This window comes from Caretta caretta, chromosome 3 (genome assembly GCF_965140235.1).
Source record: "Caretta caretta isolate rCarCar2 chromosome 3, rCarCar1.hap1, whole genome shotgun sequence".
Taxonomy (NCBI): Eukaryota; Metazoa; Chordata; order Testudines; family Cheloniidae; genus Caretta; species Caretta caretta.
Genome location: NC_134208.1, coordinates 128,940,186 through 129,228,543, shown reverse-complemented (window position 1 = coordinate 129,228,543; position 288,358 = coordinate 128,940,186). Strand labels below are relative to the sequence as shown.

General features: G+C 41.1%; 1 protein-coding gene across 2 annotated transcripts; it reads right to left on the bottom strand.

The window, feature by feature from the left end:
* Positions 1-92,998: 92,998 nt before the first annotated feature.
* SMOC2 (SPARC related modular calcium binding 2) lies at positions 92,999-271,149 on the bottom strand. 2 transcript variants are annotated; one of them, XM_048843976.2, is made up of 13 exons: positions 270,319-271,149; positions 213,144-213,315; positions 194,310-194,416; positions 193,001-193,100; positions 181,689-181,736; positions 176,573-176,656; positions 175,706-175,780; positions 145,666-145,852; positions 138,721-138,803; positions 105,882-105,984; positions 102,275-102,549; positions 98,073-98,113; positions 92,999-94,724 (listed from the first exon to the last, which is right to left on the bottom strand). In XM_048843976.2, the coding sequence occupies exons 1-13, from the start codon at positions 270,394-270,396 to the stop codon at positions 94,701-94,703; spliced, it is 1,377 nt and encodes a 458-aa protein (XP_048699933.1). In that variant the 5' UTR covers positions 270,397-271,149; the 3' UTR covers positions 92,999-94,700. The 2 variants fall into 2 exon arrangements, with proteins under 2 accessions (XP_048699933.1, XP_048699934.1); XM_048843977.2 differs by having other exon boundaries at positions 176,573-176,623; positions 270,319-271,147.
* Between the last annotated feature and the right edge of the window lie 17,209 nt (positions 271,150-288,358).

Below are 288,358 nucleotides of genomic sequence, written 5' to 3'. Positions count from 1 at the left end.
CTGATCCAGATCTGAACTTTTCCAATTGTCAGTGATGTTTTGAATCCGGAATTTTGGTTTAGATTCTTCTCCAGAAACTAAGGAAAATTCTTAAGAATACAATCATTTGTTTTTTGAATTTCTCTGAGAGAACTTTGACAGATCATTCCTTGAAATATTCAAGCTACTTCTCCGAGATGCTAGACATTAAAAAGAAAACTTCTTATCACTTAGAGACTTTTATTCTTTTGTGAATGTCCCTTCCAACACTGAGCTATAGTATTCAACACTGGATTGATCCAAACCCCTCAGATGTCAGTGTAAATACTCCTACCAACTTCACCGTGCTCCTACCAAAGATGGTGAAACTGCCGCACATAGAAGATAAGGGCTAAACTACGGTGGCTCCAGTGTGGCTGCTCAGGATGTTTGCAGGAAGACACAAAGAGTAGTTTCCCCCCACCCTAAAGCATCTGACTTGTGGGCAGCTACAATTTGGCCACAGGTGCCTGGAAGAGCAAGCAGGATGGGAAAAGCTCCCTGAAAAAGGCCTATTAAGCTACTACCTTAGCTTTCTTCAAATTCCTATGTAGGACTCGCCTCTGCCATGATGTTTACAAAAAGGCAGGTGGGAAACCATTACTAGTGCTTGCTGTTCAAAACTTGATCATTAAGCTGCTTTACCTTACCCTCAACCTTTTTCCCCCAAAGCCCTCATTTGTTGCCTTGTGTCATAAACCACTGTTTCAAGCTCTTTGGAGCAGGATGCAGTCTTTGTATTTCACTTCTGCCAAGGCCCTAGTACAGTGGAGCTCTGATCCTGACTGCAGACTCTATGCATTACAAATAAATAATAATAAGGTAAGGGGTGGTTAGTGCAAATGAGGCCTGGATGCTGTGTGCCTGGACAGGACAAGGGCAGGTTCATGGCACTGCACCCTTCTACAGTCCAGCAGGATTGTGCTATGGCGCCCAGTGGCTATACCTGTTATAAATGTGTAGAATATATCATGACCCAGTGTGCTTTCCTGGGCAGTGGTGCCAGAAGTGGGGCATGGGGTTGGGGGCCAGGGCCCTCTCACTTTTTGAAAGTGGAGTGGCCTGGTCTGCCCTGGTGAAAAGTGGATTGGCCCTGCCCCCTTCCCCTTGAGGCCCCACCCCCCAGCCAGGCCAGCGTGGAGCCCAGTTGGGGAGGGGAGCCCAGGGAGCTGTGGCGGACCCTCCACCTGCCCAGAGGGCCTGGGGGGCTGAGAGCAGCCCCCAGCCTGTGTCCCTGCCCCCTGAGCTCCCCACCCGGCTGAGAGCAGGGGAAGGGCCAGTGACTCCACTCTGTTGGATGGCACCCTATCAGGGCTTATTTATAAGCGTGCTGTATCTGCATGGAGTAATGTATAAAATTCACATTCACAGAACAATTAAAAACATCACCTACTGCACATGCATTTAGTTTGTTAAAGGTAGGAATAGATGAATTAAGCAAAATAAGGTTTTAAAAAATGAATTCAAACGTTCGCTCCAAACAAATCAACTACCAGAACTACCAGATCCTCAGCAGGTGTAAACTGGAATAACTCCATTCATTTTAATGGAACTATGCTGACATACCCCAGTTGAAGATGTGGCTCCTGAACTTGTTTTGACATTTGAAAAAAAATTGGCTAACTGTGTGTGTTAAAAATGTGTATGCTTGTGCATAGTCGGCCGACCTTAGCCTGGGCTTGGCCATAGTCTCTTTGAGTCTTTTGCCCTGGGTCCCCACTGGGGATCACAACTCCTGGGCAATCTCTCTATTCCTGGTGGGAGTTCAGCTCACTCCCGGTGTCCTTTCTGAATCTTCTAGTCCCTGGTAGAGCTCCCCAGGTCTCACCACAGGTCACTGGCTGGGGCAGCCTCCAGGGTCCCTCGCCCATATAAAGCTTGTGGAGTTACTGTCCACACACAAAAAGTGGGGGAGGGGATGGCGAGCCTCTGCCTCAGGCTGGGCTCCTCTTGCTATGGGAACTCACTAACAGTCTCTCCTTCTAGACACACTTCTCCCTGCTGTGGCAAGTTTCACCCTTTTTAAACTCCCCTTCTCCAGGTGGAGCATGTTCTGCAGGTGTGCTTGATTGTGGTTGCCTGAATACAGGAATGCTCCTTAGCCTTTCTGTCAGTGTGTCCCATTGCAGATGAAGAATGAGGAGTACTTGTGGCACCTTAGAGACTAATAAATTTATTTGAGCATAAACATTCGTGGGCTAAAGCCCACTTCATTAGATGCATGCAGTGGAAAATACAATAGGAAGATATATGTATATATATATGTGTGTGTGTGTGTGTGTGTATATATATATATATATATATATATATATATATATATATATACAGAGAGAGAGAGAGAGAGAGCATGAAAAAATGGGGGTTGCCATACCAACTCTTAACGAGACCAATCGATTAAGGTGAGCTATTATCAGCAGGAGAAAAAAAAACTTTTGTCGTGGACCAGTCCACACAAGAGATCCACTTCCTGGACACTACAGTGCTAATAACTGATGGTCATATAAACACTACCCTATACCAGAAACCTTCTGACCGCTATACTTACTTACATGCCTCCAGCTTTTCATCCAGACCACACCACACGATCCATTGTCTACAGCCAACCTCTAAGATATAACCGCATTTGCTCCAACCCCCCAGACAGGACAAACACCTACAAGATCTCTATAAAGCATTCTTACAACTACAGTACCCACCTAGTGAAGTGAAGAAACAGATTGACAGAGCCAGAAGTGTACCCGGAAGACACCTACTACAGGGCAGGCCCAACAAAGAAAGTAACAGAACTCCACTAGCCGTCACCTTCAGCCCCCAACTAAAACCTCTCCAGCGCATCATCAAGGATCTACAACCTATCCTGAAGGACAATCCCTCACTCTCACAGATCTTGGGAGACAGGCCAGTCCTCGCTTACAGATAGCCCCCAACCTGAAGCAAATACTCACCAGCAACCACACAACAAAAACACGAACCCAGGAACCTATCCTTGCAACAAAGCCCGTTGCCAACTCTGTCCATGAATCTATTCAAGGGACACCATCATAGGATCTAATCACATCAGCCGCATTATCAGAGGCTCGTTCACCTGCACATCTACCAATGAGATATTTGCCATCATGTGCCAGCAGTGCCCCTCTGCCATGTACATTGGCCAAACTGGACAGTCTCTATGCAAAAGAATAAATGGACACAAATCTGACATCAAGAATTATAACATTCAAAAACCAGTTGGAGAATACTTCAACCTCCCTGGACACTCAATTACAGACCTAAAAGTCACAATTATTCAACAAAAAAAGGTTCAAAAACAGACTCCAACAAGAAACAGCAGAACTGGAATTAATCTGGAAACTGGACAACATTAAATTAGGCTTGAATAAAGACTGGGACTGGATGAGTCATTACACTAACTAAAAACTATTTCCCCTTGCTAATTTTCCCCCTACTGTTACTCACACCTTCTTGTCAACTGTTTGAAATGGGCCATCCTGATTGTCACTAAAAAAGTTTTTTTTTCTCCTGCTGATAATAGCCCACCTTAATCGATTGGTCTTGTTAAGAATTGGTGTGGCAACCCCCATTTTTTTCATGTTCTTTCTGTGTGTGTGTGTGTGTGTGTGTGTGTGTGTATGTATGTATGTATATACACACACATATATCTTCCTACTCTATTTTCCACTGCATGCATCTGATGAAGTGGGCTTTAGCCCATGAAAGCTTATGCTGAAATAAATTTGTTAGTCTCTAAGATGCCACAAGAACTCCTCGTTCTTTCTGCTGATACAGACTAACAGGGCTACCACTCTGAAACCTGTCACCATTGCAAATGGTTATCTCTAGATTCCTGCTACATGTAGCCGAATGCCTGGTTGTGATTGTTTTTGGTTCCTTAATAGGGCCTGATTCCCTTCTGCCTTGCCCCCAGTGTAGTCATTCACATCTGTGTAAAAGGAGTGAAAGTTGTTACATTTTTTAACAGATAAAAAGGTACCTGCTTTGTACGTGGTTTGCACAAGTCCAAAATAGTGGTTTGCAATGTTATTACAATGTCAAATTAAGACTAGGTTCACAGAGAAATTGTATGATTGAAATTGGGCTTGGTGTCATAAGTCTGGACTGATTTATGGGTTTGAATCAGCCAGCTAAAATGTGTGCATTTGCGTTGTGGAGTAAATCCTACATGCACCTGCCCTTGTGGCATGGAAGACCACTAATGCAGCTAAACTGCATGGATGGGGCAGGATGTGAGAATCTCTAACAGGGTTTCATCTGTCTTATTGTTTAGGGGATACTGGAGACACTGCAGAGCGGCAAGCACATCTACAACTACTTCGATCCACCAGGTAGGGAAGTTCAGCCTCAGACATTTACATTTTCAAGCTAACATTTACTAGTTGCAATTAACAATAACATCACTAGAATACTTTATTTAGTGTTGTTAGTTCCTTGCAAACTGTCATAGGTAATGAAGACCACTATATGTATAATCATGCTCACTTTAGGAGATTCTGGCGATAATTTAGATGCTGGTATGTGATTTCAGAGTAAACAAACTCTGTCCGTTAAAAACCTTGCTACACCTTGCTGGGGGAGGGGGCTTCTTATATTTCACAATATTTTTCTTTTACCAATGGGGGACTTCCGTAATTTGGTTGAGTTTATGTACTCATAAGAGAGGCTACATTTATGTCACTCAGGTCCAGAGACCTCCATGATATTTTTTGCTTCAGCCCCATGGCCGTGGGACTGAAGCTGGCAGCCAGCAGGGCCCCAGCAGGGTTTCAGTGAAGGCTGACAGCCTCCTCAGGGGCCCTCCTCAGGGTTCCAGCAACAGGACACAGCCTCGCAGAGGGGTGGGGGGACCTTGGGCAAGCAGCTGGGGTGTCTCATTTTCTCGTTGGGAAATATGGTCACCCCGCAGCTCCCAGCCACCATGGTGGTGGGGGAAACCATGGAGCCGCCGCAGCAAAAGTCATAGACAGGTCACGACTTCTGTGAATTTGTGTTTATTGCCCATGACCCGTCCATGACTTTCAAATTTTGTCATGGTTATTTTTAGTGTTTACTCATAAGGCCTGATTCTCCTCTCCCTTACACCAGTTTTATTCTAATGAAGCACCAGTAACTAACAGTGGAGCTAACCCTGCTTTCCACCAGTGCAAATGAGAAGAATTAGGCCCATAGCATCTAACTCTTGCCATGGCAACAGATCGGAGAATGAAACAGAAAAAATCCTACTATTATTCAGGGCACCATCTTCAGGTCTGTGCTTTGATAGGTGGAGCTAGTATTCAAGTTCTTTATGGAATGTGATATCTATGCTTGTACTGTGCTGCTTTCATGCAGTGTTCTTCCCAGTGGTTAGACTTTGACTGTCTAAGGTAGTTTTAAAGGCAATGGAACTGCTACCACTTCTCTTACGGAGATACATAAATGTATTAGTTGGGTTTGTTTTTATTTTCTAGGGACCTTTTTCAGCTGTCTTACAGCCCTGATGACCTCTCTTTCACCAGAGGCGGTAAAGATGTTTCTTTGATGTTACAACTCAGGCTGGAGCCCCAGCTTGAGAGCCCAAGCTCCAACCCAAGCCATAACTTCTACAAAGCTATTTTTAGCATGCTAGTGCAAGCCCTGCTGATGCAAATCTATCAACCCCAGGCTGGGAGGCTCGCTCCTAGACAGCAGTGTATACATACTCTGTTGGATTCCACCAACCAAAGTCTAAAGGGTTAAGTGATACTTCTCCATACACATACTTTTAAATCTCTCTGCTGCCTTTGACCACCCCCTTCTCCTTGAAAGTCTCTCCTCCGTGGATCTCCATGACTCTGATTTCCTTCCCAAGAAAAAGACTTTGGAAATAAGGCAGTAGTTTGCAAGGTCATTGACATCCAAGTAGACATCTTCAAACTGGCTAGATCATTGCATTGTTTAGGATGAGTATTACCTACCATTTAAAACAAAACTAACAAAAAACCCAACCACCACAACCAAAAAAAAACAAAAAAATACAGCACATTATTGAAGTGAATGGGAGTTTCACATAACTAAGGACTGAGTAAGAACTTCAGGATTTGGCTTCACAGCTCTAAAACTGCTTGGTGATTGTTTCAAACTTAGCATGAACTTGAGATCTCCATAGAGCTACAAAACAAGCCAAGTTCTGAAGTTTCTAGCTGAAGTAAATGTCTATTTAGCCAGAGTACTTAATCCTGGCCACAAGAGTACATTCCCAAGCCACTATTCAGATCACAGATGGTTTGGAAACAATATGCAGTACATTGTTTTCATCCCCATTTCAATTCAGTTTAAATGGTAGGTGGGCCACAGTCACAATATTCAATGCTCCTGAATGACCTGTATATGTGCAAATAGAGCTGCCAGACTGTGACATGTTTCCAGGAAGCAATGTGACAGGTCAGTGCTTTCAAAACAGTTTCATAATCTTACAATGAATGTCTCTGATGCTGTAATATCGTCCTCCTTTTTATACTAAAACTTTGTGAACCTTGGAAATTTCCATTCCCCAGGGTGCAATAAATTTTGGGGTATTTTTTTTTCATTTCGTGTGGGTTCCCCCACCCACTGAGTTTTTTACTGTGTTTTTTTGGGTTCATATAAATCCAAAAAGTCAAAGCAAAACTCAGCCATAATCACGAGTTTTGTATGGTTTGGGAGAAAACCATAAAACTTTCAGTGGAACTTGGAGGGAGAGAGGATTGGACTGAAACTTGGTCCATACTCTCTAAACCAGGGGTGGTCAAACTTACTGACCCTCTGAGCTGCATACAGTAAACTTCAGAAGTTCAAGAGTTGGGTATGCCCGCTGGAGCTTAGGGCTTCAGCCCTGCGGGCTGCACCTGCCAGGTTTTGGGGCTTCAGCAGGAGCAGGGCTGAAGCTCTGAGAGACCTTTCTGTGCTGGGCAGAAGCCCCTAGCCCTGCCACAGGGAAGAAGCTCCAAGCTTCTTCTCCCTTAGTCTTGTAGGTTGAGAATGGGGGGAGGCAAGAGGGGCTCCGTGAGCCGCACTTTAACTGTAAAAAAGTCGCATGTAAATCACGAGCCAAGGTTTGGGTCACCCCTGCTCCAAACTCAGCCCAAGTTCACTTCAGATGTCTGCAAGTCTCAGAGAACCTTTTGACAAACCTAGGACAAGTATCAGGATTTTAACAAAAAACCCACAACAAAAACAAACAATTCACCCTAGGTGAGTTTCACATAATTTTGAATTTCATAGTAAAAACTGTGCACGATTCTAGTTCGTATGGGAAAGGCCAGATTCTCTTTTCACTTACACTGGTTTTACTCTGCTGAATGTCTATTCAGTTCAGCTAAGGAACTCCTAATTTACAGCCTTGGAAATTACAGGATGATGATCATGCCCAGGAATTATTGCAGTGACAACCAAAGTTTATAAAAAGGCATAGTTATCAAAATCTTTGAGCCCGTCTTGGCCCTCTTAAATTTAAATCCCAATCTCTAAAATTCAGTCACGCATTTCAAAATCTCCTTTAATTTTTTTTAACGTACAGTCTGCCATTATTTACATACTTAATGTTGTTTGATTCAGAAACCACAGTATAAATATTTTCTTTTAAAATCTCTGTAAGTATCAAGACCTACATAAATATTCTACAAAAAGCTCAGTGTGCTCTCTCTAGAAACAGTAAAATATTTGAAAATATTTGGCCTGTTTTTAGAAAAACACTTAAATCATTTTTTGAGGTCTAGCTGTCCATACAGTCAAATAGCAACTGCTTTCTGAAGAAATTTCTTTTGAAATATATAACAAATAGAGAGTCTTCACTTAATATTTAGAAATTCCACTGTGGGGCAGGTGTATATGGCTTTCCAAAAAGACTTGGGAAAGAGACTATTTTTTCCTAATGGACCCTTCTGTACGAGCATTTATTCTGCTCTTTGTATTATCACAGGAGCACAAAAAATGCTTTCAAGTTCCCAGCTCTTTCCAAGAAACAAAACACTGAAGAACCCACATGTCTGTACATTTCTGCCACCTCCATGCACTGGCGTCCAAAAGGACATGTGATCCAAAGAAATCAAATGCAGGCACTCCTTTAAAATGCAGGAGATGAAGCTCTAGATTATCAGCATTGAGCTGAAAGCCTGACAGGGCTGAACTGTGTTCAGAGAGCAAGGTCTGTCTCACTGACAACTGCTGGTTCCAGTTCCAGTGGCAATGTATGCGGGATTAAGGCAGACTTGTAGCACTTTGCCAACATAGCAGGTGCCAGAAAAAAGAAATACAAACGAGCCTCTGTTTAGTAATCATTTATTTGGGTCAGCTACTTGTTGCACCACACAGAGTTGAACTTGGCACCCGTTGTTAGAGCTACCTGAATCCTTTAAATGCAGCTTAGTTTTCACTGGGATGAAACTCTCTTAGTTCCAGGAACTTCAGCATGTGGGTTGTTTTCTTCCCCTGTTCAGTTTTCTCAGAGGTTCATCCTCTGGGAGTGCTCATTCATCCATACTGAAATGTATTAGTCTTTTATTTTCTAGATGGTCATTTCAAATCCCTCATGCCAAAGATAAAGAGGAAGGGGCTCTGAGGCCTTGCAACACACATATAAGCACTAGTTTAACTAAAGGTGTGATGTTACACTGATTTAGTTAAATAGATGCAGCTTTGTGTGTGGACACACATTGGTTTAAACCTGTTTATAGTGGGTTAACTTGCACCTAAAATTTACAAGCTAAATCAATGCAAGGCATGTTCAAACTTATGTGGAGAGTTCGCACACGCAGTTATGCACATTGAACTAAATTGGAGCACCTTCATACCTTTAGCTAAATTGGTGGTGTTTGTGCATGTAGACTTAAGTATTTCTTCTTCGAGTGTTGGTCCCTATGTATAATATGCCAGCCATGGGTATGCTGACTCTGGAAATTCTTCAAAGCAGTATCTGTTTACCTGAACTTGTGCACTTATGCTCCCAATTAACGGTGTAATATGTAGGGCAGGTTAGTGCCTCTCCAGTTCCTTCTGACTGTCGCATGGCCTGAGTCAGAATTGCGTCTTCTTTCACTCCATGCATAGCTTGTAAAGTAAATTTGTTGTAAATAGTTTTTATATCTTAACTTAGTCGTTAGTAGAGCATATGGTTAGCATAGGATTGTTTATTTCCTCCCCCCACACACTTCCCCTCCCCTTCAGGGAAAATCCAGGTCCGAGACTATGCCCAGAGTTCAAGAATTGAGTGTCCTGCCCTCATTCCTTCTCCATCAGTGAAAAGCATCAAAGATGCCTGTGTTGCCTGGATGAGGCACACATCTCTGCAAGGTGCAGTATTTGTCGATCCTTCTTCCCAGACCTGGGCCTGGGAGATTGCCCTGTAAATTGGCCGAAACCAACCAGCAGTGCCCCTCCAATCACTAGCCTTGGAGCAGAGCCTTTAGTACCAAAGCCAAAGGATTCTTCTTACAGGGCTCCCCAGGAAATAAAGGGAACTCTCATGGTCATAAGGATAGTTCCCTGAAGAGGACTGTCCATAAGAACTGCTTTTCCTCCCCAAGCCAGTCCTGATTAGGTGAGACATCACCTATGGAACTCATGGAACCAGTTCCACTGAAGACTCCTAGGTTGGAGGATATGGTGCGCAAAAAGAGGGCTCCGCCATGTGACATGTTGGATCACAGAAACCCCTTTGGGACTTCTACCTGATATGCTTAGACTACTTCTGAACCTGTTCTCCCTACCAGCTTGGGATTTCAGAACCTTGCCTGGTTTGAGCCAGACACACTTGCCTGCTACAAACCCAGACCCAAGTTTGAACAACGTCCCCCAAAAGCTGCAGGCTTAACTGAAAACGGCTTAAGAAGTGTTCCTGTCTCCAACATTCAGATGCCCAGCTCCCAATGGGGTCCAAACCCCAAATAAATCTGTTTTACCCTCTATAAAGCTTATACAGCATAAACTCATAAATTGTTTGCCCTCTATAACACTGATAGAGAGAGATGCAGAGTTGTTTCCCTCCCCCAACCAGGCTCTGGGTTAATTAATAAGTAAAAAGTAATTTTATTAAATACGAAAAGTAGGATTTAAGTGGTTCCAAGAAGTAACAGACAGAACAAAGTAAATTACCAAACAAAATAAAATAAAATAAAATAAAACATGCAAATCTAAACCTAATACAGTAAGAAAGTGATTACAGATGAAATATCACGCTCATTAAACTTCTTTTACAGACTAGCCTCCTTTTAATCTGGGTCCAGCAATCACTCACCCCCTGTGGTTACTGTCCTTTGTTCCAGTTTCTTGCAGGTATCCTTTGGGAGTGGAGAGGCTACCTCTTGAGCCAGCTGCAGACAAAATGGAGGGGTTTCCAGGGGCTTAAATAGACTTCCTCTTGTGGGTGGACACCCCTCTCTCCCACTGTGCAGAATCCCAGCTACAAGATGGAGTTTTGGAGCCACATGAGCAAGTCACATGTCCATGCATGACTCAGTTTCTTACAAGGGCAGCTATTGTTTACATGCTTGTTTACATGCTACCTTCAGTGTCCTCAGGTAGACTTCTCATGTGGATTGGAGTCTTCCAAGATGCATTGTCCATTAAGTGTTTCTTGATTGGGCACCTAACCTGCAAATTCCTTTCTAAAGAAGCTGACCGAATGCCTTACTAAGGCTACTTAAAATCAAACAAGTACACAGCCAATATTCATAACTTCAAATACAAAAATGATAAATGCATACAAATAGGATGAATGTATTCAGTAGATCCTAACCTTTGCAGAGATATGTTACATGACATATGGAGCGTAAAACTTATTCCAGTTATGTCATATTTACATTCATAAGCATATTTCCATAAAGCCTTATGGGGGGCGCAGTCACACCCTGTTCCTGCAATGAACACAGGACTGAAGCGGGGAGAGAGATGCTCACCAGTCCTATCTACAAGTGCAGGTGCAGCCTCATTGTCAGTACCGCCTCATTTATCCAAAGACCAACTGGCTGTGACGGATGAGGCAGCTCCCTCAGGTGTTTCCATGGGAATTCCCTGGACTTTGGGCTGTATGGAGATCTTTGTAACGCCAGGGGATATATTCCTCCCCCTACTCACAGTCTCTGCTCCTTTAGGGCTCTGCCATCCTGAGAAATGTCCTTACTCTGGAAGAGGAATCACTACCGATATCTCAGGAGCAGTGTCATCTCAACCCATCGGGCAGGTACCACTGCTACCCATGGAACCATCCTTGGAATCAGAGGAGATAGTGGCACCAGTATCTCAACAAAGTCATAGGAACCTCAACAGACAGTTGAGAAGCTATGCTTACCATCCCTTTGGATATGAACCCCTCCCGCCCCCCAGGGACAGTTGGTACTGATTCCCTCGGGGGCCACCATAACTGATGGAATCCTCCTTTTGATCTTATTGGGGACCTTGGAAGCCCTATGGTAGGCACCCACATCCCTCTCAAGAGTTGTACCACTCCTCCTGCTCTTGTTAGCCAGTCCTGTCAGTGTCCAAGGAGGAAGAGCTGGGACAGGTACCGATGGTTCTGACACAGGCTTCCTCATCACCTCTGGATGACTCAATCACTACTTTGTTGTCTTCTCTGCTAGATATCCACCCTCAGTATCAGGAATTGTTGAAAAGGGTTGCTAATGACCTATAGATCCCACTGGAAGAAGTCCAGGACCCTCAACACCAGCTCCTGGGCATTTTGCAACCACAAGGACTGACCAGATTAGCAAGGCTGTATTAGAACCAGCCAGAATGGTTAGGCACACACCAGATCTTGTGCCTTTACACCAAAAAGAGCTGAAAGACATTATTTTGTTCCTAACTAAGGAGATAACTTTTTATTTTCCAATCCTGCCCCTAATTTGCTGGTGTTACAGGTGGCTATGGAAAGAACTTGGTCACGCTGGCAGAGAAGGGCCCAAAGACCGTGGACCACCTGAGTAGGAAGATCTCTTACTCTACATGTAGTCTCCAGTTTCATTTAGCTAATTACCAAGGGTTATTAGCAAAATAAGATTTGAACACCTCTGCCAGGCTTGCAGGCTTCAGGGACAAGCTTTCTGCAAGCACAAGCAGCCTCCCCAGCATCCTTATCAGACATTCTGCCACAGGACATTTGCAGAGTGGCAGCTTGGAGGTCTGTCCACACATTTGCGGTGTGCTGTGCTCTAACTCAAGCTGCAACCATAAGGATGGCAATACAACAAGAATCTCTGCTACCGTCTTCCTTGCACCCTCCTTCAGTCTCAATGCTGCTTGCCAGTCAACCATGTGTGGAATACACACAGGGACCAGCACTCGAAGGAGAAATGGAAGTTACTTACTGTAACTGGAGGTTTTTGAGATGGGTGGTCCCTATCTGTATTCCACTTCTTGCAGTCTTTCCCCCAGCTTTGGATCCTGTTGGATATGCGGTAAGAGGAGGAACCGGAGAGGTATCAGCCTACCTTTTATACCTCAGTTGGGAGTACAAGGAAAAAGACAGACGCTGCTTTGAAGAATTTCTGGACTGGGGAGCATGGCACACGTGCACACCCACATGTGGAATACAGTTAGGGACCACACTTCTTGAAGACCCTCCAGTTACAGTAAGTAGCCTCCATTGCCTTTGCATCTCCTTTCGGCAATAAGTTGAATCCCCAACCCAGGCCAGTGGTGACCAAAAATCATGGCCACCTCATTACTGGTCAGTGGTCTATGAGAGCTAAATGGGTGATTTCAGCTTCTAGGAACCAGGTGTCTACATCACAAAAAATACTAATAGAATTAAACCAATCTGGCATTGGCGACTGGTGAATCCCCCCTTTCTGAAGGCTAGCACCCGACCCCACCCCTTCTGCCCAAGGCCTGCCCTGCCAGCCAGAGCCCTGAGCCCTCCCACCACTCCTCCCCATGGCTGGAGGAGCCCTGACCCGCCTGCCCTGAGCCGCTGGCCTGGCCAGCCCAACCTCTGGACTGCCGGATAGCCCAAGCACCAGGCCGCTGGTCAGCCTAAGACTGAGCCCATGGCTGCCATCCCAAGTCCCAAGCTCCAGGTTCCAGCTGGAGCTGAGCTCCCACTGGCTTCAGAGGAGAGTGTGACCGAGAGTGGGACCTCAGGGCAGAGCCTGGGCAGGGCCACAGCCTGGGTTAGGGGAGACTTAGCCTCCCCTGGCCTTTGATACCTGCTGCCCATGCAGTCTGGTATTGTTGTTAACTCAGACATTCAAAAATCATGAGTCAGGCCCCCCAAAATCAAGCGATTTCTTTAAACATTATGATTTTTTTTTAAAAAACAAATGCATTTGGGGTTCCTTTTGTACCTTCTGGTTTTCAGGGTTCCCTTGGGTTGAATTTTTAACCTTCTCTCCTCAACCATGGGAGCTTGAAACTTAGCTGTTTAAAAAAATGAAAGCTGAGATTCTCCTCTACTCACGTGTCTCTAGGAAATGTGGTTTTAACTAAAACACCAAATATTGTAGGACTCGCAATACAATCAGGAGGGCTGCCAGCACTGCTAATTGTCATTGTCTGCAGGAAGGCTACAGACTGAATGGGATTGAAAAATAAACTCTTCTTCCATGCCTTGAAGTGGCACCTCTTACTTGGTCCTAAGAAAACACCAGTAGGGATTGCATTGCCACTGGTGATGGTGTATTCAACTTATTGTGGGTCTAAACAGCTGGATTCCTTTTTAATAGCTATCATTCCAGTAGCTTTGTTCCCCCTCACAGAACTGAAAGCCCTGAGAAGGTGTTAACACTTTGACTGACATTCTGTAGTTATTACAAGTCCGAGGAACTGTCCCAGATTGAGTGTCTGTAGAGGAGGTTTTGGAAAAAAATGAAATATTTAACAGTAATAAGTCACCAGGACCAGATGGTGTTCACCCAAGAGTACTGAAGGAAATCAAATACGAAACTGCAGAACTACTAACTGTAGTGTATAACCCATTACTTAAATCAGCTTCTATACCAGATGACTGGAGAATAGGTAACATAATGCCAATTTTTAGAATAGGCTCCAGGGGTAATTCTGACAATTACAGGCTGGTAAGCCTAACTTTATTACCAGGCAAATTGGCTGAAACTATAGTAAAAAACAGAATTACTGGACGTAGAGATGAACACAATTTGTTGGGTAAGAGTCAATCTGGCTTTTGTAAAGGGAAATCATGCCTCACCAGTCTATTAGAATTCTTTGAGAGGGTGAACAAATATGTGGACAAGTATGATCCAGTAGATATAATGTACTTGAACTTTCACAAAACCTTTGACAGGAACCCTCACCAACGGCTCTTAAGCAAAGTAAGCTGTCATAGGATAAGAGGGAAGGCCCTCTCAGGGATCAGTAATGGGTTAAAAGACAGGAAACAAAGGGTAGGAATAAATAGCAGTGTCCCCCAACCCCAGAGGGATCTGTTCTGGGACCAGTGCTGTTCAACATATTCATAAATGATCTGGAAAAAGGGGTAAACAGTGAGGTGGCCAAATTTGCAAGGGATACAAAATTACTCAAGATAGTTACGTCCAAAGCAGACTGTGAAGAGTTAAAGGGATCTCACAAAATAGATGATTGGGCAACAAAATGGCAGGCGAAATTCAATGCTGATAAATGCAAAGGAATGCATATTGGAAAACATAATCCCAACTATATATACAAAATGATGGGTCTAAATTACCACTCGAATGAAATCTTAGCGCCATTGTGGATAGTTCTCTGAAAACATCTGCTCAATGTGCAGCAGCATTCCAAAAAGTTAAAAAAATTAGGAACCATTAGGAAAGGGATAAATAAGACAGAAAATATTGTAATGCCACTCTGTAAATCCATCATATGCCCATACCCTGAATACTGTTTGCAGCCCTGGTTGCCCCATCTCTAAAAAGATATATTAGAAATAGAAAATGTACAGAGAAGGGCAACAAAATTGATTAAGGACATGGAACAACTTCTGTATGAGAAGAGATTAAAAGACTGGGACTATTCACCTTGGAAAAGAGGCAACTAAGGAGGGATATGATAGAGGTCTATAAAATTGTGAATGGTGTGGAGAAAGTGAATAAGGAAGTACCACTTCCACAAGAACCACGGGTCACCCAATAAAATTAATAGGCAGCAGGTTTAAAACAAACAAAAAGAAGTACTAGTTCACAAAACACAGTGTCAACCTGTGGAACTCATTGTCAGGGGATGTTGTGAAGGCCAAAACTACAATTTGATTAAAAAAATAATTCAGATAAGTTAATGGAGGATAGGTACATCAATGACTATTAAACACAAAAAAGAAGCTTACAAGAAGTGGAAGATTGGACAAATGACCAGGGAAGAGTATAAAAATATTGCTTGGGCATGCAGGAGTGAAATCAGGAAGGCCAAATCACACCTGGAGTTGCAGCTAGCAAGAGACGTGAAGGGTAACAAGAAGGATTTCTACAGGTATGTTAGCAACAAGAAGAAAGTCAGGGAAAGTGTGGGCCCCTTACTGAATGAGGGAGGCAACGTACTGACAGAGGATGTGGAAAAAGCTAATGTACTCAATGCTTTTTTTGCCTCTGTCTTCACGAACAAGGTCAGCTCCCAGACTACTGCACTGGGCAGCACAGCATGGAGAGGAGGTGACCAGCCCTCTGTGGAGAAAGAAGTGGTTCAGGACTATTTAGAAAAGCTGGACGAGCACAAGTCCAAGGGACCGGATGCGCTGCATCCGAGAGTGCTAAAGGAGTTGGCGGATGTGATTGCAGAGCCATTGGCCATTATCTTTTGAGGTCCCGGGTGACTGGAAAAAGGCTAATGTAGTGCCAATCTTTAAAAAAGGGAAGAGGGAGATCCTGGGAACTACAGGCCAGTCAGCCTCACCTCAGTCCCTGCAAAAATCATGGAGCAGGTCCTCAAGGAATCAATTCTGAAGCACTTAGAGGAGAGGAAAGTGATCAGGAATAGTCAGCATGGATTCACCAAAGGCAAGCCATGCCTGACTAATCTAATTGCCTTCTATGATGAGATAACTGGCTCTGTGGATGAGGGGAAAGCAGTGGACGTGTTGTTCCTTGACTTTAGCAAAGCTTTTGACACGGTCTCCCACAGTATTCTTGCCAGTAAGTTAAGGAAGTATGGGCTGGATGAATGCACTATAAGGTGGATAGAAAGTTGGCTAGATTGTCAGGCTCAATGGGTAGTGATCAATGGCTCCGTGTCTAGTTGGCAGCCGGTATCAAGTGTAGTGCCCCAAGGATCGGTTCTCGGGCCGGTTTTGTTCAATATTTTCATTAATGATCTGGAGGATGGTGTGGATTGCACCCTCAGCAAGTTTGCAGATGACACTAAACTGGGAGGAGAGGTAGATATGCTGGAGGGTAGGGATAGGATACAGAGGGCCCTAGACAAATAAGAGGATTGGGCCAAAAGAAATCCGATGAGGTTCAACAAGGACAAGTGCAGAGTCCTGCACTGAGGACGAAAGAATCCCATGCACCGCTACAGACTAGGGACCGAATGGCTAGACAACAGTTCTGCAGAAAAGGACGTAGGGGTGACAGTGGACGAGAAGCTGGATATGAGTCAACAGTGTGCCCTTGTTGCCAAGAAGGCCAATGGCATTTTGGGATGTATAAGTAGGGGCATTGCCAGCAGATCGAGGGACGTGATCATTCCCCTTTATTCGACATTGGTGAGGCCTCATCTGGAGTACTGTGTCCAGTTTTGGGCCCCACACTACAAGAAGGATGTGGAAAATTTGGAAAACCTCCAGCGAAGGGCAACAAAAATGATTAGGGGACTGGAACACATGACTTATGAGGAGAGGCGGAGGGAACTGGGATTGTTTAGTCTGTGGAAGAGAAGAATGAGGGGGGATTTGATAGCTGCTTTCAACTACCTGAAAGGGGGTTCCAAAGAGGATGGATCTAAACTGTTCTCAGTGATAGCAGATGACAGAACAAGGAGTAATGGTCTCAAGTTGCAGTGGGGGAGGTTTAGGTTGGATATTAGGAAAAACTTTTTCACTAGGAGGGTGGTGAAACACTGGACTGCATTACCAAGGGAGGTGGTGGAATCTCCTTCCTTAGAAGTTTTTAAGATCAGGCTTGACAAAGCCCTGGCTGGGATGATTTCGTTGGTGCTGGTCCTGCTTTGAGCAGGGGGTTGGACTAGATGACCCCCTGAGGTCCCTTCCAACCCTTATATTCTATGATTCTATGGTCAGAGATACAACCCCATGTACTAAGTGTCCCTAAGCCTCTGACTGCCAGATGCTGAGACTAGATGACAGGGAATGGGTCACTTCATGATTGCCCTGTTCTGTTCATTCCCTGAAGCATTGGGCACTGATCACTGTCAGAAGACAGGATATACTGGGCTAAATGGACCATTGGTCTAACACAGTATGGCCATTCTTGTGCTACTGAGCTGCTATTTGATCCTCCATTATGCCTCTTGTACTTTTCCAGTATGCCATACCCCATTCAAAATTCAGTAATGAATATAACACAAAAAGGCTTCAAATAGGTCTTGATAGCCAGTAATTCCTCAGAAAGAAAAGGAGTACTTGTGGCACCTTAGAGACTAACCAATTTATTTGAGCATAAGCTTTTGTGAGCTACAGCTCACTTCATTGGATGCCTGCAGTGGAAAATGCAGTGGAGAGATTTTATATACACGGAGAACATGAAACAATGGGTGAGACAAACACCTACAAGATCTCTATCAAGCGTTCCTACAACTACAATACCCACCTGCTGAAGTGAAGAAACAGATTGACAGAGCCAGAAGTTACCTACTACAGGACGGGCCCAACAAAGAAAATAACAGAACGCCACTAGCCATCACCTTCAGCCCCCAACTAAAACCTCTCCAATGCATCATCAAGGATCTACAACCTATCCTGAAGGACGACCCATCCCTCTCACAGGTCTTGGGAGACAGGCCAGTCCTTGCTTACAGACAGCCCCCCAACTTGAAGGAAATACTCACCAGCAACCACATACCACACAACAAAAACACTAACCTAGGAACCTATCCTAGCAACAGAGCCCGTTGCCAACTGTGTCCACATATCTATTCAGGGGACACCATCATAGGGCCTAATCACATCAGCCACACTATCAGAGGCTCGTTCACCTGCACATCCACCAATGTGATATATGCCATCATATGCCAGCAATGCCCCTCTGCCATGTACATTGGTCAAACTGGACAGTCTCTACGTAAAAGAATAAATGGACACAAATCAGATGTCAAGAATTATAACATTCAAAAACCAGTCGGAGAACACTTCAATCTCTTTGGTCACTTGATTACAGACCTAAAAGTGGCAATTCTTCAACAAAAAAACTTCAGAAACAGACTCCAACGAGAGACTGCTGAATTGGAATTAATTTGCAAATTGGACACTATTAAATTAGGCTTGAGTAAAGACTGGGAGTGGATGTGTCATTACACAAAGTAAAACTATTTCTCCCCCCTCCCCCCCCCCCCACTGTTCCTCACACATTCTTGTCAACTGCTGGAAATGGCCCACCTTGATTATCACTACAAAAGGTTTTTTTCTCTCCTGCTGGTAATAGCTCACCTTACCTGATCACTCTTGTTACAGTGTGTATGGTAACACCCATTGTTTCACGTTCTCTGAGTATATAAAATCTCCTCACTGTATTTTCCACTGCATGCATTCGATGAAGTGAGCTGTAGCTCACGAAAGCTTATGCTCAAATAAATTTGTTAGTCTCTAAGGTGCCACAAGTCTTCCTTTTCTTTTTGTGAATACAGACTAACACAGCTGCTACTCTGAAACTAGTAGTTCCTGTGACCCCAATTTTTCATGTTTTTTATGTACATGCCTACCTTTAAGCATGTGCAAAGTTCCCTTGACTTAAATGGACTGCTCATGTGCTTAAAGTCAAGCACATCTTAAGCACCTTGCTGAATGTGTATGTGTACAGAACTCTTTGGACCAGATCATCCATGAGGTGGCAGTCCCTACTGAAAGGTGCTGGGGAACACCACAAGTTTCCCATCTGTTTCTCTGGCATTGGTCCTTTCAGGGATGAAGCTTCAGCCTCCCTCTTCCTCTGGTAATTTAATGCTGACATCAGCCTGAATGTACCCTTAAGAGCTACGAAGAGCAACAGTCCCTGTGGACCCAGACCTTTTTCAGTCAAAAGGCTCAAATTCTGTGGAGTGGCTTCTATGGGGATAGAAGAAATGATGCCACAGGGCAGCACTGCCCTCTTATTTGTCCGTACACTAATTCTCATTCTTCTCTCTGTGGGGATGCAGGGGATGATATGGCTCACAACTGTTAAATCAACAGTAGCCACAGGCCCCACTTTCACAGGAGCTAGGCTACGCCGGGTCTTCCTCCCAGAGTGCCTAGATATGTGAAATCTCTGGGTTAGACAGTAGGATAAAAATCACAGAGAAGTAATTGTGGACAGTTAGTATCTGTATCTGACATGCAACTGAACACATTTGAAAATCATTGCATTAAACAATTTCTTAAGAGCTGTGCCTTGGACTGCATATATGCTCAAGTGGTTATACCAGGAACTAGTATTTCCTGCAAAGGGATTTTTGGGGTAGTTTTAGTTACACATCGGCTTAGCTGTTTTAAAATATGCCACTATAAAACCTGGCTTTTCATACCATTTATAAAATGTTTCCATGTATAATCCTTATGCCTATATAAATGAGGAGATCCTGAAAGCAAAGAAAAATGGATGCATATTACAGTAATAACAAATCATATTATAGTGAAGTTTGGAAGGAACATTCTCTCCTTTGGTTCCACTGATTTATTGAGGCTTGCAAAATCGCATACAGTGGGGAAGGGAAGCTTTGTACAATATACTAAGTTCCAGCAAATACATGTCCTAACCTAAAAAAATAAATTCAATTTAAATTTCAGGTGGAAAAAACTTTATACACAGAGTTGTCTACTATTTTACGGGGCATAGTACCTAATCTGTTTGTATAATAAAGCCGTCTGATCTCTTTCATGGGCAAAAGAAGATTTTGATAAATAGTGATAATTAAACACTTTGGGCCTCATGCATCCCTACTATATTTCCACTGAATTTAATGGAAATTACATGTGGTCCTTTCTTCCTAGAGCTCTTTTAAAGTTCCAGAGAGCAGTTAGCTTTTTTTAAGACTCTTCCTATTGAAGTCAATGGATGCTTTGCCGTTTTTCACTAGAAAAAAGATCACGTCTCTTGTTCAATTTCTGAATTCACCTTCTGTAGTGTTCTAGTTGTAAGTGAAGTGAAGACCCTGTGGTAACCCTCTATACAGGTGTGAATTTCTCTGGTTAGGTTATGTAGCTCTTTGGTACCTAAAACTATATAGTACTGGTCCTTTAAATCCAGCTTTTCAGTATAAGCAGCTCAAAGTCCAGAGAGTTTTCTAATCAAAAATCAATTAGACTCATACTTGGAAAGCTGACTGGCCATTTGGCTTTATAGTTAAAGTTTAGAATCTGTAAAAAATAAATAAATATGATGAAACATGTTTCAATAATCTTAGTTATGTAACTAGTGAGGAAAACAGGCACAGATGCTTGGATTATATCCTGGATATGGACAGTTTTAACAGATGGGTTGCATATTATCCTAAAATATACTTAGCCAAAGATAGTGAACAAAAACAAAGTGACCATTTATCTTTGAATCACTGTTTGATTTAATATCAGTTTTTTTTTTCATATTTATATGAAAAGCCCAAACCAAGGACTACATATGGTCAGTAAAGGACCTCAACTTCTTCCATTCTTAGAATATTGCTGTATACACACAAAATTCCCATTTAATTCAAAAGGCAGTGATGTATGATCATCATGAGAAGCATTTGGCCTGTTGTGACAGCAATTCGGTGTTTACAGTATGGACCACTAACCTCTAGAGGGCAAGTAAACAATTTCTTAGGAATGTGTTAATTGGATATATGAACACCTGGAACTGAATACAAGAACATCTGGAACCATCATCCAAAACTGACCTTAACTGAGAGTTGAAAAAGTTTGGTTATTTTTCTCAACTATTAATATTATCTATATTATAGTAGCATGTAAAGAGCCAACCAAAATCAGGGCCTCATCATGCTGAGTGTTGTACATAGAGTAATAAGATACAGTCCCTATCTCAAAAAGTTTACAATGTAAATAGACAAGACGGACCAAAGGTGGGAGAAAGAAAGTGTTATTACCTCCATTTATTCCACTTCCACGTGTCTTGGCAATTTCAGGGTGGGGGTTAGACAGAAACCAGAAATGTTGAAATATCATGAGTAAAACATTTTATACTGTGAGTTAATGGATGGGATTACATGAATCCAGAATCTTAGATAACTCTGAAAGACCTCTCCTTTCCACTAAATTTAGTTGAAACAATAGTAAAGAATAAAATTGTCAGACACATAGAAGAACATAAATTGTTGGGCAAAAGTCAACATGGTTTCTGTAAAGGGAAATCATGTCTTACTAATCTAATTACTAATTAGAGTTCTTTGAAGGGGTCAACAAAATGTGGACAAGGGGGATCCAGCGAACATAGTGCACTTAGATTTCCAGAAAGCCTTTGACAAGGTCCCTCACCAAAGGCTCTTACATAAATTAAGTTGTCATGGGATAAGAGGGAAGATCCTTTCATGGACTGAGTTAAAAGACAGGGAACAAAGTGTAGAAATAAATAGTAAATTTTCAGAATGGAGAGGGGTAACTAGTGGTGTTCCCCAAGGGTCAGTCCTAGGACCAATCCTATTCAACTTATTCATAAATGATCTGGAGAAAGGAGGCAAAGTTTGCAGATAATACTAAACTGCTCAAGATAGTTAAGACCAAAGCAAACTGTGAAGAACTTCAAAAAGATCTCACAAAACTAAGTGATTGGGCTACAAAATGGCAAATGAAATTTAATGTGGATAAATGTAAAGTAATGCACACTGGAAAAAATAACCCCAACTATACATACAATACGGTGGGGGCTAATTTAGCTACAACTAATCAGGAAAAGATCTTGGAGTCATCGTGGATAGTTCTCTGAAGACATCCATGCAGTGTGCAGTGGCAGTCAAAAAAGCAAACAGGATGTTGGGAATCATTAAAAAAGGGATAGAGAATAAGATGGAGAATATCTTATTGCCCTTATGTAAATACATGGTACGCCCACATTTGAATACTGCATACAGATGTGGTCCCCTCATCTCAAAAAAGATATATTGGCATTAGAAAACGTTCAGAAAAGGGCAACTAAAAGGATTAGGGGGTTGGAATGGGTCCCATATGAGAAGAGATTAAAGAGGTTAGGACTTTTAAGCTTGGAAAAGAGGAGACTAAGGGGGGATATGATAGAGGGATAGAAAATCATGAGTGGTGTGGGGAAAGTGAATAAGGAAAAGTTATTTACTTGTTCCCATAATATAAGAACTAGGGGCCACCAAATGAAATTAATGGGCAGCAGGTTTAAAACAAATAAAAGGAAGTTCTTCTTCACACAGCGCACAGTCAACCTGTGGAACTCCTTGCCTGAGGAGGTTGTGAAGGCTAGGACTATAATAGCGTTTAAAAGAGAATTGGATAAATTCATGGAGGTTACGTCCATTAATGGCTAAGGAATGGTGTCCCTAGCCTCTGTTTGTCAGAGGGTGGAGATGGATGGGCAGGAGAGAGATCATTTGTTAGGTTCATTCCCTCTGGGGCACCTGGCATTGGCCACTGTCGGCAGACAGGATACTGGGCTGGATGGACTTTTGGTCTGACCCAGTATGGCCATTCTTATATTATGCTATAACCAGAATGACATTTACAACAACTGTCCCCGTTCTGTGCTCCCCACAAAAAAAAAAATAGCCCAGCAGAGTTTACTATAATCTGAAATGGGGGGGGGGGGGAAAGAGCCAGAGACTCCATGAAGTTCACAAAGGCCTTTGCTAATTCCAATCTGTTAAAAATGGGTAGTGATGGATGGGTGTACAAAAATCTATATAGAATTTTCCTTGCCTGAGGAGAAAGAAGAAGTACCAGAACTCTCAGACAGTTTCTTCTTGTGACATTTCTACCTCACTTTTGCAACCAATTGGGTGCGTCTCCAAAATGAAACTTTTCAGGCTTGTCGATCACGTGATTTGATCTGGAAAAGATCAAATTCAGCTTTCTGTATCACTGTCACCAGGGCCGGATCCAGGCACCAGCGTTCCAAGCAGGTGCCTGGGGCGGCAATCCGCAAGGGGCACAGTCCGTGTGCCGTTAGGGCGTTTCCGCGGCGGTGGCAATTCTGCAGCTGCCCCTCTCTTCAGCCGCCGGCGGCGGCAAATCAGCGGTAGCTTCTCTCTTCAGCCGTTCGCGGTAGCGGCAATTCGGCGCGCTGCTTGGGACGGGAAAACCAGTAGAGCCCGTCCTGACTGTCACTATGAGCTGTTTGGTAATCAACGTGTTTTAAATCTTCAAAGGTATATTTTATAGCCAATCTGTACCTTAGAGGTTTATAGTGGTGACTATCATTGTAGGATCTAAGCGCCTTTCATGTAAAATCAATGGCAACAGGGAAGTCCTTACTGGCCTTCGACAGTGATGATCCCCTGAGGTTGAGGATGATTCCTTTCACGGGTTTTATTTTTTTATGGGTCCTTTGGTGAGTGAGGAGTCCGATCCTTGAGCCACAGGCTTGTTGGCAAACATTGCAGGTGGTTTTGAAAGTCAGGGTTGGGCCGTGATTGCTGCGTGACAGTTGTCTGTCCTTTCTTTTCTGGCATTTTTCTGCAAGCAGGGCAAGGCAATTTTCCTCAAAAGTTGACATTCCTTCTCTGACAAGTCTTTGCCAGTTATCCCTATCCTGGATGACTGTCTCCAAGTGTGTGGTGTCTATGCCATATCTCTGGGTGTTTATCTTGAGGGTGTCTTTTAAGTATTTCTTTTGGCCTCCCCATTTCCTTTCTCCTTTGGTGCGTTGAGCATGCAGCATTTGTTTTGGTAAGCGTACATCAGGCATGCGCACACAGTACCTGCTCCTCCTCAGCAGGTGCGGGATAATTAGGGCTTCAATACTGAAGTGTTGGCCTCTGTGAGGACAGTGACATTAGTGTGGCGATCTTCCCACTTTATATTGAGTATCTTCCGAAGAAAGTGCTGGTGCTGGCATTCCTGGTTTTTCAGGTGTTTTCTATAGGTCACCCAAGTCTCACAGAGGAGAGTTGGGATTACCACAGCTTTATAAACTAAAAGTCTAGTGTCTGTTCTGATGTCATGATTGTTAAACACCAGTGATTACTCTAGTGTCAGTAGAGCTGTGGTCAAGTGCCAGGAGTAGTAGGAGTTAGCATGTTCAGGAACAACAAGGTCAAGGAACATGGGAACTAAACGAATTATGTTTTTTGAACAGAAGGAGAAAGATCTAGCAGAGGAGAGAACATCTAGGGAGTTGAGTGCAAGAGATGCATTGTGCTGCTGAATTTGCACTGTATCTGAAGCTTTTTTGGGGGGAGGGCGTCTTCCTCCTGAATTCACAGTAGGTGAATATTGAACAGTACGTGTACTAGCCTAACCTATGTGACAATAGAACAGCCTGTTTATACTTGTCCTTCACTGAGGCCTTCTTCACTATAGTAGAAAAGATGGCTTACAGACTGCAAATGTCCAGCTTATGCATCTGACCATACAGGAACAAAAAGCAAATGTCTGGATTTTGGCTGTAGTGAAAAGGACGCCCACGTATTGTCAGGAGATCGCATACCGAGCGTGTGAACACATCCATAAAAAGTCACTCAGGACTATTAGATCTTTGTCTTTAAGAAACAGAAAATCCATTGAACAAAATGGAACACACAAAAGTGCTGTACTGTGGGGGATACACTTGCTCTTTCTTTTGATTCTGTTGCAGTTTGTTAAAGAGAACTGTTGGGGACAGTTACTTAGACGAACAAGCTCATTTAAAAAAATCCGTTTGTGCTTTCAATGGGTTCAGAAATAGAACTTCACCTGGTACAAGCAATGTGTGCATATATACAACAACCTCTGCCTAAAGGAAAACGAGCTTTTTCCCCTTCTTTAGGCTTAGTTCTGCTGTCAACAAACCACTCCAAGTCAATAGAGTTTTGCCTGCACTGAACTTTACAGCACTAGGCCCTGTGTATAACGGTCACCACTAAAAGGTGAGCATAATGACGATAACCAGACTTTGATATCTGAGATGCTGTCATACTTTCACTAGTGTTAGAACAGGAAATAATTTTGGGGTCTCAGATACTGTTCTGTGGTAAGTTTTTGATAGCTGCTGATTTTATTTATTTATTTATTTTTTTGGTGTGGACCTCTGAAAATGGCTCTATTTAAACGTTGTTAAAAAGGGGAAGAAAACCCTCCTCTGCCTTAGTTGTGAATAGCCAACTTATTAACATTGGATCATCTACTGAAAGACAGACTTCAGGATTCGGCTTATGTTATGATGATAGTGGTGGTTGGTTGTTAAATTTATATTTACATACACAACAATGGAGCATGTTTATCTGAAGATTTGAAGATCTAGCAGTGAAATGTTCTGGAACTTATCAAAAACTAACCATAAAGCCGTTCACTGCATGGAAAGGAGCTGAGGCGAAAGAGGAAATATTGCTTATATAAAAGACTCGGCAGGGTGCTGATGAACTAGAACCAGCTTCTTGTGGGACTTCCATGCCTATTAAAACTTGCTGGGTGTGAGTGGGCATGGGTGGTCCCAGATGAGTATCTTAAGGCTTGTAACTTGGTACTAATGAATGTCCTAAGGCTTGCTGGGAGTTCTCAGAAGGTTTATAGTTGTTGGAGGGCATTATCTTCCCTCCTAGCCCAAGTCCCCTGCTTTCTGCAGTCTCCCTTGTCACACATGCTACTGCTGATCTCCTAAAGGTTGGATGAGCTAGGGTTGCTTTCTGTTGATCATGGGAGGTGCGCAGTAGAGAGAGAGTGTGTGTGTGTGTCTGTGTGCGCGTATGTATGCGGGAGTTGGAGCAGAGTAGGAGCTTTGGGAATAATGCACCAGAACGGGGATGCATTTCCATCCAACGCACCCCTCTAGAATATATGAATCCAATAAACTTAATTCAATTGTCTTCCACTGTCTGCTCTCAAGTTAAGATTTAGCCCCCCGCTTCCCCTCCAAAAAAGAGAAAGGAAAGAAGAAATGCCATAAGAATGTTCTAACTGTAGTGAGTACCACTTTTTAATGTGTCTTAATTTGTCTGATTAAATTTAGTTTTGGTGGGAAAGTTTTTTTTTTATTTCCATTGTCAAGTTTACATTTTGAGGTCGTCTCTGCAAGTAAATAGCTAGAGACATTTTTTTAACTGAAATCTTGGATCTCTAGCAGTTGTTTGATGCCATTTGTTAAAATTGTTTGAGATGATGATCCACAAAGACAGTCCTATTTAAAATATTAATATTAAGAACTCTCTAAATTAGAGCTAATAAATCACTGTTTGCTTTTGAGCTCTGCACATCAGTTAGTCTAGCAGTTTTGTTTTTTGCTTAAAGTGGGGAAAATATTTTTTGAAGTCTACTGAACACCACTATTTGGTATAATAATTCAGAACTCCTTGTCCAATTCAGAGTTGGTGGAAAAAGCCTGTTTTGGCCCTATGCCTAATTTACTAAGTTTGCAGCTATGATTTGTTCTGTGGGATTTAGAAGGGATACAAAAATTTGGCTTATTATTGAAACCCAGTTGTACCTTAACTATAGAGTGGCTGCTACTGCTCCATAATAGATTTAATTCTACATATTGCCTACACTAGGCCAAATTCTGCTCTGTTACACAGTTGGAATTCAACACAGTCAGTGGAGATGCAGGAGTAATGCTCTTGAAATCTACCATTTGGTTTTAAACTTCCTTTTCCCAAACAAATAAATTGAAAAAGTGTGGATAATCAAACTCCAATGACTCATCAGCTAAAATACTGAGCCCTTCACAATTGGGTTTCAGATTAGAGCATGGCATGAAGATAATCCTGGATGGACTGTTGGATTCTGTCCTTATGGCTATAGACAAAAGACAAACTTCATGATGCTCAACCTGTGATCAGCTATTGATACAGTTCTATCAAGCAGAGATAGGAGAGGATGGAGTGCCACTGAACGAAGTTCTTTCATTCCTCTGAAAAGATCCCAAATGGTGGTGATGGGGGATCCTGCTTATCCTCAATATCTTCACATGTATAGTCCACAGAGGATTGATCTATGTCTGTGCCTTTTAAACCTATACAGGCTCAAATGCTACCAAGGTATTGACAAAACCCAGCTTCTGTGGAAAAGCTGTGAAGTCCTCGTAAACACCATCACACCTAGATGAAAACTAGATAGATCAAGCTAAACCCGGAGAATAGAAGTTGTGCTTATAGAAAGAGGGACACATTCTGAGGAGCTAACCAGGACAGAGGCTCAAGATGGTACAAAACCTGGAGTTATTGGATTCTTCACTGCTCCATGAAACTGATGGAAAGAGTATCAAAACATTACTTCTTGCCAGACAATTACACTGTGGCATCTCAAAGACTTAATCAACATGATCCATTCCTTTGTCACTTCAGGGCTGGATTACTCAGGACAGCTCCTTGACAGTCCTCTCTAGGTGAAGGAACACAAACTCCAAATGGCACAGCAGCATGTGGCAGCTCACCTCTTGAACAGGAAGGGCTGCTTGTTACATATCATGCCAGTGCTCGGTTGCAGCCTTTGGCTTCCTGTTAACCTTTCAAATCCAATTCAGGGTTATGGTCATGATCTTTAAAGCCCTAATTCAATTGGCATTAGGTTACATCCTAGACCAGCTCCTTGTTTATCGCCCACAGAGACATCTGTGCTCATCAGAGAAGCTGGAGCTATTGGGGCTAAAGAGGAAAACTTTAGGGAGCAGGAATACCAGGGTCTGAGAAATGCCCTTTCAAATTAGAGGGGCAGCATATTCCAATAGATACAGCACTGGTCTGGGAATTCTGTTCCCAGTTCTGCCACTGACCTTCAGCAGCTCTTTTCACTTCCTCTGTATCCCCTTGAACCCTTGTCTGTCTTGTGCATTTCAACTCAGTTCTTTGGGCAGGCACTGTTTTTAACCATGTTTGTACAGAACCTGACAGAATGAGATTCTCATTTCAGTTGGGTCTCTAGGTGCTACTTTAATTTAAATAATAAATTACATCTAGCAGAGTGTTAGACTGTTGTCAGGTTCCATTGCCAAACCTTCCTCCTTTGCCTTTCTGGAATCAGAAGAACCATGTGGAAGGGAAGAAAAGGGGTAAAAATAAATAAAATAGCTCATGCTGATATGGCAAAACCTGCGTAGAGAAAAAGCAGGGTTGGCATTCAAATATATGCTAGTATAAATTTCTCTACTCTAGTATCCAGATGGTACAATAATGGTTACATTATAATTGCTATATATTTGGACAGAAAAGAAAGCAGAATTTGGCTTATATGCTATGATATGTGTAAGATATGTTTATATATACGTTTAAAAATAACTAAATGTTGTCCCATCCCCCAGAAAATTAAAGCGTGTTGTATTATCATAGGCATAAGTTGGCATACACTACATGGATAAACCAGTAAGTGAATAATAATCAGACACCTAACTTTACCCCCTAAATACTTTTAGTTCTACCATAAATGTTTGATGACATTAACATCTGATGCTCATGGCTGGAGCGTGGTTGGAATTTGTTTTTTAAATTATCTGATGTAAAATTATCTTATGGAGCTTGTTATTGCAACATATTAATGAGGTTCAAAGAAAGATTATGTATTTACCTGAAGAACAGCAGCATCAGCAATTACTCAAGGTAGGACAAAAAAAACCCACTAGGGCTATTACTCCTCATGCTTCAGGACATAACTGAAGAATAGACTGAGTCAGGAAGAATTTTCCCCTATAGTATAGCATGTTGCACAATTCAGTGCATTATGGGGGCTTTAGGCCTTTGAGGTGTCTGGTTTTGGCTGCTCTTGGAGACAGGATACCAGACTAGATGGGCCACAGGTCTGTTCTGGTAAGGCAATTATGATGTGCATACACGGATATGGCCACAATAAGATTCCTGGGCTGTGTTAGGCGTCATGTGGGTGTTAAAGTCTGTGTCTTCATTTTCTATTTTCCATCTGCTTTGGATAACCTGAAAATTAGTACCAGCTGAGACTGTGGTTGGATCCAGTACCAACAGCTGGGTAAATAGGGGGGCTATGGAAGTGCAACAGACTGTGTAATGAATAAAGATGTACCACAACAGTGTTTACACCTTTGCCAGGATTCACCAATCAGTGACCATCCTCTGTGAGAGACTAAGGATGTCAGCATGGTTTTACCAGAATTTTAATATCCTCGTCAGCCATTAGGAACATCTGTGCTTAGCACTAAGGAGAACTTCTAGCACTATATTCACCAACAACAAAAAAATCTAGCTGATTGGATATAAGTGACTGGTGAAAACATTCTTTGTGAAGGTCTGAATCAAACTGTCAGGCCCCACCCTCTGGCTGTGACTGTCTGGCTCCCTCCTCTCCAGTCCTTTCCCCCTATTTTCTCCTTTCCTCTGTTTGCTCCCTCCCCTCCTTGATGGCCCTAGCTCCAACTATGCTTAAAAGCTCCAGGGAAGGACAGATTTGCCATTGCCGCACCAGAGATGGGACTGACTTACTGGGTGCTGGCATTCACAGAACAGACTCTCCCTGTAGCAGAATGCCAGGGCCCTGTGAACTCAACTCACTATCTGCCACTGGGCCCTAGGGACTCCACCTCCTGCGGGGTAGCCAGGCAGTTTAGCACCAGGCTGGTGCTACTGGAGGCAGTGCTTCGCCTGCAAGCAGGATAGTGTGCGCAAGTGGTAGGGTGGGCTTGGAGTTGGGCAGGCGGAACCCGTCTAGCGCTAGGTACCTGTCACCTCAGCTGATGGGACTTGGAAAATGAGAGTTTGGAAAAGCTACAAAATGCCGCAGTAAATATAAAAACCATGGAGGAGCAATGCTGCCATCTTCTAGTCACACAAGCAGGCCTTAATCGTGTAAGTCACTCAATAGAGTTCAAAGGGAAACCCTGCATGAGTAAGAGCTACAGGGTTGGTGCTGCTCATTTTGATCTGAACTGACAATGCGAGGAAATCGGAGAGGAGGATTTCAGTCTGTCCTAGCTTTTTCCTGTTATGCTTAAGCACCAGAATGCATATCTTATGGTTTTATACTGCCACCTATTACCACAGACAGGAGCTAGATCTGGATGTGAACTTCAGCCATGTTGGGGGGTGTTCAGATTTTGTTTAGGGTCAAGCACATCTCTCCCAAACACCTGTTCCTTAGTTTGCTAAATTTAACTTGAGTAACCTCCAAGGATCATTTTAGCCACAGCCTGCCGCCTTCACTGTCTAGCCTGTGCACTGAGGGCATCAACCAAAGCCCATTGAAGTCCATTGGAAATTTTCCAATGGTTTACAATAGTGAAACTGATTTATAGTGAAGTCCTTTTTTTCTACAGAACTTTTTCATTCTAAGTGGATGTTCACTGCGCCTCTGGAATTACTATAAGTGTATTGCAAAGTTTGGGACTTCCAGTAATATTTACCCTGTTTAGATGTCCAGCTCCAGGCCTATTCACCACTTACACCTTGTTTTGAAGACTTGTGTAGCACGTAGCACATGAATGGACCTAAAAGTTGCAATTCTTCAAAATTCAAAAACAGACTCCAACGAGAGACTGCTGAATTGGAATTAATTTGCAAACTGGATACAATTAACTTAGGCTTGAATAAAGACTGGCAGTGGATGGGTCATTACACAAAGTAAAACTATTTCCCCATGTTTATTCCCCCTCCCCACCCCAGACATTCTTGTCAACTGCTGGAAATGGCCCACCTTGATTATCACTACAAATGGTCATGTCCCCCCCCCCCCCCCCCGGCTCTCCTGCTGGTAATAGCTCACCTTTCCTGGTCACTCTTGTTACAGTCTGTATGGTAACACCCATTGTTTCATGTTCTCTGTGTATATAAACTCTCCCCACTATATTTTCCACTTTATGCATCCGATGAAGTGAGCTGTAGCTCACGAAAGCTTATGCTCAAATAAATTTCTTAGTCTCTAAGGTGCCACAAATACTCCTTTTCTTTTTGCTAATACAGACTATCATGGCTGCTACTCTGAAACCCATCGTAGTGCAGAATGTGTCCTTTATTTTTAAAGCTATAGAGTTGACCAGAGTTTTGTGCTATAGATAATTGTTCATAGTGATATATTCCAGTTATTGAAGTGGTCTTCTTGTGGTAACAAGGAGTCCTTGTGGCACCTTAGCCCTGGTCTACACTGGGGGGGGGGGGAGGGGATCGACCTAAGTTATGCAACTTCAGCTACGTGAATAACATAGCTGAAGTCAACACACTTAGATCTACTCACCACGGTGTTTTCACTACGGTGAGTCAACTGCTACCATTTCCCCATCGACTCTGCCTGTGCCTCTCATGGAGGTGGTGTACAGCAGTCAACGGGAGAGTGCTCGGGGGGGGGTGTCAATTTATAGACTAGATACAATAAATTGATCCCCGCTGGATCGATTGCTGCCCGCCGATCCAGTGGGTAGTGTAGATGTACCCTTAGAGACTAACATTTATTTGGGCATAAGCTTTCATGGGCTAAAACCCTCTTCATCAGGTACATGGAGTGGAAAATACAGTAGGCAAGTATAAATACACAGCACATGAAAAGATGGGAGTTGCCTTACCAAGTGGGGGACCAGTGCTAACGAGCCAATTCAATTAAGGTGGAAGTGGTCTATTCTCAACAGTTGACAAGAAGGGGTGAATACAAAGGGAGGAAAAATCACTTTTGTAGTGCTAATGAGGCCAATGTAATCAAGGTGGCCCATTTCAAACAGTTGACAAGAAAATGTGAGTATCCACAGGGGGAAATTAGTTTTTATTGTGACCCATCCACTCCCAGTCTTTATTCAGGCCTAATTTGACGGTGTCCAGTTTGCAAATTAATTCCAATTCTGAGGTTTCTCATTGGAGTCTGTTTTTGACTTTTTTTGTTGAAGAATTGCCACTTTTAAGTCAGTTATTGAGTGTCCAGGGAGATTGAAGTGATGGCATATATCACACTGGCAGATGTGCAGGTGAACAAGCCTCTGATGGCGTGGCTGATGTGGTTAGGTCCTATGATGGTGTCCCTTAAATAGATATATGGACAGAGTTGGCACTGAGGTCTGTTGCAGGGATTGGTTCCTAGGTTATTGTTTTTGTTGTCTGGTGTGTAATTGCTGGTGAGTATTTGTTTCAGGTTGGGGGGCTGTCTGTAAGCAAGGACAGGCCTGTCTCCCAAGGTCTGTGAGAGTGAGGGATCATCCTTCAGGATAGGTTGTAAATCCTTGATAATGCGCTGGAGAGGGATTAGTTGGGGGCTGTAGGTGACAGCTAGTGGTGTTCTGCTACTTTCTTTATTGGGCCTGTCCTGTAGTAGGTGACTTCTTGGTACCCTTCTGGCTAGGTCAGTCTTTCTTCTCTTCACCATGTGGGTATTGCAGTTTTAAGAATGCTTGATAGAGATCCTGTAGGTGTTTGTCTCTGTCTGAGGGATTGGAACAAATGCAGTTGTATCTTAGAGCTTGGCTTTAGACAATGGATCGTTGATGGGTCTGGATGAAAGCTGGAGGCACGTAGGTAAATGTAGTGGTCAGTAGGTTTCCGGTATAGGGTGGTGTTTATGTGACCATCGCTTATTTGCACTCTAGTGTCTAGAAAGTGGATCTCTTGTGTGGACTGGTTCAGGCCGAGGTTGATGGTGGGATGGAAATTGTTGAAATCCTGGTGGAATTCCTCAAGGGCCTCCTTCCCATGGGTCCAGATGATGATGATGTCATCAGTATAGCGCAAGTAGAGTAGGGGCCTTAGGGGATGAGAGCTGAGGAAGCTGTTCTAAGTCAGCCATAAAAATGTTGACATACTGTGTGGCCATGCGGGTACCCATAGCAGTCCTGCTGACTTGAAGGTATAAATTGTCCCCAAATCTGAAATAATTGTGTGTGAGGACAAAGTCACAAAGTTCAGCCACCAGATAGAAGACTATAGAAAAGGAAAGCAACATTAAACAAAAAAAGATATTTGTGAAGAATTTGTATGTTTGACTATTTCTTCTCAATGGCTTCAGTGAATGGAAATTGAAGAGGAATTCAAGGAAATTTTAAATAACCATATACGCCTTATTGGTTATAAATAAAACCATTTTGCACTTACCCTAAATCATTTAGTAGTCTTACCAGTGAAGCAGCTATAAAAGTTAAGAAATAGCTTCCTGACTGGTTCAGCATTCTACAGATTTCCAGTAAATATTTTGTGACAAATAGCTTTCTATTTTTCCCTCAATAATCACTGCAGGAAATGATTGGTAATCACTAGCAGTAACCCATAAGATATATTTTAAAGTGATTTATTCCCTATGTTCTGATTTTTTTCTAAATGACAATTGACCCCAAAGCAATGGACATTGTTCCACAAATTGTGGATTTCCCATATACTTAGGAGGAAGGATTGAGGAAACATGATAATTGATGCCTAAAAGGATGTGTGTGCAGTCACACCCATTCCCTCCATACCCCGAAATGGAGAAGAATTATTTAGAGTGGGGCTATCTCAAATGGTAAGATGATGAAATTTGAAAAAGGACAGTTTAGGTTCCACAGCTGAGAGTCCTGATAGATTACAGAATTGTTTCCCAAATCAAATGATATTACCTCGTCCTCTCACCCCACCCCTGACATTTAAAACTTTATTTGGCCAAGCAGTAGAAGTATATATTAGAGGTAACAGTCCTGCAGTAGTAGGGACATGGACTTGGGGGATCTAGTAGCTCTTCTCGTATCCCATTTTTATGATACTGTGATGCACAAGGTTTTAGCAAATCTTTCTCAGAATGTATCCAAAATAATAAAAAATTCATTAAGTTAATTAAATAGCATGGGCAATATTCATACTGATCCTTATTGCAGAGGCATGGGTGGAATGAGGCCCTTAATTACATTAGTATTTTGCCCATTGCATTGCATGGAACTGTGAGGAATAAAGAACTGTGTCCCCAAAGAGACTCCTTTGGCTCTTAATATAATTCTAGAAAATTACTAAAACTATGAACTAGCATAGAGAAGTGATCCAATGGAAATCTTAAGAAAGGGATTAAAAGAAGGTATTTTCATTAAAAAATTACAATGGATGCACTGTAGATTCGCATATTAACTTTTGTGAACTAAAATAGGTTCTATGTGAAGAACAGTCCTGCTTAAAGAAGAGGTGATGAGGCAATGAGTGAATCGCACTTTTTTTTTAAAATAAAGTTAGCATTTTGTCATTAATTGAACTTTTCATAGCATGTCAGGTATCGGGAAAAGAACGAGCCGGGACAACAAACAAACTAGTCAATTCTTTTTGTTAATATCTTGGGGATATATTGTTTCATCCTGCATTCCATTTCCATAGTGTCCCGCTCAGCTGCCCTACATTAGTGGCATGCCTCTGAACCTTTGCTATTCCCAATATTTGTGTGAGACAGAAAGAAAGAGAGAGCACGAGTTTGAAATGGTGGCATTCTTTTATTAAAAAAAAAAAGGCAACATGGCCTGAGATGGGGCAAGAAACACAAGTTGGAACATGTCATAAATCTGTAGCGATAAGAACTTATGAAGCTGTGGGAACAAAGGCTTGACGCACATAAAGTATATTCTGCATGAAGTTTTGCTGTCTAATATCACTGCTTTTGTCAAACATGGAATGCAAAGATGAGCATTACCATGACATTTCACTCCTCACTTTTTACCTGGAGCACCTTGATTATCACACCCTTCCTGCATTTGTGAGCCACGCTTAGGTTCTGAAGCATCCTAAAATATTAACAGTCCTAGTTTCTACAGTTTTCTTTGCTGTAATAAATTAGTGTTTCAAGACCATCCTGTGTTTATTGCTTTTTATTTTTTATTTATTTCCTAGTTATAAATGCTGAGGCTTAGTGGCACCTCCTTAAAGTGTGTGTGCAACTAAATACAAGACGTAGTATCAGCTGTTCTTATTTATCACTTCACTATTTTAGTGCGGGGGATATGCCATCAAATGGTTCAGGACCAAAAATGCATATTTTTTTGAAGGGAAAGAATTGTTTTGATTGTAATAACACATGTTTTCGTGGTTGGCTTTTTCAATAAGATCAATGGAAACAGATTTTAAACATTTCTCAGCAGTGTTGGAAACCTAAATCAAAGAGCACTGTACTAATACATGACTGACTCAGGCTATGAACTTGCAGACACTTACATACATGCACATTAAGCACCTGAGCAGTCATTTAATTTCGGAAAGAGGACCTACACACAAATGAGGAATTTAGTTAAACAGAAATTAAAAGGTACAGTGCCAAAAGTGAAATCCCTGCAAGCTGCATGGAAACTTTTTAAAATCACCATAATAGAGGCTCAACTTAAATGTATACCCCAAATTAAAAAACATAGTAAGAGGACCAAAAAAGTGCCACTGTGGCTAAACAGCAAAGTAAAAGAAGTTAGAAGCAAAAAGGCGTCCTTTAAAAACTAGAAGTTAAATCCTAGTGAGGAAAATAGAAAGGAGCAAAAGCTCGGGCAAGTGAAGTGTAAAAATGTAATTAGGAAGGCCAAAAAAGAATATGAAGAACAGCTAGCCCAAGAAATAACTGACTTTATATAAAACTTGTATTGTCCAGGAGAGGGCTTGGCAGTACATGTTATATGTATCTTTGGGGAAAAGCTAAGACTGGGGGTATGTTCGGGTCACCCTGCAATATAACCCAGGCTGGTAAGAGTCAAGGTGTGGCTGGCTGACTACAGCACACACCCAGACATAGCTAGGAGTGACTTGCATGCTCGAGCTGTTTATGAGCAGTCCAGGCTGGAGGTTACAGTAGCAAAGTATTGTAAAGGGCACCCCAGGTTAGAAGGCGGGGTGACACAGCTACTCATTAGTCTGGTTTGTACCCTGGTATGTCACACACACATGGTCATGTCAGTTATGAGAGACTGGTTTCTAATGTCAGCTGCAGACCATTCTTCATGTCACATCAACATCACAGAGAAATCTGGGCAGAGCAATGGGCCCAGAGTGGGTGAATCAATGACAAGCGTGCACGGGGGTGGTTGAAGAGGTCAATGTATACCGATAGGATTGGGTTTACCCTCATCTTCTCAACCATTCTGGCTGTAACCTCCTCATAACAGATGGGTGGAGGAGTCGTGTTGCTTAACACAGAGAGCCACAGTACTGGTGTGGGTTGAATCATTCCAGTTACAGTGCAGACGGTTGAATTTAGTTGTGTCAACCAACCTGACATGAGACAAATGAAGACAGACTAGAGCATAATATTCTGCTGTAGAGTAACAGACATTTTAACTGGATAATGGACAGTTTGACTGTTTGTTCCCCATAAAATGCTGTCCAATTTGCTTAGAAGGTTGTTACATGTCCTCACCTTAGCTGCAGTTCTCCTCAGGTGGTTAAAGTGTGTGAAAGAGAGACTGAGTGGGATTCATGTTTCAAGCAATGTGTGCTGAGAAAGATATTCAGTTCTGAGTCTGCTTTAGTGTGGTAAAGATGGAACACACTTGAAATTGTCTTGGTCACACTTGGTTGTAAATGCCACTGCCTACAGTATTCAGCCATCTTAAACAAGGTGACATTTAGTGTGTTTTCAAGTTCTGGGAATGACTATACTTGGATGCCTAAACAAATGTCATTTATATATGTGAACTTGCAGGACTGGGTGAGCAGAAGGCCATTTGTGTACAAGTTGAAAAGCATTGGTGCCAGCACAGAGTCTTGGGGTAGACCCTGGTTTTGTCTTCTCCATGCACTAACTCTGTCTCCCGTGTACACTCTGAAACATCTGCTGTGGAGGAGGAGGTCAGCAACATTGATTCGCCCATGATGGGACTGCTCTTGACAATTTGACTGAGAGCTTTGTGTGCTAGACCATGTCATATGCTGCTGTCAGACCCAGAAATACTGCTCGCGTCTTCATTTTTTTCTGAAAACCATTTTTTATTAATGTTGTGAAAACTTGATCACTGGTGTTCCAACCTCTTCAAAAGCCTGCTTGCTTGATGCAGAGCATTGACTCCATTCCTGGGGAGATGCACTGAAGAATGAGACACTCCAGCACCTTGAATGGCATATTTAACAGAGATATCAGTTGATAGTTTGCAACATTATGTAGGTCTTTCCCTGGTTTCAGGAGAGCAATGACTTTTTTGATGTTCACCATGTCTTTGGAAGTCACTCTTCACGGACCACTCACATGAAAAACTGTGCCAGACACTGGTGAGCACGAGTCCTGAGTTGCTTCAAGAACTCTAGTGATATGTTGTCATAACCAGAGGCAGCGGCTGTGACCAGTGGCTAATACAGTAATCAGCCAGCTTTTAATCTTAACAGTAAGGATATGCCAAAGTATAGGAGATACTTTTTTTTAACACAATAAAGGGCCTATACATATATACCTTCCTTACCTATAGGCCTAGGCAGCTCTAGATTACCCCAGACACCCTTAACTCCAGGAGTCTGGGTTCAGCTTAGCTCCAACCCGTCTCCTTCGTCAGGGAGTGTGTCGCCTTTTAAAACCAGCCAAAGTCCTCTGTTCTCTCCTGTGTTTCTTTAGCCTTGTTAAACCAGTTTGGGTGCCACATCAGGGTCAAAAATAGCCTTTGAAGCCATTTGTTCTGCCTTGATTCAGGTATCTGCGGATCAGGTGTTATCAGGCCTCTGTTTTCTTTCCTGCAAGTAGGTGCAGCCAGACCCTTCTTGAATTAACTCCTTATACTCATACAGCGAACAGCTCAATATTTAGACAAGCAGAACACACAATATTCATAAGTTTGTCAGAGAAGTTCCAATAACAATATGCAGAGATAGGATGCCAGTTGGGAGTAGTAAGTAAATGGATCAAGCAGCTATGGAAATTACTTCGTTATGCCAGAACAGGCATAGGCATACGTCTCATCAGGGACTAGCAAGTGTGTGGGATACAGTAGACCCCTTTCAGCTTTCAAGAAATGAATAAAGTGAAAACATGAGTATAACCTTCACAGTAAAAGTCCTCAGATTTTTCATGTCTGTCTTTTCAAAGAAGGATTCTTTTCAATGAAGAATCAGACCTTGTCTGTACTACCACATTTAAACCATCCTATGAAAAGTTCTCCGCTTAAATGTACGTCTCTAATGGGGTTTTCTGCACTACTGCTCTGCGGAGAAGAAGCAGGAGTGTGAGTGAGCTCAGCCACTTTTAAAAATGGTTTCATAGACACTATTCATTATGATACAAATTGTTCTCAAAACCTGTTTCATGTGAACTGTACTAAACACACTGAGGGCTTTTTTCCCCTAAAAATTTCCCCGGTTGCTTCATCAGTGGCACATCTTCACCGTGATCGCAATCATGGGAACTCCAGTGTAAATACGGCACTGGTACTTTTACCACCATGTTGTTTGCTCTAATTCTGCTTAGAAGAAGTCTAGATGATGTAGTGGAAAGAGTGTCAGTGACCACTGTTTCCTTGTATACACTACTGTTCCTACTTGTGCTTTCATTGGCAGAGCTGCAGTGCTGATAGTCCAGTGGCAGGAAACTTGAAGAAGAAAACCTCACTGTAGACGTAGCCTTAATAATTTTCAGTCTACCAAAGATTGCAATCGGAAATGCTAGCCCTCTAAAAACTAGGGCTAACAAACACATAATGAAAACATTTCAGCTATATTTGTACTAGCCAAAAGCCTGGGTCTCAGTATCGCCATACTCTGTGAAAGTTCGGATCTGAATCCAGATCCAAATGCTGAGGCAGGGCCCTATCTCTATCTTGGACTGAACCAAAATGCTGCATCTTAACAAACATTTTGTTTGGATCAAGTTTAGAGTCACATCTGAATTTTGCTACTAGGCCCATTTCTTGTTTGTACAGATGAGACAGAAAATCCCATTATGGTGATGAGTTGTATTGGGGGGTGAGGGTGATTGTCCATTTATTTCTTGGACTATGCTCCCTGGAATAACATGTGGTGTGAGGAGGAGGAAAATTGCACACATATTGATTCTGGGTTGTGGGAATAGTGGGGGAGAAAAGGCAAACTGTACTCTCTTTTACAACCAACTGGCATAAATTTCACAGTTTCCAGAAGTAATATAAGTTACTGATGCATAAACATATTGAGAATAGGCCCCACTGTGTTTATTTCTGGTGGAATGATGAAAAACATTGAATGAAAGCCAAATGTCAATCTTATTCAGCCACAGTGTGGTGAAATCATGAAGCTTGGCTGGTCCTACTGAATCCATCAGCCGTTTGTGCCTTCCCAATAATTATATATTTAATAACCTTTGTTCCTCTGCCACAAAGTGTCTGTGGTAAAGCAAAACTGAGAGGAGCAAAATCACTTGAAATAGAAAAATGTTTTGTGTGATGTTTTGAAAAAAATGAATTCCTTGCTGCTGCTGTTTTGGTTTTTTGCAAAGCTTGATTAGGCAATTAGGTGTACCAAAACTAGCACTTCATGCACTTCTGTGCAGTGACTACTTTTTCTAAATAAGCACAGTTTAAAGATAGCTTCTAAAGGGCTCATAAAGTCTTCATCAATGCTCTGTAGATAGCTTGGACTATATATTGGGGGAGGGGGGGAACCTTCCTCAGTAGGAGACCTAGTAGATTATGGATTAGGGTATCAAGGGAAATGGTGGAAACCCAAGGGCTTGAACCCCAGAGAGTTCAGAAATGAGAAAGGACAAACTGGCAGAAAATATGCTACATACTTCACGGGTCGGTGTATCGGATGGCCTATACAGTTTGTTTCCATCTCTAATGTCTGTGATTCTACTATAATGAAAATGTCTTATAGATTTCCATTTGAGATCAAGTCTTCTACAAAGAAGCCATTATAATCACAGTGGAAGAACTATATATTTTTCTTTGCCTGCACTTCTATTATAAAAGCAACACAAATGGAACCTGATAAGGACGTCACCTTGAGATCCTCAGATAGCAGTGATATTATTTATTTCATTTTATTATTCCCATGCCAATGCACAATGGTTCACCTTTTTGTGCTCCAGGTGGGCATTCCTGTTGCACACTAACTCATATAAATGGGACAGAACTTCTGTACAAATCATTTTTAACATGAGGCAGCCTTAAATGGGCCATATTTTCTGTTTTTTTTCATATGATGCCCTGGTGATACCAGAACATTTTCACAACACCTGAAATGTCCCCGTTTTTCATTTCATCAATCAAAACATTTTGTGAGGTTTTTTTAATATATATAACTACTAAATTTTTCTTCAAGAAATCTTACAACACTGAGTAGTTTGCTCTGTGAGGGGAGGAAGAGGTGAAAGAATTGCAGGTGGATTAAAATCTGGGTTTATTGGAGAGTTGCGAGGGAAAGAACCTATTAGAAAGTTGCAAGTCAGAAAAATGTTGATAGAAATGAGGGGGCAATGAGAGAATTACGCAAAAGTAAAGAAATCATAGGAAGAGGAGAGATTCAGGGAGCTGGATTCCTACTTGCAAAAGGTTTGGAGATGAGATTCCCACTGCAACACCATCGCCTTTATGTGATGTAAAAGAGCCAGAGTGATGTAAAAGCCACAGTTCCAGCTATGGATGGTTTTGCATATCAAAGGCACTGCAGAAGACAGCTGTAAGGCTTCCTTCTGAGGACCATTTTGCAAATCCTGGCTATGCCCCATACCTATGGGGCATGCTGGGTGCAGGGGTTGGGACAGAAAAGGCACGTCAGGGACAGGGCTGCAGCAGGCTGTGCTACAGACCTTCTGAGCAGCACTGTGACCCTTAGGACAGCCCTGGGAGGCTGCTGTAATTTAGGCCCCCAGGGCTGTCTAAATTAAGCTAAAGACCCCAGAGCAGCCCAAGACTGGATGAGCACAAAGGTGACTTATATGTCACCTTAGCTCCCACTCCCAAGTGCTGTGACGTTTTGTGCTGCACCCCTTAAAGCACAGCACAGAACTGCACACCTGGATACAATCTGGAGGACGAATGAAGGCTTCAGATTCTCACACTTTTCCAAACGAGTTTGCCAGCCTTCATTGGTACCATGGTTTCCTTCAGTGCCCTAAGGGGAAAGTTGCAGGAGTGCGTTCCAAATTTTTCCTCCTTTTTAAAACCTCTTCCCTTTTTCTAACCAGCCATGGTGAACATGTGTGAATGGCATAATCACTAACATGCCTCAGTGCACTTTACTCAGGGTTCTGCCTTAAAGCAATACCAAGCCAACGCCACAATCTAAGCAGAACAGTTTTATGGCTCACAAATTTCCTATGACTATATGGATATCCCATAGATTGACAGCACTGGAAATTCAGCAAGAACCCCCAGTCATCCCTGCAAAACTTCATACTTAGACCACTAGAGCAATGAGGAAAATATACTAAAATACTTGCTCAGCACATTTCCTTTCCTTTTAGGTAACCACATGTGGGTAGATAGCTCCTTCACCTCTTTATAGTTTAGATTAAATGAAACACATTTATTTCACTTTTTGCCTAATGTAGAGAGTTATAACTAATTTCTTTCTTCTGGAGCACAGCCAAGATCTATTTCCTAGATTACTTAGTTATCATTTTTCCCTTCCCTCCAGGGCTTGGACTGAGGGCTACGGTACTAACACTAAGAGCCCTAGCTTTATAGGCAGAGACATGGAAAATTGTACTAAAAACATTTTTGTCACACTTAAACATTTCTTTTTTTAATGACATAAATAGTGGTTGTGACAGCGGGTGTGATATAAAGCGCTTATTGGTTCTCATTTTATATTGCCTGTATAATGTAGCCGATTAAAACCTTTATACTGTGCTACACCATCATGTGTTCTCTCTCTCTCTGAACACACACACACACAGATGTGCAGACACATATATGTGTATCCCCATACATACAAGATATAGTTACATATGAAGAATTTCAAAAATGACTAGAACTTTTGGGTGCTGAGCTTGATATCTGCCAGGAGCACCCTCTTTTTGAGGACCCAGGAAGGGAGTCACCAGCCATTTTTGAAACTCTTAACCATAGATTATCCAGAAAGAGAGAGATGGAGGGACAAAGTGCCCAAGTCCTTTTTGGCTGACTGCAAATAAATGGTGTCAGCCTTAGAAATCCACTTCAGTAATTCTAGAGAGGAAAAAGACAAATTCTGCTTCTAATATCCAAGTATATAATGATGTAAAAATTGATACTGAAGAGGGATTTCTTAAGTAAATAATTGAAGCTTATGGAATTGTTGAACTTTCTCTTATACTTTTTTTAAAGTTAATTTAGGAAGCAAAACACTGAGACATATCTAGGCTAGGTGTACATTTCCCTTTTCATTCAGACAGCTTTCCTTGCAGGAGTAATATATCTCACCGGTTTGCATAGACGAAAGCTATTCACCAACTAAGGCCTACTTTTGCTTTGGAAATAGGGCTTGAAAGGGGTCTTAATTAATACATACGATGTGTTCAGGCCCCTTTGCACTCTAGTAATCTTCAGCCATGATAAATAGCATATTATGGAGAGACCAACAGTCTTTCTTCTGTCTAATTCAGGAAATGTTGGAGTCATTCTCACTTGCTCTTTGGCCCAAAGAATATTTAAGTATGTATATAAAATGGAACCCTGGAATACCTTATAGCCTGGTGGCTAGCACATTTAACTGGGTCCAGGGAGGCCTGAGTTCAAGTCTATGTGCCAGAGTGGGGATTCAAAAGTGGGTGTCCCACATCCCAAACAATCGCCCTAACCACTAGTCTAAAAGTTATGAAGGAGGGGCTAAAGAAAAACAGTTTGCTGGCCTGAAATGGACTTCTCCAGTTTGGTGACAAATTCTGAATGCTTTTGGACCAAGCCAAATATTTCCCCTGACTTTTCAGTTGTCTGGCTGAACCAAACAAATCCCTTATTAGTGCAGCTCTCCTGTTAATAACCACTTCCAGTGCAGCCACTGACTACATTAACATCCCATTTTTAGTAAATTTACTTTCTTCCCTGCTAATATTCTTTTTTCCCTTATGCTGAAAGAGTTAGTATTCTTAGATATTTTTAGCTTTCTACTTCTTTTCAGATGTCTTCCTCTCCCCTAGATGAGCCAAGTGATATTAACCTAACAGTTTATATCCTGTGAATCAAACCCCACCTTAATACAGGTATTATACAATGTGCATAATCCATCTGTAAAGTGGTAGGCTGCTGGAAATTGGATCCATACATACCTATGAAAGGATAACAATCTTGCCAGAAAGGACTGGCTGTTTTCCTTCATGCCCAGTATTAGTTTTTCTTTTACGAGTATGTATACAATAATACAGTCTCTACTGAAACCATTCAATTTCTGCAAATGGCCTGGCCCCTTTCTCAGTTTGTGCCATGATTAAGTACACAAAGAGAGATGTTGTTTAGAAACCAAAAGGAGCTTGCAGATTTTTCTAATTTCTTGCAGATGTAAAATTTGGTGATTTTGAGCAAATTTTCCCACCATATTTTCCTAGTTATTTATGTGCATATTTTTTTCATTGTTAATAAAGTGAAGGAAAAGTTACAAGGGATTGAGGAGACTGTGGGTGTTGGAGCAGAACTGCATAAATAGATGTATGGTGTTCTGTCTTATTAACATGGCATAAATGCTATGCTTACTGTGCTAGTTGTGATTTTTAATTGATCGTTACTGCTTACACAACATATTTGTCGTTAGTTGTGTTTTCTTTTAGCATCCAGTAAGAGTGTCAGGTGCGTATTCTTAGGAGGCTTCCAAGTCGAAAAATGTCTTTATCTTCCATAAATCATCACACGCACAAGAGATTTCCTTCAACTACTCAGAAAGTGTAGATAAGACATTGGTCTATTTGGAAGTCCCAAAGGGCTGCTGCTTCTGCTGTAGCTATGGGAGTGGGGTCTACCATTGACTGATTAATCCAAAAGACCACTCACACATTGTCACAGCAGAGATAATCCATTTCTGTGAATCATGAACGAGAGATTGGGTTTTATTTTCAAAGACCACTGCAAAGGAGATGAAAGGAAAACACAAAGTCGAGCTGATTGACAAGGTGACAGTATTTCCTATGCCGTCGGCATAGCAACTCGCAGGCTGTAATGTTAATCTTGGAGATGCCACTGGTATTATACTGTCAGTAGAGAAGACAGCAAAATACCAGATCCATACCTCGAGTCAGGTGAAACCTGCTGAAACCAGCCATTCATTTTGTCTATCCTCAACAGATACTCATTTTTTTTAAACGGATGAGTATCAACATTATACAACGCCTACATTCTTCAGAGACAATTGTGTGTGTGTGTAAATCCCCCATCCAATATATATCACAGACAAAAATATCTGGTGGGAAATCTACTTTCAATAATCAAGAGTTATCCAAAGAAAATCTACAGTTCTCCCTGCTTCTAACTGTCCTTAGATATACGGTCTGTAAAGTCCTCATTTATGATGACAATAGGTAGCTTTTAAAACTTATAAAAGAAACAAAGTTCTTGGTTTTTGAATGATTATCCCCCTCCCACCCCACCCCACCAGACATGCTGGAATTATTTAGAAAATCCTTCTAATTTTCCAGGCTACATCCCTTTATATGGCCATAAATGTAAGGAAAAATGTTTGGAAACAAGAATGGCAAGCCAACACAAAAGCTTCTGTTTATGTAAAAAGAAATCAGACTGGGACAATAATGTTGGGACAATTAGAGAGGTAGATACGGGGAAGAAAATAAATATTTTTTTTCTTGTGTGCTGTAACAGTTCCCATGATTCACCGAAACGTTTTTGTCTCCGGCACCGCATACACTGGAACTAATATTCCCCACAAAGTTACAGAAATGGATAAAAAGCCAGGGTGGTCTAAACCCTGGCATATATGAGTTATTCCAAACATTTTGAATAAAAGTGAATGCATATGTGTCACTGCTACCACAGCAATGTATAGACATTTTACATACTTGTATACAGCAGGGTGCTGTACTCAGAAGATGGTGGGTTATTTTAAGAACAGCTAGATCATGCAACACTTTTGCAATTTGTGAGCAATAGGTGACATAGGAAATGACAGATTAACAGGTGCCTGTGCAGCCTGAATTCTTCTGCTTTGTGTATTCATCTTGGGTACTGAATGAAGCTGGGTGGGGTCTTGCGAAAAAAATAGCATGCCCTCACGTAATTAAAGACTGTATTGTAATGCATGCATACACACAAGGGGGCAGGTTTGTTCACACAACTTTAATTCTGGCAGTTCCTAATTTTAGAGTTCTTGACTTTGCACCCTAATTAGTGTTCTTTGAACAGTGTGTTGTTTTTTAGGAAAAATAGTAAAAAGCAAATCAACTGTAACAAGCCATCTTGCATTCTCGGCAGGATTTGAACCTTGCACCTTCAGCGCAGGCTATTACCTTGTAAGCTCTAAGACTAACTGTTAACTAGCAGCAGGAGAATGCGGTTAGCCCAGAAGTGTTACATGCTGGGTTCAGGAGGCTGATTAGGGAATCCCAACCAGCTTTCTCTCTCTTTTCCCATCCCATCCTTGGGAGTATAAGGATGCTCCTACCTTTGGTGCTCAGAGTGGGGGATAGGACACTGAGACAGCGTACAGAGTTGCAGGTGTGAGCTGAGATCAATGCTTGCCATCCTTCCACCCCACTCGTGCTGTCACAACTGCTCTGGCAGGCCTGCCCTGTTTCCTGGTACAGTGTTATGCTGCTGCATAGGGGGGCAGAGTAGGCCCAGCTTTAGAATATTTGTGGCGGTGTTTTGTCACGCTACCAAATTTTTGCTGACATAGAATCATAGAAGATTAGGGTTGGAAGAGATCTCAGGAGGTCATCTAGTCCAACCCCCTGCTCAAAGCAGGACCAACCCCAACTAAATCATCCCAGCCAGGGCTTTACATTACAAGTGACAGAAGTGGCTTTTTCAAATAGTTTATAGCTCAGTCAAACGTGAATGGAATTTCATGGGATAAAGCAAAAACATTTCTCTAGCCTAGGACTTTGTCTTTGCTGAATTTCATAGGCCTGATGCAAAAACTGTAGGTGTTACAATGCCTTAAAAAATACAAGAACCTCTTTTCCTTTTTACTGGAAAGTATTAGGCAACCTAAACATAGGGATCTCTACCGCATCTCTTCCCTCCCCCACCCAAATATACTTTTTTAAAAATCAGTACAAATATGAGAGTCATGATGAGGTTTTTAATTGCTACATTTAAAGGAAACTATTATTTTGTCCCCCATTTTATCCTTTTCCTTATTGTATAATATACTCCTTGAGAGCTAATATGAGGGGTTCCTACTTTCTAAGGGCTTACAAGATCCATATAGATAGCCCAGGTACAGAGAAGTGTATAGAACTTAGTAGAAAATTATGTTCTTTCTAAAGATTTGGGTTTTAAACCATTGTATAGAATTTTATTGCAGGGGTATAATTCTTTATTACATTATATAGGAGAGTTCAAAAAGACTTTTCAAAATTTTTAGCTGTCTGTTAAATCATACAGGACTTTTCCTTAAGGGATTTGATGTGTTCTTATTTAAAAATGTATTTCCACCTTGCTTGTATTCATTTCATACTTGGATTCAGATCATATTCAGATCTGAAGCTGGACCAAGATATTAACTCCCTGAGTAGCTGGATTGAGGGAGAGATATGTAGGGAGATCAGCTCAGATTTGAATGCAAAGCACTGATCTAGAAATAATTCATACTGAAGCATCAGAGAAGTCAGAGATAGAAAAGCACTTAGTAGATCATCTAGTCCATAGGAATTCACCTAGACCAGTATCTCGCCTCCAGTGCTGGCCAATAACTGATGCTGCAGAGGAAGGTGAAAAGCCATGGCTTAAAACAAACCTCATAGATTAAATAATGTTAGTTTACAAGACTGACTTGATTGGCAGACCCAGCATCTCTGGGAACTTACATGGGAGCATGCAATTTTTTTCTTTTTTTTCCTTTTTTTTTCTTTTTAGTTAAACAACTGATTTCCAAACCCAAATGTATTATCTACTTGCATAGAAGTTTTTGCTTCACACCATATGCTTTGCCCTGAAATCTGTCTATAGAAACCTCCAGCAGGAACAGAGAAATGTATTCAATACATAGATGAGTAAATTCAAAGTTGACTTGATTTGCTTCTCCAGGTGTTAGTCATTTGAGCTTCTGTCATTTGCTGATTGTGTTTCTATTTCTATCTTGAAGTGCCCTCCAACTACAAAAAAATTGCCATATCTCATGAAACAGAACATTTACTCTTATCCACCTGTCAGTCCTTTTATTGTTGCAAAACTGAGATGTCTTTTTTTTAATCAAAGTGAACAATGAACAGACTTTATTTAATTTTTTTGAAGGCCCACTGCACCTGCCCAAAGGGCCAGATGGCCATAGCAAATTTGTCAGCATAGCATTCTAGAGTGCATTCCAGGAGGTTGCTGGCCTCCTAATCCCCGGGTTTAAAAAGAACTGACTAGAAGGGTGAGGAGAGATTTGAAGTAGATGCTTTAAAGGTGCAGCTTTTTTGAATAGTAATGTGCTAAATGATACCATTTGAAAACAAAGAAGGTTCCATCTAGCCTCAATGTATTCCCACCCTCACCATCTTGTGTCTGACTTTAATCCATTCAAATCTCCACACCTGTCAATAGACATTTTCTCTAAAACCAGCTAAATTGGCTACCTATTATAGTCAGGAATTCAAACATAGTTCAGATTTTAATTCATCATATGCTTCCAGATCTTCTTTTAGGGATTGAAATATATAAAATATGGACAGGTCAAAATTTCCATCAAACTTTTTGATTGACAGAAAATTGGATTTTTAATTAAACACATTTTGCAGAGAGTCTGTTTTCCACATAAAAATTTGCTTTTTCACTGAAAATCCAAAAAACCTAAAACGTTTCAGTTTCATCCAAAAACATTTTCTATTTTCACCAGAAAGGCAAAAACTTCCATGGGGTAGGGGGAAGAAACCCATCTTCTGAACAGCTCTAATCTATAGGTAATAAATATTTTCTATTCACAGTGGAGATGGGCAAATCAGTTTAGATTAAAATTAGACATCTCCAAAACCTTCCTGCAAACCAAAAACATGAACTAAATTTTATGGAGTTTCAAAATCAATTAATTTTAGATATAGACCTAAGCCAATCCTCAGATTCAAACACCTCCTATAATGGTAGCCACTGGAATCAAATACCTCCTGTGAAGACCACTGAGCATTCAGGTGTTTGAGAGCTGGAACCAGTTTTGATGTTTGAGTTCCTCTGTTACTGTTTTTCATTTTCAACTTTCACACTTTGAGATTTTGGTTGGTATCAGAAGTTCTGTAATACCATGGCATAGGCTGCTCTTGTGATATTTCTGGCCCAAATGGAAGTATTAATAATCTCACAAAAGAACTGGTTCTCATGAGATTTCCAGCCTAATTTTGAGGACACCAAATACTGCAAGACTTGTGATAAAACTGCAAGAGTTGGCAACGCTATTAAACGATTGCAGTATCAGACGTGCTGGTTAAAAGTTTTTGAGGTTGCACACCTCCCAGAAGGACCACCTTCTAACAATATATCATAATAAGGCATGTCAACATAGAGATGTATAATGTTCAGTTATTTTGTGGGTTATTCATGCATTTGCCAAAAGCGGGTCCGGTATGACATAGGGAATACTTAGCCATGCAGACATAGTTGGAATCTATTTGCCGATAAGATCAGAAGCTGTTAGTACCAGATAGGGCTTTGCTGGTTATTTAAATACCCCACAAAGGATCAGGTATCTACCTATGATCCCAAACATGCAATTTTATGGACACAAGTGCAACTCAGTGGGATTTTTCATAGTGATCCAGTAATGTGTATGCAGTTGCAGGATTGTGGACTAAATATATTGCTCTTTCCTTCTCTGTATTATGTTAGACACTGTCTGTATGTCTTTTGTAACAGTGGATTGCAAACAAGGGGCTAATTTATGTTAAGATATGGTTAGCAGCTGTTACCTTTGATTATTCCTCTCAAACACAGTGGTTTATAAAATGCCAGTTAGTCTGTCATTTGTTTTATTTATACTCTTGTTTTTTCTGTGTCTCTGGAGGTTTTTCCTTACACTATACTGTCCATATTTGTTTTCTTACTGGTTTCTGTATGTTGTTGTAATGGTTGCTGGATTGGCTCAAAGGTAGCTTTTTCTGGCAATGCACCCCTTTCTTCAGGGGCTTGCACTTGTGTTGTGCTCCTAGGAGATTTTCCTTCATTACAGGCAATTTCATCTTTGGTTTCTTTGAAAGAAAGAAAATTAATTTGGTTGTGATTTGAAAAATTAATTAACCAAAATTAATTTGGTTGTGATTACTGTTTTGGTTTATTTAAAAAATACTTTAGCTTTGCTTTCTTTATAAATGAAATTTTTAAACCGTGCTTTTGTTTATTTACTAAGTGTTAAAATGTGTTCAAAACAAATTATCTAAGTCCAAGATTTGGTATTATGAATGGAACCAAATCTTCTCTTTTCCAAACTAAACACATCCCGATCTTTCAGCTTTTGCTCATACAGCTTGCATTCCATCCCTTTGGTCATCTTCATCACTCGCTTCTGGATCCTTTCCAGTTTCTCTACATCCTTTCTATATATGGGTGATCAAAATTGGACACAGTACTCCAGCTGAGGCCTAACCAGTACCGAGTAAAGTGATACTATCACCTTCCGCGACTTTCATGCAATGACAGTTCAATGCAACCTAAAATTGCATTTCCCTTTTTTTTTTTTTTTGCAACATTAAGTTGCTGACTCATAATGAGGTTGTGATTCACCACAATTCCCAGGTCCTGCTCAACAGTACTGCTGCCAAGCCAGTTTTCCCCCATTCTGTATTCATGCACTTGTTTTTTTGTCCCTAAGTATAGCACCTTACATGTCTTTGTTGAATTTCATTTTGTTGTCTATAGCCCAGTTCTCCAATTTATTAAGATCCCTCTGAATTTTAGCTCTGCCAACACTTTGGAGGGTAATCTCCCCCCCCCCCCCCCCCCAAGCATTGTGTCATCTGCAAACTTGATCAGTAGCCCTCTATTCCTACATCCAGGTCATTAATAAAGATGATTCTCTGAATCAGATTCTGCAAATCTTTACGTACAGCAGTAGCTCTTCCAATTAATCCAGTTGAATACGTGGTTTTAACCACATGACCAGGGATTATCATCTGAGTAAAGGTTCCTGGATTGGGACTAGCATTATTACGTAATACAGATAATATAACTACTACGTATCATAAGAGTAAATCTTCTACCAGATTCCCCACCTTTTCCAAGGATTGGTTGATGTCCTAGAGAATAGATTTTATGTGGAACTGTTCAGGGTTATCGACGCACAACAAGCAGTGAACCTTAGAAGGAAGGAGGCCCATCCTACTCTGTGTCCTTGCTCTCTTCTATGCTCATTCGTAGAGGAGAGTCTGCACTCTTTAAAGGGAGAAGTTCTGACTAGTTCTCATGCTTCCCCTTCCTACTGGACCTTGCAGAAGCCTCTCTCTGGGTTCTGTGAGGTTTAGCCTCTGTGGACCAGGATAGGGTAGGCTGGTGGCAAAGCAGAGGAGCCAGCTGAGGCTTTAACAATGTGTGTTGGCTTCTCCATCCATGCTGAGAACCTCCCTTTATGAGACTCGGGGTTGCTCCTGGAAATATACCTCATGTAAGACACCGATGTTTAGGGTTGCTCCTGGAAATATACCTCATGTAAGACACCTATTCTTCAGGAGCAATTGGGGCTTGGTAATTGAGAAAATGCAAGGAATACTTGTATTCCTGTGGCTCTCTCAAGCTTTAGGGGTGACTCTTCCAGAGCTTCTGGCTTCTTCCACAGAGGGGAAAATCCCAGCCACCAACCAAATCAAGAGGAAACAATAAGTTGGAACTCGCACATAGGAGAGAATACAAGGTTTGGCAATTCAGGTTTAATTGGAATAAGGGCTCTAAACATTTTTAAGTTTAAAGAAACTTTTCTGAGTTATCTAAACCTCTTGTCTGCAGAATTGGGCTGGAAATCTCATCAGAACAAGCCTTCTCATGAGAAAGCACTGTCTGCTTCCCAACAGGCCTGAAAACACCACATGTAGAAGTTCTCTCATGGAACTTCAGCCTTATTTATATCAGCTGCCTTGAAACCTCAATAGTTAAGACTAGTTCACCTTGAATCGCCCCTTGGAATATGTGCTGCTAACTATTTATGATCAAACAGATAGTTTAGCTGTGACACTCTGAGTACCTTTCCTAGACGTGAGGAAGAGCTCTGTGTAGCTTGAAAGCTTGTCTCTCTCACCAACCGAAATTGGTCTAATTAAAGATATTATACCTCATTCACCTTATATCTCTAATATCCTGGGATCACCATGGCTACAACAACACTGCATACAATAGCTCTTCTGGTCAATTTCCCTCATCTCAAACCTTAAATCTCAAATTTAAATCTTATTTTAAACTGATTCCTTAGCAATTTAAACATCATCAAAAATAGGGCACTCTTAATCTAAGGTAAGTATCCACAGTAGGAGGGTGCACAAATTGTTTTCTATACTGATTTAGTTAAACCAGCTCTCAAACTGTGTGTAGACACGGCCACAGTATGTGTCAGGAAACCTGTGTTCTACTTATTTTTCTGCTTATTTTGACTTGCTCTTTGACCTTGGACAATTCATATAATAATTTCTATGTGCCTCAATTTGATCTTCTATAAAATGAGGATAACAGTATTTACTTAAGTGCCGAGATCCTTAGGTGAAAAGTGCTATATGAGTGCAAGATATAACATGTTATGAGAGCCAGGTTTTAGTGATGGAGAAACCAGACAGTCTCCAGTGGGAATGTAATGGATTTTTATGGAAGGTTTTGGGAAGGAAGCACAGCATTTGCTTAGTATTGAATAATCCCAGAGTTTCTGCTTCAATGCTACCTTGAAACAAAACAAAGGTGGCTATAAACCTGTGGATAAACGATACCAGATAGATAACATGGACTGTAAGTCAGATTGTGGCAGGAAAATCTGTGGTAAAAATGGGGGGGGGGTTGGAATCAGGAGTGAGGGGTTGGGTTAGACTTGCCCCAGAATACTGTATAATCTAAGACTAGCCACATATACATTTCTCTACCATGTGTGTGTCATTGGGTCACATGTTCATGTCACCTCAGTCCACAGTTTCCTTTTTTTGATGCCTTAGGCCTCGTCTACAGTACGCAGTTATTTCGGAATTAACCAAGTTACTTTAAAATAAAACTGATTCCGTCCACACAATCCAACTAGTTTTTTCGATGTAAAGGGCTCTTTAATCCGATTTCTGTACTCCACCTCGGTAAGTGGAGTAGCGCTAAAATCGAGATTGCAGTTCTGGGTTACAGGTACTGTGGACGCAATTCAACGATATTGGCCTCCGGGAGCTATCCCAGAATGCTCCCTTGTGATGGCTCCGGGCAACACTCTGAACTCTGATGCACTAGCCAGGTAGGCACTAAAAGCCCTGGGAACTTTTGAATTTCCTGTTTGGTCACCATCAGCACAGGTGACCATCAGCACAGTCCACCATGACAGGCGACCATGCAGAGTCCACCATCACAAGAGACCACGCAGTCCCGGGTTCGCAGACGAGCTCCAGCACGGTCCAAACGGGAGGTACTGGATCTCGTTGCATGTTGGAGAGATAAATCTGTTATGGCAGAACTATGTTCCAAAAAAAGGAACGCAAATACATACGCTAAAGTCTCCAGGGCCATGACGGAACGAGGCTACTCCAGGGACATAGAGCAGTGTCGTACAAAAATCAAGGAGCTCAGGCAAGCGTACCAAAAAGCCAGGGAGGCGAACGGGCGCTCTGGGTCACAGCCCCACACGTGCTGCTTCTACCGTGAGCTGCATGCAATTATGGGAGGTGACGCCACCACTACCCCACCACTGTCCGTAGACACCTGCAAGGGGGGAGTAGCACAGAGCGAGGAGGATGAGTTTTTGGAGTACAAAGAGGAGGAGGAGAGTGCACAGGCGACAAGTGGGGAATCTGTTTTCCCCCTTAGCCAGAAACTATTCTTAACACTGGAGCCAATAGCCTCCCCCCACTCCCAAGGCATGCTGCTGGACCATGACCCTGGAGAAGGCACTTCTGGTGAGTGAGAGCTTGATCGGAGCCACGCGGTGGGGGGAAACCCAGCTGCGCTGGGCTGTTCACATTTAGTTTAAAGGGCTCATCCCTGCTCAGAACCTTATGCACCTTTCCTGGCCATCCCTCGCTGATGTCTGTGAAACCTCCCTTGTGATCCACCAGTGCTTGCAGCACCATGGAAAAGTACCCCTTGCAGTTTATGTACTGGCTGCCCCGGTGTTCCGGGGCCAAGAGAGGGATATGCATTCTGTCTATCGCCCCGCCACAGTTAGGGAAACCCAGCGCATTCAAGCCATCCACAATGGTCTGCACATTTCCCAAAGTCATTACCCTTGATAGCAGCAGATCTTTGATTGTGTTGGCTACTTGCAGCACAGCAGCCCCCACAGTAGATTTGCCCACTTCAAAGTGATTCCCAACTGACTGGTAGTTGTCAGGCGTTGCAAGCTTCCACAGGGCTATGGCCACTCGCTTCTCAACTGTGAGGGCTGCTCTCATTTTGGTGTCTTTGTGCTTCAGGGCAGGGGACAGCAAGCCACAAAGTTCCATGAAAGTGGCCCTACACATACGAAAGTTTCTCAGCCACTGGGAATCATCCCAGACCTGCAACACTATGCGGTCCCACCAGTTGGTGCTTGTTTCCCGGGCCCAGAATCAGCGTTCCACGGCATGAACCTGGCCCAACCCCACCATGATCTCCCAATCACCACATGCCGTGCTTCTAGGAACGTCTGTGTCCATGTCCTCATCACTATTGTAATTGCGCTGTCGTCGCTTCCTTGCCCGTTTTGCAGGTACTGCACATACTGCTGGATAATGCGCGAGGTATTTACAATGGTCAAAACTGTAGTGGAGATCTGAGCGGACTCCATGGCTATGGCGCCTGCACGAGTAATCCTGGAAAAAGGGCGTGAAATGTAGGAGAGCACAGTGGCAGTGGAAGAGGTGCTGTTCGGTTCACGGTAGCCGAAAAGAGGCGGGAAATGGTTGTCTTCTGTAGCTTTCACGGAGGCGGGAGCCCAGGACAGACAACATGGAGAAGCTTGGTAGCGGCAATAGCGGGAGAGAAGAGTTGGTGGCGGAAGCTGTGCTGCTCAGTTCACGATGGCCGAGCAGAGTTGGCAGCGGAAGCATTTGATGAGGAAGAGAAAGAATAGATAGTAGAGATTACATAGGAAGATGAGAGGAAAAGAGAGGTTGATTCATAGTAGCAGGAGAGCAGTGGAGCACCGTCTGCTGAAAGCAGTATGGTGTCTGCACGCCAAAAAGGCGCAAAACGATTGTCTGCTGTAGCTTTCACGAAGGGAGAAGCGACTGACAAAACACACCCAGAAATACCCGCGAGAATGTTTTTGCCCTATCATGCACTGGGAGTTGAACCCAGAATTCCAATGGGCAACGGGAACTGTGGGATAGCAACCCACAGTGCACCATTCCGACATTCGATGCTAGCCTTGGTACTGTGGACGCGCTCCACCAAATTCACGCACTTTAGTGGGGACACAGAAGACCGAATGTATAAAATAGCTTCCGAAAATTCAAATACAATAATTTCGAAATAATTTCGTACTGTAGACGTACCTTTAGCAAAAATGGTTTATGAATTATACAATCAAAGAAATTGGATAAGGAAAAGACCCATTAGTATGTCTTGACCTTCCAACTGCTGGAGGTTCTCTATTAAAAGTACATTTTTATATGCTTTAACATATGTTCTCTATGTATATTATTATACAACTGACAAAGAATATATCATACCAAATGGATTTTAATAGACAACTTAAAACATACTATATGTACCATGCTGCACTATTGTGTAAATGTATAGTATGGAATTTGCTTCTAAGGCAATAAGGAAAATATAGTTTGAAGATGAAAAATATAGTGTGTCTGTGTTCTGGAATGAAGATGATTTGCAATCACTTGTAGTACAGTGAGATTTTACTTCTCTTCAAAGTTTTAAAACTGATCAGAAGGAATCTGACCATCTTCTTCAAGGGCACCTACAAGCTTGTTACAGAACCATAGCTGTACAAAATGATTGTGAGATTGTATTATATATGGATGTATATATCAATAATTTGCTACTGCCCAGGTCAGTCCTAGACACAGGGAAGATGTTCCAGGTCTCCTGAATCCATCTTGTGCTCTATCCCCTCGACCATGCTTCCGCTCCGCAAAGAGTAACTTTCCCAAACCAGTACAGTAAATGTAAACGGAGAAAATCTGTGGGGGTGATTGGTGAACCTTAAATGAAAGAACATTAAGTGTGCTTTGTATAAACAACTACAATGTCAAGGGTGAAATCTTGCCCCAGCTGAGGTCAAAGGCAAAACTCCCATTGACTTTGGTGGGCCTGGATTTCACCCCAGATATTTATCCAAACTAGCTAATATGAAACACCCTAGGGTTTGAAAAACATGCTGAATGAACAGCCTTTCTTGTGGAATTTCAGTTGTGCTAGGAACTAGGAAACAGGTGAGACAAGAACAAATGAAAAATAATGTTGGTGGGGTGGGAAGAAGGGGAAAATAACTAAACGTGTAGGCCAAGATTTTCGAAAGTAGGTGCTCAGCCCATTACATTGAAGGAGTGACAAAGATTAAAAAAAAGATTTCCCTGCAACCATGAATGTTAAGTATATGTTAAAGTGGGCTGTTCTCGAAAGGATTACAAAGCAGCATTCAATGCAAGATCCCAGAAAGTCAAAAATCGATGTGTTCACAGTGCTTCCTTCATTCTGCAACACTAGAAAAGATGTATGGGAGGTTTTCAGAGCATGAGCATTGCTGAATTCATTAGGTAAACCAAACGTGTTTGTGCTGGAATGGGGGAGGAATTGTTAGTATGGCTAAACACTGCAAACTACAGTGGTTAAAGTGGAATCTGATCAGCGATTGCTAGACGGTTATTTGCAAACCTCCCCTACTCAATTTGCAAGTTCCAAGGCTGTCTGCTGGGAATGAAAAATTATTACCATTTCTCTTTAACACAAATGAACAACCCCATTTCTTATAAAAGGGTATTTTGCTTACCCCGATGGGCCTCCTCTTTATTCCAGTCTGCAACCTGAAAAGACAATTCAGCATGGCAAGAAAAACTAAAATAGATCTTAAAGGAGACCCCCTTATGTTCAAGATTTTGAATTCTTTGCTTGCTACCAAAGTGACACAGTGTAGATATAATACCTCCTTAGATATAATACCTCCTAAAGCAGTGGCTCTCAACTTCTCCAGACTACTGTACCCCTTTCAGGAGTCTGATTTGTCTTGCGAACCCCCAAGTGCTTAAAAATTACTTGTTTACAAAATCAGACATAAGAATACAAAAGTGTCACAGCACACTATTACTGAAAAACTGCATGCTTTCTCATTTTTACCATGTAATTACAAAATAAATCAACTGGAATATAAATATTGTACTTACATTTCAGCGTGCCGTGTATAGAGCAGTATAAACAAGTCATTGTCTGTATGAAATTTTAGTTTGTACTGACTTCGCTAGTGCTTTTTATGTTGCCTGTTGTAAAACTAGGCAAATATCTGGATGAGTTGATGTACCCCCTGGAAGACTTCTGCGGACCCCCAGGGGTACATGTACCCCTGTTTGAGAACCACTGACCTAAAGGACATTCTTGAATCTTAAAAAAGTAGCAGCTATCTTAAAGACAAGCTTCATGTACTCCAATGAAATTTTCATTAAGGGTATGTCTAAACTGTAAAGAAAAACCCATGGCTCCAAGTCTCAGAGCCCGGGTCAATTGACTTGGGCTCATGGGACTCAGGCTGTGGGGCTAAAAATAGGGCTTGGGCTGGAAATCGTGCATGTGGGAAGGGTCTTGGAGCCCAGACTCCAGCCGCAGCCCAAATGTCTACACTGCTGTTTTTACCCACACACCCCGAGTCAGTTGATCTGGGCTCTGAGACTTGGCATCACAGGTTTTTCTTTACAGTGTAGACGTATCTTGACAGACAAAGTGGATGAGGTAATAGCGTTTATTGGACTAACATCTGCTGTTGAAAGAGACCAGCTTTTGAGTGAGTCAGAGCTCTTCTCTAGGTCTGTGGCACTCAAAAACTCCTTTAACAACAGAAGCTGGTCCAATAAAGGATATTACCTCACCCACCTTGTCTCTCTAATACCCTGGGACGAACCCTGCTACAACTACACTGAAATCTTCATTGTCGGACAGCAATGCCTTTTTGTATGCATATTTGCACAACTGGTTTAGGAGTGTGCTAAAATATTAGAGGTGCTTGAATTCCCCACTGACCCTCCCCCCCCACACAGAAAAACTGTTTTGTGGGGTTGTTTTTGTTAAATATTGAAAACCGAAATCAAATATATTTTGGTCATAACCCAAAATATTTTTATTGGGAAGATCTGTTACCCAAATCTCATGGACATGGTAGGGTGGGTGTCTTTTATGTCCCCATTCTCCTCTATAGGTCAGGTTCCCTGGTTAGACTCCTTCTCCCATGATGCACCATGGTCTCCTCTCTTGGTGAAGAGAAGCAATGCACCATCAGAACCCTTTGGGGTTCAGCCCATAGAGGAGAACGATCATATGAGGCATAGTGGTGACAAATCCAAATAGAAATATTTGGAATTTCAATTTCTGAAAGAAATATTTTGGCTTTTTTTTTTACCAAAATGTTTGTTTTTCAGTCATTCATTTTTGATGGAAAATTGAATATTTCTCCAGAAAGTGGACACATTTCCCCAAAATACATTAAATTAGGCAAAATCCAAATTCTGTCAAAAAGCCATTTTCCTGGATTTTTTTAAATAGTCCTACTAAAAATGACTTTGGGCAAGATATGTGGGCATTGAGGTGTTTAACCCATACAATATGGTGCTGATGGGGGTGGGAATGCCTGATATGTATTTTTGACATTTTGAATACATTTAGGTAGGTAACTAGTGGGATTTTCAAAAGTACCTAGGCACCTATTTCCATCTTTAAGCACCTAAATACCTTTGAAAATCTGGCCCTTAGTACTTTTAAAGGGAAGTGTTGACAGAGTTGGAAAAAGAAGTACAAAACAGGTGCAAGATGAGCACCATTCCAATGGTACCATTTCACCATGGTTTCCAAGCACATCTCAAGCTTCTCACACTGCCTTGCCAATGTGCCTCAGTCCTGACTCAGTGTTATGGATGCAACCATTTGCAGGGGTAAGGGGGACATGTCCCCCACAACTGTTTACTATATCAGTAATGCCCCCTTAAGATTCCCCTCAAGTGGCATCAGGACTAAGATTCTTCTCCTGTGTTGCATGGGGCCACAGGCACTTTAGGCAGCTGTTACAGCAGACTTAAGGGAGGTCAACAGAACTAAGAGGCAGTAGGGAAGAAACTGGCCTCTTAAAAGGAAAGCAGAAGTGAAACATCAACCTCTAGACACTAGTGGGAACTACTTTGTGTTCTCTTCTGGGTGTTGAGGCAGCATCTCTTCCTGCCAGGTATTAGACTATGTCTACATTACCACTTACATTGGTATAGCTTATGTTGCTCAGGGGTGTGAATAAGCTATCCCAGTGAACCACGTAAGTTACGCTGACTTAAGTGCTGGTATGGACCCTGCTCTACTTTCCATATTAGCTCATTTTGCTGACTGTGTACCCGGTGGGAGCAGGCAACCCTCTGAAGGCTCCAGATATGAAGATGAGTAGGGTGATAGAAATTGTCTCAGGCAGTTTTGCAAACTAATGACGGGATTTTCAGAATTTGAATGCACACACTTAAATGTCACATGGTTTCATATAAATTCCAGGCATGAACATGTGAGCAGTAACTATTGGACCCATGTTTGGGTTTACATGTTTGCCTAATGCATTGTGTAAGCTTATGTGTACTGTACCATTTATGAGGCTACCTCGCATAAGGCCAATGAGGGGAAAATGTGTGCACCTGAGTAATTCACTCTTTTATTTCTGGAAACAGACCTTGCTGAAATGTAGATCCCATGTTCCCAAACCAAGTGGGAGTTCTGCAAAGTCAAACCACTACCTCTCAACCATAGCAAACTAGCTGAATGAGCTGGCACGATTTTATATTAAGCACTGTGCTGGTGCAGGTTTCTTAATTCTGGATGGAATTTTCCCAGGCAATTTTACTGATCTGGGTAGTTCCCTGCACACAGATTCCACATATCAAAATATACTTTGAACAGTTAAGATTTGGGGGGATGACACTGAAACATGTTCATTTGTCCTAAGTCTTTTCTGGAGCATGTTTTTAAATGAATGATAAATCAAAAGAAAGTCTTTATTGTATTTTGGGGGAAACATGATATTTTCTCTTCCCTCCCACCCCACAAAAGAACTAATTACAATGAAAAATAGTTATCATGGAAAATGAAGGCCGTAAGTTTGGTAGCAGTGCATATAAACCAAGTACTTTCCCCCCTTGACGTTTCCCACCATTGCTATCGCTGGTTTAGCTCAACTGAGGCCAGCACCCATGGGAGCAGTGGTGTAGATGATAAGCGGCTGCCATATTGTCTATCCCTGCTCAGAGGAAGCATAGATGACAGATATTAAAAACTCCAGCACTGCTACGGTTACATCGATAGCAGAAACGAGGAGGAAATTTTAGAGAGAACCTAGTGTTGTAGACTAATTCTTAGCAAGTTTTGCACTGGTGACATTTAGAAGTGGTGCTGTAGGTAAAGTCTACAGCATCTATCCTGCAACTGACTCTGGACCCATCCATCTTTATGGAATCAGTTGCAGGACCGGGGGGCCTAAATAGGGGAAAATGAATTTGTTCAGATACAACCAGAACTAACCTTCGCTGCTGTCAAAACTCAGACTTGAACCATAAACATTTTTGAAGTTCCCAAAAGTGTTGATTAAAGGAACAGGGTCAATTTGAAATCTAGTCACACTGAAAATATGAATTAGAAATACTTTCAGGTATTACACAGAATTCCTCTGCCAAATTTTGTGGGTTTACAATCATATTTTCCTATTGGAAAGAAGAAGACACTGTTAAATTCCTCTCTCTTGTACTGAATGAAAAATCTGCACAACCAAAAGAGAGAAATGACTAATTGACCATTCAGGAGAAACTGTTAAACTGACTTATAAAGTTCTGTCACATGCACCATGTAAACAAATCAAAAATACAGGAAAAAAAAAAAGCTTAATTTTTTTTCACTTCACTGGTGCTAAAATTCTTGTGCTAGGGGACAGGAGAGAATGTGTCACAGTAAAAATTAAGACAGGTCACCTGGCAGGCCTTTTGGTTTCAGCCTAAAACATAACTGAGGCCACAGGTGAACAAAACTTGTACCAGTTTAGTTAACTGGTGCAAACACCTGTATGGATGCTTATTTCAGTTTAGCTTAAATCCATTCCTAATGTAGAAAAGTCCTAATTGATTTAAGCTAAATTAAAATACTCTTGGTTTAAACAATAATAGATTCATAGTTTTTAGGCGAGAAGGGACCATCTGATAATCTATTCTGACCTCATGTATAACAATGGCCATAGAATTTTATCATGAGTAAAACATATCTCCTAGAAAGGTATCCAGTCTTGCTCTGAAGACTTCAAAGGGGGGAAGAATTCACCACTTATGTTGGTAGTTTGTTCCAATGGTTAGTCACACCACTCTTAAAAACATATGCCTTATTTCTCTGCTTGATTTAAACAGCCTTTTAGTATGTGGTATTTTCTCCCTGTAAAGATAAATGCACTCTAATCATGTTATACCTCAATCTTCTTTTTGAAGAGTTAACCAGATTGGGCTAGGTAAGTCTCTCACTGTAAGGCATTTTTCCAGCCCTCAAATTATTTATGTGGCTCTCCAATTTTTCAGCATCTTTTTTAAAATATGGACACTGTAGCAAAGCTAATACTCGCTGGTGCAGCACCTCCTGCTGGTCATCTCAGGAATTAGCTCTCCAGGGTACAGTAGCTCTCCTACTGGCCAGTGTCTTGCCTGCTGCTGGCCCCCATGTCCCTCCAGGACTCTGGTGCCCTTTACCTTGGGGTGCTGCTCCAGCAATACCCCACCATGCTCTGGGTCTCCCCTCCCAGGAAAATCCCCAACCTTCTACACTCACCTTGCTTCAGTGGCTACTGCCAGTCATCATCTAGCCCCCATTCACTGGGGTAAACTGCAGTCCATAATGGCCACTCATCATTGGCAAGGAGGTTGAACCAGCTGCCTCTGCCTATCTCTGGGGCTTTACCTCCCAGCCCCAGTACCTGCATAGGCCTTTACCACGCCCTCAGCCTGGGGAGTTGCTAGGCTAGAGCTCCCCAGCTCCTCTAGCCTTTCCCCAGCCCTGCGCCGCTCCAGGTACCCTTTTCTCCCCAGCAGCTAGGTCTGTCTCTCTCTCTCCACAGCTAGAGAGAGACTGACCTAGCGCCTCCCTGAGCCCTTATAACAGGGCCAGGTGTCGCCTGAGTGGGGCGTGGCCCCAGCTGTGGCTGCTTCCCCAATCAGCTGAGCCTTTTTTTCTAGGAGCAGGGTAACTGCCCAGCTACAGACACCAAAATTAGAGGACTGTGTCCAGTTTTGGTCTCATAGTGCTAAATGCAGGAATCAGATTATCTCACTACTACCTGCTTTATACATTCAAGGATTGCATTAGTTCTTTCTGCCACAGCATTGCACTGGGAGCTCATGTTCAGTTGTTTGTCTGCTGTGAAATAAGTGTCATAGAATTACAGAAGCTTCGGGTTGGAAGAGACTTTAGGAGGTCATCTAGTCCAATTCCCTGCTTGAAGCCGGACCAATCCCCAACTAAATCATCCCAGCCAGGGCTTTGTCAAGCTGAGCCTTAAAAACCTCCAAGGACAGAGATTCCACCACCTCCCTAGGTAACCCATTCCAGTGCTTCACCACCCTCCTAGTGAAATAGTGTTTCCTAATTTCCAAACTAGACCTTCCCCACTGCAACTTGAGACCATTGCTTCTTGCTTCACATAGACTTTTACACTGGTTGAATTAAAGTGGTTTAAAAATCATATTGTTAGTGAAAAGGCATAAGTTGCTGTGTAGTCAAGTCTTGAAACTCCATTTCCAAGTGCCTTTATCCTGATGATGCCTTTGTTAACTTTAATTGAGCTGGCCTGAGGCTCCCAAAATGGCAAACATAGAGAGCTTTTTATTTTTATAAAAATAAGCTGAGATTGTTCCCTCGGTTTTCCATTGTTTATCAACTTTAGTAAATATCTGTGGGTGTCTCTATTCATGAAATATTTTATATTTTCATAGGAGTCTCCCCCACCCCTGCCCTCCCTCCAAAAAGAGAGAGGAATATCTGAAACTCCAGCAGCAGCAGCAGCCAATATGCTGAGTACAGAGCAGACTGTAATATTCATCTTGTGCGGTCTGTTGTTTTTTCCTGTCCAACTTTCATTGTCTTTTCTCTGCCTCAAGAACAACATTCATTGTTAAGACAAAGCGTTTACTATGCAGTTCTGTTTGCTAAGATGGTTGCAGTTTACTTACTGAACAGTTGAACGGGGGTAACCCATCCAGTGGGAAACCGCCAGACAATCCTTATTAAAGCAGAGATGATAGGAAGGTTTGAGTGGGTTGGGGAACTCAGAATGAGAATACCTTGCTTCTCTTCCCATCTGTGATATGGACCTCCTTTTTGTGACAAGTCACTCAGGGCTATGTTTTCCAATAGTTGCATGCCGCATAACTGCATTTTAGTGGACTTTTCACATCCTGAGTATTTCCAAATAAGGGTGCAGTTGCAGCATAAGTGACTTGCTGGTGTTCAGTATTGTATTTGGCATAAAGGGGATTCATTTGGAACATGGCCATGAAAATGCAGCTCATGGATCTTTCAATAGGGTGCACCTGGCCTGGGTACAAGTGAATAAGGGAGGTGGTCCTCCTTCCCCTTGTTCCAACTGTTTTGTGGAGGGGCAAGGCAGCCTCTGAGCACTCGTACTGGATCAGGTTCCCCTATGCGAGTTAAGTGGCTGAACACCTATTTTTCCCCCAGTTCATGAATCGCAAGCCGAGACAGGTGCCTCCCTGCAGCCCAGACTTAAGGTCGTCTACACTAGAAATGCTACAGCAGCAGAGTGAAGTGATGTATTGTAGACGCTTACTAAAGCGACAGAGGAACCTCACCGAGAGGCAGAAGCTAGGTCGATTGAAGAAATATTCTGTTGACATAACAGTGTCTGCACCATGGCTTAGTTCATCTTAATTAAAACATGCAGGTGTGAGTGATTTAGTTAAACTCACCTAATTTTGTAGTGTTGACCAGCCCTTAGGTGCTGAACTCCAAGAGAGGGCAGGGCTTAGCACCCACCTCTCTGGGCAGCGTCTCCCATTGGCTAACTTAGATTATTCCAGCTTTGTGCACTGGCTTTGTGGAGTGCATTCTAAAGTGCCTTTTCTCCCTGTTCATTGTGTAGGGAGTCTAGGTGCCCCACTCAGGTTTTGTGGATCTCAGTCGTGTTCCTGTGATTTTCTAGGCGTCTTAAAGCAAGGAGTTACAATGCTGAGCATCACAACACCTAAATTCCTTTTGTGGATCTGGACCACTGTTCCTATGCTGCAAGAAATGGTGCTTACCCCTTAAAGATGTGGCTCCTGGCTTTTGGTCTGATCTATATGGAAAATCATACTGTTGGCCAGCAAACCACCAGGCAACTATGTTTGACAGTGATAAAATTCAGTGTTTCCAATTTAAATGGGGCCACCAAAATCACACCTCTTACAGATGAAAGCAAGCTCCACCTTGCAGCTGCATCAGCTAGCTGTAAAATTTATATCATGACTTGGTCTGTATCCATCCCTCTGAATGAATGCATACATGGACTTAATATGCTATGTGCAAGTGGAAACAAACTAGTCATGAATCAGCCTACTACATCCTGTGAGATTTTAAGGTCATCAGACATTATTATAGACTGTGTAGCTGAATTAATATGTAACTTCTCTTATCACATAAAAGCATGGGAACAGTCAATGAAAGGCCCAACTTGATTATCATACACATTGTAAGGAGAGTGATCACTTTAGATAAGCTATTACCAGCAGGAGAGTGGGGTGGGGGGAGAGAAAACCTTTTGTAGTGGTAAACACCCATTTTTTCATGGTTTGTATGTATAAAAAGATCTTCTGTACTTTCCACAGTATGCATCCGATGAAGTGAGCGGTAGCTCACGAAAGCTTATGCTCAAATAAATTGGTTAGTCTCTAAGGTGCCACAAGTACTCCTTTTCTTTTAACAAATTTAAAGAAAATCCTTCTTTACACAAAACTCAATTTTCCTGTGGAACTCCCTTCTACAGGATATCTTGGAGGCAAATAGCTTACCAGTACCAAACCAGGATTGAACGTTTATATGGATAATGAGAACACCTACAGTTACATACGAGAAAATAAAACATTACAAATGTAGAAGGGATATAAATCCTCATGTTTCTGAAAATTAGTCAATCACTAACTGTAAGGGCTTTGGAAGAAATAATTGTTCCATAATTGTCTATTACAGGGTTTCACGCACCTTCCTCTGAAGTATTTTATTCTGGCCACAGTTTGAGACAGGAAGCTGAATGAGATGGACCACTGGTCTGAACTGGAGTTATAATTCCTAATTACTGTCACATCTTTTGCTTTTGTGATTGTTCAGATGCTTTCATTCTAACATATCTTTTATTGTTGAGTATTGTGTTGTTCTCCACCCACAAGTGCCCAGAATCTAGGGGTGAAATACTGACTCCATTGAAGTCAATGGGAGATATACCCCTGATTTCAATGGTGCCCAGGATTTCACCTAAGGCAGCTCCCAGATGTCTATGCCAAGCCTGCCCCCCAGGACTGCGATGACTGTGTGCTTATTTTTTTTCTCTGTTTCTTTATTTTTTTCTGTTTCCTATTGCCTTTTTACTTTCTTGGTTTATAACATTATGGGGGATTTGTTGGAACAGGAAACTCCACACTCCCTGTTTACATTTCAATGTTTATTTGTTTTCTGGTGTGTCTGTTTTTTAAATTAAAGTTTTATTGTGCCATTTTTGTGTCTTGTGTGTTTTCCAGAAGTTTCCATGGCATAGATGATACCAGCCCAGTGAGGGCTGCTATTGGGCCCATTGACAGGGCATAGCTCTGTGGGATCATATTTGTTAATACAGGAATTTACTGGCCACTTGTCAGCTGATCCCTGAAACGTGCTTCTCTCATAGGATCCCTTCTTTTTAACACACATCATTTATTTTCCAGATCAGCTACTGAATAGTAAATAACTGATTTTCCCTTATCTTTCTTTCTTAGTTAGCTTAATACCTGTGGGCTCAATATTTCCTGGTCAGCATGGTCAGGAGCTCCATATCATCTGCAGGACAGTTGGGGAGATTTCAGTAACATACTCTGGTTTCTCTGTAGTGGGGCCCCTAATATTATGTGGGCTCATGCTGTCTCCAGTTGCCTGTGGAGTTTTTTTAAAAGCTACTGGTGCTCTTGATTGTGAAGGGTGCAGAGCTATATCCATTTCTAGAACTGATCAGAAACTGGGATTTTCTTCTGTTGAAAATGTTGATGAAATGAAAAAAAAATGGTGTTTGTAGAAACTTGCCATAGAATTTTTTTTTTTTTTTGGACAAAAAATGAGAAATAGAAAATTTTGATCTGAAAACTTTGATTTGGAAATACCATTCTGGTGCCTAATTGGAGGTGTAGTTTGGGGTGCTTCCTGTCCCTGTCTACTCTATAGGCCAATCTCCATGGCTGAACTCTGTCTGCCATGGTGACACACGGACTTCCCTTTTGATAAAGTCACTGTTGTGCATCATGGGAATCCCTGGTCATGGTGCATCATGGAAGATGTGGTCTGCAAGGAAACCCAGCCCATCGAGTAGAATGGGGACAAAAGGCACCTGAGCTATAACTTCCACAAAGCACAACAGTGGTATTTCCAAATCAGAACTTTAGAGGTTTCAGCCAAAATGTTTGGGGTTTTTGATGAAAAGTCTCTATTTTCCATGTTTTAATGTCATTTAATCAAACCTCACCCCCCCTTATCTTTTTGTCGAAAAACAGTTTTGAAGGTAAATTTCCTACCAGCCCTACTCATTTACAACATTTTTTCTCTGAATTTTGGTGGGCCTTCTGTGCATCAATATCATCTCCCTCCCCATGAAACTGTGAGCAAGCCTATTTCTGAGCTTTTCCCATCTGTAAAACAGGCCTAATAACAGCCTCGCAGGAGTTAGTGATGCTAAATTAATTGTTTGTAAAGTGAACTTGGGTTCTTAGGTGGAAGTTGCTGTATAAATGTAATTTTTATAATGTATTCACTTAAGGAAACCAACACTGCTAAAAAGCAATGGGCAACATTCCTCTTCAGAGCCAGGAATAAAAACAAGGGTTACTGATTTCCAACATTCCTCTGCTGTCTAGCAAATAGTGGTGTAAGGTATTGTCACATCCCCCTCTAGGGGATGGTCCGCATAGAAAACAACAGACTACTACTGGTACCAGTTACTCCTTAGCTCAAGTGGCTGAGGTCTGTGTTGTGGATCTAAAGTTCCTGTATTCCATCTCTGCTGATCACCTATGGAGGGGTGGGGGGTCATCAACATAGTTCCACATGATGGTATTTCTATGTTTTCAATGTGCTTTAAGAAATATCTAGGAAATTACATATGAAAAAAACTATTACAGATCTGTAAAGTCAAATACAGAGAGGTGAAATGACTAGCCCCCAGTCACGCAGGAAATCAGATTGGGAATGGAACCTCTGAGTGGACATTTTGTATACTTGGAATGTAAATAATTGTTTTGGTCTATTAGAAAGACAAGGTGAGTCAGGATTAGAAGTTGGTCCAATAAAAGATATTACCTCAACCATGTTGTGTCTCTAACATCCTGGAGCCAACATGGCTAGAACAACCCTGAAAACAATGCTTTGGTGTACGTCTATTTAATATATTTTGATTGCTCATAATTGAAGCAAAAAGTAGTTTTAAAAGAGCTTGAATTCTCTTCCTCCTGCATATTTTGTTCCCCTCCAAACTCTTTCCCAAATACCTAATATTTGTGGCTCGCCAGTTGTCATTCGCTCCTTCTCAGGCTCCCCTGAGATAGCTGTCAATGCAAACAGCCAAACATACTAAGCCAGAAACTGTAAGTCCTGTTCTCATAGTGATCCCATTTACCAGCATGTGGTTCTCATTAGGAAAGACAGAGAGGAGCAGTGTTCTCGTAAGAGCTCCAAATAAAAACCATCTACTTGAAGCTAAGAAATACGCTGAGAGGTGATGTCCTTGGGATTTTTTTCTGCCAGAAATGTTACAAAAAGATGCATTGATTTGCAAACCTAACCGCCATAACAGGATGCAAAAGAAGGCTCGTTGCTCACTGTGCTCCGTGGACATCTGAAGCGTCTCTAAGACTTTATGTATGAGAGCATTGGCATCAGGGAGTCACTGGGGTCAGGTTGATTGAGTACTCTTAGTGAAAGTGAAGTGTATTCAAAGGCTGAGTATTCTGACGCGCTAATTAAGTATAATATTTCCCAGGTTGCTGCCACACATGGAAACACTAAAACTATACTCATCTAATTTAGTGATCTACAGCCAGGAAGCAAGTTACAACCTTGTCTAGGTTTTGGACGTGACTGTAAAATATTAATTTATTTTTATCATTCCAGTATGAAGACTGCTTGTTTCTGTTTGACTTTACTACATGTACTGTAGAATCCATCATAATTCTGAAAGCTATTCAGTGAAATTGTTTAGTAGACAGGGTCTAAATGTTTTTTCTCTGAATCTAATTCTAATATAGAATTTAATGCATGTAAATTCTAGGCATGTGATACTTTTTCTCGCATATTGAGCATATGTGGTCTATATTAAACTCATTTTTATTAGTTAGCTTGGGCCTTTAAGTGGTTCAAGTGCCAGATGTGGCCTGTGCCTGGTTTCCTCCTAGGTCACAGGACTTGGAAAGCAGGGATCATGTGATAGAGCATGTCACTGAGAGCTAGGCCTTTTGGGATATATAGGGAGCTGTGGCTGTGGCTTTGGCTTCTCCTTCAGGAAGCCTGAGAAAGTCAGGGACAAGGCCTGATGAGGGACTGAAATTGTAGGAAGTAGCCCTGGGAAACAGTAGAGGAAGGTAGTTTGGGGATTAAGGTAGATTATTTAGGTTCCCAGGGTGGGAGTGTGTAGTGGAAGAATGGTGAGGGTCTCTGCTTTGGTGCCTCCAACAGGTGGTGCTGTGTAACAGAAAGGATTATGGAAACTTTTGCAAGGTAAGAGGAAGGACTTAGTTTAAGGATGGTGAAGAACAGATAGACCTGTTACAAGGAAAGAAGAGTCCCTGCCCTGTGGGAGAGAACAGACTATACAGGCCCTGAAAATGCAGGCTGATAGACTTGCTTGTCTTTTTTTCATTTGGACTCTGGCTGGTTCTCTGCTTCTCTTAAGGGGAAGACTTCTCCTTTTGTTTGAAGGCTAAAGTCCAACTTGCTGAAATAGGAAAGGGACCAGGGGAGTTAATGTATTGACAGTGGATACTAGGGGGATGAAGGAGCTGAGCTTTTGGCACGCAGCCTGCCCCATGTTAGGAGTAAATTTAACTTTTCTAAACTCTATGCAGCACAACAGTACAAAGCCTCATGATTCTGGCTCTGAGGGATTCCAGAATTATACCTATTGTACAGATCTTGTGTGGTATTTCATGATTACCCATGGGAGTTTGCTACTCAGGAATTTTATATATTGAGTAACGAATTGGTATAAAATATTCTTAGTATCAACTTTCAGGTGAACATCTCAAAGCACTTTAAAAGCATGAATTTATTAGGCCTTGTGTAGTACATCAGACTTATTTTCCCCATTTCACAGATGGATAGGTACAAAAAGTATTGTACTGGATGAGGCCTACAACCATACAGGGAGTTAGTAGCAGAATCACAAAGAGAATTTCTCTGTCCTAACTACTTACAGAAAAACAACTCTCCCAGATCCCAGTGTTGGGGGAGAGGGAGGGAGGAATCCTGGCAAAGACACAAAGTGTGGAGAGAGGACAGTGTGGCTCAATAAAATGTCCCTGAGCCATCCTGCGAGCCTAGAGCAGCTGCCAATGGGAGAATGTAGTCTAGAACATGCTCAAAAAGGAGCAGTATGTGCTTTTAATTGCAGTACTCTGTGTGGAAGAGAGTGTTGGGCCTGGAGACACCTTAAGAATCTTGTGACTGACATCTTTCTTTTAAAAAAGAAATGGGATTTTGTCAAGCACTTTTCTTGAAATGTCACCTTCAGTTTTTTTTTATTTCTGAGAATCTCAGTGAAACAGATTTTTGATTTAGTTTTCAACCCCCACAACCTCAAATATTCAAAATTGTGGATGTTTATGAGCTCCCCCATCTCCCCACCCCAATACAATGAATGCAGTCAAGGACTGGGGTTTTTTTCTGCATATGAAAGGATGTAGAAATGCCACACAGGCTAATAAAGAGTTGGGGGATCCTGAGAGCCCAGTTAGCCTACCTTATTGCACCTGGAGGACATTCAGGCTTACTTCAGTTTCAGACCCAGCTGAGGAAGATCTGGCAGGCTGCCGTTAAGGAAGGAGCCCAGGGTAGTAGTTGGGAGAAATTGAGCGGGGTGAGGAGACCCTATGTCCCCTCCTAAGGAAAAGGGCTAGGGGAAAAGCCGGGTTGAATTTCTCTTCCGGGTGGAGAGGCTGAAGGAGGACCCAGACAGAGAGGGGAAGAAAAGAATAAGCTACAAGAACCAGGTTTAGCTTCTGTGATGGGTCCCTAAAGAGGGGGGCAGGACTTAAGGGAAATGGCCCTGTGGATTGGTATCTTGACAATAAGACAGAAGACAAAGGGGAACCAGGAGAGAGACTGAAATATCAAAACTGAAGGGATGGGCGTGTCCTGGGTTTTGCTTTGCTTTGTGTGATATCACTTGATAGAGAAACTGGAACTAAGTCCCTAGGGAGGGCAGAAGACCTGCATTTAATATTGGTGACGGACAACATTTAGGACATTAAGGACACTGGTGCTCTGAAAGAGATGGGACACCAGAGAGATCTGGGTAGAGGGCCAAGTACACCACTGCATGAGTTGGAAGACAAGTGCTCTATGATGGTGAATTACAACTGAGCCATAAGGGGGAACCCCAGTATGGTAAGACCATCACACCACCACCTGCTATTTCTTTTTTTCTTTTAAGACTCATAGACTTTAAGGTCAGAAGGGACCATCATGACCATCTAGTCTGACCTCCTGCACATCACAGGCCACAGAACCTCACCTACCCACTTGTCTAATAGACCCCTAACCTCGGGCTGAGTTACTGAAGTCCTCAAATCATGGTTTAAACACTTCAAGTTACAGAGAATCCACCATTTACACTAATTTAAACCTGCAAGTGACCTGTGCCCCATGCTGCAGAGGAAGGCAAAACACACCCAGGGTCTCTGCCAGTCTGACCTGAGGGGAAATTCCTTCCCAACCCCAAATATGGCGGTTAGTTAGATCCTGAGCGTGTGGGCAAGACCCACCAGCCAGACACTTGGAAAGAATTCTCTGTAGTAACTCAGAAACTTCCCCATCTAGTACCCCATCATTCTAAGTCTTCAAAACTTCTTCACCTTCTCCAAAGGTTAGAGAGTAGCAAAAGGAAAAATGTAGCACTGTCACTTTGCCACTCTCATCAACAGAGTTGTGAAAAAATTCAGATAAATAGGAAAAATTTCACATGAAAACTTTTCATTGCAATTTTTCATGTGGATAAAAATAAGGGGGGAGCTGTACTGGTGGGCAGTATCTTTAATGACAGTGGAGCACTAGGAATGTGTTATCTCAGTCCTGTTCCTAGTATTCTAACAGAGGCCTAGACTATCCTGCCCTACTTCTGTTTGGATGAATTCATAGGTAAGTGGAAAGAGGTGTTTCCACACCGCCGGGGTAAAATTTTTTAACTGAAACTCTTTTTGGTAAAAATTGCAGATTCAGCGACACTGAAACCCTTCCCAAATTTGTGTCACTTTTGTCAAATTTGAATTGTGGAGGGGGGGGGGGATACCCCCCCAAAATATCAAAATTTTACTTTGGAATTTTTAAATGAAATGCTTAGATTTTTTTGTTTGAAATGACCTTTAATTTTATTTTGTTAATGCACTAATCAATGCTTAAAATCAAAATAGCTTTTTTTACTTTTCAAATCAATGATTTTGAAAATGTGTTTTGTTGTTTTTTTGTTCAACCCGAAATGAAACTTTTTCTCTCTCTTTCAGAAATAGGTGAATCCAAGTATTCATTATTTGCATAGGTCTAGTCTGCATCCTCTTCTCTTTCCATTCCCAGCACACTCAGAACATTGCACAAGGTTTAGCCAAACCTCCGCAGGGAGAGGAGGATTAGGACGGGGAAACGGAGCTCTGTCTGATATTATACTTTTGGTAATATATTTGTTTGCTTACTGCAGCTCCTTTGGATTTTTGCCTTGTTTCATGAGTTGCAAATGTTTGGATTGTTACACAGGAAATCAACAATGAAAGATTTTTAAATTCAGCAATGAAGCCATCCTCTTCCATGCTTGAGTTATAATGACATAACATAAGTCTTAAGAATAGGAAGGGGAGTCAGGTGTTATTCCATTTGTAACTAACACTGCCATAACTCACGCTAAATACTGTTTGCAGTTGGCTGACTTTTTAAACTATCAAAACGCAGAGCAACCTCTTTCCTGCAAGTAGATGTCTTTGTTGGCAAAATTCAGATTTTACTGATCATGAGTGTGGGTTCTGTGACTGAAAACCAGCCTGGTTTTGAAGTCTCAGCTGTAATCAACCTTGTAAGGTTGAGCACCACATGTTCATAATATACACCTGGTTATTCCAGGTCTGCATTCCTCATATAGCCACACTGTAAAGACAGAACATTTTTTGGCAGAATAAGTCATAATTAGCACACAGCCCATGAATACAACTCAATATATTTTATGGAATCCAGGCTTGAAAATTAAGAGCACACACAATAGAAAAACATTACAATTAGCATAATACAAATACCTCTGAGATCCTATATTCAGCAAAGATAGGAAAAGATTACCAGCGTTGTCAATGTTTTGACAGGCTCTTTGCGGTCAACAATGCAAACAGGCCTTTCCATTTTTTGAGCACTAAATTAATCTCATTTTTAGAAGTTGTATTTAAAAAAATAATTTGGGAATTACCAGAGCTGCTTGATACAAGGTCTGGGAAAAAAAGTGTTGAGGCTTGGGAAAGAACCGTTAAGTTGATTGTCTGTCTGCCATCTGCCTCAAAAAATATAAACTTATTATACAGTTTCCTATGGTTTATTTTGGCTGGAAAGAGGGTATATGTGCTATGTCCTCCATAGACTTATTATGCATCATTTTACATTTATTTTCACTTGTGTGTCATATTTTCTGTGCACAGTACAAAAGCTAACATCACAGCGTTCATAACAGCGTATCAAAAACACTGTGTATGTTGGGGGATCCCAAACCCAGACAAAATCAGGTATAAAATACATTGTAGAAGTTGATCAACGGATGTGGGGAGGGTGGTCTAATGGCTAGCGCAAGTAAATGAGAACCAGCAATTTAGTCGCAACTGTACCACATGCAATCACTTGGCTTCTTCATTTGTTTACCCATCCATAGGATGCGTGCAATCCTACTTACTTTCCTTAAAGGTGTGTTGTCAAGGGCTTTGAGACCTTGCAGAATTTCAAATCTTATTATACATGTCTAGTGTTCCTACAAGAGGGATGGATAAATAAACAAAAGCAAAATTCACCCAGCTTAGATGGGCTCAGTTGATCTAAAAGGCAATGGGTCAATTTTCAGTGTGAGGGGATGCACCTCTCAGCTGACTTCAGCAGATCTGTATCAGTTAACACCAAGTCTGAATTTGGTCCATGCTCCTCATAGCACCATCCCAATCATCTTTGTCTGAGGAGGTCTTGTTGTGGCTTATTTCTGAGGCTTATCCATGCCACGAGTCCTGGGCAAGAGAAGTTTGTCCAAGAACAGTGTTAGTTGCTCTCTCTTCACCCCTCCTTGAAGGTTGAACATGCTGGTCCTCTAAAGCTCTCAAGACTTGTAGGTTATTGTGGAGATTCATTCCCTTGTGGAAGGGAGGCTAAGGAAACACTTTTTATTAGTGGGAGGAGGGTTATGTATGTATCCAGTCTACCTACAGGAAAGCTCCATATCCTGCAGTCCTTACTCATGCAAAAAGCTCCTATTTAAGTCATAGTGACTTTCAGATATAAATACTTTCATTTGCACTGGAATCCCCCTTGTGCAGACGGATACTAGCACTTCTCTGTAGCTAGAGGGCCTGGTTGTAGCCTTCACAGTTTTGCCAGCTCCCATGATTTTTATCACAACTCTAGTAATTTTGTGGTTTTTTGTAACCTGTCTCATGAAAATATGATGAAAGGTGCCAACTCACAAATTTTCCATTATTCAAAATGGTTGCCATTGCCTGTTGCTGTCAGTGGGGCTCAAGCCAGCAAGATGGCTACTGTCCACCTACATGTGGGAGTGAGACTGCACTTTGTGACACTGGCTGCCTCCTCCTGCTGTTTTCAATGAGACTGAAGGCACACCCACGGGCAAAAGGGCTGCCACTTCATGATCCGGGTGGCTAGGCAGGACTGTGAGGAGCAGCATACACACTGAATGTGGATGGAGAGTATGAAGGGGAGCAGGGGGCAGATTTGGAAAGTGCAGGGGAATTTGGAGACGGGGGGAGGCTGAGGAGGGCACAGTGGGTGGGGGTGGGAGATGGAGGGGATGGGATGGGATGGGATGGCAGCTCTTCCAGCCATTGTGGGGGGGAAGAGGAATCTCATCCTAGCACCCAGGGTAAGGCTGTATCGCCAACTCTCAGGAACTGATCATGAGTCAGGGGATTTTGGCGCTGTGACGCAAGAAGCACCTCTGTTCCTGTGATTTTTCAGGGTTGGCAATGTTCTGCACAAGAGCCTCGGGTGCTGAGGACACAGACCTGCCTTGCCACTGAGCCCTGCCTTCATGTACGGCCCTAGAGCAGAGAGAGGGTCCTGGGGCCCCAGGATGCAGTGGAGGGGGAGTCAGGGGAAAAGCCACTGCTGCAGCAACACTTCCTGGCCTCTTGCTACTTTGGGACTTTTCCTCTGCCTGGGAACCAAGCAGAGGAGAAGCCGTGTGGTGGAGAGGAGGCAACGAAGTTGGGGAGGTGCTGTTTCTGGGTCCAGGGAAGAGGAGAAATCCGAGGGGGGGGGGCAAGGATTGGGGGTCAAGAGAGTAATAGGAAATGGATGGCAGTTTCCATACCATAGGGTTCAGGATGGGGTGCATAGAATCTCCATATGAGCAGCCAGGGAGAAGTGTGCATTTTTGCATGCATTAAAGGTTGGCTTTTTCCACCTGAAATCATCAAACACACGGTGTGATCTTTTCAAAATCTCACTATTCGTGGGGGTCCGACTCGTGATTTTTGATCTCTCGAGGTTGGAAATCCTGTCTTCATGAATGAATTGGGTAAAGGTGAGTGGGCCACCATTCAAATTTAAATGAAAACAAGAGACCAGCTCAACGTCAAATAAATTGGTATGTAACTGAGATCAGTCCCTTCTGCTGAGTGGAAGGCCATGGACCATTTCAAATGAATAAAACCCTTATGTTGCATTTGAGGGCTGTATCCTTGATTCAGCATCTTTAATTAAAACAATACCATTGTAGCTTGTTTGTTTCATTTAATTTAGCGAAGCAGCTTCTCTTCAGTTACTGGCATAACAGATGGCTTTTCATAAGCTGTTCAGAGAAAATTTCCATTTTACTGCAATGGTAAAAAAAGCTACTTTCAAACTCTTGGTTTTTTAATTGTTATTAAATGTTTATTGCATTTTCAAGTGTGGAGGGGAACCAAATATGCTCGGGCATCACAAGAAACTGCAACTGTGCCTGGAAGAAGTATGTGCAGGTGAACACGACAGAAGTGTGCAAAATCGCTTTGATAAAAAGCTGTTTGTTAAATGTCATGGCTAGACTGGCAAATACCATGTACAGTCAAAACATGCTCACCTTAGTCACATAAAGTACCCCACTGACTGCATTGCATGAGCAAGGCAAGTAGGAGTTGGGGTCAGATCCTGCTCCCATTGAAACCAGTGGTCAATCATTGACTTTAATGAGAACAGGATCAGGCCATTTATCCCACAAGGTGAAATTCCATGATGTTTGAAAAGGAGTGAAATTCCTCAATCTTTGAAAAGGAGTTTCACAAATCACTTCAATGTAACATTGGACTGTAGAGTTGTTTTTGAAATTCTGATAAGGGGCTAAACAAAATTGGGAAGGAATTTGTCACAAATCTAAATTTATAGGTGTATGCGCGGAGGTGGTATGTGGTGCGGGGGGGAAGGGAAAGATAAATTTTTTTTAAGCAAAATCATAAGGTACAGTATGCTCTACTGCCTTGAACAAAAAATTACAAGCAGTTTATGAGCTCCCCACGATTCAAACAGCAGCAGTGCAGTTTTCTCTTTAAAGATGTCTTCCAGAACTTTCAAAAAGTCATTAGTTATCTTTAAAGAACTCGCTGCAGTTATAGCATAAGCTAAATGTAAAAGAGCCTGCACAGTTTGACTAAAGATAACTTTGAGGAACTGCTGTTATCATTTGAACATCCGCTAACAATTGTATGTCAAACAGTACAGTGTCCCAGCCACTTTTGCTTCATAGTCCTCTTTGGGAAATGACACTTAATACCAATAACTAAAACCCAACAGAATCAGGGTTTATATGTATTTTATCTATTAAATTCATATGTTAGAATAAGAGCCTGTGATTGATGGTTCATGTTATGGTCATTAGGACTAAGAAAAAAGCCATACACTTCAGCTGGAAGGAGGTCCCAGAAGTCAGTATTACTAATGTTGTTATTAGCACTATATGACTATTTGAGTAATATTATACTGCTACAGAATCGATCAGTGAGTTAAGTCTTAAGCCAACATTTTCAAAATTGTGTGCCTAAAGTTAGGCGTATAATTAAAGGTCTGAATTTAGGGATGCTGAGTAGAGCTGTGCAAATAACCAATTTTTCCACTTGGTGGCTAAGCCAAAAAATGGAAGTAAAGTTTGGTTTAGGGCAGTCAGAAACAAAACCTTGTCACTTTTTATGGTGGGGGAAGAAAGAGTGGGGGTATGTGTGAAAATATTTTGGGTTGATCCAAAATGAAATGTTTCATTTTATTTTTGAGGGTTTTTTTTAACCTTATTTTAAAATATGTTTTTAATAAAATTGAAATTCTGGAACAAAACAGCTTTCCAAACTGTAACATTAGTGTTTCATTTCAGAAGTTCTGAAATAAACTGTTTTGACATTTCCATAGTGTTCTTATTTAATTGAAACTATTCACTGAAATTGACCCCAATTAATGAATTGTGTCGGTGGACTTGAATCTGCATTTTTTTTTTTGCCAAAAATTATTCACATGAAAAAATTCCCCAGCTCCAGTACTGTGTTGTGCCATTAAAGTTAATGGGCAGTGCATATGGTTTAACCTCTGAATATTGGACCATTTATTGAAGTGCTTAACTACAGGCACCCAAGTCTGAAAACTTTAGCCTTTGTTCCTGCATGTGATTATTTTTCTTTCTTTTTTTCTTTCTCCTTAGTCCTTTCCCTCCCAGTGCTGATCTGAATTCTGTGTTTTATCATAATTATCTCAGTAGCATCATGAAAGTTGTTTCACCTCACTGTCAAATGTCAGGAATATTCTGCATTCAAATGTGGGGAATGGCGAAAGCAAAGGAGTATTACATGCTGGACCAGATCCTCATCTAGTGTACGCTGGTATAGCTCCACTGAGTACAGCTATGGGGCCTGACTAACTTTGAAACCATTGATCTTCCATGTTGACTCAAGCCCTGATTCAGCAAAGCACTTAAGTAAATGTCTAAGGACCAGATTTTAAAAGAGATTTAGGCATTGCTGCCATCACCATCACACTTTCAAAAGGGATTTAGGTATTTAGCAGTCTAATCTCACCTGTTGTCTAAATCCCTTTTCAAAATGAAATGTAGGCTCCTAAATTAGTTAGGAGTTGAGATGCTGAGCACAGAAATGACCAAACAGCTTTAAAAATCTGGGCCTAAGTGCTGTGTTGAATTGAGGCCATAGATAGCTACCAGCTAGGCACAGGGGCATCTTCTCGGATGATGAAGAGTATATGTCTTACTTGTTAAATGTAAACTACTAAAATATTAAAGAGAGAGCAGCATTTTCTTTCTGCTTAGTAAAGTTTCAAAGCTGTATTAAGTCAATGTTCAGTTGTAAACTTTTGAAAGAACAACCATAACATTTTGTTCAGAGTTACAAACATTTCAGAGTTACAAACAACCTCCGTTCCCTAGGTGTTTGTAACTCTGAAGTTCTGTTATAACACATGAAGACAAGCAGCTGAATATTGACAAAATGTACAAGTGCTTATGTAAAATTCTAGAAGTTTAAATACTAAGATGGGCAAACTAGAGTGCCTGGCATTAAATGAGAATATTGATATGATAAGCATCATGGAAATGTGGTTCAATTAGGATAATCAATGGGATGTGGTAATACTAGGGTACAAATATACAGGAATGACAGAGTAGGTTGTGCTGGTGGGGGAGTGGCACTGTATGAGAAAGAAAGCACACAGTCAAATAAAGTAAAAATCTTAAATGACTCAAACTGTACCATAGAATCTCTATGGATAGAAAGTTCTAGGGCTGTCAATTAATCACAGTTAACTCAAGTAATTAGCTCAAAACAAATTACCTTGATTAAAAAAATTAATTGTGATTAATCAAAATTTTAATTGTACTGTTAAACAATAACAGAATATAAAAATTGAATTTTTTTTGATGTTTTCTACATTTTCAAATATATTAATTTCAGTTACAATACAGAATGCAAAGTGTATAGAGCATTCTGTATAAAGTGTATTTATATTATTTTTATTACAAATATTTGCACTGTAAAAAAGAAACAAAAGAAATATTTTTAAATTCACCTAATACAAGTACTGTAGTGCAATCTCTTTACTGTGAAAGTGCAACATACAATGTAGATTTATTTATTTTTTGTTACCCCTTCACATAACACAAGAACTAGAGGGCACCTGATTAAATTAAGAAGCAACAGGTTTAAAACAAACAAAAGGAAGTATTTCTTCACACAATGCACTGTCAACCTGTGGTATTCATTGCTATGTGAAGGCCAAAAGTATAACTGGGTTCAAAATAAAATTAGATAAATTCATGGAGGATAGGTCCATCAATGGCTATTAGCCAAGATGATCAGGGTTGCAACCTCATACTCCTGTTTCGTTAAACCTCTGGCTGTCGGAAGCTGGGACTGGTCAACAGGAGATCGATCATTTGAAATTCCCCTGTTTTGTTCATTTACTTTGAAGCATCAGGCACTGGCCACTATCCAAAGACAAGATGCTGGGCTAGATGGACCATTGGTCTGACCCATTACGGCCATTCTTATGTTCCTCCTCTTTGTACCTTTGGACTCCTGGTTTTTAGCTTGATGGTGAATGCTATTTATTAGATTATGGTAACAATAGAATCACACAGTAAGAGAATCTTAGAGATGTAGAGCTGGAAGGGACCATAAGAGGTCATCTAGCAGGACCAAGTAAACCAAGACCATCCCAGACAGATGTTTGTCTAACCTGTTCTTAAATACCTCCATTAAGAGAGAGGATGTGCTGACTTTTAGTTTTGTTTCACTTTAACTAAAGATTGGAGAAATTTGGATCTGAAATCTAAACTGAGCTCGTAATCTCTATCATGGATTGAACTAAACCCCTGCATACAAATATTGCCCCACCCTCCTTCCCACTCCTCAAAACAAAAGAAAAAAATACACTTTGGCAATGTTCGCATCCAATGGTAGATTTGAACACTAGAGACGGGCCTGATTTACCATTTAAAATTACAGCTAGGGGTGCAGTTGAAGCTATTTGCATTAATCCACCTCCCTCCCTCATCTCCTGTGCAAAAGCGATCTTGTATATGTAAAATCGTATTTTAGAATTAGTAGATTTTTAAGGCAGAAGGGACTATTATGATCATCTAGTCTGACCTCCTGTATCACACAGGCCACAGAATGAAATCCAGTAATTCCTGCATCAAACCCAGATCTCTGGCTGAGCTAGTGCATAAGGGGGAAAAAAACAATCTTGATGTAAAGGGTGAAACCCGGGCCACATTGAAGAAAATATCAAAGCTCCACCACATCCCTACTACCAAAACTGTACCTGTTTCGGGTAAATTTGCTAAGCTGTTCACTGAGACGAGTTTCAAGTAGTAAAGTTGAATGTGGCAGAGGTATTTCATGACACTGTCTGCGTATCTTTGTATTAGGCATCCCAAGTTATGCTGGCTGATGGTGCAGTCCCGATACAGAGCTTTGAGTAATGCATTATTTAGACAAGAGGTCGCTTGAGACTAAGTGTATGGGTTGTAATCTTGGCAGTAACCAACATCTGTTGCTATAATAAAGCAAGAAAGCAAACTGGCTTGGCTGTATGAGGAACAGCTGATTCAATGTTTTGTAGGTGAGGAGAAAGTAGACCTGAAGTATGTTAGCATACTTTCAAATAAAGTTCACAGCACATTAGAAGTACATAAATACTTTGAAATGAGTACAAAGTACAAAATAAAAATGATCAAATGGAAATGAGTGGCAATGTAGCCACTGGTAGCATTAAGCATTGTGGTTGTTAGTTGTGTTGCGGTAGCATGTGGGGGTTTATTGTGCTAGGAACTGCACAAAGTGAGTCATAGGCAGTTTCTGCTCCAAAGTGCATACAATCAAAGGAGAGATAACAATGGATGAGGAAAAGAAATAATATGTAAGCACCAGGAAGTTCTGCTTAAAAACTGACACAGCCCATGTGGAAAAATTCGATCTGGGGCCTGATTCTGAGTGGTACGGAGGCCCATTTACACTGCGCTGGCAGCATAATAGTAGTATCGTCAAGTAGGAGTAAATTCCATTCATAGTGTAAAGAGGCTTTAGTGTAACTGAGGGAAATATTACAGCCTGAATTACCTTCTGAATTACTAAGTCGCTGTGATAAGAAGGATGTTTTTATACAGAGTCACTGGGTTAAAAAGCAAGTCTTATGCCAGGAAAAATGTCTGTCGATCTCTTAGCTAGGATTTCCCTGCGGCAATTGTTTTCTGTACACAGCTTGTCCTCTACTTTTCATTTACAATAACAGTGTACCACAGCTTGCCATCTGTATGGCCACAGATGACTCATTGCTATGGATCTTGCATTAGTCACTCCTAGAATGGATGAGCAAAGGATAACTAGCTTTCCTGCGACATGAGTTTCACTCACAGGCCAGAACTCTCACTGGCAAGCCCTCAATCTCAAAACTTCTATCTACGACTTCTGTTTGAATCTTAGTTTTGAAGTAAATAACTAAATTAAAATGGAAATCCCTTTTAAGTTGATGTACACTAATCATTTCTCTTCACAATTACTGCCTATGGGTTTCTGGAACACACACATGCACACCACAGCTTTCTGGTATGAACGGTGGGCTTGTCAGAATCCTGCTTTTATAGTCTCTGCTGCCAACCTTGCTCCTTACTAGATACAGGTCTTCAGAAGTCACGGTCAATAAAGGTGAAATTTACTCCTTGTGTGGTGAGCCCACACATGTGGTGCCTATATCTTATATGGGCTCTCTGCATAGCAGTGACTTTTACCCAGTATTAGCATAAGTGTAAGTATACTTATAAGTATATAAGTATACCCAGTATACTGAGTTGTTTAATTCTTATATTCTGGATCTTGAACTTGTTCCTGATTCATCCTTCACAGAAGCAGCCAACCTGCTGACTATTCACAATATATGGATCCACATTTATTTCCTTCTGATAATAATCCAGACCATTACATCACTACTGATGTCTGGATTACATATCGGAAGTTTGATCCTCTCTCTTCTTACAGAAAAAATCTGGTCATTGAAGTGACTATTGTCTTGTCCTTCAAATCTCTACCTCAGACATATTTCTCATTCCCCCAGGAAATCAGCTAATAAGCATAACTATGTGTACACCTGTATCTGGGGCCAGCTATCCTCTGGTCTGGGCTTTTGGTGTAAATCACAGAAGCCTGGTGGTGGCCAACCGCTTGTCTCCACTCTGTTAACAACTTTGAAGTACAGAGTAAGGCCCCTCTGTTTGCTCATGTCTCTACCTGACCCAGTCTGGAAGTGAAAAGTTGTTTTATGGGATTGGTACAGATACTCGGGAAGGGAAATTATTCTGGGGACTGTTCTGATTCTGACACAACGTTATTACTTTCAATTCTAAGTGTGTTTTTACTGAGGGAAGTACACCCCAGATATTGGGGAATTGGACATTTTTATAGATATTTATATCTACACATGTCTTCCTTTGACTATTAACTAAGTCTTAAGATAAATGTAACATTATTATCATAGGTCCACACGATCTGTGCTATGCCCCAGCTTTTAAATGGTCTTTTGGAGGAACGCTGTCAGAGTGCCAGACCTCTAAGGGTTCTCACTCTTCCTTCAGGGTAGGCCATGTGGTCTCATCATCTCCAGAACTGAGCCTTTGGGCTCCAGCACCTCTGGCTTTACACCATGAGCTCTGCCTAGTAAGTCCATCAGAGACTGATGCCTAGTCAAAGACTTTCGCACTCTTCAGGGACCAATGCACCTCTGCAAAGATTTGCAGTGACACCAAGCAGCATATTCAAAACTGCATAGGGTTTATTTGTCAGTTGGAACACAGCCTTGAAAGTCCTGTAGATTAGCATAGATAAATAAGCGTTAAGACGTCATCCATCTGGCCAAGCCAGAGCAATCCACCAACTGAGCTGTAAAGGACTCCATTTCAGGTTTTGACCCTTTTCACCCAGACTCCATTTCTGACCCTTTGTCAGTCCCAGGTGAGAACAAGCAGCCTCTTCCAGCAGCCGACCCTTTATCCCCTGCCAGTCACTTCTCAGTCTTTTGCTCTCAATCTGGCCTCTGCTCAGCTTCCCTAATGAGAGGTGGGGAGAGAGGGTTGGGAACATTCTTCCTCTTAATTATTGATTGCTGGGTGTGAACATTCTGGTCATCTGGGCTTCCCATTGTCTTTCAGATTCTGTATTGATGTGGGTCACTTTCAGCAGGTTCCAGCCAGTTTCTGAATGACCCATTCGTTCCAGCCCAGACTGCCGGGGAGACACACCTCGTGTCTCCTGCGCTGCCTCAAGAGTGGACTTGATGCTTTTTCTATCACTGAGTAGCAATGCCAAGTACAGAGGGAAACTGAGGTGCACATAGGATTCATAACAATATTACAGGAAATTCCCACTTTGTCACAATTAGTATGTAAGAACTGCTTTAAAAATGGGGTTTACCCTCATGAACATTTATAGCCAGGAATAGCACTGGGCGGCACTGGGCAAAGTATGGCTCTGACACTGAAACTTCCACCTTGATCTACAACACCATTTGTATTCCACTTCTTTGTGTCTTCTAAGCAAAGGCTGTCAGTTATGGCAAATTACCTCATGGTTTTGTGATGTTATGGGCAAACAGGGATTAGGATGAAACCAGTAAACTCATTTGCCTTTATAGAGAAACTCTCTAGTGGTGAAAAGCTAATTTGTGATGTTCCGGAATACATCTTAACCAGCTAGGGCCAAATTTTGCCCATGGAAGTGCATGAAGAGTGCTATTAAAGTCAATAGGACTTCACAGGATATGGATTTTCTGAACACTTTCAAGGCAGAATGTGACTGTTAGCCTTCCTAGAACAAAGGGAATTCCTTTGGTTTTCCTCTGCCTCTAATTAAAAGAAAGTGATTGTTAGAAACATAATTGAAACTCAGTATTATGCATGCATGAAGCATAAAAAGTAAAAGTACACTCCACAAAGCATTGCCAAAAGTATACAGGAAGGAACAACCCTGCATCTTCAAAGGGATGGATGAGATAGTTTAATAGGTTTCTTCCATCTCTGCTTTCTGTTATCCAAAGGAGGATGGCAGCATTATTCATTAGGCAGCAACTGGTACAAGTTCAGATTCCATAGTGTCACAGCCTCTTTTTGGACCTGTAGCAGCTCAAGCACCCACTGCCATGGCGCCTCCTGCTAGTCATTCCCAGGAATTAGCTCTTTCCCGCCTCAGAGCACCTCCTGAGGGCCAGTGTCCCTCCTGCCTCAGGCCCCCGTGTCCCTCCTGGACCCCGGTGCCCTCTTATCTTGGGGTGCTGTCCCCCAGCAGCGCCCCCACACTCTGGGTCTCCCCTCCCCCTATGCCCATCTTGCCTCAGTGGCTACTGCCAGTTGTCATCTAGCCCCCATTCACTGGGGCAAACTGCAGTCTATAATGGCCGCTCATCATTGGCAAGGGGGTTGGACCAGCTGCCTCTGCCTATCCCCGGGCTGCACCTCTGCAACCCCAGTACCTCCTTAGGTCCCTAACCAGGCCTCAGCCTGCAGAGTTGCCAGGCTGGAGCTCCCCAGCTCCTCTTGCCCTTCCCCAGCACTGCTCTGTTTCAGGTACCCTTTTCTCCCTGGCAGCTAGGTCCTTCCCACTCCAAGGCTGGAGTGAGACTGACCTAAGGTGACCAGATAGCAAGTATGTAAAATCGGGACGGGGGTGGGGGGTAATAGGTGCCTATATAAGAAAAAGCCCTGAATATCAGGACTGTCCGTATAAAATCAGGACATCTGGTCACCCTAGACTGACCCAGCTCCTCCCTTAGCCTTATATCAAGGCCAGCTGTGGACTGATTGGGTGTGGCCACAGCTGTGGCTGCTTCCCCAATCAGCCTGCCTTTTTCCCCAGGAGCCAGGTAACTACCCTGCTACAGGACCCTAGTTGAAAACTGGGGTGGAGGGAGAGAAGTGGGGAGAGGTTAGGGAAAATTGCACTGATGGATGCAATCAACGAATGCTGCATATGTATCTCCCTTGTGACAGTATCTACATTTTCCACTGGAGAACCAATTCAAACTAAAACAAGACACATGTGGAAATATTTCTGGAATTAAGCAGACATCATTACTGTTTTATTTCTAGCACTCATGCAATATAGGCTGATTTCTTAAAACAAATAACATCCACAATTATGCTAGGATTAAGAAGGAAAATATGATAATACACTTCTTAATTTTGGGTATCACATATCCGTTGCTAGTTAAAGGGCAAGTTGCATTGTAAAACAATTTCTGTTGTCTTTCAATGGCCACTTTCTGCAATATTTCTTTAATTCTATTGTAGGAGAAATGTGGAATGCATGGACTGTGTGTGTTTTCAAATCTCTTAAAAAAATACTCTGAAAACTTCTGATGTATAATAAGAGTCAGAGTGGTGTCTGGGCAAGAAATGCATGGAGGGGGCACTGGCTCAGTTAGGCTGGCTGAGGGTCAGTGGCATTTGAACCAGCTATGCCCAAAGATCTACTTAGGTGGTGGGGATTGCATGACCTGATCTTTACATAGTTCCTGATGCCTCTGGCCCTTCCTCACACGGGGGCAGATGCATAGTCCTGGAAAGCCACACATACCACAGATCTCAGCAAGAAAATCATGTGTGTAAGAGGTAGAGAAGGATGAAGACCTATCTGAAACACCTACAGGATCTCTATCAAGTGTTCTTACAACTACAATACCCGCCTACTGAAGTGAAGAAACAGATTGACAGAGCCAGAAGAGTACCCAGAAGTTACCTACTACAGGACAGGCCCAACAAAGAAAACAGAACACCACTAGACATCACCTTCAGCCCCTAACTAAAACCTCTCCAACGCATCATCAAGGATCTACAACCTATCCTGAAGGACGACCCATCCCTCTCACAGATCTTGGTAGACAGGCCAGCCCTTGCTTACAGACAGCCCCCCAATCTGAAGCAAATACTCACCAGTAACCACACACCACACAACAGAACCACTAACCCAGGAACCTATCCTTGCAACAAAGCCCGTTGCCAACTGTGTCCACATCTCTATTTAGGGGACACCATCATAGGGCCTAATCACATCAGCCACCCTGTCAGAGGCTCGTTCACCTGCACGTCTACTAATGTGATATGTGCAATGCCCCTCTGCCATGTACATTGGCCAAACTGGACAATCTCTACGTAAAAGAATAAATGGACACAAATCAGACGTCAAGAATTATAACATTCAAAAACCAGTCGGAGAACACTTCAATCTCTTTGGTCACTCGATTACAAAAAAACTTCAAAAACAGACTCCAACGAGAGACTGCTGAATTGGAATTAATTTGCAAACTGGATACAATTAACTTAGGCTTGAATAAAGACTGGGAGTGGATGTATCATTACACAAAGTAAAACTATTTCCCCATGTTTATTCCCCTCCCCCCCCGCCCCCCCGCTGTTCCTCAGACGTTCTTGTCAACTGCTGGAAATGGCCCACCTTGATTATCACTACAAAAGGTTCCCCCCTCCCCGCTCTCCTGCTGCTAATAGCTCACCTTACCTGATCACTCTGGTTACAGTGTGTATGGTAAAACCCATTGTTTCATGTTCTCTGTGTATATAAATCTCCCCACTGTATTTTCCACTGTATGCATCCAGTGAAGTGAGCTGTAGCTCATGAAAGCTTATGGTCAAACACATTTGTTAGTCTCTAAGGTGCCACAAGTCCTCCTTTTCTTCTATTTTCTTATTACCACTTTTTGGCCTTGACTACCGCAACTTTGCTCCCTTCAAGTGTATTCAGAATGCTGCTGCTAAAATCATCTTGGCTTACCGCTCTAATCACATCACCTCTTTGAGTCCCCTGCATCACTGCATAAAAAACAAGCTTCCTGCTTTAAGACTCTTCATTGCTTAGCCCCCCCACCTAGCTGATTGAGTAACCTATTGTGACATTAACCCCCCATCTTCTTTCTTCCAATATTCCCTGCCTTTACTGGCCACCAGTCAGCTTTTTCCTTAACCAACCCACCCTTTCCGTGCTTAAGTTGTAATGAAAGAGGTGCCAGGGCTCAAACAAGCCCTGGCACAAATTAAGCAATGCATGGAGGAAACTCCCTGATAACTCAAACAGTCATCATCTTACCTTCCTTCAGATTCCTCCTAAGGACTCACCTCTGCCACGATGCTTACAAAACACTGCTGGCTGACCAGCTGAAGAGGTGACAAGGTGTGCTGTCTTCTTTTTATTTCCTCCTTACCTCTTACCCCAAATAAAATAAACAAACTCAACCAGACAATACATGTAATTAACAAAGCTGCCCCAATTTACCATACTCATTCACTTGTGGGTGATATCCACATCCCTTAATCTCTTTTGATTGGAAGCCCCACAATGCAGGGATTGTCTCTGATCTGTGCTTGCACAGTGTCCATCACAATGGGGCCTCAATCCAAGCTGGGGCTTTTGGGCACTGCCAGGATATAAATATTTAGTAGGAAAAGCTTCTGGGTTCTAACTGGTACTGTAGATGTTTTCAGCAAGATTTTCAGTGAAACTAACAAGATAAAGTATCATATGCAGTGGAGTTGTAGCCACGTTGGTCGCAGGACATTAGACACACAAGGTGGGTGAGGAAATATCTTGTATTGCACTAACTTCTATTGGAGAGAGAGAGACTGTGTAAGCTTGAAAGGTTGTCGCTCTCACCAGCAGAAGTTGATCCAATAAAAGATATTACCTCACCCACCTTGTCTCTGAGATGGTGCTTTTTCCCCCAGTGTATCAGAATGCAATTAAAATCTCTTTTCAAAATGAAATGTAAGGTTGGAAACTAACTTGGTTGGATTGAGATTTCTAGAAAGGATAGCCTCAACTAGTGACATTTAGTGGTTTCTCCCTCTTACCTCATCCTCCTTTAAGGGGTGTGTGTCTCTCTCTGCACATTCCCCGGCCTGCCTTTCCCCTTCCGGCCCTCTCCCAGATACTTCTGACACACTGGCATCTACACAACTCAGCGTACTATTTTCATGAGACTTGCATGTGTTGTCTGCTATAGATCACACACACCTTCCATAGCACTATTGAAAATCTTGAGTGGGAAGCATTTCCTAGTATTAGCTATTTTCATGATCATTTGCATGATGCCAGCAGCGAAAGACATCATGGTCCATCTGGTTCAATCCAACTATCACAGCATACATTGCCTTCCAGGGAGTTCCAGTTGGAGCCTCTGATGCTTTCAAAGGTTCCCTGAACACATTTTGTGCACACGCTCTGAACCCACAATCCCTAGATTAAAGATTTTGAAAAGTCTTTAAATCATTAGTTTTCAGGCACCCCAAGAGTGAACATAAAGGCAACCACAAACACCAATGCTCTGTTGTAATCTGTTGCCGTCAATGTGTTGATTAAAGAAAATATTAAACTGTAGGGTATCAGCCAAGCCATGAGACGATCTATTGGCACAATGAATGAAATGAAAAAATCTAATTACATATTGCTTAAAGCTTTACTGCATAAAAAATACAAAAGGAAAATAATCTTTATTGTGGTTAGGATTTCCTCATCCTGTCCAAATCTGCTCCTAATTTAGAAATATATGTTGGTTTCTGCATTCAGATTTTCATTAAATATTGCTTAGACTTCCTGGATCCAGACTTCCTGGATCCAGGGATGGCCTCAGGATTGGCCATGAGTACAAAGGTCTCTTCAGACTAAGAGCCACAGCCAATTGTAACGCATGGGGCCAAATCTGTCCCTGGTGTGTTGACAGTTAAGTCAGGTTGGACCCTTTAGGATAGATCAGGAAGTAGATGTGGGTCTACTGAACACATTTCTGGACCTAGGAGATGTAAACTCTTGGGATTCAGCCCATTCATATGTGTGTGTCGCTCTCTTGTCCTCTCTTCCTGCTTTCCCTTCTCTGCTTCTCTCAGTCTCTAGCACTTTCTGTACTTCTCTTGGAGTTCTATTTCTTGCTCTTTCCACTGCCCCTTTTTATTCCCTGCCTTGCTCTCCCCTTTACTCTCCCTCTTTGTTCCTTTCTTTTTCTCTCTCCTCTATTTTCTGCCTTCTGGGTCCCTGTTTCCCCTATGATTTGCCTTCTGATCCCCTTCCTTTCTCACCCATTGTTTTTCTCACTCTGGCTCTCTCTCTCTCTCTTTTCCTTGGTCTCCATTTTCCTCTTTCCACTTGGCTGTGTGTTCTTTTCCCTCTCTGGGCTCCATGTCTCTCTGCCAGACTTTTTCTAAGGGTCTAAGCTCTTCTCTAAACCTTTCTCCCACCTTTCCCTTGGTTTCTGTCGCTCTCATTCGTTTTGTCATTCACTTTACCCATTGCTCTCTGATTTCACCACCCCCACCAATTCCAAAACAATGAGCTCTTTGAAATGCAGCAGCTCCATGGTTAAGCTGGGTGGTGTCTTGAGCTAGGGAGTGAGCTCCCTCTCCCTGCTTTCAGTGCTAGCTCTGTAACACTAGGAAATATGTAATATAGACAGAAGGGAACATGGCTCCCAGCTGTGGGATATGAAAAGACTGGTATTCTGTGCTGATGGTGTTGAAGCAGAGGGTACTGTGAAGACAGGATAGCTGTTAGGATAGCTCAGTGTCTGACACGAGCAGAGTGCATTTGTTGATAGAGCGGCAGAACATGCATGGTACCTCTCAAACACCCATCATCTGAGACTTGTATTTACTTCCAATCCATTCAAGCCTGGAGTTCTGTCACCTCTTTTGAAAATCTTGTGGATCAAAAATATGGAGTCATGAAACTCAGAGTTTAGACGTCACTTATACTACAAAACAGTAGTTCTCAAGTTTTTTTCCATGCCATAAGCACCCAACAAAGTATTGGGACCCCACTCCTACCTAGCCACAAAGAAATGTCTAGTTGGCAGCTGGTATCAAGTGAAGTGCCCCTAGGGTTGGTCCTGGGGCCGATTTTGTTCAATATCTTCATAAATGATCTGGAGGACGGCATGGATTGCACCCTCAGCAAGTTTGCAGATGACACTAAACTGGGAGGAGAGGTAAATACGCTGGAGGGTAGGGATAGGATACAGAGGGACCTAGACAAATAAGAGGATTGGGCCAAAAGAAACCTGATGAAGTTCAACAAGGACAAGTGCAGAGTCCTGCACTTAGGACGGAAGAATCCAATGCACCGCTACAGACTAGGGACCAAATGGCTAGGCAGCAGTTCTGCAGAAAAGGACCTAGGGGTTACAGTGGACGAGAAGCTGGATATGAGTCAACAGTGTGGCCTTGTTGCCAAGAAGGCCAATGGCATTTTGGGAAGTATAAGTAGGGGCATTGCCAGCAGATCGAGGGACGTGATCGTTCCCCTCTATTCGACACTGGTGAGGCCTCATCTGGAGTACTGTGTCCAGTTTTGGGCCCCACACTACAAGAAGGATGTGGAAAAATTGGAAAGAGTCCAGCGGAGGGCAACAAAAATGATTAGGGGACTGGAACACATGAGTTATGAGGAGAGGCTGAGGGAACTGGGGATGTTTAGTCTTTAGAAGAGAAGAATGAGGGGGGATTTGATAGCTGCTTTCAACTACCTGAAAGGGGGTTCCAAATAGGATGGCTCTAGACTGTTCTCAGTGGTAGCAGATGACAGAACAAGGAGTAATGGTCTCAAGTTGCAGTGGGGGAGATTTAGGTTGGATATTAGGAAAAACTTTTTCACTAGGAGGGTGGTGAAACACTGGAATGCGTTACCTAGGGAGGTGGTGGAATCTCCTTCCTTAGAAGATTTTAAGGTCAGGCTTGACAAAGCCCTGGTTGGGATCATTTAATTGGGGATCGGTCCTGCTTTGAGCAGGGGGTTGGACTAGATGACCTCCTGAGGTCCCTTCCAACCCTGATATTCTATATTCTATGAAAGGAAGAGTGGTTGCAAATCCCACCCTGCCCCTCCATTTGAACTGTTTGTGATTCCTCTGGGTGACAAGCTCCCATGATGAGAACCCATGCTATGGAGTAATCTCCCGTTTACAGATTCCTGCACTGTTTTCCCTGTGTCCCTTATTGTTGGGTCCCACATCTTGGCCTCAGTGTAAAGCCCTGGGTACAGAAACACTGCCTGTAGATCAGCTTTGAGTTAAGAGGTGGAGAACTGTTCCTTTGTGTGGTGAACAGACAAGGGTTTGTCAAACAGCAATCAATAGCCTGGGAAAAGTCTGACTGGAGAGGGGAAAGTTGGTAAAGAGCCTAGGGTGTTAGCCTGGACTTTGGAAGACAGGGTTCAATTCCCTACTGCACCATAGAATTCTGTGTGACCTGGAGCAAGTCATTTAGTCTCTCTGTGACTCAGTTCCTCATCTGTAAAAGGAAGCTAATAGCACTTTCCTATCTCTCAGGGCTGTTATGAGGAAAAGGATGTTGAAGATAGTGAAGTGCTCAGATATGAGAGTAATAAGGGCCATATAAGTATTTGGGCTAGCAAGACAGGCATAATCATGGTTGTACTTTTAATGATGGAGTGAACCTCAGGCTAGTGAGTTAAACCCTTTATTTATAAAATAGTTTAAGAGATACTGATATACTTTTATACGTTGTATACTCAAAATTTTACACTTTAATGAAGTTGCAGCCTTTCCCTTGAAATAGATTGATCTTATTTATTGGGTTGAGTTGTAGGAAAGTTGTTCTTTCAGAGTATCCATGGCATGAGGGAGCGGACATTACATCAGAGCGAAGAGTCATTCAACACACAAAAATCAGTATGAAACTTTATGTGCAGCACTAATATCAAGAAAAAAGATGCTCTCTGGTGAAAAGATACCCACAGTTGACTATTTTACTGGGCAGCATTGCATCGTTCATATGCTTGCAATGGATTCATCTGTCAATGTACACTCTTTACATGTGCCATGTAGTATTTCAGCAGTGACACTAGACCTAGGATAGGACCTGTGACAAGATGCGGAAGAAAGAACTTGAGAGGGGGTCATTGTGCAAATATATTTGTTTCTGCTACAGCTAAAAATTGAAGTTTTTTTTCCCTGCTCTGTAGTTTGAGGTAGAGAAAGATGTTCCTTTGTTTGCTGAATGCTTCCTACATAAACTTTTATTTAATAAAAAATACCATCAAATAGTGGAGCTTTTTAAACAAAGGACATATTTTCACTTGAATTGAAACCATTCAAAAGGGCAAAGTATACAATTGGTATCATTAATTTACTGTAATCAGTCTAATGCTTCAGACATTAATAAACTTAATTATTTTCCATTTAATGTCAAAGTAATTACTCCAAAATGACATCAATTTGCCATCTTAGAGAAAACAAAAGTAATAAACCTTTCACTTCCCACATTAAAGAGCCTGACACCAGTTCTTAATATAAAATCTAGTTACATAATACCTCCCCAGTACACACCTCACATCTTGGACAGAGTATGTACTCAGTTGGCATGGTGCGAATGGCGGGAGGGGCTAGCCTCCTGAGCACATGCCTGGCATCTTGGATGGGTACGTACTCGGGTGGCTAGCTCTGGGGCAGCTAAATACATACCTGATGAACAAGCTAGGCATGTACTTGGGAAGCTAGTCCCTTGCCCTGGAGGGCTACTCTTCTATTTTTAGAGCACAAGCTTGATCAGAGGTTGTGCAGGTATTGCTCCTCAAACTGGAAATTATACCTCCAGCTCAAAGCGTAGACATACCCTTAGACCTACAGGGAGTCCCAAAGAAGTCATTGGTACTCTGCATGGGCCCAAGGGTCTATCAACATAGCTCCCTTTGTAGGATCAGGAACACGTCTGGTTACAAAAAGAGGGCCTAAGCTACATCTGCATTTCTCCAGTTTGTGGATGTAGAAATGAAGGGTCTAAGCTTGTCTCCAAATAGATATATGGGCCAGCACTGAATTTCCCTGATGATCAGGTATGTTATCAGGGGTTTTGCTTTTGGCTCAGCTCTAAATCCAGTTTTAAGAACAATGTATTATTTATAATAGCTCAGTTGCAGGGCATTAAAACCAAACCATGGTTGTGGCAGGGGAATATTTACATGATTATAATCCCTAAGATTTTTGAAATAACTTCTGAGGATTTAGCCATTGACTTTCAGAAGAGCCATGTTGTTAAATCCCATACTGCTCTTCGGATAGTTCGGATAATGGTCATAACATTGATTGAAGACTTTAAAAGCACCTAAGACTATTCTTCAAACAAACTGATTCTAATGGCTAGTGACAAATTCTTACCCTTGTTTTTGAAAAAAAAATGTGTGTGTCATGGACATTTCCATGGAAGATTGTTCCCATTGCATACACGTAACATCCCTTCTGAAGAGCACAGTGATGTCGAGTCAGATTCCTTCTTACAAATGCTATTGTTAATCCTATTGGGCCCAGTCTTGCTGGGCTTTCTTGAGAGGTGTTGAGTACTTAACACCTTCCAGCACTGAGCCTATTATTTTTACTTATACCCCACCTCAGCTGTGCATTTTACAGACAAGCTGAGGATCTGGCCCAAAGTTCCTATCTCGAAGAATTTACAATGTGGAACAGACATGAACCAATATAGGGCAAGATAACAGTCTGCAAGGAACCTGGGAACAAAAGGAGGTTGAAATGATATAATGTCCCTGTGATTGATTGTAGACACACCAAACACATCATTGGGTTTGTTCTATATTCCTGTTACCTTATTAAATGTTCTTCTTAAGCTGCCTCAGGAGGTGTGTGGAAACCAGAGAGATGGGGGCTGTCTAAGAACCTTGACCGGTAGGTACAGCGTGTGGGTCACTGCTGGAAAAGAAGTGTGTTGGAGGAAAGACTGGAAATGATTTCCTTCATTAGCCTCTGTTGTCTCTTAAAGGCTATTCACGTCATAGAAGAAAAACAACCAGAACAGGTTTGATAGCATACTAAGCTTTAATCTAAAAAAAAATTAAATTCAAAGTTTAGCATGATAAAAGGGTATCAAATTTTGAATAAAAAATGCTTTTACAAAGAAAACACACATTTGCATTTTGCCCCCCCCCTCCAAAAAAAACAACAACCAACAACACCTCGGCACGTTCTTTTTTTAACAATTCCAACATATGCGCAGTCTCATAGCAATATTTCAGCATATATTCACTTGTGGAATTTAAATGAAACATTTTGTTTCCGTAACAAAGATTTTTCATATGCGAGTTTGAGCCAGGTCATCCTTCTGACTAGCTAATCTACACATTGCTCCAAAGGCAGGTTCCACACAACTTATTTTAACAACATGGAATAAAATTGCTGCTCATTGCAACGTGCCCCCCCCCCACCCACATGTTAGGGTTTTTAGATGCCAGCAGTCCATTGATCTCTGCATTGATCAATTCAAATGTTCAAGGTCTGAACCTTTTTTCAAGTTCCCTGCTAGTTCACATCTGCAAGCTCCTGTTCCCTTAAGGCACTCTAAAAGAGAGAACGAAAAGAGAGAGAGGAAAACATGACAGAAAAGGTATGAAAACTTGTAGGAACTTCTCCCAGAGAGCAAGGAGAATGCCTAAGGCAGGGGGATTTCTGGCTACACCTCCTTATGGCAACTATTCATAATTTGTTCAGTGATAGCTCTACCTTCTCATAGACCCTGCGGCACCCCCAGGAATGGATGGGGGCTCAGCTAAGTGTAGGGAAAACAAAAGACAGACAAGACTGTTTAGCCTTCTTTGTCTCTTCATAATTAGATTTACAATACTGAACAGATATGTCCCTTTGCTGCCTTATGCTTACTGCAGGAAAATGCTCTAGGGCTTGACAGAAACTAATTTGAGTGATATGATGATCCATCATATTGCTTTTCAGTTAGTTGCATGACTAATTCAGGCAAAAGGGCATACCTCCCCCCCCCCCCACCCGATACACACATCCTCACACGCACCCAAAAACAAACAAACAAAAAACCTTAGTAAAATTTATAATGGAAGGCACCTCAAATGGATAAAATACATTTTTCTACAAGAGCCCTAACCATAGAATAGCTGTTGGAATCCTTTAGTGGTTGCATTCTCACTGCATTATCTTTGGAAAGCAAAATAATAAAATCAAAATGTCACCAACAGGGAAATATCCATTCAATCAGAGGCTGCAAAAATGAGTCAACAGCAATTTTCACACTTCCCTTGGACTTGGAAACATAAAATCTCCAACATTGCTTGGACAAAATTGTAAATACAGTAGATCTTAAGCAGTTTTTCAGCATAACTATGTTTAAATGACTGTATTGGTAAGGAAAAACAAGGCATACTATTGAAACCAAGATACTTAGAGGCAGGTTTCTATATTAATGTTTGCAAGAAAGCTGCTTTAAAAAAAGTTTAAATGCAAACTTTTACATCTCCAACACGTACAGATTTCATACGACAAAAGAAGGCACATACATTGTATGTGATAATTTTTCAAAACTAGCTGTTACATTTTCACAGATTAAAAAAACAGTCTGTTTAAATATCTCATTTCTACAAGGTGAATTTACATTTTAAAGTACAAAGTGCAAATACTATGGTTGTTTTTTTTATTGCCTTTTGGTGAGGAAATCTCCCACATGTCAAAGAGATCTGGCTTGGATATGTAAGCTGTTCATCCTTGCTTCTTAGAGCTTTGCTGAAAAGATATTTTTTAAAAAAGGTTTTATTATTAGTGATGCCTGCAAGTAATTTCATTCACATACCAACACTTATTATTTATATTCCAGTGCTGTCCATAGTCCCCAATCAAGATAATGGCCCCATTTTGCTGGATGTTGTACAAACACACATAAAAAACAAACCTTACCGCCCAAAGAGTTAACAATCTATTTTGCTGTCCATATAGATTGACCAAAGCAACATCTTTACAACCTTCTACCTATGGCATCCTTGGGTTCTGTGAAACACAATGCTCTAGATAATAAAAGCTGTCGTGGTGGGATAAATCTGGGTCCTTATATAGATACTGTATGTTTAAGGGCGTGCTGTTCTCGCAAAGAGTTCTTTGGAACTCCTTTCTGAGCAAATGCAGCAAGAGTTGGGAACGAGAGAGCTGTTGGGTTTCTTTCTTAGGAGCTTGTCTTGGTTGTTTTCTAGTATTTGTTTGTATCTATGATATTGAGCTGCCTTTTCGACAGCTATGGAGTTAAGTTTCTTCTCTAAGCTTTATGGATCAGTGAACTTCACACTGGAAGAGGACCTGACTTCTGAGATAGTAGTAAATCAGGACTACAAACTGGAAATTAATCTTCCCATCTATGCAAGTTGCAGAACCTTCTAATATGCTTTCTATGGCATGTGCCGCATAGGAAATAGACCACTGGCAAATGACTTATGTACCAGTTGTAGTTTCACTGTACATTCCTCTGGGCTGCATGTGTCCTTTTAAAGAAAATATGGCCTTACAATTTTTATATTTTCCCAATATGGCTCTAACTGATATAGACTCATAGAAATGTAGATCTGGAAGGGACCTTAAGAGGTCACTTAGTCCAGCCCTTTGTGATGGGGCAGGACCAAATATATCCAAACGATCCTTGACAGGTGTTTGCCGAATCTCCAGTGCTTAATTACCTTTACAGTTGGAAAGTTTTTTCCTAATATCTAACCTAAATCTCCCTTGCTGCAGATTAAGCCAATTACTACTTCTCCTACCCTCAGTGGACGGACATGGGGAACAATTGATCATGGTCCTCATTATAACAGCCCTTAACATATTTGAAGATTGTTATTAGATCTGCACTCAGTCTTCTTTTCCCAAGACTAAACATATCTAGTTGTTTTTTAGCCTTTCCTCATAGGCTGAGTTTCTAAAACTTCAAAAATTTTTATTGCTCTCTTCTGGACTCTCTCTAGTTTATCCATATATTTTTTTTGTTCAAAATTGGACATAATACTCCAACTGAGGCCTCATCAGTGCTGAGTAGAACAGGTCAGTTACCATGTCTTACAAATTACATCCCTGTTAATACATCCCAGAATATTTGCTCTGTGTGTGTGTGTGTGTGTGAGTGAGAGAGAGAGAGAGAGAGAGAGAGAGATGGGTAGCAGGAAGCTGAGTAAAGCAAGTGGCATGTGGCCACTAACCTAATTCTTTGAACTCTATTCATATTTTATTTCAGATTGAAAAGTCACACATAAGACTACATGGACTTGGTGTATGTGCTGTATCTATATATTCACACAATCTATGTTACTGAATATGGGGTAATGCTTTGTTCACTCTTCCAATTAAAAAAAGAATTACTAAGGAAAATGATGTGGTCCTTCCCATGATGATTCTCGTTCACTTGCCCATCTCTAAAGTGGCTGATTTGATCATTCCCTTTTAGGCAGGTGGTTTCTTCTGAGCAGCTCCTAACCAGATTACTTAATTTCCAATGGCTTCCTTTCAAGTGCAAGCTTTTGTGATGAAAGCCACCTTTTGCATATGAGGGACATTTGTAGCTTTGCATTGTTATACAGTGTGACTGCCAACAGATGGCTTGCACAGCCAACTTTTTAAGATTCAAGGCTGTCATTTCTTTCCAACAGCTTTTAAAATAATGGATTCTGAGTCAGCAAAAATATGTAAAGATTTCTTTTTAAAATAGAAACAGTAGGCTCTTTCATTATAGATGCTACATGTTAGAATCAGATTACAGGAAAAGGGGAGGGGGGCATGTTATGCTTTGAGCGTTACACTCATGTGCCAATATTTGCTATTATGTAATTAAAATAACTCTTTGAACATTTTTTGAGTTCCGCCATAGTCATTGTTTTCAGGCTGCCCTGTTTAAAGTGTAAATGATTTGCGGGCAGGATTTGAAAAGTTAAGACTATGAACATTTGTTTAAACAAAGGAAAATTTATCACATCTCTGTAGTTGTGAGAACGTTTTACATTCCATCAAAGGCGTGTGTAGGAGAGCTCTGGTAAAACCCGCAACAAATACAAAGCTTGCATTAGGAAGTGTGCACCCAACATTAAACAAATCAAGAGATAAAATAAGTAACAAATTGGCTAGCAGCAATCAAAGAGCTTTGCCTTAGCTTTGGGGAATGCTATAGCAATTTCACCCTGTATTTGTTTGTTTTTTGACAAATTTAGCTCTCCAATAGATAGGAAGTGGTGTTTAATTAACCACAATTATGTCCCTTTCATAGCACAATGATCATTCTGTCTCATTTAATGCTGCTATTTAATCCCCTGGATTGTTACTTTAAATAATGTAGTTTCATTAGTAACTTAGAAGCAGATGATGAATTGGCTTTTGTCTCGTGTGCATTAATAATGGTTACATGGCGTCTCTCTTATGGTGTACCTGATATAAAAGTAACTGGCAGTTCTATCCCTGATGCCCTCCAGAAGTGAATTGTTAATTTAAAATTATATATAAATATAAATCCACACCAAAGAAAGTCACCTTCAGCTCCCTCCGCTGGCCTTCCCAGTGCATCCTATCTGTTCAATGTCTGTCTCCTGGGCAGGGAGTCTATCACTGTGTCCTGTATGGCACCAAGCACACTAACTCTAATAAATAACTATAGCGATCTAGGCCCCATTTATACCCTGACTGGTCTTGTCTTCACTAGGAAAGAAGAGTGTTCTTGGCATTTATTATAATCCTACTGTAGACAAGGCAAGTTGTAGTTATAACATGTCAGCTGGTCAAGGTAAACCCTAGATTGCCAACTAAGGTTTACCTCAACCAGCAAATGTGTTAAAACTACAACTGCCTGGGCTACTCTAGGTGGGTTAAAAACACATCACTGCACTAGTGAAGAAAGCCCTAAGTGGGGCGTAAGAGGTGCATAGGCTTTGTGTGGGCCCTCTGCATGAGTGAGAATTTCAACTGGTCTGAATAAACAGGCTGTTCGCTGAACAGTTCCATGGGGAATCCTTCCACCCAGGTCACAATGTCAGATGACGAGTATGGGTAGCCTTAAGGCTGAAACTATAACAGCTAAAAAATACAGGATGGAGAGGCCTTTCCAGTACTCACCTGTCTGTTGGAGGAAGTGCTTTCAGGATTATTTTTGGGGGCTGGTGGAAGAGAGGGGAAAAATGTCATGAGAATGGCTTGCATGTTGTTTCTGTGCAATACTGAGTACATTTTTCTTATTGTTAGTGGATCAACAATGTTTCCCTATTACAGAAATAACATCCTAAAGTGCTTTCCAGTTAAAACCACTACAGTAATATTGTAATCAGCAGTGTGCTACACGTTACTGCAGAATATTGCAATGGTTGCTCTATAAGGGCTGGAGAATGCAGCTGAAGTGGAATGGAAATTTTTCCATGCCGTCTGCCTACAGTGTACAGCAATGTAAATTTGATCAAAGAAAAGTCACCACAGTGCAAAATTTTGTATCCATGCTGCTTGCTGCATTTGAAGCATCTAGATCAGGGGTGTCCAACCTATGGTTCCGGAGCCACATGCAGCTCTTCAGAGGTTAATATGCAGCTCCTTGCAGAGGGGCCAACTCCGGGGCTGGATCTACAGGCGCCACCTTCCCAATGTGCTACAGGGTGCTCACTGCTCAACCCCTGGCTCTACCCCAGGCCCCAGTCCCACTCCACCCCTTCCCATGAGCCTGCTTCACCCTTGCGCTTCCTCCTCCCCTGTCCCCTCCCCCCCCCAGCCTCCTGCACACCACAAAACAGCTGATCACGGCAGGCGGGAGGCACAGGGATGGAAGGTTAGGTGCTACTGGGGGCATGGAGGAGCTGATGGGGTGGCTGCTGATGTATCTTTGGCGATGCACAATGGTAAATTCTGGCTCCTTCTCAGGCTCAGGTTGGCCACCCCTGATCTAGACCAAATCTGCATTTCTTGTCCATGCCAGTGGCACAACTGGAATACATGAACAGGACCCAATGATGAAACCAAAATGCAGTGGAATGTCTTATCTAAACTGGCCGCACTATGAAAATACCCAGTAACACAGACAAAGGGCGGGGGGCAGCATCTCCTCAGAGACCCTAGAAAACCTGTGTAAAATCCTTGGTTTTAACTGACAGGAACTGCTGGAAATGGGCCATGATTCTGGGTGTTTATAAGCAATGAGCAATCATTAATGAAATGCTCTGCATCACAAACTTTCCATGGGGCTAGACGATTGCTTTGCCTACAAGACAGACTTGATCACTAATTTTCTGTTAAGATGGACTTTGACAGAGAGGCAATGTGGTGACAGCAGCAGGGGACTCCTGATTACTAATCCCACTGTAACATCAACTCTGTGTGACCTTGGACAAGTCATTTAGTGTTCTTTAAACAACAGCATTATGTGGTGACTTTTTCTCTTGTCTGTGATACTATGACTAGTGATAAGGTTACATTTAGTTCCAGATATATGGGGATTAGATTAATGAACTTCCATTAGGCTAGTTCAATAAGGTTACATGAAAATATTTTCCCTTTGGTTTGCCCAGTATATTTTCACTTGTATTGCTTATGGCAAAAATAAGAACATTCTAGAGAACAGGAAGCCCCCATTATGAAATGTCATTCTTAGGAGCAATAGAACTTCATATTTTTTCATAAGTGAGATCCTCCATTTCAAACATCTCACTAAAACGTGCATTTTCTTCTTTCCCCTTCTCAGTAACAAAGCTGCCTCTTTATTGGAGTGACTTGAAAGCCGAATAACTGGATTCCTTCCCAGTAAATATCTGACATTTGTTTAGTGAGTGTTGTCATGTATTCAATTAATGTTGGACATCTCAAACTAATTTATTTATTGCTCTGATTTTTATTCTAATCTCCCTCAAGAACAAAGAGCATGGAAAACGGATGGCTGTCTGGAGGCATTTCCTTTTATTTTTGAACACTACACCACAGTGTATGCCCCACCACCCAGCAGGGATCATTATGATTTAATGTATAAAGGGGAATTTTGTCACTTGCCCTTAAGTGGCTATGCAGAAGCATATCCGAATGCAGGGAGGAAAGCAGGCTTCATGGAGTCTCAACTCCCCCTGCCCTTGGTAGTGAGTAGGTGGAGAGGAGGTGTGGAGCAGATGGAACCTTAGTTTTGACTCCCAAGATGCTGGCCAGCAGAGTGAGCTGGTGCAATGGGGGAAGAAACATGTACCCTGTAAATGGCTGCTGGAACTTGCCTTCTGCTGGAGCCAAGGGGAACCAAGGTAGGAATTGTGATTCTCTGGTTTTATATCTGTTGATAGAAGAAATGGTGCCCATGTGGCATGTGTAGCACCCATTCAAGATTATGGAATCACCTGTACACATCAGGCCTAATTCCCCTCTCTTACACCAGTGTAAATCTGACTTCAGTGAAGTCATTCCCACTTTACACTGGAGTAAGTGAGAGAAGAATCCGGCTCATCAGTCAGGACACGTTCCCCAAATTTTAAAGATGAACCTTTTTAAAAACGAAACAAACCAAACCCCAAAACACACCTTAAAATGATTAGGGCTAGTGGGGAACTTATTTTTCCCTCGCAAAAAAATTTCAGTGGCTTTTTTTTTTTATTTTTGTCAAATTTTCTTTGACATTTTTGATTTGACAGAAAGCCAGCAGTTTCAATTTCCAGCAACCAAAATCCACTGAGTTGTCCATTGGGCAGAGTATAGGAGACTGAGTGAGTAAAACTGGGTTTTAGTCCCAGTCCGGTCACTAACTTGCTGTGTGTCCTTGGTCAAATCACTTAGGGCTTGTCTTTACGTACAGCACCACAGTGGTGCAGCTGCCCTGATGCAACTGTAGCACTTTGGTGAAGATACTCCTACACTTGGGAGAGCTTCTCCTGTCAGTGTAGTTAATTCACCTGCTTGAGAGGCGATAGCTATATCGACGGGAGAAGCTCTCCTGCCAACATACCACTGTCTTCACGGGGCTAGGTTAGTATAACTACATCGCTCAGCGGTGTGGATTTTTCATAACCCTGAACGACACAGTTATATTGATATAGGTCTGTAATGTAGACCTGGCCTTAGGGCCTGGTCCTCATTTAAACTAAGACTGCTGGGCACTGCCTGGCAGTGCAATGGGGCCTTAAAGTAGATGTAAATGGGTAAATTGTTACATTTGCACCTTTGTACACAGCCAGAGGAGTGTATAGTAGCCTTCATGTAAATGAGAATCAGGCTGTTGACTTTAACCAGGTTGTTAACTTTCCATTTTGACCTCTGTAAGTGGGGATAATGATACTTCTGTACCTTTGCTGAATGATTTTTAGATCTGCTGTATAGGTGAAAAGTACTGAGTATTATTATTATTCAACCCACAGAAAATGTACTGGATTAGATATGTTTTACAAAATCCATTAGTCTGCTAATAGCCAGTTTCCTTTATGACTGCAGTCTACTGCTGTTATCCTATTTTCTCTGACCTACAATATCTGGTCATGAATAAAAGCTGTATGGGGAACAATTTGTTTCTGACAGAAGTTTCCCAGTCAGTATGTTCCCTCTCTTTCCTTATCACACTTGTGATAGCTTTGTTTACTGGTCTTTGATTGGGGTCCCTCTTCTATGTTCTTAAAAATATTAAGCAAACTGTACAGCTATTCTACATTCACATTTTAATTACAGCCTCTTATAATACAAAAGAAGTGTATCAAAAGAGACTTTCTCTCCCACTTTCCAGCATTCTCAGGGATGCTGTGGGTGATTTCCTCAGTGCTCAAAGGATCTTCAATTATTTGACTCCCTCTCCATCAGTTCTCAAAGTCTCTGTGTACCAGCAACCATTCTGCCTGCCTAATGGAGGGATGGATGCACATTCTTCAGAGCCATTCAGTGGTGCTCTAGAAATGGCTCGAGTAGCTATTAGAAAGTGAAGTAGTTTGCTTCCTTCCATAGCAAGACACCAAAGAACAAGCAAATGTGTCTTCATCATAGCCAGAACGTGGTGTTCTGCTGGAGTGACCTTCTGGTGGAATCCCGTACTAACTTACCCTCTTTGTCTTCCTATCATGCAATACTAACTTCACCAGGATAGTATTTGGTGATCAGAGAGTGAGGCTGTTGCCTCTGTTGGGACTTGAACTGTTGGCCATCTGATACAAAAGCACCAACCCTACCACTTGAACTGAAAAACCTTTATTAGCTAGTCATAGTTGCCATCACCGTTTTTATACCTTTTGCAGGATTTCCAAAGCTGTGGCCTATCAACTATAACATTAATGTCTGCCTGATCAAAAAATCTAGTTAAAAGGACAGTTAGAAAAAGTTCTTACTGTGGCGTTTCTTTGTGTCTGCTTTACCTTCTTCTTTTGTTACTCCCAGACAACCCATTAATTCTTGAACTGATAAGGATTTGTCATTGTTCACATCACAGTATTCTACAAACTTCTTCACACATTTTTTGGGCTTAGACTTTTTTCGCAGGAATCTCTTGAACGGTTTGATTTCCTTTTTGCCGATGTCACCACTGGAATTTTTATCAAGTTGTTTGAAATACCAGTGGACCACTCTCTCTTCCAGAGTATGATTTGGATCAGGTTCTGAAAGCCTGCAATGCAAACAGAACATTAAGCTTTACATTTGATCACACAGTCCTCTTATGTTACTTATGAATCATTAGATTAGTACTGGTGGATAAGGGTATTTTAGTGAGGTAGGGTGACTTGAGAAATCATTTGTGACTAATTCTTGAAGTCCTGAGAAGTCCAGCTTTTACAAGAGCTGTAAATGAACGCCATTATTATACAGTGATCGCACTTAAATTTTTTTGGTGGTTTGAAAGTTTTAAAATGGTGAATCAGTAAAAATGTTCATATCGGTGCAAACATTTTATATGTGACCATTATAAATCACACATCCCTACCACTGGGGAGTTGAGACTGGAATTCTGGTTCTGCTGCAAATTCCAAGTCTCTGCCACTTAAACTAAAGAAGATTGAGAGCAGTGGTTCTCAAACTTTTGTATCGGTGACCCCTTTTACATAGCAAGCCTCTGAGTGCAACCCCCCACTTATAAATTAAAAACACTTTTTTATATATTCAACACCATTAGAAACGCTGGATACAAAGTGGGGTTTAGGTTGGAGGCTGACAGCTCGCAACCCCCCAGGTAATAACCTCATGACCCCCTGAGGGGTCCCAACCCCAGTTTGAGAACTCCTGCCATAGAGGCTAACAATAGCAGGCCCCTTATATTCTGTGATGCAGCAACTAGAGGGTACCATCACACAAATACACACAAAACCAGTCATGATTCAAGGACGCTGACAAGAGCCAGCGTCAGAAAGAAAATGCAGATAGGCAGATGAGAATAAAGACAAATATGCACAATTTCCTGTTTCTCTGGTAAAGATGATGATGCTAAAATATCTTCCTGCCATAAAGAAGGGGAAGTACAGGAATTAATAATTCTTGTCTCTGTTGTGATTTAAGTATACAATCACAGAAGACACATGGTTACCACAGAAAAATATTGAGTGAGTGTGTTGTGGAATCCAGAGGCTAGAAGCCATGGTGTAGCAATAGCTCTGGCTTCTCCAGAGAGAAGAGGAATGGTCACAGCATGATTGCTCTGCTGAAAAACATATCTGAGATGTATGGATGGCAGGACATTACATTGTATTAAAAGAAAGGAAACAGTGTTCTACTTGGCATAAAAGCCACTTCTAAGATTTATGAATTGAAACTTCTCACATACAAACTGCACACTGAGAAATGGAATGGAAGTTATTGTTTTCCTTCCCATGGCTTATTTAAAAATTCCCATTGCAGAGATTCAAATGAGGTGCTTAATTAACTGACCTTATTGCTTTTGACCATTATATTCTTTTAGCATCTCCCACTCTCATTGCTATTTCAACATGCTGAATGCTAAATTCTAGGCTGAAGGTCAGAGTCTGCTTTCAGTTACATTTTGGAAGCTCCATTGAAGTCAATGAAGTAGCCAGGGTATAACCAATAACATAAGAACTGCCTGATGGATCAGACCAATGATCCATCTAGCTCAGTATCCTGTCTCTGACAGTGGTTAGTGCTGGATGCTGCAGAGGGAATGGAAAGAACAGAGCAATGTCAAGTGATCCATCCCCCATAGTCCAGTCCCAGCTTCTGGTAATCAGAGGTATAGGGGCACCCAGAGGAGCCTGGTGTTGCATCCCTGACCCTCTTGGGTACTAGCCATTGATGGACCTATACTCCATGAAGTTATCTAATTCCTTTTTGAACCCAGTGATCTTTTTGGCCTTCACAACATCCCTTGACAACAAGTTTAATAGGTTGACTTTGCATTCTCTGAAGAAACATTTCCTTATGTTTGTTTTAAACCTTCTGCCTACTAATTACGTTGGGTGACCCCTAGCTTTTGTGTTCCGTGAAGGGGTAAATAACTCTTCCCTATTCATTTTCTCCACTCCATTCATGATTTTATAGACTGTATCATATCACCCCATACTCATCACTCGTCTAAGATGAACAGTCCCAGTCTTTTTAATCTCCCCTCCTATGGAAGCTGTTCCATATCCCTAATCATATTTGTTGCCCTTCTGTGTACCTCTTCCAATTCTAATATATTTTTGAGAGGTGGGATAACCAGAACTGCACATAGCATTCAAGGTGTGGGCATACCACAGATTTACATAGTGGCATTATGATATTTTCTGTTTCATCATCTATCCCTTTCCTAATGGTTCCTAACTTTTTGTTAGCTTTTTTGATACTGCACATTGCTTTCAGGAAACTATCCACAATGACTCCAAGTTCTTTCTTGAGTGGAAACACCTAATTTAGACTGTATCACTTTTTAATTTATAGTTGAGATTATTTTTTCCAACATGGATTACTTTGCACTTATGAATATTGAATTTCATCTGCCATTTTGTTTCCCAGTCACCCAGTTTTATGAGGTCCCTTTGTTACTCGTCATAATCAGCTTTGGACTTAACTGTCTTTAGTAATTTTGTATTGCATACAAATTTTGCCACTTCACAGTTAATCCTCATTTCCAAATCATTTACCACTTCCCATTTCCACGATTTACCACTTCCCATTATGAAAACTGACCATTTGTTCCTACCCTTTGTTTCCTATCTTTTAACCAGTTACTGGTCCATGAGAGGACCTTCCCTCTTATCTCATGACTGGTTAGTTTACTTAAGAGCCTCTGGTGAGCGAAATATGGTCCTAATCCATTAATTTAGTCTAAAGTAGATGAAGGAAATTCTGAAGATAGAAATAAATGGGTAAAGGATATCACCATGCAAAGGAGAAGAACATCAAAACACAATGGCTTACTGGATCAGACAGTCAGTGTAGTCCAGTATCTTGACTCCAGCTGTGACCCATGATTGATATTTTTAAAGAAAGCATAAAATCCCCATAATGTGTTTGACTAGTGCAATACTATAAATTCCTTCCTGACCCCAGGTAGGTAAGCAGCTTGTACCCAGAAGCCTGAAGATTGTTAGTACTTAGGCATTTTAAATCCTAGCTACAGTAGCTGCAGACATCTATTTTTTTGAAGAAACCAGGCAAAATTGAAAGCAGGAAAACAGCCCACTTTCTTCAAGTGAAGTTTAGTAAGAAAACAAAAATCAGGACTGGGGTGACTTATTTGACCTGATGCTGTACTGCTGGTGAGAATTCAGACACCAAAACAACAACAACAAAGGCTTTAAGTTTCTGTCTGGTGGATACAGCCCATGATATTTTTGCGGAGATATTCCCTAACAGTTCTAATGGAATCTGTTTGCACTTCATGGAGGTAGAAATAAAATTGCTGTTTAAAAGAGTTTTTTTGTTTTGTTTTTTAATTTCCAAAGGCAGTCAGAACTCTTTAAAGGCACACACTACAGATCCATTTCCAATCACCCAAGTAAAACCCACCTGCTGGAAGACAATGATGGATCGGAGACTGCGTGGACCATATCGGTGGAGAGTGCATCCAGAACACTGGTCAGGAACTCATTCTTCTTGGCCCCTGGACAACCTGGGAGGGAAACAGAATTTCCTTTTTCTTGTGTTTCGTTTTCCACATAATAATTTAACTCCAAAAATATTTCTTTGTTGGAGATGGATCTGAACCAGAATACTATATTTAAGCTCTCCACAAACTTTGGGCAAGTTCACATCCTGGACTAGGTCCAAATTTCTAGACTCAGGCCCATCTCTATATGATGGATCAGAACCAGAAAACAGGTCTAATGACCCTTGAAGTCAGGGGAGTCTGGATTCAGAGCTAGCTCCCATGGTTTGGATGCATCTCCTTTTATCTCAAGATTTTTTTTGTTTTGCTTTGTAACATAAGTTTTCTGTTGGTGTGATATGTTGAAAAAAACAGTCATTTGATGTTTGTCTATCAGACAGTTTGACAATGCAGAGTACAAGCCAAGTAGCATGACCTTGGTTTTAGATACCCTCTTTCGCTACTCTTAAATGTGTTGATCACCACCACTGTGTTCTGCAGTTAATCTCTCTGTGCCTCATTTTGCCATTTGTGAAATGGGGATAATACTTCTTTTCTCCCATCCTTTGCCTGTTTAATCTATTTAGATTGTAAATTCTTCAGGGACAGGGACTGTCTCCTTTACAGCACCTAGCAGAATGGGGCCCTGATCTTGGTTGGGACTTCTAGGTGCTACTGTGATACTACTTAATAATAATAAAGTCACTGCCTCAGGGAGCTAATGCTCTAAAATAGATTGACAGCACAGTTCAGAACTTCAGGTGCATATTTCATGGGACAAATATACACTGGAAAATCCAATCTCAAAACAGTGCCTCTAGAGCATAGGGATTCAGCTGATAATCTGACAGTTGTTGACAGATTGATTTTTTCACTTACACAATCCACCTGTTTTATCCCCCAGCCCTGCCCCACTCCCAGGATCCCGATCCAAACTTCATGCTTTCCCCTATCTCTGTAAAGGACTGAACTAAACTCCAGCATGAGCCAAATACCCACAGACTTTGCAGAGGAGACAGGGGACTGAAATCCGTATTTTGCAACTCAAACTTATCTTTAGTATATTACTAGTAAATACTTTAATGGAGGCTCAGTTACTCTAGTGTTCTTCCACAAAGCAGAAGAGGGGAATGTGTAGAAGGCTTGTGGGGAAGGAAGATTAGTATATCAGTAGGCATTCATTACTTTATTACACTTCATAACAGCCCCTCAAGAAGGAGGTGGAATTATCTGAAAAAGACTGAAAAGCTCAACCTTGTCTGGCAAGTTATTGTTTAATATGTCCCATGTTGATACAAGGAAATGAGCTGCTGTGTCACACTGTGACTGTGTGGCACAGTCAGAATGGGTTAAGCTGTTTTGCAGTTGTGTGCAGCAACAGAAGCCACTGAATATTATGTGTGATACATTTATGCAGTTACGAATTCCCTGTCTTATATATTTCCCCTTGGCACTGGGGCTATTTTGTTCATGTAAGATGCATATAACAGGAATTAACTAAAGCAAGTTCCGTTATACTAAAGGCACATATCTGAAACCAAATGTGACTCTCTTACAAGAGTTCCTCTTTGCTTTAATCATTCTCCACTTTCCACTGAACACAATCTAAGAACTGATGCAGCGCTTATGGAAAATAAAATCACTAAGGAAGAAAAATTAGCAAGGTAAACAATAGCTTGAGATGACTTGACCTCTTCTCTCTTTCTTTTTGACTTATTTTTAATATCCAAATTGGTTAATTTAGGAGCTACCTTTCAATTTTTTCACATCACTTTGTAACAACTTTGACACATCTGTAAGAAACAAAGGTTATAGTTAGGAATGTTTTCCAGTGGCTGTCCATCCAGCTGTCAGACGCACACAAAAATTCAAAAATCAGACGTTAGCAATTCATGTGAGGCAAAGCCAGACAAGAAAATAAATATATGTCTTAATTCACAAGAAATTACAAAAAAAAAAAAAAATTCTCATAGTTACAGGCCAGCTACAGGCAATTTTGCTTAAAATGAACTGGGGTTCCTAATTGTGTGTTTCATAAAATTGCGAGAGCAGTTGGACCGTAATCTTTGTAAAGAAAAAACCTTACTGTTAAAACAAATAACCTGTTGCTCTGAAACATTCTCAGTTATAACTCTGCTACTTAACATGAATTGGAACCACACAAAATCCTCACCACTTAAGCACAGAGCAAATATTCAGTTTCTCCCAATTATAACTTTTGCTGACGTGAAGGCAGTTACATGGTAATCACAATATAGTGAAACCTCTGTTCTCTGCAGGTGTTATCAACTCAGAATAATTCTCTGGGGGCCTCATGCTGTTCTTTAATTTCCCACAAGCTTGTGGGTAAAATGGCAGAACTAGGGGGACATTTAGTTGGATTGTAATGAATAATTCACTCTCAGTGGACTGCATGCCGAAAGGGAAAGGCTAGTTTGTTTTGAAGGTCTTATGGCTTTTACTATGGTATACTTGCTTCAATTTCTTTTTGTACTGCTGCCTATGTTGTGTGGGTTTCACAGCTTATATAAATAATTTGTTGTTAAAGGGTTGAATTTGAAACCACATGGTGTTACACTCCAAGGTTAGGCCTTGGAGACGAGTTCAGAGATGTAACACAGAATTAAGTGTTTACTTTAGGGCTAGTTTTACCCACAATTACGTTCTCCAGTCAAATATAGAATAGTCCTTAGAAACCTTAAACCGTCAAATACATACCACACATGAGAGGAACACACAAACACCTCACTTCAGCTAGAAACACAACAATATAAAAGCAATTAAGCAAAATTTATTTTATATTTATGCATACACACGTGTGTGCACACATATACACATCTTTATATAAATATATCTCCCCTTAGAATTAGCTCTGTGGAGCACCAGTCTTAGTGCGCCAAAGTAGAGTATTTTCAATCTCAAAAGAAAGTCTTTTGCAGCACACTTACAGGAATGAGTAGAAAAGTGTGTGTGTTCACTGCTGTAAAAATGTCTAAATGGTAAAAAAAAAGGATAATTAGAGAGAGGAGTCATTTGCTGTATTCACACTAAGCCTCCTGCTGCATCAGCAACCGAGGAAATTGTTTCTTGAGTTATTTGTCTTAAGTCTGATAGCACTTAACTTGAGCATGAGCATTTTTACTTCCCTGTTGTTTGCTAGTATTAACATAGGGCTAAATCTTGTCCCTAGAAGCTAGTACCCGACACTGAAATTCCTTTGAAGATTATAGATGCTTTTCCATGTGACAAGATTTAAACAGTGGGCCATAGTGTCTTTTCACTTCTACTTATGTAGCCCCCTTGACTTCAGTGGGGTTGCACAAGTACAATGGAGAGCAAAGTTCAGAAGAGCATCCTTGTTATTGTTGGTAGTTTTATATAAAAGTCTGGAGGTTTGCTTTTGTTCAGGTAAGTAATGGAAAATTCCTGTCTGTCTAGGAACTCTGTGTGACCTGTAGCCCTGTGGAATTTGAGCACCTCCTAATTTTGTGTGTCCTGGTCCAATGCCTTAACCACAAACCCATCCTTCTTCCCTTTTGGTGAAGTTCACCTGTAGTGCAGAGGGCCAGGCAAGGTCATCCTCAGCACTTAAACCCTGCAGAGGGGCCACACTAGAGGTGGGCTGGGCACTGCTGAGAGGGTCTCTGTGCCAGCCCTGCATGGTCCAGTGCATAAGGATGTAGTGAGATAGGATGGGGGTGAGCCAGAGAAGGGCTATAGATCCACTATGCCTTAAAATCCAGTGGCCCCAGTATCTCATGTACGTGGCAACAGACAGTCCAGGCTGCTATTTCTGACCCTGGACTGGGATGTAGATTTCAACTCTCCATTAAACCTGTGTTTTGGGGGTTTTGTGTGAATTTTCTTTGTTTTAATTTAAGAAGATCAGAGCAAATAGTAAGCAAGAGGTAGTAAAAGAAATATATGTTAGGCTCACATATTAAAATCCAAAATATTTAGAGCTTGGGATATATATAATGTCTAATGTTGTTAGTCCAAGTTCATTAGATGCAGACTATGATGTTACTTACATGGTTGAATACACTAAAATTAAGAGGTGATGTGCATAACAGAAGAGCTGAGCCAATTAATTAGATTTTGCAAGTGATGAAATGTTGAAGTTGGACAAAGACATTTTTGATAATGGCACAAGCAGTTTGCTGAGAGGATATTTTAGCACTATTATTATTCTGGTTATGCAATAAAAGAAGAATCATTAAAATACAACCTAAAGTAAAGAAAGTGAAAAACTGTTTTCTTGCCTTCTGTGGTGTTGTGAGTGATGCTACAGTCTGTGACTTTTCAGGGATGTAGTTTTGAGGACAGAGAATAGGTGAATGGGACTGAAATATAAGAAGTTTCTCAACCGTCATGTAAAATTCAAAGCAAAACTTGAAGAAGTTTGGCAGACTTTATTTGTAAATCTTTTTTTCTTTTTTTGTGGAGCACTTCTGTTTTCCTGCTTCTAGCTGGAAACTGAAGCAAAAGCACTGACCTACTCAGAGGAAACACTGTTCTTGCTTTACTCTGTGCCTGATTGGAAACAGGGGGGTTTGGAAATTGTTTGAGGGAGTCCCTTCCTACACAATATCCAGCCCAGTTTTGCAGTCCTAAGTGGTCTGGATAGTTTGATGAAGCATCTGATATTTTGAATGCTTATGTTTAGCCAAAATGACCCCAAAATGACCTTTTGAGGTTCATCCGGTATTAAATGGAATATAAACTGCAATATATCCACATGGATCCAATTGCAGGACTGGGACTGCTGTTTATTTTTCTGAAGCTATAGCATGGTGAGTAGGTCAGTAAACAAAGCAAATGTGATACAGAAGAATCATAAGGCCCAGGAAAGAAAAATAATGAGGTGCCATTTTTACAGGCTTACGTTTGTCGGATATACTGTATTTCAAAATCACCTGTCACTGAAGTATGCAAGTGCCATTCCTGGCCATAACCACACTTTCTTAAATAGCTTGTCAAATTCAGTTTAATAAAAGCACCACAGCCAGCTGATCTTCTGTGTTGTCACATAGGATGTCAATTGTTAGGAATGTCAATGTTATTTTGGGCGTTGCAATACACCGACTAAATTTCAATTAAAAACAATCTACTACTTTTAAGTTGCTTAGGTATTTTCGTCATGTGGCTATTTCCTTTTAGGAGATGAGTACAAAATAACCACATTAAATTACAACAATTTAAATGTCCATTAAGGAAAAAAAAGCAATTACAAAACAGTTTGTAATTCTGGAAATGACGTGAGTAGCAAGGTGCACAGTTCTATAGGGAAATGCAAAAATGGAAGTTGGGGATGTCGACCACATTCATTAATTAGCTTAAGCAGACTACGTAAGCAGGGAAAATGTGGCCTTTGCTGCAAACTGATATTGTACTTTTACCTCCCTGGATATCTCTGGCTAAGCAAGACTTTTTCCTCTGCAGACGTGAGAATCCCAACTGCACCCACCCTTTGCTAACACAAGCCACAAAAGACTGTATTCAGATACTGGTAATCATCTGCCTTTAAACCAACAGAATGGAGGAAGCTCAGAATAAGGTTCTCAAATTGATTCAGCCCAGACACATTTGCATAGATGGTAGCTGTTTTTCAAGATGTGCGGTCTAGAAACATGTCCTGTGTGAAAGCTGAGCCTTCCTACTAGCTATGATCCCCATGTGTTGCAGCATGGTACAGTGTGGCATGTCAGATCAGCCACGATTTAAAGAATGCTTGTGATACCTCAGCAGGCTGGGGGGGGGGGGGTGTTTTATGGATGTTTTCAGACCCATTTAGGAACTGTCTTTTTTGTGAATGCAAATCAGATATGGGGCAAACCCTGCCCCACACCACAAATGGGGAGTTCCACAGATGCAGCAAAATGGGTGCAATTCTGCTGCTAAAGTGGAAGCAGGATGTTTGGAGTCAACAAAGAAAGTGTTCACACCTTGTGCCATGTGGATTCCAAACACGCTATTGGACAGGAGTAGTTAGGAATGGGGTAGGGTGAGTTGGGGAGACAAATGTGAGACAAGAGGTATGTGGGAGCCACACAGTGCCCTGGGGGTGGGAGAAGGGAAGGACAGACATCATCCACTTGATAAACTTCAATACCCTGGCCAACTTTCTGTTTAAGTTATGTTAAAATGTTTAAAATAGCCAAAGTTATTAATTCCTCAAATTCATGTTTTAAAATTGAAACCATTTCTCAGACCAAAAGACATCTGAAACTTAATTCCCACCAATTTCAATCATAGCACGGGGGAAGGGGGACACTGCTCCCAGGCCAGTGAGTTATAGACTGAATTTTAATCCATAGTGAGTTTTTGCAGCACTGATTAAAATGGGGGTTTACAAAATGGAAATGCTGACAGAAACTGAGCTAAAGCAAGAGCTAGCAGGAACCGCTAAAATGTTACTTTACCATGGAACGGGCTAATCCTTGGAAATCTGAAGTGTTGATATAGCCTTGCTTGGAGCTGGCATTTGTGTTACCTTCATGGATACCTGTTGCTAAATTTGACAGCTTGTGGTTTCAGGTCTCAGTGGCTAATCTTTAGTTAAAGAAAAGAAACTGTGAAATGACTAAAACAAAGGAACAAAGAAAAGTCCTATAATTGCTCAGTGCAGTGGTTTTACAGGATGTGATTTTATGCAGTATTGAGACTGTCTCAGCTCCCCCTGAGGTCAAAGGGAGTTGAGGGTGCCTTGGCATGTTGTGGGATCAGGGACTACATCAGTAGACAGAATTCATTTTAAAAAAATGAAGATCAACTAACTAATCAGCATCTAAATAACTACTGCAGGGCACTAACAGAGGTCTGGGTGGTTGTGTTGGGCTTTCAAACTAGCCTTTGAAAATTGGCATTTGTGTAGAATGGATCCCTGGAGCCAAATACAATATAGTGTACTTTATTAAACAATGAACTGATGTTTACATCACATTGGGTGTCTGACTTTTACCCACAAAAAGCAGGGAAATTCAGAGTTAAATCTGACACTGTCCTTAACCTGGCTACTGTGCAATAAGAATGAAATAAATGGATACATAATATTTGGCAGCTAAGATCCTGCAATGAAAGAAGCACATTAAGGTAAATTAAAGATGGAGATGAATGAAATTATGGTTCTAAAGTGTATGCCTGCCAGGCTGCAGTGCAGCTGACTTAATGTGAAGTAATTTACGGTGTGCAGTTTGTTTATTAAATGTCTCAGATAGTATTACAGTAGGATGATCTAATTACATGATGGCAATCCATTATGGATTACTAGGATGCTTTCTCCATTGGACCACTAATCTGTATGTTAGGTTAACTGTGGCTCCTTGCATCTTCTCAGTGGGAACGTCCTTCAGAAATACCAATTGTTGCATTTATTCCTGCATGTGTGCACAATAGCACCTTCCCAACACCTTCAGCAACAGTAGCAGTTTTAAAACTGGTAGCACCTTCAAACACAGTGCTGCTGGGCAGGGGCAACATCCAACAGCACTGAGGGAAAGGAAGTGAAGAAAGAGAGAAAGGAGAAAACTGAGTTGTGCATACTGTGTGGGGGTGGAGGACAGAGAAATCATGAAAGAGTGGCACTCTCATTTTGGTATAAAATGCTTTTCATTTAGTTAACATTGACCCTTTATCAACTTAACTAATGAATATAAAGGCATTTTAATACCAAAATAAGGGTATCCACACAGATTTAAACTGAAATTACTCAGGGTGTGAAATTTTAACTGATATTTTTGGTTCCGTTCAGCATGTACTTAAGCCCTAAATCACAAGCGCATGCTAAACCAATACAAGCCAGGTTTAAACTGCAGTGAATGTTTACACACAAGGTCGTGGAATGTCAAAAGCTAATCTACTCCTTGGTCAAAAACTGAAGTTGCCAGAAGCAATAGAGAATCAGCAAAAGCCCCTAAACCTTTAAACATGTTTAAGCATGACTTGTTTCAGTTTAGCTTGTGCCTGCTAATTACAGGGGCAAGTGAGGTTTAAACCAATATAAGAATGTTCAAAAAGGGTTTGCTTAGGGTTTAAGTAGATTTTTTGTAAACAGATTTACATTAAGTTGGTGCAAATTTTGTGTATAGACAAGTCCAAAGATTTAAGGGGAAAAGGGAAAGAACGGTGTGTGGCAACTGAGGATGAAAGAGAGAGACGACGGAGAATAAAGAGGAGGAAGGAGGAGGACAAAGGAACAAAAGAAAAGGGAGAGGCCATGCACGGAAAGCAAGAGGGAGGAGTAAAAAAGGTAGAGAAGTACTGCATGCTCCAAGCGAATTTCAGCAGAAAGACATTCTGTGCTCTAATACAGACACCCTTGGCAATGCGGACATTGAGTTAAAGGGATTAACATGTTATCAATCAGTTGGAAGGAAGAATTTAATCAGAAAAATGTGAATGATCATTGGGAATTGTCTAAGAACAGTTTACTAGGTGCCCAGAAAGCTATATTGGTCAAAGAACAAACAGACGAACAAAAAACATCCCCCTGGTTTAGAGAGGAAGGGAAGGCAGCTATAAAGAATAAATAATATTTAACAAATGGAAGAAAGGGGAGGTTGATAGAAATGAACGTATATCAGAAGGTAGGAATTGTGGAAAATTGATAAGGGATGAAAAATGAACAGAAGAAGAAATCTATGGCAAGCAGAGTTAAGGACAATGAGAAGAAGGTTTTTAAGTATATTAGAAACAAACAGTCTTAATAATGGTACTGGTCCATCACCAGAGGGAAAAGGTAGAATTATCAATAATAATGCAGAATAGGCAGGAGTGTTCAATAAATATTTCTCTTCTGTATTTAAGATGAAAACAGAAGATGTAGTCATGATAACACTCTTTCCATTCCACTTGTATCTAAGGTAGATATTAATCAGTAGCTACTAAAGTTAGAAAATTTTAAAAATCAACAGGTCTGGATAACTTGTTAAAAGAGCTGGCTGAGGAGCTCACTGGACTATTAATGCTGATTTTCAATAAGATTTGGAACACTGGGGAAGTTCCAGAAGATTGGAAGAAAGCTAATGTTGTGTCGATATTTTAAAAGGAAATGGGACAACCCAGGAAATTATAGGCATTTTGGTTTGACACTGATCCCAGTTTTGGTGTCCACAATTCAAGAAGGATGTTGAAAAATTGGAGAGAGTTCAGAGAAGAGTCACAAGAATGATTAAAGGATTAGACAACATGCCTTACAGTGACAAACACAAGGAGCTCAATCTATTTTAACAAAGAGAAGATTATGCGGTGAATTGATTAGTCTATAAGTACCTAAATGGGACCAAATATTTGATAATGGGTTGTTCAGTCTAGTAGAGAAAGGTATAATATGGTCCAACGGCTGGAGGTTGAAACTAGACAAATTCAGACTGGAAACAAGGCATATATTCTTAACAGTGAGTAATTAACCATTAGAACAATTTACCAATGGTCGTGGTGGAGTCTCCATCCTGACAATTTTTAAATCAAGCTTGGATGTTCTCCTAAATTATTTTGGGAAAGTTCTACAGCCAGTGTTATATAGTGATCATTGTATTCCCTTCTGGCCTTATTTAGCTGAATCAACCTTGGAAAAATATTCATGGTTTTAGAGTTCAGGGAAAAAATGGTTTTGCAAACAGCAACTCCATAAGCTTCACCCATCCTGAATTTAAATGGCCTGATCTAGCACAGTACTTAAGCATATGCTTAATATTAAGCTCATGAGTGGTTCCAATGAATGAGCTTAATTGCTTTGCTGGATTAGAGTCCAGTGTGGGTTTTGGGGCATATAAAAGTAGAGGCAGGATGCTCTAGTAACAAGAGCAGAGGACTGATACTTAGGAGACTTAGGTTCTACCTCCAACTCATCCAGTGCCTTTCTTAGCAACCTTGGGGAAAAGTACGGTAATTAAGTCTCTTTGTGTCACAATTTCCTCATTTGTGTGACAAGGATAATATTGACCTACTTCTCAAGAGTTTGAGAGGTTCAATTAATATTTGTGAAGTGCTTTGCAATCCTTAGAAGGAAAACACTATATAAGAGCTGTATCTTTATATCTTCTAAAGCAGACCTTAATCAAAAATGACTCTTCTGTTCTACAAACTTTTTACCTATTTACCGGTAAATCATATTGTATTAATCATGGTATAAAATGGGACTCCATTCTATCTTGGCTATATTAATGTGGTCTGCCTTATATATAAATAGAGATAAAACAGGGATTGTGGGTGGCTGTGGTGGGCGGTTGGTGAACGAGTCTTTCACTTCTGGAGAACAGAGTTCAAATTTTGCTTTGATCACAAGCCAGCTGAGTCATCTTAATTCCCATTTGTCAGTGTCTCCCAGACCCACACAATTTGGTATCGCTAGTCTCTGCTCAAGAAAAGGTCAGCAGTCAAATAGATAGTTATATAAGTACGTGAGATGTGAGACACAGGGGAAGTTTGCCTCATGCCTGCCTATACCAAGTATAGCACAGGCCAGTGCTGTTAGTCCTTTTTTAAAATTAAATAAAAAATACATTTACACCCAGACATTTAAGAATCGATATATTCATTGGCACAACTACTGGAGGGGATGAGGGGAATGTGTTCCTTCACATTTGTACCATCTTTATTTCCCCTCCAGGCTGCTACAGTTCTCAGTACACAATTTTTTGGTGTGGTTTCATGTCTGTATTCAAATACATTCATATGGGGGAAGGCAGTTACTGTACCTTACCTAATGTACAGTGAGCTAGCTTTGTATGTATTCAAACAGTCCTTTTGCATTAAGGAATTTCTAAAGCTTTATAGAGTCAGGCCCCAATGGTCAAATTTTTCATGAAGTTTAATCCTGATTCGAAACGCTTTTATTTGGAATTGGGAGTCCAGATTTAATAAACCATTCAGATAACAGTATTATGATAAGAAATACATGTTTCTTTTCTCCAGAATACTGTGGTTTTATTCTCTGCTTTCCAGGGGAGATTTTGCATGGGCTGACCTTAGAGAATCAGATCACTGTGCATCTGTTCACATTGCCTCTTCCCCCTCCAACCTTCCACATGAAGTGACTATTAAGTGAAGTCTGCCTATGCGACACCCCACAGCTCGAGATGAATGATAGCTGGCAACAATAAAGCATTCACCCAGATGCTTAGTGAGGTTTCTAAGCTCAAAGCACAAGCAGCTGAGGAATTTGACAAAACAAGGTTTCACTGTAGAATAAGCAGCCAGTTTTTATTCTCCCAGAACACTCACGCTTCCCAAATGACCCTGGTTTCACAAAGCCACCTGCCTCTGTCAGGGAAATTAATGAACTTCAAAAGTAAATACAACTTGAGATGAACAGCAAGCCCAGTTTTTATAAACACTGGAAATGCCAGCACCACAGTAGTGCATTTTTTTCTTAAACAAGCCATAAAGAGAGCTATACGTAAAAACATGGCTTCTGGACCTTACATTCACTGCCACTGTATCGTCCATTGATCTTTTTATAGATTCAGCTGCCAAGTTAGCTGTATGTCTGTGCAGTACAGGATTTGATCCAGCAATTTCACTCCCATAGAACTGCGTGTAGTGCTAATATAGGAGTCAAGATGTATATTTCAAAAGATTCCTTCTTATGGATACTTCAGACAAATAATTTGTGTATTCCCTACTGGGTTAAACATTTCCCAAGGACAACATATTTCCTGAACAAAATCTTCCATATCCAGTGAGCTTAATCTGCACAACCCTGCCCATAAAACATGTATAGATCCTTTCTAAAACATTCATGTAAATTAGATCTGCAGAATACTAGAAGGTAATGAACTGGCCACGTAAACAATTTGGCCACATAAAGTTTGATGGCTCTGTTTGCCCTGATTCTTAAAAAAAAGAAGCAGCAGCAGCAAGAACAAAGTGAGAAGAAAACTAAGGACAAAAAATTACCTCAAAGGGCATGTCACAGAAAGAGGAGGATTGCTGGCACATAAAAATATATATTTCAACAACTGTCACTACAATTTATTGTCCACAAAAAATAGTAAATAGGTCAACCCCACTGTTCAGAGTGAGAAAACGGGTTTTTTTCCTGAAAAAATTAAGAAGAGAGAAAAGGAATTAAGGGAACAAAAACTGATTTTGGCAGGAAAGCCTAGGAACGTATCTTGATTTCCATGGGAGCTGGATCAAGCTGACAATTTGACATCAGGGTTGTATATTTAATGCTAATTATTTTTATCTGTGACTCTGGTTAAAATCAATATGGCCACGTCAATGCCAGCTAGAGCACATGGACTCTCCTTAGGTGCTGTTTATGTAGTTCCAATAATCTCAGTCCCTAGGATTCCAGCTGGCGCTCTAATGGCACTGAAATAGGATTTGTTCAAGCAGTTATGAAACCTTTGATCCCACTAAATGACTAAAGAGGGCGGGTTAGAGTTCTGAGAAACTTCCTAATTAGCTGAGTGCCAAGAGCTTACCAGGCCTCATGTTGTACACACACGTTCTTCCTTCCATGTGCACAGATTATTATTAGAAGCCTCAGCTCATATTTTTGGGAAGAGAGGTTCCTGACTTCTAACTAAAAACAAAAATGTTGGAAAGCCACAGTGATGACTGGAATGTTAAATTCACCTCCACACTTAAATATGCCGGCCTTTGTTAATTGGTCTCCACCAATCAAGCTGTACTTTGTGGCGGATAAACACTACTGGGACAGATTCATGCCTGCAGAAACAAGTGCAGAAACATCAACGTGCACCCAATGGTGCCTACAAGAACACAGTGCCTATAGATAATATTCCTATGCCTTCCCTAGTGGGGAAGCATCTTAAATTCCCATCTCGGGCTCCATGGGAGCCCCTTTGGTTGAGGTTCCCCGGAAGACACAGAGATCAGTACAGCTCTCAGCCAACCTGGCCTTGCTCATGCCCAGGCTGGCCTGAGCCATATTTGGAGCAAGTGCTGGCTGGCTGTAAGCCCCCTGCTGTAACAGGAGCTGTGGATGGCTTGTACCTCTATAATCCCACTGCAGGCAAACTTTCCACTGTTCGAGGCCAGCAAGCTGATCTCTGCTAAAACAAGCTGGCAGAACCCACAGAGTGAGCCTGGCCCAGTATATTTAAATCTTGGAAAATTCAACGTAGATATTCCAAAGTCCACCACCACCACTGCAAATAAATAAATAAAATAAAAAATTAGCAGCCTTTTTCTGAGGCATTGTTTGCTTTGTACCCTTCTAATTCTGGACAAACTGTGCTATTGGAGGTTCACAAAATGATCCCATTTATTCCTGGCTTTCTGTGAATATTTCACTGTGAAAATTGATGCAGATACAGTGAATATAACAGAGTCCTCCACTGTTTATAACTGGCTCTTTGTTGGGAGGGCTGCATATACTAGGCCAGTTTCTGCTTTCATGTACACCAGTGCAAATCCTGAGCATCTTCACTGACTACAATGGAATTATTCTCAATTCAGAGAAATGCAAACAGAAGCAGAATTTAGCCCATACTTTTTACATTTCTATAACTGTGGAAATGAATAGGATAATTATACAAATGGGGTGGATTATATAAAATAAAAAGCGAGTTGGAAGCAAGTAACTACCACGCATACCAGTAAACCCATATCTAGTGAGCTGATTACAAAGCCACTGTTGAGAGAGAGTATATATATATATACACACATTCACACACTTGTCTACATATATTTTATAATCATTTGGATTTAGGGCCTAGCTAAAGTGGTAACAATAAACGGAATTTCTGAGAACTCTGAGGTGACGGTGGGTTTGAGATAAGGCAATGTGCTGAGTCCACTTCTCTTTAATCTTGGAATGGAGTTAATAAGTAGGACAGCTGTGATACAGAGAACATAAGAATGGCCATACTCGGTCAGACCAAAGGTCCATCCAGCCTAGTATCCTGTCTACCGACAGTGGGCAATGCCAGGTGCCCCAGAGGGAGTGAACCTAACAGGTAATGATCAAGTGATCTCTCTCCTGCCATCCATCTCCACCCTCTGACAAACAGAGGCGAGGGACACCATTTCTTACCCATCCTGGCTAATAGCCATTAAGGGACTTAACCTCCATGAATTTATCCAGTTCTCTTTTAAACTCTGTTATAGTCCTAGCCTTCACAACTTCCTCAGGCAAGGAGTTGCACAGGTTGACTGTGCGCTGAGTGAAGAAGAACTTCCTTTTATTTGTTTAAAATCTGCTGCCCATTAATTTCATTTGGTGGTCCCTAGTTCTTATATTATGGGAACAAGTAATAACTTTTCCTTATTCACTTTCTCCACACCACTCATGATTTTATATACCTCGATCATATCCCCCCCTTAGTCTCCTCTTTTCCAAGCTGAAAAGTCCTAGCCTCTTTAACTTTTCCTTATATGGGACCCGTTCCAAACCCCCTAATCATTTTAGTTGCCCTTCTCTGAACCTTTTCTAATGCCAGTATATCTTTTTTGAGATGAGGGGACCACAGCTGCATGCACTATTCAAGATGTGGGCGTACCATGGATTTATATAAGGGCAATAAGAAAACTAATGTATGCTGATGATCCGGCCCTTTTGGCTGACAGCAAAGAGGAATAGGTAAATATGGTATCTGAGTAGGCATCTGTGTTTGAAGATCATGGCTTAAAGGTAAACACAAAGAAAACTGAACTTGTGCAAATAGGGAAGGTGGAAGAAGACCTCTTGATTAAAGTTTCAGGAGAGAAGCTGAGTCAGAAGGAAAAAAGTGTGTACCTGGAAAGTACACTTTGTGCCATCGGAGAGAGATCTGGAGGATTGTGCATGGGCAGCAGTGAAAAAGGTCTCAGGAGAACTGTGACACCTGCAACTAAGTAACAAATTGAAAGGTAAAGTATTTGTCCCTGCCTGCTCTGTGGTTTGAAAATGGTGGGTTTTAAGGAGATGGAAGAAAAGAAGATATCGGTAGCATGAAACAGTATACTGAGAAGAATGGCAAGCAAGTAGAGGGTTGACAGAGTATGCATGGAAGAAATTAGGGGGAAGATGAACTTGGAACTCTGAGTGACAGATTGCAGAGTGCCCATTTGAGGTAGACTGGACATGTGATAAGAATGGGAGAAAAATGAAGAGCCAAGAAAGCATGGAAGGAAGAAGACATCAAGAAAGGGCATAGAAGACCAAAAATAAGATTGAAAAACTCTGTCAAGAAAAGTTTAAAGAGAAAAGGACTGGAATTCTAAGACCTACGAACTCATGCCATGGACCAGAAGGAGTGGCAAAAATCATGGACACTGATCCTATGAAAATGGGAAAAGGAGTTGAGAAGTGATGTGAGAAATGAAGTGGATTATGTTAAGTAGATTTGGAGGAAATAGCGTCTATTTCTTTGTATTCCAAAATAAGGCTTGACAAGGAAAAAAATCCCGTATATAAGACATTTTGTAAAAAGCTGGTAGCAAAATCACTGTTGTAAATCTGGATGGATACATTCAACTAATAAATTGAGTAAGATTAAAGAAAATCTGTAGATATGTTTCTGGAAAGCATGTCACAGTTCTTGATAAAGGGGAGAAATAACACAGAATCATAGAAATGTAGTACTAGAAGGGGCCTCGAGAGGTGGTCAGATCCAGCCCTCTGTGCTGAGGTAGGATCAGGTGAACCTAGACCATCCCTGAGAGGTGTTTGTCCAGCCTGGTCTTTAAACCTCCAGTGATGGGGATTGCACAATTTCCTTTGGAAGCCTATTCCAGCGTTTAACTACACTTATAGTTAGGTTAGATATTAGGGAAAACTATCTAAATCTCCCTTGCGAGAGATTAAGCCCATTAGTTCTTGTCCTATCTTCAGTAGACATGGAGAACAATTGATCATAGTCCTCTTTATAACAGCACTTAACATATCTGAAGACGTCTCAGATCCCCTAAGTCTTCTTTTCTCAAGTCTAAACATATCCAGTTTTTTTTTAAACCTTTCGTCATAGGTCAGTACATAGAAGTAGATCAGTTAATACAGTACATTGAATTCTGCCCAATCCAGGAGAAAATTTCTCTTTATTGGGCTGATTTATGTTTGTGGATTATCAGAATAGGTTTAAGAATTTCAGCATCTTTTCATCTGTGGATGAATTAGGACGTATAACAAGCTGTGTGTGAGTTTTGTCTGCCTGTGTATACACAGGCATATACGCACACACAATGATATGTATGGTGTGGTATAAAGGTTTTAAGTCAACAGTGCAGAGCATCCTCACATACTGTGTACATGCCACGTGTTTTGCACAAAAAAACTATTGTATAAATATTTGAGAGAGTTTTAAAACATTTTATTATGACTTTTTTAAAAAATAAAACATTTCTTTGTTATTGTGAGCTCAACTCTGTAGAGCTCAGAGGGAGAGAAAAAGCATAGCTAATAAATGTAACATGTAAAATTGACTTACAATAGCTTTTCTATGCATTAAAAATTTCATGTCTTCACTGTCCAATATGTTGAAGACTTCCAGGGGTAGGAGTTTGCATCATTGGGAAGCCGAGAATCTCCCATTTCCAGTTAATTATCAGACTTTTTATCTCCCCACTGTATTTTCCACTGAATGCATCCAATGAAGTGAGCTGTAGCTCACGAAAGCTTATGCTCAAATAAATTTGTTAGTCTCTAAGGTGCCACAAGTACTCCTTTTCTGTTTGCAAATACAGACTAACACGGCTGCTACTCTGAAACCAGACTTTTTATCTGTCACTAATGCAGGGTTGAATATTGCCCAGTTGGGGGTGGGAAGGAATTCTTTGGTAGTGTGTGATGTGGAAGGTTTTTTTTGGGAACTCTTTGAAGCAGCTCAGGGGGTTGAAAATTTGGATTAATCCAGGGAGAAATAGATTAATAATGGCCAGAATGCCAGTGAACTGCTCAGAGGTTTGGAACAAATGCAGTTTATCACATGGCTCCACAATTTTTTTATACTGCGACCACCTTCATATGTGATATAGTGAAACACATAATCAGAAGCAATAAGAATTATATAAAGACTTTGCTTTCTACACAAAGGTTTGATTTGAAATATTTGCTAAAAATTAATAAGTTCACGGTCTTATTTTGTGTGAACAAATTTGCCCAGCTCAAGTTTACATCCCCCTATCATAATTCTGGACTGCTATAAAATCTAGGTTTGGTATGCTCACTGGTACCTTCCACCATCATGAAAACTATGGCAGAGCTGGGCCTCTAATGGAAAAAAATAGCCTATTCCAAATTTTAAATGAATTTGATTAATTAGTATTTGATTTTCATTTGAATATTTTCCTAAAGCTGATTTAAAATTGCCTAATTAACCAGCAACTGTGAATTATACACTCAAACAATCTGAAATTCAAACTGCTGTTGACTAGTTACATAAAAACAACCAATCAGGGATCAAAAACAATACCGTGTGACTGGATAGGCCTAATTTTTCACAGGTGCTGAGCAGCTACAACTCGCATTGAAAAGTACCTCATGCTTATGAAAAATCAGGCCCTGTGTAACCAGCACAACCCCGATCCTACAAACACTTACCCCCATGTTTACCTTTACTACCATGAGTAGCAGACCCACTGATTTCAACAACACTACCCATGATAGAAAAATTAAGCCTGTGCATCAGTGTTTGCAAGATCAGGCCCAACAGGGTCTGGATTTTGATTTACGAACATTCACACTGAACTGCTCACAAATGATCTGCTGGCCAAGAAGTTTTCACAGAAGAAATATCTAGATAATGAACAAATACAAGACTTTCACAAACAGAAAAGGGAGAAATGCACTGAATAAGCTATTTGTCCATATTAATTCATGGATTTCTGCTATACACTAACATTAGGAATATTTTGATAGGAGCATTCCTGCAGAGTTATAAAGAAGCATTCTGAATCCTGTGCAGTGCTCTGAAACTTTTCAGAAAGTTCTTAGACGTTTGTATTGAGCAAATGCTCTACCCACCTCTAAGTCTATCAGTTCATAGATTCATAGATATTAAGGTCAGAAGGGACCATTGTGATCATCTAGTCTGACCTCCTGCACAATGCAGGCCACGGAATCTCACCCACCCACTCCTGCGATAAATCTCTGACCTATGTTGAGCTATTGAAGTCCTCAAATTATGGTTTAAGGACTTCAAGGTGCAAAGAATCCTCCAGCAAGTGACCCGGGCCCCGTGCTACAGAGGAAGGCAAAAAACCCTCAGGGCCTCTTCCAATCTGCCCTGGAGGAAAATTCCTTTCCGACCCCAAATATGGCGATCAGCTGAACCCTGAGCATATGGGCAAGATTCACCAGCCAGATACCCAGGAAAGACTTCTCTGTAGTAACTCAGATCCCACCCCATCTAACATTGTGGAATCCCATGAGGTATCTTGAACAAGAGGAGTAAAATCATATATTTGAAGCCACTGAGGTAAATTGTGAGGAACTAGGTTAGGGTTTCCATCATGCATGATGATACTCAGTTTTATGTCTTCTCACTAAACCCAGACAGAACACTGTCCCTGCTCTCCAAATACCTGATGCAGAGAGAGATGTGGATGAAAGCCAGTGGTTTAGGCTCAATCTGGGTAAAATAGAGGGACACACGTTGGCAGACAAATGTTTTGAGGAATTGGCACAACTTTCACTGCCTCTTCAACAGAGGACCTGTGTCCACCTGTTGTCCAAGTGCTTTGCAAAGGCATGTCTACACAAACAGCGCTACAGCAGTGCAGCTGCAACCAATGCAGCTGCACTGCAGCAGCACATCTGGTGAAGATGCTCTATGCTGATGGGGGAGAGCTCTCCTGTTGGCATAATAAAACAGCTTCTGCCATTTGTGGAGATGATGTTGGCAGGAGAAGTTCTCCCGCCGACATAGTGTTGTGCACACGAGCATTTATGTCAGTGTAACTTATGTCACTGTTGTGGGGGCTTATTCACACCCCTGAGCGACCTAAGTTATGCCGACATAGGCTGTAGTGTAGACATAGCCTCAGCCAGGGCCAGGACTGTCTTTTTATTATGTACTGGTACAGTGCCTACCACAATGGGGTCCTGGTCTGTAGCTGAGGTCCCTAGGAATTACTGTAATATCAATGACAGGTTTCAGAGGAACAGCCGTGTTAGTCTGTATTCGCAAAAAGAAAAGGAGTACTTGTGGCACCTTAGAGACTAACCAATTTATTTGAGCATGAGCTTTCGTGAGCTACAGCTCACTTCATCAGATGTATACCGTGGAAACTGCAGCAGACTTTATATACACACAGAGAATATGAAACAATACCTCCTCCCACCCCACTGTCCTGCTGGTAATAGCTTATCTAAAGTGATCAACAGGTGGGCCATTTCCAGCACAAATCCAGGTTTTCTCACCCTCCACCCCCCCACACAAATTCACTCTCCTGCTGGTGCTAGCCCATCCAAAGTGACAACTCTTTACATAATCAAGTCGGGCTATTTCCTGCATAGATCCAGGTTTTCTCACATCCCCCCCACCCCCATACACACACAAACTCACTCTCCTGCTGGTAATAGCACATCTAAACTGACCACTCTCCAAGTTTAAATCCAAGTTAAACCAGAACATCTGGGGGGGGGGGGTAGGAAAAAACAAGAGGAAACAGGCTACCTTGCATAATGACTTAGCCACTCCCAGTCTCTATTTAAGCCTAAATTAATAGTATCCAATTTGCAAATGAATTCCAATTCAGCAGTTTCTCGCTGGAGTCTGGATTTGAAGTTTTTTTGTTTTAGGATAGCGACCTTCATGTCTGTGATTGCGTGACCAGAGAGATTGAAGTGTTCTCCGACTGGTTTATGAATGTTATAATTCTTGACATCTGATTTGTGTCCATTTATTCTTTTACGTAGAGACTGTCCAGTTTGACCCATGTACATGGCAGAGGGGCATTGCTGGCACATGATGGCATATATCACATTGGTGGATGTGCAGGTGAACGAGCCTCTGATAGCGTGGCTGATGTTATTAGGCCCTGTGATGGTGTCCCCTGAATGCCATGTACATTGGTCAAACTGGACAGTCTCTACGTAAAAGAATAAATGGACACAAATCAGATGTCAAGAATTATAACATTCATAATCCAGTCGGAGAACACTTCAATCTCTCTGGTCACGCAATCACAGACATGAAGGTCGCTATCTTAAAACAAAAAAACTTCAAATCCAGACTCCAGCGAGAAACTGCTGAATTGGAATTCATTTGCAAATTGGATACTATTAATTTAGGCTTAAATAGAGACTGGGAGTGGCTAAGTCATTATGCAAGGTAGCCTGTTTCCTCTTGTTTTTTCCTACCCCCCCCCCCAGATGTTCTGGTTTAACTTGGATTTAAACTTGGAGAGTGGTCAGTTTAGATGAGCTATTACCAGCAGGAGAGTGAGTTTGTGTGTGTATGGGGGTGGGGGGGATGTGAGAAAACCTGGATCTATGCAGGAAATAGCCCGACTTGATTATGTAAAGAGTTGTCACTTTGGATGGGCTAGCACCAGCAGGAGAGTGAATTTGTGTGGGGGGGTGGAGGGTGAGAAAACCTGGATTTGTGCTGGAAATGGCCCACCTGTTGATCACTTTAGATAAGCTATTACCAGCAGGACAGTGGGGTGGGAGGAGGTATTGTTTCATATTCTCTGTGTGTATATAAAGTCTGCTGCAGTTTCCACGGTATACATCTGATGAAGTGAGCTGTAGCTCACGAAAGCTCATGCTCAAATAAATTGGTTAGTCTCTAAGGTGCCACAAGTACTCCTTTTCTTTTTGTAATATCAATAATCATCACAAAGATTTCCTAAATTCATCTCTGCTCTCAAACTTCCAAATACTAATGGTGGCTAGATACGCTATCTTATCTTGGCTGGTCAAAGGATTGCAAAGTTTCCTCACAGGGGCAGACTTTGCATGGTCAAACATGCCATGGCTGGACAAGTATTACCTGGAGCTACCTTTAAACTTCATTTGGAAACTCTGGTTAACACAAAATGCACTTTCTGAATAAGGTTGACCACAATGAGAACACAGGACACTCGTACTTTACACTCTGCACTGGCTATCAGCTCACTTTCTAGAGAAACTGAAGATGCTGGTTACCATCTATAAATCCCTAGATGGTCTAGGTCAGGTATCTTCAGGCCTACCTCTTCTTCATGCCCTGCCACAGCGTCTGCAGGAACATTTCGGTGATCTGTCCCAAAGGGGGACTTTTAGGTACTGGATCAAAGCTTTTTCAATGGTGGGTTCCTACCAATGGAAATTGCTCCTGCTAATAATGCATCTGAGTGTGGGCACTTCTAGAGCGAGAGCACATACCTTTTTGTTCAGTCTTTGCACTAACTGCAGATTTTGGAATCTATGGCAATGCAGTCTGCAGGCTGCTTTCCTGTATCACAAATCCATCACTGGTCTTCTCAATCTAGTTGTTTTGATCTGTAGAGAATGGGAGCACTGTATATACTCCCTCTCTTTGGGAAAATGCTTTTTTCTCCAAAAACTGCAGTTATGGATGTCTTATGAATGCACATAACAATTAATACAACAAGAAAGAATCCAAATGTTTCATTTAGAAAAATACACTTAGTGCTCAGAATTCAGAGTATCTACTTCGGATATGGTCTACTTAATTTCTCTTAACATGGAGTTTGCAAACCTCATTGCATGACATTTTATGTCAGTCAGACATAATCAAGGTCATTTTAGCTTTAAATATTAAATTACCCAAAGAGTCAGTGAAGTGAAATTTCATGCCATGATTCAATGTTTCAAAAAAAAAAAAAAATGGGGCCAAGATTTTCAAACTTGGATGCAAGATGAACACTTACATAAGCAGTTTAGCTGAAGGTTAATTTTAGGTACAGATAAAGTGCCACAACAAGCAGGACCTGTAGTATCAAAACAAGGCAATTCAAAGCATTTGATCAACAGCCTTGGAAATCAATTAATGGCTTATTTTTATAGAGCACATTATAATTACCTATCAGAGGTATAAAGGAGAAGCCTCTTAAAAGGAACAACATCTTACTGTGTGACTCCCAAGAAATTCTAAAAAGGCTTCGTGTCATTTTTTCATAATGATTACCACACTGGTTGATTGAAATGTTTGTGTTTTCCCCTCAAATCAGTCAAGTTTTCCCCTCAAGCTTTTCCTGCCATCCTCCAGATTCAGCTGATAAACATTTCAATCTATTTGGCAGCAAACATTCAATCTAGACTGCATCACCTTTTTAGCTTTTATTGTTCCCCGCCCCTCACCCATGAATTGCACCCTAGTTGCCCCTGGTTGTTAGGAGATACCTCTCCCATGTCTTCACTGTACCAGAAATTACAACTGTTTTTCCTGCATTTCTCAAAGCTTAATAGCTTAGCGGAAAGAGTGTCAAAGTTTGTTGGGGGTGGGGGAGATATTTTAATCTCTTTTGGGTTCACTCTGCACTAGGATTTTATGCCCAGCACAGACAAGACCCCAGTATCTACAGTCATATTTCCAAGCTGCTGTTTCTAAGGGCTCTGTGGTCCTTTAACTCTCTAATACAGACTTCTTTCAAAAGGAAGGAGCCATCTTGATTTTCCCCATAACCTCCTCTGAGTCCACATTTAAAAAAAAAATCAAACACACATCTTTCAATCCTCCTTGGATTCCTTAATAATTTTTTAGATTCCCCTATAGAAATAGTATGCACAATTTCATTTCCTTTTTTCCTGTATTATAGGCAAATGATGACTAATTTAATGTGCAGGACACTGTCCTGAATTCTGAAGCTTCTTTGTCTCCAGAGAGAGGTAAGTGCTCCATGCTTTTAGGCAGCTCAACGCTGACTAACAGGAATCTTTTAAAAAGTCAACAGTATTTCTACAGGCTCAGTACTTGTCACCAGTAAACAGTGCCAAGTCGGTTCCAAGAAGTGCTGGTTTGGGGGGAGTGAAACCCAAGACTTCATTAGACTAAATGGTACTTGGGGCCATTATTCTTTTTTTCCCTCTCCCCCATAACCACAGTGTAGGCAATATGCTTTTTTTTTCAAAAGAGCCACAGTTATATTCATGTGTTTTCCAGTAAACCGTAATGGCTTCTTTAGGTTTACTGGAACTATTTCTCCACTAAAAACCCCCCATTGGTGAGCTAGTTGTTCACTTTTCATCACTGGACTTCTGGAAGAAGAGACATTGGCTTCAATCCAGCTCCCACTCAGCTTCACTGATATTAGGAGGAGCACCATCTCTCTTTCTCACTTTTTGTGGTGTATAGCGAAGTTAGTTTTCATGATCTCCACTTCTAGTGATCATTCACTTACATAGACTGAAAGTTCCTTTTCACCCCTTTTCAGTGGGTAAGGATGTTTCTTTCCTTCTCTTTTTCTTGAATATCATTTGTTTTTTCATGCGTTTCATGGGTATTTTCAGACCCTTTTGAGTGCTGCCAAGCCGGTAATGTACAATGTGGTACAGCTTGTGGGAGTTGCTGGTTACAGCCTGTTGTTGTTGACTGACTTGCCATGGCATTATAATGCTTCTATACCATTGTCTGATTTGGACGTTGATGGTAGTGCTCATTCAGATGTCACAATTAAATCAGATTACTCAAACTGATTCTTACAACATGATTCTAGTGTATGTAAGTAGGTAGCTGCAGAATATGAACCACAAATTAACAGAAGTCGTTGAACAGTTTCAACATTTCAACTACCCCCCTCCCCTTCAAAAAAATCAGGGAAAAATGGACATATTTTTCAACCAGCTCTAAAAATGGAAATCCCCATCCTGTTTTCCAGGAGGATATCATTTTAAATTTGTACAGGCTAACAACAAGAAATCTGTTCCTGTACTATTTTCTAGTTTCTGGATTTAATGTGACATTTCAGAGACATTTAATGTGACATCTGTGACATTGCACTCCATAATGTTTTATGGAAATATGCTTATGAGTGTGAATATAATGTAACTGGAATATGCTTTATGCAAAAGGTCTCTGGTAAGGTATCATTACAAAGCTTATAATCTACTGAGTGTGCTCATCATATTTGTATGTATGTATCATTCTTGAATCTGAAGTTAGAAATATAAACTATAACTCTGAGGTCCTATTGTAATTATGCAAAGTGTGGGCCATTGATGGTGGTTTAGAATCTTGATGGCTCCCACTGACTAGGACAATTGGTTGTAAATGGCTCTGTTTACTTGCAAGCCTTCCTGTGTTCGTGTAAGCCAGCCCAGGAAGAATGGTGGAATCCATCTTAAACCTTGAATCCATCCATTTAGAAGGAGGAGGGAGATCCACAGAGACAAAAGATTCCCATCTTGTGCCAAAGCTATAAAAGGGGGTGGAACAGAACAAAGGGGGCTGCCAGTCATGAGAAAGCCCCTAGTTAACACCTAAGATGTCTGTGGGAACTAACAAGGACTGCACCAGGAGAAAAGATTGGGCCCAGACTAGGAAGGAGCCTAGTCTGTGAGAGCAGCTTATTGGAACATCTCTGAGGGTGAGATTTTACCTGTAAACAGTTTCTTAATGTTAGGCTTAGACTTGCATGTTTTTGCTTTATTTTGCTTAGTGCCTTACTTTGTTCTCTCTAAGAAAAGGAGGACTTGTGGCACCTTAGAGACTAACCAATTTATTTGAGCATGAGCTTTCGTGAGCTGCAGCTCACTTCATTGGATCCGATGAAGTGAGCTACAGCTCACGAAAGCTTATGCTCAAATAAATTGGTTAGTCTCTAAGGTGCCACAAGTACTCCTTTTCTTTTTGCGAATACAGACTAACACAGCTGCTACTCTGAAACTTATTCTCTCTGTTATTACTTGAAACCACTTAAACCCTACTTTTTATACTTAATAAAATCACTTTGTTTATTAATTAACCCAGAGTAAGTGATTAATACCTGGGGAAGCAAACAGCTGTGCATCTCTCTCTATCAGTGTTCTAGAGGGCAGACAATTTATGAGTTTACCCTGTATAAGCTTTATACAGAGTAAAATGGATTTATTTGGGGTTTGGATTCCATTGGGAGCTGGGTGCCTGGGTGCTGGAGATAGGTGACCTGCTGAGCAGTTTTTGGTTAAAGTCTGCAGCTTTGCGGGTGTGGATCAGACTTGGGTCTATGTTGAAGCAGGCTAGCATGTCTGGCTCAACAAGGCAGGGTTCTGGAGTCCAAAGCTGGCAGGAAAAACAGGCTCAGAGGTAATTCCAGCACATCAGGTGGCAGTCCCAAGGGGGTCTCTGTGACCAAACCCATCACAACATCCACCCAGAAATTTCCCAGAATTATTTTTTGTTGTTTTGGAGGGTGTGTTGGTGGTGAGGTTTTGTTTGTTTGTTTTGTTTGTTTTTTGCACTTATGCTTTGGTTTTATTGCGAAAGAGGCTTCATTTGGTTTAGCCCAGGCTTCTCACCAAGGAAAAATAGCAATATGCTATACATTTTTATTGCAAGACCTTTATCATGGAAGTTCAGAGCTATTAGCTCATCTTCCCCACCCAGAAATATTAGGGGTGAAATCCTGGCCTCATTTAACTCAATGGCAAAATTCCAATTGACTTCAGCGGGGCCTGGATTACTCTTTAGGTCCACATCCTCAATGGCCGTAAATCAGCATAGCTCCATTTACTTCAATGGAGCTTCAGTGATGTCCGTTTGATCCTTTATTTTCCAGGAATAACACACTTTTACTTAACCATAATTTGGCTATTATACCAAAAATACAACCAGAAATTCATTTATCAGAGGGTGGGAGAGAGGATGATATGAGGGATCACAGCTGTAGACTTAAAGGGAGACTCTTCCATTCTAAGGACAAATAAATGACTGAAGGCTTCCTGTGTTAGCACTCATCTGTTTGTAAGGTCATTTTCCTGAAACTATATTAGTTGTCCTCCAAAACAGACACATTAACTATGGAACAGAGCAGCATGCACTTGGGAAGACTGCCGTATTCAACAGGAGGTCCAGTATGAAAAGCTCTTACGGGAAGGTGGGAGGGAAGAATTGACAAATTGCTGCCTCACTCCATACAAATACAGTTTTTAAAAATATGCTGAAAAGCAAATGCAGTGAGAATTTATTGCTCCCAATTTAGCCCTTTTAAAATTGACATAACACTTTTAAAAGGTTATTAACTGAACAGTGAAGGACACGCTGTGGCCAAGCCAGTAACATCACATTTTAATTAGCCAGATTTACTCTTTTGCTACCATTGGCCCAGCTCTGTCTTCCAATGGTGCTTTATTACTAGCTGAATTGCTTTCACTGTAAATTTCACTTTGTATTATTGACCAAACAGTCACTAAACTGGAAGCATTAAACAGCTCTTGAGTTAGTTAGGATTTTGGTGATTTTTTTTTTTTAATAATCAATGAATGTTAAGTGGGGCTGAGATAAATCACTAGTGACACAGGCACTGACTTCTACTTGCTCCGGCGGGTGCTCAACCCGCCTCTGCTCCAACTCCACCCCTGCCCTCATTCCAACCCCTTCCCCAAAATCCCTGCCCCAACTCTGCCCTCTCCCTGCCCCTATTCTGACTTCTTCCCCAAATCCCTGCCCCGGCCCCACCTCCTCCCCCTGAGTGTGCCGTGTTCCCGCTCCTACCCCATCCCTCCCGGAGCTTGCTACGCCACCAAACAGCTGTTTGGCAGCAGCAAGCGCTGGGAGGTAGGCGGAGGAGTGGGGACACGGCACGCTCAGGACAGGAGGCGGAGGTGAGGTGGGGCGGGGAGGGGAGCTTGGCTGCCAGTGGGTGCAGAGCACCCACTAATTTTTCCCCATGGGTGCTCCAGCCCCAGAGCACCCACTGAGTTGGTGCCTATGACGTGATATGGCCAGGCCAGCAGGGGATCAGGACAGGACATCCAGGATGCAAGAATACTGAATGAGAGTTACTGAGCCTTGAAAAATAACTACAGGCTTTGGCTTCCTGTATAACCTAAAGCCTGTTGTGTTATATTGCTATTACAATCCAGGTATTATATAAAAAAATAGTAACACTTTGTTCTATCTTGTTTTGTTATTGTATTTTCTGTTCTCTCTCTTCTTCATGTAGTCCTCCTTGATCTGCCCATGGTAAGATCAAGAAAATAACGATCAGCTAATGAGATTAGAGCCAGATCCTCTTCCCAGCACAAAGCCCAGCTAAACAGGCATAGGCTGATGAGGCTAGAATCCTCTCCCCAGGTTCAGTTGCTCTGGAGCTACTATTGCAGACTCAGAGAATGCAGGACTTATGGCTGCTTCACTCCCACACTATCGGGAATTTTGGCCAGTGAATCCACCTGTCTCCAGCCTACTTCTTCCCCTCCACAAATAATGTACGGAGCCTGGCTGAGCAATGCTCAGAGTACTCTCCAGGAAGTATGGCTGCTCTGTGCAGACTCTCCACGTCCACCCCACCCAGCGCAGTGAAACATTTATTCTACTGCATTCAGAATTTCCACAACCCTCATTTGCCTCTGCAACCAAACCACATATTTCATACCTATCTTGCCCCTATTTTCTTCAGTGTTCTATTCCAAACTGGCCGTTCATGTCATTTGTACCCAGTTTTAGTGTGTGCAAAGGGTAGAGCTGTCACTACATTCTATAGCTGTGGATTCCAACTTTTAAATCAATAGACTCATCTCAAACACAGACAGCATTTACCAGTTATGCAAGTTATCGGTTCTTCTTCATAGAAGATGACACTTCATAGAATATCAGGGTTGGAAGGGACCTCGGGAGGTCATCTAGTCCAACCCCCTGCTCAAAGCAGGACCAATCCCCAATTTTTGCCCCAGATCCCAATGGCCCCCTCAAGGACTGAACTCACAACCCTGGGTTTAGCAGGCCAATGCTCAAACCACTGAGCTATCCCTCCCTGTCTTGCTAAGAAGATAGGTATAGGTCTCAGGAAGATAGGTATAGAGCTCAGGCAAAACTCTCATCAACTTCACTGGCTGTTTTGCCAGATAACTTCTAGATTGGCCCCTCAGAGCTTAAGACTTCATAACAGAAAGGGATATTTAAAATATTAGCTCAGTCAGTGAAAACACTGGTTTCTAAAACTGGTTTCTAACACTGGTTTCTAAAAATCAGTGAAAACACTGATTTCTAAAAGTAAATCTAAGGGAGAACTTTTAGAAATCTAATGGAAATTTTACTAGCTCAGATCCCTCTTATGCTGTGACTTTGCATGAACTCCACATATTAAACACTAAACCTTTCAGGTGCCAGTTAATCCACTTATATCTAGAGACAAATATTGATCTTTTCTGAGGAGTGTCATAGGATCCTTTCTTCAAACTAACCTGATACCTAATCAGGAGCCAATATGCTAGCAGGAAGCATCTGGAACTGGTCTTTTAGGAGAGCCAAGGTACAGCCAGGAAGGGTAAAACTATTACAGGTGAAATACTGATTTCATTTAAACTAACAATAATCAAGAATAATTGAAATGAAGTTAGTGCACTAGTCTTGATTTCTTGGTGTAACTGAGATCATCATCTGGCCCTAAGGAAATATTTGGAAATGAAGAATTAGATTAAAATATTAAAGCACAAATCAGAAAGGCACCTTCAGGATTTTTTTAGCACATGGATTTACCACATCTGCATATGAACTCAAACCAGTAGATTGTATTACAGTTAGGGTAATTCTCAAACTAAAATCCCCCCCAAAATTAGCCCTTGCTATGAGGGGAAGTATCATGGCTATAGGAACTTTAAAAACAGTGTTAAAGAAAATGGAAATTTAAGCAAACCAAAATTAAATGTAAACAATATTAATGGTCTTATTTAAAGCCACAAAACCATAGAAATTAAGCATTAAATCTGAAAATCCAGGTTAATTATATTTCTTAGTTCATGCCTGTGTGCTTCACTATTTTTCCTTCACAAGATAATGTTACTTCTAGCTAAGAAATGTAATCCTGAGCCAGACAGTCTCTCTCATGGTGTACCTTCTTGCTTGTTAGTTTTCAGGTGCCAATGATGAAGTCAAAACACTTTCCACAGAAAGCAGATACTTTTTGTGGTTGGGGGGAAATATTAGTCAGACCCAATTTTGTGACCCCAAAAAAGTGTTGGTGGAAAATTTTCAATCAGCTGTGTTCAGAAGCATCTTCCACACCATCGTGTATTGTATTTCAAGTTAGCATGTGTTCACATAGGGTACATTTGCTCCTTTATAGAGGACAGTACAAGGGCTATGCACATCTTATGTCCTACATAAGTCCATATGAAGATGTGGAGCGTGTTGATACATGTATGAGATAAAGCTTGACCTCATGTTGAGACTGGCAGATAGGCAAGACTACTGCACTTCAAGTTTGAGTTCTGTACAAAGTTCATTAAAACCAAAAGGCTCCTGTCACCCACATTTTGGAAATGAGCATATTGAGTGCTCATTCCCCACAGCAACACTCAGCTGTAATGTCACACAACTGCCAACTTTTGATAGCCCAGAATATTTGGTACTGGAATCTGCCACACAACTTCTTGATGTAGCTTTGCATTACTGCTCAAACCATTCTCCCAGTTCCAATAAATGATAAATGTGGTCACCCCTGCAACTCCTATGATATTGTGAAGAACACTCTGGAAACGGGTTTTCCAGGTATAGAAAGTTACAGCACTGCTGCTGCACTAGTTCATAAGATCACTCAAGGAAAACATCCTGAATGAATTAGCAAGTTAACACATCTATATGGGTTATCATATTTGTTCTTTTTCTTTCATTATCAGACTCTGAAATGTTAACTTGTCACATTTGGAACCTATGTATCAAAAGGCTTTGAGTTATGTAATGACAAGCATCAGGTAGGGAGAAGAACTATTTCAGCTGAAGGACAATGTTGTCATAAGAACAAATACATATAAACTGGCCATGAATAAATTTAAGCTAGAGATCAGAAGAAGGCTTCTATCCATCATAGGAGTGAAATTCTGAAACAGACTTTCAGTAGGAATAGTGGGAGCAACAACTTAACTAGTTTTAAAATAGAGTTTGATACGTTTATGAATGGTTATACAATGAGGTTGCCTGTGACAAGCAGGGGACTAGATTCAGTGAGCCAGGAGGTCTCTTCCTGTCCTTTGCCCCTATGACATCAATACAAGTTATGTAAAGGCAGAACATTCTTGGAAGAAGCTATAATACATTTTATAAAATTGTACACAGGATTACAGAGTTTCTTTGATACTCACAAAGGGCCCAGTTCTACTGTTGTTACTCTAATTGAGTAGCACTTCTCCATGAATAATTCCACTGTGTTCAGTGGGAGTAAACTTCTGTGTAAATTCTCAGTAAGTGAAAGGAGAGCAGAACTAGGCCCTTAAAGGCCAGCTACCTGCAGCGATCTGGCACTAGCTCAATGTGCTACTAGATCCAAGTTTGTGTCTCATCTAAGTACTTTCTTCCAGCGTGGTAGGAGCAGAGACAGGGCCAGCATTATGAACAGACAGCTATATAAGAAGGAAAATTTGGGAGGGTTGGCAAAAGTGAGCAGCCATCGCTGGGGCAGCTGGTATCATGAGAGTCTCTCAGTGTTGGGGGTTGTGGAGCACTGTTACCTACTGAAACTGATTGATGAAATGGATTAGGGACAGCAAGGGTTTCTACTCGTCAGTTGACCAACCTAGCCCTATGTTGTAATTCCAATGATGACATCACTTCCTTGTTTACATGAACTCTGAGCCTAAGCAAATTCTATGCTTAATCAAGGTATACTACATACGCTCCTTAAAAGTGGGTGGAGAAAATGCTGACATGTAAAAACTGGCATTCTTTTAGGAAAGCATGAGTTTAAAGCCTTGGTTCCAGATACCATCAGCCTTATTCTGTTGCATGCCTAGCCAGTCTGAGGCAACACCTGCTTTGGAACGGTGTAAATCAGCATACCTCCACTGACGTCAATGGAGCCATCCTGATTTATTCCAGCTGAGGAGGTGGCCAATTGTTTCTAACAGAAGTAGAGAAACAATAAATAGTAATGCAGCTGTTAAAATCTTATATTGTGAGTAGTTGCACTGACTTCACCAGGACTCCTTGTCTTATAGCACAAAGCACTTGAAAGTCAAAGGTTATTTAAGGGTAAACAACATAAATATAGGCAACCAAATCTGTGCCACACAGAATTCATAGTAATTATGAGTTGACATTGCAGCAGTGGTTTGTGGGGTTAAAGCTGATAGAATGCAAAATACTGTAGGGTGGAAGGAAAGAATCAAAAGCTCATTGCCTACTAAACCAAAATGAAATTACTGGGTAGACGCTTACAGCATGGAAAGCTCTCTTAAATAGTCTCAGTGGCAGAAAGTTCCTGTCTTTGGTCAAATCTTCATTATTGCACTGCGTAAACACACAGTGCGTAAACCGGCACTGCGTAAACACACTGCCAGTTTGGGTAAAGAAGAGAAGTGTGAAAGCCGGCATTATCCCCCTGAGCAAAAGTTTCTTCAAAGATTTTTGCTAGCAATCAGAATGACCAGAGGCCACCATACTCAGAACTAAATATAAAATCAATTTCTTCAGCTTAGCTATCCAGAATATATTCTTTACACACAGACACAATATGCAAAAGACACACAATCTACTAACTATTCAAGTTTTATACCTACAAGCAGAAGGTGAGAGTGTTGTTACTTCAAATTTAATTTCTTGGGAGTCACTAAATACTGGAGTAATTGGTGTCCTGGCCCCACTGAAGTCAATGACCAGTCTTCTGTAGGCTTCAATAGGGGCAGGCTAGTGAGTTATGGCTCAAAATAATTCCCCGAGTAACTATTGACTTCAGTGGAATTACACCCTGGATGAATGTGGCCCTATGTGTGAAATTCACGACTGTGAAGTATAGAATCATAGAATATCAGGATTGGAAGGGACGTCAAGAGGTCATCAAGAGGTCAATCCCCTGCTCAAACCAGGACCAATCCCCAACTAAATCAGTAGGTTTAGCCCAAGACCTATTCGCCATTTAAGTGCTATTTGAGGACCTTGTGCTGAATTTCAATGTTTATCCTATGTGGCACTTAAATGCTCCCATCTAAAACCTGAACACTGCATGCCCATTTTCATAAAAGAAACAGAGTAAGGGTGTTTTGCAAGGAGTCATGAAATTATACTCCAGGCTCAAATTTCACTGCAAATCAGGTTTTTGTACCATAGAGAGATACCATGAATGTTTTAAAAGAGCAAGCATTATATAGGTTCTTCCATAAAGAGCATAACATATAATTATTTAAAGTCTAACCAGATACAGTTTGCGTTTGTTGCGTCTATTTCTTTTCAAATTATACTTTGCAATTACATTTACTTTCTAGATAGGCAGTATTAACGCACACTTTAATGAAGATAAACTTCAGCATTGAATGACATTCTTGACACAGTAAGCATTTTGAAATTTCTGTGAATGGTGAACGGAGAAGTTTCCCATAGCACACACAAAAATAAATCCCCCAAATTATTTGCTTGTTTCTGATTTCCTACTTTAGAATGATCCACAATTTCCTTTTACAGCAGCTGATATCACAAAACCCAGTTGTCTGACCTAATATTACACAAATACAACAAAGGCCTGATCCTGAATTGGTGGAAAAACTTGTATTGATGTCAGTGTCCACAGAATCAGGACCTGAGAAAGCAAATCTTACTGCAACTTACAAAATGTCTACCCCCTTATTTACAGCCACCTCAATTCAAACCTCCACTCTCTGGCTTCAGTCAACGATAGACCAATGTAGCAACACCCTGGCATTTATTTAGGCCAATGGTAAGGAACTCCCCCTAGTTATTCCAGTTCTTAAACACCATTGAAACATGTGCTGCAAAACTCATCTATTACACTGACCTTGAAGCTGGCGTCCTTTGTACAAATCCTTTGTTTTGGCTGGATGAGCTCTGGCGCTGTTATCACACTTAGGTTGTTCATACCTACAGGGAAAGCAAAGAGAAAACAAACAAACTGAAATCAACTTAATTTCGATTTATTCTTCTTTCGAACTCTATATGGTTACACTGAAATTATACCTCATTTGTTCAGAGACTAAACTGTGTAATTTTGTTCTCATTACAGTTGTACACAAGGATATAGACAGAAGTGAAATGAGACATATAGTGTCGATATTCCAAAGACCTCATTGCAAATATTAATTCATTCATCCTCAACACCACGAAAGTATTAGTGAGCCCATTATGTTGATAGGGAAACTGAGGAACCAAGGCAGTGAAGAAACATTAGGAAACCCAATACAAAAAGAAAATTAGGTTCCTCCCACCTACCAGAACACTGGTGTAGAAAGCTGTAAACCATATAACACATTTGGCAGCTGGCATGTTGTTCAGGTTGTGATGCTTCTGAAAAACAATTTTACCCCCTCCCCTCCCCAACAACCTCATATTGTGCTTGGTAAATATTACAGTACTAAAATTGTGTATTACTGTATTGTGACTGGAACAAACATTAGCTTATGTAAAAAAGGCTGACCACTAATCACCAGCAATTACAGAAAAGTCTGGAGGACGAGGAGATGGTTTGAACTGGAGAGTGGAATGGACTCAGCTGATCTTCAGTTACTGCTTGATACATGATAATATCTTGTCTCTTTCTTAGACATTTAATTAAGGAAAGTCTGTGAGTCACAGATAGTAGCAGGAAACCCTGTGCTATTTGTATTGTCTCTGCAAGTAGACTTATCAAATGCCACCAACTGTGCTGTCTTCCCCATGGTCTTGTAAAAGATGCTATATGATGAAGTATATCTATTCTGCATTTACAGCCCCATCCCCATCTTCAGATGCAACACATTGTGAGTCTTGATGCTTCCTGCTGCTACTACCAATCTATTAGCACAGTTACAGCAGACACAGCCTGCAGTGTAGGAGTATGTATTTTAGCAGGAATGTTGTAAACAAGACACAAGAAGTAATTCTTCCACTGTACTCAGCACTGATTAGGCTTCAACTGGAGTACTGTGTCCAGTGCTGGGCGCCACATTTCAGGAAAGGTGTGGATAAATTGGAGAAAGTCCAGAGAAGAGCAACAAAAATGATTAAAGGTCTAGAAAACATGAGCTGTGAGGGAAGATTAAAAAAAATTGGGTTTGTTTAGTCTGGAAAAGAGAAGACTGAGAGGGGACATAAAAAGTTGTTACAAGGATGAGGGAGAAAAATTCTTCTGCTTAACCTCTGAGGACAGGACAAGAAGCAATGGGCTTAAATTGCAGCAAGGGCAGTTTCGGTTGAACATTAGGAAGAACTTCCTGTCAGGGTGATTAAGCACTGAAACAAATTGCCTGGTTAAGCACTGGAACAGGGAGTTTGTGAAATCTCCATCACTGGAGATTTTATGAGCAGGTTAGACAAACACCTGTCAGGGATGGTCTAGATAATACTTAGTCCTGCCACGCGTGCAGGGACTGGACTAGAAGAACTCTCAAGTTCCCTTCCAGTCCTACGCATTTTAAACATAAAATGCGGATAAGAAACTTGTCTAAATTCTATTTAAAAGAGGATCTCTTTCTGCTTCCCTTTTACCTGTCTTTAACTCTTGAAGTGCCATTGGAATCCCAACAAATGAAAGCTCACAGACAATGTAGGAAAATGGGGCTTTGATCACACTGCTGGCTGTGGATTACGTAGCAGTGTCAGACCTGATTCACTAGCAGTTACTGTGAGATTTAGTCCCCCTTCACGAATGACAATCCAAGAAATGTGAGCTGTGACAAGAGACGGCTGCTTTCTTTTCATTTCTGTGTCCCTCTCCACTTCTTTGTTTCAGCTGGGACATGGAGGAGGAATTACAAAGGCTCTTTTAAAAAAGAATCAGCATTTATAGCAGTTGTATGTGTCTAAAATCACCTCATTGGTTCACCATAGTCAATATGGGAGGCACCTTTAGTACATGTGTAATAGCTGGCACGTGTTGACATTTTAATAGTTTCTACTGTACTGAAACATTGCATGTTCTCAGTAGATTTTCAGCACCATTTGGTGATCAAAGAACCTTTTGGTGCTTTTCTGAATTGAACCCACAAACGCTTTTTTAGATTCGTTTGACTATAGTCTAGTTGTTTAAAAGTTACCTAGAATTGGTAAAATCTTTCCATCATGTTTGAAGTCCTCAATAGTTATAGGCTTCAATCTTGGACACAATTACACATGTGAAAAGTCCCATTGACTTCATTAGGATTACTTATGTGAGTAAATGCCAGCAGGTGTATGTGTTTTCAGGATCAAGGCCATAGGTTGCAATGACAAGGCAAAACTAGGTTAATATTCAGGTTGCTTTGCCTTAACTCAGAAATCCCATTATTTTGTTAGTTTATATCCCATCCGTCTCACTTTGTATTTTAGGGGACATGGTAAGATTAAAGGTCATAGTTTAAAAAAATCATTAGTCTGCAGAAGAGAAGCATGGCGGGGAGGTAGAGGGGAGGATTTGATAGCAGCCTTCAACTACCTGAAAGGGGGGTTCTGAAGAGGATGGAGTTTAGCTGTTCTCAGTGGTGGCAGATGACAGAACAAGGAGCAATGGTCTCAAGTTGCAGTGGGGGAGGTCTAGGTTGGATATTAGGAAACAGTGTTTCACTAGGAGGGTGGTGAAGCACTGGAATGGGTTACCTAGGCAGGTGGTGGAATTTCCATCCTCAGAGGTTTTTAAGGCCCGGCTTGACAAAGCCCTGGCTGGGATGATTTATTTAGTGTTGGTCCTGCTTTGAGCAGAGGGTTGGACTAGATGACGTCCTGAGGTCTCTTCCAACCCTAATATTCTATGATTCTATTACTAATAAGCTCATAGATTACAATTAATTTTTAAAATCTAGTATGCTTTTCATCTTTTACTGTGTGCTCTATGTTTAATTTTTACATTTCACTCAGCTCAGAGAAACTAGATGAGGGCTATTTCTGGGGAATTATACTTTCAGATTCTCATGCATTAGTTCATACCTGCAACGTCTGAATTTACAGCACGTCAGGGGAAAGCTTAAATTCTAAACAAACAAGCGTGCCTTTAAATAAGGCTTTGAAAAAAAACACTTCTACCTCCCCGTCCATACTTGCACACACTCATTCTGCCTCTCTAACATTTTAGATTTAATGCTACATATGGTTGCTCAACTTATAAGAAATACCCACGTTACACATGCTCCCAGTGACCATATAAACCCAGTCATATCTTAAAAGGTCTAATTGAAATGCATTTATCTGATTTTCATCAACAAACTGTTCATTTTAAAAGCATCACAAACTTTGCAACATCCTGAAGTTCTGCTAGCTGCGAGAACACCACACAAACATTCTGACTCTGCATTACAGGACAGGATGAAACAGTGAGGGATTTTTTCCCCTTCAGTGCTTAATTTATCTTCACAGTGTCTGATGAAAGTTTATTGAATTGTCTAGTGGCCCATCAGATAAAGCGTTTGCTCCAGGAAGGTGCAATGCGATTTCATGCCCATGTGAGTGTGTCTCCTATGAGTGAAAAAGGCCCTTTTTTTGAACAACAGGAATAGAAGCTGCTTTGATGGCAAGGTAGAATTCAGCTATCTGATGGATGACCTCTTCAATCAGCCAGGGAAAGAGTGAAAGAGAAATCTCTGAGTGGTGTACGCTAATGTAGTACCTGGCAACTAGCCTGATCCCTGATTAATCTGATACCCCACTCTGCATTTCCTCCCTCCCCTTCCCTCCCCCTTGCCTACTTTCCCCTCTGCCATCTGCACTTTTGCCCTATTGGCTTAGGTTTATGGTAAATACAAATGCAGTACATCGTATATAATCTAAATCTATAAAGCAAAATAAGTGTTAAAATACTGTAGCATGAAAGGTCTGATTTTAACCCCAAAAGGCAATAAAACTGTCACCTTCTTTTGTCAATCTATCACTAAATGTCCCAGCTGAGCTGACAGAAAAGTAGCTGCACTGAGACCCAATGAAAGAAGATATTAAATACCAGAAGCTGGGGACAACAGGGTGGCAGAGGGATGGAATGACAGGTTTATATTGGAAAGGGGACATTGCCAGGTTAAAAGTCATAAATTAAAAAGCACTACTCTATTACTCACATGCTTAACTTTAAGTAAGTGTTTGCTGGGTCAAGGCCTTTTTTCACTGTTTATGATATTTGTTTTCTTTTATGTGAACTTAACGCAATGTAGAAAATGTAATAGTGTAGTCAGTTTCCTATTTGCTTACAGTCTTTTGTTAGTTCCTTTCATTTCAAGTATTAGCACAATTTTTTTAGTGAATGGGTTGAAAGAACTTTAAGGGAATGTTTATTTGTTTATAAACCCTGTTTCCACTTGGTTAATTAATTTTTAAACCAGAGACATTTCCACTGGTCTTAGGTTTTGTCCTAGCAAGTTTTTCGTGTTCAGCCTCACTGAGTCCTTTGCATTTCTTTGCAGCAGACTTACTAATGTTATTGCCAGGAAGCTCTTGTCTTTAATTTCTTTTGTTAATTTCCCATTCCACCCACTAACATAGTGAAGGGTAAATGAGAAATGGATAAACTCCCTTTATTTGCATTTGAAGAACATGCATTTTAGGGTAGGTTAGTTTACCTACTTTTTTTACCACTGATTCCACCATCTTTGTTTTATTTCAACAATGCTACCTCTTTTCTGGAACACTTTCATTGACAACTGATCATTCCTTGGCTTCAAAATGATGGGAGCAGCCAATCGTTGGGGGTAACGTGCACTTACTCCATCCCTTCATGTTGTCTGACAGATTTAATGAGAGTATTATTTACTGTGGTGACCAAAGTACTCTAGGTGCATTAGAAGTGAAACACTGAAGCACTCATTCACAAACTCTTGTATTCATATCACAAACAAGTACAGCATCAAATTGCTATGCCAACAACTGCCAGCTCCAGTGTAGTCTGTGTTATTCTCTACTAACAACTCTACAGATTTTCAAAGAGTGTTTTTCTTTCTTGCATACTGTCCTTGGTATTAGCCCTTTGTCTTGGATTTCTATTTTCTTTCTTATAAGTTGTTCCTCTGATTTGCATTTTCAATGGAAAGGTTTGATGGGAAGATCAGATGCACCATTTTTCACAAGTCCTTACTACCCATCCAGTTGCATGCCTCAGGAAAGAGCTCCTGAGTCAGAAGAACATTGATTTCCCTCCCGCTCTCCACTCCAATCTATAGAAAGAAAATCATGGAATAAAGAAAGCTGCCTACTGTCCAGCTCTTACTGATTGTGCACAGTGCTCACTTCATTAAAGACTCCCCAGACTAATGGAGGAAAAGGATCCCCATCACTCAAACCGTCAGTTCTGCTAGTGCTCTTCCGTTCTTTTCCAGAGAGGCAATAGGACCAACATCCAAAGATATGAAAGGCACATTTTGTACCAAGGGGTCGGGAGAGGAGAGCTTTGCATGAAATGTTTGGCTACAGGAAAAATATAATATGAAAGGAAGCAATATGAATAAAATGTAACGGCTACCCTGTGAAGCAGAAGTCACATGAAGCATTAGCAGAAAGATCCCGGAAAGATTAGGTTTGGTTAATCCAACCTGAAGCTGTGTAGAAACTTCAGTTTCTGACTGGAGAGAGCAATAAAGAAGGTCCTCGGAAATGGATTGTACATATGAGCTGAGGCAAAGAAAACTGCACTGGCCCCAAAGTTAAAACAAAACAGAAATGTCACCAACAAGTGGATCAAGGCAAAATGATTTTTTAACAAGAAACAAAGAGAGAGAGAGACCAAGAGCAGGGCTGTTTCTGAGCAGACTACATGTTTACAGGTAGTTCATCAGAAGTGCTGATCATACAGTTTAAGGGCCAATCTTGGTAATTCAATTTGACAGTTTAAGGACTGTAGCTTGCAAGGGATAAGAAATAGGAGACTGCCAGTGACCGTAGGTTCCTCCTACGTAAGCTAAGTGTCTGCACAGTGCAGGCGTGGTCTAGTCTATTGCATAAACAGACATCAAAACAATTCTATACACGGTCAATAAATCAATGCTCCAAGAACACAAAAGATTGCACTGCATTACATTCTTAGGGAGCAATCAGTTTCTTAAACATTGTTCTCCACACATCTTATGTAACGGTCAAAAAATAACTTTTGACCAAGCCATGAAAAGGTCAATGCTTCCATCAGGCTGTACACATTGCCCTGGTTTTAAATGAGCTTTCTGTAGTGTTCCTGCAGGAGCCAAACCTCAATAAGTGGCCTAAATAACTTCCTTTGGAATCCGATATTCATCCTGAATGTATCTGCTCAATGTAGCTCAGAACACTTTACCATGTATTCGGCTCAGCTAAGAGGAGTGAATTCCAAGCTTCTATTAATAACATACTAAAATGATATTTCCTCTGTCTAGTGGTTTCAAGGCAATTGTTCCATTGAAGCTTGTCCGATGAAAATAGCTGTGGGGACTTCTGGAGAAACATTTCTGATGTTGGTTTTGGTTTCTTACATAGACAATGTCAACTGGCTCTTTCATCATCATACTGCAAGAAAGTGGGGCTTGCTCTGTGCTGACTCTTTCCTAGCTTCCACCCTGTAGTTTCTCAGCATGAATTAAGAGGAACATAGGGGAAGGGAAGATCGGAGATACCCGCATGCTACCCACGACATTGCAGTCAGAGTCAGCAGCTGGACACCTAGTCTAATGCTCTGACAGCTCTTAATCCAGAGTGCCAGATCCTTAGCTGGTGTACATCAGTCTATTTCCATTGCCATTGGAGCTATGCCAATATACACCTGCTGAGCTTCTGGCCCCATAAGCCTATTTGGGGACGTATGAAAACATCATAACTCCTAATGCCTTACCTAGTTGATGTACCAGGGATGGGACGTCCTGTGTCTACAAGAACACACCAGCAGTAGCCTGTGGAAGGATGACATTGCACGGGCTTGTAAAGGCCACCCTGAGCGCACTCTGGAATGAACACATTGTCTTTTTGGGGTTGTTTAGCTTCCTCCAGTGCAGACTGAAGTTCTTGATCACATGACGATGCTGTCAGAAAGAAATAGATGAAATGTTGACGAGGATATGGAAAGCACCCTCAGGATCAATGGAGTGATGGATAGATAAACCCCTAGCTATGTGCTATTACAGGTAAGGACTTTGATAAGTCTTGTTGCAATAATACTTTACATTTACTGGACTCAGATTTCAGCTGCGTTATGTACTCTCCCTTGCCCCTTCTCACCCCGGCGTGCCCGCTCCACAGCCCAAACCATGACAGCTCTACACTACCCTAGGATTTTCCTTTGCCAGGGGGAATTTTTAGATACCCAATTACTGCCACTTTTTGGAATGTTTTTTGCGGGGATGGGGAGTGAAGGTGGGTAAAACTTTCTTTATACAGATCAATGGGAAATGTGCCAGAATCCAATTTTTAAAATTCCACGTACATGAATTCACTTCTTTTGTACTTTTATATTCTGCTCCTTGCTTTAGGCTAAGGAATGAAAAGAGACACTTAAAATACATTTCAGATTTTTTTTTTCTTTCTTGTTGATGAAAAGTGATGTATTAGCAGCCCTGGAGACCAAAGACCTCTGGTTATCCACATAGGAAGCAGAGGCAGTAAAAGCCTCCCACACTGCACCAACAACAGTCCTTCTCCGGAGGGTCCACACTTTGGAGAAATATGAGGGTAGCTCTGTCTTCATGCCCATTCAGTCCTTGGCCTTCCTGCTGCAACTGTGAACAAGGGGGCCCAAGATGGGTCTGGTTTGTGAACAGCTGCTCATTAGGAAATGAACTGATATCACCAATTTACTTCACATTTGCCATTACAGAGCCATTAGATGATGATAATTTTTGATCAATACCAAACTGGTCCAGATTCAGACTTGAGAAATTAAAATATCTCCTTGCCAATAACTTGACCAATTCAGTCCTCCAGGAGCTTTAAAATCATGCTGTATTTGGGAGCATGACCTCACAATGTTTAAAGGGTTAATAAAGTATTAGTTCTGTGATATTCCTGTCAATCTAGTGAACAAAAACGAAACACAATGAATAGGTTAGAAACTAATGACATATATAGTAAATGCACTACAATCATAGGAATTCCTGATAAAATAGATTGAAATTCTAACAATCCTAAACTATCCATGTCCAGTGAAATATCCAGTCACTATTCTAGGTGGCAGCAGAAATGTAATACATAGTAAATTATTTTCCTTTTTCAAGTGAATTAAGACTGAAGGGCACAACTCTTTTTTTGAAACTATAGCAGACTTCACTATTGTTTACAATTTAACCTGTGACTGCTGTAATTAAATCCTTGACTGGATTTTCAAGCCGCCGACAATGGGTTATGGCTTCAACCTAATCTCATCTAGCATCATCCATTGTGTGAATGAAATGCTTTCTCACTGGAGGCACAGTCTAGAGAAAGTTGGCACCTATGGTTCAAAACGCTGTTCTAGCTCCATCACTGTCCTCCTGCTACTGAGAGACATCATCAAGCTATACTTTGGCATGGTGAAAAAGAAACCAGTAAATTCTGTTCATATCTCACCTTGATACCCTAAATAGCAGACAAGTCTAGCTTTGAGATGGCCATGTTCCAAGATCACTGTGAATAGTTTCCAGGAAATGTGAAAAGCTAAAACTGCTGATTTGATTGCACAGCACTGATGTTTATTTTAGTGCTGTGGTCAAGGTCCCTTTAGATGTGTATAGCATGTCAACCGGAGAACAGAAGGCTGCCGGTGCCCTGATTAGTTTTGCATTTCCTTTATTAGGTCTAAGCACTAACATAAAATGATATTAAAAAGATTTTAAAATCTTGAAACTTGAACACCACACCATAATTAGAGGATCTATATACTGTGGATGGAGGGTCTGTTTAAAAGCTTTGTAGTAGGTAAGCGTTTTAGTCTTTTCCTTGTATGGAGGCCATTTTCCATATTCTTGATCATCTTTGTTGTCCTTCTCTGAACCTTTTCCAGTTCCACTATATCCTTTTTTAGATCTGGCGACCAGAACTGGACACACTATTCAAGGTGTGGGTGCACCACAGATTTATGTACTGGCATTTGGATATTTTCTGTCTTATTTTCTACCCTTTTCCTAATAGTTCCTAACACACTGTTAGCCTTTTTGACCACTGCTGAACATTGAGTGGAAGTTTTCACAGAACTATTCACAGTGACTCAAAGTTCTCTTTCTTGGGTGGTAACTATTAATTTAGAATCCATCATTGTACATATATAGTTAGTATTGTTTTTTTCTAGTATGCAGTACTTTGCACTTAACATTGAATTTCATCTGCCATTTTGTTTCCCAGTGACCCAGTTTTCTGAGATCCATGTGTAACTCCTTCCAGTCTGCTTTAGACTTAACTATCTTGAATAATTTTGTATCATCTGCCAACTTTGCCACTTCATTGTTCACTCACTTTTCCAGATCATTCATGAATATGTTGAACAGCACAGGTCCCAATACAGATCATTGGGGGATACCACTATTTACCTCTCTCCACTGTGAAAACTGACTATTTATTCCTACCCTTTGTCTCCTATTTCTCAACCAGTCAGTGCTCTTAATGATTTGTTGGACAATTTGTAATTATTATATTATTATTACATGGGAGGGGGATTCTGGTGGTGTCATTTCTGTTTCTATTAGATAGCTAAACCATATTTCAAATCTACTGCCCTAGTTCAGTTTCCTTTACCAAATGCCCTAGAAATATTATTTCCTCTGCTTATATAAGAGCTGGTCTCCCCGTGATGGGACAAGCCACCAACCCACTGACAGCATGCTTAAGGAGCAGCCCTGCACTCCGACAGTGCCAATTAAGCACACCTGAAGAGCATGCTCTACTTAGAGAAGGGGAATTTAAAAGGGTGAAGCTGGCCACAGCGTGGGGGAAGTTTGCCCAAGACGAGAGGTTGCTAGAGACTGCCAGGAAGCCCAGTAGCCAGGGCAGCCCAGCCCAAGGCAGCGACTAGCCTTCCCTCTCCCTCCAACCCCCGTTTAGGGCAGAGAGATACTGCATCCCAGAGGGGGGCTCCGGGCATCAGCTCTCCATCAGTACCTTGCAGCCGGATCTGAGGAGCAGTGCCAGGGACCAGAAGTAACTAGGCTCAGAAAGGATCCCGGGAACCCAATTCCCGCAGGGAACAATGACCTTGCTCAGGAGTGGGGTTTCTGGAAGAGACCCAAGGATGAGTGACATGCAGAGCCGACGGACAAGCCCAAGCTACGAGCTGCCTGACTACATTCCGCCACAACGCCAGATCAGCCATCAAGCAACTAGGGGAGCAACTGTCCCATAGACAGATTCTAACACTGCTGGTTGGGTAGCTTTGACACCTCAAGGGAATTTGTTGCCACCATTATTCCTTCTATTCCACCAGTCCTCCCACCATGTAGTGCTGCAGAAGTGAAATCAATAGCACCATGAAATTTTCACCCATTATCCTTCTCCCCAAGACCATAGTTTTACTCCTCAGTTTAATTTCCTCTTTGAAGCAACTGTTCATTTCCCATCCAAACTCATTCTTCAATTACTCTAGCTATTAGAACAGGAGTACTTGAAGGATTCCACTCCATTCTCATGACTGGTTAAGGGCTTCTGTCATATAATTAACATTATTTCCAATAATTCTTGTCATAGTATCAGAGGAATATGGTCAACAACCCTTAGTTTGCTAGCAGGATCAGTGATAAATGTCAGTAGTTTACAAAGCTCCTGATGGTTTGTCCAAACAATCTGACAACTACTGGGATTAGGGCCTGCAACAGATGGATGCCAGAAAGTCATAAAAAGAACATCGCCAAAAAAATCTATACCACAGCAAAAGCAATATAAATATTTGCATCATTATTGGAGCTAGTCAAAGACACTTTGACAGAACTGTATTCCTCTGGAATATGTAGTTGTGTTGAGTCTGAAAGCTTTACCAAAAGCAGGTTGATTTTGCCAGAATTTTGTTTTGGAAGAAAAACCGGGGGAGGGAGAAGGAAATAAATCAGATAATGTCAAATGGGTCTGTTCTTGTTGCCAATTATTTATTTCAAACACCTAAAAGCAGTATGCAGTCAAATTAATGCAATCAGCATTCACATGCAAACATCTCCATAGCCTGATCCTGGAAAGCCTTTTTTCATGCGAGTTAGTCACTTTGAAGTCAATGAGGATATTTCATGTAAGCAAGGATTACTCACATGAGTAAATATTTGCAGGCTCAGATATTAAAATGGGAAAAGAGCAGTGCATCATTTCTGAGTGCATCAATCCTGGAGAAAGGCTTATCTGTCCATCAGTCTTTAGTAGTTCTGAAGTCCCTATCATCGCATTATCTAGATGTTTACATAACACAACATGTTAGCTTTGTAACACTGGGTATTTCAATCCTTCACTTCCTAAGTTTTCATTGGCGATGAACCATACCCCACCAGAGTTCTCACAGTTGCAAATATGTTCTCCCCATGTTCTCCCACCAGAGTTCTCCCAGCTGCAAACATGCATGGTTTGCTTCTGCTTGAACGTGAAAGCTGTATGCACATATGCTCGAGTTTAGTGTGTTCCTGCAGAAACGAGTTGTCAAATCTGCAGAAAATTACAAAGGCGCCTGTGTGCTACTTTTACATTTCCTGCTGCTACATAAACACTTCCTCTCAATTTCTTTGACCCCCAACAACATATACATGATAAATGGAATCCACATCAAGAAATTCTATTTTCAGTTGATACCCCCTCCCGCCCTTTCTCTTTACTGTAATGGGCCATGAAAGGACAATTAGACAGGGCTGGTTTCCAGAGAAAAAGGATCTTTTATTGGGCCTTGAAGCTCAATGCGCTTCACATAAAGTCACTAACAAGAAACCCATGAACAAAAATGCCCTGCAAAGTGATATATGTTAACCACTCTTGAGTAGTGCACTATTAGTACGTCTAGCATTCAAGAAAGTGAGTTTTGCAGTTCTCTGGTGTTTCCCTGGGGATATACAGAAGTCATGTATTCACAGGTAATTTTCAGTACATAGTCTCATCAAATTGCATAAAAGCTAAATTCTGCTACTCAAAATGGTACCAAAATAATCAAAATATTCCAGTTCATTAAACCTAATTTAGTTTAAACATTTTAGTACACTTTATCTAGTTACATCTGATTTGATGCTAGTATATTTCTGAAGTTTTGCGTATGATGGGCCAAGTAATCTTCTCATTTATGCCAATGTAGCCTCTATTGCAGTCAGCTGTGACTGGGACAAAAAAATGGCTTATTAAGTTATAATTAATCTTCTCTGAACTGATGGAGCTAACATGTACTGCTGAAGCTGATTACAATGTAATTTGATTTTATCATGTTATTCCTGAATTCAATGAAACATTTCCATTTCATATCTTAATCTTCCAGATCTTATTTCTATCTTTAATTAAAATGTTCACTTCAGGAGGGCAACTGGATTCAATATGCTCTGTATACAAACTATAGTCCTCCTAAAGGTGAATCTATATTGACTGGATTGCTGATCTGGGAGAGAAAGAGGGTTCTCACTCCAGATAATTTCCTCAACTGTTATTCCTAACTCCAGAAAATGTCTCCTCAAGATAGAAGTATAGATTTCCCCCCTGCAACTCAGCCAGTTGCATATCCCAAAAACAGTGTCCTTGGCATAGGGTAGAGCAGCTGAGGAGTTGCCCTAAATTATGGTAATAGGATAAGGTCCTTAAATGATCTTACATCAGTGAAGGATAGGTGTACCTCCATTCCCCAAAACCCACTCCTACCCTCAGCATGCCCTTCCCTCCCCTGATGTGTCTCCTGTGTCAGAGGTGGAGGGGACAGCTGGTGTAAGAGGTGGTTATCATGCCTCTGCCAACTACATGCCAGTGCAGAGTTCCTTTATGCAGGGAAAATTTGCAGCCACCTACCTTTGGCCAGGATACGGACATTTTGCACCACCTCCTTCCTAAGAATTATGGCTTCAATTCTGCAAGCATTTGCTTGCATCAACCCTTATGACCATGTGAAAATACAATTGCCTACAGTGGAACTCAGTGCAACCCAATGCGGCCAATAAATGAACATTTTTTCTCATGAACAGTCCTTACTGGAACTACATTGAAACCTTTTATTTATAACTGAATGGGGACTACTCATGGGCACAATCTATTACACATTGAAGTCAGTGGAATAGCTCTTATTAACTTCAGTGGTCATTGGATCAGGCCTGAAGTGAGTAAAGCTACATGCATAAGTGTTTTCAGGATCAGGCCTTGTATTTGTACATGGATCAAATGTCAACTGTGAAGGACATTTCTTTTTTAAAAAATGGACAAATAGATGAAACAATCAAGCTAAATTCTAAGACTGAATTACAGTGTGAATACTCATATGGCACCACGTTTTGATTTACATCCATGTTCAAAGGGACATCAGCTGTGGGGTTCAACACAAATGTGTATCCATCCAGTCTTGTATCAGGTTGGATATTTTCCTACCCATGCTCATTATTGTTCATGAAAACGCATGGGAAACAAACATTCAAGGTCCTGTTGTTTGTGTCTGCAGGGTATTTCCCATGTACACTTGGTCACTATTTTGTACTTTTTGAACTTATGTGCATGCTTGTGGACTATGGCTTCAACACAGCCCTGAAGGCAAATTTATGTACTACTTCACTCCACTGAATGAAGGGGTCTAAATCACATACAGATGTCATTTATCTATGCGGTTTCATATGCAGTGATATTGCAGTACATAAAGGCTGATCATCTGGAAAGGCACTGAGCCTACACAAAGTGCTAAAAGCAGGATACTCATAACCCACATTAACCTCTTGTTGACATCACATAATCACCCCCACAGGGTGACTTCCTATATAAACTATGTTTATCGCCAGTGTAACTTTGTGTGTGTGTGTACTTAATGGCAGTAGGTCAAATCAAAATTTTCATGTTATATAAATTCCTGTACTACCCATGGTCAAAACTTTTGGGGCCCTTAAGACAGAAATCTTAAATGAGAATAAGCAAATGTGTCCATAATCCAATCCCACATCTCTATAGGGATATAAAAATGGGTTCATCTAACCTATTGTTTTCTTTTTTGAACGCAACTGTAATTCAAAATTTCAGCCAAAAGTTGAAATATCAGAAATACTGTGAGAAAGGCTATTATTGTAATGTTTCCAAAATGGAGGGAACTAGGAACACTGTAAAATGTAATGTACAGCCCTGTTTTTGAGAGATTTCCAGCTCTATTTCTAAATCAAAGATATTAGGATAAAGTTAGGATAAACATTTGAAGTTTGTCTATCACCAGCTATCATTAATTTAAATAATAATTTTAATGAACTGCACTTCCCTTCAAAAGTATGGTTTCTTGCTATTTTTTCCAGAAGTTTTCACACTGTAGTATGTTATTACAATTTGTAAGAGACCAAATTATCTATTACACTGACTCTCTTCTTAAACCAAACAAAAAAAAATCAAAGCCAGATTCTGCCATCTTTATTTATGTTGAGTGAATCTTTATTCTGTGAATAGTCCCACTGAAAATGATGGAACCACTCTCAAAATAAGCTACTACTCAGTGAGAGTAAGGCTACGTGAGAGAGTCCCTTGCAGTTCTTTCCCCAGATGGTGGGAAAACTTGATCATGCTCAGTTATTTGCACTGGGTGGCTCCAGCACACCCCCCAGTTCCTTACTCCTTGTAAGAGGGGTCTGCCCTTCATGGGCCTTTCTTAAGTCTCTCCAGATGGCAGATCAAAATGAAAGTCACAAACCCCAACACATTCAAGGATACCCTCTTCCCAGGCCTCCTCAAAAGTGTGGGGGAGTCCACAGTACTGCCAACAATACAGCACTTACATAGCAGGTTTTAAGAAATCTCCCTGGCTGGGCTTTTGAGTCAGGCTTAGTCAGTCCAGCTTATTTTGGGATTTCATTACACTCTCTATAGGGTCAGGGTAGAAGTCTCCAGGCTGGGAGTTCCCTCTATAGCGTCAATAGTCACCCTTGTATTCTGCTGTTTAAGGCAATCCTGCTTCTCCACACCCCCCGCTGACTGCAATGTCCTCCCTTTTAAAGGTCTCCTCCCTATCATATATGATTGATAGAGCAGGAATGGTGGGGCTAGCCCTACCCACAAGGCCTCTCTGCCAGCTTCCTCATCCATCTGGGATCTATATACCCCATTAGAGGGTGGCCTAACTTGGCTCTGATGGTTTGGAAGATTATCATTTAATACAATCGTTGAAAACTTGGAAGTGTTTATAAATTGGCTTATAAATCTGATCTCTTTCAAATAGCCATTTTGCATTAAAGTAAGTCTTATGTCCTGAAGATCTGAGATCAAACTTGTCATATAACATCTCAGAAATGAAAGACAGTAGTTCATTTTTGCCAAATCTCTTTTTGTTTGTTTTTTGTAAGAACAAATTGAAAACTAAAGAAAGCTTTCTCGGTAAAGCAGATGAAATGAATGAATATTAATTAGATTATAAACTTTTGGATCCAAAGGCTGTGTATTTACATATCACCAGCACAACGGGACCCTGGGGTGCTACCAAAATACAAAATAAAATAATCATCAAAATGATAATACATTCTTTTAGGCCATTGGTCAATGATGTGACATCAGGCTCAATAGTGATCCAAAGTAGTTGAAAAGCTCTCATCACAAAGGGTTCTTTCTTGTGAGAAGATGAGTGTCTTCAATCCCCTTCAGTCAGTGAGATCAGACCCAAGATAAGGAAGGAGGGAATTATAGTCTCCTGGTGCTCTTGTACATCATGAGTTCTGTGGACCCCAGTATGTAAGTAAAGTCAAATTCTGCCCACACCATTGACTTGTACGGGCAAAAGTGAGAGCAAAATTTCCCTCATTTTGTGAAACCCAGTATCCCATTGAACAAATAACAAAGGAGAGGTGGTGGCTTCTATCTGTTGCTTGTTATAGTTGTATAACTTTTCCCAAATTGAGCAACCATATAGCTTTTCAGTTGGGAAAACTACTGCAACTGAAAATGATTGACTTTTTCCGAACACAATAGCTAGCTGGCCATTTAGTTGCCCATAACAATCTAAAGGCTCCTTCATTAACCAAAGTTGTGCAAGACAGCCATGTTTACTTTGCAAGTCTATTGACAAGTAAACTTCGGAGTTTTCTGTCAATGGAAAATCTCTTTCATTTTCAAAACATTTTCAAGACAACTGTTTCAGTTTTTCCACAAACCTGTGAAACTGGAATTCTTTGCCAGGTGAGCTGGTGGTGAGAATTTATTTGAGTTGCTCTACCAAAAAATACAGGCCATATTTAGGCACTTACCCAAGCAACTCAACTTACAGGAATGCTGAGTAACCACAGCTTCCATTCAATACAAAAGGAGTTCTTAGGACCCAGTATCAATGGAAATCAGGACACGTAAGTGCCTGAATATGGATTTGGGGCCTAACTTTAGGCACCTAAATTATTTTAATTTCAAAGGTGCCTAGAAGCACCACTTACTGTAGCTGGTGCCACATTTCTGCCATCACGCTACAATGCTAAGGATCCCAGCCTTACCCAATGTTTTCCAGCCTTCGTGCTTAGTTCTAACCCAAGGTGGTAGCATTCCATCTACATTTTATCTTCTAACCACTACTGGCTTTCCAAGGACATTGCCAACAGCTCTTCCAGACAGTCAGTTACTGATTCAGCATGCAAGACGGGACTAAAATAATAATTGTTTCAATTTATTATATACTGGATTGTCAGACAGGACAATCTAGAACCTACACTCTCAACTCACTTCTCACATTGACATGAGAGAGAGAAATCCCCCGGCACCCCAAAGTGAGCCCTGGGGGAGGACAGGCAGTGTTTTTATTTCCATCCTTTGCCATGGGCTCTCCAAGTGGCAGGCAGGACAGCTCCAGCTTGTAGCTGGAATTCCACCACTGGCAGAGGCTATCTAAGTGATGCATTGGTTCAGCACACAACATGTACACTCTGCCTATATACTCTTTCTGCCCAGAGTTGCACATTTTGGGGGCTATGCTGGCATGCTGAAGGCCCTGGTGCAGTGGAAATTCGGAGTGCTTTGCCGCCTAACTCCTCTCTAGGGGACTTCAGATCTGTGGGGAACGGGCATCCTGACTGCTGTCATGAGAAGCCAGGAGTTGGACATTACACCTCTCTCCAAAGTACAAACAGGGAGCTCTGGGGGGCACTGTCTCCCTTTGAGGCACAGTGCTTCTCAACACTCCCCATGAAGCACTGCACTAAATCACAATGTGGGATTCTGTATATAGGGTAAATTTTGTCTCTGTGCAGAGGGCCAGCACAAGTCTTATGCATCATTTAAATCCTACTGTGAAGGTTTATGTGAAATTAAGTCCTACAGAGGTCTTGTGCTGGCCCTCTGCACAGGGATGAATTTCACCCACAGTGCACTGTCTAGACCATAGGAAGTTAGTAATCTTAACTGTAGAGGTAGGAAAACCAACACAAGCTGGAACGAGGTTAGGATGGGCGACTGATTTTGGCAGAGTTCTGTATCCAGGAACAGGGATGAGCCACAGAAGAGCAAAGTCAGTAAGAATATTCTAAAATCACTTCTTTTCAGCTCCAGCAAGGTTTTATATAGTTTTACGCAGTCTATTTTTCATATGTTTACAGTCAGCTCAAATGGCTCGTCTTGTGTTTTGGTTTCTTGAACAAAGCCAGACCTTTGGCTTGGCTCTATCTTAAAACTTTGTGAGTAAAACAAGGGAAATGCAAATTAAAAAAACCCCACCACACCTTCATCTTTAACTGATGAAAAGAAGGAACATTCCATTGTAGTCCATGCAGTTTTACAAATGCACAAGTATGGTACATGTCAGTATTGACCAGCAAACTTGGTGCATCAGTAAAACCCCCACATCCTTTTGAAGGATGTCAGGTCACTAAGCTATTGAAGATCTTAGGCCACATTTGGTGATGCAAATTGTTGAAACTCTATTGACTACAATAGAGCTGTGCCAACTTGCACCAGCAGAAAATTTGGCCCCTGGCATGCACTGAACGAGTTCTCAAAGGAGTCTGAGATCAGACATGGTAGCCGGGTTAAAGGCTTCTTGAATCAGTTAAATCATAGCTTTCAGAGGAACAGCCGTGTTAGTCTGTATTCGCAAAAAGAAAAGGAGTACTTGTGGCACCTTAGAGACTAACCAATTTATTTGAGCATGAGCTTTCGTGAGCCACAGCTCACTTCAAGGATGTATAACCACTATGCTTAATCCTTTACAGCTCAGTGTTTCATATGATTACACTAACCGCTCAGAGGATAATTACTTTTAAGTGTTTAACCAGCCATGGAAATAACTTATATCAATGGAAAAAACCCTACATAAATAAATCCTTCTTAATAATCCATGGCATATGAGGGTAGGGAGCATATTTCAGAAAGTGCTATGTTTCTATACGTGTTTGCTGAGCACATTTCCCAAAAATGTTTTCATCTCTCCCCGTCCCTCCTCCCCACTGCCACCTACCCCAGAACTCAGAGTCATGTGTTTAGTTTGAAGCCCTTTGTGACAAGGAGAGAAAATCCAAAGGGATGGTTTTGGCAGAACTCTTCAAATAAAACAGCTTCTAAATATTTAACTTTGCCAGATAACCAGCATCACAGGAAGCAGTGATGCTGGCCTCCAGTCCCCTAATAAGGTAACGTTTCTATTACAGTTTATGTGAAGGCAGCTCTGTGGTTCTTTCTATCTATTACTTTCTGTGTGCTGTTTTCTGTTTCATTTGGGAAGATTAAAGGTTGTTTGATAGTTTGAAAATAAGAGGCAAAAAACAAAGCATACGCTGCACATGAGGCTCCAAGGAGGTTGGGCAGTTCTGAAGCCAGAGCCCGTTGCAGATTAAACCTGCATATTGTTCTAAAGGAGTGTGTGCCAGACTGATCAGCCAGTGACAGAATTAATTAAACTTGCAAAAGCCTTTAGCAGTGGGACTATTTCCATCAGCCCAAAGTGGGATAGAAAAACCTGTGTATTTGCAGACCTGCTTGCCTTTGGTCCCAGTTGCGGGTAACTACGGAACAGTTCTACCTGCAGCCAGTGTCATGGGTTATCTGGGAGTGTGTCATACTCATCTGATTTTACCCAGAAGGGGACAGCACAGAAGAGAGCCTTTGTAAAGGCTCTCTTTCGCATGACAGCCAATCCTCTGATTTGTCTCTGGCCTTATGTATCTATTACCTCTCTTTACACTACATTAAATGCAGTTTTCTGGAGGTGGGCTCTTTGAAGCACTCAGTCAATTGCAAAGAAAAAGGGTGAACACGGTGTCATAATTTATCTGAATATAACAAAAGAAGCAAGACGAAAAGGAGAAACAGCAGATGAGAGAAGTTGAAACTGAGACACAAAGAGGGAGAAACAGGTATATTCTCCTCTCTTCCCCCCCCCCCCCCATGTTAATTAGAAAGTCCAAGAGCATCCACAACCAAAACACAATTACTTCCTTCAAATCAGATCTCACAGTCTTCTCTACTGCTCGGAACCTAGACATTTCACTCAGTTTCAAACTCTCTTGTTCTTCCAATATCATCCAGGTTTGTAAATCTGCTTACTGTTATATTTGATACATCTCCTGTACCAGATATTATCTCAACCACTCCTCTGCTGAAACTTTTACTCATGCCTTTATCAATCTGTCCAAACTCCAGCTGCGCTCCCAGAAGTAGAGCCAGGATTAGCTCTCAGGAGTGGCTGGCTACACGCCATCAACTTAAGCCATTAGACCACACTGCTTCTCTGCAGTAGTTAATGTCAGATGCTTTCACATACCATACTTTGTAAGCTGCTTAAACTTTCTCATCAATGAGTTCCTGAAGAAGAAAAACTGGCACAGGATATATGTTAAAGATGTGATAGTGATGGGCATTTCTACTAATTTTATTATTATTTCATATTTATATGACATCATAAAAGTTTGCAAAGCACTTTACAGGTATAAATAGAGACAGTCATTGCCCCGAAAAAATTACAATTTGAAGGTACTGATTCAAATGGAGTAGAAACTTGGACTGGGGTCTCTCCTTTTCCAAGTGAGAACCCTAACCACTTTGCTAGTTGGGGAGATTAAAGAGTGCTTGATTGTTTAAAAATAAGAGAAAATTCAGGACACAAAGCACATTACACTATTAGAAGATTGGGCAGTTCCAAAACTGGAACTGGGGAGGAGGTGGTCTGCCCTCTCTCACACTGTACCTAGGTCAAACTAGGTCTGGTCTACACTAGAGTGGGGGGGATCGATCTAAGATATGCAACTTCAGCTACATGAATAATGTAGCTAAAGGCGACGTACTTAGATCTACTCACTGCGGTGTCTTCGCTGTGGTGAGTCGACTGCTGACACTCCCGTCGACTCTGCCAGCACCTCTTGCCCTGATGGAGTACCGGAGTCGACGGGAGAGTGCTCGGCGGTCGATTTACCGTGTCTAGACTAGACGTGATAAATCAACCCCCGCGGGATCGATTGCTGCCCGTCAATCCAGCGGGGAATGTAGACGTACCTGAGCAGGCAGTGATTGATCCAGCACGGGTCGATTTATCGTGTCCAGTCTAGACCGCTAAGTTGCGTATCTTAGATCGATCCCCCCCGCCCATCTAGTGTAGACCAGACCTGAGCGTAGGCACTACTCCTACTAAAGTCAAAAGGAATTGAGTCTATGCAGTGGGTGCAGGACTGGGCTATGGATATGCACCATTGCTGATCCAGAAGAGTAATATATCACATATTAGATGCTTGAGTTAGGGAAACTGGGTTGACTATGTTTGAGGGACAAAGGGAAAAATCATTAAGAAGCCTAAATTTTTTATTTCTCACAGGTCTGCTCTTGTCTTCCTAACAGTGGTGATGTTCCACCAATTTCTTATTTTTTTTACCTGAAGCATTGATGTTGAATGCTTCTTAATTGCTCCTAATAATGCAAAACTTGCAGCTCAAGGAATCTGCAGGTTCATAAACATCTTCAAAATGTTATTAAATGTACCTGGGCAACAAACATTCTCAGGCTGCAAATTAACCAGGTTACTCAATATGCATTTTGGTAGCACCAAGTAATACTCGGAGTGGGTTGAATATTATAATACCTAATATTTTGAATACCTTTATTCAAAGGAAAAGCAAACAGAAATTACAAAAGCTTTGGGCCTGATTCTCTTCCCATGTCATGAGTTTTACAGTGGAATAAATTTGCTGCCTTCCATGGAGTTACTCCTGATTTACCCTGGTATTACTGAGAAGAGAATCTAGCCCATTGAAACTAAACAGTCCCCTCTAATAGTCATTTTCTATTATTACATTAAACTGTTTACTTTAAGAGCATAAACTATGGGATGTGTGATTATTTTAAAGGGCCATGTTCCATCATTCTGATGCTTCAGTGATAGGGAAGAAGAAACTCTTCAAACAACTGATATTCATATTGACATCTTCTGCTCTTCTCTTTTTCTATGGCATCCACACAAGAAGTGGGGAGTAAGGCTCCCCCTTGTTCGTAATTGCTACCTAGATAGTGGCTCCAGTTTGGGGGAAGTGAGATCAGAAGTTATATGCCCAGTACCATCCCTTGTGAACAAGTAGGAGGGGAAGTGGCAGCCTGGAGTGCAGATTGGGAGTCACACTGGCTCCACAGCCAAACCCCCTCACTAGCTGGAGTAGCTGGCCAGGAATCTAGGGGCAGTAAGCTGCATCCTGAAATGGTAGGGTGACCAGATAGCAACTGTGAAAAGACGGCACAGTGGGTGGGGGGTAAGAAGCGCCCATATAAGAAAAAGTCCCAAAAAACGGGACTGTCCCTTTAAAAACGGGAAACCTGGTCAGCCTATGAAATGGGGTGAAGTAACTTAGGCTATGTCTACACTGTACTTTCATCAGTAACACTTTTTTCAGTGAGGGGTGTGAAAAAACCACACGCCTGACTGACAAAAGTTTTACCAATGAAAACGACCGGTGTGGACAGCGCTTTGTTGGTGGGATACACTCTCCCGCTGAGACAGCTACCACCCCTCGTTGGGGGTGGTTTTCTTTTGTCAGCAGGAGAGCTCTCGCCCAGCGATAAAGAGTAGCTACACTGCGCACCTTACAGCAGCATGGCTGCAGAGGCCCAGCTGAGCCACTGAAAGGTGCGCAGTGTAGACACAGCCTTAGTTGTCCAGAGACAAAGGGAGCAGCAGGGAAGTACGGACACCTCTTTGAGACACAACCCCCGCGCAGAGCTCCTCTTGTTCCAGCACAGCTACTCACTGCCCATAGCTCTATCCCAGGCCTAAGAGCTGAACCTAGCCTTTAACTCCAGTGGGAGTCGCAGACACTCAGCACGTCTCAGGATTAGGCTCTGAGTAAGGCCTGCAGGACTGGGTCCCAAATAATTTTCTCCTGTACATTCCTGCCAGGACTGAAGTTCCAGTTTTGCTGGCTCAGGTCCTTGGCTGTGGCTGAGAAGTGCTAAGTGCACCTCAGAATAGGCTTTAATTCACCTGGACACTCTCCTGATCCCGGACTGGTCATACACCGGTCCAGTCGCTCAGCATAACTTCTAAATTTTGCTGACCGGCAAGGATCTGAGGGGGGCAGTTACGGCTGCCAGAGATCACTGGGTCACAGGAATGCCCACTGTGCCAACCACATGGAATGAGAATCCTGTAGGAGCCACAGTATCAGTTCTAATACAGTGCTAATAAACAATGGCCACATAAACACCACCCTATACCGGAAACCTACTGACCGCTATTCCTACCTGCATGCCTCCAGCTTTCACCCTGACCACACCACACGATCCATCGTCTACAGCCAAGCTCTGCGATACAACCGCATTTGCTCCAACCCCTCAGACAGAGACAAACACCTACAAGATCTCTGTCAAGCTTTCTTACAACTACAATACCCACCTGCAGAAGTAAAGAAACAGATTGATAGAGCCAGAAGAGTTCCCAGAAGTTACCTACTACAGGACAGGCCTAACAAAGAAAATAACAGAACGCCACTAGCAGTCACCTTCAGCCCCCAACTAAAACCCCTCCAACGCATTATTAAGGATCTACAACCTATCCTAAAGGATGACCCAACACTCTCACAAGTCTTGGGAGACAGGCCAGTCCTTGCCTACAGACAGCCCCGCAACCTGAAGCAAATACTCACCAACAACCACATACCACACAACAGAACCACTAACCCAGGAACTTATCCTTGCAACAAAGCCCGTTGCCAATTGTGCCCACATATCTATTCAGGGGACACCATCAAAGGGCCTAATAACATCAGCCACACTATCAGAGGCTCGTTCACCTGCACATCCACCAATGTGATATATGCCATCATGTGCCAGCAATGCCCCTCTGCCATGTACATTGGTCAAACTGGACAGTCTCTACGTAAAAGAATAAATGGACACAAATCAGATGTCAAGAATTATAACATTCATAAACCAGTCGGAGAACACTTCAATCTCTCTGGTCACGTAATCACAGACATGAAGGTCGCTATCTTAAAACAAAAAAACTTCAAATCCAGACTCCAGCGAGAAACTGCTGAACTGGAATTCATTTGCAAATTGGATACTATTAATTTAGGCTTAAATAGAGACTGGGAGTGGCTAAGTCATTACGCAAGGTAGCCTGTTTCCTCTTGTTTTTTCCTCCCCCCCCCCCAAGATGTTCTGGTTTAACTTGGATTTAAACTTGGAGAGTGGTCAGTTTAGATGAGCTATTACCAGCAGGAGAGTGAGTTTGTGTGTGTATGGGGGTAGGGGGGATGTGAGAAAACCTGGATTTATGCAGGAAATAGCCCGACTTGATTATGTAAAGAGTTGTCACTTTGGATGGGCTAGCACCAGCAGGAGAGTGAATTTGTGTGGGGGGGTGGAGGGTGAGAAAACCTGGATTTGTGCTGGAAATGGCCCACCTGATGATCACTTTAGATAAGCTATTACCAGCAGGACAGTGGGGTGGGAGGAGGTATTGTTTCATATTCTCTGTGTATATATAAAGTCTGCTGCAGTTTCCACGGTATGCATCTGATGAAGTGAGCTGTAGCTCACGAAAGCTCATGCTCAAATAAATTGGTTAGTCTCTAAGGTGCCACAAGTACTCCTTTTCTTTTTGCGAATACAGACTAACACGGCTGTTACTCTGAAAAAAGTATCAGTTCTGCAGCACCGGAGGATCCCCACATGTTGCCTTTATGGCTGCCACAGTGGAATGTCACAAAGCAACCTCGGTTCAGGGCCTACTTCTCTTGTGAAAGAATTGGTAAATGTTACAAACACTGGATGCAGGGTAAAGAAAGCAGCCCTTGGTGCTGCTTGAGTTGCTTGTGTGACACCATCAGTTCTTCCAAAACATGCAAGAACTGCATTAGCAGATAAATAAAACCTTTTGGCTTTCTTTTCAAATAAAATATCATACTATGGCGCCGTTTCCAAATGTGTTCTGTTAATGGTTTAAGATCGTATAGATTTGTGAGCTTGTATTTTCATTTCAATCCACCTTAGGCTACATTTTAGCCTCTCTTCAGACCCCAAGAAGGAAGTTTTTAATAAAAAGCAATGGAAGTGAAAAATTACCCTAGACTTTAAATAACATTAACCATTAAGTTCTCACTGGAACCCACACAAAACAAAGAAATTTCACTATTTGGATTGATAATCTCTCCTAAACACCACAGAAATTGTTAATGATATTAATAAGGCTCGTTTAATTTTTTTGTCAAAACTGTTTTTAATGGAAAAATTGGGTTTTCAACTAAATATTTTTCATTAAAAGTGTCTGCTTTCTATGAAAACAATTGACTTTGTCAACAAAACTGAACTCCAATATTGGAGTTCAGTTTTGTTGACAAGTTTAATACATATATCAAACATATCAAGAAGTTTTTGTTTTATAGCTGTAAACTGTAATGCATCATGGTAGATGTAGTCCAACTAAATAGTCCAGCCCATAGAGGAGAATGCAGGCAGGAGACTTCCAAACCACAGCTCCCATAAGGCATCATTTTGACAGGTTTCAGGCTAAAAAAATGTAGATTTTCAGCTGAAAATGTATTTTAATTTTTTTGCCAAAAAGTCGGGGGGGGGGAGGGGAATTCTGGCCAACTCTAGATATTAGTTTTTGTCCTCCCTCTCTCTCTTCCTTTGTATGTTTTGTACTGCAGAATTTAAGACCAGAATTTTAATTCACATTCTTATTCTTTTTTAAACATGACTTTATTTGTCATTGAATGTAGAAATTTGGATTTCCCTTTCTAAACTAAAACAGATACCAGAAACAGCTTAATGAAAACCACTAGCTTTACTCTTCAGTCTCTGCTTTTTCTCTAGTAACAAAAATCTAGTGCAACCTGGCAATGGCAGCTAATATTATTTTCAGGCATTGTAGACTACAGGGGCAATGCAGCGTCTAGCATTTACGTGGAACACAGTTGTAAGGAAAAGAGGGAGATGGAGTGGGTTCAGTGGAGGAGAAAGAAGGCCACTAATAATATAATGATACTTAGCACGTATCTAGCACCTTCCAGCTGAAGATCTAGATACAGTTTCAGGGCTTGTCTACACACTACAGCAATGCACACTACAGAGGTGTGATTCCTAAAGCTCACTAATGTGTTGCATACTAATTGGTCAGTATAGACCCTGCTGGTGTTCACTAGAAGCACTTTAACATAGTGCTGTTTCAAAGAGTTTGAAAATTTTGGCCTACGTCTCTTGCCCAAGAACACACAGCAAATCTTTAGCAGAGCCAGGGTTGGATACAATATAGTCCATGAATAAATACGTATCTCTGCATTAACACATGCCTTTTGTATCTCTCTATTAAAACATAAACAGCTAGACTGACATGCAGGTTGGATTTATGTTGCCTAACAAGGCTTTTATGATTATTCCGTCTGATGTCTGGTTAGCTGTGCAGGGCCGGGGTGGGGGTGGAACGGACGTGCATCTGAAAATGAAAGAACGAAGACATGGCTGTTTTGTCATTAGTTGCTGCAGAAAGCAATATGACATAATTAAAAATAGTTCAGTGAAGATTAGTATCTTTTGGCACCAAACTTTAACATTTGCAGTAAAACAGAAATTATCAACCTTGCATAAAGCAGACTTTTTTTTTCACTGTGGGGGTCCAATAAAACTGTGGAACATCCTGAACATAAAGGATATCAAGTGGATATAAAACAGAACTCTTCTTTTTAATAGTTTAGGATGGGAGGATCTTTCTCCATGGTGGGAGGAAGAAGTTGGAGATGCCAGAACTTCGGGCTTATACGTGTTTTTAGCTAATATGTAAAATTAAAATGAAGATAAATGAAAATGCTTGTAAAAGAAGGATTATTAAAGATAGGGTAATACTGTAATGGGTATAATCCAGCAGACTGTAATTTAAGAATGTGTCATAATATACAAGCTCTCTGGGGAGGTCTGGAAAGGTTTATCTTCTTGGAAGAGGCTGAGAGAGAAGAAAGAAAACACTGATTTTACTTTACCAATTTAGGACTTTTAAAAAAACAAACAGAAAAAAGGACAAAGAGTAGTTGTCTTCACTGATCAGGAAGCTGGAGAACGTTATGTCCTATTTCTGTAATAACAAAATGAAAGCTAGGGCTGCATTAAAAATTGCCAGTGGCAACTGGGATAATGGTGTACCATTAAGAACCCATGGTGACCAATTTACTGCCTTGCCTTAATGGCATATTACGTCAGAAGTTTCTGCTGACCCATTCCCAAACCATTAGCAAAACGCTTGCCTTTCAGCTGGCAGGACATACCTTGGAATTGGACTTTTTGATTCTGAAACCCTTTTGATTCCTGACTGGAGGCTAAAAAAATCCCCAGAATTTCAAAATAACTCACCGTAAAAATATATAATAAGGTCTGAGGTATAATAAGATATGAGGGTGGCTCCTACACGCCACCACAGTTTCTTAACAATGCTGACTTTACAAAAAATAAAAGTCATAAATTATAATATACTCCAAGTAGATCAGTTAAATACAGGTAACTGTGCTGTAAGTTACCAGTCAGGGCCAGCATAAGGAATTTGGAGAGGCTCCAGTGCAGTTGTTCTTGGAAGCCCCCAGTCCACCATCATCTCAACTTCTCCTCCTCCACAGATCCCCTCAAAATCACTCCCTCTTCCACCCACTGGCGGCTGCCCAAGCAATGTATTCCATGAATCCATGGTCTTATAATAGCCATGAGTTTCACCAGTCACTAAAGCCAGGTTTGTGGCAGTCACAAAATGTTTTTATTTCTGGCATGCCATGTAGAAAATAGAAATGCTTTGTGTGTGTGTGGTTTAAATTAGAGATCAGCCCAAGCTTCAGAGTTCAGATGTGTTTCTGGATCTGAACTTTTCCCAAGTTTGGCACTGTTTGGATTCTGGGTTTAGGTTTAGGCTCAGGTTCATCTCTAATAGACTGAGATCCCACTAATGGGATACATCTGCGGGCTAAAAATGACAAATAAATATGTTTTAAGAGGAAATTGTTTAAAATAAGTACCTCCTTCTTCTACTTACCTGCCAAGACCTGCATTCAGGCCTTCAAGGTTCTAAGTTTCTCCTGCTACAGTTGATGGCATCACTAACTTATACTGCAGCATAGGAAATGCAACTCCCTGCTTCGGATGTCAGTGATGTCTTCAGCTGACGCAAGGAAACACAAAAAACCAAGGTCCTAAATCCAGGCATTGGCAAAGAAGAAAAAACCCAATTGATTTTACATTCAAAATACATTCCTTTGCAACTAATTGGCCAGATTCACCAGGACAACTCTGACTGTTTTGCACTGCTCCAGTGGTGTAAGGCAGCTATGCGAATCCCTTTAACTCTGGTCTTTTAAACTAGATTTATGGCTGCTTTGTCTCAGTGGAACTGCACTAAGCTTCCCCAGTATACTGGTGAATCTAGCCCTTTAAGTCTAGATGTTTATTCGCAAAAAGAACAGGAGGACTTGTGGCACCTTAGAGACTAACCAATTTATTTGAGCATGAGCTTTCGTGAGCTACAGCTCACTTCATATCCGATGAAGTGAGCTGTAGCTCACGAAAGCTCATGCTCAAATAAATTGGTTAGTCTCTAAGGTGCCACAAGTCCTCCTGTTCTTTTTGCGAATACAGACTAACACGGCTGCTACTCTGAAACCTGTCATATGTGTATTCTGGTAGACGTAAACTAAACTAGAACCACCACAATGAATACAAGCACATTTGAGGGAAGGTAGAATCTGGATCCAAACTCTGCAGCTGGGATCCATTTCTATAGTAAGGTAACTATCTGGAAACTCAAAAAAAAAATGTTTAAAGTAATATATTGATTTGAAAACATTCCATTTCGCCTGTCCTTTCCGTTTTCTAATATCAGTTCACTAGGATGTGCATATCTAATATGTGCTAACATGAACAAGAGTTACACACCTAAATTCTCCACAGTACAAAGTGAGTCTGAATATATTAGATTCTAAATATTTAAGAACACTCATAATGAATTCTTAAGACACCTGTAACTGGAAGTACTCAGCTGTCTGGGTCTTAGTTTTCTTTTGCTAAGTCTCACATCATTAGCTGCACAAAACTACTCTTGAATTAATATTAAGAGCCACATCTGGAAAATGAAACAATATGTGAGAAGGAGTAAAAAGGCACAGAACTCTTTTTCATTTTCCTGTCTACTATTTATTTATTTTCCTGATGTTTCTAGAGGAGTGGCCAGTGGAAATGATTAGATGGGGTAGAGAAACAAGTTCTTAATTTCAAAGGAAAGAAAATGTTAGTTTGGGCCCTCAAACCTGCAAAACTCCTTTTGAAAGTTTTAGCCTCATACAGAAGGGGCAAGTATAAGAACATAAATGTAGCATACGTTTTGTGGGGGCATCTGTACCGGAGTGAATTTTACCTGTGGAATCAGGGCCTTTGGGCTTTTCTGTAATAATATCACCACCAAAAAATTCAGTGGCAACCAGTTGCATAAGTGTTACTTAACCCTGGAGAAATTACCAGTTAAGGAAAACTTTGTACAAACACTGTAATACCCATCTGTCACATTAATCACACTCACTGACAGCCTCTGCTGATAGCCTCAAACTGGACAGGCAGGTAAGACAAGCAATTATCTTACCCTATATATATTTTAAATAATTTCAGTCTTGATCACAGTTGTGCTGTTAAAGCAGAACATGTCATGGTTCATCTTGTAAGAAAGAAAAACAAGTGCCAAAAGTATGTGTGCACATTAGCCAGTTCGCTTATATTTCACTCAACCCACATATACTGTATAGGGTAAGATAATTGCTTGTCTTACCTGCCTGTCCAGTTTGAGTCTAAGACAAGCAATTATCTTACCCTGTGTGTGTGTGTGTGTATATATATATATATAGGTTGAATGAAATATAAGGGAACTGGCATAGATAGATAGATAGATAGATAAGATAATTACTTGTCTTACCTGCCTGTCCAATTTAAGATAATTATCTTACTCTATATATACATATACACTGAGTAAGAGAATTGCTTGTCTTACCTGCCTGTCCAATTAAATATTATATATATTTAATTGCATCAACTTATGTTAAAAACACTTTGTTATTTTTCTACATGTAAAACCTTCATTTACAATAGAAATGGTACCACATCTTTTATGTACCATATATTGTAGCTGTACTATGTGATAGAGTTTTGTGAATGAAGCTGCTGTAGGATTGAGCCCTCAACAGAAGATTGATATTGCCTTAGAACATAAGAACGGCCATACTGGGTTGGGTCAGACCAAAGGTCCATCTAGCCCAGTATCCTCTCTTCCGACAGTGGCCAATGCCAGGTGACCCAGAAGGAATGAACAGAACAGGTAATAATCAAGTGATCCATCCCCTGTAGCCCATTCCCAGTTTCAGACAAACAGAGGCTAGGGACACCATCAGTGCCCATCCTGGCTAATAGCCAATGATGAACCTATGCTCCATGAACTTATCTAGTTCCTTTTTGAACCCTGTTATATTCTTGGCCTTCACACCATCCTCTGGCAATGAGTTCCACAAGTTGACTGTGCGTTGTGTGAAAAAATACCTCCTTTTGTTTATTTTAAACCTGCTGCATATTAATTTAATTTGGTAACCCCTAGTTTGTATGTTATGAGAAGGAGTAAATAACACTTCCTTATTTACTTTCTCCACACCAGTCAAGATTGTATAGACTCTATCATATTCCCCCCTTAGTCGTTTCTTTTCCAAGCAGAAAAGTCCCAGTCTTAATCTCGCCTCACATGGAAGCTGTTCCATACCACTAATAATTTTTGTTGCCCTTTTCTGAATCTTTTCCAATTCCAATATATCTTTTTTGAGATGGGTCAACCATATCTGCATTCAGTATTCAAGATGTGGCTGTACCATGGATTTATATAGAAACAATATGATACTTTCTGTCTTATTATCTATCCTTTTCTTAATGATGCCCAACATTCTGTTAGCTTTTTTGACTGCCGCTGCACATTGAGTGGATGTTTTCAGAGAACTATCCACAATGACTCCAAGATCTCTTTCTTGAGTGGTAACAGCTAATTTAGACCCCATCATTTTATACATATAGTTGGGATTATGTTTTCCAATATGTATTACTTTGCATTTATCAACACTGAATTTCATCTGCCATTTTGTTACCCAGTCACCCAGTTTTGTGAGATCCTTTTGTAGCTCTTTGCAGTCTGCTTGGGACTTAACTATCTTGAGTAGTTTTGTATCAGCTGCAAATTTTGCACCTCACTGTTTACCCCTTTTTCCAGAACATTTATGAATATGTTGAATAGTTCCCAGTACAGACCCCTGGCGGACACCACTATTTACCTCTCTCCGTTCTGAAAACTGACCATTTATTCCTACCCTTTGTTTCCTATCTTTTAACCAATTACCAATCCAAGAGACGACGTTCCCTCTTATCCTGTGACAGCTTACTTGCTTAAGAGCCTTTGGTGAGGGACCTTGTCAAAGGCTTTCTGAAAATCTATGTACACTATATCCACTGGATCCTCCTTGTCCACATGCTTGTTGACCCCCTCAAATAATTATAGTAGATTGGTGAGGTATGATTTCCCTTTACAAAAACCATGTTGACTTTTCCCCAAATTATGTTCATCTATGTGTCTGACTATTTTGTTTTTTACTATAATTTCAACTAGTTTGCCCAGTACACAAGTCAGGCTTACTGGCCTGTAATTGCCTGGATCACCTCTGGAGGCCTTTTTAAAAATTGGTGTCACCTTAGCTATCCTCCAGTCATTTGGTACAGAAGCTGATTTAAATGATAGGCTACAAACTACAGTTAGTAGTCCTGAAATTTCACATTTGAGTTCCTTCAGAACTCTTGGATGAATACCATCTGGTCCTGGTGACTTATAACTGTCTAGTTTATCAATTTGTTCCAAAACCTTCTCTAATGACACCTCAATGTGGGACAGTTCCTCAGATGTGTCACCTAAAAAGAATGGCTCAGGTTTGGGAATCTCCCTCACATCCTCAGCCGTGAAGACCAATGCAAAGAATTCATTTAGTTTCTCTTATGGTCCTTAGGTGCTCCTTTAGCATCTTGCTCATCCAGTGGCTCCACTGGTTGTTTAGCAGTCCTTCTGCTTCTGATGTACTTTAAAAAAAATGTGCTATTACTTTTTGAGTCTTTGCCTAGCTGTTCTTCAAATTCTTTTTTGGCCTTCCTAATGATATTTTTACACTTCATTTGCCAGAGTTTATGCTCCTTTGTATTTTCCTCACTAGGATTTAACTTCCATTTTTTAAAGGATGCCTTTTTGTCTCTCACTGCTTCTTTTACTTTGTTTTTTAGCCACAGTGGCATTTTTTTGGTTCTCTTACTATGTTTTTTAATTTGGGGTATACATTTATAAATATCAGATGTCTATTGCTTTGAAATTGACAATGTAATCTTAAACTGTATTGATCAAATACCAATACATTATTTCAGAAAATGAAATCAAATGTCAAACATGGTCTTTTCCTCCCTGTGCATATGTAAAACTAATAATGCCCCCAAGTTAAGCAAATTGGGTGAAATCCTTGCTCCAATGAATTACATTAGAGTTTTGCCACTGATTTAAATGCGGCCAACATTTTCACTCATTACGTCAATGAAACTACTCATGTGCTTAAAGTTAGGCATGTAAATCAATATCAAGTTCATTAAGGGGTGAAGAAATGTTAAAATTTCTTTCAGGCATCTTTTTTTGTTGATAGTACTAAGTTATGAACAAAAATAATTTAAAATCACTGTATAAAAACTCTGTATTATGCTATTGACTAAAGTACACCTAAATGCCTATGCTAACAATAAATCACTTATTTCTTAATGAAATCCAATACAAAGTTATTACTATTAATACATACATAAAATTAAACCTATACGTTTATAAGACTGTGGTTTTGTATCTAGGGACTCTGGAGACATATTATTTGGGTCTGACTCTTCCAATTTGTAGTACATGGCTCTTGATGGTCTGGATTCAGGAAACAACATAATCATGAGCTTAAGTGCATTCTTTATTCAGGGTGAGGGGCGCTCTGAATTGGGGCCTGTGAAATTACATGTAGTTGGGGGTCATTTATTTTTACTTTTGTATGTATATGGTAGAGTGCACCTGAATTACTTAATAATTTGAGGGTTTTTCTTCTAGGCATTAGTAATATATCCTCAGTTAAATCCCCCTTCCCAGAGAAGTGTTCCCAAAACAGACTATGGAAAATCTTTCCCCACTAAAAGAAATCTAAACAACAATCATGAATCTAACCAGGTGTATGCTAAACTTCACTTATTTACTCACACAGGCTTTCAGTCACTCTTCCTTCTCCTGTATTTTGACATACAAAACTACATACTTCACACACACAAGGAGTGTGATTTTTGTTTAATTTACAATAAGGTTGTGATCCTCCACTGATGTAAACTGGCATAGCTCCATAAAAAGTCAATAGAGCTTCTCTGATTTACACCAATTGGGAATCTGACCAAAATGTCTTGGAATATGCTGTTTGACAGCTACACATTATAGAATATGAATAGCTATAGTAAATATTGTCAGCCAGGTTCCCAACTATTGTAAATTGTCTTCAGTGGAGCTGCCCTGGTTTACACCAGCTTTACATCTGACCTTTAATATTTTGGTCAATCTCACATAGAAAAAAAACATTATTTTAATAAATGCAGAAAAAACACATGAAAAGACCTTTTCTTGGACTTTTTATAAGGCCATAGAAGGAAATTTGAAAAACATACAACCTCAGCACATACAAACTTTTTTAAAAGTTAGATAAATGCCACCAGGCAGGAAAATTATGAAGAAAATCATTTTTGAAAATCATTTGCAACATAAAAACACAACTAAAATGGAAATATTCAGATGTTTCTAACAGCAGAAATCATTCTAATTGCAGTCATCATAAGCCCTGATGGTAATGGTTTGCTGCTAGGAGTAACATTTTGTCGACAAAAGTTAATAGACTAAACATTACTTCGCAAACACCTTTTTTTAACCAGCGAAGGTCTACTTCCCCAAACCAACAAACTGAAGGTGCACCAGAAACTGTTATATAATACTGAAATGTAATCCAGTAATTTCATGCTCTGCATCTGTAAATCTTCCAGTTATTTGTGCTAAATTCATTTAGACTTTTTAAAATCAAATTATTAGGTAACTAATATAAACTGGAATTTCCTGAGCCATTATTTTCAGTCTCGCAGTTACTAAAAGCCAACACAGGTTTTATTGGCTAATTATAAGTGACAGGTCACTTACAGAACAGCAAATATTTTACAAGCCCGTTATGGGTGAGGTACAATAAATACAGTGTATTCATTTGTAGTCCTTAACCCATCAAAAGTGTGGGTACTTTCTAGCAGGATATTTCATTATTCTTAGTCATGCATTAAACTGGGCCACTTTCTGAATTCATTTGCTGTGTATTGTGGGAGAATGTGTCTGTCCTTGCAGGATTTCTGTGTGGAAATGCTCCTGTGGGTACACCACAACTTTACCAGACAGCTGGTGTCAGCTTCTGGCCAACTGGCAGCGCAGGAAAGAGATTTCTTGGAGGACATTTGTTCATATGCTGTGGAAGTACAGAAGAAATGGAGCAGCCAAACTTGGGGCTCAAACACAATGCAAAACAAGGGAGGAGTAAGACAAGGAAATAAAGCCCAGGTGGAATTGTGGGATAGGACTGGAGGACCAACAGCACTGCAAGTAGGTGGGTTGCTAGTCCAGGCTGAAGTGAAACCTGTGCTCATCCTATACCCACAGCCTTGTCTGCTGGCGTGGGCACAATGCACCCTCAAACCCAGGTTAGAGAATATTTTGTGAGGAGGGGCAACACACAATCTATAGCCCAGACTAATTCTGCAGGGAAGCCATACCTGTGCTGCGCTGTGCTGTGCATAGGTGGAGGCTAGAACAATGACAATACTTAACACAGCTAATAAGTATGCTAATTTTAAACAGTTTGAAGCTTCCCCATCAGTACGATCATATTGTACAGGTAATAGAAGCAACAACAGAGATAGCTGTGTTTCCTTCTAATTTTGATGTATTGGATCTCACTGTTCATGAAGGACTCATTAACAGCCAGTAACATTCATCAGTGTTTTCTTTTGTGAATTCCCATGCTTCTTCATGTTTGAATCTTGAATCACTCCTATTTGTTCCAAACTCAGTAACACTTTTGCTTTGGCCCAAACTGGTCTCCAATATCATAAAAATGAAATAAATACCCCTAAAAATGAAGTACTTCTAGAGACTGGATTTTTTTGTTTGTTTTACACTTCCAGAAGAATTTTGCTCTTTCTGGCTGATGTTACACAGAGAAACAACAAAATAAATCTCCAGCATGGAAAGCATTTGCTTAGAATAGTGGTGTGAAAACTTTTCCAGTTGCTCCCCCTCCCCCATACCATTCACAAAATTTGTCGCACCCTCCCTCCATTACATGTAATCTGGAAAAAAAATTGTGGTTTTTTGCAAGTTGGTGGAAGGAATGAAAAATGTATATTTATTACTAAATTTATAAGACTAGTAAAAGTTATTAGGAAGTAGTAAACACAAAGTATTACAAAGTGCAAACATACACATAAACAGTTCACTTGATACTGACTGTCCGAGAGTCTTTGCTTGGCACCTTTTATGGCATCATAATCTGTGCATTGCTGAGTAGATTGTGCATGCACTAGACTTGAAGGTCGCACTGGACGGTGGAGGGGAAACAGAGATGAGGCTATTCATTCCTTTGGTTTAGTGTTAGAGCATCTGACTCACTTGAGGGGTCCTGGGCTCTCAACTATTATTATATATGTTGCCGGTTTAGGTCTTTTAATGTCAATTATTAATCATTAAATGAGTTTTAAAATTAATGAGAATCAACATTCATTTGAAAGGCATCATAGGCCTACTGTAGTTATGAAACTTACCAAATTGTTGAAAATAACCCAGCCTGCACTTCTATTTGTATGTTTGTTTTTTAAAAGGTCAAAAGGCTGAAGTTTCTTCACCCCCCACGGGAAACTCTTGCACCCTCTTGAGGGGGCATGACCGCCCAATTTATACACCACTGGCTTAGAACATCCCCTGAAGGTTCTCTTTAGGCCTATTCCTTTCTAAGTCTTTGTGATACTCTCTTGGAGGGAAAAGGGAAATATTGGAAAGTATTGTTTTGGTGCTATGAATAAACCATAGAGTTAACATGTGGAGATTTGTGGGGCCCTACAATAATATACCCTTCTTTGTTTTGATCACTGCTCATCTTCTTATATCCATTTTGGCCCCAATTCAGCAAAACACTTTAACTTGCTTAATTTTAAGGAAATGCTTAATTTCCATTGGGACTTAAACATGTGCTTAAGTGTTTTGCTGAATCAGGGGCTTTATTAACAATACCTCAGTTTTGTATAAATGCTTTGTACCAACTGAATATCCCTTGCTATTATCTCTTATTCATGCATAGGACATTACCTGACATAGGAGCTCAGTTAATGGCTGAAGTAGGAAAATAACATATGAGGGTCACGCAACTCAGTGAGGTTCTACTTGGAGAGTTTTCTACAGATCATCCTATCGTGGGGGCAGGATTTATGGCTCTCTGAAGCAGCAGATTTCTCAGCAGTTGAGAGATTTCACTGTGAGTCTTAGACATCTGCATAGAAGCCCAGTTCCACCCTTCTGAAAGCTCACTTGTGATAGACTAACAAACAGAGTAAGGTCAAAACTTTAAAAATAAAATACAAATCCATGTCATCAAACCCATTTTAAATTGGTCCTTGACAATTAACACACAAATTATCATAATTTGGCAGAGGGCACATTTATAAAACAAGAAAGAAAAACTGAGAAATCTGTCCTTCCAGTTTTCTCTGAGCGGACAAGCAATTTCTTTCTCCCTTTCAGATCTGTCTCATCCAGATTTCCCCTCACACATATGCCCTACACCATCTTTTTCTAAGTACATACTTACTATATTGTACCAAATCAATTAAAAATACATGTTCCAAACAAAAAAACCAAAGTATTCATGTAGATGAGAAAAATAAATGTGCCAGATCTGCAGCTGTTCAAATTGTCATGGCTCCCTCCAGTGACTTCAAAGGTTTCCACCAGCTGAGGAGCTGGCCAAAAACATTTAAATATAAAAAAGGAAAATATAATAATCATGTTACATAATCTCTACATTTCATCACAAATCTTTAAGCCACTGTTGTGGTGGGAAGATGGAAGTATAAGTTCTGGTGTATAAAAATGACTTTCGCTTCCACAACTGCAATTTGAATATGAATTAATAAATCGCTTCCAAGCAACTTTGCAAAGCAAGGAGACCAAATAATCTTACCTGAATTTTTATTGGTTTTGTTTTGCCTACTCTTTACTTGCTCAGTCCATAATGTAGGGTAACGAGAAGCTATATCTAGAAAAATCAAGCATGACAAAATTTACATTATTATAATTTAAAAAACTAAAACAATCTGTAGCAAACAAATATTAAGTGGTCAATGAACAAGATAAGGCTGACAGCATATTATGGTACGTGTCTAACAAAGAAAAGGACACATTGCAGCACTTTAGAACAGCTACATTCATGCACTTAGCAGCAGTGAAAAAATATGGTACAATCTGGCACCTATGTTTTAATATTTTCACACCAGATTCTGCCATCCTTACGCACAATGAGTAATAACTGACTTTGAGTGTAGGCCCAATACAGCAAAATAGGGCTGATGTGGCAAGTAGGCATCGTATTGGCCTTCAGCACAGGGCTGATTATCACCTAATGTGAGGAAGTGTGGCAGAATAAGGACCTTACCCTGTTGTCAGAGGGGATGTATGGGGCATAACGAGGGCAGAATTTGGTCTTTAACATTTTAATTTGGCCCTTTACGCTTTAAAATTAACAGCTCAAGTCTGAAGTGCATCTTCACTTGAAAAATGACTGTGAACTTGGCATTATGGGATTCCATAGTTGTGTCTCCATGAGGTCCCTATGAAATTTGCTCACTTTTTACAAGTAAGATTGCTGTACTCTGGCTGTCCCACTTGGAAACAGGTATGGAAGCTTTCAGCCTCTTGGCAAATCACCAAAAGCATGTTAAATCCTGTAACGTTTGGGAGCTCTTTCTCTAAGGTAACAGTTATGCTACAGTATATGGTATATAATATGTCATTTTGGCATTACTCTGTTACCATTCCTAAAATTGCTTACCTTCCTCATCACCTTGAGGCTGAGTCTCCAGCGCAGGAGCTGAGGCATCATCTGAATTCAGAATGGAAAAGATTTGCAAGGAGACTACAATTATGAGAGTAAATTAAATAAGTGTACATACATGGTTGATGCTAATGATTTGCACATAGCCCCGGCCGGTTAACAAACACCATAAGTATTATATCACACACATAAACTACAGCTTATAAATCTACAGCATTCAAGGTTACTGTTTATATATATGAATGACCTGAGTGCAAGATTTTTGAGACATCAGTCAGTGAGTTATACACTGCCAGGGATCAAAAAAAAATACTATGCATTGATTCCTATAGAACATAACTAATTAAACAAATATTTTCAAAAGAATAAATTGATATAGACATAGAAAAGGTAAGCCCTGTGAAAGCAAAAGCAATCTGGGCAAGTGAGTGGATGTAGTCCTTCTCCAGCCTAAAACAAAACCAGAGTTTCTTTTGGCCCAGCAAAATTCATTTGATACGCCAGCTGTTTTCACAAACAAGTTCCTTAGTTTAAAGAACCAGATAATCATTTGCATTGCTATCATCCTTCAGTCAGCCATCCCCATGCATTGCAACCAACCACCACTGCAAGAGAAGAGGGAGTAAAATGTACCGGAAAGAATACAGTAAAGATAAGGATAAATCTTCAACTTATTCAAAAGCATTGCAAGAAATACATGTAGCTAGAAAATCTCACTATAAAAAAATTGTTCAAATGAGCAATCTCTGGGAAACAGTAGTACATATTTTCAATCCAAAGACCATTTTTTAGCTATTTAAAGGGGTGGGCTGTTTATATGTTTTAATATGCTGAATGAGCCACAGTATGCAACATAACTTAATTGTCCATATCGGCCAGTTGCTGGCATTTCTTATGAAACAGAACTGCCTGCAACATTATGATGCCCCACCAGAAACAATAGCCTCTGTGCAGGATTTGGCTAGAATTCCTTGAAGTTACCACTTCTGGATCGCAATCTCATTTCCAGATTGTTTACCCAATATTTTGCATAGAAGCTATAACAGAATATAGCTTTTTCATGTACCTATTTTTACTAGGATGATTTCAGGCAACAGTGAAAATGGACTATACCATCCACCTCCTTGCCACTGCAACTCAATAGCTGCCTCTGCCTGCTCCCTTGTCCCCACTACACGGGCTGCCACTATGTTGCCTTTATGTAGATCATGCAAGGGAATGAGAAATAATCTGTCTTCCCAATACGAGACCACAATTTATTCCTCAGGAACATAGTACTGCTGATAAATACTAGACGGATAGTCATGCTATCCTAAAGTCCTCTCTCTGCAGAACAGGTAAAGCAAAGCAGCAACAGTGGAAACTTCCCAACCAATATGCTTCAATCTAAACTTGTGGGGGACTTCCTGTTTAGATGAGCAAGTCATTCATTCTCCATATCCATTTAATATTTGGTCACTATGTTGAGATGGATGACAAGAGTGCACATTACTGTCAGTTTGACCAGTGTTTTTTGTAATATTCTCTGGAAAGTGGACTGAAGCCACCAACTCATTTCAGAGAGGACACCAAACACATGTAATTACGTATGAATTCAAGACTTACTATCAAATTGTCTACCACTATCTGATTCAGAAAAATCTCCAGATTTGGGTGGGGGGGTGAGTGAATAATAAATAATACAAATAAATTAATTCAATCTTATTATACTTTTCTAATTGTATTCCCCCATACCCTTTCATTAGATAGGGCATTTGTTCTTGGAAGTGATATGGTCTGAATTCAGCTATATTACTGGAAACCTTACAGACGAGCAGCCCAGTGAAAAATATTCTAGTGGCAGCCTTGTTCCATTTATGAATATCTTTGTTCAAGTGGCATTTAACATTAGTCCATAACAATATTTTTTAAAGGAGCTAAGGTGCAAAAAAGGCCTTGTCCAAAAATTGGCATAGGGTTGGGAAGAGAGAGAAGCTTGTTGCTGGTGATTAATGAATCAGATCTTTGATTTGAGGATATCCCTATAATCTGAAAAAGATTAGCTCTCCACAGAAGTGGGGTCAGGGCAACAGGCACACCTGAGGCATACCTAACTTGAAGGGAAGAATCCCATTGGGGCATGAGTAATTTCCTGTTTTTGCTCTTTCAGATCCACCTGTTTCTGAAAAAACATTTAGTGTTTGGAAGAAGATATACAGTAATTCACTGTTCAGAATAAGAAGCAATATGGCATCATCACGATATAAAATCAGAGCAGTTCTAATTGAACTGGTTTTCCAAATTCACGATATTTCATGCAGATCACACTGAATGTGTATGTTTAAACACAGCTCTGGTACTCAGATCTCACTTATTCAAAACATTACCATGCCCCTGGCTAAAATCAGAGGATGGGGATATGGCCGTCATTCAGATAACAGTGTTCTTCAGCCAAGATAGGTTTCAGAGTAGCAGCCATGTTAGTCTGTATCCGCAAAAAGAACAGGAGGACTTGTGGCTAAGACAGGCTTTTTTTTTTCTCCTGAGCGGGAAAGAGGTTAAATTTCTGGATTGTGGGGCCACTAGGAAAGTGGATTAGGAAATGTCCCTGAAGCCTTTTTTCCCTCCACAGTTTAAGAGCACTGCAGCAGCACAGCTTCAGTCCCGTAGAGACCCTAATTTTCAAAGGCCTGAAAGTTTGCACCCGCCATGCTTTACTCTTGGAATAACCAAAGCAGAAGACAAGCTTCATTCGTGTGGGACTTAGAAATAACACAGGCATCTTGCTGGCCATCTAGGTATGGCCTGTCAGCTATTCTATTCTATTCTATTCTATTCTATTCTATTCTATTCTATTCTGTGGATTCTGACTCTTCAAGGAATTCCTGGAGGAAGGGAGTGTCTCAGAGACTCCAGTCCTATTGTGTTCTTAAACTATAAAATATTTCTACTGTATGAATTGTAAAACCAAAGATGGATCTGAAATTCCTGTCACTCATCTGGTAGTACAGTTATGTAGCGCTCCCAAGATCTGTTCTGATGTTTTTGACAGTGCTAGTTAATGCAAAATGCAAGCTTAGAAGAAAGGGTTGGTGGGGAGGAAGGATTCAGCTACTGAAAAGGAAGAATCAGGAACCTCCTGGGAAACAGGACATCTACACTTTGTGCTGCAGTTGTGCTGGTGAATAAAAACAAGGCACAAGTCAACAGTAACTGTGTAATGTCAAAAGCAAACATTTTTGATGAAGAAGGCTACATAACACATGCACTCTGTTTATCTCTGACCCCTGGTGATATAGATGCTGTTCATTCGGGCTTTGCAAATAACTCAGCTCTCACATACATCCTCATCAATAATCATTATGCTTTTGGCATTCTACGGCACTGGCTTTATGGAATTTAAAATCTGACTGCCACCTCACAACAGAACATCTCCTAGGTGATGATAATACCCATGAGTGCATTAGGGTTTTGAGGAAAGTATTAAATAATATACAACAAAGGTTTATCAGCAGATCAATACCCATCTCAGATGAAGACACACTTTTCTCCTCCCCCCTCCCACCAGAGCCAGAAAGAGAATAAGTTCATCTCTGAAGGGAAATTTCACTCTCATGCTGAGAGGACTTTGCAAGGTTTGTTGGCTATAAGATGAAGATACTCATACAAAATCTTAAAATATGGAAAATGTTGATTAAGAACACTCTGGGCATGATTGAGAAATAGGACCCCAAGGTATGTCTGTAATAAGGCATGGAAACTAAAAAAGAGTCTGACATCTTTAGCCAGATAAGTACTGGCAGCTGGTTGGCCTCAAGAGCAAAGAACACAACTGGATGCTTCAGTGTTCTACAACATTTCCCTTCGTGCCTGGTTTCAGCCCATATATATCAAGCAGAGTTGAATGTAGACATGAAGGCTAATTTATTTAATCTTCACCACTGCTCAGCTCTCTGAAGAAAGGCTCAAAGACAAAAACAAAGGCTTCCAAGATCCAGACAGGTTTTTTACATGGTACAGTTAATGTAGTTCACAGCTGAGAATAAAATTCATGACCCTAGCAGGTCATGAAAATTCATGAGCAAGCTTCCCTAGCAGGATCCGTAGCAGGATAACTGGAGGTCTGTGGAGCCCAGAGGCTATCTGGTAAACACATGAAGGAAAGTTTTCCCCTGCTCATTAACGTATCTTTTAATAACTAACTTTCGAACAGCTACTGATTTTCTCAACATAATAGCACCACTTACACTGGTCAAACTAAAATCAGGGTACAATATAAAATTGCTAAAATTCCTGCAAAATCATAAGTCAACTATAACTACATGGGGCCAAATAGTCTTTCTATTTATGCTGGCATAAATCTGGAGTAACTCCTTTAAAGCCCATTTAAACCAGCATTACAGAGAGTATAATTTGGTTAAATATTTTCATTTGCCTTTAGAATTACTATTTTTTTCTTTTAGAGTAACAGCCGTGTTAGTCTGTATTCACAAAAAGAAAAGGAGTACTTGTGGCACCTTAGAGACTAACCAATTTATTTGAGCATGGTCCTATCTTAAATAAAGTCAAGGGCACAAATTCATGCCTGGTGTAACTCCTCCAACCTTGGTGGAGTCACATCACATAAAAATTTGCCCCAGAAACGTGAATTATTATAGGATACATACATGAGGTTGTATCTTTAATAGCAGCAACTCTTTGGCTATGAATGTGAGTCATCAGTTGAACTCATCACTGTAGAGAACAAAGTGCCAGGCCTCAGAGGAGTCAAGTCCAGGTTGCCATGGAGATAAAGTAATCGTACCAGTTCCCTGGATCTTGGGGCTAGACGGTGCTGGCTTTACCAGACAGACAGTACAGGCTGCCACCCAGGGCTAGAGAATATTAGGGGCAATAAAAGACTTAACAGCTGTTTACCGGGAGGGTAGCAATGGGCTGGGAAGGGAGTTTATTTTCCAGTTAGCCCAATGCAGCAAAATCTCTAGGAATGAGGTTGGACAAATTAAAAAAAAACAAAAACACACAAAAAAATGCACTGACATTTCAAACTTGTGAAAGATCAAGGTTTCAAATCCTGCAAGTTTACTAGTTTCCATAGTTTAAAAAAAAATTCACAACATTCTAAGACATTTACCTGTATTTCCTGCACCTTCTCGTTGTGGCAACTTCTCAGTTACAGACCCTGGAAGTGGAAAAAAGTGTAAACCAAAAAAAAATTATTTTCATTATCCACTCACCTTCGTAGTGACACACATTAGTCTAAATTATTCCCCTCTGTTTCTGTCAGCCATAAATACCAGACACTTCTTCCTTTGTAAGCCAATGGATTTTGGCTTGGCCCGGTACTGACATTTGCTCATGATCAACTTAGGGTGAGGTGTTTGTTTTTGGTCACCACCGCACCTAAGTCAAAGAGAACCCAGGCACAGTAGATGAATACACATGCAAGAAAACATGCTCATGCACGTCATAGTCATAGGCCAATATCCTGCAATCAGATCCATGCTGCAGACTTTTACACCTGTATGAAACTCCATTGACTTCAATAGGGCTCTGCCTGGGTATAGGAGTCCCGCTGGCTCCATTTGCAAGATCAAACCCTTCATATAGATAAAAGCAGCAAAAAGTACTGTGGCATCTTATAGAAAACTTATGCTCCAATACGTCTGTTAGTCTACAAGGTGCCACAGGACTCTTTGCCACTTTTACAGATCTAGACTAACACAGCTACCCCTCTGATACTTCATATAGATAATTTGTTGTCCATGGTTTCTCAGATCTTCCTGGACACAGCAGAGAGGGGGGACTGATAAGAGCCAATCAAGGCTTTCTGATCTCATTTATCCAGTGCTGTCATATGTTAAAGTAGCAGGAGACAGCTTTAATTTATATCACTGATGTAAGCCCCCACTCCCGGGACTTTATGCTGGTGGAGAAATGGGCATAACAGAGCACTGCTTCACCATGCCATCTCTCGTCCCCTCTGCCTTGCTGCCACTCTGACCCCAACATACCCTCCCCTCAACACAGCTACCTCCACTAGCTTTACATCAGTTCCCCCTACACAGGGGGAACTCTCTAGGGCAAATCTCTGGCTGATTTAAGGCAGAGGCATCACAAAGTGAATTTGATGGACTGGTGAATCCAGGACCCCAAATTGACAGTAGTTGTATACTTCAAATAATTCTCATTTAATATATGTAAATGAGGAAACAAAATGAAAAATTAAATACAGTAATTTTTACAAAATATTTGTAAAGATTTGTTCATTGTTGTGGCATTTAGTATTTAGACTGCAAATTGCATAGTTTGGTGGATCACAGTGTATTTATCTGCACAACTGAAAAATAGGAAACAGCAAATTGTATTGCACAATTATCTGTTTTATGTTGCAACTACTTTTATTTGTTAACTTTAATTTCCAGTTTAGGCTTATTACATTCGAGTACAATTCTTGAGCTTTGTCATGAAATTCCTTGGAAATTTTGTGATGGCAAAATTTTGATAAAATTGAAAAATTGGTTGATTAAAACCGGCAAAAGTTCTTTTTATCAAACATCCATGTAATAAAAATGAGAGGAAGTCCTGCCCATTAAGAAGAAATAGGGGCACTGGATGGCTTGGAGAACTGATTGCTAATGAGATATGGAAACTTTGAATGATAACTGATAGTCCTTTCTGGCCTTAAAATCTATGAATTTATGTATCTATGAATTGCTCACACTAGATCAGTGGTGGGCAACCTGCGGCCTGCACACAGCCCATCAGGGTAATCCGTTGCCGGGCTGCAAGACAGTTTGTTTACATTGACTGTCCGCAGGCACGGCCGCTCGCAGCTCCCAGTGGCTGTGGTTTGACATTCCTGGTCAATGGCACCTGTGGAAAGAGGTGGCGACCCCGCACCACTTCCTGCAGCTCCCATTGGCTGGGAACGGTGAACCGCAGCCACTGGAAGCTGTGGGCAGCTGTGCCTCTGGACAGTCAACGTAAACAAACTGTCTTGTGGCCCACAGCAGATTACCCTGATGGGCCATGTGTGGCCTGCAGGCCACAGGTTGCCCACCACTGCCGTAGATTAATGGTTGAAATCTCTCCCAGGCTGATAGTAACTAAGCATCATTGCTAGCTGAATGAGGCATGGGTGCTGGGGAAAAATAGTATGCTATCATGTAATTATAGACTGCCATAAGGCTTAAACAAGGGGGGAAATTAAGGTTGCACAGGCTACCTTAATTCTACCATTTCCTAATTTTTGAGTGCTTGACTTTGCACACTTAATAAAAACCTAAATAACATTAACATCTTTTAAAATGTAATATTGCAAATAACTTGTTCAGAGAAATCTAAAATACCCATACCATAACCTTAATCATAAGTTGTCATAAATATAAAGGGAAGGGTAAACACCTTTAAATTCCTCCTGGCCAGAGGAAAAACTCTTTCACCTGTAAAGGGTTAAGAAGCTAGGATAACCTCACTGGCACCTGACCAAAATGACCAATGAGGAGACAAGATACTTTCAAAGCTGGAGGGGGGGAGAAACAAAGGTTCTCTCTGTCTGTTTGATGTTTTTGCTGGGAACAGAAAAGGAATGGAGTCTTAGAACTTAGTAAGTAATCTAGTTAGATATGCGTTAGATTCTGTTTTGTTTAAATGGCTGAAAAAAAAGCTGTGCTGAATGGAATGTATATTCCTGTTTTTGTGTCTTTTTGTAACTTAAGGTTTTGCCTAGAGGGATTCTCTATGTTTTGAATCTGATTACCCTGTAAGGTATTTACCATTCTGATTTTACAGAGGTGATTCTTTTACTTTTTTCTTCAATTAAAACTCTTCTTTTAAGAACCTGATTGCTTTTGTCACTGTTCTTAAGATCCAAGGGTTTGGGTCTGTGTTCACCTCTGCAAATTGGTGAGGATTTTTATCAAGCCTTCCCCAGGAAAGGGGGAAGGATTTTGGGAGGAAAGACGTTTCCAAGTAGGCTCTTTCCCGGTTATATATTTGTTAGATGCTTGGTGGTGGCAGCAATAAAGTCCAAAGGCAAAAGGTAAAATAGTTTGTACTTTGGGGAAGTTTTAACCTAAGCTGGTAAAAATAAGCTTAGGGGGGTTTCATGAATGTGTGGGGACCTGCTTGAAACCCCCCTAAGCTTATTTTTACCAGCTGAGGTTAAAAATTCCCCAAGGTACAAACTATTTTACCTTTTGGTAAAGCAATCAGGTTCTTAAAAGAAGAATTTTAATTGAAGAAAAAATAAAATAATCACCTCTGTAAAATCAGGATGGTAAATTCCTTACAGGATAATCAGATTCAAAAGATAGAGAATCCCTCTAGTCAAAATCTTAAGTTACAAAAAGACACAAAAACAGGAATATACATTCCATTCAGCACAGCTTATTTTATCAGCCATTTAAACAAAACAGAATCTAACGCATATCTAACTAGACTGCTTACTAAGTGCTAAGGCTCAATTCCTTTTCTGTTCCTGGCAAAAGCATCACATAGACAGAGAGCCTTTGTTTCTCCCCCCCTCCAGCTTTGAAAGTATCTTGTCTCCTCATTGGTCATTTTGGTCAGGTGCCAGCGAGGTTATCCTAGCTTCTTAACTCTTTACAGGTGAAAGGGTTTTTCCTCTGGCCAGGAGGGATTTGAAGGTGTTTACCCTTCCCTTTAAATGTATGACATAAGTAAAAGAAATGTAATCAGATCCTGTGGCTGTGAAATTTTATAACCAGTTGTAACATCTGTTACTATGGAGGCTAAGATAAAGATAAATCTCATGCTCCAGAGTGTTAATTGATGGCCACAGAGGTCAGGAGGGATTTTTCACATACACATGTACAACCTTCTATAGTTGGCCATGTTCACATTAGGGTGACAGTTCCAGATTCCTCTGAAACATCAGATAATGACCGCTCCTCGAGAGAGGGTATCCCAGTGACTGTACGTGATCTGGTAAGGCAAATCCTGTCACTCCCATTTAACTTCAAGTAATTAACGAAACAACTCAACTCCTACCTGTTGATTAGTGTGGTGTCATCGATAAACATTGACATTAACAGAGGCTCTGTCCTCTAAAAGGGCTCTGTCCTCTAAGAAATTAAGAGCAGACCTGTGTAAAACCTAACTTCCGCCTCAAAAAGCCCAACATAAAGCATGTGAGAGCTGGGGACAACATAATTTTGGTCAAGGGGATCCGGTTGTGGAACGAACTTCCAGAGCACATTAGGTAAATACATAATCTGATCATCTTTAGGAAACACTGCAAGCCCTTCCTCTTTGAAAAAGCCTTTCCACCACAGCAAGAATGACACTAACAGTAGTGACAGCCCCATCTACCCAAATAAACAGCCACCCCCAGTTTTTTAAAATTAAAAATAGAAGTAAAAACCTGTAACACAAACAAATTAACCAAGAGAACCCAAATAAACAACAAGCAAGCAAACAAAAATACCCTAAGTACAGTTTTTACCATGAAGAGAGACGCGATTCAGAAGCTCCATGACGTCCACTTCAGACTTTTCAATTGTTATTGATTTTACATGGAAGGTACTTAGATACTACGGGGATGGGCAGCATTAAAAACCCTAAACTAAACAGACAGTCTTTTTAAAAAATCCAATTAATTCAAAGAGTTCTGAATCATGCCCTAGTTGAGCCAACTTATCATTCATTAAACATTTGCCAAAAATTACTAAATGCTTTATTATTGCTCGTCTATAAAAATAGTTTCAGAATAAAGTGAGGGTTTAATCTGATTTCTTTTTCTTGGTATCAGACTGAATATACATTAAAAACAAGAAATGGAGCAGTTCATGAAGAGCCATTATCATAACATGGGGAATTATTATGTTAGAATGTTATGCAAAATGGGGACAACTTCAATTTAAATTAAGTTACGATTTGATAGATTTAGCAACTTAAATATCTATTGTATTATCACCTGGAAGAAAACACTGAGAAACTGTGCATTTTCAGCAAGTCATACTGCAGAAACTATAGACAGATTATTATAGATCGGTAATAAAAAGCCTTGAAAAGTGGAATAGTTGGAAACTTATAGCAATGAAACCCCAAAATTAGAAGATGATTTTTGCCCAGTTTGGGGTATTATAACAACCCTAGGGGCAGAATGTCAGCTGGTGTAAATGGTCATAATGGCATTTCCCAATAGCAATGTTCAGTTTTAAACTAAAAGTTTTAAACCAAATATTAACGATTTTCAGCCAAAAATTGTCAAGTTTAGATTTTTTGCCAAAAAGTCAATTTTTTGGTGGAACATTTTGCCAAAATCATTATTTTTAATTTCATTGAAATTTTCAATGGTAAAATAACTTTTTCTGACCAGTTCTAATGTTGACTTTTTTTCACAATCACCTCGAATTTCTGCGCAAATTCATTTCAAACCTAAGACCAAGAGCTCTACTTAATGCAGTCTTTCTGAAGCAATAGAATGTGATGCTGAATTAGTCCATATGTGATGCCCATCTAATCATATTTCAGAAAGATTTATGTTAATGGCTGTTTGTTTTTTAAGACTGGAGTCTGGGATTTGCGTGTCGAAATCCTACTCAGTTTTCATGGGAGTAGGGTACCTGAATCTCTTAGACGTCTTTGAAAATCCCAGCTAGAGTTTCTAGCAATTATTACTAGTGGTGCTACTGTGATTGCAAAAAGCAATATGAAGTGGATTACACAGCTCTGAGGTTTGCTCATAGGTTTTTAGGCCAGAAAATTTTTAGATAATCTAATCTGATCTCTTGTAGATAATCTAATCTGATCACAGCCCATTAAATTTCACCCAGTAACTCCTATGTTAAGCCTAATAACTTGTGTATGGGTAAATCATATCTCCCAGAAAGGCACTCAGTCTTGGTCTGAAGACGTCAAGCATACATCTACATCAGTGTATCTGTAGCTACATGCCGCAGAGAAAAGCGGACTGCGTCCATATTGCATCCAAACCTGACTGAGCCTTTCCCCACTTCTGGAGCCTCTCTGTGTGGCAGGGGAAGGATTCTAGTAGTGGGGAGCTGGCAAAGCCTTTTTCCTCTACCTTTTCCTGTGGCAGAGAAAGGTTACACAGTGGGTAGCTGCCTACGCCTTTCTCCACTGCCTCTCACCTGCCATAGTCTTTCTCCTCTTGGGGATTCAGCAGCAGGTAGGCAATGGGACAATACACAGCTAAAAAACAGCAGTGTAGACAGGGAGGCATGGCTTGGGTGAGTAGAGAGCATGTACTTGCATACATCCTCACACCCTTCAGTCTCATCTTTTACCCTATTAGCCTAAAGCTGTGCCTGCCTGGTCACAGTGTTGTTCATACCCTTGCTAAGGGGGCTATGAGAGTATGTACTCTACCGGCCACCCAAAGAAGAGTACAGTGTGAACCTACAACAAAAGATGGAGAATCTACCACTTCCCTTGGTAGTTTGTTCCAGTGGTTAATCACCCTCACTGTTAAAAATGTGTGTGTCTTATTTCTAATTTGAATTTGTCCGGCTTTAATGTCCAGCTGTTGGTTTTTATTAGATTAATAAGCCCTTTAGTACCCAGTATTTTCTCCCCGGGAAGGTATTTATACTTTGTGATCAAGTCACCTCTCAATCTGCTTTGTCAAAGAAATATAAAGCCTATCACTTCTCACCAGTTCAGATCTTGTTACCCAGGTTGATAGTAATGAAAAACCGTTACACCTGACAATTGTTCAGCAGCCTATGTGAAATGAGTTGCTTGCCTCAATTCCGTTCCCCTCAGAAGTGCTAAATTCCCTGAGAATTAAAATGAAAATTAAATAAAAAAATCTTGCAGAATGTTTTTGTTGATCTAAAATAAGGATTTCAATAAGTGAATCACTGCATCAAAAGTCTTGTTTACCATACTGAACTGATGGCCACTTCAACATGAAGTTTAGACAAGGAAATTTGCCAGAGAAAAACTATCTGACATCACAAATCTGGCATGCAGATTTGAAAGCCTCCAAAACAGAAAATAAATGGCTGAGCAGCAAACTGCCACTAGGTTCTCAAGAGCTACACTTTTAATTGTTCATATTAGGAATACTTGTATTATTAGGTATTATTCGGAATTTCCAGTACTGTGTTTTTCTAGCATCATGGGTGAACCACTATAAACTAAATGGGCTTAACAGTAGCTGCCTCAATAAAATATAAGCGCAGAAAAAGACTCTACCATCATGGTAGCAGGCATAGCCAAGGGAGTTTCAGAAAATCTCCGCTAAATAGGGTGAAATACTAACCAAGGCTAAGGACCGTGCTATTTGATCTGTAAAGGCAGACTCCCACTTCCACACCATGCTCTGTTGAAGTCTAAAGGGCTGAAGTCAATGGGATTTTGAATGGGAGCAAGCATCTTTCTGTATGAATCTGCTTAAAGTATTTGTGTCTACTTTGGATTCAAGTGAAGTGTCAAAGGTCACAGGTGTAAACTGGTGGGGGTTATTACACTGACAGTGTGGTCAGCACTGTACAAAAAATGAAAAAAGAAATAGTAGCTGCCCAAGAAATTTATAGTCAATACAAGGATAAGACGAGCCCATGGGGAGTCTCAGATGGTGAGAGCATAATTTTACTAGCTACAGAGAGGAGTGGGGATGGCAGTATCATGAGGTGTTGATTAGAGTTGTAGGCTTTTGGGAAGAAGTACAGTAAGCTTTCAGGGAGGGTTTTAATGCAGAGGGTGCACCCCTGGAGCACTGTGATACGGAATGTGTTCCAGATTTAACTGGTGACACTCACTGATGAATGCAGAGGAGTGTGGGAGAAGGAAATGAAGGGATCAGTGAGGCTAAACTCATTCAGGGAGTGAAGGGGGAAAGGGATGTAATAAGAAACAAGAGCAAAAATGTAGGCAGGAAGGATGGAGGACTGGAAGATGATCCTCTGTACTGTTACATACAAAACAAGGGGATCCATCGGGAAGAACCAAAAAGAAGTGCAATAAATATGTGTTATATATTTGAGTAAAGTAAGAGAGAAGAAAAGGCTCAGGATTGGCAAAGGCTACATCTAGAATACTACAGGCCTGAGTAAGGAGTTCTCTGCTTATAATTGTTATTTTATGAGCTGATTGAACATGTAAACAGAAGCTGAAAAAAAATCACAATGTGAAAAAGCAACCATCAAATACTTCAAAATCCATGCTCAGTTTGAAGAAATATAAATAGGAATAGGAATGCAAGACCTTTTCTAAGGAATGGATAAAGAAGTGTTCTTTTGTTCAGGACTCCACATCTAATATCCCACCACAAAAGATCAACCCAAGAGAGAGATGTACTTTTTGATATTAAGCATTTTTGTTTGGAAGCCAAATATTCGTGTGCAAGTAAATCCACATATCAAATAAATCCATACTCTTAAATAAAGAAGAAACACATCTATTAGCAAAAGTTCCATGAAGTAAGCCATGTGAGATAGCAGATAACAGTGGTACCATGCAAGCATTCATATGAAAGTCAAGGTGATGAAACTGTATGTGTAAATGTTGGAATAATCAATGACCTCCTTGTAACTAACCACTACATTCTGTCTCCAGAAAAGCATAGGCAACTGAAGAATACATGACCGTTCAGTTTTCAGATTCCACTGCTGTAAGATGTGCACTTGCAATATTAAGTAACAGCAAGGGAATTCTTGAGAATAGGCCAGAAACGGCACAGTTTATCAGTTTGGCTTGGTTGAGAGCCTGTGATATCCCAAAAGAACTAATTAAGAAAGAAGCAAGTATGAACTCTGTGTAAGTAATGATATTTTGGGCATCATTCCTGGGCATAATGATAGAAAAGGGAAAAAAGATAAAAGCAAATAGTAGATGTAATGGAAAACTTCAATGTTCCTTCTGGAAAAAAAATCTCTCCAGTCCTGACAGATGGTGATCCTGGAAACAGACTGGGAAACAGACTACAGCTGCAGCTCTGCTTCAGCAAGAATGTCATTCTGCAAAATTAGCACAGGGGATTGTGTTATTTCACTGCATAACTTCTTGTAAAATTTGTAGCACTGTCTCTCGTATGGTAGTAGGTGGCTGTGTAGTCCTCTTTAAGTAACATTGAGCTCTTCATCACAGCATTTCAAAATCCTCTCCTAGGTATTTGAGACATTACAAGCCCAGTCCTGCATCCGCTGATATAAATGGAAAAACAACCATTAACTTTAGTGGTGCAGAATCGGGTCCTATGCACTGATTTGGACCCTGATCCCGCAAAGACTTGCACACATGCTTAGCTTTATGCACTGTGACTCATTGACTTTAGTGGGACTACTTGATGTGTGTAAAGCTGAGCACATGCATGAGTCTTTGCAAAACTGGGGCCTTGGTCCTGAATATAGAAGAAAGATGGGTTTCCTGTGGCTATATTCCGGCTCACACATCATGACTTTGATTGAACAAAGCAAACACTTTAGCGGTGTAAGTGAAGAAACTGAACAATTTGTGTCTTGATTAATCAGTTAAAGCATCTGAAACTAACTACATTTTTTTCTTGATTACAATGAACATGAAAAATCCCATGAATCTGCTTGTCCAGTAAATAATTCAGCAGAACCGTGGACCAGAAATTAATGCCACGCACTTTGGCAGAGCTATTAGACAATTATTTATTGAGATTTCAGCACATGCATAATCCTTTTTTGTTGAGGTTAGTGAAATTGAGGGAGCTACTGGGTTTCATGATCACTGATATTGCAAAACTCCTGATGGAGGCTTCAATTAAGTAAGGCACTTAAGCACCACTTAACTACATCCCTATTTAGGATAACACTTAAGCATTTAAATATGGTCCTGAATCAGGGTCAGAGTTTGTATCAATCATTACATTAAAATACACTTCTGTATATATTATTAAATCTTAAAACTTGTGAACATTTTATGTGGCTCTTGGCAACTCTGTCTGACTCCAAAGTGAGTCTTCAGCATATATGCTAGATTGGACTAGATCACTGAACTAAACTGAACTTTATGGATCCTGGGGTAACAACTACCATAGGACAGACACTTGGAAGGCTCTCCACATCATTTAAGTCACACAGGGCTTAAAAGCAGCCTGAAATGTTGATGTTCTTTTGTTCTTACATATTCACTTCTTCTCTGGTCGTCTCCCTTCTTGTAATTATTATAATAATAATAATAAAGGTTTCTGCTCTGAATATATTGCTTAACTATAGGGAAGGTTTGGGTAAGGGAGCCCCACCAGAAGCCATATCTCAGTTTCTTCAACTCTGCCTATTGTCAGGCAAAAATTAAAATGTAGCTAACAACTAAGACAGAAACCACAGATCAAGCAGAAATGCTTCAGTAGCCCAAGGGCACTGACAAATGTAAACACTTAATAACCTTATATGGTTAAATGCCTGCCCAGTAACTTAACTCTTAAAACAGAACAAACCCTCCCTTCACAGCCCACCGGATATTTGTAAGCACTCATCCCTACCCCACCCTCACCCCGCCTTTTCCCCCCCTGCAAGGTAGACATAGATGCTTAATGCAATTAGGATGACCTCTATACGTATGTACTGTTTTTATTTTTATTTTTGTTTAGGGTTTTTTTTTTAACTTGTAACAATATATACAAATAAATGCAACTAAATTAATAAAAGAATGTATGTAACAGGCCACTGTAGCACCATATTTTGGAAGCTGCTTATCAGTCTTCCTGGTACCATGAATAAACCCCCTTTAGCATTGTCTGGGCTTGCCTGATTCTTGGGGGAAAGAATCTTTTTGCCTAACACTATCTTCCAGGGAGCCAAGGTGTCAATTAATCCTTCCACTACAAGAAGTTTAAAGTGCAGGGGGTACTGCTGTTGCAGTTCACAAAGCTTCAATATCTGTAGACAGAGAGCTGTTGTATTGACCTAAACCACCTGGAAAAGTAATCGGTACAGTTGCTTGTACAATTCTGATTTACCATACATTTTTGACATGTTTGAAATGAGGCTAAAAGGCAGTCTCTAAAAACTGGTTAATTTGTTCATGTGCACTGGTTTAAAATAAAAACTTGTGGGAATTGCAGTCTTTGTTTGTTGTTCATTTTCTACAAACAAAGGTTTAACGTTGATGTTAATGCTACTTTTCAGCTTTATTGAACAGGGTGTGTGGTGATTCCTCCCCCACACCTTACCCCCCCTCCCCCCATTTGGCTACTGGTGAGAATTTGTTTTCACAATACCAAACCTTGGACAGTGTTGTTGTTTTTTTTAATTCTTCTTAATACTTAAAATGTTTAAAAAGTAAAACTCTATGGAATGTTTGCAGTGAGTTTACAAGGAAGAAAATTATAAGATACAGAAATAATCATTTCAGCAATGCTGTTGCATGACACCATATGTTGCCACATAAGTATCATGTTAATGAGCACTGTACAAAATCCTAAAAACTGAGACAGGTAGAGAAAATGGATGGATGTCACTGATAAACTAAATCATTACTTACCTGGACATCGTGGAGTTTTATGTGCTACAGCTGTACCACTGATTGGACGTCCATTGGGAGTGACACACCAACAGTATCCTGTGTAACTATGACACTGAACCTGTCAGGAAATTACATCAAGTGAGAGAAATCTATGAGACATATGTTGACCATATTGAAATGTTCATGGCACATAGAGTCTATATTTATATATGTCTCTTGGGTACAATGGAGTCCTCCAGTAGAATATATTTTAAAGATATCAAATGTCTTTTTCTGTGTCTAGTAAGATAATCCACTAATAGACCATAATTCAAGTCTGATGAATATCCTTAAAGCATAAAAGCAGAGCTTCCCTCAAGCACTCTACAGTAGGTGCTTCAGTGGAGAACTGAGGAGAAAGCTATTAATGTGTGTTCGTTTTGTAGTATGTCCTATACTGAAAGAATAAGATACAGGCATTATGAAAAGCTCACAGAAGCTCCCGAGGGGACACGTGGATTGACTATCTCTGTTCCTGAGGTAAGCCCCCTCTAGCTTTTTTCCAGATAGACAACATATCATCTCACGCACAGTAACAACAGGATACAGCACATTTTCCTGTATTATTCATGCCCAAAGCTCTCAGAGAGCAAACTACTGGAATGCCTACTTTACATTAATTGCTTTATAAATCCCAACATCTTAACATCTCTCCTGGAGTCTAATGTCACTTTCTCTACCATACTGATATTTATATGGTAAATGTTAACTATTAGCTACACTTAAAAATGACTACGGTAACTTTCTACATGACTCTACCTTTAAAGCTTATTATAATGGTAGCAGAAGACAGTCCTGCTTAGTATGTATCTGACTGTGATAAAACCTTCAAATTGTACCCCTCTTGGATTCTAAGTCCTTGCCTGAGTAACTCAGTCTCAGTCCATGATGCCTGAACAGAGATTCAGCAGGGGTTAGGGAGGATTACTCTATGACTCATGGCTTTGGCAATAGAATATGGACTCTTTTACCACAAGATTACTGGTTAGGATCAGGAACAGGACAGAAATCATACACATTTTACCAGCTGATGACTCGTCAGAGAGCTATGAGAAATGACTTGGTTGTCTCACCCTAGTGGAATGGGGTGCACATCACAATAACCAACATCACATGCAGCTCTTTTGTTGATCATTTCTGAAGAGAGGCCAAGGACTAAATTGGTACAAAACGTGAACTATTCTCCCACTTCTAAACTTCAGTGTTAATGGAATTCCCTCGCTGCATCACAAACACACGAGCATGCTGAACAACAAGACATAAAAATACTGAGCCAAAACTTTTCAACCTGGCTGTATGTGCCATCATCATTACACTCGGGAATGAAAACTTGCTGAAGCTCCTTGCGGGCTTGTTCCTGGGTGTATTTCCTCTCTGCCACACACCTGGAAACATCTAAGGAAAGGGAGAAAACAAACAAGATGAATGATGCAACATTAAAGAGAGTATAGGTGATAGCCCAAAGTATAAACAAGGAAGAAGGTTCAGAGACCCAAATAAAGAATTGGATCCTTTCATTCCTGATGATGTATTGTTACCTGAGTATTTAGAAATAGGGAAAAAATGAAAGAAAATCAAAGAAGTTATATCATCACTGCTTCCCTTTGGTACAATCCTGCATATACATCTAATAAATGTATCTATTTTCTTTTAAGTGTAGTAGGTCTACCAGCAGTACACCTACCATTAGGTTTTTCCTCCCAACATTTGTCTATTTAGCCTGCAAGTTGTTTGGAGCAGGGATTCTCTCACACACTGTGTTTGCACATTGCTACATTGCTTATCACAAGTGGGCCTTGCTCTTAGTGGCATCTCTAGGTGCTTCAGTAATACAAATTAATAATAATCTACTGTACAATACGTGGACTAATTATTTCACTTGCAAGGAGTGTGTATAATAATTAATACATCTTTTCTATTTCTAATTTCTATGATGCTAAAAATATAGCTAACAAGTCAGCTGTGGTTTATGGGATTCGAGAAAACTGAAACATACTTTAATTCTGGCAAACTTGGATTCCCCAGCCATGCCCCCTTTTCCCTTGACCCACCCTCTGTGCCAAAGGCTGGGGGTGGGGGAATGGTGTTAGAGCCACTATGCAGGCTCTATGGAACTGCACGATTTCTGAACACAGGTCAGATTCTTCACTGGCCAACATCCACCAGGTTTAGGGAAGCTTTGTGCTGAGAAAAAACTTCTTAACTGTCAGGGTGTTAAGCACAGGAATAAATTGTCTAGGGAGATTATAGAATCTGCATCATTGGAGATTTTTAAGAGCAGGTTGGACAAACACCTGTCAGGAATGGTCTAGATAATACTTAGCCCAGCCATGAGTGCAGAGGACTGGACTAGATGACTTCTCGAGGTCCCTTCCAGTCCTATGATTCTATGATACTAGTGCTAAACTGACGTAAAAGGACCAGAGAATCTGGCCTCGAAAGTGCTAAATAAGTGTAAAGTAATATTAGTTATCATCTGAGTGCTGGTCTAGAAATTAGGAGTCCCTTAGTCCTAATCTTTGCTCTCATATTGGTTTCCTCTCTGGACTTGGACAAGTCACTTAACTTCTATGCATTAGTTTACGTCTCTGTAAAGTGGAAATTATAATACTTATCTCATAGGAGTGTTCAGAGGATTAATCAAATTTGTAAAGTTATTAGAAGTGAAAAGCATTATGACTTTATAAAAAGTTAAGTATTAAGATGAAACATTGAATCATTATGATGTTTCAGAAGGGACATCTGCAGAGACCCAATATGTCACCTAGCAAATGGACAGAAACCTTCCACCCTTCACAGATACATAGGAAAACTTAGTTAACAAGAGGCTAAATTGTTTTGTATATGTACTTTAATAATTTCTTAGATTTTCACCAAGGGAACTTGTACTTCCATTCTGGTTAATGTACTGTGTAGCTTAGGTAGATTATGTTAGTCCATGCTCTGCCAAAGTTAAAAACCAAAAATATTTAATCTACCTTCAGTGTCTTAAGCCTTATTATGAGCTTGGTTTGGTTATACAGTACTTACTTACATGTGGTTTTAATGTAGCCAGTGTTTTAAACTGAAAATAAATCACTCCTTTGGTGGAATTCTGTCCTCATTTTTTTATCACAACATGTGGTTTAAATGTCTAAAAGGAAAAGTGATATAAATTCCAGCACATAAGGTCTCTACTACAATACTGATAGAGTTATAAATTATCTCCAATATTTGAATTATCATAAAAGCATGCCAGAGACAGATAAATTCTCCAAACACCTTGTCTGCCACCCTGTTCCTGAACATCTCTGCCTTCTAAAGCCTTCATATTTGCAGTCAATTTAATACTCCTAGACTTTACAGTGATCAATTTTAATGAAATAGAAAACTCAAGTTTGAAGTCTAATGTTTCTTGGATTATTTAGCTATAGGAAGCATTTGAAGGTTAGTGGCATGGAATTACAGTGCCTCTCTAAACCCCAAAGCAAACCTGGTAGAAAGCTCTCTTATCAAGTTAACCAGCGGAAACAGTCAAACTATTATTCCAGATACATCCTTGTAAATTATTCTGCTTTATTCATTTATCAAGATTTACAATAGCACATGGAAGAACTGTGATTCAGTTAAAGCTGGGGATGTGATACAAACTTATAAAAGTGAGGAACTATAAAAGGATAGGCGAGATAAAAATATCAGAATATCATATCTGTAATACTAATGACACATTCGATTATCAAAACAGATGGACTAAATTCATCCCAAGTGCAACTTCATTGAAGCCATATTATTACACAATTTTTAAAGTGTTATTATGGAAAAGCCTAGAGGCCTCAGCCAAAAAGCGGGTCCTGTAGTGCAATGTGCTGTGTACGCACATAACAAGAGGCAGTCCTTGCCACGGAAGGGCAATACTTGAGACAGACAAAGAGTGGGAGCAAGGATGTATTTTAGCCCCTTTACAGTGGGGGAATTGAGGCACAGAAAAGTCAAATGTTTTGTCAAAGCTCACACAGGAAGTTTGTAGCAGCGCTGAGGTCTCCTTTCCCCCCACCCCACTCGTCCAGTGTCTTTAACCCAAAATCATACTTTTGCTTGAGCTAAAACAGGGTGATTTTGGATTTAAACACTCACCTATCTTGGACTGTGAACTTAGGTTAAAATATTATGGTAATTATCTCTCAGGTGTGTTCGGAGGACTAATTACTTCATGGGCCTGGTTCTAATCATTGCTATGCCCGGTGTAAATCAGGAACAACTCTACTGATGTGAATGGTGTCCTGTTGGTGTGAGATCAGCATCAAGTCAATGTCTGTGAAGCACGTGGAAGATGAAAAGCATCATATAATGCTAAGTAGCATTTTTAGACAAATCTTGCACCCTCACAATGCTATTGTACTTGGGTTTCCAGCTCTACAAAGAGAAACATTTTTTAAAAGAATCTGATTTCACTTAACTTTTTGAAAACATTTAATGACAAATCCTCTCAACACTAAAGGCCTGAATCAGTTGCTGGTTTGTGAGTGGTTCCCCACTGAACTCAGTCTAGCTCCCGTCTCATGTATGGATTGGGAACCAATCCAATAGTAGTAGACAGGCCCAAGGTGGAGTTCAGTATGTGGAGTGGGTGAAAGATCATTTGGGTTTAGCCCCTGTAAAATGTTGAGGCCTTATCTGCCCAGATTCGGACAATAGAAACCCCGATACCCACAAACAGTTTATGCACACATGTAATTTTAAATCAAGTGAGTTGTGTCATTGGGTACGATTCTTATCTCTGCTCTGGCCCCTGTACTTGAGGTACATGGGCTGGAGCACCATAAAGGCTGCCTAAAAGCTCTGGTTGTGGCCGGGGGAGAATTCTCCTGGCACAGGAACTGGGAAAGACAGCAGCAGGCTGTCCTTTGAGCACCCCTTTGCAAAGCATGGTGGGGAGCAAGAGGGGCAGGCTGGGAGTGGGCAGCAGCACACAGTGCTGCAGAGATTCTGGGCAGTGCAGGGAAGCTTCCATAATTTAACGGACCAGTGCTCTCTAAATTACCCCAGTGACCACTCTAGCCCCTGGAGCAGCCCACAGTGGGAGAGCACAAATGGCTTAAAGCCACATTAGCCTCTATTTCCCCAGGTTTCAAGTACAGTAGTGAGCCTCTTAGGATATGTCTACACTGCACATTAGGCCCAGGCTCTGACTCAGGTTTGAGCCCAAGTCCCCCTCTCATCCACACACAGATCAGTCTGACTAGGGTCAGCAAGCACTCAGGATCCAGGTCCTGGGACTCTGGTAGGGGCGTGGGTCACAGCTCAAGTCCTGCTGAGAATCAAGTTCAAGCCCTGCCATTTTTCAGTGTGGACACAGCTCAAATTGCAGACCCGAGTCAGATGTGTAGTGTAATATGGACGCATAAGCATGGCTATAAGACCCAGGTCTAGCAATTGTTAACCCAGGTTTACAATGCAGTGTGGATGCTCAAGCACAGGCTTGGAAACACCATGTCCACAAGCCTAGGTCCCACAGACTCTGGTTTACAATGCAGTGTAGGCATACCCCTAAAGGCACAGCATAGAATCTCACCCACTGGGTTCAATGGAGCTACTCCTGTGAGTAAAGGAAAGCATGTGCATATTTACAGGATCTGGGACCAAATTCTAATACATTTTTGAAAATTAGAAACATAGGGCCTTATTTTTTGTTCCTTGTGCAACCAAAATACTACTGAAATCAATGAGAATTTGAAGTATGCAAGGAAATTAATGTAGGATCAACCTTATAGTTAACAGCGGAATTACCCAGACTGGAACAGATTGCCACCCCCTTCTAATCCACTGTCCTGCCTCCAATAAAACAGTGTTTGATGCCTGCAGTCTAAGAGGAAGGGAAAAAACCTTTAATACAGCTGGCAATTCTGCTATAATGTATCATGGAGAGAAAAAACCTGGCAGAAAAAAAAAATTAGGTTTATAATGGAAACAATGACACAATCTTAACCGGGATGCAAACCGTATTTCTATAACTACATCCAATATGAATTAAATTTACAACAAATTTTGGGCTCCACGGGAAGATTAATCCAAATTCTCTCATTGGAAATTAAACTGATTGCCAAAATAAGTAAATAAATACATGTTCTGCAAATGGGGTTTGATTTAGTCAATCCTATACTTTTTCTTCATTGTTGGATGGTAATATATGTGTTAAGTAAGATTAACAAAAATTTAACTTTCCCAATCCACTGAGCTTCACTTACTTTTAGGGGCGCTGACTGTGTTTGACATAGGTTACATATTTATACATAAAATAGTATAATGGTTTGTTTAATTATTTATTTTATTATAGATTGAAAATCCCACTGAACAGACAGTAACATTTATCACTTTGTTAAGACCACTTAAAAATGGTTAAACTTAATTATTTGAATTAAAAAAAAAACCCTGAGGGCTTTGCACAGATGCTTAACTGTTCTTGTGCTGAACAGAAAGCTTTCCTAAATCCATGAAGATTTGAACAAGCAAGTTTAGCATAGCATGTAATCTAGATAACTCTAACTCTTACTGAAGGCTCCCATTTCTGGCTCCTTCTATCTTTCAGAGTGCTAGGATAATCTGACTTTTCCCTAAATCGCCCCCTGTTTGTCATTTGGAAGTGTTCGGTATAACACTGTGTAGACATCAGCAGCAACTGAGGCCCTGATTGAGCCAGGTACTTAAGCACATGCCTAATTTTAAGCATCTGAATAGGCCCATTGAAGTTAATTGAACTACTCAGATGCTTCAAGTTAGGCATATACTTATGTATCTCGCTGAATTGGGGCTGGAATGAAGATGTTATTTCTTTTCATTTTTCTTTCCTGTTACTTTCCCTGTTTCTTTTACTAATTGGTAAGCACATGCATTATGTGCATCTGGTGTACTTCTAATTTTGGAAGAACATGCATTAATCAGTGAACGTAATATGCCACGCGTCGCCTGGGGAAGCGCATCGTCTGCCGCTGGGAGTGATGCGAGGAGCGCCAGGAGCTGGGAGTCCTGGTGCCGCAGATCAGGTCCGACGACAACACCATCATCACCCCGAGCGCCAGGGGCATGCTGGAGAGGACCCTGAAGGCAGCCATCCACTCACTGTACATGGAAACTCTGAAGCGTAAACCGGACCGGGGTAAAGACTTCGAACTGACCAGCAAGTGGGACGCCAGCAACCACTTCCTCGCCGGGGGTGGCTTCACCCGTTTCGCTGACTGGCGGTTCATCCACCGCGCCCGGCTCAACTGCGTCCCGCTCAGCGGAGCCGTCCGCCATGGGAACCAAGACAAGCGTTGCAGGAAGTGCGGCTACTCCAACAAGACCCTGCCCCACGTCCTGTGCAGCTGCAAGCCCCACTCCAGAGCCTGGCAGCTGCGCCACAAGGCCATCCAGGACCGCCTAGTGAAAGCCATCGCACCGCGCCTGGGGGAGGTCGCCGTGAACTGCGCCATCCCCGGTACTGACAGCCAGTTGTGACCTGACATGGCAGTCACTGACGAGGCCCAGAAAAAGATCATCCTCGTCGACTTCACAGTCTCCTTCGAGAACAGGACCCCGGCCTTCCACGAAGCCCGAGCTCGTAAGCTGGAAAAATATGCCCCCCTGGCCGAAACCTTAAGAGCGAAGGGCTACAAGGTGCAGATGGATGCCCTGATCGTCAGAGCCCTGGGAGCTTGGGACCCCTGCAACGTGCGTGTGCTGCGGACCTGTGGGATCAGTCGACGCTACGCACGGCTCATGCGGCACCTCATGGTCTTGGACACCATCCGATGGTCCAGGGACATCTACATCGAACACATCACCGGCCACCGACAGTACCAGGAGGTGTGAGCCGGTACGACATCGTGCATCAACTATGGGAAAGGGACTGAGAGACTTTTTCCAGTGGACCATATGAATTGGAACCATAAACTCACTGAACATTAAATCCCACCAAATGAGGGTAGAGCCATCCTCATCATTGTATCCACTCATTATACTCCACACCTGAACATAGCCATTATATGGACAACATACCCCCATATCTCAATGTCTCTACTTTGACCCGTTAAACTTTTACCCCCAATCGGGGAGATTGCAGATTATGCATTCCTTTCGCCACCCATTCCTAAACCGAATTTCGCACCCCTTGATAATCTGTACCTTATTCCCTGATAACCAGAAACTTCTATGCTTAAACTCTGTACTGTTTTCTTTTTACTTCAACATTATCTTGATAAAATTATTATTTCTGTGCTAAAAGTGTTTTCAATGTAACAGGCTTGTCTTTGGTGTGTAAGGGTATATACTGCCCTCAGTCCATGCAGGAATCGCCACTGACACTGGATCTAAGGCTGTATACAGCTCTAAGAGCTGATCACCACTAGGCTAAAAGACATATGTATCAGTATTCTAGAGTGATAGGAAATATGTATCAAGTCACTTGTGCTTGAATCTCCTTGCTTCAAAGATCTGAAGACACATCCACATTTTGAGAGTGAAGAGGGGGGTGGATGTCTGCAGAGACATTTAACATGACACATTTGCAACATAAAGACTTTGTACTTGCTGGTAATGATCACCCGATGATTTCTGTCTTTTCATTTTTATTGCTGCATTCTGGATCTTAACAAGAAGGCAGCATTATCTTAGCTGAAACCCTCTTCTCTTGGCATCTAATGGAGCCAGGCACTGTGTTTTTCACATTTGCAACCACCCAGCAACTTAGATAGTTAAGCTATAAGATAAAACAAGGAATGCTGGCTGGAATCCTCCTTGGCACAAAAATATTCCTCTTTCTTTTGACTAGATACAATGTGCCTAGAGGCATACCAAGTATTCATAGTAAAATCTGAAACAACAGAAATACAAACCCAAACATTCTGACCGGACATTCTGAAAGGGGCACAAAGGTTTTGAATGAGCCTGACCAGGTTAATAGGAATATGGGCCCATCTATGATTCTACATCAAAAATCAGGAAAAATTCACAACTACGTGTGCTTTCAAGTCTTCATTGCTGCATTGGGGCTTCAGTCCTGGTCGTTTCAACTTAGTTTTGCTTTGAGATTTTAATTTTGTACAGAAACAGAAATTCAAAGTGAAATGACATGGATTGAAATCAATAGCCAGTATTAGCACAAACCTCTACTAAGTGGAACTGTTGAACTTTGCAGAGCTGTGGCTATGGCTGAAAGTACATTTGACTATAAAGGAGAGTTTTTTTCACCCCCTAGTCCTGTGCATTCTGACTGACTTTAACAATCTTTGCATGAAGTTATACCATTATGAAAAAGATGATACATTTGAGAATGAGATGGACCAATAACAGAATACAGAGAAGTTTAGAGCTGCATCTGAATCAGGATCGGAATTCTGTAATGTGCCACCAACTTACAGTTGAAAGTTACCTCCAATAGGAAAATACTTCTAGAAAGAACTGGCCAACAACATTTTTTTCATATAAAATATCCTTTTTAAAAAAAAATGGATTTTTTTTTCCAAAAATGTCTTTTCAATTTTTTGTTAATTTTTTTCATTGTGATTTTCCTTTTCCCCCCAGTCATTTTCAAAAATTGAAATTTTTTCCCCCCAAAACTTGCTGGGTGTGGGAGAAGGATGAGAGAAACAAGTAAAAAGAATGGAGGGGAAAAGAAAAGGAAGAAAAAATGCAAGAAGTGAAGTATAGTACATTTATGCTTGGGAAAATATGCTAAGCTTCCATTTTGATATACCAGGTGTTTGCGGTAACCTACAAAACCCTATCTGGGCCCAGTCCTCGGTCTACTGAGTTAAACGTTAAAAGAATAAGATCTTCGGAGACCAGTGCTCTTCCTATTAGCTCGTTCATCAGCTAACAGGCAACAGCATCACTTCAGTTAAGCGTTCCTACATTTGATTGTCGTAGGACTACAAAGTATTTTCATTGGAGGGCCCTCAACCTTGGAATTCTCCCCATTGGTCTAACAAAGCCTGACTTGTTTGACCTACCAAGCCAACATGCAAGTTCTAGCTTTTTAGTCAGGCTGTTAGCAGAAGGTGAAGGATTGGTAAAGTTGGATGGCTCTGCCCAAGTTTATTTTTCATAATGTTAATGCAGTAGCAAAAAATTCACATCCTCAGAGAAACACTCAGCAGTGATATCCTGCTTTTCCTACATGTAGGGAATGTCACAGTTGAGTAGTAGTATTAGAATCTGAAGAGAAAAGTTTACCTTACTGAAGTGTATGCTGTAAATATCCCTGTGTTTGGAGACTTGCAAGGAGTGCATTCTACAACTAATAAGTAAGAGTGACAAACTTTTTTCACCACTGCCAGGAACTTTAATTCTTGTAGTGTTATTGAAATGCTGTATATCCCTCTTTCTGGGAAAATAGCAAACTATTTTATGTGAAATTCCACACATTTTTATGTGTGTTTCAATTCTTTATGTGAATCTGAAAATGAAAAGAGTACCTTTTGTTATGTCTATGATAGCCCATAAAAGGAGGGCATTTTTAAACAGTAAGGCTCTTTAAGATACCATAAATTAGTTAAGCTAAACATAAGCTGTATAGGGTTTCCCATAGAGAAAGGGATCTACATCATTACAGAGAAATAGCAACAATATTATTTGTGATGGCTCTCTGGGTTGTGCTTATTTAGCAGTGAGGAATGAATTGTAAGGAATGAATATAGCTATACGTGCTATGCCTGGAGCCCAAACTACCACCTCATGGGTGTTGAAGAACTCCAGGACAGAGCTGAGGCACCTGAGCAGGATTGTGTAGGCACACTTGCTTTGCTGTTGTCCAGAATGAACTTGTGTAATGGATACAGGCTATTAGTCAATCACTATCTGCCACATTAACTTAAAAATAAATAGAAAGAGGAAAAAAATAATCTTCTTGCCATTACTGAAAAACAAATAATTATCATCTTGAGTGCATAACTGCAAATCTTGCAGCTCCTTTTCAAGTCAGACGCCTATTAAAGGCAATGAGAGTTTGTCTGAGTAAGCACTCCAGGACCTGGCCCCATATGAGCTTGTGTGTACCATCGCTGACAACTAAACTGAAAGTTCTCGTGGTGTCCAGAATTCAAAAGCAAACATCGCTTACTCTCTTCAGCTTCTTCATGCCTAGGGCCCTACCAAATTCAGGGTCCACTTTGGTCAATTTCATGGTCAGGGGATTTTAAAAATCGTAAATTTCATGATTTCGGCTATTTAAATTTGAAATTTCACAGTGTTGTAATTGTAGGGATCCTGACCCAAAAAGGAGTTTAGGGGTGCTTGCGGTACTGCTATCCTTACTTCTGCGCTGCTGCTGCTGCTGGCGGCGGCGCTGCCTTCAGAGCTGGGCAGCTGGAGAGCCGCGGCTGCTGGCTGGGAGCCCAGCTCTGAGGGCAGAGCCTCTGCCAGCAGCAGTGCAGAACTACAGATGGCAATACCATGACACTCCTAAAATAACCTTGTGCCCCCCCCTGCAAATCCCTTTTGGGTCAGGACCCTCAATTTGAGAAATGCTGGTCTCCCCCAGTGAAATCTGTATAGTATAGGGTAAAAGCACACAAAAGACAAGATTTCATGGTAGGGTGTTGGGGAGGGGAAGACCAGATTTCATGGGTCTGTGATGTGTTTTTCACGGCCGTGAATTTGGTACGGCCCTACTTATGCCCAATTGCCTGAACCTCCAATAACTTATGTAGAGAGACCTTGAATATTTAAAGAACACTCAACTGATGCAGGCTGAAGCAGAGTGCTACTTGTTTCAATCCACCCTTATAGCATCAGTAAAACTGAAAAATGAACTGCTGCTGTCAATTATTCATTATTCTCTTGACAATGCACCAGAAAGAAAAAACCTGTTTTTTCTCCACTGGACACTTCTGTTTTAGATACTGCTCACTTTGAGACAAGATATAGCAGGCTGACAGTGTTTGGAGACTTGATACTTGAAGAAGCTGAGGTGTGAGATAAAGAGATGTCCGTCAAGTACTAAAATGTTAATTTTCAATTGACATTAACAGTTTCTGGTCTCTGGAAAAAAAAATTATTGATCCTCTCACAACAGAGCAAGATTCCCACTAATCTACTTTTGACTAAGGATGGTTGTTTGACATCTCCAAAAAATGGAAAAAGAAAGTGTTGTAGCAGAAACCGTCACTCCCCACCCAAATTTTAGTTTAAATATTAATATACATTTATTGTTTGTCATGGAAAATTATAACAAATAATATAATTTTACAATACAAATTATTTGAGTAACCTAAAACCATTTGCAAAAAGAAAAGAAGTACTTGTGGCACCTTAGAGACTAACCAATTTATTTGAGCATGAGCTTTCGTGAGCTACTGCTCACTTCATCTCACGAAAGCTTATGCTCAAATAAATTGGTTAGTCTCTAAGGTGCCACAAGTAATCCTTTTCTTTTTGAGAATACAGACTAACACGGCTGCTACTCTGAAACCTAAAACCGTTTGAAAACCACGACACTAGAAACATATAAACCCACATTTTCAAAATTCATGGATGGAGCCATGTTCAGTAATGGGCTAAGCAGAGTAATAAGACTAATGCAAAAGTCCTATAGAGTATTATAGAGATGAAACCAATAATTCTATAGAAATTATTCTAAAACCCCTAAAAAATCTAATAGAGAATTTGCACAACTTTTGTATATATTTTTGAATCAGGCAATAGAATTTTACTGCAGAAATATGATTATCTACTAAATGCTACAGGATGGTTCTAAAAACCTACAGAAAATTTAGAAAAGTCCAAAGGGAAAGGCCATGACTTTTTATGAAAAAAATCCTGTCACAGATTTTATTATACAGCACAGTTTCTGCCACAAATATACAGCCCTATGTATTGTCAGATAAATAAATAAATACAAATTAAATGTAAGAAATAAGGCCCTGATCTAGCAAAGCACATGCTTAGCTTAAAGCATAGAAGCAGTATAACTGAAGCCAAAGGGACTACTCATATGCTTACAATTAAAAATGTGATTAAGTGTTTGGCTGGTTCTGGGCCTGGCTATCCAGACTCTGAAGATGAAATCATCAAGTTTTTACTTAGGCAAAATTCACTTAAGGCAATGAAAGTTTTGCCTGAGGGTGGACTAAAAAGTTCAGGTTATGCCCCATTATTAATTATTATTATTATACAAAATCTTTCATCCAAAGCTCTCGAAACAATTTATACATGCTAATGAAGTCTCACAATATCTGTTTTAGGTACTGTTAGGTGCCCATCGTACAGGTGGGTAAATGAGACAGACACACTGAGTTATTCAATGTCATACTCAAAGTAGATGCAAAGCCAGAAATAAAACACAGAAGTCTTATCTCCAGTCCCACACTCGAATTACTAGACAATATTCCTTCCGTTAAATGTAAAGCTTGGCCTCCAAAGGCTGGAGTGCAGTGCGTACTTGAGCACCAGATAGAAACCGACACAGCAGTGTGAATTGGAAGGAAGGCATTACTGCCTAACGTCAGCCTTTCATGAGATTTTTTAGGATCCCTCCTCCTCCAACTGAACCTGCCTCAAAAAAATCTCAGGATTTTTGTGCTTCAACTGTGAAAATGCCATTGATCAGATCAAAGCAGAATTAGAGCGATAAGTCCTCTCCTAGCAGCCTGAACAGAAGTCAGCACTTGAGATCTGGAGATCCGTCGCTATCATGAGTCACTTACATTCCCCTGATTTATGATTTTTTTTTTTCTGATTTATAAGAGGCAACACACATTTACGTTGCATGTCCATTTGTTATGTGAAGAAAAGACTGGGGGAGAGAAATGGAGGGGTCAGACAAGCTGAAAGGTGTCTCATTGTGGGCAAGCATAGAAGGCGGGTAGCCCAGGCTCCCTCCTCACCCTCCCTGGCAGCACGGCTCTGGTGGATTTCTGATGCCATGGCAACCCCACCTGCAACTCTCGGGGGGCTTCTGTGGGTGGAGAAAGTATCCATGCAATCTAAATGCAGAGGAGTTCTGGGCAGGATTGGTAGGGTATGAAGCCCTGGAGAGAAAGTTTCACATCACCCTATGACCTTCCTCCGCCCCACATTTTCACTCCTCAGAAACCATAGAGCTCCAAGGACAACACAAGGTCTTTGGGAAGTTTATGAGGGGATTAAAGATTATGTCAGTGCAACTCCCCACTTCCACATAGGCCAGCCACTTTTGATCCCTCCACAAGTGCAAACCTTAAGGGATGATCTCGACTCAGTTCTTAGTTGAGAAAAACTCCCATTAACTACAAGATTGTACCCTTTGGCAGCATCCTGACAGCAGATTCCTGTGCTGAGCAAAGCTCCACTAACTATAAAGACAGGTTTCAGAGTAACAGCCGTGTTAGTCTGTATTCGCAAAAAGAAAAGGAATACTTGTGGCACCTTAGAGACTAACCAATTTATTTGAGCATAAGCTTTTGTGAGCTACAGCTCACTTCATCAGATGCATACTATATTTTCCACAGTATGCATCCGATGAAGTGAGCTGTAGCTCACAAAAGCTTATGCTCAAATAAATTGGTTAGTCGCTAAGGTACCACAAGTACTCCTTTTCTTTTTACTAACTATAAAGGGGCTCTGCATGACTCAAGGGTCCAGATGACAGGATCTCGAGGTTGTTTGTAGACAATTATGTGACTTTTCTATTCAAATTATTTTTTAAGTGCCATATTTGGGTGTACTCAGGCACTCGTTTTGGTCAGGGTCAGGAAATTTTAGCTCAGATGGTTCATATTTACCTACAGAGCATCAAGAGTCAATCCTGTAAAAGCATGGAGCACTCCTTCGAGGTTCCAAGACTCCTCAACTCCCACTGACTTCAACAGAAGTTGAGGCACATCAACCTCACAGGATCAGCACCTCAGAGGATCAAGCCTCAAATAGAGTAGAGTTCCAGGTTATACTGGTTATAACAGTAGGTTTAAGTAAAGTATAACAGGACAGTCTTGTGAATAAGGCCCTGGACTACTGTCCCAAATCTAGGTGCAATCCCTGGTTCTGTGACAAACTTCCTGTGTGACCTTCAGCTAGTCACTTAATCTCACTGTGTTTCAGTGGTCCATTTGTAAAATAGGAACTATTGTTATTCCTTTCACCCACTCTTGTCTATTTAGATTGTAAACACTTCAGGGCAGGGGTTGTCTCCTTCTATGTCTATATACATTGGGCCCTGATCACAATTAGTTCTTCTTGGTTCAACTGTAACACAAATAATAATGCTTCTCAGCTCGCACCAATTTTCTTGCACAACCAAATGTCTGTTTCTAGTGAGGGAAGTTCAGAGTTTAGGTTTGGTTTGGAGAAGCATCCAAAAATGTGGCTGTTCATCTAAAGTTTATTCAAACTAGCTGAACCTCTTGAAGCTACAAAAGTGGGCTGGAAATATTACAAGAATCAGACTTCTCATAATGTTTCCAGCACTTCAGCATCTGGTTCCAGCCTTGCCTGGAAGCATAAGAGTGCACAAAAATGAAAAATAATAGAGAGAAAAATGAATTGCAGGGTTGTTGTTTTTCTTAACATTAAAAGAGTCCATTAGGCAAGTTCTAATTTTGGTCAAAGGTGGGTGTGGGGCTCATGAAGTACCTCATTTCAGACCAGTTCATCCTCCCTTTACTTTATTATCTTAAAAAACAAAAATTCACACACAGCTATTTAAGTGCCTGTTACAGGCATGAGGGCACAGGGGACAGAAGTGGGAGAAAGGAGACTGGGATTAAAGTTCTGTCAATAGGTTTTATTGTCTCACTTAAAATCCAAACTTAAAAATAGCTTCCCCCATGGTGCTAACGAATTCCCTTAAATGTTAACTTTTCCTGGTAAATGAAACCTAAACAATTAACAAAAACAATAGAGAAAACAATAAGTTCTTTAAGACAACGGTATCTCTGTAATTCCAGTCTTTTGACAGTCTCAAAATAAATATATCAAGCAAATACTGATAACAGAATTGGACAAAGAAGAAAGTCACTGTGAATTCTTGGCTTTTGCGGGAGGAGAGATATGTCTGGGGCTAATATTTGGAGAAAAGAATGTGAGGAGACATTAATTTGAATTTGATTCAAACTTTATTGTGTATGTAAAATATCCCAGTTTTGATTGTGTAAACAGGCATGTAAAAGGCTTAAGAGAAAATACTGACTACAAGTTATTCAGAGAGGCTAGTTGGCAGAGACGGCCACAAGAGATCAGTGTGGATGCTGACCTGAAACCAGAGCTGGTCACAGCATTTTGGACAAAAATGAAATTGCATCAAAGCCAAAATATTTCATGGAGATGTATCAGTTTTGCTGAAGTTTTAGTTGGGAAGTTATTGGGGGAGAAGGTAAGAGAGAGACTCAGGCTCAAGTCCCTGCTCTGCCGGATTCAAAGTAATCAGGGTTGAAAAATTCCGCTCGGAATCAGGCATGTATGGATTTGAACCTGAGTCTCCCCCCCGTTCCTGAATCGAGACTCTCAGGTTTTGGTCCAAAAACAGGCATGTAAACAGAATTCAATTTTCATGAAAATGTTCTCAGTCAGCTCTACTAAAAATCTCTGCTCTTTAACTAATCAATCCATCACCTGCAACAACAAGCTCCGCTCCTCATAGGCAGTTGGATGAAGTGGAGTCTGTCTCAGCACCTCCAGTAGAACGTTTGATTGGGGTTATCAAAGGTGACAGTGTAGCAAGGTGGGAGGCAAAGATTGAAACTGCAGTGAGACCAGTTGGCCTCCCTTTTTCTGTGCGCCAACTTGTTTGCGCAGCTTGAGTTAGTTCAGAGGATTGCTGCCACGGGCAGGAGTGAAGTGGCATGTCACTGCACACCCCAAGGCTGTTTTGATTAGATTAAATTAAATATGGAATTAAAAGTGAAAATAGGAGTAGTCTCTTTCTCACTGATATTCATCAGGAGTACAACCAGTGCTTATGCCCCAAAGCAGTATAGCATCTATATAGAAAAATAAAATTTAAAGTTGAGTGAATTTAGTGCTCATTGAGCTGAGAGACAAAAAGCACTACCTTGAGCTGTGTGTGGCAACTAGCGGTAATATTTAAGCTGCCCAAGTAGAGCTGGGGGGTCAGATGCCAGGATTACAATTGTGCTAAAATGCTATAGGTGAAAACGTACACAGCAATAAAGTACTTCCACAAACTTTGATATATCACCAACTGCTGCAAAAATTTGCAAGCATTGCTAGAACTGATCCCCACAGGCTTTGCATAGGGAAATTCTATATATTTCTATGGGGGAAAGAAGCATTCTGTAGTTGCCATTGTCAGTGCATTTGGTAAATTGCATGGAGAAATAATGAAGAAAAAAGTATGCAAAACCATTTTACTTCACAGAGTGCACAGTGTTTTAAATATGTAGAGTGCACAAACACGAAGTTTCAGAGCAGCAGCCGTGTTACTCTGTATTCGCAAAAAGAAAAGGAGGACTTGTGGCACCTCCTTTTCTTTTTGCAAACACGAAGTGTTTACAATAATTCTTCCTGTTGTCAGTGGAAGCAACGGGCACTTAGGCTCAAGTAACTCCATTATGTTTTCTTTGTTCATATAAGGAAGTAGGGCCATCAGCTAATACAATGCTAGCATGATGTTTCCTCTAGGGGGAGGAGGAGACAGAGTGTCTCTTAGAGCAATCTGGGTGCTTTAGAGGCTTGTCGGAGCTAATAGAGAGAGATGAAGTAGAAAATTGTCTCCAAGAGGTTGAGTCTGGGTGGTCTCAAACTTTTTGTTGTTGTTATTCGAGTGTAAGGGAAGGGAAGGCTTTGTGATCACTGTTATACTTATATTTAACAAATAAATAAATAAATAAAATAGAGCACTGAGAAGGAAATCAAGCCCTGCATTTAAGAGAGGAAGCATGTCATCATTTCTCTAAGCATGCCAGCCCAACGTCTCTATGACCAGCATGTAAATGTTTTAGATCACTAAATAATAGAACTGAAATGTTGGGACATCCCATTGCCCAGTGTCTCTGAACTTAGGGGAGAAGGAGAACTGATAGAACAAATGAAGGAACTAGGGAAGGAGAATGAGGTTTTGCTACCATCTCAAACTTATTTCACTGGATTTCAAAATGAACACAAATTTAAAAGACTTCTTTCTTGTCATTTAAACCCATGGATTTACCTCCTGGGTGATTATTTTTGTTTGTTAAATTGAATCAAAACAAACATGTTTTTTCTAGCAAAAGGAATGTAATTAAGAAGTAGAAGAATGAGCCTGCCCGCCTCAATGGAAAGTACTTAAGGCAGTAGGCAGGAAGCCTCAAACAGGAATCTGTTTGGTTCCTATTTCTGAGGAACACGCAGGAAAATCCTAACTGTGGACCCAGTCCAGCAAGGGCTGGGTCAGTCTCCATTCTCGTTTACTTCAGAGGGAATTGTGAGTGCTCATCACTTCACAGAATCAGGCTTCAAGAGAGGTGCAGTTATGTGTCTAAATAAATATGCAAAGGGCGTAAGAACACTTGCTTCAGGAAATTGCAAAGAACTGGAGGGAAATAAACAAAGGCCTCAATCCTACAACATCTTGCACACAGGCAAACTGCTGTTCCTACCCAGAGCCCTACTGACTTCAAAAGGGATCTTTCCAGGCATGGCAGTCCACCCACACACAATAAATAGCAGCATCAGGCCAAAGAAAGTAACAGTGAGGATCCAATCCAACTCCCATTGAAGTCAATGAAAGTTGGAGCAGGCCCTAGATGAAGAAGTGACCACATAGGGACTATGAGTGGTATTTCCAAAAGCACGCAAGTGACTTAGGAGTGGAGTTCCCATTCATTTTCAATGGGATATATGCTCCTAACTTATTTAGACAGTTTTGCAAATCCAGTTCTAGAAGAAACCAATTTTGTCTCTTAAAATTAGGGATTTTAAGAAAAACATATTTGAATTAAGAAAAGGAATACTAGTGGCACCTTAGAGACTAACCAATTTATTTGAGCATAAGCTTTCGTGAGGGACTAACCAATTTATTTGAGCATAAGCTTTCGTGAGGGACTCAAATAAATTGGTTAGTCTCTAAGGTGCCACTAGTACTCCTTTTCTTTTTGTGAATACAGACTAACACGGCTGCTACTCTGAAACCTGATATTTGAATTAATCTCACAAAATTGAGTTTCCTTATTAAACAAAAAGATGCTCAGCCCAGCCAAACACATGGATGCTTGAGATGTCAGGGGAAATCACCAAAATACTGGTGTCTAGCAGAGGAAGGTTCTCAACTCAAGATTTAATCATTTTGTATTGGAAACTTTGGGGGATACTTTCAAGTGGCTGCTTCAGACAAATAGAAAAGGAGTACTTGTGGCACCTTAGAGACTAACCAATTTATTTGAGCATGAGCTTTCGTGAGCTACAGTAAACATCTGATGAAGTGAGCTGTAGCTCACGAAAGCTCATGCTCAAATAAATTGGTTAGTCTCTAAGGTGCCACAAGTACTCCTTTTCTTTTTGCGAATACAGACTAACACAGCTGTTCCTCTGAATTCAGACAAATATTTACTCATGGAAATGGTCCTTAGTGAATTTTTCACTGTAGCACAATTAATGTGAAGACTCATCAGCCAGTAAAACACTGGCACAGAGGGCCTGATCCTGAAAGTTGGACTGCATGAATGGCCATCTGCACTTGCAAAGGACAGCTTGCAGAATCCAGACCAAACATCACATTAGCCCTCTGAAGCAATAAATAAAAATCAGGTGCTTTGTAAGGAGTTGGGTTTATTTTATTTCTGTTGCACTGACTGATGTATCTTCATATATAATAACTTGCCCGAACAGCGTATCTTTCCGATGAGCATCTCATCACCTTACCAACTTCCCCCCCCAACCTGTCACATGGGAAAACCAAGCTACACTTGAACCAGATCCCATAGCATGGGCCTGATGCAAAGCCCACTGAAATCAACAGAAAGACTGCCAATGACTTCATAGGCTTTGCATCAGGCCCCATCTCCCAGTGGCAGAGTTTAGAATAGGATCTAGACCTCCCATTCTTACCATACTTAGAGATATTTGGGTCAACTCTTGTCTAGTGGGGTTGAAACCATTCCCTGAAAACCCCACTGTTCCTGCTGATTATCAGAGTACAACACCCCTAATTTAGTTTAATTTTCTACATACTGAACACACCAGGCTTTGCAGTGCTTACCTTTGCAGTTGCCCCTATATGCAATTTCCAACTGAGGATCTTTGCATTTTGCTCGTTGAAATTCACAACGGGACAGGAAAGTCCTACCATCAGAAGCACAAAGTGACTTCTGAGGGGATCCTGCACAGTCCAGGCTGCATTCTCGGTCTTTGTCTTGGTCCACTCTCAAAAACTAAAAATAAAAACAAAACCAAAAAGGCATGAGACTTTGGGAAGTTCACTCCAACAGTCAGTGGTCATCAATGGCATGAAAAGCACTTCCTGATCACCTACGCCAGAGAATATACCCAAGTGCACTCCAAAAAATGTTTAATTGTATACTAAATAATAGATAATTTGGTGTGTCCTGGTTTTGGATGGTTCAGCCATTAACGTGAAATACTAGCAATTAAAACATCTCTGCAGTGCATACTTAATTTATTATTTTAATTAGGGAAACTTTGAACATTAAACAATTACTCTGGAGAGAAAGGAGGTTGCTCAGAGCCTTTACAGGCAAAAATACTGATATTGGAAAATTGAAACCCCCTTCAAAGCAGAAATGAGGATTTACTGTGATCCATTAGCTACTTATAGGAGCCATGGGTGAGCCGCAACACTTTGAAAGGTTCAGATTCAGTCTGGATACTTACATAAAACATGAGCTTCATTCTGCAATAATGAGCTAATGGTGTATCTGACTGATAATGGTTGGACCTGCCTCCATCCAGCATGGGAGCCTTGTTGCGACTGGTCTTCTTGTGCAAAATCCTTTCATCTCTGTGCAGAGCAGCCAGCACAGACCCATATGCCAGCAACATCCAACTTAATTCCTCAAAAGAGTTATGTGAGTCTTAAGTGGTGCATGCAGGGGTCTTTTTCTGGCCCTACTGCACAGAGATGAATTTCACCCAGGGTAAAATGTCAGGCTACTTAATGCTGCCTAAACTCCAGGATATATATCTGCCAGGGTTGGAAAGAGGCATGTTATGGGTTGTGACTTCTTCCATGATCCCCAACCTCAGCATACCCTTTCCTGCTCTGCAGAGACTACCCCCCCACCCCCCCACAGATTTGGACTGGAGTGGTTTCTGCAGGCACATTGGGACAGAGACCACAAAGAAGGACATCTGATCCCCGCTTCTGTGTCATCCAACCTCCTCCAGTAATGGAGGTAGAGGGAAGCAAATATAGGCCATGGTTGAAGTCTTCTGTCAGGTTGTTCTAGCTAGGAGTCACAACAGGTTAGAGGGAAAAAAATATTTCTCTCTCTAATTTAATTCCCGAGTCACTTCGAACATGCTAAATGGTCCTCAGTTTGGATTTTAGTCTCCTATCAGGTGCATATACACTTACCATTGTTCCTGGAATTGAGAAAAGCAGGATCTGCTTGCACTGAAACACATTTCCCTAACCCTAACTAGTTTTTATGCCACTTTCAGACAGAAATGAGCACTAAGGCATTTTATTTTCCAAGCATCAAAAGGGCTGGTGCCGCCAGGGAGATGAAACCATTAAGTCTAACCATTAACCATTTACTGGGAATTGGTCCTGCTTTGAGCAGGGGGTTGGACTAGATGACCTTCTGGGGTCCCTTCCAACCCTGATATTCTATGATTCTAAGTCCTCAAACAATTTTCTCTATCATTTTACTGTTTTCTGAATAACCAATAAGGTATGAAAGGCATGTAGTTACCAGGAGATAATCACCCTCCTGGGCATTACAAGTCACAGAGAAATGGACCTTAGAAAATGTCATCAACCAGCTGAAATGCTGGCTTCGTTTTACAAATTGTGCAATGATGCTTTATTACGATTAATGTCAGATACAGCAAAGTTTAAAGCTTTAGGTTATGTATGTAGGCTAATGAGAGGGTAAAGCTTTGAGCAAGGAAGAGAAATAAAAGCAGAATTTGTGCATCCAAAGTACACAAGCCTCCAGACTTGCATACCTCCCTTTTCTGGAGGAAAGTGTTGGCTGTATATAGCTCACCTCTCTTTTAGTGAAGAAAAAAAAAACAGTCATAAATCCACTTAGTTTTCATGCTTAAACTGTGGTTTGTGTGCATTTCCTAGCATTTAAAGTAGGAAATGCAGATGTCTTATGGTAAGACATGATAATTATCATTTTCTGTAAATGGAGAGACAACCTCACAGCTTCCATTTAAAAAAACAAAAACCCTAATATTCATATAGTTGGAATTTGACTGTAATTTTCACAAACAATAAAAGCATTCTTTTTCTGCTGACAACACTCTTTTGTTTTGCTTTTTCCTTTTTAATAGTAATTAGCTTCAGGAGCAGATGCATCAACTGACAGAGAAAAACCTATGCCTTGTGTCTGCATTTTAGCGATGATTTTCTTCCCCCTCATAGTCATTTGTGTGTGTGTGTTTTTTTCTCTGGAGTGGTGCTCAGATACTATGATGACAGGAAGAGCTACATAAATACCCTAGATAAATAAAGTGGGAGCTGTAGAGACTTAATCTTACTCTATTGACTAACAGAAAAAACAGTGGTAATGCAATCTTCGTCCACCCTGAGGAGAATACGGATGAGAGGGTAATTTGGTCTCCATCCTCATCCAGCACTTGATCCCTTGAAGTCAATGACACGACATCCCAAGAGAAAAAGAATGTACTGGGGCTTTTGAAGGGGAATCAGGAGATTTGGATTCAAGCCCCTGCTCTGCCACAGACTTCCTGTGTGACCTTGGCAAAGCCACAGTAAATCTCTGTCACGCTGTTCCCCCATCTGTAAAATGTGGATGATAATACTTCTTTTCTCTATGGATCTCACATGCCCCCCACTACTGTAACATCTGAGTGCAGCTCAAGCTTTAACATATTTATCTTCACAACCCACCATTATAGGAAAGTGCTATATCCCCATTTTACAGATTACGAACTGAGATGCAGAGACCCAGATCCACAAAGGGATTTAGAGATTACAATCCTGAGCAATATCTAACTTTTAGGAGCCTACAAAAATCACAGGAACAACACTGCAATCCACAAAGCCTCAGTTAGGAACCTAGGCTACCAACACAATGGATGGGGAGATATGTGCCTAAGAATGATATCCACAAAAGACAGCACATGAGATGGGAACTGCCTAAGCTAGCCTATGGGAGATGCTGATGAGAAGGGAGTTTACTAAGCCCCACCCCGCTGACGGAAATAGGCACTGAAGATTGGGCTGCAGTGATCTACAGCCAGGAATCCCTCCTCTGGCGACTGGTGGCTTGGACACCTAACTCATTTCTTGGGAGGGAGAATGAGCTAAGCACCTGCCTTGCTCTACATAAGTGAGCCAGAGGAGGAAGTGATGCCCAGCCTATATCTTTTAATCCAGTAGTAAGAGCTCTCACCTGGGACATGGAAGACCTGGGTGTAATTTCCCCCTCTACATATAGGGAAAGAAAGGATTTGAGCACTGTGGATAAACAATGAAGGAGTCACTGACCCAGAGAGAGGGCAAGAACAACTCTGAAGCTTGATGGTTTGGGCACTGAGGTGGGAGATCCACGGTCCAGACCTTGCATGCAAGTTTGGTGGATGACCACGTATCTTCCCTCACTTTGTGGATTGCTCTGAGGCTTAGATGGGAGATAGGTGTCTGGACGCTTAGAGGGAGGCAACCAGGTTTGTGCCCAATGGTAGAAGCTTAGGCAAAAAGGAAACTTTTACTGCAAAAACTTAGCTGCCGAGTGACCTTAGGCACCCAAGTGGGAGTTTTGCAGATCGCAGTGGAGCCTATAACTGGGACTTGGGCACCTAAGTACCTTTGTGGATCTGGGCCAGAGAGAAACCATGTGATTTCCCATGGTCACACAGGTAACTTATGGCAGAGGAAGGAACTGAATCCAAAGTACCACACTAACAACTATACCATCCTTCTCCAACTCTTTCTCTCTGTTTTCTAGTGAGAGTGTAAGCCCTATGGGGCTCTTACTATGTGGTTGTTTAGTAACCAGTGCACCAGGACCCTCATGTCAGCTGGGGTCTCTAGGCCCTGCCATTGTATAAATAAATTAAATAATATGATTTGGTTCAGGCCCTCAATCATTGATCTCTCTGTGGAGAGTGCCTACAAAGGGAAAAATTAGAGTCAAGACCAATGAGGACATCCTGGCCACTAGTAACTGGACTGAGACTACCAAACTCATTTTGAAATGGCCACTGAACAGCCATTAGATTACACTAAATTTTGGTCACTTCCAACCTGCTCTGGATTTGAACCAAAAACAACAAGGAGTCCGATGGCATTTTAAAGACTAACAGATTTATTTGAGCATAAGCTTTTGTGGGTAAAAATCCCCACTTCCTCAGATGCATGGAGTGAAAATTACAGATGCAGACATAAATATACTGACACATGAAGAGAAGGGAGTTACCTTACAAGTGGAGAATCAGTGATGACAGAGCCAATTCAATCAGGGTGGATACAGTCCACTCCCAACAATAGATGAGAAGGTGTCAATTCCAGGAGAGGCAAAGCTGCTTCTGTAATGAGCCAGCCACTCCCAGTCCCTATTCAAGCCCAAATTAATGGTGTTAAATTTGCAAATGAATTTTAGTTCTGCTGTTTCTCTTTGAAGTCTGTTTCTGAAGTTTTTTTGTTCAAGTATAACTACTTCCAAATGTGTTATAGAATGTCCAGGAAGATTGAAGTGTTCTTCCACTGGCTTTTGTATGTTAGCATTCCTGAGGTCCAATTTGTGTCCATTTATTCTTTTGAACCAGTAACTTTTTATCTCATCACCAATTCCCCAGGTTCTCCATGCCCCAGCTCATGTTTTAATGTACTTTCTGTGCCTTGATTTCAAGGTAGTGGGGACACTGATCATTTAAAGTCTTTCTAGCAAGATTTTGCCAAACCTTTTTCGCCATTACCAGTCTTTGAATTCATTTGGAACGTGAAATGAGAAAACTTCTAGAGTTGTCACTTGATTTTTTTTCTTGAGCTTCCCTGTCTTTTGTCATGTTATGAAAGTTTAGAAATAAACCAAGAAAACAACATTCCCCCAACACCACCATCACAATCCATCTCTGTAATATTGCCAAAGTAAATGTGTTGAGAGCAAATTACTTTGGTGTCATTGGAAAGTTGTATCTTAAAGTGAGTCAAGGCAGACCAAAACAACCAACCTGTTGAGAGAGGTAAGGCCAATATGCCCGATTACAGCAGGCAGACATCAATTTCACAACACCGAACTAGACTGAAAATCTCCAAGGCTGTTTAAACTCTGAATAACAGAACCCACCCTCTTGGAATACTGAGTGTTCACTGATGAAGTTACATTTTGGAGGGCATTCAGCCAAAAAAGTTCAATTTAAGCTCTTTATTATTTCAAAGCATTTAGATGAGATTATGATAAATTATAGGTTCAAGGATATTGGAGTAACCTGGAAAAGCAGAGGATGAAGAGAAACCCCATGAGACAAAGCCACTTGAATAACTTGTTGGGTAGCCAAACCTCAGTGGAGAATTTGTGTTGTACACTTAAACAGTTTCCACCAAGCTAGCAAGCTAAGGGATTTAAGAGTAGGGAAGACAAAACGACAAACAACTGCCAGAAAAGATAGCTTATAGGAGGCATATTAGTATGTTCACTTATGGTCTGTTGAAAAAAAGAGTAAAAGGAATGCACAGACATTAGACAGAACACACTATAGCAGCGCAGGATGGTCCAATCCTGCATCCCTTGCTCACACGAAGCCAATAGAAATACTGTTAATAAATATTGTTGAACCCAACAGAAATACTTGAGTAAGGGCTAGAAGATCCAGCCTTAAATTAAGATTTCTGCCCATTTTCCTGTCTTAATGGGTGAGACAGTACCACAGAAGCTGGTACCATATTTATGTGCAAAGTGCTAAATTGTGTACTCTTATCTCGAGTTGTACTCTATAAGCAGTCCTGCTGTTTTCACTGGAACACCTTATGGAGGAAGGTGATATTAAACATGAGCAGGGGAACCGGAATGTGGCCTAAGCAGATTCCTGGCAGTAACTGGAGGCAGCTGGATCATCTATCGCTAACTTTAAGATAATTTGAAACCAAAACAGTTATTATAAAATCATGTGATGCACTGAAAGACAAGCCTCAAATAACATTTTGTGAAAAATCATAATTTTAAATAAGGATTATTCTGTGGCAGTTTCTTCATAAGAAAAGTTCATGTTTTCAGAATATATATTGGCCATATTTGTAGAGTTCCAACAGTTTTCTGTTGCTTCATTTCAGATTGCAAGGGATTGAGGAGATAGGAATTTGCTCGGCGAGACAATGTGTCACTGTATTTTTCTGACTCCTTCACAATAATCTCTGCAATACTTTGACATTTCTTTGCATCCTGTGAGGCATGGGAGACGCTAGCTAGTTTGATAAGAACTGTTTATAACTTATTACTAGTTATCATTTGTTGAGCACAGATGATGCACAACTTAAACTCTTGCTTTAAATATTATGATCCATGTACTGACTGGTTGCATAGCAACGTATGTGAAAAATACAGTCACTGCCAATATGGAGGGTAAAAAGACATGGTAGGATGGGTGTGAAAGGAATTTTCTTTGATAACCAACAGACTTTTCTTCATTTTTCTTAACCTGAAGTAATCCTGAAACATGCAAACTTTACCATGTGGCAAGGACTCTCCCTGTAAAAGGAACTGCTTGATATGTCTCGAGAAGGATAATGAAAAGAGACTGATTATATAGATACTACTATATTATATAGTCCACAGGGGCTTGATGGAACGTGTACCAATATATGTATTTATTTTATCTCATTCTGTATTGCTTATCTTAGTTATTTATAAATTGTGTGTTTTCTCATGCAACAACAGAGCCACGAGTGATATAGGAAACTAAACAACAAGGACATGCAGGGTAATCAATAGAGCTTTCTAGAACAGTAGCACATATGGTCAACCACTGGGGTTTTCTGTACCTGAAAAGGTAGTTAGGGTAATATCTTATATTGGACCTACTTCTGTTGGTGGAAGGAACAAGCTTTTGAGCTACACAGAGCTCTTCGTCAGATCAGGGCAAGGAAGCAGAGCATCTGAGCTAAGTACAAATTGGGACAGATTGTTAAGCAAAAGGGGCAACACGTTGAAGGTGGTAACTTGAAGTGGGCAACTGAGTATTAGAATGTTATGCATAAAGGATCTGAAGTGGGCAATATGAACTTCAGCTTTGAATCTCACACCCCTCTTAAAAATGTGGGTGACTAAGTGGCCACTTGTTGTTTGATTGGTTAAATTGAAGCGCAGTTATTTTTGACCAATGAGAGGAGGAGTTTAATCCTTTTGGATTGGTGACTATGGTTAATCTCTCCTTATAAAGATGACTAGTCAGGGTGGAATTTTAATAGAGCCTGTGTCCTGCTAATGTTAGTGGAAGTGAGCAGTAGCCAAGTTCCAGCAATAGGTGTTGAGAATGATTATTTCTAGCTTATTTGTGTTGTAGGTTAACAGATCGGACTCCTTAAAATGAGGGTGATTTTAAATTAAAAACTAGCAACATAAGAAAACCATTTTAAAATATGAAAGTTTTTTTAATAAAACCTTTGTATCTGAATCTTCAGGGAAATAGTGTCTCCTCCTTTCCAATACATTGTATTTTACAACTTAACATCGCCAAGTATACAAATATTCTACAGTGTGCATTTGCTACAAAGAAGTAATGATGAAGATGGTACTAGATCTGGAGAAGTCTTGAGTCTCTTAGTATACCTCAATTAATACAACAGATGGTCTCCATTATAAATCGACTCACAGAGTGTGATATTTTAGTTTAAAATTTTGTAAATCTGAGCAATGATGAAATGCCATTATTTGCCATCTTGTAACCCCAGCACATGGTATTCCAATAGAACTCTCTCACTATCTCTTGTGTAAAAGGTTCTTAATGCTGGTTGTAAATTGCTCTCCTCCAGTGTACACAGTCCTGGTGATGTTTCTTCTCTTTTTTTTTTTTCTTTAACTGCTGTAATTCAGTAACATTAGAACTGCAGGATTATGGAACTGCAGATACACGAAACCGTACTTTAAACTGAGAAAATTATTTCTACATCTGCATTTCCCGCTCTGCTTTGTTTCTCAGTTTGGTTTTGTAACCCATGCTTGTCAGTGGTCCCACAGCTGGTCTTTGGAAGGTGCAGATGCTTATTTCCTCAACCACAAGCAGCACGCCAGTCCATTAGAAAGATTTTCCAATACCTTAAGTATAGGCATTAGGTTATTACTTGACTGTGTGATTTAACTGTCCATCAAGAGACAAGTTCTCTTAAACTCATTAACTGTGACTGGTGTCTCATCATGCATATCCTCTATTTAGCTTAGATTTTCCATATTCGTGATGGAATCCTGTTTCACTCCTATGGGGACACCTCCTGCCCACACCTCACCTCTTGGGCCCAGAAAGTACTCAAATGCAGCTGAGTTATTACAATTCCACTGCTCAATGAGAGCAGGCTTCAAAGAGATCAAGCATGGAGATTTCACACACCTTGTACTCTGCAAGGCAATGCTATGCAGCAACTCTCACTTGAGTAAAGTGGAGGGGAGGTTGTAGAGGGTGGAGAAGTGGTATACGGCCAATGAGTCCACAGCTAGGTGCATCCGCTTGTCAAAAGTCCCATGTGCAAGGTGGCAGAGAGGCCACGGCCAATATTACATGGAGGCAGTTGCATGATCCTCTGCATCTTGTAGGTCAGGGCAGGATAAATAACAGGAAGGTGTAAACTGAAGTGTAAAGATTAGCCGTGGGATCTGGCTCAATGTTTTAAATTGTAACTGGGAAAATTCTACTCTACGTTATGTGAAATAATGCAATATGTATTTTGTATCATCTTAGGAAAAATATGTACCTTTGGGTTTAGGAGCTGCTGTTGTCTGATTCTAATTTGAGCTAGGCAGGGGACAAGAATGTCTTTTTTCTCAAGCCTTATCTACCCTAAGAAAATGTGCACCAATTTAACTGAAGTGATTTAATTACACCAGCCTAAACCCTTAAAGTGGACAGGCTACACAAGAACTCATTAGGATTTATAGTGGCACACCTCAAAGTAAGCCTTTCATGTAGGCAAGGCCTTAGACAGAACCAGCTTCCACTCTCACTGACATCAAAATTCCCATTGTCTTTAATGGCAACAGGATAGAGCCTGTCCATTGGGGAAAACAGAGAGCTGAAAGTGCACAATTATATGGAATTGACTTTGTCCTTTAAGGGGTAAAATACAATTCAATTATGCCTAACCAAAAGGTTGGCAATTTGTCTGCAAGTAGAAAATATGAGAACCAAGCATGACAGAGAGAGAAGTAAATCCACTGTTCTCCTTGGAAAAGCGTATGACTTTGTCGTAAAGTTTTGAAAGAAATTTCTTTATCCTGCATCAGTTTACTGTGGGATGTTGAATGGAATATTCTGACTTCTCCACTCCATGCACAGGAGATCTGTATTTGTACTATGTGTTCTAAACTGATAGAAATCAGGGCTCTATGCTAAGGCTAAACACCACTTGGCCTCCAGTGTATACGAAGACAGTACTATTTTAAAACGTCTGCTGGTCATGGTCTATTCTAGTGCAAAATATGACCATGGAACTGTTTTAGCTCACATGCCTAAAACCTACTTATTTTCCTCATGTGGACAAGCCTCCATTTTATCACTCACCAGACAAGTGATGAAGTGCTAAAACACATTTACATAACAAACAACCCCCAGATTGTTTCTTTACATAGGGTAGCATCTCGGGCCCAGAACCTCAAAGGTATTTAGGTGCCTAATTCCCATGGGTCTCAGCCAGAAAGGGAGCATACCATAACAGTCTTATAATGTATTGTTTATAGTACAGACACCCTAAGTTCAGGATTCACTCCGAAGGGACAGGAGTTAGGGTCACAGTTGGTTTGTTTTGCTTTTACCACTGTTTATTTTCATTACTGTGTGATTTAGGGCAGCATTATCACAGTTAAACTCCAAAATGCAGGCTCCAAATGATTGCTGGATTTAACATATCTTCCATAGAACAGCAGATCTTGAACAACCCCTCAACAGCTGCTAATCCTTCATAAATACAACGATGGAAAACTCAGAGCTAGCTACTGTATATAATAATGCAATTCTCTATGCACCCATATAAGACAGCATCTCTAAGGAGGTCCTGTTTAGAAAGATGCCTCTCCAATGGAACATAAAAAGTCAGCTCATAGGAAATTCTATTAAAAACTATTCTACTACCTGTAGTGTGCCAAATTCTGCTACTATCACACACCATTGTAAAGTCAGTGGAGTTTATATGGATTTACAGCTGCATTAGTGAAGAACCAAGATCAATAATTTCTGTTTTTCTCTTCTCATTAGAGCACGTTCTCAGCTGATGTAAATCAGCATAGTTCCATTAACTCCCATCACCACTCATGTGACTAATAAAATAGACCATTGAATAATCAGTGGAGCCAGGCTGATTTACACCAGCTGAGATTCTCACCTCTAATGTCCTTTATTAGATATATTTGCAAATGAAGACTTGTTGCCTGGACAATCATTTGTTCCTGCTGCTCCAACAGAACCACAAATGGATTTGCTGTTTATGGCATCATAATAATCTACATAGCAACTACCAATAGAATATCAGGGTTGGAAGGGACCTCAAGAGGTCATCTAGTCCAACCCCCTGCTCAAAGCAGGACCAAGCCCCAATTTTTGCCCCAGCTCCCTAAATGGGCCCCTCAAGGATTGAACTCACAACCCTGGGTTTAGCAAGCCAATGCTCAAACCACTGAACTATCCCTCCCCCCAATGATGTAGCAAGCACATGATTATGATTTTATAAAGGACAATAAGCAGCCGCAATAGCAGCAAAACTCTTAAGAAACACAAATCCTGTTACAGCAATATGTCCTGGCTTTGGCTTTAGCTGGACAGGGTAGAACTTACTTATGTATTGCTATGCTAACTAGAGTGAGATGCAAACCAGAAATCAATATCTAAACAGACCCGTGGATTTCACAGGCCAGGGCTGTCTCTATAAAGGTCCTGAACTGGAATCCCCAACCCAAACAACTATGAACTTGGGGGAAATTTGGATCTGAACCTCACAGTTTCAGCCCATTTCTAATATTATTGTAATCATGTGCTCTTGAGGGATACATTCTAAGCACAGGAAACAGCTGATGTCCAAAAAGATCTAGATTTTAGTTTAGAAACATATTGGTAGAGAACAACAGAAGGGCACAAATATTTCAAAAACACCAAGCTCTAGTTTTCTAACATGTGGGCTATCCCCAGCCCTTAGAAAGGTAGGAATCCAATACTTTCCCTAGGAGCTACTCCCTAGTTGCCTAGTCACAGCTCAGCTCTCAGGGAGTGTGGGGGTTTCACTATCTGATAAGAGCCTTTCCCAGCATGCTTGTTTCAGAGCTGATCCTTTAAATGCAGGAGAGAGCAGCAGCTGCAGGCCTAAAGCTGCCATTTTGTATCTGAATGCTGTAGGTTATCTCCCACCCCTCAAATCAGTGAGTATTCTTGGTTCTTATTGTGCTTTTCTGTTTTGTTTATTCCTGAGAAGGTAGTACACCCCTCTCAGTCATTGCTCTTGCAAAGAAGCCCCTGAAGTAAAAAAGACTGCTTTCTCAGCACGATGCTGTTTTTCTGGTCTACACTGCAATGTATTAAATCAGTTTCCACACTCATATCTCAAGAAGGAAAACAGAAAATATACTGTTATTCCTGAAGAATCATCTTTTAACAGAAGGTTTCCAGGGGTCTCCATAAGTTGTCAATGGGCTGGTCTTTCTAATGTTTGCTAAAATGTGGTCTTGCTGAAAGGGGCCCTTTTAAACCTCTGAGCACAGACACCTCTTTCCCTCAGTACATTACATGTAAATCTTCAGGTGTGACTTACCCATCAGTCCTCTTTCTAAGCGAGCTGTGTCAGCGATGGTTGATAAACCAGCTACAGTATGTGATTTCATTTAGTCAAGATGGTTTTGCAGAGCAGCCTTGGGTCTGTGCCCAAGGTCAGCTCCAAGTTGCCTATCAATTAGGACCTTATTTTGCTTCACTCCATCAGTGCCTGCAGTTCAGGGATTCCAGAGAGGCTTGTTGCATTCCTCTGGTGTTGAAAACGTACTAAACTACAGTATCAGCTTGTTGAGTCCAGCACAGTAAATTGATTGTTAAATAGGGCTCTGTTTTGATTGATATGTTATGCTTTGGTGTGGTTGTTTTAAAAAATGTTTATTGCTTTAACAGGCATTTAGTTAAGTGAGCTGTATTATGCTATATTGATGGATGTATGGCTAATATGTATGCCAGCAAATTCATTTCTTCCCGTGTTGCCGTTCAACGAATGTGTAAATCTGGCTTCTTTATCCATGTGGACCAGATGTATAGAACCTCGCCCCAATCAAACCTAATGACATTTTCTTTTTCAATCCTAATTCAAGAAAGGGACAAAAATTAACTGCTCATCAATCCAGACTCAGTTTCCTGCAGTCCCTCTTCCCTCAAAATCTCCAGTGGTAACCCTCACTGAGTTCATTGGATGTTTTGGCTGTGCAAGGATCTGGCCTATGATTAGCAGTGTTCCCAGTCTCTGTTGGGGAGATCGTGCAATAAGGAAAATAAAAGTGGCACAAGCAACAGAGGAAGAACTGGGACATTTTAAAGGGTTCAAAAGTGCCACTTAATCTCATGTTTCTTCTTCTATATCTGCTTGTTATTGCTTTGTTTAAGGCAGAATTGATTCCCTTTTGTTTCTGAAGGGGTAGAAAAGCAGTCTGAAGAGGGGAATATATATGGAAATATGGTAAGATGCTATGGAACCGTTAAAGCAATGGAGAACCCAACTATCCTTTATCGATTTTGTCCCAAGTTTGGGTTCCTAGTTAGTGCATTAATAGTCCTTGCAGTTATAGGAGGTTCTGTTCTTTTGACCAGCACAGTTTTAGAATCTGTTCCTGCCTTCACTGAACTCAATAGCAAAACTCCTACTGGCTTCAATGAGAGAAGGATTAGACTTGATGTATTATCCTTTCAGAAAGATCTTTAACTGCCTCCTGTCATATGCTAGTAGGATATGATTTTTAGAAGTTCTGAATGCCCACTTCAAGTGAAGTCAATGGGAGCCACAGGATCTGAAGATCAGGCCCATGCTGTGAAATGTTTGCTGGCCTTGAACCCATACTGTTGAAAGTGAACAAGTTATAAAATATAGGGGGAGCCCGAGTTTCACAATGTGATGAACACCTATAACCATATTAAACGTTTGTTAGATGTGTCAATGTTCTTATCAGAGCGTCCCAAATTCCATTAAGTCACCCACACTTGAAAACTGGGCCTTGTATGTACACAGTAGGTGAAAATAGCCTTTTAGAGTCCTGCTATTTAAAAATACCAGCATGCACAGTGTGTGGACAAACTGACTGTGCAGTGTAAGTTTGTGTTGTCCAGAAAGTCTAATTCAGTTTTTCTATGATCAAAACTCCTTCCAGGTATTATCTATTTTATTATTTTGAGCCATTGTGTAACTTAAAGAATTGGTTTATGTGATTTACACCATTTTTTCTGGAAAAAACCCCAAACTGTATCCAAACTGTTGGCATGCCAGCCAAACTTCAGCCTGCTGCTGCCTGAAAATTAAACTGTGGATTAGGGTGGAAAGCATGACAGAACCTTAAGTATAGTGTTGCTGTGCAGCACTGGTATAGATGTGGTGAAGAAAGAGGCCAATTTTTATCAGTAGAGTGATGTCCTTTGTATGCATAAGCAACCACTAATTGGAGAGATTCTGACCTTTTTATTTCTTTAGCAAATATATAGCTTTTGCTTATATATTTTTAGACCAGTGACACTCTTACTTTGGTTTTGGAGTATTGTCATCACAGTAAAATACTTAGGGATAATGAAATCATGGCAGCCACATAGCTTCTATGGATGGATGGGTTTTGGACTACTGTGGACAAAAAAATCCATCATGCACATATTGGAACTCAAGCCAAAACAGTTTTCAGACAGGAAAGTATTCTAGTTTGCATATCATCTGCCAGTTCTCTAAGCAAAGGGAAGTGTCATGTTAACACTGAATCATAATCCCCAAATCACTGGTAATTCTGTGCCCTTTCATTCTTGTGATGTTGTTCTTCATAATTTATTTTCTTTGCCAGGTGGCAGTCATTTACAGTGTCTCTTCTCAGATGCCAGAAATCAGAGAAATAGTAGGCCACGTTGTCTTCGTACTAGTTCACTCCATCTTTTCATGACTCCCGACCCGTCCTTTAGAATACAGCTGGATTCACACACAAACACCCCATTAACTAAATGTACTCCCGGGTGGGATGATTTGTTTATGCTGCCTCTCTATTTCCCAACTATTATGATTCTAGAAGATTGACACTCTTGACTTCTAAGTTTTGCCCAAATCAAGATATTCTAAGCCTGTTTAAATGATTTCTAAAATATTGAAAATGTTACTTTAAAGTATTTTTTTAAAAAATCCAGTTATTAGAACACGACATTTACACATTGTATGCCTATTCCTTTGTCCCAACACAAACATTCTTTTTCCTAAACAGGGTACAACTAAGAGTAATAGGATGCAACTTAAACAGTAAGCTGAAAATCATCAAAGGACCAAAAACATCCCTATCCACTGACGGGATGTCCAAGGAAACCCTGAAGATCAACTTTCAGATCTCGTTTCAAACCATTCTCCCCAAAGATAGGCAGGAGAAATGTCCCCCACCCCACCCCGATGCAGCAGTTTCCTGGGGTCCATGGAGAAGGGACCTCCTCACCCACTTATCGCTGCTTTGCTTTCTTTCCCACCCCTACTACCTCTCCTGGCAGTGTTGTGCTACGCTGCCACTGGCAGAGTCCCCTGTAACACTGTAGTAGCCAACACCCAGCAAGAGTTAGCAACAAGCAGCCATGTGTCCCCATTGGGTCTGTGATCAGAAATCCATTGTGCCAGCAGGAGATGCTAATATGGAAAGTATCTGGCCCCCCTGCTCCACTAATGTGTGCCACTCCCCAGAGAAGATGGAGTTTTAGCACAGGAGCTTCCATGGTTTCCAAAAGTGGGAGAAGAGATTAGGTTGGTACCCTTCTTCTCTCTCCTGACTTTGTATCTGCTAGCCTTTGTTTCCCACAGAGCTTTAGGGGATGGCTTGGTCCTAATTTCCTACTGAAGAGCTCTGTTGGACTATGGAATCACTTACCAGTGGAAACTGTGAAAGCCCCATCACATAAGAAAAATAAAATTAGACTGGACAAAGTGCTTCAGAATTGTAAGGAACAAATCCTTCATTATTTCTCTGTGTGTGTGTGTTTTTTTACTGACTTTCAGAACCTATTGAGCAACTGGCCACACTAAACATGGCTGCTTGCCTTCTCCCCGTGGAGATAAGTATTCTGTAGTCTGGTCCATAAACCCCTTTCCATTAGGGATGCGTGAGCCTGGTCATGTTTGGAGTTTTGCAGAACCACTGGTGGTTTTATTTCCCTTCAAAGTTTTGGTTACATGGAACTTTTTTGTGTGGCACAAAACATTTTTCCTCTGTAATTTAAACCATTATATTCCAAGGAAAAGTAATTAAAAAGCCATCTAATTCTAATGAAATTGAAGCCTGTGCTTTTGCAAAACAACAAAATCTTGTATTTGGAATAAATTCTTGTTCTGCTTCTAGAACTACTAAGGATTGCAAAACAGAAAAACATGCGGCAGCCAGAACTCGCGCTTTACCAGAGCCAGACTTCATACCTCAGTTTTTGAGTTGTGCTCTAAATCTCAGCTCTGTTGTTTTCAAACAGGTTCCTAATTTGGTAAAATGAGTTCTCCCCTGCTGTACTTTTCATGCTGCCAGGCTTGAAGATATAGGCTGGCATATTGCTTTGAAATCTTGCATAAGTGTTCCCTAGGGACATCAAAAAAGGAGAAAGAAACATAACATGGCAGCCTATTCTATCCCTTTTGCATCATGAGCCACAACAGATGAGGCTTGCCCATAAAAATAGAATGTGGGGGAGTTGATTATTATATGAATTGTGGTAGCACCGAGGAGCCCTCGCTATGGACCAGGATCCCATTGAGCTAGGAGCTGTACAAACACAGGACAGAAAGATGGTTGAAGAGCGGGCCTTAATACTCCAGCTTCTCCAGCCTGTAAGTGAAGAACCTATAACACTGTAAAAATAAGTATTTAAGCTTTACAGTTCTATAAATGACAGCAAGAAGATGAAAGTGTGGGTTGAACCCGGGGGATGCTACAAAGACTGGAAAAGGAACAAGACTCAGACTGGCTTCAAGGAGTGCCAGCACAGAAGAAGGTATTGTACTCCAGGAGAAAAGGCTTATTGCCTCTTTAAACATGTGTGAGCAGAGAATGGACATGAAGAAGGCCCATTTCAAATTGATTGGAAGCCTCTGATAATATCAAAAGCCCCGTGAGAAAATACAGGGTTTCAGGTGATGTGAGATGCAGTCTGAGCAGTTTCCTGCGTTAACACTGCTGTGGAAACAAGGAAGTAGGGTCACCTTCAGTTAGTGATGGGCAATCCGTGTCAGGCACTTTGGAAACACAAGAGGTGAAAGAAACTGAAACCAAAGGTACAGGTAATCAACTGTAATAGGAGTTCCTTGCACCCTGCAGTGAAGAATTAGGGCTCAAAGAGCTCAGGTGCTGATCTCAATTTTATCTGAACATCTTGATTCTACAAAATTGGGATGCAAATTTTTGGATTACAACTTCTCTTCTTGCAGTTTCTCATACTCATAGACTTTAAGATCAGAAGGGACCATTGTGATCATCTAGTCTGACCTCCTGCACATTGCAGACCACAGAACCTTGACAACCCACTCCTGCAATAGACCCATCTCCTCTGGCTGAGTTACTGACTGACACACCTCTGCAGAAATATACTATGAACTCTGTCTTCATGCTAGCTCTGTTCATTGACTGGTACATCCTGGTTCTAATCATTCTGGAAATACCACAAGAACAGCTTCTCTCCTCGTATTTCGTTAGGGAATAGATTAAACTCTCGTAATTTGGATTGGATAATAATTAACAGAAGTGGTCAGGTACCAGAAAAATATTGATTGCGATATCTATAAAGATTGTTGAACACTGGAGGGGGAGAAAAGTTGCTTCTCTAATAAATTATTTTGGAAAATGGCAACATTTGAAAAATATCTTCAATAAACAGTATTCAACCAGGTCTGATATTCAAGAATTCTGTCACTCAAGATATTTTTGGACATGGACACCCACCCACCCCTTGAACTCCCGTCCCCATTATAAATAATATCCAGATGAAAACATCTACCTCTCCTTGGGCCTGTATGAAATTGGTCATCTTTTTTTGAAGCCAAATTTTCTCTCCCCAATCACTCTAAGGATCAGGGAGTCTGGGCTGGCCCCAGACCCATTTCTACAAATTCTGTAATTGATAGGCCAGCACTGAAATCCCTAATAGCTATCCCTACCCCCTTAGAGTAAGGGGAGATCACTGGAAGACCTGCTAGAGAGCTTAACCTTCACGCCTTGTCCCCTGAAACCCAGAGAAGGAAGCTTGTGGGGGCAGTAGGGTAGCTGCTAAAGCATTCTTTACTCCCCTCAGGCTGTTGCCTGGAGAACGGGAACTTTAGGCAGTTGTTAGGAGAGAACCCTCAATCCCCTCCCTCCGTCTCTGAGATCATATGGGAAGTGTGCCCAGTCAAGCAGAACTGCGAGCAATTTTTGGCTCTGCCTGGCCAACTGGGATCCTAGCTCAGGTTTGCTCCCCAGAGCAGGAGACTAAGGAATGGTCAAGATGAATATCCAGCAGCAGAATATTTTTGGAATGATATTTACAAATATTTGACAGGGAAATATGGCCGATAGTCAGGTTCTTTGGCAAGTGCACTGTACAATTCACCCATTCTTAATATGTTCAGTACTTCTGTTTTCAGTCCTGATCCAAAACAGTAACGGACGTGGGGCACCCATTTCAAAGTCTTTCTCTGTATGGAAAAGTTAATCAAATGTTGACACCTGAAAGGGGTTGAGTTTGGGGTTTGTTTGAACTTTAAGTGAAGGTTCACTTCTGTTATTTTATCCAATTGAGCAGAACCATGCTGGCCCACCAGATGGTCCAGAGCAGTGGTTCTCAACCTGTGGCCCAATCAGCACATAGCTGCAGCCCATGTGACATCCTCAGGGCCATACAGGTAGCATGGGATGAGGCCCACAATGTTAAATAGGGCACAGGACTAGAAACAAGGAGATCCATGTTCTCTTATGGGCTCTAGCACAGATTTCCTGTGAGACACAGGCCAAGTTCTAATCACTCCGTGCCTCAGTTTGCCCGCCTTACAGCTTATACCCACCTTCTTCACAGGGTTATTGTGAGGCTACTTTAATTCACATCTGTAAAATGCTTTGAGATCCTCAGAGGGACGGAGCTGCCAAAGTGCAGATTATTATTATATAGCTGCATTTTTACAGCGGTATTTTCCAGTAAACTTTATTTATTAGAAGAATCTGTAGAAAATGGGTTACAGATTTAAATGCTTTTCATATCAATCCAACTTTTAAAAAAAATGAGTCAGAATCAAAGAATATTATTTACCTTTTACTCAGGCATGAGAAAATAAACTTGATCCAAGCATTTTAACAACCCAAAAAACCACCCAAAAACCCCTATACATATGTAAGAGATATTGAGATGGTCACCGTTACCATAGTATCTGAATGCCTCATAAACATTAACAGATTTACCAGACTGTCAGCTCTTTGGGCAGGGATTGTCTTTTTGTTCTGTGTTTGTACAGCACCTAGCGCAGTAGGGTCCTGGAGCATAATTTGGGCTCCTGGAACCACTACAATACAAATAATAAATAACAACCTGCCTTTGAGGAAGGAAGTTCCATTATCCCCATTCTACAGATGGGAAACTTCATCATACAGAGACTGTGCCTTATCCAAGGTCACACGAGACGTCTGTGGCAGTGCTGGGGAAGGAACCCAAGACACCCGAAGCCCCATCTAATGTCTTAACCACAAGATTCTCACTCCAAAGGTTTTTCCCTGTGGAAGGATTAGCCATGGCTGGACGAGGCCTGCTTGTTAGCCAAGCTGAGCAATGGCAAGAGTCATAAAGTTTCTCTTTCAAAATTGGCATGAAGGATTTTGCTGTAAAAAATGCTTAGGGATGTTTTGTAAACTAAAATTAGGATCTTTCGTTTTCCGTTCTTTGCAACAATGTGTTTTTCATGGGAGCAGGACTGGAGTTCCAAGGGAGAAGCAGGGACTGAAGTAAGCTGCTGTGAATCTGCATACCAAAGCATTTTTTATTTTAAAAAAAAAAGTGTTCTGAATTATCTTTTTTTTTTTTTTACATCTCTGACTCTTTCAGGGAGCATCTCCAGCAATGGTGTTGGAACAACTTTGCAGTGGGGGTGCTGAAAGCCACTGAACCAAGCTGTAAACCTGTATATGATGGACCCTGGGCGTGCTGCTGCACCCTCAACACCCCTAGTTCCAGCACCCCTGGTCCCCAATTCAAGGTTCTCTCTCATCCACACGATTCTCCATTTTTGAGCCACAGAAGAGGATAAAAGACTAGCAGTGTATATATAAGTTTTGTATGTATAATACATGTTTTGTAATGTACTTCCCCCTTGATAGGAACCACGGTCATCCAGAAAACACAGCACTGGAGTCAACACTCAAAGAACTGACTTCTCTTCTTGGCTCTGCTATTAACTCCCTAAATACCCATGGGCAGGTCAGTTCACCTCTTTTGGCCCTCGGTTTCCTCACCTGTAAAATCAGGATCATTATACTTGCCTATCTTTGTAAACTCTATGCGTGGAAAAATGCTATACAAGAGCTGTGCATTATTTAAGTGAGTGCTAAAGCCACAAGTTTTTGTCACCCTCTGGACAAGGCCAAAGATTTGACTGAAGTTTGCGTTTTGTCAGGATTATTTGTGGCTGAGTGGTAAGTGACTAGGATTTTCTGTGCTAGCCTAGTTCAGTGTTTTATTCCATTATTGGGTTTTATAAGCCTTAAGAAATGTTCAGTATTCAGTTGCGTTCTTTGTGTAACACTCAGGAGTCTTTGAGTCAAAGCTGTGTAGCAACAATAATGTACAGTATTGTTAATATTTCCATCCAATCAAAAACAAGACTCGATGTAACTAACACTACTGCACAGCTGTTATGGAAATGTTGAGGCAGAAGGTATATTTTGGTGTGTCTTCAAGGAGTATTTTTTCCAAACTCTAAAGCTTACCTAAAGTTGTCTGTATATGGTACTGTGCTGCTTCTGGGTAGCTATGTCTCAGATAAATTTTCCTGCCTGGAAAATGAAAAGGTGATTAAGAATCTTCCATGGTTCCAGATAGAAAATATTCAAACCTCAAAAGATGTACTTTTTGGCCTGCACAAATACTTTAATCTCCTTGTCTCTTTTCCATCACAGCAGTGACTTAATAATTTTATCTTTTATCTGTGATGCACCTGGATTGTAATATCAGACTGCCTGTTAGCTAATGAAAATAAATGACAGTGGAAAATCCCCATTTACTCACCAATTTGCAGTATGAGGGTATATAATTAGGGTCTTTGTTCGTGCTAACTGCTTGATGATGAATGCAGCTCTACATTATCTGAGGTCTTAATCTCCACTTCAGTTTTATATCAAAAGTTTTACCAAAGAAGCTGGACTCAACTTGGAGTTGAGAAGATTCTGTATGTTTGAGCCACAATCGGATCCAAGCAAACTAAACATGGAGTCAGATTTGTTTTTATTCACCAGTGAATCAGTAATAGAATATTTTGGGCTGGTGTATTATGATTGGTTTGGATATGATCTTAACCAACCAACGTTGGCCTGGGGAGGTGAAATGACCTGAGCCAACTCTGAAATTAATATGATAAATAACAGTTCACTCTCACTGCTAAATATGTCCAGTGAAAACTCTGCTCTCTGCTACAGTATGTTTCATTCCGAATATTTATGAAAGAGCAATCCAGAAAAGACGTAGCATATTCCAAAGCATTGTACCCTTGCATATATGAAATTGCAATATTGTGTCAACCTTCCATGCACACTGTACACAAAAACAATACCAACAGGCAGATATGGTACTTTTCTCTTATGTCTAGGTAGTTACATCATATTAATGATGTTTGAAAGTTGGACTTAATCTTCCATGTGACCAGATCTTCACCCAAGGGCCCATTTCTCAAGCCGAGAAACCGATCAGTGTTGTTCCAACCTCTTTCAGGGGAGGTACAAGCAAGATCACAGAAAATGACAAAAGATGCTTTTCTTAGGACTTGGCAAAACTAGAGCCAGATGCTGGAGTTTTGAATATCCAGTATGAATGTTATTATAAAATAGGTGGAACATTGGTACCTTAACCCCAGTGTTCTGACTGGCTGACTAACAGGTAGGACTTAGTTAACATAAGATTTAACTAGGAGTGCCCCAGTATTGATGGGATGAGTACAAACAGACTTCTACCCAGCTATTTCCACAGAAGAGAAAGTCTTGGACTGAGGGAGCGCGCTATATTATCTCACTACCACAAATTAATCATCTAATTTAAGAGGCACTGGGATGTTTATGGAGCTTTCCCATTTGGCTTACTGCTCAAACCCCTCTTTGTGGTAATGTTCCATATGTTAACTTCATTTTTTTTTTTTTACAAGGTTCAGATTTTTTTTGCTTCAGCATAAGCTGCAATATTGGTTCAAAGGTGAGCATTTCTCTGGTGAAACAGAAAAATAACAAGGATAAAAACTGGAGGCCAGGAACTGGCCTTTCCTGTGATGTTTTTTTAAACAAGATTTGGGAGATGGAGGAGAAAGTTGATGATTATCACTAGGCTGTGCTAGGTTCGCCACAGGCCATCCTAAGACTTTACTAGTGACGTATTTTACTGACAAAAATAGGATTCTGAATGCTCCTCCGAAGATTGACACTTGGTCCAACCTACAGAAATCTGCCATTCTCAAGGGAAGGGAGTCCATGATAGCTCAACCTAGCTCTGTGCAAAATGACAAACACATCTGAATGGCGAGTCTGAGAGGAGTCATGACTTTTAGTTGCCAAGCCAAGTCCCGGTGTTTTCATACTTCATCGAGGAAGAAAGGTCTACAACTCCATATACCTCTTTGGCTCGTATTTGATTGTATTTGTTGCCCTCCTATAGCTGTTTGGCTTACCAATTCCTCCTGGACAAAATTCCAGAACAAATAATTTCAGTGGCCTGTCCTGTCCTGATTTTATCCCATTATCCCTTTGTAGATGATAATCTAATTCACACACTAAATATTATTGTTGAACAACTCCTGGTAATGTATCCTGAGTGCACAGATTCTGGGCTTCTTTCATCTCATTTTATATTGTCTTTGGCTGGTGCAACCAGAGATGCGTTGTTGCTGATTCCCAGTGGTACAAGTTAAAACTCGTGTCCCCCTCTGGGAGAACTCCAGAAAAGGGGAACAGTGCAAAGTCCACCTATTGTAACTTGAGAGTGAAATCCTATGGGGTGCAGCTGCTCCCTGCTGGGACGTGGGGTTGCAAATTGTACTACTTATACTAACAATGATGAATCAAGACCCCTACTTGATCATTTGTACTTCCCTCTTTTATGTCCAAAGTAAAGAGATGGTGAGGGGTAGGGAATTCACTGACGTTGTGATTAGTGGTATGTTAATCTCAAAACATACAAAGTTCTGTTTCAGGGCGTCTGAAAAACCAGGCAGGGACTCTTGAAAGAAAAGATTTTCTAGCAAAATTTCCAGGAGTTCCTCCTTCTGGCCAGGACAGAAATACCATGAAAACAGCCACATTTCAGCCAGAACTGGATGTGCATGCAAAAGTAATGGAAAACAAAATAAGTTACACAAACTCTGTTGAATCTAAATAAAGACTTAAGTTGGAATTCAGCTGGAGTTCTGATTAAAGTGTTTTTTATTTTCCTTAGAGGGGAGGTTGTGGAGTGAAGATCAATATTTTGTCCTATCTGTTCATCTATCTCTAGTTCAAATGTCTTCCAGGAGGCTGGCACTCTTGTTCTAAGGCTTGCACACACTGGAGTATCTAGAGAGAACCACCAGCCATGACGCTACTTGTAAATATGCACAAACATTTGTTCCTTCCAGATTTTATATAATGTGCATATGCCTCATTTGTATGCTAATCTAATAAAAGTATCACATAAAGAACAATCTCACACAGGTTGTTTTATTTTTTTTTTTTACACCAGTGTAATTCCATTTGCTTCTATGCAGTTACTCCTGAATTATACCCCTGTGAGAGTAGAATGAGGCCCAAAATGTGCACAGAAATTCCCTGCACAGCTGGGTTTGTTTATGCACACAAGATGAATTTTAATAATATCATTTGATTAAGTCCAAGCCACAGAGTTTGGATCTTCATCCAAACTTTCTGAAAGTCTGAGGGTATTCAGTTCTAGGGTTTTGATTTGGACCCACCTCTGTATCCCTGTAGTAATTTATAGTATGCTGTGATTTATATTAATATACCCTACTGTATAGCCAACATCAAGTTGTTAATATACAGGTTTTGTGGTAACTGGTAAATTAGGTTGTGGGAAAATATATAGTAACTAAATACTGGATTAAAAAATATGGAAAAGAAAGAGTTGTCAAACTGGAAGTTGCCTTTTATTTCCAACTGCAGTACCAACTTTCACTGTTCTTCACCGGGAGTATCAGACAGTGGATGCTAATGTGCAAGATATCAACCGTATCTTCACGTAATAATAAGAAAACTTCATTATTCTACAGCTGAACTTTGGGAATTGCAACATAGAATGTGAAGATCTTCAGCATGCTATAGACCTGGGTGAAATTGTTCAGGTGAATGGTTTTTTTGCCAAAAAAATGCAGTTTGGGTCAATCGAAAACTATTATCAAAAGAAACACAAATTTACTGAATAATTTCAGCCAGAAAAGGTAGAGGAGCTTGTGGTGGTGGCAGCTCCTTTCTAACTTTTAGCCCAGTGGTTAGGGCATCCTCCTGAAATGCGCAAGACCCAAGTTGGAATCCCTTCTGCACATAGGCAAAAGTGGGGGCGGGTTGACACCAGGTCTCCCATATCCCAGATGAGCAGCTTAGCCACTGGGCTAAAGGTTACAAAGGAGGTGATACTACTTCCTCCTCTTCCTTCAGACATTTTGCAATTCTAACTCTTCATTGCCTTTGCTTTTAAAACCACCCATATTTTGACAGATAAACTTGAGAGAAAAAGAAGTATGACCCTAAATAGTTAAGTGTTATTACTGCACTAATACTTTTACCATGACCCAACACTGAGTAAATAACTAATTTTTCCAGTTGCTGGCAGTTCTGGAAAAAAGAAAAGAAATTCAGTTAGGTTAAAACCAAAACTGAAAAATTTCAGCAAATCGGAAAGACGGCTTGTGGCGTCCTTTTACTTTCTTTGCTGGGCCTGTCCTATAGTAGGTGACTTCTGGGTACTCTTCTGGCTCTGTCAATCTGTAGATTGTCAGAGCAGAAGGGTACCCAGAAGTCACCTACTACAGACAGGCCCAGCAAAGAAAGTAACAGAACACCACTAGCCATCACCTACAGACCCCAACTAAAACCTCTACAGCACATCATCAAGGATTTACAACCTATCCTGAAGGATGATCCCTCACTCTCACAGACCTTGGGAGACAGGCCAGTCTTTGCTTACAGACAGCCCCCCAACCTGAAGCAAATACTCACCAGCAACTACACACCAAACAACAAAAACCATCAACCCAGGAACCAATCCCTTCAACAAACCCCATTGCCAACTCTGTCCGCGTATCTGTTCAAGGGACACCATCATAGGACCTAACCACATCAGCCACACCAAAACTTCAAAAACAGACTTCAACAAGAAACTTCAGAACAGGAATTAATTTGCAAACTGGACACCATCAAATTAGGCCTGAATAAAGACTGGGAGTGGATGGGTCGCTACAGAAATTAATTTTCCCTCTGCTGATACTCACACCTTCTTGTCAACTGTTGGAAATGGGCGATATCCACGTTGATTGCATTGGCCTTGTTAGCACTACAAAAGTAATCAACTGTTGAGAATAGGCCACTTCCACCTTAATTGAATTGGCCTCGTTAGCACTGACCCCCCAACTGGTAAGGCAACTCCCATCTTTTCATATATATACAACTTACTGTATTTTTCACTCCATGCATCTGATGAAGTGGGGTTTAGCCCACGAAAGCTTATGCCCAAATAAATTTGTTAGTCTCTAAGGTGCCACAAGGACTCCTTGTTGTTTTTCCTTCTAGGTAGAACATTCTTTTGCTTACTGAAACCAAGTGATGTCAGAAGTAATTGGTATTTGATAATATAATGGACTAGCCTTTCATTTTTTTGAGAGACTAATGTTTGCATCCAAAATATGCACTTAACACTCTGAAGGAGCTCTCTTTGCTGGAAGTCACACTGCGATCTTAAGTTTAGGAAGAAAGTGCATTCCCTTTAAGTGAAAGGTGCGCTCCATTGCCTCCAGCCAGCAACTGTTCGTCTCTTGACAGGAGTGGGAGTTACTGTCATCCAAGTCAGAAATATCAGGACCATTCTGACTGAGGCTCTAAGGGTTTCCATTCACTCTTTCATTCATTGTTATGTTGATCCAGCTGTTCTAGGTTTTTGAGCACTAAGCTAAAAGAAATTAGGACTTCCCTCTTCTCTTGCCAAGTGCCATATGCTTGTGTAACAGTGGCACAAAACCAAAGCCACATGTGTTGGATAAGAACATTGAAACGTATCAATACCAAGCCTCCGAATTTTTTGTTTGCATGGGAGATAAATGGAGGGAAATGAGCTGGAACCATATGTTCTTCTGCATTTACACACTTATGGCAAGAGTTGTTCTGTGAGCCTTGAGCATACAGATGGGAAAACTGCCAGAGCCAGAGTTGTTCCTATGTATCCATAAACTAAATCTGATTCCTCAAATTAATCCATGTTAAGAAATTTTGCTTTGCCAGAGCCTTTTAAGTATTACTGTACCTGTCACTTCAGATGCTTTTGTCTGTTTTTGCAGTAATGAGCTGATAGTTTTAAATTGGGGAAGCTGTGTTCCATGTTGTCTTTTAATTGACTCAAACTATCAGTCTGTGTGCGTAAGTGCAGGTTTGATCCTTGCATCCTGCATTGCACTGGAACCTAGTGCACAGGTGTCGAAATACACTAAAACGCTATCATAATGGCACTTGTGGGGGGCATAAAAGATGCCAAGGACTGAGCAAGCATGGAGACTGAACTACAGATACTGGGTATGTCTTCTGAGTGAGGGTTGAATCGTGTTGTCTAAGCACTATATCCTCACTGTGATTTTTATATGACTAAAGAGAAGAATTTAGTCTCCCCAAGCCTGTCAATTTGTCCCATCAGTAAATTTAATTTTAAAAAAAAAATCTTTGTGTTTCTTTCACATATTTATCATGTTCCTCCTGATCTTCAGAAAAGTTAAGCACGTGTTTATAATGGAATTGGGGTTGTTGGATATATGCTTTGCACCGGCAGTTAATCCAGCAAACTGAGTTAATCATAGAAGCCAATTGAACATGGGTTAATTACAGCACATGTAGCTACTTTGCTTCTTGTAGACAAGAATAGCTGGCTTCATCTAAGATTGATACATAGCTGAAACTATCATTCTGCTCTTACAGAATTTCATTAAAAATCCAATACTTTCAATATTGAAGTTAACACCAATTTTGACATCAACTTCCCTGGGAGCAAGATGGGGCCCAGTATCAATCTGGGCATGTCTACCGAGAACATCATCAAAGCAGCACAGATAAAATACTGGCTCCTGGAAATGGTTGAATCTGACGTTTCTGACCTGTAGCTGTTTGGAATTTTCTTTCTGTGTTTAAATGTGATAAGCATTTGTTAAGGAAATCCAAGTGGCTTCTTGATGATTCTTCAATCTGCCATAGAGGGCAGACTCTTAATACTCCTGTGCGACAGGAGCGAGAATGATAAATTCACACACTAACAGTAAATGATTGAGCGGAAGCCTGTTTGTGGTCTATTACTGATGACTCACAGGAACAGGGAGCTGGATTCCCAGCCATGTTCATGATTGATGAGTACAAATTAAATTTTGCAAAGCTTTATCAGTATTCCATGTGTACAAATACAATGCTGAAATGAAACAGCCCTTCTGTGTTACTCCAAATTGGTGGCATTCTTTATTTTTGAAATATGGGCTACTGCTATTGTCATGATCTGGTTAAGAATTCTCTGATTTAAATGTATCTGAGATATTTGGGCATTTGTTATGTGCGAAAGAGCTAATATTTTGTCAAAATTGAATAACACACTGCCAAACATCGTGGGCAAAAATGATCCACCACTGGAAATTTGTTCCTTTGGGTCTAATTTTTTAACAACATGTTATACCACAACAGAACAACATACATTAAAGTTCTAATTCTTCTTACATGATGGTGACAGTTTTTTCTTTGCAAAATACAAAAGTCCCAAGCAGCACCATAGAAAAGAGCCCATTACTCATGAAGTTGTGTTTTGGCCTAGGTAGCTTGATTAGGTCACTGGCTGCTGTGCTAACCTGGTTTTGGACTACTTGTCTTCATTGTGGATCAGTAGCTATTCACCCCAGATTGACGGGTTTATTCTTTGGTGCATGTTGTTGTGATGATTTACTAATTTAAGGCAAATATCCCAGCTTCGGAGGTTTGATAGCTCAAGAGACTTTCACTTCAAGGTCAAATGTTCAAATCTTCCAGTCCAGATTAGTCACCAAATGTTTTTGCCATCTGATAGGTTAGTGGCTGGTGAGAAATGAACTTGTGTCCAGGTGGACAAGTTTCAACATCACACCCAGCAACCTTGCGGGCCATCACAACAGAGGTCAAGAAATTAATGTCTATGAAGAATGACCTATCCTCTCACTCTGAGAGTAGGTCCTTCTCTGTGCTATAAATTCACACCATAGGTATTCCTTTCATTTTTAAAATATTTAATTCCATTGTACGTATTGTTTTAAAATCCTTTCTTCACTTTTATATTACCGTTTATTAGCGATAAGATGTAAATGACTACAGTGAACATTGTTGGCAATAAACATAATGCAACTGTGAAGCATGGGTAGGTTACTTACTATTGCAAACTGTAGTACTGGATTTGACTTTATTGTGGACTTGAGTTTGTGCTATAACTGTGCTACAAACGTTAATATCTGCAAAACTAACTCCTTATCCTCATTTAACATCCCCTTCCCCCAAAAAAACTCCTTTACCAGGATGCCTACAGAAAACTTAACAGTTAGGCTACTGATATGCTGAGTCTCCTGCCTATCTTCCTGACCAATACAAGTCTCGTTGTTTCCTCATACTGACCCATCTCTTGTCTTTCATCATACTTAGAGTGAGCTCTTGAGGACATGGACCATCTTTTCATTCTGTTTGCATAGCACCTAGCACAGTGGGATCCTGATCGATGACTGGGGCTCCTAGGTGCTATGGAAATGCAAATAATTAATAATAATAATTAATATCAACTTCAGGAACTCCACCAGCAGCCCAGGAGATTAAAACATAATGTGCTATTTTATCTGGTATCGAAGCCTTTTAGAGTCTACTAATGTAAAAGTGTGCTGGACAGAATCCTAGTGTTTTTCTGAACTTCTGAATCCAATCCAGTTTATAAAAGTCAGTAAAGTGTTTGTTAACAATTGGGTCTTGCTTTTCAATAGCTCGGATCTTCATGCACCAATTAAGTGTGCATCTCTGTGGTGTTTTTAACTGACCAAGTAACTGAAGGGGCTGGTGATGCTTTCAGAGGAATCATTTGAAATGCAAGTGAGTCCCAAAAGCAGTGAACACAGGCTGGAATGTGTTCTGTCTTTCCTGAAGCAATATATCTTTCAGTTAAAGCTGGACACTTCATCCTAAAATGGTTTAAAAAAAAATTCAGTGTTCTACAGTAAAAGGTCCCAAACATTATAGTCCCCTTATAATCTGTAGTGTTTGGGGAAATCATTGTCATAGAATGCCGTAGAGTGTTTTTACATTATTATTTTGATTTCATTCTTGCAGCTGAACAATTTGACAACAATGTGAGGATTGTGGGAGGTACATCAGGATTCACTGTTAGAAGTTTTCCTTGGAGTATACCCTTTTAATATAAAGGCATCTGGTTCCGTTCTAACAAATAATAAATAGCAGATGTCAGTTTACTATCATTGTTAGGCCATTTGTAGACACCATAGGCCAAATTCTTCTCTCAGTTACGCTTGTACAACCACCCTGCTTGCAATAAAGTCGCACCAGTGTAATGGAGAGGAGAATTTGGCCCAATATTATTAAATTGATGCGTGTATATAGCAGTTTTTGTCAGGAAGCATCTAAATGATGGAGCCATGTCATTGCATTGATTTCTCAGCAGAACGACCCAGGGATTTCAGTTGAGATTTCTGCTGAAAAACAGATGGAATGATACAAACCAGTGAACGTACAGTGCCAATGCAATACAGTCAGACTGGGAATAAATGGCAGCAGCTTGAGCCAAGTACACATCTGCCTGTGCGGCACCACAGATGGGGAAAGGCATTTCTGGACAAAGCCACTCCAGCCTTAACAGGGTTAGGAGGTCTACAGTTCTAATCCTGCACCTACCACTATTTCATTGGACGGCCTTGGGCAAGTCACTTCAACATTCTTTAATAGCTTCCCCATCTCTAAAATGGAGTTAATATTTACCCACCTACCTCTCCACAGGGAAGTTGAGATTTAATGTCCGATCAGTGCTCTGGGCATACAAATTGTTACAACAATGCCAAGCATTCTGACTTATGAAAAGTTCTCTAATCTTTAGCCTCCATGGAAAGCAGATGCGGCCATGGTTTTAAAGTCATTTTTATAGTACCCGGATTTGTGCTAAGTGCTTCTTAGAAGGCGAAGTTCTGTGCTATTCTATAAGTTGTTTTTTATATCACCCTCATCACATGATATCTGAGTGCCTTCTGCTAGTGCATTAAGTGATGTGACTAAATACTTCTCATGTGTGGTTCTTTCTCTCATCAACTCCCCCCAGGGATAACTGTCTATGCAGTGGTGTGTTTTGTTTTGGAATGGTGTTTTTCTTCCATATGTCCACATTGTTGTGGGTTTGTGTTGGTCAGAGTGTGCCTTACATTTAGCACAGAAGGTGATGAGGTTTGTAATGAGAGTTTGTTCCCCAGTCTCACACTGCCATCCAAGAAAGCTCTATCACCTGTACCGACCTGCTTTACTCTTGTGGTAGGCACAGTCCCTGCCCCAAAGACAACCACTGAGGGAGACAACTGATAGGGAGAAGGGAAGGTGGTGAGAAAGAGAAGGGTTACAGCAAAATACTCATGAAGATATTCAATACATGCAATCACTAAATAGCAAAGATAAAGATAGATAAGGCCATGAATACTCAGGTTCTCATACAACAGACCTATGCGCAATGGAGTCAATTTACATACCTCAGAAGAATGAAGGGCTGAGTTAACCTAGCCAGGATTTCAGCATGTTTTCAGGGAGCTTGAATGTTTCCAATTTGATGCTTTTTACATCACTGAGTTAACCTGCTTGGTACAATCAGGAACTGGGCCGAGGAGGAATAACTGAACTGGAAAATTCTTCAATCATGAATTATTCATGCATGCATAGTTTTGCTAGCCCTGTACCAGGGCAGATAGTGGTTTAATGGTATGTACAAATGTATAGTGCCATTTAAGGCTACAGCACCTAGAAAACCTGTGATCTGAGGGACACATCTCCCATGGACTCATACTGATAACAGACCAGTAGCCCCCAGTAAAGCAAGCTTCACAACCTCCCTGAGAGGTAGGTATTCTCTCCATTTTTCAGATGGGTATAATAAAGAACAGAGATTTAAATGCTATGTTCAGGCCACAGAGCAAGTCAGTGGCAGAGCCCAGAATAGATAAACCACACATCTTCCCACACATCTCATTAAATAGGGTTACGTGTTAGCATAAGCTCCTGAGATTCCGCCAAGAGAAATGCATCTGTCTCTTTAGTGAACACAATTATGACTGAATAATTTGCATCACCTCTTGTACCTGAGAACCACCAGACAGATATGTTCACTAGCAATCCATATTTTTCATCTTGCAGGTTTGTGCTTTTCTGCATCTTAGAGAACTGTTCGCAGTTAGAGATGAGCAAGGTATCATCATCTTTGCATGAATCTACCTACACAAGGAGTTTAACAATAAAAATCATTTCGTCCCTTCCCCATTTTTCCTTCTCCAAGGGAAACTCCACTCCTGATTCAACACAAAACATCTGAAAATTTCAAGGTGCTGTTACAGGGCAACCATGAGTTTTGACAGCTTCTCAACGAGCAGATAAGTTAACAGTGTAATATGGAAAACTCATGGGCTGAGTTACTGCAGGCAGGCTCATCCTCATTCCAGAAGTAGGGCCAGATTGACTGTGCAAATGGCCTTCAAAAGCAGCAAATAGTTGACACTTTCCATTACGCCTAGATCAGTAAAAACGTTAAGGCTAAGCTCTATTTCAAGAACTCTTGGAAGGGCTAATGAAATAAGGGGGAAGTTGGAGGACCCTATTTCGCTTTTAAGCACACTAATTATAAAAAGAACCCCATCTTGAAAACAGAAATGATTACTTATTGTTTCTACATGAAATGTTAAAAGTCACATTCTTTTTCCATTCCTTTGTTAACCTGAACACTTAAGCAGTCAGAGATCATATGCTGCTTAGAGTTTGTGTATGACAATCACTAGCCAAAAGCACTGTGCTGGGATAAAATGCTTCCTTTGTTGATATAAGCTGCCTTGTCCACAAAAAACTTCCCATTCAAGCCAAAGGAAGAAATTGTTAGTTTCTCTGGTCCTTGCAGGGCTGTGGAGGAAACTCTTCAATGAGCTTAGTTCCAAGCATCACATACAGCGTAACATAGATCAGTAATAAGACACTGTTGTGCAGCCTGAAGTTTCAGTACTTACAGGTCATTCCATTCCCTTGTCTTCAGCCCCACCTGCAGCATAACGATAATCTTCCTAGATTGGCATATGTCAATCCATTCAATATGTCAGCCAACAGTGGGTAAATTTAAAAAGCTCTAATCACGTGTTACTGAAAGGTTTGGAGCTAGCTAGATTTTGTCACAAGGACACAGCCAGGGCTGTCCCTAGAGGGGTGTGGGGCCCAGGAGAAATCAGCCTCCTCACTAGTCTCCTCGCTGTCTGTCTGGCGCACCCTCCCTGTCCGCCCAACCGCCACTCTCTTCCTCGCCGTCTGCCCAACCGCCTGCCTCCTCACCTCCTCCCGCCTGCTGCTCACCTCCCCGTTTGCCTCCTCACCTGAATATCAGACAAATGGTGTCCCGATCGTACAGCCGTCGGGATGCACGACAAAGGGCTAAATATCGGGACAGACCTGATTTTATCGAAATGCAGGGCCCCCCAAAGCTCAGGGGGCAGGGGGTCGCCCCGATTCACCCTACCCAAGGGACAGCTCTGGACACAGTCCATAGTATGGGGTGGCATGTTGCTCTGCTGCCCAAGGACAATCCCAGGAAGGAACTCTGTGCTTTGATTCACAGAGTTTAAAGCCAAAAGGGGACCATTATGATCATCTAGTCTGACATCCTGCATAACATCGGTCATAGAACCTCAGCCAGTAATTTCTGCATCTACCCTGTAATCTCTTTTTGACCTATAGCATATCTTAGATAGCCAGTCTTCATTTAAAGACTTTGGTCTGGGGGGGTAACATTGGCCTACAACACCAGAAAATTACTACCACCCCCACCTGGAGATTCATGGAGAATCCTGGGAGTTTCGTTCCCATCTTTTTACTAGTCCAATCTGAGTCCAGGAGATGGACTATGGATGGTGATCCCCATCACAAATTCTGAAACTGGATCTGAGTTTGTGCCATCTTTACTGCCAGATCTGCTGATAGTTAATCCAAATCAATATACAAATACGTTTTATATCAAGAGTTACTTGTGGAGGGCAGGAAAAAAAAAGAAGAAAATCTAAGACCAAATGTGGGAAAATATATTTTTCAGAGTATAAGCCAAGAAGTTGGAAAGGATTTCTTTCGTTATATTTTTTATTTTCTTGTTTTGGTGGTGGAGGAAGTGGTCTTGATAAATCATATTATTGTCTCACAAAAGACAGTGCTGGCAAGAATACTTTGTTTCACTAGTGCAGCTGTGAGTATGAAATTCAATCTTTCAGTGAGTCTGCAAGTTTAGGCTTCCCTGGAGAGGCTTGTGGTCCTCCAGATACTGCTGGGGAGGACTTTCAAGATCTTGGAAATTTGTCCCTCTCAGGCAATCACGGGAAGAAAATTTTCAAAGCAATTGTTTTTTTGTAAGTTGTATGTATGTGTTTCCTGTCATTTTTGTCTTCATTTCCCAGCTTCAAAAGCTTCTCTGTAGCAATGCTGACAAGGCTGGCCCTAGATTCTGAAGCATTAGGCACAGTACACAGACTATCTATCCTGCCCATGCCACCACTACGCATCACACATATAAGATAAAACATATACAAGGTCACCTCCTGCCTGCAGCTTCTCTGATTATGGCAACCCACCAGGCATTTATAAGACTCTATTGCCTTTGACCATTCACTTGAACTGAAAAGCAGGATGTGGAGCCAATGGGCAGCTTGCAAAGAGAGGAGAGTAGCTATTCATTTCCTGCTGTAGGTCACTGCTTATGTCAGATAAAACTGTGGAAGGGTGAGCCTTGTTTGAAGGCTAGCTAGCACGTTGGGTGTGGTCATGAACGTTAAGATGGCTCAACAGTACAGTGACAGGTACCTTAGAAATATGGTCGTTGGAATGCAGGGTCCCTCAAAGACTTGTGCTTTTTAGCTACAGAAATTGATTAGGCTGGAGCATGCAATTGACTATTCTCAACAAGTGGCTACAGCCTTCCATCCGAGATGTGGATGAATTCCAGCACTGAATCAGTGATTCCTATCCAGCAGTGTTTCTCAACCTGGAGATTGCAACCTCCAGGGGGGTCACAGGAGAGGTTTGGGGGGGTCACAAGCAGGGCTGGCATTAAGGGGTAGGAAGCAGGGCAATTGCCTGGGACTCCTCGCTACAGGGGCACCTGTAAAGCTTAATGTACATGTTTCAGCCCCGTGCCCCGAGGGGGGCTGAAGCACAGAGCCCTGTGTTCCAAACCTGGGGGGGGGGGGGCTGAAGCCCCTTATCCCAAGCTTACGGTAAAAGGTTGCAATTCTGGGGGGAGGTCACCACTTTAAGTCCAAAGGGAGTTGCCAGTGCAAAAAAGGTAGAGAAACACTGCTCAACAGGTTTTGTATGCATGCCATAAGAATTTTTTTAAGTGCTTGCTCTCAGGCCGTGCACATTTATATGAATTGTTTTATCTTTGTTTGATTTTGAGCTCCTTAAGTTTGGCATTGCATCCTTTTGTATGCATGTACCACTCTAAGCAAAGTATCCTCACTCAGTAATGAAATGAATAATAAAGCACTTTCAGATTGCCCAAATTAAATGTGATATAAAAATAAGTCTAGATTCTCCATTATCCTGCATGTTGTGCTGTCCCCTATAGCTTTACAAAGTGGGTACAAAGTTAGTATCTTAGAGGTTAATACGGATGCCGCCCACCACCACCGTATCTGAACACCTTCCATGGAAAATCAGAAGTGAAGCCACTGTGGCCTTCATGTAGACTCTGTCCCTTCTTTCTTTCTAGGATCAAAACTCTGCTTGGGGTAGTGGTGTCAGCCAGTGTCTTTGCATTGGTATAAATGACTACTCAAGGTGCGAATCAGTGGAGAATCTAACCCCATAATCTGTAGCCACGAGCCCCAAAAATGATCCCGGAGGCTAAAGTGGGAAGAGAAAAGGGATCTGAATTCAGTGAAACAACCTTTGCATTAGTGATAGAAGAAGCAGCTCAGAGGTTTCATTTCTTTAAGAGCAAAAAATCTGCGTCATTACCACATCGTATCCAAACTACCAAAAAAAAAAAGAAGAAAAAAAAAGTTTTGGGTCTATACACTTGGAGCAGGACAGCCTCTCTAACAGCATTTCTACTGCTAGTCCAGACCTGACCCTGGAAGTGCAGAGAAGTATAAAAATAAGAAATAATGTTTACAAGTTAACAGAACCTTTTAAAATGTCAAGAGAGATTCTATCAAGTTTGGGGCAAATGCTTGCAGGGGTGAAAGTGGAAGGGAAAGGTTTTATTTCACAGGAGTGGATTTTCCCATTCGTGCTATTTATCTGTGGTTTATACTATTGGTTAAAAGCTTAGGACTGATTCGGTGGGAAGACCAATCTTTTTGTGCAGGAAGAATTGCAGTCTTTGTGCTGCAGGGAATGCAGGGACTGCTCTGTCTCTTATCCTTTGTGGACCCCAAAGGTTGTGGGGAGCAGGCAGAACCAGACTGACAGGCAGCACTGCTTTTCATAAAGGGCTGTGTTCTGCGTGCGTGGCAGGGGAAGCATTTATTGGGGGAGGGGGTGTTGCCGGCAGGGGCACTCAGGTCAGTCTTCACCCAGGAGACCAGTATCTTTAGGAATCCTCCATCTGGAATAATTTAGAGAAGTCCGTGGGCTGTTCTGAAATATGCCAGGGGCCATTTTGACCCTGTTATCCCAAGACTCAGGAGAAAGTAAAGGTGGCTTTCTTCCCCCACCTCCACTTTTTAGTGCAGCTGAGGATCTGGCCCATAACTGTGTAGCTTTGTCCAATATCTTGGACCAAATTCATCTGGTGTAAATCTACTAAAACCGTTGGTGTTACACTATGGATGATTTTGTTGCAGCTTCACTGACAGTAGCAAGGGCAGGAGTACTAAAGCAGGCAGTCTGCTAGCATTTTAATCACTACATTGCCTAACCCTGCTCAAAACTGGTGTGGACATCAGTAGCTAAAACACTGGTATGCCAGTGGCCACCAGTATCTTGTTTACACTAGGTTAATAAAACCTTATTTCACTCGTTTCAGCCAATGGATGCAGAGTGCACAATAATCCTACACTATACATCTTGAACTGCAACCAAGGAAATAAGTAAATAATGGAGGATAGGGTGCAGACTAAAGTACCAATGTTTTATTTGATAATCATGTTATATACCATGATTAACAAGCAAAAAGTGCCCTTTTAAGATCATGAGAATAATACTAACAAATAATATCAAAGGCCAGACTTTTCAACTCTGCATAACGGCAGAACCATGCAAATATTATGTACACCTGAAGTTTGGGCAAACTCCCACAACTATGCACACAAATATTCATCTGCACATGTAAGACCGGTAACTGCCTGCACAAAGTCCTGCTTATTCACAGAGCCCTCTAGATTACATGCAAAATAGTGGGATTTTTACCTACATATCAGCTGAATGCACCTTCTGAGTGTCGCTCACACTGCACAGAGCTTTGAAAAACTGGCCCCAAATCTCAGAAATGGAGGCTACTGAAGTGCATGTATGGATGGTCTTAACATACTGGCTTTTAAAGAACAAAGTCTATGCCATCTGCTAAATCCATTATCCGAGGAAGAGAAACTTCTTATCTTTGTTTTATCCAAAACCAGTATGGTAGCATGAATCAAACTTTGGATGAATACACTGAAGGTAGTAAAGGAGAATAATTGGGGAAAAACCAAAGGCAACACTATCCATGCTGGCAGTGAGTTCTGCTTTGCTACTGACACAAGATGGTTTGCAGATTTTTGGGAGTACTTTTTGAACTGAAAAGGTTCACAAAACTAGTCTGAGTTCATGAAACTTTTCTAAGTATATTAACTAGTATGTAGTTGCAGTAACTGATCTACCACAAAACCACACACACAACTACGAGTAGCCTATGTGTCCATTTGTTACATTAAACATGAAAAATAATGAGGCTGGTTGAAATTTGAGAAAAAATGTAAACTAAAAAAAAAAATTCCCCCCTTTTATGACTAGCCCTAAAACAAACACTTAGTGATTGTACTTTACAGGGTGCAGTACAATATACATAATTTTTATTTTATTTTTTTGAAGAATACCAACATTATGGGCTTACTTTTTTCAGCAGATTTAAAAACTGGTGGGAAATTTTCAAATTAAATTTTCTTCATACTTCAAAAAAGACCATTTTGACACATTTTTTCAAGAAAATAATGCTTTTTAAAAAAAATTGTCCACATTTTGTTTATTCCCTGTTCAAAGCTTGTTTGCATTTAGAAAAAGGAACCAGGCTTTGACCTTTAATTGGAAGATGCTTGTGCTGTAAATTGACAGATACTCAATACTATGCCATTATTGATTTCGCTAGTGAACTTCTCTTCATGTGCTTTGTGTGCCCAGCTTATCTAGTGTCTTCTATTTTGAAAAATGTTCACAATGCATTTATGATCATCTGGTTTCTGATGCTGTAGTTTTATGTAATTGTTATCATTAAAGAAAACATTTACCTGTCCACCTAATCAGTTTGGTTGGTAGAGATTCTATTTGTTATGTTGTTGAGACAATTATGCTTAAACCCTGGACAATAAAAAGCCTCTTATCCAGGAAAGTAGAGTATTAGTTTAAAACAGCAAAGGGAGTATATCATGCATGTACAGGATTTGAACAAGAGGTGAACTTTTTTTTTTTCCCAAAGAGCTCCAGGGTAGATGGATATCTTGTATATGATTTTAATTAAAATGTGTTTTTCTTGTGAAACTCTTTGATCCTTCAAGTATGTATGTATGTATGTATGTATTTTTGACACCCAAAATGACTCCTCCCTCCCTCCCCCTCTCTCTGCTCAGCCCATTCCATGGCAGATGTCCGTGGCTTTGTCTCACTGTATTTCAGGTAAAGGTCTCAAGGATCTTTTGACAGACAATTCTCTTGGGCAAGAGAAGCATCCTCATAATCAACTCCATTTCCTCTGGCTCCCTGATGAATAGAAGTAATTCAAAACTAGGTAGTGAAGTGAGCAGGGAGTGGCAAAGCAGCTCCTGCAATACCATGGATTTGCTTCAGTTCCGTGAGTTGGCTTTAGGCCTGTGTAGGGGACAGAAATGCTCTGGTGGCAGTCATTCATGATCTCCTTCTGGCGAAGGGTCAGAATCGTGTATCCATGCCCATTCATTCAGATCTATCCTTTTTTATTCCTATGAACTGTTGTTGACATGCATGCAGTCCCTAACATGGCTACAGAGCTGCTCTGGTCACTACTGCAGCTTCAGTAGCCTCCACAGACCCAGTGTACCCCCTGCATGGAGCAGGGGATAAGGATATCAAGATCTATGCAAGTGGGAAAAGGAAGAACAGGAGGGTCCATTAGCAAAAGGTCCTCTGGACCCAGACCCATCTCTCACAGGGCTGGCTCTGTCCCTGTCCTAGCTCATCCTCTGTATTTGGGCATTCAGGAGGACCTGGCGGAGCTGAGCTCTGTGTCTACAGAGCATGTGCACTCCCCCATATTCAGCACCTACTTTGCACAGTAGGCCTGCATTGGATCTGCTGCCAGTAGGCAGCTTCCATAGCCACAGAGAGGCAGGGGCAGGATACACTCCATAATGGCTTTGAATGATGACCGTATATGATTGTAAGGGTTACAAATTACTGGATTTAAATTTTATGAGGTGGTGAGAGGGGGAGGGATAACATCTGGATTCTCCGTCAGTCTACACCTGCCTCTGTTTGATTCAAGCGGCAGCACCGTTGAAAAGCTCTGTTTCAGTATAGCAGTTAAATGGATTCACATGGCACAGCTCCTACTGTAGCTGGAAGATGCACAGGCAACAGTGCAAGGGTTCACCTTTGACATGCAAGCTGTGCAAAAAATTAATATCTTTCAGAAATACAGCATATGCTGTACAGCTGTTTGAGAGAGGCAAAGCAACCGTCAGCCCTAGCAATATCTGTGATAGGAAAGGCCAAAGCTCTCATGGAGGTGAGCTTCAAGTACAAAATGAGTCACCCTTGGAGTAACAGACTTTTCCCTTATTCTATTTCATGATTCCACCGATTATAGTGTCAAGTAAATTGACCTGAGAAACATTTACATTGCTAGATTAAATAATGTACTGTTAGTTATTTCCGTGCATTGTACAGTTGCAGGGGGAAAGCAAGCTGTGGGAGATGCAACACCTTAAAGCTGACTGTTACACATCAATGCCTTTAGACCATAGATTGTATTCTCATCTGGTATAAATCGGCATCGCTCCATTGAATTCAAAGGACTTCTGATGAGAAGTCGGCCCAATATCTTAATTTAGGTCAGACTGGATTGCAGGATACGCATTTGGGTGGGATTGCCATGAAATGGATGGCTGCATCTGAGCTGGTTGTAAGTGGGTTTGAAAATGGAGTTTGTCATGGAACTAAGGAGTCTTGAGTGTGCTTGGGCATAAGGGAGTTTTGGGAGAACAGCTGTTGCTTGAGTGTTCGTGATGCTTTAACTGGTCATTTCCTTGATATTTTTTAGTTATTGCATTGATATGTAATACGATTGCACAATCTTAGCTTTAAGTTAACTAAGTTTTATGTTAGGGAAATTAATATAGTTTTGATATAATATAAAGAACTTGTAATAGTTTGACTTTAGGAAGAAAACTCTATAAAAATCAGTTCATTTTATTTATGAATGAGCAGGCTTCTTTGGAAAAAAATAAGACCTGGATTGCTTTCTTCCAAAGTTTTGGGGTGGCTGGCTGCTACTCTCTTCTTCCCCTTCAATAGACCCTGTTCTCTCCCCTCTTTTCACAGCTTCCTTACTTTGAAGAGCTCTACCTGGGAGGTCAGCATCCCTTGTTCTCTGTCTCAAGCTACCAACCTCATGTTTCACAATATTTGGGGTGGACAGTATACTCTGAAGCACACACATGGCCACGCCTGAATTTAAGTGTGCCAGGCAATGACCCAAAAGACACACTGCCATTGCTGTTGGGGTCAACAATGGGCTCTTCATTGAAAGTTGGGCTGGGCAACTTAGAAGTCATGGCTTTAATGGAAGTGGAATCTGGGCCCTCTGGGCAGCAGTAGAGTAAACTGCATTTGTATTATAGAAGGAAAGGTAGATTCTCAAGTGTCGTTTCATCAGACTGGAGTTTGTCTATCATTTCAAAAGAAAACCAATTGAATTTCCTTTTATTTGTTTACAACCGCATGATAAATATTAACATGATATAAGAATGGAGTTAAACAAAGTGTATTTCACTGGACATCAATAATTTCGGGATATTAATGCCAGTCTACAGAGCAAGGTGAAGGAGTCTGATTCCTTCTTCCATACAGTACATGCCAGACTAGTATTTTGTTGTTGACTAATATTGTCTCACAGCTATCTAAGTACAGGAGGCTGATATCAGGTTTCTATTTTGTTCCAGAAAATGAGTGTGAGTAGACCCACCAACTATATTTTACATAACACACAGAGACTGGTAAAGACCTTGTCAATGCTAGAAATTAATTTTCCCTCTGTTGATATTCACCACTTCTTGTCAGCTGTTGGGAATGGGCTACATCCACCCTAACTGAATTGGCCTCGTTAGCACTGACACCCCCCACTTGGTAAGACAACTCCTATCTTTTCATGTGCTGTACATTCATACCTGCTTACTGAATTTTCCACTCCATGCATCTTATGAAGTGGGTTATAGCCCCCAAAAGCTTAGGCCCAAATAAATTTGTTAATCTCTAAGGTGCCGCAAGGACTCCTCTTTTTTTTTTTCAATATCACAAATGTCTTTGTTTAGGTGTGAGTTGTTTAAACAGGTTACACATATTTAGTTGTTTTACTCCTTCATCAAAAGCCAACCCCTCCATATGCTTAATCATTTCTGTGCTCTCCTCTTTCAATTCTCCTCTGCTTGTCAATTTTTCTAGTAAAGAGGTGACAAAACTGACTGCATTATGCCACGTACAGTCTTATCAATGCATGTATATAATAATAGAAGGGCTATCACCTCCCATGTCTGTTACCTGACACTACTGCCTAAATAGCCCACATTTGCTCTGGGGGGTTTATCCCAGCTGATATCATTGGAAGCTCATATCAAAATTGCTGTCCATTGTCATTCTTTAGTCTCTTTCTTTCAGCATTACCACTTTCCAGGTGTCTCCTTCCAACTAAATATCTCTTTGGATATTTCTCCTCTGATGACTTACTAGGAGTATCTCCATGTTTAACTTATTTTTCTTTTCTTTTTTTTCCCCTTCCCATATCTCATACAATTCAAAGTCCATTCTAAAATTGTTCTTTCTCCTTGCTAGTATTTGGAACATAGAATCATAGAATATCAGGGTTGGAAGGGACCTCAGGAGCTCATCTAGTCCAACCCCCTGCTCAAAAGCAGGACCCATCTCCAATTAAATCATCCCAGCCAGGGCTTTGTCAAGCCTGACCTTAAAAACGTCTAAGGAAGGAGATTCCACCACCTCCCTAGGCAACGCATTCCAGTGTTTCACCACCCTCCTAGTGAAAAAGTTTTTCCTAATATCCAACCTAAACCTCCCCCACTGCAACTTGAGACCATTACTCCTTGTCCTGTCCTCTTCCACCACTGAGAATAGTCTAGAACCATCCTCTCTGGAACCACCTCTCAGGCAGTTGAAAGCAGCTATCAAATCCCCCCTCATTCTTCTCTTCCGCAGACTAAACAATCCCAGTTCCCTCAGCCTCTCCTCATAAGTCATGTGTTCCAGACCCCTAATCATTTTTGTTGCCCTTCGCTGGACTCTCTCCAATTTATCCACATCCTTCTTGTAGTGTGGGGCCCAAAACTGGACACAGTACTCCAGATGAGGCCTCACCAATGTCGAACAGAGGGGGACGATCACGTCCCTCGATCTGCTCGCTATGCCCCTACTTATACATCCCAAAATGCCATTGGCCTTCTTGGCAACAAGGGCACACTGCTGACTCATATCCAGCTTCTCGTCCACTGTCACCCCTAGGTCCTTTTCCGCAGAACTGCTGCCTAGCCATTCGGTCCCTAGTCTGTAGCTGTGCATTGGGTTCTTCCGTCCTAAGTGCAGGACCCTGCACTTATCCTTATTGAACCTCATCAGATTTTTTTTGGCCCAATCCTCCAATTTGTCTAGGTCCCTCTGTATCCTATCCCTGCCCTCCAGCGTATCTACCACTCCTCCCAGTTTAGTATCATCCGCAAATTTGCTGAGAGTGCAATCCACACCATCCTCCAGATCATTTATGAAGATATTGAACAAAACCGGCCCCAGGACCGACCCCTGGGGCACTCCACTTGACACCGGCTGCCAACTAGACATGGAGCCATTGATCACTACCCGTTGAGCCCGACAATCTAGCCAACTTTCTACCCACCTTATAGTGCATCCATCCAGCCCATACTTCTTTAACTTGCTGACAAGAATACTGTGGGAGACAGCGTCAAAAGCTTTGCTAAAGTCAAGATACAATACATCCACTGCTTTTCCTTCATCCACAGAACCAGTAATCTCATCATAGAAGGCGATTAGATTAGTCAGGCATGACCTTCCCTTGGTGAATCCATGCTGACTGTTCCTGATCACTTTCCTCTCATGTAAGTGCTTCAGGACTGATTCTTTGAGGACCTGCTCCATGATTTTTCCGGGGACTGAAGTGAGGCTGACTGGCCTGTAGTTCCCAGGATCCTCCTTCTTCCCTTTTTTAAAGATTGGCACTACATTAGCCTTTTTCCAGTCATCCGGGACTTCCCCCGTTCGCCACGAGTTTTCAAAGATAATGGCCAATGGCTCTGCAATCACAGCCTCCAGTTCCTTTAGCACTCTCGGATGCAACTCGTCCGGCCCCATGGACTTGTGCACGTCCAGCTTTTCTAAATAGTCCCTAACCACCTCTTTCTCCACAGAGGGCTGGCCATCTATTCCCCATGTTGTGATGCACAGCGTAGCAGTCTGGGAGCTGACCTTGTTCGTGAAGACAGAGGCAAAAAAAGCATTGAGTACATTAGCTTTTTCCACATCCTCTGTCACTAGGTTGCCTCCCTCATTCAGTAAGGGGCCCACACTTTCCTTGGCTTTTTTCTTGTTGCCAACATACCTGAAGAAACCCTTCTTGTTACTCTTGACATCTCTCGCTAGCTGCAGCTCCAGGTGCGATTTGGCCCTCCTAATTTCATTCCTACATGCCCGAGCAATATTTTTATACTCTTCCCTGGTCATATGTCCAACCTTCCACTTCTTGTAAGCTTCTTTTTTATGCTTAAGATCCGCTAGGATTTCACCGTTAAGCCAAGCTGGTCGCCTGCCATATTTACTATTCTTTCGACACATCGGGATGGTTTGTCCCTGTAACCTCAACAGGGTTGAAATACAGCCAGCTCTCCTGGACTCCTTTCCCCTTCATGTTAGTCCCCCAGGGGATCCCACCCATCCGTTCCCTGAGGGAGTCGAAGTCTGCTTTCCTGAAGTCCAGGGTCCGTATCCTGCTGCTTACCTTTCTTCCCTGTGTCAGGATCCTGAACTCAACCAACTCATGGTCACTGCCTCCCAGATTCCCATCCACTTTTGCTTCCCCTACTAATTCTTCCCGGTTTGTGAGCAGCAGGTCAAGAAAAGCTCCCCCCCCCCCCCCAGTTGGCTCCTCTAGCACTTGCACCAGGAAATTGTCCCCTATGCTTTCCAACACACCAGCTTAGTAACACCCTGCAAATGTAATGACTATGCTTTTCAGTTCATCACCCCAGGACTTACCCCCTGCCCAAAAATCAGAAGTGTTGCCATTTGCTTTTACTTACAATCTTTTGATTCAGCTAATTCTCAGTCCATTTGAACAATTCTCATATCAAGGCCAATTTGAATTACAGATTCTAATATCTTTGCAGAGTTACTCTAAGATGAGCTGATGCTGAGGAAAAAACTACATCATCTCACAAGTTTATCTGCTTTCAGATGTCAGTTAATTACCAAATGGACAGCTTCCATCATCCAGAAGTATATGGTTAGATGGTTGCATTTAAGAGGACTGGTTGTGCAGGGTTTGCACACACCAAACTCTCATTGACCTCCATGGGCATTTGGGATACGCAAAGAATGCCGGTTCTAATGTAAAAGTTTTGCTGAGTCCATTCTAAACAAAAGGGAGGAGCTCAAACAATTTTCATTGCAATGGTGTAAACTGTACAGCACTCACTTAAGTTTAAGTATCTCCATCTGTAATTCCTCTGAAAAGGCCACTGCCCATTAATGGACTGTTGAAGAATTCCTACTTTAGACACAGCTGCTTTCTAAGCGGCATTCACATGCATGGCACAAAACACCAGCAGGTCTTGAACAATATCCAAGTTGAGAATACAGGATGGTGTGTGCATGTGTTTATATACGAGATCTTCAGGCCACATTATAATTACAAAGTACTGAAAAAAGATTATTATTCATCTGCAAAACCTTCTATATGTAGCTACAGTAAATTGCAATATCATTGGCAAAAAAAGGTTTAAAAAATGCAAATAGCTTTAAAAATCATGAAGCAATTCAGAACAAGAAAGGCCAAGCACTGCAAGTAAATATTAGCTTAGCACTCCCTTTCTCAAACATGAGTGGAGTAGCACACCTGCTTTCCCTCTGCCTAACACTGATTGCTTCAGGGTTCTTCCTGAGAACACATCCTGCATGCCAGAGACTAGCTATGGAATATGAACTATGACCTCTTAAACGCTGATGACTTGACATTTCACTCAGGTTTTCCATCCATCAAACATGCTCTTTTCCATGTATGTCCCTCTGTTTTATACAAAGTTCCCCTCGGGGGACTGAACCTAGCATCTGCATGACACTGATTTAACCGCAGTCTAATGAAAGTAATGAGTTTTCACCTGTGGTTAGACCTATTTGTACCCATCTAATTTTAATGAAAGCTTTTAATTGCTTCTTGCTTGTATTAAATAAATGTTCTTTCCTGCCACAGTTGTAAAACAAACCTCACTTTGGAGCTTCCTCACCCCCTGGGTATTAGAGAGACAAACTAGCTTTCAAGGGATGATATATTTTGCAGGCAGGCAAACAGAGAAACTTTTGGCTATTCCTACAATATGACTCATGGTACTGTACATTGTATTGTCCCAGATATTAAAACAATGTACTGTATTCCACTCATTAGAAATGTAGGATGGTGGACAAGCAGGCTAATGTAATAAGTATTAAATGTTTGCCTTAACCTAATCAGGAAGTGAACCTGATTTGAATTTTTGTTTGCTTGGAGGAGTGAGATTGGGGAGTTTTTTAAATTTCAGATACCTCTGCAAATTTATCAACTACCAAATACAGCAGCCCCTGCAGTATTTCCAATGTGGCTAAAACCTGGATACTTTCAAAATCCTGTCAAATCAAAACTATTATGAGATTCTTAGACCAAAATGTTTCACATAATTTGGATAAACTTCCAAAAAAAAAAATCTTAAATTCTGGAATTTTGCTGAACTGAACCTCTGAGCCTTTTGTGGGTTTTTTCCCCATCATTCTTGACAAGCAAAATGAGCAGTAAAACTTTGCATAGCAATGTAGAGGTGAAATATACACACAGTATGCTCAAACCTAAATTTGGAATCATTGTCCTGGAGAGGAGATGGCATTCTTGGATACATATTATTAGATGACATACAAACAAAGGATAGCAGATGTTATTTTGGAGCCTGTGGCTCCTTGTATGAACAAGGGATATGCTTTTTAGTAATACCTGACTTCTCATAGAGATCGGACAGATCACATCCATGCAATGATTAGGTTGAGAAATCAAGCTCTCAGAAGTTGGAAAAACACAAGAGTGAAATTTGCCCCTGTGCAGAGGAGCCAGCTCAAGGTTAATGCAAAACTGATGTTCCACTTAGGCCTGAAATGTGACTTAATTGGTGTCCAGCCGTTTTGCTAACCTGTCTGCACAGGGCTGAATCTCTCAAAAAAAATCAACCAGCTGATTTGGGAGGGTCTTTATTCGGGTGCATCTGCATTTGGTGCTGCAGGTGTAATTTCTGGCTTGAGGAGACAACAATTTTGGCTATAGAAGACACTGTGCAAGTACTCTGTAACAAACCTGTTGGAGACAAATTACCACTGTGGGCAATTTGCACTCCTCTCTGCCTGCCTCCCCATGGCCTGGAGGTTCTTCTATGGATGGCAACCTTAAAATCTGGCTAGGACTCTACAGAAGGCCCAATAACCAAAGCTGCCTGGAAGAGGAACTGGAACAGTGGATCCCACTATCTACTCCTGGGCTAGACCTCATCTGCACTGGCCTGCTGCGGACCAGCAGTAGATTAGAGGTTAAAGGCTGTTTGAGCTGTTGAACCCTCCAGTCCAAGTAGATTTACCACTAGTAGGGACTCAGGCTAGATTTAGTTCTGCTATAGGTATTTCATCAATAAATTCTTTATCGTATGGTATAATCCATTTCACCATCAGTAACATTATATGCAAATCTTCATCACAGGAAATAAAAATACCAGTGATGGCTGCTAAATGGGAAAAGTAACCTCATATTCTGTATAAAAGACTTAAAGAGAAGTGGCTAACAGGCTTGGCCAAAAAACAAATCTGTTGCTTTGAGCAGGGAGGAAATCAATCATTGGCAGGAGGTTGGTGACATGGTGGAGTCTGGAATGGCATTCCTCATTGCAAAAAGGGACCTCAACACCGGTCATTCCTCCACTGGGATTCTTGTAAATTCCTCACTGTCCAGGACATGAGGCTATTACCAATAAGGACTGGGATTTGCATTAATTTATAGTTGAAAATAAAATGGGTGCATTGCCAAAAATCAGCAGACAAATCAAAAGCAATCTCTCCATTCGTTGTACCAATTCGGGAGCCCTACTTCCAACTCCACAGTGCTGCCTCTGTGGGTCTGTCCCGAGCCATAGGGGGACACAAACCAATCCATAACAGGATGATTCAAACTATTTCACCTGGATATCAATTCTGCTTCTGCCATCTAGTGTTAAAGGGCCTGATCTGATTCTCTGTCACCCTGCCCCTTGTGTGAGCAGGTGCTCCAGTGCCAAGTGGGTGTAAAATGCTACCACATCAGAATGGTGGAAGTAGTTTACACCTATTTGGCACTGATGTAAATGACTGGACAAGGTGCAGGACAATAGAGAATCGCGCTCATTAAGTTTTGCCTTTCCTCTTTCGAAGGAAATAGCTCCGTCAATGCTTGTATGTTGACTAAGCCCAATAATTGTGTTAGGAAGTTCTATCATCAGGTAATGACGGAGGCATTGCTTGGAGAGTCCTTCAGCATCTGCTCATGTCGCTATCTGTGTAGTGCATAGCATGCCAGGACAGGGAAGGGGAACTTAGAGGAAGAATTTACCAGATGAACTCCACTTTCAAAAGACTTTGTTTTTTCCAGAAATGTAATTTATGACGCCTCTTTGGAAAAGTGATGGAAAGTTAAACCCTCCTGTGCAAAGTTCAGATTTGCAACTAAATCCACTCAGGCTGCAATCCATCAAAAATTTTGACATGCTTGAAACCTGCCTTCCCGAGAGGACGCTGCTTGAAACATAACCCTATTAAATGCAGTGTGGAAAATAAGTTCTCGTTCTCTTGCCACGCTCACTAAAAGTCCTGTAAGTAAATGCTTCAAAACAAACGCCAAATGATACATGCAATAAACATTTTACGAGCCAGCCAAACGCCTCTTCGGTAGGTTGAACACCTCAAAATGTAACACAGTATAAGGGACCGCTTTCAGTTTAGACCATAATTCTCCTGTGCCACACTAGCATTCTTATTACTGTAAATGATCCATGTTCGGGGGAATCGTGGCACTAAAGTTACAGAAGATCTTCTATTTAAAGAGAGAAATCCCACATTTTTAAGATTCCTTTGATACTGTCTTTTGTGTGTCCCACTTGATGGCAAGTGGAGGTGCAAGTACTGGGCACTGAGGTTCCCAGTGAGGTGTGTCTCTGGCACTCCTATTGCCTTGTGGAGAGAGGAATTTTGACAGTTAGCCCCCCCCACAGATGACTGAGCTGATCAATGTTGTTCTTGGGTTCCCTCCAGTGGCTGATTCATGAAGTGCCACAGATGTTGGCTTCAAAGGAAGATGTGTGAGACCTGCCTGCCCTTTAGGATGCTAGATGAGTGATACCACCTGGCTATATTGGGAGGCAGTGGGTAAGAAGAGGGGAAATGTTGTCTAGAATGTAGGGATGTGTGCAAAAATCACACTCCCCTTGGACTTTATCCTTAGTCTCTGAGGTCTTTGACATCTACCTCCAAAAAGAAATCCTATCAAATATAGCAGAGATAAGTAACATAACACATACACATGTATGTTCCAATCACAAAAGTCCTCTGTGTTTTTAATCCCTCTGCATATTCTAAGGGTACTGGTTTTTATAATATTTATTATAGTCTATGTACTATAATTAGAACTGATTGGATAATGTTCATCTAAACATTTGATAAATGGTGACTTTGAAAAAAATGATCAGAATAATTAATCTCACATATAATCTCAGCACATGTAATTGGCACATTCTGTCTGGACCAAGACTATGAAGCACCATTGGGGCAACACCGTGTGTCCATCAGGGCAGTATTTCATTAAATAGAACTCTGCAGAGACCATACACCAGATATACTGGAGTTACTTTGGATTTACAGTGGCCACCGGTGTGAATGTGTTTGGAATCTGGCCCCATTTAGACTAATGAATGAACCCTACACTTTAGGAGGCACTGTCTGATTCCTATTTGGTTTCCTGGAACAAATGATTTTTGTGCTTTCGCTCTCAAGATCTTAGTTTTTTTAAATTAAAAATTACACAACAAAGTGTATTTGGCAGTCTAACTGTCATCTGAGACTTGGAATAGCAGGGCTGCTGTTGAGGAGGATTTAAATCAACTGTTGGAGCGGTCTAGTAAAGCTTTCCATTGTATCTTCTTTAGCCATGCCTGGCTTTAACACTGTCTTTTTTTTTTTTTTTTTTCAAAAGCACTAAATTCACTTCCAAATCTCAAAAAGGAGAATAGATGTATTCATATTGCAGTAGGAAATGAGAAAAGCAAACAAAGCATAGTTCAGTCTATATTAAACATATTACAATGGTTTTACTTTAAAAAAAGATTCTACTTTTTTAAATCGCCTATTTTAGAACTTTAATTCCAATCTCAAAGCATTTCTGGTATGTAGGCAACTGAACATGTACATCCAGTATTCAGAAAATATGGCTCAGCTTACACTGGTTACATGCACCTTCCCATCACTGAGACAGTTCAGTACATGTGCACTGGGTAAATTCACTTCTCTTTGCAGATGTGGATTAAGGTAAAATGGGTTGTGAATCCAGAAAAGTGTTGCCCATCTCTTCAACTCCCCCAGAATATGGACAGAGCCCCAGATTCTTCTGCTAAGCCTAACCCCCAAACCCCCTCCCCATTACTCCCTCCTTGATAAAAGTGACACACACGCCTCACACCAAGATGCACTTGTCTTTTGTGCTGCAGCCTGCTACTCTGCTTTTGATTCACTGGTCCATCTCACCAGGGACGTGCTGGCCGCTGCTTCCCACAGCTTCCATTGGTTGGGAAACAGTGAACCACGGCCGCTGGGAGCTGCGGGCAGCCATGCCTATGGACAGTCAATGGAAACAAACTGTCTCGCGGCCTGCCAGCGGATTACCCTGACAGGCCGCAAGTTGCCCACCACTGCAGTGGATACTAGGTAAATATTCCTGAGTGAACTTTTGGGCAGAGCAATACATTAGGGAATTCCAAGGGTGAACGAGCATGGATAACCTTCAGTCAGTGTTTTTCTTGCCAGAGGATGTCGTGAAGGCCAAGACTATACCAGGGTCCAAAAAAAAAAAAAAAAATACATTAATGGAGAATAGGTCCATCAATGGCTATTAGCCAGGATAGGCAGGGATGTGTCACTATCCTCTGTTTGCCAGATGCTGGGAATGGCAACATGGGATGGATCACTTGATGATTACCTGTTCTGTTCATTTCCTCTGAAGTACCTGGCATTGGCTACTGCTGGAAGACCGGATACTGGGCTAGATGGACCTTTGGTCTGACGCAGTATGGCTGTTCTTATGCTTCTTGTGGCCCTAGCAATGATTCTGTGTCTGCTATCTTGAATCTTCATCAGCTGATAAAATACCAACTCATCTCTTAAAACTAAAATTAAAAATAATTGTCTTAAATCAGTTTATTTACATAAGTTTAAGGTTTGCAAAAAAAATAAAAATCTATTCTCCAAATGCTGATTAAAATTTCAGGCTGCTGATTGCACCTATGGCACGAAGAATCTTACCCTAGTTATTCTGTGCCAACGAGTGGTGCTGTGTTACCTATTCTTCTCCGAAGCATATTTATTATTTGGAGCTGTGATGTCAGGAAACTCAGACCAATACCAAGTGACTAGCTGACCACATAACACAAAACAATCAATTGACATGGTTAATGGACAACCTTGACAGCAAGGCCGAGGAATGAATGGGCATGGAGATTCCACTAGCCTCTCTTCCAAGACATGGCCTCTCTGGCCTTGTCTGCACTGAGAATTTGCCCCCATTTCAGCCATTATTGATCTTGTAGCCAGCTAGGGTTGTTTGCTAGTCTGTAATCTACACAAGTATTTCTAAATTTTTGCTGCATTTTCAGTCATCTTTCCTTGTCTTTAGTACCTATTACATCATGTAATGTCAGCATATAACAGATTGCAAGCTTTTCCTCAACTTTTTCCTTTTTTGGAGCCAATAATCAGTGTCCGTATGTGGAGGGTGTTTTCAGTTCTGCTAGTGAAATGAAAGGGGTGGGTACTGGTCAGAAAGTAGAGCTAGTCAGAGAAAATTTGATGGAACCATATTCCATTAGAATAGGATATTCTGTTGAAATCTAAACACTTTTGCAAAATTGGGTCAATGTTGCTAGAATTTCATTTTGAGCCTCCTCCCCTTAAAAAAAGAAGAAAAAAGTTCTGACAATATTGCAAATCCTCTTCTGACATGATAGTTAAAGTTTCTTTTTGTTTTGTTTTGTTTTGAAACTACTTGTCATTGCAAAGCATTTTTATTTTATATATTATAATATAAAATCAAAAAGTCTAAATCAAAATGAAAGATTTTGATTGACTTGAAACAAATGTTTGCAGTTTTCCTACACAGAGAATTTCAAAACTTTCAGTTTTTGTTCCAAATCAGAATAAAAACAGATTTTGAAATCCCTAACTCCTTCATAAAACACAATTACCATTCTCCACACAGCTCTGTCAAGCACATATGAAGCATTTCAGATAAAAATTGACACACCTGAACCAAACTCAAACCTTCATTTGCAATCCAAAAATAGCTCTCTTGACTTCCTAGGTTGGTTACTAATTTTCAGGCCCCTCTCCACTTTCAGGTCTTGAGCATGACAGAAAGGTGAAGTACCAAAATATCGTGAAAACAGCTGCTCTTGTGGTAACTCTGGCCTGGCCAAAATACTGCAAACACTAGCAAACTCCTGAGCAAGCCAGAGCTTGAAGAGATTTCTAGACTGATTTCCAAACCAATGAGGTTCAGATACGTTCTGGATAAGTATCTAAATTTTTGGATGTTCCTCCAAAATGAACGGAACCTCCAAAGCTTTGGAGGTTTGCCCACTGTTACAAAGAATATACTAGATACTAGTGCTATGGCTCCTTGGACTACCCCTCAGGGCAAAGAATGAATGAAGGCAGCAAAATGGGCTGGAGGGCCTTTCATAAATGTATCTTCCTATGTATGTTTTTTCCTGTAAACCACCCCCTCTGTCCCCCCCACCCTTTCAGTTTTAAAACGCTCCCAGTGTGCCGTCAACCTGACATCTACATTGTTCACTTCACATTAAATGGGACTGTGTTTGTTGGCTGCGTGCATAAAAGTGACTTCTAACACACAACCTCAAGTTCTTCTGACCCTTTTAATAATAACCCTGTTTGTTTTTTTTACAATGAGAAGTGTCTTGAAAGTTTATTGTAGGGAAGCATTGCTGAGAATGTTTTATTTTCGGAACTGATGTGCCCTTTGTTGCATCAATGCCCATTTTCTCTAACAATGCTGTTAGGATCTGGAGCCACTTACAGTTTTATTTATGGTCTTGGTTTTGAGTCACAATTAAAGTAACTTTTCCAAATATTTGGGTTTTGTAGGCGCCATTCAACTGGGTCCCTAACTTGGAAAGCTTTGACTGTGTTTAGCTTCCCTCTACTCAACTACCTTAGTGGTCCATCTTATACTGGTGAGTGTTGTGGAACCTATCCAGGGCATTAAATGCTACTGAATACTCACAAAGCATGTGCCAACGGAGAAAAAGAAAACAATTGTTCCTTGAAATATTCAGCATCTGATGAAAGAAACGTTTGACAGGCTGAGCTGTACGTTTCAGTAAGAGATTTTTCCAGATGCAAAAAAGAATTTTCTTTTCTGCTAGGATCCAAGATTGATATTCGACTGAAAGACAAACATGATTCTGCATGTCTTTTGGGCATAAAATTAAATATTCGTGGTACATTAGGAGTAATGCAAATGTTTTCAAATAAGAAACACTTGCATCCCATTAATACACACACACACACACACACACACACGCACAACTCCAGCTGAGATAGAAGCTGCACTGATAGTTCTAAAAACAGTGTAAAAGATGCCCCATGTTTTCAGTTCAGGATCAGTGCAGTAATCTAAGTCTCACTTAAACTTAGAGAAAGATGGACTGTACATTAAAGCTTTGTATTTCAATGCAAAAGTACCTAGATCCATAATATGTGACTTCCCTTATTGGAATCATGCCAATCAAGTTCTGTTCTCTCATCTACCAATATATTTCAGTAAGAAGATAGATATAGGTATAGATACATGAGATTTGTGATGCTAAATAAATATTATGTGCCGTAACAAAAGTAATACATCATGAAAATATTCTAGTGATGTACTGTAAGAGTTGGAGAATCCCATCTGTCGTTCCATAGACTTGTTTCCAGAACAAAGTTATTTAGTTCTTTTTAGATGGTAAAGACTTTGTATAGTGGTGTTTGACAGAGGGAGAGGGAGCTAAATTGGCTACAGCCCCTCCACATTCAACAGTTTCTTATCTAGATGTCCCCTAAAATAGTGTACTTGTGAAATAGCTCCCACCCCAGCTTCCCAAAGTGTTCTGCTGCCAACTTTTGTTCATAAAAATCTCCCCTCAGCCCAGTGGCTCAGCTAGTAGTTGACAGTGTTTTAATATGATAGATATTTCCCCCCCTTTATTCATACGCGCTGGCATTGCAACATGATGCTTCACAGGAGACAAGAGTTCAGGAGCAACCTTGGCAAAGGCAGTCTTAGAATGAGAACAGGCCAAGAGCTCTGCAGGATTGAAATAATGTTAAGGACCAGATTATAATTTTGGATGCAGTGGTGGAGTCTTTGACTCCTGTGCACATTAGAAATCAGTTTGGCCGCTAGCGTCAAGGCAGTAGGAAGCCACATAGTTATACAATGACTAGAGGCCAGTTGTGGCTCAGCACTGGAGCCACAAATGAGGTTGGTTACCAGTGACTGGCGAACCCACTGGAGTTATGAGTTGTGTGAAACCTTTAGAACTTTTCCCTTTGGGGTTTTGTGAAACTTCAAGTTTTGCAAAATCATTTTTTCCATTTAATTTAAGCCCTGGGCTTTTAATTTCCCCCAAGGGAATTTTAATTGAAGAATGTATTCCTAATTAAATGGAAGCAGACAATAGACTCTTGTTTGAAAGCAATTTTTGCTCTGCTTCTAGGGCTACCAGGGAAATAAGTTAAAACAAAAAGCCCAGAACTCCTATTTTGCCAGATCCAAACATAAAAATTGACCCTCAACATTGTCAAGTTCTCTTCTAAATCTACAGCCTTAGAGCTGCTCATAATCTGAATGAGAGAAAGCGAGTTTTCCAATCCATGGAGCCACATTTTTAAAACTTGCCACTGATTCTGCATGCTCTGATTTTTTGCCTAAAACACCTGAGGTTTGATTATCAAAAGTGCTGAGCGCACTCAGTTCCTACTGAGTTCATTCTGAATTGTTGGTACTCGGCTCTTGAGAAACTCAGGTCCCTGGTGTGTCAGGTTACATACCTACAATCTGTGGCCACTTTTGAAAACGTTGGCCTCTGTTAGTTACTCTCCAAGCTATGTTGTTGGCGGGCAGCTCTCATTTCCCACAGGGAACAGAGATGGGTGTTCTATATGCAGGGGGAGATAACCTAGCATTGTAGAATGATGCAGCAGGTAAAAACACACACACACACACACACTTCCCTTCACTCCCGTCCACTCACGTCTTGACCCAAATACCCCAGGTTCGATTCACACACCCAACACCTATTAACATTTATGAGAAGTGTTAGAGATGAAAATGCACCCCTTTGTGTTAGTACCTCAGGGAAGTCAATTCCCTAATGTATTAGGAAATAAGGAATGAAGAACACATAACCAGAGAAAAATAACTTTCAGATTGATACACTCTGTGAACTACACGCCAAATGACTGTAAGGAAGAATACAGGATGATTTAGTATTGAGCTACATGTTGCTGTGATACTTCACTTTCCATTTTAATAAGGAATGTCTCCAAATATTTTGTAGGAATAACACTCCCCCACCCCACGTGGTACCAAACTCAAGAGCCAAGGTTTATTTTTATGGGAAATTTTTACAAGATTAACATTTTCTGTTTGCAGACTATGTGCATCCAGGTGTTTATTACCTACTTTATGGATTAAGGGTTTCTAATGTAAACAGTGACATGTTTGCTGGCCAGCTCTCTGAGAGCACATCCACAGGGAGTGCTGTGAAGAACTGGCTTAGGCTCACTGCCTACAGAAGTTAGCACTATTGCAGCTATACCAGAGCTGGTTGCCACCAGTGAGGAAGCCCCAGTGTAGATCAAACCTAAGCATCAAGTTTCAAACTTCAATTCCCCTCTGGAAGCCCAGGTTCAAATGCCATCAGAATTGACTTAGCTCTTCATCCTTCCAAGGTATATAAATTGAGTGCCATACAGTTTATTTGGGGGAGGGAGGTCTTTCAGGTGAAACCAAAGTTATATTTGCCTTGTATGGACATATTACATTTTTATAAGACAGTGGTTTGGCCCAGTCTCCTTGGCCAAACTTTCACTTCCTCCACTTCAGTAGAGCTACCATCCATCTCCCCAGAGATGGCTGCATTTCAGTGGCAGTGTATATATATGTAGTGATAAAATGCTTTAGGATCCTTTGGGCTGCAAGGTGTTATATAACAGAAGTTTCTGTTACATGGAACAACTAAGATTGGTAGCCTAATTCACAATCATTTAAAATGTCTAAGGGGCCAAGGAAAGAAAACAAAGTATTGGTTTCTGTAAACCTTGTTCATGTAACCAACTAACTCAACTTCTAACGTGCTTTTGAAATCAAACTTGGAATTCAGTGCCAAAAATCACCTTGTCCTATTTTTTTTCCCAAAAATCCTCTCACCACGAGAGAGCAGTTTAAAAACCAGTCTTTCCAAGTGGTGTTATAGTACTCCAAGAGTAAAAAGGATAATATCCACTTGGTTTCATGTGTTCTATGCTTACAAAAGTGTCACACTATGAAATTCTGGAGTGAGCTTTGTGATTTCAGTTAGCCGTTTCTAATCTACAAATAATTTTCAATAAAATTAGACAGGGAGACAATTCTCTTATGAAGAATTTCAGGTATAAGCAACACCCCCAAGCCCCTGAAAATATCACTATGTAACATTTACTATCTTACAGAAACACTCATTGTCTGAAAGTCTAAGATAAAAATAGAACACATCTCCCTTTGCAAACCTCCAAACTGAATATCCTTTACCAAAACACTTAGCCTGAAAATGTGTATTCTGCTCTTTGTTTCTAAATGAGTGCTTGAATAAATAAATATATTTTTATTTCTACAGATTGCATTAATTATAGTTTTGCAAACACCGCAACCTCTACAAGAAGACTGAACTGAGCTATTAGCTGCAAACCTCAGGTCTTGGCTAGAGAAGTGATTATGGCTTATTTAGCAATCCTAATGAATTAGCTCACCCATCCCTATACACAGTCCCATGTTTAGCATCACAGGCCTCAGAATAGCCAAGGAGGGACGTTTCATGGGGCTTTATAATTAAAAAAAATAAATAGTCAACCAAAGATGATCCACACATTTCCAGATGCAGCCTTCAGTGCAACGTTATTACACTGCAGCATAAGAAAGGCAATAATATTAAACTAAGGCTCTGTGGAGACCCACAGTAAACTTCCATTTAACTATTATAGCTAATCTTTTTCCTTGGAAAATGCAAATGGTACATTTTTATGGAGTATTACCTATGTGTTCTGTGTTGTACGATACACACAAATAAAGACAGCCTTGAAGAATTTTCAATATCTAAGATAAATACAAGAAGACGGAGAGGTTTTATTTCCTCTTTCCCCCACCATCACTTTATCTTGTCCCAAGGAGACTCAGAAAAGCATTTCAGCAGCAGCACTGTTACCTAGCACATTACAAGCAAAGGGGAAGAAATCTGTCTTGCAACCATTCAACCTGTATGCCTACCCGATCTATGGCTAAACTCGAGTGCTGAATTCTCTTGCTACTGCCCTACTAAATCATTTTCACACGCACACTTTACCCTTCCAAATCATCCACTAACAGGTTTCTTATTTAGTTTCTCCAGCTTGCGTCTCTCTCTAACCAGTGCTCGTGTTACAGGCAAGGTGAACAAAATGCAATGCTGTGTTTATCCACGTTGGTTAAAGTCAGCTTCCCTGATCTCTGACTGTCAGCTGGAAAGGGGTCTCCTTTTCTCTCTCCACCGCGTTACAGAAATAGACAGCGATCCATCAGCCCTTGTCCTAGGAGAGGCTGGGAAGGCTTGATCTCAGGAACTAGAACAGGTTAGAACCGACATGGGCAGAGTCACCTGGAGCCTAAGTCACCCCCCTAAGACCTGGACGCTTCATTCAACCTCCGCATTAGCCTGACCGAGGAAGGGAAGAGATCAGACCAGGTCCAGGGTTTGTTGGTTTCTGGGTGCGCCCTACGCGCCCCCAAACTGTTCCCACTCGCTCCCGCGGGACGCAAGTAGCGAGCTCCGAGGGTTGTCTTGTTTGGTGAGCCCACCTGAGGGGAGCAGAGGGGAGCGCCTGCCTTACCGTGAGCGCGGAGAACTTCTGAGCCGGCACCAGAAGGAGCAGCTCCGGGAGCAGCAGCAGCAGCAACGGGAGCCGCATCCTGATCCGGAGCCGGGACAGCCGCAAAGTCGCTGCTGGCGGGGGAGGAGGGGGAATTTCCTTGGGCTCTCGCTTCCCTCCCCCCCCCTCTTCTCTGGCTCCTTTTCAGTCTCTCCTGCGGGGAGGTCCCTTTGCCCAGGGCTTCTTTCCCCACCCCCTGCAGTGCGGGGCTGGGGGACAGCGCGCTCCCTCCCCTGGCCGGCTGCTCGAGCGCTTCCCACCTCTGGCCCGGGAGCTGCCTCCCCAGCCTTGGTGCGGGCTCCCTTGAGATCGCGCAACGCGCTGCAGGGAAACTTCGCCTGCTGCTCCGGGGCCGGGCGTGCCGCTTCTCGGCTTCCCTGGAGCCGAGCGGAGCGGATGCAGCCCCGCGTCTCCGCTGCGCTTGGCCACCCCTCCCTCGGCACCGGAGGGTCGCCGGCCGCAGCCACGGGACAATGAAAAAGGAAGGAGAAAACGGGCAACAAGCCTGCCCCCTTCCTATGTGTCTTCCCCTCGGGCAGCACCGCTCGCACGTGCCCTCTCGCGCTGCAGCAGCTGGCGGGGTTGGAGCTGCAGGACACAGCCCGCGAGCTGCTGCTGTCGTGTGAACCGCCCCAAATCTTTTATTTCTCTTTCCTCTGCGTTCTGCCTTTCACTTCTCCCTCGCCCAGCTTCTCCTCCCAGACTCGCTGATCCTCCGCTGACTGACTGATTGATTGATTGACCCAGCCAGCTTAGCTCCAGGGGACACGCGCGCACACGCCAGTCATCTTCGTGGCCGCCAGAGCCTTTAAAAATAATGGTTGCGGGGGGGGGATACGTAGCTTTTATTATTTCTGGTCCGCGCTCAGCGCTGAGGTTTGCAGCAGTTTCTTGGAGACTGTGCAACAACGTGCAGATAGGCGAGCGTGTGCGGGTGGGTTTACGCTCCCCAATGAGCGCGACGCAGAGGGGTAAGGTGAGCACAGGGTTGCGTCCTGCGTATTGTCTGCTGCCCAGTTCAGAGCCACCGGCCTATTTTGTTGTTGCTCGGTACGTTGCACCCTGACGCTGGAAAGCATCGTTTTTAGTGCAACATTGCTGAAATCGTTCAGCCTTGGCTTGTAAAGGGGGGGCGGGAGGACACGAATGTGGCTGGCTTACACAACCCCCCCCCCCCAAAAGGAGGACTTGTGGCACCTTAGAAACTAACCAATTTATTTGAGCATAAGCTACAGCTCACTTCATCGGATGCATAAACCCGAACCTTTACTATTTTCGAGCACAGTGGCAACTGGCTGTCATTTTACTTGAAAGGCCTTGTACCACAGAGGGGAAGAAAGAATTTGGCCTAAGCATGCCTTGCATGGATTTTGGTATGTGTTTCTGTGGGAAATACAGTATAACTGCTTGGTTATCAGCCTGTATTCAAGAAATGCCTGGTGATTAAATTAAAGTAACAACGTTAGCTTTGCGTTCTTGTAGGTTATATTTTGGGAACCGCGTAAAGGAATGTTGTTTATTATCTCCTACTAAAACCAACAGAGAGAGACTCCTTACTGAGGATAGGTACAAGAAACTGTTACACACCATCTTTCTTTTTAATGGAGTGATCCCATAGCAAGCAGCGGTTCTCTGAGCTTTACAGCTGCAGATATCTCCATGGTTTAATGGTCCGGATGCTAATTGAAACAATAAGCCATTTATAATGATTGCTGACATTATGTTAGCATCTGGAGTCTCAATATTCTAAGCACTGTACATGCATATTATACACAAAAGAGCTACCTTAAAATAGCACTAATAAGTTTGCAAAATCAGGCACTCAAACGTTATGAAATGCCAGAATTAAGAATGTCTGTGCAAATTTAATTCTGTCCCCTTTTGCATAGGTATTATGATAATCTTTAATTGTATTTTCACACACTATTCCTTCTCCTCCCCCCCAAGAACACTGCCTCATTCAGTGCACAGAACAGGTGGTGCTCAATTAATGAGCAAGCTATTCACTATTTTTTTTTTCTCCCAGGTGTTCAGGGTGTGGCCCTGAGCCTTATTTACTGCTTTCAAACCTTGCTCTGCCGACAGAATTAGTAATATCCTCATGGGCTTTTCTGTAATGGTCATTAGGCTAGTCTGAGTGCTTCACAAAAAAAAATTATTTTCACAGCTCCCCTATGAGATGAGTGTGTATTATTAGCTCCAATTAAAGATAGGGAACAGTGGCATAGAAAGATTGTAGTAAAAAGTATCCATTAATTTTAGGTGCCCAATATGAACACTAAGGAGCTGATTTTTCAGAGTAATGACCATTTCATATGTTCAAAGCACAGCTCCCACTGACTTCAGTTGCAGCTGTGAGTGTTCAGCACTTCTGCAAATCAGGTCTCAGAGTCCCAAGTCAGGCACCCAGAAAATGAGGCCCATACAACTAGTGACAATCTATGAAAAATGTGGTTTAAGCAACTTGCCCAGCATCACAGAGGAATTCTGTGACAAAGGCAGGGAGAGATTTCAGTTCTTTAGGTCAGCCTTCATCTGTCTTAACCTTGAGACCCTCCTTTCCCTTCCTGTAGTTTCCTGCTTTATTCGCTACACACCTTCCTGCTTCTGCAACAGATGAGACAGAGGTTCTACAGACAAGAGCCTTTTTTACTACTCAGCCCTTATTTATCCTCCGAGCAAGTTCATCCCATGTACTAAATGAGGCAGGGTTGTGGGGAAAAGAGTTTGTGATAATATAATTGAAGAATGTATTATAATGCACATGGGGCCTAAGTTAAAGTTGTATAGACAACCTTAATGCTTATATTTCCTAACTTGTGAGTGCTTGATTTTGCAATCTTAATAGTGTTCTTCAAATCAAGTTTTTGTGTGTGAGAGTTCCTAGGTTTTTAAAGAGCAAACTGAAAACCAGAAATTTCATCATGTGTCATCTTGACTTCCATTTGGGTCATCAGCAGGGTTAGAACCTTTAGAGCAACCACAAAGACCGCTGCCACTTTAAGCCAATGGAGTAACTGATAGCAGTAATACGTCATCATCCTTAGTGTGGCCCAGCACACCTTTCCAATGGGCTTCACAGATAATGCTGACAGCAGAGGAAGGGTGACACTCAGGAATCTTGGGTTCCATTCCAGTCTCAGGAGGGGAGTGCTCGAGTTGGCACAGACTCTCCTGCACATTGCCCCCTAGCATGACACCTTCTGGTATCATCCCTTCAAGCCTGTTTCTGGTCCCAGTCCTGTCTCTTTCCCACCCCTGGCTCCCCCTCCTAACACCATTCTCATCACCTAGGCCAGGGGTGGCCAACCTGAGCCAGAGAAGGAGCCAGAATTTACCAATGTACATTGCCAAAGAGCCACAGTAATATGTCAGCAGCCCCCCAGTGCCTCCCGTCTGCCGGCAGCCCCACCAGTCAGCGCCTCCTGCCTGCCACAGTCAGCTGTTTCACATGCGCAGGAGGCTCTGCAGGGGACGGGGAGGAGCGAGGGCATGGCAGGCTTGGGGGATAGGGCAGGGGTCTTGGGGAAGGGGTAGAGTGGGGGCAGAGCAGGGGGTTGAGCAGTGAGCACTCCCCAGCACATTGGAAGTTAGCATCTATAGCTCCAGCCCCGGAATCAGTGCCTATGCAAGGAGCCGCAAATTAACCTCTGAAGAGCCGCATGCGGCTCCAGAGCCACAGGTTGGCCACCCCTGACCTAGGCTGTCCCACGTTTTGGGCTTCTGACTGCAGTCCCAGTTTTTGTCCAGCAAGTCCCAGTTCCCTCCCTCCCAGCTCCTCAACCAAGCTGTCTTTCTTCCCAGCCCCGGTTTCCTATCCACATTCCCCTTCAGCACTGGCTCCCAGTTCCAATCTCCCTCCCTGGGCTCCTTCTCCAATGTATGTGTGCTCCTCCCCCAATCCTTGTCCCAGTCCCATTGCCCAGCCTGTCTCAGTCTCCCTTTGGCTCCTTATCCAGTCTCAATCTCCCTACTCTTCTTCCCCTCCTCCTTTCCCTCTCTGTCTCCCAGTCTCCTTGCCCAGACCGTTGCAGTCTCCCCCCAACCCGGCCTGCAGTCCCTGTCTCCACCTCCCATAGCTCCCTGTCCCAATTTTTCTCTCCCCGCTGCCAGGCTTCAGTCCCAGTTTCTGCCCCCCATCTCACACCCAGGTTTCTTGTCCCAATCCACTGCTCTAGCTCCTAACTCCAACCACCACCACCACCGCTCTTGCACTTGTCCCCTCTGCATTTGAATCAGACAGCCTGATCCTTCGCACTTCCTGGGCTCAGCCAGGCGGTCATTGGGAGACCTGGACAGAGAGGTCTTCTGCTTTCAATTCGTATGCCCAGACCCAGCAGAACTGGTAGCAGCCCGGAGCTACAATTGCAGGGAAATTCCTACCCAGCCCCAGGCTGGCGCATGCTCAGTGCAAACAGAATCTTCAGGGAATTTAGCTGCCAAAATCTTAAGTCGTGTCTACTGAGCACGTTCAAAACTGCAATTCTGATATAAAGGCCTGACACAAAGGCCACTACTGTCAAATTTCAAGTCCCTGTTCCAACGAATGGAGGTGCTAGAGTTTTTCAAAGAAAAGGTCACCAGAATCCTTGGAAATGGCGGAGCCGTTTCAGCTGAAATTTTCTAAATAAATAAATAACTTCAGCCTGAGTCAGATACCTGACATGGAAAATTTCATCCCAAACAGACAAAGTTATAAGTAACCGAAAACCGTTCACTAAAAAACGTTACTTTCCAGTCAATCCAAAATGAACCAAAAAATCAGTTCGTTGCACAGCTCTAAATCCTAAGCTTATGCTTTAACTGCAAACCCATGCTTTTTCCTTTCCTTCTCTTGTCATTTCTGGACTGCCCATTCAGTGAGTGTTAAAAAGAAATGCAAGCTGCTTACACAAGTGATCCCTTATGGCACTTCCTATACAATGTAATAGGAAAGAAACCAGTAAGATTGTATAGGAAATGCTGTAAAATTTGATAGGATTTAGAAGAGCATGAAAGTCTTTCTATAGAAAGTTTAAATTAGTCCACGTAAATTAATAAGGAATTAATTATCTAGGCTGGTTTAAAAGACTATAGAAAGTTTAGCATTCTATATTAAATTCTATAGCAGTGTTCCATGAAGGATCATGATGGGGTCATGGGAAATCCACCAAGACCAACTGTGGAAAGGAACCAGTTCATTTCTTAAATCTTAAAAATCACAGGTGTAAAATACCTTGGGTCCCAATGCTGCACTGAAATCATGAAGATGGACCACTGTGTTCAGCATCTAATTGATTTGGTTGGGGCCTTGCAAGGGTGCAGCAGGCTGAATGTGTTTCTCAGTGCAAAACTGGGGACTTAGGACTTGGCTGCACGGCCCGGTAGTTCAGACTATGGGGTTGTGAATGGCGGTGCACCGCTGCGCCGCCAACCGGGAGCCACTTGAGGTACATGCTGCCCGGCTGGAGCCCAAACCCCCACCCACACCCCAACACCCTGCCCCAGCTCTGAGCCCACTCCAGGACTCCAAACCCCTTGTCCCCAGGCCCACTCTAGAGCCCACACCCCCAAACGGAGCCCGCACCCCCTCCCACACCTTCTGAATTCATGGGACTACTCATGGAAACAAAGTTAAGCTTGTGTGTAAGTATTTGTACGATTGAGGCCTTTTATAGCTAAATCCCACTGACTTTCAAAGAGTCTTATGCTAAAACATGTGCTTTTGAAATTCTCACCCTTTGATTAGATTTTAGGTGATTAACCCACTGCATTCTTATTGGTTGAAATCCTGTCCGTTGTCTTATGTTATCTCACACTTTTACGATGTCCTAGTACAAGGCTATGGGCCTGATCCTGCTTGGTCAATATGAGTTGAAGGCACACAGCCTCTCATTGGTGCTGCTCTGTAACTGGCAGGATTGGCCCATATGACACCAGAGTTATTAATATGTGCTCTGCCAACAGTGCGGGATGCTATTTTTCACTTCCTAGTGGGAGATGGGATATTTGCTACATGTTTTTCTGATAGATGTCGCATTTTTGTCACCGCTAATATATTCACCATAGGGTAAATTCTTCTCTCAGTTATACCAGGGTAAAACTGGTGTAACTCCCTTGTAGTCGGTAGAGTTCCTTCATTGCAGCTGTGTGCAAACTTAAGCTCACTGTGATTAGCGTCAATCACAGGCCCTGAAAAATCAGTCAATGAATGATTTAAAAATAATCTGTGACAGGAGGTAGGGGAAGAACTGTTTGAAAGATTCCAAATTCAAATTGCTGCCTGACAAACTTTAAAGAAATGTGTCATTCTTTACAGCCTTTAACCCTTCTCTGTATGAACAAATCTCTTTGAATGGTCCATTCTACTGAATAGTCTCACCAACCTGTGTCTTTACTGCTAAAAACAGCAACAGACACACAATTTGCCAGGAGCACTTGGCAGCATGGACCACACAGATGCAATTCATACAGACAGAAAAGTAATGAAAGGTGATACTGTAATAAAGAAACCTTTCAATTACACTGAGCATTTCCCCCCATGCTGCCCACACACTTAACATTCTGGTCCACTCTCCTCCTTTAGCGCTGAGGTCAACATTGATGGAACATGAGATGCATAAAGATGTGTGGTATAAACAGGGCATATGAGCAGAGGATGTGCTATCAGAAATTCTCTGTTTAATATCACATTTAAGTATTGTTTATTTGCCATGACATAGGGTGAAATCTCCATCCAACGGAAGTCAGTGAGAGTTTTCCAATTGACTTCAGTAGGGCAAGGATTTTACTCATTGAATTTAAAGATGGAGGAGACCCATTTCTAGTCCATTTTGCTGTCAATGCAGGGTTTTTCTCTAAAATACAGTTTCTAGTGCTGTTTCCAGGCTACTTTTAAAATTCCCTAGCAAGGAGCTTGCTTTGCTTGGGAGATGGTTTCCCAGTGTAATAGATCTAACTATTTAGGCATGTGTAAAAACTGCAGTCTCTAGGTGCAAAATACCAAATATCATAAATAAATTTCACTGCCCAATTTATTTATTTATTTGGTGTCATTTAATTTGCACTGTTGAATGTAATTTTGAAAATGATACCTGGATCAGCATGTATTTGTGATGGAGTCTTCACTGTTGCTCATCAGTATTATTCTAAGACATGGAGATTTGTTTAAATGTCATCAGCAAAGATATAATGAGGATGCTAAAAGTGAAAAACATGTTCACCTGTTAGCAAAGTCATAACTGTTCGTGACCCACTTGATTTCAAGTAATTTATGGACGTTAATTTGGGGTAGTAGGCTTTTTTATTATTATGATTTAATTTTACAGCACTGTCATGAAGCCCCATAACAGATGGGATAACAGAAGCAAAAACAGAAAATGCAGTAATGACTGAAGTAATAAATGCCTTTTTGTTTCAGTTTTCACCGAAAAAGTTAGCCATGATTGGACAACTAACATAGTGAACATCAGTGTAAATGGGTTAGGATCTTAGGTTAAAATTGGAAAAGGATAAGTTAAAAATTACTTAGACCAGTTAGATGTCTTCAAGTCAACAGAGCCTGATGAAATATATCCTAGAATACTTGAAGAACTGGCTGAACTGATCTCTGAGCCATTAGCGATTATCTCTGAGAATTCGTGAAGGACAGGAAAGATCCCAGAGGACTGGAAAAGGGCAAATATAGTACCTAGTTATAAAAAGAGGAATAAGGACAACCCAGGGAATTATAGAACAATCAGTTTAACTTTGGTACCCTGAAAGATAGTGGAGCAAATAATCAAACAATATTTGTAAGCACCTAGAAGAATATAAGATGATAAGTTTAACAATCAACATGGATTTGTCAAGAATGAATCATGACAAACCAACCTAATACTCTTCTTTTATAGGGTAACAAGCCTTGTGGTAGGGGGAAGTAGTTGATGTGATACATCTCGACTTTAGTAAGGATTTTGATACTGTCACACCATGAGCTTCTCATTAAAAAAACTAGAGAAATACTGCCTAGATGAACCTTCAATAAGGAGGGTGCACAACTGGTTGGAAAAGAGTGCTCAGACAGTAGTTATCAATGGTTCACTGTCAAGCTGGAAGGATCTATTGAGTGGAGGCCCGCAGGGATCAGTTCTGGGTCTGATTCTATTCTAAATAATAATAAATGATTTAGATAATGGCATAGAGAATGCATGTATAAATTTTGTGGACAATACCAGGCTGGGAGAGGTTGCAAGCACTTTGGAAGACAGGATTAGAGTTCAAAATGATCTGAAGAAAATAGAGAAATGGTCTCAAATAAATAGGATGTAATTCAATAAGGAAAAATGCAGAGTACTTCACTTGCAAAGGAATAGTCAACTGCATAAATACAAAATGGGAAATGACTGCCTAGGAAGAAGTACTACAGAAAAGGATCTGGAGATTATAGTGGATCACAAACTAAATATGAGTCAACAGTGTAATACTGCTGCAAAAAAAGCTATCATTCTTAGATGTATTAGCAGGAGTGTTGTAAGCAAGACGGGAGAAGTAATTCTTCCACTCTCGTCAGCACTGATAAGGCCTCAGCTGGAGTACTGAATTCAGTTCTGAGCACCACACTTCTGGAAAGATGTGGACAAATTGGAGAAAGTCCAGAGGAAAGCATCAAAAATGATTAAAAGTCTAGAAAACATGACCTACAAGGACAAATTGAAAAAAATGGGTTTGTTTAGTCCAGAGAAGAGAAACCTGAGGGGGGACACAATAACAGTCTTCAAGTACATAAAAGGTTGTTATAAAGAGGTTGTTATAAACCACTGAGGACAGGACAAGAAGTAATGGGCTTAAATTGCAGCAAGGGAGATTTAGGTTAGACACTAGGGAAATCTTCCCAACTGTCAGGGTTGTTAAGCACTGGAACAAATTACCTAGAGAGGTTGTGCAATCTTCATCATTGGAGGTTTTTAAGAACAGGTTAGACAAAGACCTGTCAGGGATGGTCTAGATAATACTTAGTCCTGCCTCACTGCAGGGGACTGGACTAGATGTCCCTTCCAGGCCTACATTTCTATGATTCTGTCATAATGTGCGTCAGAGATAACCAGCCCAGTCATTACACATTTGACTTTACTTCATATGCATACAGCAACTGGGTTGTTTAAAATGCTGTAAAAGTAGGTAGGCCAGTTTTTCAGTTGATGTAAATTGGTGTATTTCCCCTGATGTCAGTGATGCTATGCTAGTTACACCCAGCTGAGAAGCTGGCCCAGTGTCTCTAGATGTGACTTGTTTGAGGGTTTGGTTGGTATTTTGCTATTTCTGTTAAACCAGTGGTTCTCGTACAGGGGTCTGAGGAACACCAGTGCTCCACGCGCACATTGCTGGTAACCTGTACAAGGAAACATTCTGAGACCCAAATGTGGGGGTGCGGAATGTTGGAAGGGAGGTGGGTCAGCGAAAGACTCTCTCTTATGAAGTGGTCGGTGGAAGGAAAAGGCTGTGGGAAATGACTGACTTAGTATGTATGCAAAGTTGTTGTAGCTGTGTCAGTCCCAGGAGGTTAGAGACAATGTGGGTCAGGTCCTGAAGAAGAGCTCTCTGTGGCTTGAAAGCTTCTCTCTTTCACCAACAGAAGTTGGTCCAATAAAAGATATTACCTCACTCACCTTGTCTCTCTGAATTACTATATAACAGTTTGTTAAACAAGGGCCACGTGGTCCCCTACGTGGGGTATTCCTGCATGGGGGACAGGAAACTCTGAGTTTCCACTTGTGGAGTTTGCACAGAATTCTTCTTCTCTTAGAGGCAGAGTTTCTCTCTTTGCCTTCTTTGCTTAACAACAACAATGGGGGTGACTTGAAGTTTGGCTCCCAGAACCACTATATCTTGTGCTAGCAAAGGCCTATCTTTGCACTGGTCCCAGCTCTACCCAGACTTATCTGGCCCTTTGATAGTATAACTCCTGCTCTCCTCAAGCTATTGCACCCCAGAGCTCCCTTCCTTCCCCAAAGGGAATTTCCATAAGGACTATGAGTATGTTAACGCTAACAGTGTCAATAGGATCTATACCTTTCCTAGTTCTGCACATTTTTGATTTAATGAATACACTCATTGTTACAGCCCAAGAACTAACAGTGTGTGAAAGTTTGTTTGAAAAAAGACAACCACCCAAATGTCCGGAAAGAATTGTAGTGAGAGATAATTTAAGAAGCTGGGATTTATTTTGCTGTCTGTCTAAACATAATGCTAATTCTACTGTAGAATCCAATTTATTTTCATTAATTACCAAGATATTCTGTTGACTACCGAGTTTTGCAAATTAGCTGTTGGGCAAACATAACACACAGAAAACCACCGAGGGATACACAAACCTAAATGTAGGTTACTAACTTATTTTGATGAGCAATTTGTTTTTATTTTTGATGGTATTTTTTAGCTGCTAGTGGACATACTGTCGCATGTTTGTAAAGTTAATGAAATCTTACAAGAATGAGTTATCTCTGTGACACTCCTTTATTAAATCTGTGCTGAGAAATGAGGTGAGACTGACAAGACTTTTCTTTGTTCTTGAAAAGGATCAGATTTGTGGATTAGCAAAGTGATAATTAGTGAAGTTCTACTGTACATTCCTGTAATATATTTATGGTGACACATTAAAAACATACATAATAATAGATGCCTGTGTATGTATTTATATGCATTATCAATATGTCAAATTGATCCCTGTTGGAGTCCCTGGATTTGCACCAAAGATGAAGCAAAAATATTCAAGAAATTAGAGCCATTACATGAAGTAATGTATTAGCTGTAATACTCTTTCTGAACACTAGTGGAGTGACTCAATCTACATAGGGAACAAATAGGGAACAGGGAGAGGAAAAATAAAACACAAAATAAAATGATGACTTTCTGACCCTCGGATGGTAAGTTACATAATGATATAAACATGAGAAAAAATGGAACAGACAACGTGGAATGTGCTTATTTCATATGATTTCTTACAGTTTATCAGAACTTCTGTCGTCGTCATCATCATAATCAATCTGACATAGAGCTGGTTGTCTTTTGGAGGACATAGGTTTAACTAATTTATATTAAATGGAGTGTAAATAGTGGACTGATTTTAAAGGTACAGATGATCACAGCAAAGACATGGGACAGTTGTCAAGCGCACACTGCCTCAGCACCCTACGTACGTTACTCCCTTTAGAGTAGTACGGGGGCGAGCTGGGGCTCAGCGGAGATGGCTACCACTACACTGACATTTCGGTAGTAGAAAGTTACTGAAGCCCCAAACATGGGGTATGAAGTGGCTGTGCAATGTACATGTATATTTGTTATTTTCAGTCCCTATGTTGAGATATATGTTACATAATTGGTCCCTACTTCAGATCTGTAAATCCTGTCCAGATCTTTAGTAAAAATCATTACCATCTAATGGTTGTTTATTGGCCTTATGTAAAATGAGCTTGAGCCAGTCTCATGGGGACAAGGACATTTGCAAAGTCTCTCACCGCAACTGACCCCTTTGTTTGCAATCTCAGCACAGGTGCCAAGCACTATACGGGCATAGGGACTGAACTACACCCTCACCACTTAGAGAGCAATCCAGGACAGGATTGAGGCACATTGGCAGAGCAATGTGGGGAAGTTTCCATCACCACTACCCATACTGTACCTGTTCTGTGCATAAACAGAGGACTTCAGTCTCCAGGGCTGTTAATCTGGCACCTTTCACAAATACTAATTCGCAGGAAAAAAAGTGTGGAAAACAAACAAACAAAGGTTAGCCCTGCCCCCTCAAAACCCTAGTTAACCATATGGTCACACAGGACAGTAGGGCTATATTTTCTTCTCCCTGACCTCAAAGACTCTCCAAACAAAGTGGAAACAAATCTGCTATGCCAGATGGGAACGTAATGCATGTTTGTACCCAGCAAACAATGGGCTCAGCTGAGGGTGTGCAAGGGCAGTGGTGAGGAATGAGCTGGTCATAATCCTGTTGGGGAGATGCAGGCACTGTTCTCTACTGAGTCCCCATGGGTTCTAGCTGCCGGAAAAGGGATGGGAAGAGACCATGTAAGGCAATGGCAAGTTGCACCCTTTGAAAAGGTAACAGAACTGCTGCTGCAGTGTGGACTCCATAGGATCCTCTAGGAGAAATTCTGTTGCAGTGAGAAGAGGGGGGGAAAAAAAGAGGGGGGGGGAACCCACCATTGAGTCATTTTATTCAGGACACATCTCTTTAGAATCAGAGCATTCTAAAAATACACAATAGCAGAGTGGGAAGGGGAGGGGGCCAAAGGAAACACAAAGGGTTGTACAGCTAGAGAGACTTGGATTTGCACCAAAACGGCCTCTATTTCTCAAGTATAGTGTACTGTTAGGGTTCTGTACATTTTACAGCCACGGAATTTGCTCCAGTCTCCACCCCTGTTGACAGAATTGTACAACAAAGTCTAGGTGTTGTTTCTTTTAAAGCAAGTTTGTAGCTCTTATAGTGGTAAATTAATCCATCTAATCCTCTAAAGCTCTGGGAGGTGTGAAGTGCCCAGTTGATGTCTGTATGTTAACTCTGAAAGTTAAAGATGACTATTTAAATGCCAGCATTGTTAACTTATTGCATTTACATTCATTAGCAGGAAGAGATAGTGTGTTCCCAAACTATCCCATACTTCCTTGGATGTCAAAGATTCCAATTTATCCCTACCCAGCTGCCCAAACCTCCTTGTTCCCCATGAAACATCTGTGTGTTGTCCATTCAAAAATCGATGGCACAATGAAAAGAAAAATATGGGGTCAGTGTAAAATAAATATAATAGCAAGATAAATAGCACATGGTCTACAGAACTTATTGTATTGTCCATTTCCTGTTTAATTAGAACCCTCAAATGAGATTAAATGGAATTTAGAATTAATTCCAATGACACTGCAGTGGACTTTCCTGTGTGATGCATGGAGTACATGGGGCTTTGTATAAAATGTGCAAGGGTTGAGCAGTTATTATTTTTATATAGCATTATAGAGGCTCCTAGCAATGCAATGTGGATAAAGGGCTCGCTGTGGAAGTATAAGATCAGCAGGAGGAGATGATGACAGTGGGAGGTGTAGGATGAAGAAGAGGGCAATATAATTATGCCTTCTTTTGGGAGGCTAATGCATGAATCTCAAGAGGATAATGTGAGGAGGACTAAAGGTAGGACTCCTACTGAAGCTGATAGGAGTCAATGATTTCAATAGAAACAGAGTAAAGGCAATGTTAAGTGCTTTTGGAAATCGCACCCTACCTTCAGAGTGCAATGGTTGCAAAGGCCTCTAGCTGCCGATTGTAGATATTGAACTGATGTATGTACAGTACTGTAATACATTTACAGGAAGTGAGAGCTCTATACTGTAGCTGCTGAGTGGCACTTGCCTCTGTACTCCTCCTCCGATATACACACTGCTCTATATTGCTTGTTACTCTTTCCAACTAATTGTAATATACCTAAATTAGTAGAAGAGATGGTCAAAATTTTCCACACAAACTTTTTGTTGAAAGTGACTTTTTTACATGAATGAAACTTTTTACAAGAAGTTGTCATCACTATCAAAATGTTCTGTTTTTTGCAAATATTTTCCACATTGTTCTTTACCAACATTTTTACAAAATCCTTTTCAAAATTATTAGCAACATTTTTCATCCACTAGGAGCCACATTGCCTTACTGGGTTTTCAGTAAAGGAAAAACTATTTTGATCAAAATTTCAGTTACTGTTTCGGGGACAGGGGTAAGAAGATTTTTGTGAATAATGGAAAGTGGTCAATTTTGAATTGTACAAGATGGAAACAACTTTGAAATTTTTCACTGAACTGTTTTCCTATTTTTGACCAGCTGTAATTAATAGTGAATATATGGCCAGTGACCCCCTCAGAGGCAGAGTAGAGGCCTGTTAGCCAGAGGCACCATGAGTTAGCCTCTATTTCCACTTCCTAAACTGTACTTGCCCTTTGGGTTAACCAATTGCTTCAGCCTCTAGGGCCCCATCAAAAGCCCAGTGAAGCCAATGGGAGTCTTTCCATTGACATCAATGGACTTTGGATCAAGCACCAACTGCCACCCGTTTTATCCCCATCACTACATTAATTAAAACAAATCATAATTTTAAAAAGAGCACGCTGATAAGCCCCAAGGTTTGTTAAGACCTTTAATAGGGCCCATAACGTAATGTCAAAACATCATTTATGCATGTGATGTTTTACCACTTTAGAGCAAAACCAATATTATTGCTTTATTTTGTTTTAAAGTAAGGCAAAGAGCAGAAAGTTGCTATAGTTTTTTGGCTGCTGTGCTATTGGTTGAGTTAGTGGGGAACTGCTGGCTGTGTGTTTCTCTAAAGCACACCACAGTGAAGGGAAAAGAGGGTAGCAAAGAGAAGAATTTATGGTTAACAGTAAGTGGGGGGGAAAAAAGTCACAAACAATTGAATGGGGACCTGTCTGCTTAAATAAACAACCTGCCAAGAGTCTCTCTTTGCTTGGTTTGATGTTAGACAAAAGTTTGGTTTCCACCTTTTCTTCTCTTTGTGGTTTTAAATCTCTGACAGGCTCCATAAACATTAATCCATAAGGTGTTTAAAATGGTGTGCCTGAGCAAAGATTTGTGTGTGTTCTGTGGATTGTATTTATTTCTGTGGAGTGACTATGGCATGAGAAAGAAGATTCTTGCTTTTGAAGTATAAACATTGGCCACGTGAAAGAGAGAGAGATGACTTACATTAAATATTTAACAAATGTTTGGTTTCCACTGGAAGAATAAAGTACTTTGCACTGGGAGAAATATAGAAAAAAAGAAAGGGGAAAAATAGTTTCAGGATTTATTTTCTCTAAAAGAATGTGAAACACTATCGGTAACTGGCACCTTGTATTCATGAGGTCATTTGGTCCTCCCTGTGCTCACAACAGTTCTCATCTTCTGTTCTGTGTCACTGCTTCAGAGAAAATCCACAGCTTTCTCTGAGCCTGTGACCATATGTTATTCCTCCAGTGGGACCAGATAGTTTCATTCCTTAAGAGGAGTGCAAGACCCAGCAACTATCTCAGATAATTGTCAAATATCCGATTCAGTTTGTCTTATACCACTGGTTCTCAAACTGTGGTCTATAGACCACTGGCGGTCTACACAGAACTTGATGGTGGTCTGAAGGGAGCTACTGGTTGTATTGGTCAGCCTCCTGTTTGCTTCCAGCTGTTAAATTGCATTAAAAGAAGCTAAAAATATATTAAATGCTTTCCTAATATTTTTCCATGTAAATCATTAGTGTAACGGCTTTGGTGATCTTGCATGGAAAGGGAGATGGCCTGAGACAATAGCTCTGATAAGATGTGGTGATCCAATCTATGGTCTACACTAGAAAGTTTTGCTGCCATAGCAGTGTCAGGTAGGGCTGTGACTTTTTGACATTTTTGTACATGCAAAAAGCCCTAGTGTAGACACAGTTATATGGGCAAAAATTCCTTTTGTTGGATTAGCTTATTTCATTTTGGAAACTGGTCTGTGCTATGCCAGCAAAAATGGTCTTTTGCCAATATAAGCTGTGTGTTCACTGAGGCCAGGAGGTTTGCTGGCGTAGCTCTACCGGCAAATGGAGTTGTGCACATAACTGATTTTTATGTTTGTTTGTTTGTTTGTTTGCTGGCAGTTCCAACAAGTTCTTTTTAAAAAAAAATTATTTTGGGGCAAACAAAACCATTTTAAAAATAAAATTGAAGGAGATTTCAAAACTAAAAGTTTTGAATTGAAACATCAAAACATTTCCATATTGAAAATGTCAAAACAAACCATTCTGGCTTTTTTACTGAAAGAAATTGGCAAATTCTACACAAATTTGTGAAATATTTTGATCGACCCGATTGTGCATTTGTTGCCCTCCCCCGCCCCCAAATAAATAAATAAAAGAGTTGTGATCGAAAAATTTTGCCCAAGTTTACCAGCAAACCCTTTCTAGTGTTGACTAGGCCTTTGAAAGACTTTGAGAACACCTGGCTTAACCAAAAGAAGTTTTATGGACAATTTTTCAGAAACAGAGAGAAAACCATAAAAATCAGACGTGTAAATGCATTACACACCTAGTTTAACACTATGGCAAGCTCTGCTAGAGTTAGGCTGACACTAAAGTTAGTTACAGAGGCAAACCACATAACAAAATAAATCATCTCACAGACCCTTTTGCAGCCAGCTGCTCCCATCTGTAGCCAGTATCCAAATGACAGTTCAGAGAGAGAGAAACAAATTCTCTGCTCTCCCTTATCCCTGTCCATCCCATTGATTTCATTGCATTGCAGTGGTATAACTGAGAGCAGAATTTAGCCCAAGATGGTATGGTCCTGCTCTTTAACTTATAGGTTTTCCTTCTTTCATGTGGTGATAGCTGCCTTCGTGAAAGATGGTTGGTTCCCCTTGAATCAAAGAACATACTCCCTTTCTGATATCAGCTACTGCTGAACAAGGTCTCTTCTGTTTACAAAGGGATGTGGCTATTTGAATAGCTTGTATCATTTGGAAATATTCATTTCCCCTAAATCTTGAACAGAGGTCTGTCACCCGCTCTGTTCAAGAGCTTGTGACTCTAAACAATATCTTAATAGAACTAGTGTTATTAAAGTAACATCTATTCCCTGCCAAAGCACTCAGGGCTCTGTACAACTCAAAGGAAAATAAATACAATACACAAAGAATAAATACCATATAATGGAAACATAATAAAATACAAAAAAAAGAAAGGGTTAAATGGCCATTCTGAAAAAAAAAATGAAAAAAGATTTACAAGGCTTTTTAAAATGATGGAGGGATTAAATAACATGGATTCCCAGGGAAACAAGTTCCATGCTGTTGGGCTCCCTATCGAAAAAGTGTGATTGGATGCTGATCCAATGATGGGGTGATTTATTTTGGTAAGTGGCAGCAGTGACCAGAATCCTATCAGTACAAGGGTCAAGGAAAAGGTCTTGAATGATCAAAGACTAGGGTAAATTGCAAGGTCTTTAAAACCCAATAGCGACTTTCTAAAAGCCAATCTGCTGCCTTATAAGAAGCCAGCATAAAGAATATGGGAATAGGCATAATATAATCACCTAGTAGTGCAAAGCAGCAAGAAAATGTACCATCGTATTGTGAACGTAATTCAGCTGACAGAGCTGCCTTGCAAAGAGGGAATTACAAAGCTGAGTCTCTTGGTCATGAGAGCGCGTGTTGCTCTATCGATGTATCGAGTGATAACGGTGCCACAAATAGTGCAACTTAAAAAGCACATCCGTACTGTTGTCCACCAGACAAGAAAGGCTTTGTCCCCACAGCAGTGTCAGTGTGATACATCAGCATGTTCAATATCAGATCGCAAGGCTGCTGCCAAACACTGAACTGCTGTTTACAGATAGGACAGTCCCTTGTAGCTTTGAGGATCATTCAGTTTTCCTTGGGCTCACAATGGCTCTTGTTACTTCTTTATGCTATTCAAAGCTGTTGCTCACTCCTGACTCTGCCTTTCCAGAAGGCAGAACTTAGCTTTTCTCTCTGAGGAGCCTGTAAGCTACTGGTTCTCAGACTCTTTACAAACAGCTATTCTGCAGAAACACAGAGAGATTTAACAATGTGAGGTAGAAAGGAACACTTTTCTACAAATACTCTGGAAAGCATCTCCAGACTGGCATTAAGCTTAGTTACCTGTGCTGGTAATGCGGCTTTTTTTCCCCTCTCAAAGCCTACTGCTGTCTCCTCCTTTTAGTAATAAAAAGACAAATCTCATTCTTTCTGAAATACCTATTTCAACTGTCTTATTTCTTTCCATCCCAAAATGCATGAATCTAAGGGAATGTTGTCTGGGATGATCCATTCCTTCTTGTCTACGCTATTGCCTCACTTCCTTCTCTTTTTGGTATGCATAGTCCATCAGTGGTTTCTTGTAAGACTAATTACCATGCTAAAAGAGGAAAGTCCTTTGCAGGCAGACTAGCTAGAGAAAACCAAGGACTGAAGAGTAACTGCAGTGGTACTGTTCAGTCT

Bases quoted from the DNA above. Each gene is read 5' to 3' on its own strand.
- SMOC2 (XM_048843976.2), bottom strand. From the start codon at position 270,396: ATGCGGCTCCCGTTGCTGCTGCTGCTGCTCCCGGAGCTGCTCCTTCTG. The intron at 145,853-175,705 runs GTAAGATTATTT...TCTTTCTGACAG, and splicing joins CAAAACCAATAAAAATTCAG to CATCGTCATGTGATCAAGAA. The intron at 102,550-105,881 runs GTGGGTTTTACT...TTTGCATTGCAG, and splicing joins CCATCATTGTCTTCCAGCAG to GCTTTCAGAACCTGATCCAA.